The 288,358-nt window shown below is 40.2% G+C and overlaps 3 protein-coding genes and 1 long non-coding RNA gene across 6 annotated transcripts; 2 read left to right on the plus strand and 2 right to left on the minus strand.

Moving 5' to 3' along the window:
- The first annotated feature begins 3,973 nt into the window (after window positions 1–3,973).
- LOC126162674 (uncharacterized) lies at window positions 3,974–9,151 on the plus strand. Its single transcript, XR_007535097.1, has 4 exons — window positions 3,974–4,133; window positions 4,692–4,775; window positions 8,795–9,012; window positions 9,137–9,151. It is a non-coding gene; the product is annotated as an uncharacterized LOC126162674 (long non-coding RNA).
- Window positions 9,152–15,691: 6,540 nt separating this feature from the next.
- Window positions 15,692–131,764, minus strand: LOC126162673 (coatomer subunit delta). Its single transcript, XM_049919322.1, has 11 exons — window positions 131,613–131,764; window positions 130,163–130,202; window positions 114,317–114,540; window positions 95,575–95,754; window positions 92,422–92,630; window positions 82,408–82,575; window positions 47,829–47,994; window positions 42,315–42,462; window positions 30,775–30,886; window positions 30,480–30,681; window positions 15,692–16,202 (listed from the first exon to the last, which is right to left on the minus strand). The coding sequence occupies exons 1-11, from the start codon at window positions 131,613–131,615 to the stop codon at window positions 16,113–16,115; spliced, it is 1,542 nt and encodes a 513-aa protein (XP_049775279.1). The 5' UTR covers window positions 131,616–131,764; the 3' UTR covers window positions 15,692–16,112.
- A 43,367-nt stretch (window positions 131,765–175,131) lies between these two features.
- LOC126162675 (actin-related protein 2/3 complex subunit 4) lies at window positions 175,132–176,933 on the plus strand. Of its 3 annotated transcripts, none has more exons than XM_049919324.1 (2): window positions 175,132–175,289; window positions 175,627–176,933. In XM_049919324.1, the coding sequence occupies exon 2, from the start codon at window positions 175,781–175,783 to the stop codon at window positions 176,285–176,287; it is 507 nt and encodes a 168-aa protein (XP_049775281.1). In that variant the 5' UTR covers window positions 175,132–175,289; window positions 175,627–175,780; the 3' UTR covers window positions 176,288–176,933. The 3 variants fall into 3 exon arrangements, with proteins under 3 accessions (XP_049775281.1, XP_049775282.1, XP_049775283.1); XM_049919325.1 differs by lacking the exon at window positions 175,132–175,289 and adding an exon at window positions 175,298–175,442; XM_049919326.1 differs by lacking the exon at window positions 175,132–175,289 and adding an exon at window positions 175,397–175,536.
- A 13,987-nt stretch (window positions 176,934–190,920) lies between these two features.
- On the minus strand, window positions 190,921–216,438 carry LOC126162676 (rRNA 2'-O-methyltransferase fibrillarin). The gene is made up of 6 exons (XM_049919327.1): window positions 216,282–216,438; window positions 214,853–215,038; window positions 214,262–214,407; window positions 207,794–207,964; window positions 202,420–202,665; window positions 190,921–191,597 (listed from the first exon to the last, which is right to left on the minus strand). Exons 1-6 carry the CDS (start codon window positions 216,292–216,294, stop codon window positions 191,424–191,426), a joined length of 936 nt encoding a protein of 311 aa, XP_049775284.1. The 5' UTR covers window positions 216,295–216,438; the 3' UTR covers window positions 190,921–191,423.
- Window positions 216,439–288,358: the final 71,920 nt, after the last annotated feature.

Below are 288,358 nucleotides of genomic sequence, written 5' to 3' on the forward strand. Positions count from 1 at the left end.
TTTGCGATACACTATTCACTGTCTTTCGTGGCATTTTTACAATAGACACAATTATTCACAAAAGAAATAAACACAATGCAAAAAGCAACAAACAAAATACAACAGAGCAACGAACTGCCGATGATCTGAGGAAAGAAAGTCACAAAATTAATAAAAGCGTTGCGCCAAATGCTAATTATATTACAGCAAATAAGAGCAGATTTCTGACTACTTTTCAGAAGATTCTCAATGCAATACGATCCTGGACCGGATGTCGCCAAGTGTAACCTTCCCAGAGAATTTTGACAGTCAATATTTAAATGTTAGAACTAGCAATCTGAGCCATGTGTAAGCTCCCCACAAAAAATGAAAGTCAACTTAATAAGAAATGAAATCTCATTGACAATGAAAACGTAAATAGACCGAAATGTCGATCTTTAGGCCCTGATTAAACTCAAATTCTTACCTCAGTAATACTGGATCTGCTCTTATTTTTTCGCCAAAGCTTGGAGGAAATGCATCGCAAATATATATTTTTTTTGAATTTAAGGGAAACTTTTCTTTAAGGAAATGCAAGGGAAATATTATTTCAAAAAAGGATTCTTTGTTAAGAATGGTTGCTTTGAAAACGAAGTTATTATTGGCGCGATTCTTGAACAAATTAATTACACTTAAGATCCATTACCTTATTTAACAATATACCTCGTCCTGAATCCCGACCAGAGCCATGTCGACGCCCGCCGACTCCTCACACACAACAGCTAACTCGCAACTGCGTCCCACTCGCGACTGAGTACGTACCACCACTGCCTCGCAACTGCAACTGAACTCTCGCGCAGTCAAGCGCAGACTAGCACGATAAATAACTCTCTGGTCAGAGATTCTCTCATGGCTCACCATCGCTGTACTGAATACATACGCGTTTCAATAGGAATATAAAAGGGAAAAGGTCAGAAAATCATGTGTCACACAAGAAATGATTTCCAAGATGGATGAGAGAAGAAAATTGAAAAACAAGAGCACTGAAGATGCAAGAAAGATATACCGAAGTTAAATAATGAACTGCAAAGAGAAACAGAGCAGGCTAGGAAAAAATGGCTGAAAGAGGAATGTGATGAAATTGAAGAACTGGTCAGGAAGGGAAGATACGACTTACTATACAAGAGAGTGAAGACTATGACATGGGAACAAAACAGAGCAGGAAGTGCTACTAAGGACGTGTACAAAGATCGTGACGATGTCCTCCAGAGATGGGAAGAATATCTAAAAGAGCTATATGACACAAATATCAAACCAAAAACTCTAGAACTTGAATCACACAACAGTGTAACTGGTGACGAGAAAGGACCAACTATCATAATGGAAGAAGTAAAGTCTGCCATAGCTGCAATGAAAAATGGCAACGTGGTAGCTACAGATATGATACCAGGAGAAATACTAAAATGCTTGAACCAAGATGGAATAAGAGAAATATTGAGATTATGTAATAAAATGTATGACAGTGGTGAATGGTCTGAGGACTTTTCTGACAACAGTAATGATTCCATTACCGAAAAAACAAGGAACCAAGAAATGCAGCGAGCGCAGGACAATCAGCCTCATTTCACATGCAGCCAAAGTGATGTTGAGAGTAATTAATAAAGACTTGAAAAAGTAATGGAGGAGAATCTTGGCGAGGAGGAGTTTGGCTTTAGATGGAATACGGGCACCAGAGATGCAATAGGGCTCCTGCGAATCCTGGGAGAAAGGTTTATAGAAAAAGTAAGAGATCTGTATATGTGCTTCATCGATCTAGAAAAGGCATTTGAAAATGTGGTTTGGGACAAGCTGGCGGCTATAATGAGGGAAAAGAGAGTGGACTGGAAAACCAGAAGATGTGTAAACTCATTATATCTTAATCAAAAATTTTCAATTAAAGTGAGAGGAGAAAGTACAAACTGGATCGGACTAGGAAAAGGAGTAAGACAAGGATGCTGCCTAATCACTTACTCTTTCAATCTCTACTTGGAAAATATGATTGACCAATGCTCATTAGATGACAAAGGCATAGAAATTGGAGGAAAAAGAATAGGGTGTTTGAGGTTTGCTGATGACTTGGTCCTTCTAGCCACAGGCGAAAAAGAATTGCAGGATTTGATGGGCACCATTGAAACTAACGGAAAAAATATGGAATGAAAATTAACACAAATAAAACAAAAGTATTGGCACTAGGAGGAAATAAGGAAATAAAAATTATGCTGAATGGAGAAATACTAGAACATGTGCAAAATTTTAAGTATCTTGGAAGCAGGATAGACACCGACTGGAAGTGCACGACAAAAATTAAAACAAGGATAGCAATGGCAAAAGAGGGGTTTTATAAGAAAAGGAGAATTTTCTTTAGCGGTCTGGACAGAGAACTAAGGAAGAGACTCATAAAATTTGTTGTATGGAGTGTTCCTTTATATGGCGCTGAAACATGGACTATGAGGAAGAAAGACAGAGAAAGGCTGGAGGCTTTTGAGATTTGGACATGGCAGAGGATGGAAAGAGTAAGTAGGATCGACAGAGCAAAAAATGAAGAGGTACTGAGAAGAGTGGGAGAGAAAAGACAGTTACTAATGTAATAAAGAGAAGAACAAGAAATTGAATTGGGCTTATATTAACAAAAAATGGCAGACTGATAAAAACAGTTTTAGAAGGTTATGAAGAAGGGAAAAGGAAACGAGGAAGGAAGAGATTCCAGATACTGGATGACATGATGGACTGTACTACATACATCAGCCTTAAGAAGGAAGCAATGGATCCCAGAAAATGGAGAGGCAAAGGACCTGCTAACTGATAACTGATGATGATGACCTTATCCATAAGTAATATCGTCATAAACAGATTTATTTTGCTCCTTTGTTACAGCTGGCTTTTTCACTTAAAATGTTATTTAATGAAAAGTGTTTTATCAGCTTATGTTCTTATTTGTATACATTCTGTGTGTCAGCCCTGTTCTGTTATTGTACAACCTAAATAATTTTTCGTATTCAGATATCTGACCTCGCTTGTGGAAGTACACTCAATGGAAATTCGTCATGGAATATTTTCAATTTGTCACGAAAGCAAAGGAATATTGGTGGTGCTGTCGTCTGCTAACATCTCAAGTTCATATATATAAAGTACAGTATAATTTCTGCACAATTTCAGTGCAGTAATGTGTTCAATGTAAATAAATGTGTGTGTGTGTGTGTGTGTGTGTGTGTGTGTGTGTAAGTATAATCTAACTTCTGCACCATTTCTTTGCAGTAATGTGTTCATTGTATATAAGTATTGTATTAGTTGTATTACACGTTTATTACCGTATATATAAATAAAAACCTTTTTTATTTTAAATTCAGTGCATTAGTATTTGTGAAATGATCCTTTCATATAGTGTTCATTAAGAAATGACGATCATTCCACTTGTGATCTGAGGAATGGTACATTAGCTTATTTGTTTGAGTTGTAAATATTTGTTATGTATTGTTGTTTTTCTGACATGTTTTACATCCTGGAGGACCTCTTCACTACGGATCAACTGGAATGAAAGCAAATCAAATCAAAACCTATTTTTACCGCGCTCATTTATGTTATAGTAATAGATTTCGTGCTTTATATATATAGAACTTGAGATGTTAGCAGGCTACAGCACTCCCAAAACGTTTTTCCTGAGAAACCTTAATTATGCCATACCGTGGCGTGACGTGCCGTGACGTGATGGCCTATGTGAATGCCGTCATACGAAATGCATTGTGAAGCAGCTTCTTGCCTTCACTCTCTTAAGAATGTTTCTGCTCTCGCGCTATACCTATTTAGCTGTAAAACTATCATTATATATTATTGATGTGCCTTATAGAAACATTTCATTTGGCTCTATAGCTTACTACAGTATGGGATCGATTGACATTTTTAAAAATCCATCGATATCTTTCCAAGACGGTATTGCGATTATTTTTGTTGTGTTGGCTACCACGTTAAAGTGCATTTATTTGGACTCTTTGGTTTCCGCCACGAGCTTTCTTCTTTCATTTGCTGGCGGTGGTGATACATGTTCGTTTGTCGCTGGTGATATCCGTTGAAATCTCTTGGTTTTTCATAACTACTGGAGAATTAGGTAGTTTACTTCAACAGGAAGCATGAGAGCAAAGGTGAGCTTGAAACATTCGTGAATGTGATTGACGAATTAATGATATATTTAACTTTTTGTGAATGTGCGTCACCACGTGATTTTTGGGGAGCCATTAATGATATATAGTATTTTCTCTTAAGGTCTAATGTTTGCAGAAGAGTGAAGTACCTGACATAAAATATTGGGCAAATTAAACTACCGGCTTGTTTTCGTAGTAGTAAATGTTCAGTGTGGTTGGATTCGCAGTGATAAGTCTTTCAGCCTTACAAGTAATGTGCTGCAGTACGTCTGTTATAAATATTGGGCAAATTATAAACATGGCTTAAGGGAGTTAGAAGCCCTAGTTTTTCGTAGATTTTAGTGTCCGTTAGACACGCTTTGTTGAGACCGGAGTTGGCCTTGTATTGCTAACTCTGAAATGCGTTCCATAGAACTTACGAGTTTCCACTTTTCCTGTTCTTAGAAAAACGGTAAATAAAGGGGTCAACATGTGTTTGCTTTTCTCAATCATGCTGAGAGCTATTTTGTACCTATGTTCCGTTTTGATGTGCATAGTAAGTTATGTAAATGCTTTCAGTGGAGGAAGAAGCGTATGCGGAGGCTTAAGCGGAAGAGGAGGAAGATGAGGGCGAGGTCGAAGTAGGTTGCTGGCCCCCACGCTGTAAGTATTGTACTGCTATGTAATACCACACCTTATCTTGTATAGAGTTTGAGGCCATGTTTGTGTTGGCAGATGTCTTTAAAATTTAGTATTTGCATAATCTTTTATAAATGATTTTGGAGGAATCTGTGTTTGACCACTCTAAGATCCTGCTGAGACTACTGCATAGTGTTCATGGGAAACTGATTGCCCCAACTCATTTCTTAGTCTCCAGCTTTGTCGTTTATATACTAGTGTAAATTGATTACATGTTTCTCCAAAAATTAGTGTGTATTGTAATGCCCATATTCCTTTACTGCTGATGGGTTAGAAAATTCTTATGTAGTACAGTGTTTAGTAAAAAGATGAAAGCTTAGTTTTGAGAACCTGTCATTGTGCCATATTGCAGGCTTTTCGTTCACTGTTGTCATTTAACATTTTGTGTCTAAAATTTTAGTTAAATTCAGTTACAGAAGTGGCAGCATAGTGTGCTGTAAATGTGTTGAACACTTGTATTAGGTTCGTTAGAGCAGTTGCCAGTCAGTGCCTGTACTGTGCATGTGCAGCTACGATGACGCAGGCAGTTCGTGCTTGGTGTTTGCTCATACGCTTTTTGTCGCATTTGTGTGTGGAATTTAGTGTGGTGGGCATCGTGTGACCATGTGAAGCCTGTGGCACGTTGAGAGGACCTAAGAGTTACCAATTCTGCCCCTATAAGAAATCCAAATAGGAAGCAGTTCTTGGCATACAATTCATTTCAAAACTAGACTCCACAGCTCAAAGTACCATAACATTTTACTATATGGTGATTTTGACAGATTTTTTAATTCGTACTCTGCAATATTATGTAGCATTTCTAATCGGGTTTACATCTACACAGCTCTGCAAAAAGCTAGTAAGGTGGAAAAAAATTTCTTGCAAACAGTTTGTATAGCTTACACTAGAATACAGGACAAGAAATTTCAAGACACATTTTAAAATGTGTAAAAAATTAACAAGGTTGTCTGTGAGGCAAAGAAACTGTAAAACTCCTAGTTTATATTCTACTCTAAGAATAAATATAAAGCAGTGTTAGGAGTTCAAATGATAAAACACGTTATGCTGCCAGTCTACAATTTAGCATGGAATGGCATTCTATAAATTTAGATGTAAACACAAACTAAGAAATAACTTCAGGCCTAGAGGAAGTACTAAAAAAGTGCCTTGTGACTGAAAAACTTTCACAGAAGGCAGATTTGTAAAATTATGCTACAGTTCTCAATATATTTGCAACAAAATATTTAGTTCAAAACTGACCAAATTTCCCTACTTAGACAGCTTCGGGTAATGTTTAAGTGTGTTTGTACACACAGCATTAAGAGATCTTACAGGGTCATGAAACGAACGAGAAACCAGACTACTCCAGGAGCATTGGAATTTCATAAACCATACTAAAATGTTTCATTCCACTCTAATTGCACATTTCTATGTCTGGATGGACACTGAAGTACCTGATTCAGTTTATGTGGTTTTTGTGATGACAATTATCTTGGAGGTCCAGTACTGTATTCTCATGTTTGGTTCTTTATTATGGTATGCCATTCATCCCAGAAAAGGAGAATTTGCACTAGAAATTGAACAAAGTTGAGAGTAGCCAATAGTGTGGAATGAAACACTTTGTTTCAAATAAACTGCCTCAGTGGAAAAATTAATAGAAGCAAATTTGTCTATGAAACTGACAGAAATAGCTTCATTAAGGCATTAATGGTTGATTTCTAATAATGTGAAAGTAATATAAAATCAGAAAATTGAAACTAATTATTTGGTCTTTCATGATTAAGAGAACGTGTATTCACTTAATGGCTTCTGGCCACAGAAATGTTTTTTCATGTGACGTGGGAGCTGTAAACGAAGACAGAACAGCAATATGACAAAACATATACACGGTTCATGTGGAGGACCCCTCACTGTAACTCAGCTTGCTCTGTGCATGTCTGAATCTGACAACTTGGGTGTACTGGAAAATTTTTTCCGGGTAGCATCTGGCTACTTGCTGCTACTGCTCATACAGCAAACAGCTGTGCGTCAAGTAGCCAGAAGTGGGAGAAGGCACTGCTCATACGCGAATTCAGCTATGTGCATGTTCAGTGATCCTGCTGGCAACTGCTCAAATGAACCTATTAATGCAAATGTTTACTTTGGTGTAATTTTCTGGTCTGTCATACAGCAGGAACAGCATTGTCATGGTTGTTGCCAACATCAGCATGCTGTGCGGCTGTAACTAAAATTTTAAGTAAGGCTAAACAGCAAATCAGTTACCACTTTCATTGGCAACCTGAAACTTGTTAACTTACAGGTCAAGGTAGTAAAAGTTGTTCTGTAGGCTGGAATTTGACCAGAGGAAGACTCTTACTGGTCTTACATGGGCATGTGGATATTACTTTGCATTACACAGTAACCTATGGTAACAAAGCAGAGATACTTAGACATGGTTGGAAATAGTTCCTTAATATGTAACTTGACCATTGGACAATGCAAAAACTGCTTTGAATGGTCTGTACAGGGTTACTAAATTTACAAATTTAACTTGCTGACATTAAATTTCCACATATTCATTCTCCTAGAAAAGTCATTCAGTGTGGAAAAGAAAGCTGCTAGTCATTTGGTTTGGAAATTGCTCCATACTTTGAATGTTTAATAGGTTAGAATTCATGAGTTACCTAGGGATCCCCTTTACATTTTTAGTGGTAATATATGTTACCAGTTTGCACTAAAATGGTCAGATACTTGTACATTGTGTAGGTTTCCTGAATCTGTTTTGCAGTTTTTCTTAATGAAGAATTAAATATGGCATGTATGTAGATACCACGATCATGTAATCTCACTTGGTCTGCACTGTAGATGTCAAACTTCATTATGCACTGCTCTGCAAATGCATCTATTGGTCTTTTCCCTTCTTTGCTTGGGCCATTCCATGTGAAGTCAGTACACCCAATTTACTTCACTATTTTAGATTTGATAAAATATGGTACTCATAATGGGTGCTGAGACTAAAAATTTTTCTGTTCATGAAACATTGCTGTATAAAATTGTCAAACTGGCCAAGAAAGCATGAACACTTCCTTAAATAGCTCTGAGCTGCCTTAGTTGACTGCTGGGGAGGGTGTCATCTGGCAACATTTTTATGCTTTCCTGTATTAAAACTGGTTCTGATTAAGAAATTTTTCAAGGTGTATCATAATTTTGATTAAAATTTGCATAATTACTTAGTACTTTCGTAAATGGCAAAGTATAAACATGGTATGACAAGTTCATTCTTAAACATTTTTCACAAATAGCCTTGTTTTGACCAAAAATGAATTTAATTAAAATACACATAAAGGTAACCAACACATTGAACTATCTTAAAACAAAACCAATCAAGTCTGTAATCAAGGTGATTGCTTGCCTTAATTTTATACAGTTTAAACTGATGGCTGTGAAGACAAAACACACATTGAACATGAGACCTGTAACTTTGGTATTTACTTGTTGCAAACTGAAATGTTTAGGTAACAATCACAACTGGACCCAGTTTTCTAAACCTCTCATTTTTTTACAGTGAAAAATGTAGAGTTCAACTTTTACACACTTCTCTCAGGATATTAGTTTGAATGGCCATAGCCAGATTTGATATTGGCTGAAAAGTATGAACTAGCTTATATTTTCAATTTAATTAAAATTATCCCAGCAAATTGACTTATGGAGAAGGCTAGTGAAAGTAATTTTATTCAGCAGCATGTTGTACTGTAAAAACATCTTGTTGCCAATATTTTCTATTTGAGCATAACTATAGGAAAGCTATAACTTGTGTACTCTTCATGTTCTGTTTTTAGGGATGTGTTGTAATATTTTTGTTGTACAGCATTGTTAGCATTAACTTTTAATGTGATTCATATTCCATGCAGGTGTAAGCTATGTACATTGTGTTGTGGCCAGTGGTCAAGGTTATAATTTTTAATTGTCAGTTGTAAATTTAGTTTCTGATTGTATTACTTACTGTGGAATTCTATTTGTTTCAGCTGCTGGAACTCCATAACATCTGATCAGCACTGCTCATTGTGTTGTGTGGCTGCAGCAGAGACTTTTGTATAAATTTGTTGGGACAATAAATGTTTCAACAAAAGCTTTCTTGTTAATTCTGCTCCTTTAACCTGATCCTGTCTAGTCTTAAGAACCCTATTAAAACAGTGAAAAGTAGCTTCATGTTACAGATAATTCAACTATGTTCATTTCACAGGTAATTCAGTATTTAACTCCTACACTGAGATGGTATGAATTTTTACTAAAAAGCTGATTAGATTTTTGCTATTGTATTCTGTTCTCAACTGAGCTTTTAATGGTAGTATGTTTAATAATTTCAGAATGTTGTAATTGAGCTCTTCAGATGTATTTTCACTTTTGCAACAGTAACTGCTGTCCAGCTGAGGCAGTTGTAACATACTATGGATAGTGCAGTAATGGAGACTGAAGTGATACCCTAAAAGATCAACACAAATCACATAAATCTGAATATTGACTGTTTGCAGCAGTGGGATCACTAGTACTGAAGCTGTTAGGAAACAAAATTGGCTTTGTTTTTAGACAATGTTAACTTGGAAGTTACTCTTGTCCTGAGAAGAGTGCCCCCTATAAACCTGCTCAGTTACCAAATTTTTAATGGTCCTTTAAGGTGACAGTAAATCTTCATTGGTTCCATAATTTTGAGATTGCTGTTCGGACATTTGCAAAAAATTGGTGTTGATACAGTATTCTTCTTAGAAACCTGGAATATGATTTCAGAGAATGTAAATGAGGTGAAAATTTAAAAATTTACCCACAGTCCATTAGAGGACTTAGATTATTATGGTGTTATCTGATTTGGTATTAAGTATATATTTGAGTGATGCAGCGACATGAGGTTATGTTGGCAATTGGAATAAAATTACTAATTATAAATAAAACAGCTTCTGGCTGTGGGGTGGTTTTGAAACTTCCATACATGAGTATGGGAATTCTGTTCCTATCAAATGCACCTTCAGCACACATCTAGTGGACAAGTATTTTCGCATTTGCAGCTGGCTATTGGCCAAATGACAAGCGCCATGTCCAAACCACCACACCATGGGTTGTAGGAATAGAATTGTTCATTTCAGTAATTTTTTGCTGTATAAATTAAAATTGTCAGAATATGCTGTTAATTTTTATTCACAAGTAGAGAACTTTTAGAATGTAGTTTTATTAATGACCCCATAACAGGGTCTTTCAGCAAGGTCAGTGTGTAGTTTTTGATAAAGGTCAACACTTTATTTACAATAAGTCTCCAAGTGATACATCTTAACGTCCTTTACACAAAAAATGTACAGCCTCATTCTTCCTTCCTGTGACAGTATGTATAAACAACTGTCCGCCTAGATGTCCAATACCCAGTAGCAGAGCATGCCCTCCAGCATGATTCTAGGGACCTAGGAACCTGCTACACCGTATGTGCCATTTGGCTTCTCCCACCCAACACCAGTCCCTCTGAACTGCGGAGATGGGAACTTGTAGTCCAACACATTCTTTCATCCTGCCAGCCCACTGGACTGAACCTATGTTAAACAACCTCACTCCCATTTACTCTTCAGTCTTCTCCTCTTTCCCTTTCCTCTTTAGCCATTCACGCATCTTTTCATCCTACATAGTTGAGTTTATCTGTATACTATATACCTCTTTACTTCTGTATGCATCCTCTTTGGTTTTAAGCTGGCACAGTGCTTACAGTAGAATATCTTTGGCTTCCCTCTGACAACCATGCCTCCATCCTTTCTACCCTCAGTTTTCCTTTCCCTGTTGCTTCATAACCTGGGTTGTAACTGAATCCACTTTCCCTTCTTCCCTTTCTTTCCCCTCTCTCCTCCCTGATGAAGGAACATTTGTTCCGAAAGCCAGGAATGTGAATTTTCGGTTCTGTTTTTTGTGTATCTATTGGCTGTACTGAGCTGAGGTAAGTACTGGCCAGCCCCTCTATCTCTTTGTTAGTATTTGTTTCACATCTTTATATGAGATTTTCCATTAATCATTTAGAATTAAGTACTTTTGCATTACAGTACAAAATCAGCAAATGCTACTGACATGAATACATGAAAAATAATAGCTATCTTGATTTCGTCATTAGAAGTTTCGGTAGCATATTCTCGGTCGTTGAAGCTGCAGAGAAAAATTATCAGAGGCAAGTGTACTGCACAGAAAAAAAAACAATCCTGTCATCCTTTATTTCATAAATTGCAAATCATAACTGTTCCCTCCCTACATATATACAAATTTATTATCTTCTTGATCAGTGGACAAATTGAGTTGAACCACTTGAGCCACACTTACAAACATGGGAAACAAAATTTTATGATACATATACAGCAATTGAAATTATATTAGCAGTATATAGAGCTGAAAATAATATAATTTATTAATAGGCAAATGCCTACTCAATATGAAACCCAAGCATCTAAAAATATGGCTGTATAAGATTTTGTGGGAGAAATGCTACTATTGGGTAGAAGAATCCTGGAGGCTAACCTGATAATCTGAGTACATCTACACTCTACATGGATACTCTGAAAATCACATTTAAGTGCCTGGCACAGTATTCACCAAACCACCTTCACAGTTCTCTATTATTCCAGTCTCAAATAACATGCAGAAAGAACAGAACACCTATATCTTTCCATACAAGCTCTGATTTCCCTTATTTTATCATCGTGATCATTTCTCCCTATGTGGGTCGGTGTCAACAAAATATTTTCGCATTCGGAGGAGAAAGTTGCTGATTGGAATTTCGTGAGAAGATTCGGTCGCACTGAAAAATTCCTTTCTTTTAATGATGACCAGCTCAAATACTGTATCATTTCAGGGACACATTCTCCCATATTTTGCGATAATACAAAACATGCTGCCCTTCTTTGAACTTTTTCGAAGTGCTCTGTCAGTCCTACCTTGTGAGGGTCCCACAACACACAGCCGTATTCTAAAATTGGACAGACAAGTGTAGTGTAGGCAGTCTCCTTAGTATATCTATCACATTTTCTAAGTGTCCTGCCAATAAAACGCAGTCTTTTGTTAGTCTTCCCCACAACATTTTCTGTGTGTTCCTTCCAATTTAAGTTGTTCGTAATTGTAATTCTTAGGTATTTAGTTGAATTTTGGGCCTTTATATTTTACTGATTTATCTTGTCACCAAAGTTTAACAGATTCCTTTCAGCACTCATGTGAATGACCTCACATTTTTTGCTGTTTAGGGTCAACTGCCAATTTTTGCACCACTGAAATCTTTTCTAACTCATTTTGCAGTTTGTTTTGATCTTCTGATGACTTTATTAGTCGATAAGCAATAGCTTCATCTGCAAACAACCTAAGACGGCTGCTCAGATTGTCTCCCAAATCATTTATATAGATAAAGAACAGCAAAGGGCCTATAACACTACCTTGGGGAATGCCAGAAATCACTTCTGTTTTACTCAACGACTTTCCGTAAATTTCTACGAACTGTGACCTCTCTGACAGGATGTCATAAATCCAGTCACATAACTGAGATATTCCATAAGCACGCAATTTCACTAGAAGCTGCTTGTGTGGTACAGTGTCAAAAGCCTTCTGGAAATCCAGAGATACAGAACTGATCTGAAATCCCTTGTTAATAGCACTCAACACTTCATGCAAATAAAGAGCTAATTGTGTTTCACAAGAACAATGTTTTCTAAACCCATGTTGACTGTGTGTCAATAGACCATTTTCTTTGAGGTAATTCATAATTTCGAACAAAATATATGTTTCAGAATCCTGCTGCATATTGTCATTAATGATATGGGCCTGTAATTAAGTGGATTACTCATACTACCTTTCTTGAATATTGGTGTGACCTTTGCAACTTCCGTCTTTGGGTACAGATCTTTCGTCAAGGGAACGGCTGTATATGATTGCTGATGCATTAGCTCCATATTTGACATACTCAAAGGAACCTAATTGGTATACTGTCTGGACCAGAAGACTTGCTTTTATTAATTGATTTAAGTTGCTTCACTACTCCGAGGATATTTACTTCTATGTTACTCATGTTGGCAGCTGTTCTCGATTCAAATTCTGGAATATTTACTTTGTCTTTTGTGAAGGCATTTCGGAATACTGTGTTTAGTAACTCTGCTTTGGCAGTACTGTTTTCGATAGTATCTCCATTGCTATCACGCAGAGAAGGCATTGATTGTTTCTTGCTGCTAATATACTTCACATACGACCAGAATATCTTTGGATTTTCTGCCAGGTTTCGAGGCAAAGTTTTGTTGTGGGAACTGTTATAAGCATCTCCGCTGAAGTCCGCGCTAAATTTTGAGCTTCTTTAAAAGATCACCAATCGTGGGAATTTTGCATCTGTTTAAATTAGGCATGTTTGTTTCGTTGTTTCTGCAACAGTGTTCTGACTGGTTTTGTCTACCGAGGAGGATCAACTCCATCATTCATTAATTTATTTGGTATAAATCTCTCAATTGCTGCTGATACTATTTCTCTGAATTCAAGCCACATCTGGTCTACAAATACATCATTAATTTGGAAGGAGTAACTTATTTAATACTAAGTTTGTATTATTATTATAATACTGTTATTAGAATCAGTCCTCTGTTTGTGATAAAGATTTACTACAAATGCTTCCTTTGTCTCTAGCTTATTCAAATTACTTAAATTACGTAAGTTATGAGAATAATAAACCACAAAACACAACAATGATTCACTGTGCAATGCCTATGGCTTATGAATATCAGTATGGCATCATTTGCAACACTGTACCCTATTTGCTTATACAAATACAGCCCATGTCTGAGTGGAGATATGTTCTCTTATAACACTAAAATGTGAAATGGCTATTTGATTTTTGCATTTCTTCCATTGGTGGCAGGAGGGAGTACCTCAAGACAAAGACAACAGCCAAATTTCATAATTTGTTTTCAAAACTACATGTTTATTTTCAATATTTTACTACATAATGCAGACTATCGCAGCTGGTGCTTGCATCCTGGGCAATTGTCTAAGACACGTTTCTGTGCCTTAGACCATGGCTTAATGTCCATGAAACAAAAATCAAGGAGGGAACTAAAACAATAAGTTCCTAATTCTTACATTAAGTGTCAATCGTCTTCTAATCTTCAATTCATAACAACTTTCTAATGCAATGACTTCTCCATATACAAATGTCAGAGCTGTTAACAGTAAGAGTCCATCAGAATTTCTTAGGATACAATGGATGCTCCTTTGGTTCTGACAGACCTTATAGGGAATGCAGAACTTATCACTGAAATGACAGTGTCATATGACTTCCCTTAAAATGTAAAAACTAACAGCAGAAAAAAATGAAGTTGGCAGTCAAATAGTTGGACACAAAAAAAAAAAAATAGTTATCTTCATTTAAATGTATAAATTGAAACTCCTGACACAAAATGAAAATTCTAATATCTACACAATGATTGAATTCAAAAGTGAGGTGGTGGTGACAGGCACATAGAACCCCACAAAACAAATAGGGGAACAGCTGGCCACAACAACTCTCCTACAGTAATCATTTAGACATCCCTATCAATATCATTAAGGTCAGTTGAGCAGTGCTGTTCTCTTGTAATATGTAGGTTGTTACATGTGAAAGAGAGGAGGTATGAATATAGTACAATGGAAATATGATGTAATGAAACTGTATTACACATTCAACTGCATACTGCTGTTTAAAAGAGGAGTTTGAACTGCTAGCAGTGCTTGGAAGTTCAAAAAGGCTTTAGTGAAGTTGCACGGTATTGTATACATATTTGACCCTAATAATATACACAAAATATTCAATCTGCTCCTTTTTTTGTAAAATATTTTAGAAATATAATAAATGCAATCAAACAGAAAGCTGCTAGAAAAGGTTTAAATTAATATAGTTTATCTTTAGTGCAACGTGAGTAAGCACTCACCATTGCTTATTGTCTTTCCCCTTCTACAGTCTTGAATAGTTTTCTCTATCTTTTTCTTTTATTAGTTAAAAAAATCACAGCTTAGCTCCAAGTTTGTACACACACGTGCTGGAGAGGAGTGAGTGAGAGGAGTGCAAGTGTGTGTGTGTGTGTGTGTGTGTGTGTGTGTGTGTGTGTCAGAGAGGAGCAGGTAGGGGTATTTATCTGTTGTCCACTTTGTAAATAAAATAACTGTAATTACTGTGTGTTGTGTTGCACAGAAAACAAATTTGATGGAACTATCCAGCAAAGAATTAGAGAAATGAAAAAAGCACATACAGCTGAGGCTTATAAATATTCAATGCCTTATTTACTGTACCATACATACTCTATAAAATGCATGTCAATTATAATGTGAAGGGGTTAAAGTAAAAATAATTATTAATATAAAGTTAGAATTTGAAAACATTAGTTACCCAGTCACCCATTGTTAAAACATACTTTGTTCACAAGGTAGGAAGCACCAAGACTAAAACATTTTTATAAAACAGTGTAAGGAAAGGCAAACAAGTCAAACATTAAAGCTGCAATGATTTATGCAGAGCATTTCAGCAATACTAATAAACTTAAAATCTACAAATGGATAACAAGCTTTGAGATCTCAGAAGGCAAAAAATGGACAATCACAATGTTACTTCCAACTTCTACATTATGTTTTGCATCTCTTGATCCACTTTTTAAACATACTTTTTGTTTAACTTCTAGCTCCCTTACATTCCAAACTTCTTTTCTTCGTTTCTCATGGTTGTCTTGACCTGGCAAACAAACTGTTATAGAAATTCCACCTTCCAGAGATCTGTTTAGGTCATTAAATTTTGTGTGTGTGTCAGCTGCACTACTGTTCTCTTTCAAAAAATAGTATATGTACATTCATGATGGTTACCTCATACTTAACAATGGTTCTCTTTCCAAGGCAACAAAAACAGACACTGACAATGAAAATATGGGCATCTTTATTTTCTCAACTTAAAAGGAGACTCTGCAGAATACTTACAGTATGATATTCACTTAACTATGTTTCTTTCATAAAGTTTTGTGGTGCTAACTGAAAATCATATGATCTAATAGTTTTAAATTATCTTTTGCCTGCAATAATACACACAATTCAGAAAACACTTCACAACATGCTTCTCAAACATTCAGTTAAAAATTAAATAACATATTGCATAAATTTCTGTCAGTCATATGTTTTGTACAGAAATTTGTGTGGTAGTCTGAAGACATACTGAATCTTCAATAATACCTGTTGCAAGAACAAAACCTTTAGATCACAATGTGTACACATCTCAGCATTTTACAATTACTTCCATTACACTCAGCATCTCTGACAAATGAATCATTTCTTAAGATGCTAGACTATCTCATACTTTTCTGTGAAAAACACTGTTTCTGTTGAGTATTTCACTGGTGAGTTATCATCAACCAAGTGGACTTCAGTTATCTGGAAGAGAAACAAGATATTATAAATATGTGAGAACACAACACCATAATAATAAAACTATGACTTATTGGTATTCACAACAGATCGTTGCCACAAGGCATGCAAAATAATTACAGAGATAAACATGGCCTTCTCAAAGTACGGAAAAGAAAATTACTAAATGGGAAAAAAAAAGAATGAATACAGCCAGCTCACACGAAGTCAACAGGTGATTCAAACATGGGAACAAAATAAAATAAATTTGTGAGAAGTGAACAGTAATTTGCACAGTAGACAGTAGTGTGTATCTTATGAAGCAAGTAAAATTTGAGCAGGCAATAAATCACAAAACTAATACATAAATCATGGGGATTTGCAACATGTATGTGTAACAGTAGTCATTATTTTCACACCATTTTATTCCAATCATTTTTTATAGAAATGTGAAATACATTCTTAAACTAAAAACTTAATAACATATCAAGATTCACTACCAGACAAAACAATCCCAATGTTTAGAGTTTTTTATTACTGTTTTATAAAGACAACTGTTCATGTTGACTTCCTCTACACTACTGTTTTATGTTTGCTTTCTTCGTAGGTCCCCTTTTTGAATACTTACTATCTACCATATTTTCTCAGCTGTTGGAAATGCACTAAAACTGACATGAAGCAGAATCATTTGCAGGGCCATTTAGGATCTGTAAACGTTGTAATTAAAAACAAAAGTTCATGCTAGATAAAAACTGAAACTGCAGTTTAGCCACTTAAAACTCAACCCTCTGTTCACTTCTTCAATTGAGAGTAATACTAATAATAATGATTATAAGAAATAACGTGGAAAAAAAGTTGCACACAATTTTCAAGTATTCTACTACAACAAGTCACAGTGCCGCAGACTAGTACACAGTTCAGACCAAACAGGTGAGGAGTGGTAGTGAATGCCTCGAGTGGGCAACACAGTTCAAATAATTGATCTATTTTTATCAAAGACAGTATCCACTTGAATGTGACCAACAATTTCTTATGCCCTTATACAGGGTGTCTTTTCTAAGACTCATCGGTCACATTTTCTCCTATCACCGTGTGTTTTGGCAGGTATTTGTGATTTATTTTTCGAGATATGTAGTTGGAGTCTGCCCAAACAAATACTGCTCATCAAGTCTTTCATAAAATGCCTCATGCTGACGGAAAGTGTAGGTTTGTGCTCCATTACGAACAAAATTATTTTTAAAGCGGGGTTTTATGTGCCAGTTTGATTGAGTGGTCCCAAAGTAGTCTAGTGCAACATCCGTTTTATGGATCCCTATTAAAAGCAACAGTAAAACATGAAGAATAACCAGTACTCCAGCTGCGACAGCTCCACCCAGGCTCATACTTGCTAGTACCGCCACACAGCAATGGTGCTCAGACATTGCTGCTGGAGTACCAATCATTCTTTGTGTTTTATTGTTCCTGTTAATACATATTCATAAAACAGATATCACGCTAGACTAATCTGGGACAACTAAATTGAATGGGCACATAAAATTTCACTTTAAAAATCATTGTGCTCATAACAGAATGAAAACCGACACTTTCCATAGGCACGGGATGTAGTAAGAAAGACTTGATGTGCAGTAGTTGTTTGGGTTGATTCTAGCTACACATTGCAAAAAAGAAATTGCAAATATCTGCTGAAACACCAGAGAAAGTGCACCTGACAACTCTTAGGAAAGACATTCTGCGTACTACTTCATTAAGTAGCATGGAAAGGCAAGCATGCGTATGCATGTGGGGGAGAGGCGGCAGGGGGCATGTTAGTGCTAAGAATGTACAAATACTAACAATTTCATATATTATAAGGTGCAATAGGCAGGCATTTTTTCTCCTTCTGCGACTATAAGGCTTCTATGGCATACTTATCTAGAAACAGTATTAAGGCCTCTACAAGTCAAAAGGAAGAATGGCAACACACTTTTATATTTTTGACTTCTCTTTAAAAACCAGTCATAATTATTCACCAGTGTGTTATGGTAGATGCATTACCTGAAATAAGCTGTAGCTTTTTATTTATTGTCCATTGAAACTTACAGGTTTTTTAATGATTTTCACGGGAGGGGGGGGGGGGGGGGGAGGCGTAGAATCATAAAACAAGGACATTAGGGGAGGATGCTCAAAAATTTTAATGTCATCTGCAGCTTACCTGTCAGTATAAATTTTACACCACTGATTGTGTGGCATTGATGGCCGAAAGGTCCCATCTGGGGAAGTTCGGCTACTGAGTTGCACGTCTTATTTTATTGCAGGTGATGCTATATTGGGCGACTTCTGTGTCAGTGATGATGAAATGATGGTGAGAACAAAACACCACACCCAGTTCACAAGCAGAGAAAATCTCCAACCTCGCGGGGAATCGAACCTGCGTCTACTGCATAGGAGGCAAACGCCACTCAGCTAAGCAGGCAGAGACTGACTCTTGATGAAAGAGTCAAGTTCTAATCTCTGACTTTTATAATTTTTAGTAAGCATTCTAAAACATGTCACTTTTCCTTCACTAAAGGCAAGGAAAACAGCCACCTCTCTCTTCTTGATTGACAAGGATTTTTGTTTGGGGAAGGAAGACTATGGTTTAATGTACTCTTAAGATCATTAAAGATGGAGCTGAAAGGAATCATTCTGGCATTCACATTAAGAGATTTTGGGAAATCATTAAAAGACCTTTATCTGCATGGCTGGACAGGAATGTGAACCCTGCCTCTCTCTAAAGCACGTCCACAGTGCCTTAAGCACTATGCCACCATCTCACATCAGGAATCACTTAAGATAGGTCTTTGACATTCAAACAACAGGGCATCAAGTTAAGAAGAAACTTGGCTCAAGACTGAATCTACATTGCAAGAATGCAGAAGCAGTTGGAATGCAGATGCCAATATTCTGCACTCTGCTCCGCTTAGTTTTCTGGGTTCTGCTGGTGAATACTGTGCTCCTGCATGGGAAAACTGCAACCACACAACAAGGATTTACGTGCAGCTAAATGAAGCCATGAGAGTTACTACTGGGACTGTTAAATTCTACCCCCTGGGGTCACCTGTCCTAGCTAATATTGTTCCACAAGATCTAAGGACAAAAGTGGCTAAACTTGCTCAAGAAGGTCACATCTCATAAAAACTCACATGATTCACCAACATCTTGTCTGAAATCATGTAAACCACCTTGAGTTGATTCAGAAATGGCCACTTCTTTTGACGTGACCTCGAAGTGTCATCAACGCTGGAATGAATATCAACCCATGCATTAGGATTGGGCAAGAGAGGTATGATTACACGTTGAAACTGGGTTCCCGCTCATCTACTGACTGACTGGGGAAGTGGAGTCAAAAACTATAGAATACATTTTTAAGAAATGCTCACTGCAAGGATTTGACAGTGATTTGGGGACTCTAAACCATGTGACTCCTAGTCCTCTGGAGAGGTTGTCCCATATGAACATTCTCATTTGGTGCACTTGTAAAACAATACGATAAATAAATAAACATCAGGATTTTCAAGCTGCCAAACTGACACTCACCTTTGCACCTTTAGTCATGTACTTCCTGTTTATGGATTGTTGGGACATTTTAGTAATAAAGCCAGGGCTCATTATTTGTAAACTGCTAATTACATAGAAAAATGCAACTTATTCATTCATTTTGAACACTGCTTTGCGTTATGAGGTCAGAAGTACCATCTAACTTTCTTTGTTTTCAAAACAGAATTTCACAGCTACACCACATTTTCATTTCATTTATCTATCGTTCGTTCAGTGTGACAAGTTATGGGGGCAAAGAACATTTCTAATGCAATCATCTCTACTGTCAGCTTCGTTGTTAAGCTGCAATCCAGATCCTCATTTTAGAATAGTGTCAGTTGCTGTTCTCTACACAATGTTAATCAGTATTAAGGGATAAGTCATCTCATGCCTTATAACTCTCACTGGAGGCAATCATTATCTTCAGCTGAGCCAGTAATATTACTTCTTAATAACAACTGATGAAATTTTTATTCTGTTGAGTTGATTTGTTATTCAATTTCTTGGTTTTATAAACTATCACATTTACGCACTGTATAGATGGGTAAACAGTCTTCACGTCATAATCCATCCAATTTCAAAATATTTTTATTACTTTTTTTTTTGTTTCTTCTTCTTCTCATTATTACAAAGTTACCAACAGTATGACTGTTTAAGTAACACCCCCCCCCCCCCCCCCCACACACACACACACACAAAAGCATGCCCATGCCAGCTGCATGCATGCGATAAGATAAAAGAAATTATTTAGATAGTTAAGGGAGATGAAAATTTAATAGTCATGGGGGACTGGAATTTGATAGTAGAGAAGGGAAGGGAAGGAAAGGAAAAGTAGTAGGTGAATACGAACTGGGGGAAAGGAATGAAAGAGGAAGCCACCAGATTTTGCACAGCACATAATCATAGCTAATACGTGGTTTAAGGATCATGAAAGAAGGCTGTATATGTGGAAGAGACCTGGAGACACTGGAACATTTCACATTGATTACATAATGGTAAGACAGATTTTGGGACTGGGTTTTAAACTGTAAGAAATTGCAAAAAGGCAAGATTTTAAGAAGATGGAACCTGGATAAACTGAAAGAACCAGAGGTTGTGGAGAGTTTCAGAGTGAGCATTAGGGACAGACTGACAAGAACAGGGGAAAGGCATACAGTAGAAAAAGAATGGGTAGCATTGAGAGATGAAATAGTGAAGGCAGCAGAGGATCAAGTAGGTAAAAACATGAGGGCTAGTAGAAATCCTTAAGTAACATAAGAGGTATTCAATTTAATCAACGAAAGGAGAAAACATAATAATGCCATAAATGAGGCAGGCAAAAGGGACTACAAATGTCCAAAAAATGAGAGTGACATGAAGTTAAAAATGGCTAAGCAGGAATGGCTAGAAGACAAATGTAAGGATGTAGAAGCATAAATCACTAAAGATGCTGCCTGCAGGAAAATTAGACCTTTGGAGCACAGAGAACCACTTGTATGAATATCAAGAGCTGAGATGGAATACCAGTCCTAAGCAAAGAAGGGAAAGGAGAAAAGTAGAAGGTGTATATAGAGGGTCTATACAAGGGCAATATTATGGAAATGGACGAGGACGTAGATGAAGATGAGAAGGGAGATACAATACTGCATGAAGAATTTGGCAAAGCAATGAAAGACTTAAGTCGAAACAAGGCCCCGGGAGTAGAAAACCTTTCGTTAGAGCTACTGACAGCCTTCGGAGAACCAGCCATAACAAAACTCTTCCATCTGGTGAGCAAGATGTATGAGACAGGCAAAATACCCTCAGACTTCCAGAAGAATACAATAATTTCAATTCCAAAGAAAGCAGGTGCTGACAGGTGTGAAAATCACTCAACTACCAGCATAATAAGACGGTTGCAAAATACTAACATAAATCCTTTACAGAAAAAGGGAAAAACTGGTAGAAGCTGATCTTGGGGACGATCAGTTTGGATTCAGGAGAAATGTAGGAACACGTGGGGCAATCAGAGACCTTATGACTTCTCATAGAAGATAGGTTAAGGAAGGGCCAATCTACATTTCAACATTTGTAGACTTAGAAAAAGCTTTTGATAATGTTGCCTCGAATACTCTCTTTCAAATTCTTAAGGTTGCAGGGGTAAAATACAGAGACCAAAACGCTATTTACAATTTGTACAGAAACCAGATGGCAGTTATGAGTCCAGGGGTATGAAAGGGAAGCAGTAGTTGAGAAGGGAGTGCGACACAGTTGTATCCTATTCCCGATGTTATTCACTGTATATATTGAGCAACCAGTAAAGGAAACAAAAGAGAAATTTCAAGTAGGAATTAAAATCCAGAGAGAAGAAATAAAAACTCTGAGATTTGCCGATGACACTGTAATTCTGTCGGAGACAGCAAAGGACTTGGAACAGCAGCAGTGTCTTGAGCTATGGAATGAACATCAACAAAAGCAAAACATGGGTAATGGAATGTAGTCAAATCAGGTTGTAATGCTATGTGTACCTCACTGCTTTTTTTCTTTAACTAATTGGCGCCTGATTTTATTCTGAGAAGCTCAGTAATGTATGTAAACACCGAAAATGTAATTCAAAAAGTACTTGAAGTGAAGTGAAACGCAGCTGGACAGCAAGAAACTCTTTAGTGTGCAATCCCCGCAACGATAGTATTAGAGAATCTTAGAGTATGGACTTTTTTTTTTTTTTTTTTTTTTTTTATATAAATAAGATGGACTGTTAATCTGTATCTTGTGGAAAGAGGACGTGTTGCTAGACCATCGCTCAGAACGTATTGTTACATTTAATGAAAATAGATATTTTAGTGATAAAACCGAGTGAAGTATGTGTAAGAGTTGTCCAACATTTATGTATACAAATTTTCTGGAAGTGAAGCATAGAAATATCTTGTTTTTGGAAAAGGAGGTGAATTTCAGTGTCGTTGCCATCTATCAATTGACAGAATTGTAAGTGTACAAAGTTCACTAAAATACAGGAAAAGAAATAAGAAATGCATTCTCTATAGTTTTCATTCAATAAGCAACAACCTCTCATAATTTCTTAATTACAGTAATTGGATTATGTTCTTGTACAATAGTATGGCGCTGAACTCCACTGACCAATTTTGACGTAGCAGGACATGTAGTTTGAAAGAAGTTTGTGTGCCAAGCAATCTCCTTTTCCATGAAAAGCAGATTGCTGTTTAATCTTTCTTACTTACAACAGTGGTCCCTTAGGTACGAAAAGCTATGAAAACTTGGGCTCAAAGCAATCCACAATACGGCCAAGTAACTAACAGAGTCGTATTTTAAACCTTAAAGAACAATAACTTCCTCCAAATTGCAATGCGTTAATAACTGGTGCAGAAGGTGATCATTCAAGGAAGCAGCAACCAAAATTCAGGTATCAGTTACGACTTAAAGTAAAAATCTCAATCAAAAACCAATCTCTCTCTCTCCAAACTCATATACAAATATAGATATTATTATTTTAAAAAAAGAGTCATTTTACATTGGCACCCAAACAGGACTTTTTTCATGGTTATAAAGTTTAAATGTAACAATAGGTTCTGAGGGATGGCCTAGCAACACGTCCTCTTTCCACAAGATACAGATTAACAGTCTTTTCTTTCTTTCTTTTCTTTTTTTTTTTAAATAGTCCATACTCAAAGATTCTCTAATACTATCGTTGCAGGGATTGTGCGCTAAAGAGTTTCTTGCTGTCCAGCTGCACTTCACTTCAAGTACTTTTTGAATCACATTTACATTTTCGGTATTTACATACATTACTGAGCTTCTCAGAATAAAATCAGGCACAAATTAAAGAAAGAAAGCAGTGAGGCACACATAACATTACAAGGTGACACGGAGGGAATTAGATTAGAAAATTCGACACTTAAAGTAGCAGATGAGTTTTGCTATTTGGGAAGCAAAATAACTGATGATTGTCAATGTCGGGAGGACATAAAATGTAGACTGGCAATGGCAAGGAAACCTTTTCTGAAGAAGAGAAATTTGTTAACATCAAGTACAGATTAAGTGGCCGTAAGTCCTTCCTGAAAGTATTTGTATGGAGAGTAACAACGTATGGAAGTGAAACATGGACGATAAACAGTTTCAACAATAAGAGAACAGAAGTTTTCGAAATATGGTGCTACAGAAGAATGCTCAAGATTAGATGGGTAGATTACGTAACTAATGAGGACGTGTTGAACATAATTGGGGAGAAGAAAAATTTTTGGCAGAACCTGACTAGAAGAAAAGATTGGTTGGTAGGACACATTTTGCAGCATCAAGGGATCACCAATTTAGTATTGGAGGGAAGTGTGGGGGGTAAAAATCGTAGAGGGAGACCAAGAGATGACTACAGTAAGCAGATTCAGAATGATGTAGGCTTTAGTAGTTAGTCGGAGATGAAGAGGCTTCACGATAGCTGCATCAAACCAGTCTCTCGACTGAAGACCACAACAACAAAAATAGTCATCACACACCGGCTTTGTACGGGTCAACGTTTTTACAATAAAAATAATATTACTAATCTATAAATATCACCAACATGAAATGACTGATTTTGCATTGAACAAGCTAGAAACAGCACAATTTCAAACTGTCTTTTCCATGTACAAATATTGATCTTTTCAAATTACTGTTACAACATTTAGGCTGGGTGGGGCTTTACAAAATATAGAGTGATACCTCCCAAAAATGCACCAAAGATGACAAAAAAGCTTTCTGGATTCTATAACCCACACCAAATAACTGTTGATTATCTGCATGTAAAAAGACATAAATAATATTTCTTTGGAATTTCTAAAATCACTGGGGGAAGTGGCTACCAAATGACTATCATCCACTCAGTCCCAAAAGAGAGCAAAGGGGAGGTAAGTACAGAACTATTGCATAATCAGCATAACAAATGATGTTTATAATTTGCTAATAATAATAATAATAACATGCAGAACACTGGAAAACAAAACTGAGGATCTGTTACTTGACTATTAGTTTTGCTACAGGAAGGTAAAGGCACAAGAGAGCAGTTCTGACATTGCACTTGATAATGGAAACAAGAATTAAGAAAAAAAAAAAATAATTTGAAAATGTAAAATGGTGCAAGATGTTCGATATTCTCAGGAAAGTAGGTGTAGATTTTAGAAAAGATGGGTTATACATGGCCCAGTCACATTAATGTGACCATTGCCTACGTGTGAAGTCAGTACGCAATAACCACCCACAGACAGCGATGGTAGCAAGAGCAATGGAGGGTATATAAAGTGTGTTTGGGGGGGGGGGGGGGGGGGGGGGAATGTGGAAAATAGAGCAGTCATTGTTGTAATACGGAAATAGAGTGATTTATCTGACATCCAAAGTGGCATGGTCATTGACATTTGGACCAAAAGTGGTAGCATTTTTGAAATGGCCAAGTTTTTAAACTGTTCGCATGACACCGTGGTTAAAGTACACTGTGCATGTCAAAATGGTGCTATCCAAAATCAACACTGATCCAACTGTGGTGCACCGTAGGCCATGGATGACACTGGTGAAAAATTGGCTGCGGAAATGTGTACAGGCGAACAGATGTGCAACTGTTGAGCAGCTGACCAACCGGTGAACCAAGGGGCTATGAACAATGTCTCCTCAATGACTGTTCAGCGAACATTTATGCATTAGGCCTGCACAGCAAGGACCTGGTTCATGTGTCCATGGAGACTGCTGTTCATCAGTGATGATGGTTGGAATTTGCATGCCAATACTGCAACTGGACATCCACTGAATGAAAATAGGTGGCCTTTTCAGATTAATCATGCTTTATGCTGTGTACAGCAAGAAATGTCTGAAAGCAAGCACTGTGCAACATTTATCAGAAAGGTCCAGGCCATAGGAGGGAACATTATGGCCTTGGGAATGTTTTCATGGCATTCCCTGGGTGATCTCATCATTCTGGAAGGCACAACTCAAGTATGCATCTATCCTTGGGGACCACATCCACTCCTACATAGCAGTTCGTTAGCCTCGGCACAATGGCATCTACCAGCAGAATGACACATTGTGCCACACAGCTTGCAATGTACATGCATGGCTCAAAGAGCATCATGATGAGTTTAACATACTCCCGTGGCCACCAAACTCCAGCTGTTCATCCCATGGATCCTCAATGAAGAAACCTAGAGCTGCTGGCCACAGCACTGGTGTTGGCATGGATTCACATCTCTGCCAGTACTTTCCAGAATCTCACTGTTTCTCTTTCTGCATGGTCTGCAGTGGTCTGTGCTGCAAAATGGTCTTTATTCAGGCTTCTGACAGGTGATCACATTAATGTGTGTGGACAGTGTAAATGACATGTACAAGAACTAAGAGGGGAAAGATAAGAATAGAAGACCAAGAACAAAATGCGTGAATTGTAAAGTGTATCAGGCAGGGATGCAGTCTTTTGCCCCTACTGTTTAATCTATACACAGAAAAAGCAAAGACGCAAATAAAAGAAAGGATTGGACAGAAGAGGGACAAAAGTAATGAGGAGTAGTAGATATGAGTTTAGCAATAAACTTAACATCAAAATGGGGGACCATAAAGTAGACGAATTAAAGGGATTCTGTTATTTTGGAAGTAAAAAACCACATGATGGATGAATCAAGGAGGGCAAAGAGCAGAGTAGTACAGGCAGAGAGGGCACTGGCCAAAAGAAGTTTACTACTATCAAACATGGCCTTAATTTGAGGAATATATTTCTGAGAATGTAAGTTTGGAACACAGCTTTGTATGGAAGCGAATCACAGGCCATGAGGAAACTGAAAAAGGAGAATCAAACTATTTGAAATGTGCAGGTATATATGGATGTTGAAAATCAGATGACTTGATAAGATAAGAAATAAGGAGGTGGTATACTGAACAACACAAGGAAAAAATTGACAGAAAGAAGGCATACGACAGGATATGTTTTAAGATATCAAGGAATAACTACGACGGTACTAGAGAGAGCTGCAGAGGGTAAAAACTGCAGGAGAAGATATAAAATATACATGTATCATATAAATTCCTTTTTTATGTTTCTAATTATAAAACCAGCTCTGCAAACTGACCCTGACAGGTCGTTCATTATTGGCTGACAGCTGTGTTATCCTCTGCCAATGGCACCATTTTGATGCGGCATGGTGTCAACATGCCACTCTCCTGGCTATGAAAGGCAGTCAAATGCAAACAAGGAAGATGGAAAAAAGTAAATAAACTGCTTATTCAAAAGTAATCACCACAACTGTTAATACAATGGAAAATTTATCCCCCTGCGGGACAAGATGGTCACTGCCTCCATGAGAAAATGTTTGCTGTTGCCTATGGAACCATGATCCTCTTCATCCAAAGTGAATCAACAGCCACAAATGTATTCATCCAGGGCTCAAAAAACATTGAAATCACATGGGGAGAGATCAGTATGGACAGTATGGCATTTGATGTTCCTGTGTAAAAATGTTTCACCATAATGGGGCTACAGCTTCTCATGTAGTTTTTGGGATACAATTGTCATTTATACCTTTTGCAGTGGATGCACTACTGGCTCACTGACCCCCATATCATCTATATCATTGTCGAATCAAATCTGTGGCATGAATCATGGTTTGTAAAAATTCTTGCCATGATCTGCTTATGTAGCTTTTGATAATTCACTATGTTTTGCTTGTACCACTCTCCATACTAAGAGATTCTCAGGAGCTCTATCACAGCAGAGTCTTTACCATACTGTCCAATTTTCCTTAACAGAATGGCACTTAGTACTGCCACAAGCTATGTTGTATGCATTGTGTTGTTTGGTTAGCATCACTGGCTGGAATGTTGTGTGTCACCAGTTCAGATGTGATCACCAGCAATTATTTGTTATTTGCTGTGTATCATTTCTGAAAGTTTCTCAAAATTTCTTCTGTGTTATGGACTATCTAATATTTGTATAAACAGCAGCACACACTGTCTGATTCAGTTCTGTTCTTATTGTGTGATAGTGCTTGTAATAAATGTGCTTTCACTGTGAAGTGCTGTATCTCATTGACAACCCTGCAGCTTTAAGATTTACTGATTCTGTTTACGCCATGACAATACTACATCATGGCATTGACTGACTGTCAGACTGAAAAAGGAAAGAGAGACAGGTAGAGTATGTCATAAATAAGTAATGACTGTAACACTTAGCCTCTTATCGTCTAAACCACATTTACTAAGGACAGTACAGTCTCTTAACACATGGTTGTTAAAGTTTAAAATGCACCTCCTATATAGGTAGCAACTTTGGATATCCTTGTGTCAGAAGCTTCATTTCCTCCACATTGGTTCTGTATCACTTTGGAATAAACAGCACTTCGAGAAAAATTTTCTGTTAATTACATTGTTCTCTCTTCTTTCTATCACAACAATAATATCAAAATAACTGGGGGAAGACCAAGTTCTGGCCGCTTTCTTTGGTAAACATGGTGCTTTTGTATGTGAAATGCTTATCTCTGTAGTATTTGACACTAACGACTTCCACTCTGCTCCTGTTTTTGGACTTAAATCTTTTCCTTACTACTGATTTTCACTGAATTTTTTTGGTGAAGTTAGAATCTGAGACACTAACTCTAAGCTGTTTCTGAATCCAGCACATTGACTTTTGAAGAGTTAGTTTGGTATTTAAAGTACAGGAAGAGAATGTGTGATGCCACTAACATTTGTAAAGACTTTCTAGTGGAAACATTCTTACACTACAGAACTGATTGTATTGTCGTCATTCATTTCTACTTGTGTAAAGTTATTGATCTTAAGCATTTGCTGTTTAATGAATGAAGGAAATCAGATGGCAAAAGGCAGTGGGTGAAGTGCGTTAAAAGCCTTTTTGTCTTAGTGTAATGGCTCACTTTATTGACTTATTTCTTGAATAATTCATTAATATCTTCCACGTGCCAAATGGCACAGCTGCCAGAACAATTAACATGTGAGAGACTGTTGTTTTTATTGTTCAAAGGGTGGCTCTGTCTATTTACTACAGAGTGGTTTACCTTTGCATGCTGAGATTACGTGGTCATAATTATGGCAGTCAAAACATCACATCCAATTTTGTATATATGACTGCAATTTCAATGAGGATGAGTATTGTTTTCATATGCTTCCAGCAGCTCTTTATGAGTCTCAGACTCCTTTACGAAAAACACGCTAATGAATTATTTGAACAAATATAACCTCTTCAGTGTAGCATAATTCAGTTTCCAAAGTAGAAGTAGTACAGTATCAGTCACAGCAGAGTTTACGAATGTGATACTTGATGAACTACATAACGATGAGTACGTCACAGGTATATTTTTAGATCTATCAAAGACCTTTGAAGGCTTTGACCATAAAACTGAGTAAAAATCAAGAATCATTCAGACTAAGAGGAACTGCCAAGGACTGGTTCTGATCATGTCTGAAAAACAGCATACGAAGTGTAGAAACTTTAAATTAAGCAAAATTTACCAGGTCCCAAGTATACTAACAAAGGACGGGGCAGCATCTTAGGACCAATTGTTTTTATATACACCAGTGTCTTTCCATAGAACATTAAAAAGGTGGGAAGGGGTCATTAATTAGGAATTGATATTGACTATCAACTGATGTGCAATTAAAACACGGTCTTCAAGATGCAGAAAAGAGACATTAGAGTAATAACTACAAGTAGTAACAGAGCTCCCTGTGGCAGTCTGTTTAAATGGCTGAAGAATTTAGCTGCACTATGTGAGTACATCTAGCAATCTGTTATGTACATAGAGAAGAACGTCAGCAATTGTTTTGGGAACAGTAACATTCACAATCATAGAACAAGAGCATTTTCTACAAGGAAATATAACTGTACAATAAACTTTCCACCGAGACTAAAAAGAAGACAACTAACATCCAAATATTTAAGAAGTCAGTTAAAGCATACCTCTTACATGATTCCTACTACAAAATCAAGGCCTATTTAACGAGACAGAGTAGGGAACTGCAAAAAATTATTATTATTTTTAATAATAAATGTCATTCTGCAGTAAAGCGTCATAATCAAATAATTCTTGCTGTAAAATCCTATGGCCATTATCTTTGATGGATAATTCTAACCTTTTCCCATTTGTGTGTGTGTGTGTGTGTGTGTGTGTGTGTGTGTGGTACCCTTTCAAATTATGATGATAAATCTGATATCATTTTGCAAGTGATCAATGGATGAATAAACTAACTAACTAGCTCTCACAGAGTCACTCCCACTGTGTGTCCTTGCTTGAAGTGAGAGTACCATGGAGCATGACTTTTGATGGACATACCTTCAATGAAGAACAGTAATGTTCATACAGTTTATGTACAGGAGCCATAAATGCCTAGGCAAGCCTACTCTAACTGAGGTGTGGCTGGTGCCACGGAAGTTAGTCTTTGTTAACTGCCACTTCCTGAAACCTGTCCAGTGCTATAATAATACAAGATTAGTAGCACTTTTCACCAACTGAATTACGAGAAGTGTTCACCACTTGGCATAAATCCACAAGCACACAGATATTACCTAAGGCTACAGATGTTGCAAGCATTTCTCACTCCATATGTGAAAAATTGTGAGTATGGCTGCCATTATTTAACCAAGATGTTTTCGTGCTGAAATATCCTGATCATAATGTAAATGTGATGAGGTTTCCAGATTGCAATATAAATGCTATGAATTATACTTATCAATATACACTGTGTGCAAATGTCGACTTACATCTCATAAAACTTGTAAAAATTTGGAAAAAAAATGTTATTACAGGGGAACAGTACCTTGATATCAGCATATGGACGTTTTGACACAAAATTTATGGACAAGGGAAAGAAATCTCCAGGTGTAGCAGTAGCACTAAACTCAAGGAAACCGGATTTATTTGACGAGTCTATTATGGGAAGAGTCCACAACAGCACATTCTTTCGAGGATCGTGAGTGTATTCACCATCACACTCATTAACCACCGGGGTACACCCAATCCTGGAAGAAGAAAAAAAAAGTATTATTCTAAAAGCAAAGCATTTTGCAGTAATTCAAAAAGTAAGCACATAATAAAATGAAAAATTTACGTACGGTAATGGAATGGTTATGCAGACATCATTCAACTCCTTGTCTTCTGATTCTAGTTCATACTCAATATTCACATCACATCCCCCTTGTCCATTTTCAGATGGCCAACAGTTAACTATAACACACAACAACTATTACAATAAACCTGACAAAGTTAGACACACATTTGTTGAATTACAATCTCTGCTACATAACTTTGTATAAACTCACTGTTGAAATTTTGATTACTATCATTGGTAGATAGAAATGAAAGGAACCATTAACTATAAAAACAAATAAATATAAAATGTGATCATAGATCACTGAAATTCAAATTATTATGTGGAGCCACATATCAATATATTTATATTAAAGCACTTCACATCAAAATGACAAAAGAAACTGCAATTTAGAGCTGGAAATGCATTCTGCTGATATTCTGAGAAAAAATGCATACAAAATGTCTTCCTGATGAAGCTGTTACTAGCTACTGCCATCCGATGCACATTAACACTATTCTGGCAACATGACAAATTATACTTTCCGAGACAATATCAACATATGAAAAGCCTGTGTTCATTTCAGGTACATGCACAACATAAAAATTCTTTATTAAGATACCCCTCACAATTAATTCAGCTAAACATCAGCTGTTTTCCCTCTGTTTATTTGAAGCTCTGTTCCAAGTACTGTGCACTGCAAGTAAAATGCCCAGAACAAGAAACCTGACTAGTAAAAAAAGGCTGCAGTGATTGACAATAAGTGGTCGCACTGAAGTGTTGTTCTGTGCAGTTCATGGTAGTTTGTTGAAATTCACAATTTATTTATGTCATGATGTTATCTGCTCATTACTGACACTCAAGAAAGTATTCATGATTAACAGATTTCCCAGTTAAGTAACATCTTAAACAATTAAAGAAAAAGTGGTGTGTGTGTTGGTTTTTTTTTTTATTTTTTATTTTTTTTTGAGGGAAAGGGGGGGGGGTATTTCAGAGCTGTTGAAAGAAAGAAAATAATATGTCTACATCTATATTCAGCAAACCACTGTGAAATGCATGGTAGATGGTACTTCTCATGTATCATTTGAAGGGTTTCTTGCTGTTCTATTTGCATATGAACTGAAGGAATAATAGCTATGTAAAAGCTTCTGTATATGCTATAATTATTTTAATCTTGCCTTTGCAGACCTTATGGGAGCACTACATAAGTGGTTGCAGCACATTTCTAGAGTCCTCACTTCATGATGGTTCTTGAAACTTTGCAAGGGGGCTATTACAGTATAGTTGTTACACATCTTCAAGCATCTGCATTTTGATTTTTCATTTCTACAACAGTCTCCCATGAGTCAAAATAAACCTATTACCATTCAAGCTGTTCTCCTCTATGTATGTTCAAAATTCTTATTAGTCATATTTTGTGAGGACTCACATTTTAGTTACTTTTTAAGATGGCTCATGCAAAAGCTTCTTTAAGAATCTTCTTAGTAGACCAATTGCATTTTCCAGTATTTTACTAAGGAAGTCTGCCACCTGCTTTACTAACAGCTGAGCCTATAGGATTCTTTCATTTTACCTTGTTGTTGTTGTTGTTGTTGTTGTTGTTGTCTTCAGTCCTGAGACTGGTTTGATGCAGCTCTCCATGCTACTCTATCCTGTGCAAGCTGCTCCATCTCCCAGTACCTACTGCAACCTACATCCTTCTGAATCTGTTTAGTGTATTCATCTCTTGGTCTCCCTCTACGATTTTTACCCTCCACGCTGCCCTCCAATACTAAACTGGTGATCCCTCGATGTCTCAGAACATGTCCTACCAACCGGTCCCTTCTTCTTGTCCAGTTGTGCCACAAACTCCTCTTCTCCCCAATTCTATTCAATACCGCCTCATTAGTTATGTGATCTACCAATCTAATCTTCAGCATTCTTCTGTAGCACCACATTTTGAAAGCTTCTATTCTCTTCTTGTCCAAACCAGTTATCGTCCATGTTTCACTTCCATACATGGCTACGCTCCATACAAATACTTTCAGAAATGACTTCCTGACACTTAAATCTATACTCGATGTTAACAAATTTCTCTTCTTCGGAAACGCTTCCTCTGCTTCTCACATATCCTCATGGAATCCTTTGATCCTTCAGGGTTTATGATATATCCAATCAAGATGAAGCACCCTCCAGTTTTTAGCCTCTTGTGTTACTGACAGGATGTAAATGCCTTTATGGGCTCAGCCAAACCTGAGATTGTTTTGTAATGTCAGCATGCTTTTCAATGTTTCATAAATACATGTAATTTCGCTGTACTTATCTGTTCTGCAGTATAAGGCTCATGAAGCATTAAGTCTCTTTTAATTATTGCTTAGTTTCCTCTTCACATTTTAATAAATATTTTCAAGTTCATGAATTTTATACTAATCTTGTTGGTGCAATGGCATGTAAGTCAATAAAGATGTTTCACTCCAAGTCTTATGTCCTTCTCCCCCAACCCAGTTCCCTCCCCCATATCACATTTTCTGGTGCATTTTCATCTGTACATCCTCCTATCATGACACTGCAATAGTCTCATTTTTATCCTGCATACATGTGGTGCATTATCTAACAAAACTACAGTGGCTGTCCCAACTGTAGTTTTCGTTATAGGCTCAACGATGTCAGCATGTATTAATAATTTTTTAACTGCATCTAAGAATTTTATATATTTCACGTAATTCTTTCTTCTATAGTGTTAGATCTGACAATGCTCTACATTACTGGTTCTCATCTGTATGAATTTCAATTGGTTTGTGACTTTCCCAATATGCTCCCCAAGTCATCCCTTTCATACCCTTCCCATCAGCCCTCAAAATATTAATCACACAATTTATTAAATATTTTTCTAATACTATTTCTGTTATTAATATGTCCATCTACTTTTAATGCAGGCTTTTAATGAAACTACAGTTATACAACTACACTGCCTGGTGATACTGTCGCAGAAGGAAGGAGCAATGTTGCAGAAGAAGCCAAGTAGCACTGTGGTGTAATGGGTATGATACTAAACTGTTGCATGAAGGGTCAAAAGTTCAAAACTCACCTGAACTGTAAAATTTTAATTTCTATCTTCGGTTCAATTACATTCTAGAAGTATCCACAAATGGCAAGAATCATTTTACTGGAATGTTCTGTAGCTGTATATATACACTGTATGTGTTCTGGCCAGAGGCAGTTCGCTCCACACTATTGTATGTGCAAGTGCTGAATAAACCTCCGTCAAGTGAAGTTAGTGTTTGTCATTCATCTAATTAAGCCTTCTTCTACATGATATTATTCTGGTGAAGACGCTGGGTATTGGAACTTGTGATGGCGCACATTATCGATGACACAGTGGCTTCCATCAGGCTACGACAGAGCCGCCGTTTACGTGGCAAGAAACCCGAGTTTGAGTCATATTCAACAGATCGCAATCTATCGGAGACAGAAGAAGAAGAGTATATTACAAAGACAGCAATTGTGTGCGACCACATGAGACATCCTTCCGGGTTCTCTGGTGATGATGGCCAAGATCCAAACAAGTAACTGAAGGTATATGAGCGTATAGCCACATTTAACAAATGGGATGACACCGTGTGTTTGGCTAATGTGTTTTTCTACTTGGAGGGCACTGCCAAGCAATGGTATGAGAAAAGCGAGGAGAAGTTCACAAGCTAGGAAGTATTCCAGGTGGAACTGCGCAAGAATTTCAATGACACACAACGACAGAAGTGCAAGGCTGAAGATAAACTAAAGTGCAGGGCACAGCGTCCAGGAGAAACTACCGCATCCTACATTCAAGACGTCTTGGAGCTGTGTAAAATAGTGAATCCTAGAACAAAGGAGGAAGATAAGGATGCACAGCTCATGAAGGGTGTTGCTGAGGACATGTATCAAGCCCTTCCCGAAGGTGGTTTTGACAGCAGATGACTTCATAAAATGGTGCCAGTATATCGAGACAATGCATCATAAGGGAGGAAGTGGAACAGATATAGAACCCAATTTCTCATCCTTCATTTCCCTTTAAAATGGTGGAAAAGTTGAGACCCAGGCAGAGTTACGTTCCTACAATGCCTTTCCACTGCGGACGACAGGGACATGTGGTGCGCTACTGTCGAGAAAGGCGGCGGGTATTTAATGACGGTCGTGCCAGAAGACAGCAGACCAATCTTAGCTGACGCCAACTCCGGGACGACAAAGATGAACAAGAAGATGTGAGTGCAGGAAGACATAGGTCACTCGCCACAAGCTAGCCACTGGAGAGTACGCTCTCCAACACATCAATCAAGGTCTCCATCGCTGTTTAGAAGCTCCAGCCGATCACCTAGCCGCTACAAATCGGAAAACTTAAGGATGTGACCTTCCTTGGAGGTGAGGCCGCCGAAGAGAAAAATTCTCGGCCGTCGATCACTACAAAAATGAAAGGAAACTACATCGATATCCTCATGGATGGCCAACCAGCCCAAGCTCTTGAGGACTCTGGAGCATCATATTCAGTCATTTAGGAGAAGTACCATCGCCAGTTGCAGAAAACCGAATTTGTCGACAACAAAACATCTCTGCTGAAGGCGGCTAATGGGAAATATGTAAAACCTACAGGAAGATGTGTCATTCATGTGGGTATAAGTGCCATACACAGCCCTTAGAATTCATCGTCTTACAAGAACGTAGTCATGACGTCATTCTCAGATGGGACTTTTTGAAAGCTTCTCAGGCAATTACAGATTGTGGTCGCTCAAAGATTATGCTAGACAAAATGAGATACTGTGGACAGGAAGATGCGCATCCGAGTGTGTGGAGACTGTGTGTGCTGGATAAAATGATCATTCCTGCAGTCAGTGCTAGAAAGATAACTGTCACATGTCATGCCACGCATCAACCCATGGATCTTGTAGTGGAATGTAAGAGAAGCATAGCACTGAAGAATAACTTGGTCATCCCAGCCTCTGTTGTCTCATTTAAGAATGGATTCGGTGAACTGTTGAAAGTTAACTGTCGCCAAGAACCGCAGATCCTTCCAAGACGTGTGTGCATAGCAAACACTGAGCTGTTAATTGAAGAACAAATGAGCGTCATAAAAACCTCCCATGCCGAGTCTGTTGGTGAAATTAGTGCTACCACTAAGAGACCCGATCTTTTAGCTCGATTATCACCAGATCTCACTAAGGAACAACAGAAGAACCTACTTGCCATTCTTCAAGATTTCTCTGAATGCTTCAATACATAGGTGAAGAGCAAATTAGACAAATAAATTGTGAATCACCAGATTAGTACTGGAGACCATCAACTAATAAGCCGGAAAGCATACTGTGTGTCAGCAATGGAACATCAAATAATTTGCGACCAGGTGGAGAAAATGATGAAGAATAACATCATTCAGTCTTCGCAGAGCCCATGGTTGTCACTAGTGGTCCTTGTAAAGAAGAAGGATGGCAGTTGGCACTTTTGTGTTGATTACAGAAAGCTTAATAAGATAACTAAAAAGGACGTTTACCCTCTTCCACGAATTGACGATACACTAGATTGTCTGAAGGGGGCTAAGTGTTTCTCAACCTTGGACACGTACTCGGGATACTGGCAAATAAAAGTAGATGAGGCTGATCATGAGAAAACTGCATTCATCACCCCTGAGGGCCTGTATGAGTTTAAGGTAATGCCGTTTGGTTTGTCTAATGGCACCAGCAACTTTTGAATGGATGATGGATAATCTTCTGAGGCAACTGAAGTGGACAATGTGTGTTTGTTATTTAGATGAAATTATAGTGTTCTCAGACACATTTGATGAACATATAAAAAGACTGGGGGCCGTTCTTAAGTGTCTCCAACAAGGCAGACAAACTTAATCCAAGAAAGTGTCTCTTTGGAGCAAAAGAAATCAAAATACTTGGACACCCTGTGTCAAACGAAGGTGTGTGGCCGGACCCAGAAAAGGTGAAATCTACAACGGAGTCTCCTGTTCCTAAGAGTATTAGAGATGTGAGAAGCTTCTACAGATTATGTTCTTATTACCGTCGTTTTATCAAAGACTTTTGTGTCAAAGCCAGGCCACTCAAAGAGTTGTTAAAAGCTGATGTTAAATTTATCTGGGGTGGTGCTCAACAAGATTCTTTCGATGTGGTGCGAAAAGCTCTGACGAATGACACTGTATTTGGTCTGTATGATGAGAGAGCACTTACAGAACTACACACAGATGCCAGCAGGTATGGGATCAGTGCTGTTCTGCTGCAAATTTCGGATGGAAAAGAGAAGGTTATAGCCTATGCTTCTAGGTCACTTACAAAAGCCAAGAGAAACTACTCAACTACAGAAAGAGAATGTCTTGCTGTGATCTGGGCCATGTGCAAGTTTTGACAGTATCTCTATGGAAGGCCATTCACAGTTGTTACACACCATCATTCACCTTGTTGGTTGACAGGTGTTAAGGATCCAACAGGACGACTCGCCAGGTAGGCACTATGTCTTACTATACAAAAGTGGAAGAAAACACCAAGATTCCGACTGTCTCTCAAGAAACCCTGTGCAAGACCATCAAGACTTTGATGAAAATAGTGTCTGTCTTGCTGCACTCCAGGGTCTCTCTGCTGAGTAGGAGGACACCAAGATATCTCAAATTATACTTGCATTAAATTGGTCAGAGGATGTGAAAGGACAATTTAAGGCACTTAATGGATTACTTTGCAAGAAAGACTTTGATCCATTTGGAAAGTGGTGGCTACCAGTGATCCCTAAACACATGTGCTTAGATATTCTACAGAAATTCCATAACACGCCTGAGGCCGGATATTTAGGATTTATTAAGACATACGATAGGATCCGCAAGAGATTTTTCTAGCCAGGTTTATTTAGGAGTGTCCATCACTATGTGTCGCACTGTCAAGAGTGCCAGACAAGAAAGGCAGTTCCTCAGAAACCACCTGGCCAATCATACCAATTTTACCAGCCGAAATGCCTTTCCAGCGTGCTGGGATTGACCTCCTCACATGATTTCCAACGTCTGCTAGTGGCAATAGATGGATTATTGTTAGCACTGATTATCTGATGCGCTATGCCATTACAAAAGCCTTGCAAACAGCCAAAGCATTCGAGGTAGCCAAATTCATCGTGGAAGACATTGTATTAAAACATGGTGCCCCAAGGTCGTTAATTACGGATTGAGGAAAAGTTTTTCAATAGAATCTTGTGACAGAGATAAACCATCGGTGCAACATTACTCATCACATGACTACTGTCTACCATCCGCGAACTAACGGGCTTATTGAACACCTTAATAAGACCTTGGCCGACATGCTATCAATGTTCGTCAATGTTGAGCAGAGCAACTGAGATGAGGTGCTTCCTTTCGTGACATTTGCCTACAACACCGACAAACAAGACACCACAGGATTTATGCCATTTTTCCTGGTGCATGGGTGGGAGGCAACTACGATGATGGACAATGTGTTTCTGTTACATCCTGATGACGTGGACGACGACTACATTGGCCAGGTGTTAATCAGAGCTGAGGAATCTCGGCAGTTAGCTCGACTCTACACGCTGCAGGCTCAAGAAAACGATTGCCGAAGGTATGATGCATGCCACAGTCCTGTTGTCTGCCAACCTAATGACCTCATCTGGATCTTCACTCCTGTTTGGAAGGTTGGTCTCTCTGAGAAGCTCCTCAGGCGATTGTAAGACAGCTGTCTCATGTTACTTATGAAGTTGAAGCTTTCAACCCAGACACAAGGCGACGGACGATCAGAGATACTGTCCATGTCCTTTGAATGAAGCCCTATAAGGATCCTGCAACCCAGCGTAAATTTGAAGCTCCAGTGACTGGCAACAAGTGGAAATGTGACTAAGAGTGTAGTGGCAAAAGAAGTTGTAAGAAGATCACCATTAGGGCGAGAATCAATCATTGGGAGTCAGAGTATGCAGGACCGATGACTCGTTCTCACACTAGGAGAACGTAACACTGAGACACTGTTCTCGTAAGGAGGGAGCAATGTTGCAGAAGAAGCCGAGTAGCACCATGGTGTAGTGGGTATGATACTAAACTGTTGCATCAAGGGTTGCGAGTTCAAAACTAACCTAGACTGTACAATTTTAATTTCTATATTTGGTTCAAGTACATTCTAGAAATATCCATAAATGGCAAGAATAACTGTACTGAAATGTGCTATAGCTCTTGTATTGCAAGTGCTGAATAAACCTTTGTTAAGTGAAGTTAGTAGTCATCATTCATCTAATTACGCCTTCTTCTGCAAGACCATATGTACTGGCAGTTATACTTTTTGAAACAGCCAAAGTTTAGCAATAGTGTCCAGAATGTAATTATGTGACAGAATACTATGTATTTAGGCATTTTGTACGGTATGTAAATTTAATTTCAAATGTTGTTACTCTTAATGCCATGTATATGTTGTGCTTGCACTTTCATGGCAATTATGTTTCGTTTGGAATATGTTCTGACGATGGGCTACACCTGAAACCTGTCAGCAAATACAATTTTTAACAACAAGTGATCTGTTGATTTTGGCGACCTAAAAAAAATAGTGATATGAAACACCCTTAGACACTCCATTTTATATCCCTGCAAATTGTTACACTCAGGTATTTGTATGAGTTGACTAATTCCACTTGTGACTCATTACTATTGTAGTTAAAGGATACTACTACTCTGTATTTTGTGAATTGCACAATTTTTCAATTCTGAATATTTACAGCATGGTTGCCAAGACTTCGGTCCTTTAGCCATGCCTTGACCCGTGCGCCGTAGCATTTAGTTGAACAGCACGTTTCCCACTACTGGCACGCCGCACTGTCTGAGTGGGAAGATAGTAAAGAAGGGTGAATGGCAAACACGCTGTATTTAAATGGCAATGCTGTTGTACTATGTATAGCTTTGTTTCATATTTCTCAACAACATGAAATGAAACAAATTTTCAGTACTACTCGCTTCGTTTGGCACACTGAAGATACTTCATAAGTTTTATCTCATACAAACAATAGGCATACAGATGGAGACAATTTCACAGGCTTTTGCACTCGGGTTCCCATGCAGTGGTGACTTATTTAGTTTCATAATCGAAAAAAGCCTTTCACACACATATTTTGATAGAAATATTTTATCCCATTTGCAAAATCATCATGGAGATGAGGAAACTGTACCTGAGGAAAACAATATAGACACCCACGATAGTTTTAACATAATAGGACTTGTCTTTAAAACAGGAATTACACTGCAGATCAGTCAGTTATATGTGCTTGTGGATAGGGGCACTTGTAATTAAATCAGCAAACAGTTCGAAAACAGATGTAAGGTTGTAAGTGCCCTTAAAAATGGTTGGCAGTGTCCTTAAAAACATTTAGAAAACTATCCTCATAATTCTTTCAAACCTCGCATTTTCTTTCATGCGTATAAGCTTAGGGAACTGGATTGTGTTTTTTGTCAGAATTTCTCTCTTATACAAAACGATTTTCTTTTTAAATGCAAATGCATCAAATGACAAATAAGTTTATTTCACATCCCAATGTCTTACTATGGGCAGCATGCAGTCTTGTTTACTTAAAATGTGAGGTCTGCAATCAATTCCAGATGTTCTAACTCTTGTTTCTGCACTCCTCCTTCCTTCATACATTCAACAGTAGCAGGCTTTAAATCGAAGAATCATTCCAGACACACCCCTCATCTTAACCAACATACTTCGCAGTAATATATAAAGTCTCCATACTTTTAATCCAGTTACATCAAAAACTGTTGCAACAGACAGTAGAATAGAGCGACTTTAGAAGTTCAATTTAATTTCTTCACCTGGCCCACACCTGCAAATTTGGCACAAAGAACTACAATGAATTCAGCCTGTTGATTGCTGTAATTTCTTGCTTTTTCATTGTCAAATAAGTGTTTTAATTCTTTCTGCATGGTATTCTAATGTTCTTTGCAACTGCATAATAGATACTGGGAGTTGTTACCCCTCTTTTCTGTCATTCACATTAATTTTTAATGATCTGTGTTGATATGTAGCTTGACTGCCTCTTTTCGTGCAGACACTGGACCTGTGAATGTCCATCATACCACCATGATACCATGGACAAACAGCAAAGGGTAAACAGTGCTGACACCATGATTCTGTTGAACTGAAGAAAATCGTGCCGGCCGAAAAATGTTGCACCGCAATACTAAATGAAATGTTGCGTTGTACTGGGTTCTTCCCAGAAGGAATGAACAAATCTGAGACAGGCCGGGCCTTGGCCTGCCCGTGCTCCCCACACACTATGTCCTTGTGAAGTTTAGCCCACCGAGACCGGCCCTGATTTAAAGGAAGTTGCCAATCTTGGATATTGGATTGCAGCTTTGCAGATTACTGTTGCTACCAGCCTTCTTTTACACACTTGTGACCAGTGGTTTCTTCAAACCACCAGGCACAATTTTTTGTTCGAGGCAATGCGGTATGTTGTGGCTAAAATGGGGCTCAATCTGCTGCAACGTTTCTATAGAATCTCTCTACTGGTCTGTTGGCCTTGTTCAATTTTAGCAATTTCAGTTTTTTCTTAACACCACTAATACTAATCTATATATTCCTCATATCTGCTGCGGTGTGTTAATTAAAGTGGGGCAGTACTCTTGTATCTTGAAAATGAAGTTCTGTATTCCTTTTTAAATGAACATTTGAAAATGCAGTTCTGCATTTGTTCTTTCACTTTGTTAATCTCAGTTCTGGTTCCCGTGTTATTCGCTAGTATATAGCGAGAACACAGTATCACTGATAGCCTTCAAACACGACCAGAACTTCTGTGGGTCTTGTAAAAGAGATTCTGATACTTAAATCACTGAAGCGTTCATGCATCACCCTTTGGAACCAAACACATTTCATTCAGTATCTCTTTATTTACAACTCTATGATTTGTTTTACATCTACTGTGCTAATTAATGTTTACAATGCCATGTTTAATGTGAATGTCAAGGTTTGTGACACAGTGCAGAGTTCTCTCCAATATCTGCTGCCTAAATACATTTTTCTGACAGTACCTGCATCCTTTTTGATCATTTTCCAACCCCTTTTTAAGAAAAATTTCTCTGCGAATCTTAACATGAATCTCATTACTGCAATCCGTTTTTCAATAGCTCTTGAGTGCTATAAAAAGAGGAACATTTTCATTACAAGATAACTAGAAAAAAGATAGTTGCCACAACAGTTCATTGGTAAAAAGTTATGAGCATCAGATCATACAGCAAGTTCCTTGTTTCTTTGCATATTGTCTCTGGTCACAAACCTTCTTTTCATATCCCAAGTTATTTATGATCTGTCTAGGATGTCCATGTTTTATCAGGCATCTTGCATACAACTGAAGCATGTTTACAAGTTCAACAATCTTTTTTCCTTATATATTAGATATTATTCTCATTTCCAGAATGAAAAGAAATTTTTTTTACAAATACTATGCTAATGAGATATGCTAATAATTATGGGAGATCCATATCACATTTAATTTCAGAATCTCAACTCAACATTAAACTATAAGTGATACACGAAACATTACAAAATGTAAATACAGCAAATGCAACAACAAATTGATCCTTACTGGAGAGTGGTATGTTGCTTTCTTCCTGAGACTGGAATCTCCATTTGAGAACACCAACATCCGTATGCAAAGGAAAAGGCTTAGAGGGATTCTTTAGGCCAATCTGACACTTGTTCTTGAACAACTCTTTGTCCAAATTGGGATGAGTCTACAAGGGAAAAAAAATGTTTCATCATCTTGTCATGAGAGATTTTTTTCATACATCTTAAATGTCACTTTCTGCCTTGAAAGTAACTCTTCTGCCATGCATTAATGCAAGCATCACCTCACACATTCAAAATGCACAATTTCACTACATCATGTCATTACTCAAGCAATGGAAACAGTTCATGCTGCTACTTATGTCAAATATAGGTAGTTGAATTAAGACCCCAATATCAATAAGCAACATGTAAATGCGTATGGAACAACATAAGAGTTTATCAGGTTGCAACCATGTGACATTTCACATAAAATAAATGGGTTTGTATTTAAAATATATCATCAGCCAACAAAGAGAAGAAACACAAAGTAGTAAAAAGAAAAGGGAAGATCAGTTGTTAATGCCCTAACAATGGCAAAGTCATTAGAGATGGAGTGCACACTGACACTGCGGAATGTTAGGAAGAAAAATTACTGCCTTTTTTCCTAAGGAAGCATTTCGGCATTTACCTAAATACTGAAACTTGAACTTTTTGTATATCTATAACTGTAGTGGAGGTCAAATTAACTGTAGTGGCAGAGCTACCCTTTCTTCTATTTTAACATATTGTTACACTCCAAAAAAAACTTTATTTATAAAAAGAACATTCAAACTGAAGTCATACATTATTTTCATTTGTGACAGGATTTATTTTAGGATGACAATACTATAGAAAATAAAATTATGTTTTCACATAACCACGATTTCCGAACACAAGCAATGTGTTCATGTATATCATATCATATGCTCCCTTCTTGCATTCCAACACAATGCACTGCTGTCTGCATTTCTCACTCACTGGTTTGTTTTCAGTATTTGACGCACTGCTGATCACAGCACAGGAAACACATTTTCGCATGTATTATTCACTTGTTCATGTCTTAGACCTTGATTCAAATCTTGTGGAAACTACTTACAGCTGATAACTTTTCTTGTAATTGCTATGAAGTGAATCTATGAATTTATTTCAGCCAAGTCCAACATGTTGCAAAATACTTATACTGAAGCTGCTATCGTAGAGTATTGTCCAGCTATTTGGTCCAGTACATCCACTCCACATCTCATTTTATTAAAAAAAAAGATATTCTATGGTTTCTGGTAGACATTTTGAATCATTCCCAAGTGTACTGAGAGCAAGAACATATTTATTTTTCTTGCCTTGATAAAACGACAATGCTGCATCTCCAAGATTGATCACAGCAGTTACAAACAGAGAAGCTTCTGACATGTTACTGATGTACCTCTCTTCTCAAACGTTTTACTGTATCCACTAGGCTTATACCCTTATTTTTCAATATTTCAGTCATGTGCAAAGACATGAAAAAAATTATCTGATCTTACATTCCTTCCACTTCTAAAGAATGGTGTCATAGGCTTCAGGACGATGTATTCAGAAAGAGTTTGATTCAGTCATCAATATTCATCCTTTTCCAGACATGGAAATCAAATCAACAAATATATGGTGTTTGCATCTGCTGCCAACAAAAAGCAATGCTAAATTTATCTGGATAACTAGCCACGTACTGTGTAAATTCTGAGGCTTTAGTGGGGAAACTTGTCAGTTACCAAAGTGCAATAAATTCATAATGTCTCCATATCTCTCTGTCTCTGTCTCTCTCTCTCTCTCTCTCTCTCTCTCTCTCACTCTCTCTCCACCGCATTGTGAAAGAACTGAATAACTGTTGTCCCCAGTCTTTTTACCATGTGACCTATCAATTTCTAGTTCCTCCACATAAATAAACATAATACAACACCTGTTGTTTCCAAGTTGCCACTGGGCTCCTCTCTCTGTGAACAGTTTTATAGGTTTTAGCATAGTGTCACATTTGAACAGCTGCTAAGAACTAGCAGAGCTGTGAATTTTGATGTTTCTCTTCTAAAAGTGGTGTTGGTCTGCTGTCTGTCACAAAACGTTTTGCTTTTGCAGCCTGTAAGGTGCATTCAAGATTCAATTCAAAGCCACAAATTCTGACTCGCCTCTTCCACAAAGTCCACAGAAAATGGTATAGGTAACTGCCAACTACCTTTTCCACTGTTTTCCTCTGTTGTATTGATTAACACACCTTCTGAATGACATGCTGGTTTTGGCGAAGGTATTTGTCTTGCTTCTATAAAAGTAATTTGATTCAGCACCATCTTGAATATCATTATCACTGCTAGTTTCTGCTTGTCTTTCAATTTCACCACTTTTCAACTACCTCTGATGCCAGCTGCAGCTGTTCTATGTATTTCATTCCTTCCTTATCTGACAACTTAAAAGCCATTTTCAATACGTGCTTCATGACTTGCACACAAGCAAGCATTCATTCAGGATGTAGCAAGACAGAATAATCAACTCAGAAGCTTCAGACTAACAAAATTCTAAAACTTTCAACTGAACAATTTCTGCATTTCGAGTTTGAAGAGATTTAGGAAAACCTAAGCCAGTATGTTCTGAACAACCATCCTCCCAGTGTAAGTCCAATATTTTCGTCACTGCACTTCCACTCATTATACAGTAATAAACATATCACTTTACATGGATCAGAATGCTGGCAACAAAGTGACTGATAGGCATGGAAAGGCCAATGTTTCCTCGTCTGCCTTATATGTGCACGCAATATGGCTGCGGCAGCAACCACTGCACTATTTCGTACTGTATCTGCTCAAATTTCCCGTTACGTGCAGTACTGAGTTCACCTTGTAGGAATGTCAAAGTTTTGTTATTTTTCTGTGTACTTTTGTTACTAGTTTCAGAATTCCATTTTGTCAAATAAAAAAATTTGCACAGATACTCCAAGCCACAGTACAATAACATACCACACCAGTTACATTAGTGGCAGCCACTGTTGTTTGCACTTGACTCTGGTAACCGAGACTTGAAGCAGAGCAATATGACAACGGTGAGCAGAACAAAATGTGCGACCTAGCTCAATCTCTGGTAGCTTACCATGGCAACTGATATGTAAACAAAGAGCTCTCAATCACTTTGTTATTATAATCAGGAAATAAGTGGTACATAATACATGGATAGCACTCAGAATGTTCATAGCTTGAGAAAACAACTATACATTTAGGACCAAAGCAACACTCACTTGAAAATCCAATACACTGAAATCAGAAAATTGAGTATTAGGTCTGCATTACATTGCCAAAGTTCCTTGACAAATCCTTTATACAAGCTAGGTACACATGCTAATTTTTATAAAGGATGAGATTAAAGTACACCAGGGCACCATCAAATATTTTATAGAAACATCTTTTAGAAATGATATTTGACAAAGAACTCTTACAGTGTAATATGGTCCTTATACACTTAGTGTTATGTTTTGATCCCATGACAACAACTAAAGAGAAAAAGGGCTGTATAATCCAACTTCAAAAGACGAATACACAGAATGTTTTGTGGCACAAGAGTGTACAAAATGCACAAAGGAGAGAAGTTAGTTTTACAATAGACTGAAGTATAACAAAGTGATGACACAGTGTAAAGTATGTGCACAGTTGCAGGCAAGTGTTTATATTGTTAAGAAGCTTCACCAGCAGGAAAGCAAAAATAAATTTAATGGGATACCAGTACACATTGCCTCCTAATATGCTTCAATAAGTTGTGGCAAAATGTGGGTGGAAAAAAAAGATAGTATTTATTCAAGTCCACACGAAATAATCAACACATCTGAGACAGCGTATTTCAGATTCATTCAGTTCCTTCTATCTTCTGAATAGGACTCTCTAAACGCAGGAGGAACTTCATGATGAAAATAATAACTACCTGAATGCAATCAAGTTTTGTACATGAACTACTGTTGTCACCTAAACAGACAAGAGTAGTTAAAATATGCTACAGTAGATGGCCTCTGCACACATTGTATAGGAAACACAACTTATCTTCGGATTCATCCCTAACATATGGTGCACGAGACACCAGTAAATTCGTGATACATCCACAATGTGTTAATATAATATTACTAGCTACTGAGGTTTCATAGGATAACAACATTAAAATTGCTGCTTCTGTTATTATTCCACTAAACACAGTTAACCGCCTTTAAGATCTCTAGAGTAATCACAATTAATGTTGGCAGGTGATTTACAGGATACAGTCCCTCAAGTGAGAGGGGAAGGGGAGAGGGAAGGGGGAGAAGGGGACAGGTGGGAGGGGGAGGAGTGGGGGGAGGGGGAGGAGAGGGGGGAAGGAGAGACTGGGAGAGAGGGGGAGGGGGAGGGGGGAGGGGGGAGGGCCGGAGGTGGGAGGGGGGAGAGGGGGGGGAGAGAGAGAGAGAGAGAGAGAGAGAGAGAGAGAGAGAGAGAGAATTTTTTCTCTCTTGTTCCTGCTTTTGTACCACTACTGTGAATATGGAAAGGCACAGATTGGTTACAATTTGGACACTGATGTGACTTTCAAATACTAAAAGTTATTTATTCTTTACTATACACAATGTCAGTATTATGAGCTTTTGAAAACACTTGTTTCATTTTAACAATCTATAACACCACTATATTCACATTGCTAACAGAAGCAAAGGTGCAAAATGCGAGTAATGGACCCACAAAAAATAGTAATACAGTTTATTTAAACAGTAGCACATTGACGGAAGATACTCTAATTCTTTACACATTAATTTTGGTCCAAGTTTTTACATCTCAAGTCAGCAATTGGAGTTCACCATTTTCAAAGCCCTTGCATCAGGATATTAATAGAAAACAGATTCTTTGAATTTTGCTGCAAAACAAGTTTTCTTTTTTTTGAAATTTCAACATTTTAATACAAAGAAGATTCGCTCTTTCCTTACATATTATAGCTGATTAAGAGAACAAAAAACTATTCTGGGGGACAAAAAGCTACCAGAATTACTGTAAAGGGTAATGCGCATCCATACAGTTATATGGAAAGAGGTATTACATGCAAGAGCTGGTAAAAATTAAGATTACCCAATTTGAAATGGATATTTTCTTCCCCCCAGTTTCAACACTTTGTTGACAGTGAACCTGCCACTTTATTAAATTACTTAAACTGTTTGTTAATGATTCTGTCAACAGTTGCAGTTTCAAACCTTGGATTTTTCTTTTCAAGCCTCGCCTACTGAGGCTGCACTGACAGAGCTGCTGTTAATAATAATAATCATCAAATTGGCAACACATGCTTTATAAATGTTTGAGAATGAGAACCACAATCAATACATGCCTCTTAGCAAGTCAACATCAAACTAGAAATATTGTTTAAAATGCAACAATAAAAACAAGAAATTAGAACAAAATGTTCAATTTACTGAATTAAATGGATGTTAAGACACAAATGCTTATTTCCAAGTGTAAGTCCACTACAATTAAAACAACAAAGGAAAATTTCTTACCTGTAACTGAATGCCATGTGTATCATTGTTTTCTAATTGAACTCTTATGCGTCCATATTTTTCATCTACAATGCGCAGGGTTATCAGGCCATGAAGCTCAAAACTTTGCAGACCACCATCACGTCCTACCCTCAACAATAGTCGTTCCTCCTGTCGCATATGTACGCTGAAAATAATGCAGCAGATGGGATTTGAAAACTTCATTTTATTATTATTACTAAAACAACTTTCTTATTTACAGCTATTGTATTTTTTGGGGAGGGGGGGGGGGGTTGCGGTAAGCGGGAGGTTGAGGGTTCAGAATGTAATTCAATTGTAATCTATTTCTTTGTAGTTGCACTTATTAAATGCGTAGTATATCTGTAATTAAGAATGAGAGCTCTGCACTGGCATGAGGCAAATACTCTCAAATCAAACGATCAATCTACGTAAAACTGCTAGCCTCTTGCAACATTTCAAGAAACTGTTTACTTGTCAGTTTCAAGTGCTGCTCAATGATTTTTTTTAAATATGCAAAATCCTTTTTCTGACACTATTATTTTAACTCACTTTCTTTCTGACGGATAATTCTGTGTCTGTCTGAGAATTATTTTCGTAGTTACAGGTTTGCCATGAACAAATGTAAGATGAATGTAATCATTTTAGGCTAGAATAACAGTACAGATGAATAACATGAAATATTTTGAAGAGTTACCCATTTTTCATTCTATTTGAAAAACCTCTAGCATAAGAATGTGATGATTTTAGTTGGCCAATAACCCAATAAGTATTTACCTGACTTTTAGGTTTCTAGTTGGAAGGCTATTATTTCGAAGTTGAATTTAATTTGTTGTTACTTGCAGGTTACTTTAAGTACATCTACATCTACAACTACACAGATACTACACAAACCACTGTACGGTGTGTAGCAGAGAGTACTCTGTACCACTACTACTAATTTGCTTTCCTGATCCACTCGCAAATAGAGTGAGGGAATAACGACTGCCTATATGCCTCTGTATCAGCCCTAATTTCTTGAATCTTATCTTTGTAGTCCATATGTGCAATGTATGTTGGCAGCTGGAGAATCATTCGGAAGTCAACTTCAAATGCTGGTTCTCTAAATTTTCTCAAAAGCGTTCCTCGAAAAGAGCATCACCTTCCCTCTAAGGACCCACTTGGATTCCCGAAGCACCTCTATAACGTGTTGTTTGAACCTACCAGTAACAAATCTAGCAGCCTGCTTCTGAACTGCTTCAATGTCTTCCTTTAATCCAATTTGGTACGGATCCCAAACACTTGAGCAGTATTCAGGAATAGGTTGCACCAGCATCCTACGTGTGGCCTCCTTTACAGATGAACCACCTTTTCCTATAATTCAACCACTAAACTGAAGTTGACCATTTGCCTTCCCTATCACAGTCCTCATGTGCTTGTTCCATTTCATATAACTTTGAAATGTTACAGCCAGATATTTTAACGACATGACTGTGTCCAGCAGTACACTACTAATGCTGTATCCGAACATTACAGATTTGTTTTTCCTACTCACCTGCATTAACTTACATTTTCCCACATTTAGAGCTAGCTGTCACTCATCACACCAACTAGAAATTTTGTCTATGTCATCTCGTATCTTCCTATCTACAGTCACTCAATCTTACCATACACCACAGCATCATCAGCAAACAATCAAACAACCACAGAATGCTGTCCCCCCTCCCCCCCCCCCCCCCCACACACACACACCAAATCATTTATGTATATATGTGTATAGAGGACAACAGCAGTCCTTTCACACTTCCCTGGGACACACCCGATGACACCCCTCTTTCTGATGAACATTGACTGTCAAGGACAATATACTGGGTTCTATTACTTACAAAGTCTTTGAGGCACTCATTCACATACCTGAGAATTTATTCTATATGCTCATACCTTCATTAACACCCTGCACTGGGGCACTGTATCAAATGATTTCCCGAAATCTAGAAATATGGAATCTGCATGTTGCCCTTCATCCATAGTTCGCAGTATAACACGAGAGAAGGGCTAGCTAAGTTTTGCACGAGTGATGCTTTCTAAAACAATGCTGACTCATGAAAATAAGCTTCTCAGTCTCAAGAAAATTTATTATACTTAAACTGAGAATATGTTCAAGGATTCTGTAACAAATCCAAGCTAGGGAAATTGGTCTATAATTTTGGGGTTCTTGTATACAGGAGCCACCTGCACTTTTTTTCCAGTCACTTGAGAGTTTGCATTGGGTGAGGGATTCGCAATAAATGCAAGCTAGATAAGGGGCCAATGCCTTAGCGTACTCTTTGTAAAACTGAATTAGGGTTCCATCCAAACCTCTTGACTTATTTGCTTTCAAATCTTGAAGTTGTTTCTCTATGCCAGGGAAACTTATTACTATGTCATCCATACATAAGCCTGTCTGATGGTCTAAATGACAATACGTTTGTACAACTCTCCTGTGTGTACAAATACTTGAACGTGAAATTTAAAACTCCGGCTTTCCTTTTGCTATCTTCAACTGCCACACCAGACTGTTCAGCAAGGGTCTAAATGGAAGCCTTAGACCCGCTTAGTGATTTTACATAGGACTATAATTTTCTCGAATTCTCTGCCAGAACTTGCTAAGCTATGACAGTGGTGGTAGTTGTATGCTTCGCCCATAGATCTGTTCACCAATGCACAAATATCTACTACCCTTTGCTTGTTGAATTTTGTGTATTCCCTTTCAAATCAACGCTGCAACAGCCTCTGCTTCCTCAGCATCTTCCAGATTTCGTTATTAAACCACGGGTGGTGGTCATTTCCATCCTTTATCCATTTACTGGCAGATAACTTTCCAGGCCACAATTTACAATCTGCTTGAACTTTGCCCATAATCCCTTTACGTCTATCTTACTGGATCTAAGAGAAGTCAATTCACTCTATAAGTGAGATACTAACAACAACTTATCTGTTCTATCTAGAAGAAACACTCTCCAAACCTTCTTACTGATTTATTAACTTTTGTAACCACAGTTGCTATAATGATATCATGATCGCTAATCCCCATTTCAACACTGACACTGTTGATAAGATCTGGCCTATTTGTAGTTAGAATGTCTACGATATTTTCACTGCATGTGGGCTGCCGAGCTAGCTGCTTAAGATAGTTTTCAGAAAAAGTGTTCAAAAGTATTTCACATGACGGTGTCTGCACCCCCACAATGAATCCAAAGACATCCCACTCAAAAGTCAGCTCCAACTAGTACTGCATGATTTGGTTATTTAATTGCTACTGACTGTAGACTCTCTTTGAATGACTCAGCGAAACTGGGCGGCCGCTAAAAATATCCAACAATTAACTTGGTTTCACCTACACCTGTTATACGCTGAAGCACCAAAGAAACTGGTATAGGCATGTGTATTCGAATACAGAAATATGCACACAAGCAGAATACAGCACTGCAGTCTGCAATGCCTATACAAGACGACAAGCGTCTGGCGCAGTTGTTAGATTTGTTACTGCTGCTACAATGGCAGGATATCAAGATTTAAGTGAGTTTGAACATACTGTTATGGTCAGCGCACGAGCGATGGGACACAGTATCTCTGAGGTAGCAATGAAGTGGGGATTTTCCTGTACGACCATTTTACGAGTGCACCGTGAATACCAGGAATCTGGTACAACATTAAATCTATGCGATCGCTGCGACTGGAAAAATATCCTGCAAGAATGGGACCAACAATGACAGAGAATTGTTTAACGTGACAGAAGTGCAACCCTTCTGAAAATTGCTGCGGATTTCAATGCTGGGCCATCAAAAAGTGTCAACGTGCAAACCACTCAACAAAACATCATCAATAGGGGTTTATGGGGCCAAATTCCCCAAGCATCAACATTATTGAACATATCTGGGATGCCTTGCAATGTGCTGTTCAGAAGAGATCTCTACCCCCACGTACTCTTAAGGATTTATGGACAGCCCTGCAGGATTCATGGTGTCAGTTCCCTCCAGCACTACTTCAGACATTAGTCGAGTCCATGCCATGTTGTTTCGCAGCACTTCTGTTGCTCACAGGTGCCCTACAGGATATTAGGCGGGTGTACCAGTTTCTTGGGCTCTTCAGTATATGTGACCAGATAACTTCACTGTCGCTCCCTACTTCGACCTCAATAGAGACAATATTTTTGTCAGCTGCAATGAACACTCCCCCCTCCTATGGCCTCTAATCTTTCTTTCCGACGTATGTTCCACAACTTGATAAATATTCAGGGCTTTCCACTTCAGGTTTCAGCCAAGAATAATTTGAGTGCGAGAGTTTTCCTGGAAGGCAGTAAATTCAGGAACTTTGTTAAGAATACTTCGACAGAAAGAAAGGATCTACTCAGAACTACACTTTGTTGTTTAAGCCTGTATGCATATGCATGTGGACGTGAACTAAAGTTTAACATTCCATCACTTTAATGACTTCATTTGACATTCTTAAATGTAGATTCCTTACAAAGTGTGGAGCTGGTGATCATGTGTGCATGACGTGTGCTTGCTTGCATGTACGAATGGTGTGTTTTTCTCTTTTGCTGATGAAGGCTGTGGCCAAAAGCTTTATGGAAGTCTCCTTTAATTGTGCCTGTCTGCGACTTAATTTTAATGGTAAGTAGCAGTCTATCTTTTCCTATATTTCTGTTACCATTAATTTTTTTATGATGATGATGTGGACCTAACAATGAGCAATAATATCAGCCTGAAAAAGCATACAAGGCAGATTTTTCCCCATACAATTCACTGGACAGCAATGACTGCCATGAAATTATGGTGAATAAATAAAGCAGAAATAGAGAAAGAGAGAATTTAAGCTGTGTTCGGTGTGTGCCATGCTCATGTTCACTCAGCAGTGTGTCGAATCTATGGTGGTGAAAATGGAGTAATAATGGAGAAAAGGTGAATAATTTGAAGATGTGTTAAGCAAATGTCTTACTAATATAGTGCTAATAACAGTTTGAAGATCTGAAATCTCCTATAGATCTGGTTTCCTAAGGTGACAGAGGCATTATCATTCAAAAGAACCACCACAACACTTAAAATGAAAACTGTTTATGTTGAAAAGTGTTACAATAATACATCCACCTTTGGCTTCAAATGTTTGAAATATACTGGAAGATTAAAACTGTAAGCTGGACTGGGAGTCAAACTTGGGACTTCTGCCTTTCAGGGGCATGTGCTTTACCAACTGAGATATCCAAGCATGATTTACAACCAGCCCTCACAGCATTACTTCCATCAGTACCTCTGTCTTACCCCCCCCCCCCCCCCCCAATCCTCCCCCAAAACTTCGCTCAAGTTCTCTTGCATTCCCTGTCAAACTAAACTCCAAGATTAAAAGACACAACGAAACAATGGCTTATCCACAGCCCGGGACATTGTTTACAGAAGATTCGAAACTTAGGGGCAAGTTAAAATTGTATGCCAGACTAGGATTCAAAACTGAGACCTTCGCCTTTCACGGGAAATTGCCCTACAGGTAGAAATATCCAAGCACGACTCATGACCAACTGTACAGTTTTAATCTGTCACAAAGTTTAAAATCACCAAACACTATGCTGCAGAGTGAAAATTCATTCTGTAAACAATAACATAGCCTGTGGCTAAGCCTTTTCTCCACTATACCCTTCCTTCCAGCAGTGTTAGTCCTACAAGTCACACATATGAACTTATGTGAAGTTTGGAAGGTAGGAGGTGACGAACTGACAGAAGTAAAGCTGTGAGGATGGGTTGTGAGTCATGCTTGTATAGCTCAGTTACTAGAGCACTCGACTGCGAGAGGGAAATGTTGCAAGACCTGAGTTCCCAACTGGCATATAGTTTTAATCTGCTGATAAGTTTCAATATGTGCACACTCCATAGCAGAGAATCACAGTGAAAATTCACTCTGTAATTACATCTTTGGTTTGTAAATAATCTTATTATATACCACATCAGAATAGTTATTAATACTATTCTGTTACCACTCCCACCAATATAATTCCAAAATATTTGGTTGCAAAATTTGGGGTTTGATTTTACACTTATTGACTCTTGTATGGCTTCTTTCACATCGTAACTTCAAACACAATGTATTGAGGTTGCGCACTCATTAGCCCACAAAAAATTACACATCATGAAAGGTCAGCATAGCAAAAACATTTACTATGTTTGAGGGTACTGTACAGTTTCGATTACATAGGGGCACAAAGAAAGAAAATATATTTAAAATAACTACAAATTTTGATGCAACCAATATATTCCACATTTTCTTTGGACTGGTGGAGAGGGAGAGGGGGAGGGGTTATTACTTAAACCAGAAATACTTAAACCACTTTGACAGAGAGGATATTGAATGTGTAGATAAAGCTAAACCAAGAAGAGGAGAGAAATCAGCCATCTACAAATAAAACAGAATCCTGGAATGAGACTTTCACTCTGCAGCGGAGTGAGATGATGATGATGTTTGGTTTGTGGGGCGCTCAACTGCGTGGTTATCAGCGCCCGTACAATTTCCCAACCTTTGCTCAGTCCGATTTCGCCACTTTCCTGGATGATGATGAAATGATGAGGACAACACAAACACCCAGTCATCTCGAGGCAGGTGAAAATACCTGACCCCGCCGGGAATCGAACCCGGGACCCCGTGCTCGGGAAGCGAGAACGCTACCGCGAGACCACGAGCGGCGGACTGCAGCGGAGTGTGCGCTGATATGAAACTTCCTGGCAGATTAAAACTGTGTGCTGGACCGAGACTTGACCTTGGAACCTTTGCCTTTCGCGGGCAAGAGCAGGAGAGCTTCTGTGAAGTTTGAAAGGTAGGAGACGAGGTACTGTCGGAATTATAGCTATGAGGACGGGCCGTGAGTTGTGCTTGGGTAGCTCAGTTGGTAGAGCACTTACCAGCGAAAGGCAAAGGTTCCAAGTTCAAGCCTCAGTCCGGCATACAGTTTTAATCTGCCAGGAAGTTTCAAAACAGAACCCTGTTTATCCAGTCTTCAGTCTTCCGTATGCCCAATTAATACAATTTTTTTTATAGTACAACAATTGCAGTGTATCTAACATTTCAGAAGTTATAGTGGCAACAATAGATTATGGCAATCATTAAATTTAAATTTAGCTAACCACCACACAATTAGAATAAACATTGAGTTGTACAGTAATATATTGTACCATTTGTTGAAAGTGAAAAATAATAATAGATGTCCACAGGGCAATAGGGTAGCTTGGAGAGATGAAACAGTGAAGGCAGCAGAAGATCAAGTAGGTAAAAAGATGAGGGTTAGTAGAAATCCTTGGGTAACAGAAGAAATATTGAATTTAATTGATGAAAGGAGAAAATAAAAAAATGCAGTATATGAAGCAGGCAAAAATGATTACAAACGTCTCAAAAATGAGATTGACAGGAAGTGCAAAATGGCTAAGCAGGGATGGCTAGAGGACAAATTTAAGGATGTAGAGGCTTATCTCACTAGGGGTAAGATAGATACTGCCTACAGGAAAATTAAAAGAGACCTTTGGAGAAAAGAGAACCACTTGTATGAATATCAAGAGCTCAGATGGAAACCCAGTTCTAAGCAAAGAAGGGAAAGCAGAAAGATGGAAGGAGTATATAGAGGGTCTATACAAGGGTGATATTTTTGAGGACAATATTATGGAAATGTAATAGGATGTAGATGGAGATTAAATGGGAGATATGATACTGCATGAAGTGTTTGACAGAGCACTGAAAGACCTAAGTCGAAACAAGGTCCCGGGAGTAGACAACATTCCATTAGAACTACTGGCTGCCTTGGGAGAGCCAGCCCTGACAAAACTCTACCATCCGGTGAGCAAGATGTACAAGACAGGTGAAATGCCGTCAGACTTCAAGAAGAATATAATAATTCCAGTCCCAGAGAAAGCAGGTGTTGACAGGTGTGAAAATTACCGAAGTATTAGTTTAATAAGTCATGGCTGCAATATGCTACATGGATTCTTTACAGACGAATGGAAAAACTGGTAGAAGTCGACCTCAGGGAAGATCAGTTTGGATTCCGTAGAAATGTTGGAACACATAAGGCAACACTGACCCTACGAGTTATCTTAGAAGATAGATTAAGGAAAGGCAAACCTATGTTTCTAGCATTTGTAGACTTTTGACTGAAATACTCTTGTTCAAATTCAGAAGGTGGCAGGGGTAAAATACAGAGAGTGAAAGGATATTCACAATTTTTACAGAAACCAGATGGCAGTTATAAGAGTTGAGGGGCATGAAAGGGAAGCAGTGGTTGGGAAGGGAGTGAGACAGGGTTGCAGCCTATCCCCGATGTTATTCAATCTGTATACTGAGCAAGCAGTTAAGGAAACAAAAGAAAAATTACGAGTATGAATTAGTTGAATGGAATGGACAGTGTCTTAAAAGGAGGATATAAGATGAACATCAACAAAAGCAAAACGAGGATAACGGCATGTAGTCAAATTAAATTGGGTGATGCTGAGGGAACTAGATTAGGAAATGAGACACTTAAAGCAGTTAGTGAGTTCTGCTATTTGGGGAGCAAAGTACCTGATGATGGTTGATGTAGAGAGGATATAAAATGTAGACTGGCAATGACAAGGAAAGCGTTTCTGAAGAAGAGAAATTTGTTAACATTGAGTATAGATTTCAGTGTCAGGAAGTCGTTTCTGAAAGTATTTGTGTGGATTGTAGCCATGTATAGAAGTGAAACATGGACGATAAATAGTTTAGACAAGAAGAGAATAGAAGCTTTCAAAATGTGGTGCTGCAGAAAAATGCTGAAGATTAGATGGGTAGATCACATAACTAATGAGGTGGTACTGAATAGAATTGGGGAGAAGAGAAATTTGTGGCACAACTTGACTAGAAGAAGGGATTGGTTGATAGGACATGTTCTGAGGCATCAAGGGATCACCAATTTTGTATTGGAAGGCAGCATGGAGGGTAAAAATTGTAGAGGGAGACCAAGAGATGAATACACTAAGCAGATTCAGAAGGATGTAGGTTGCAGTAGGTACAGGGAGATGATGAAGCTTGCACAGGATAGAGTAGCATGGAGAGCTGCATCAAACCGGTCTCTGGACTAAAGACAATAACAACAACAACAACCAACAACAACAACAACAACAATAGGGCAATAAGTTTGATGCACTGCTTACAATAGATAAAGCAGAATTGTTGAAAAAATTGCTGCTGAGTTTGGTGTTAGAACTTCAACTGTGTCAGACTGGAACAATAGCTGTAAATAAAATAAAGACTCTTGTTTCAAAATGACGACATGGAACAGTATAGATATTTGCAGGACAACCAAAAAAGCAATTTGTGGAACAACAAAAATAAATGAATAAATAAAGAAAAATAAGTAAAAGAAATGAGTTGCTGGATGACAAACTTTCCATGTGGTGAAGTAAAGAGAGGAAGAGCGACATTCTGATTTCAGGCCAAATATTACATGAAAAGGTGATAAGTTTTAAAAAGCAGCTTTCCAGTCGTTATCCTAACTTCACAACCAGGCAGGGTTGGTTAGTAGGGTGGAAAGGCTGACACAGAGTTTGTCAGCTGTCAATGACTGACAAAGTAGGTGTATAATCTAAAGACATTGTGACACAGCCAGAGGGAACAACAAAACTGGAAAAACAATGGTTCATTTAACTGGCAGGACGGAACAACTTTGGCCTAATTAATGCTGGTGAAACACCTGTAAGATTGTGCTGTATATAAACACCACCCAAATCTGGTTGAAAAGAAACTTACTGATTATTTCAGTGTGTAAAACTCCACTTTTTCTCAATATCTGCTCAAAATTTACATTAAAATTATGTATAATTTGTGTGTTTATGTTTAAAAAATATAGCATTAAGTCTATGTCATTCCATTTTTTCTTGATTTCCAGATCATCCAGATTTTTGATAATCCAGATTACTTAAGGTTCCACCTAGTCTGGATAAACAAGGTTCCACTAAACTTCCTCGACATTGATGGGTCAAGTGTGCATGTGCCTGAGTCTACATACAGCATGTTTTGTTGCAAACAGGCTTACATCCATGGGAGTAACTGTCACCTCCAGCAGAAAATGTTTCATATGTAATATGAATGTACAAAATGCAGGCAGCAGTCAGTTCAGTAGTAAGCAATGAGAACTGTAGTACAGCAGTTAGAAAATACACAGATAACTGTAAATGAATACCAAAATACATTAAACCTTGGACAAAAATATTTTTTGTATTTTTTTTATTTTTCTTAAACAGATTAAATATCAAATCTGTGTGTTGTGGCTCAGGGTTGCTGAGAAATTTTTCTTCTCTCATTATATTCACACTAAAATGTATTATTTACACAAAGCTATTAATAACTACTTCCATCAGTTCTCACGGTTACCTTATATACTAACTATAAACATCTCTTTTCTCCTAATTACAATGTCAACTACCATATTTTGCAATATCTCTCTAGTAACACGTGTGACAAAAGAAAAGCATCCATCAATCAGCTGCCGAAACAGGAAGAAAGCAACAGTTCCAAGAGGCTTGCTATTGGGATTTCATCAAGGCCTACACTAAGTGTGATCACAGTATGAGTATGACATACTTCTTATGACATTGTGTCAAAGATGTACAGCGTGTGCCTAGATTTAGGAAAATCTGCTGTCACAAAAGTCAACTGCCATGAAAAATAACATGTTGATTACAGAGGTCACCACCAGCTACTGTAGAGTATCACAGTGAAAAGATAGACTGTGCAGTGTTTACTGACCCATACAATTCCAAATCCAAGATCCAGGCGTGTAATCAGAAGAAATGCCACAGAATTCGGCAGACATAGCCAGAAATTTGGCAATTATCTGAGGTCATCACTTGGGGATGCATGTGCAGCCTCTCGTCTGTGCATCTGCCAGCCGGTTGAGAGCTTGGAGAGATGGGCCCAGCCACCTCCAACTCAGTTACATGTTTACCTCGGCACATGTATTCCCAGACTGCTATTGTGAACCACCCCATAGCTAGTTTACTCATTATGATAAGTTGTTTTCTAGAGTTAATCAAGTTTGTTGTGTCAGTCATCATGTGGTTTTCTTTTGTAGGATTAGAACACTTGGTGAGGAGTAGAATTGTATCTTCATGCAGTTTTTGTTGTGCAGTTGGATTTTGGATTTAGTCATGGGATGGAGTCCTTGATTCACACATTTGCACAGTACCAGAAGAACCTCATTATGGTCATGCAACAGGCTTTGCCAGCATTGCTCTCCAAAAATTCAACTCCGGCTCCATTTCCTGCTCAGTTCTCACTGTTCAATGAGGCAGTGGAAGATTGGGAGGTGTATGAACACTGCCTATGGAGGTATGTCATACACTGTTTTTGTCATGGATTTCTCCCATCTTGTATCAGATGCTGTTGCAGTTTTCCCTTTTGCAGGAACATTCCTCATTGTTGTTTGATACCTTTTGTTGTCGTTGTCTTTCTATTATCATTGCTGCACATGTTGTGGCTGCTAGGGTTTTACCAGTGCAAGAAACAGCTCCATCAGTCTTACTGTGCTTGGGCCACGACCCTCCATGGCCTTAGTCATAAGTGCCATTTTGTCACGGACAAATCAAAAGAGTTATATGCAGACGTCATGGTTTGTGACGTTATCATCTGCTCTGGGTAAGGAAGTCTGGCAATGGGCCCTCCTGTTAGATAACATCCCCCTCAAAGAGGTTATGTCAATTTTCCACTTGTATGAGCTCTCACAAGCCGCTGGTCAGCAACTTGAAGCCTGGTGCTATGTCATGGCTGTACAGCGTGGCCTGGCTGCATCCACTGCATCTGGAGATGACGACGTCGTGGCATAGCAAGCCGGCTGATCCAGCAGCTACTGCACAGTGCATATGAAGCATTACAGCTACTGCTCCCTGTTGCCATTGTGTTACTCCATACTTGACAGATCAAGGAGTCTCCAGCGTTATGCCATCTGTCATAAGCGTCAGAAGAACGGGCAGCACATGCAATAATCTGCCGCTCAACTGCACAAAATGCAGCATCAGAGACCTTGTTCAGGAAGTGTCTTCATCAGAGCTGGTTCCCGATCATGATTTCAACAAGCTTTTTATCACGGTTTTAGTTCTTTTTTGACAGTTGCATCTGGAGGTAGATATCAGTTCGGTAGTTTCCCTTCTTAATGCCCAAACATATTAAGACCTCGGCTCTCTGCAGTTGTCGCAGGTAATGAGGTGCCTCAGGGGATATGGAAATCCCCTTGCTTGAGCAGTTCACGGAGGGAGTCATCTATAAAAACCAGGGACTCAATCTATTACCTTCACTGTCGTCCACAACATAGTGCAGCACCTTTTTGGGTTGGATGTCTTTCAGGTCTTTGGCGTTTTGGTCACTGACTCTATACAGTCGGTATCTACCAAGGTCCCCTATCAGTCTCTAGAATCTCTGTGCTCAGAATTTCAGGATATCTTTATGGAAGGCCTAGGGTGCGCCACAGACTTTTGAGCCAACATAATATTGAAGCAGTGGGTTCATCCTAGATTTTTCATGCTAGGAAAATTCCCTTGGCCCTCCGTTCCAAAGTCAAGGCAGGGATGGACAGGTTCACCTCTCTTGTGGTTGTGGTTCCCATTTCCTCTAGTTTATGGGCCACATCCCCTGTCATCATTAAGGCCGCCATGAATTCAGTCCGTGGTCCGCACGTACCTAATGGCACTTCCTTACAAACTCTTCACATGCTTCATATGGGAACAATTTTCTCCAAACCTGATCTTTCCAAAGCATATCACCAGTTATCCCTGGATAAATTGAGCCCAAGTGTATCATAGCCATTCACACATAATTCGGCCTTTATCAATGCCAACAGTTGATTTTGCTCCCACAATTTTTCAGCACTATTTGGAAAAAGTCATGTGTAATATTGTGCATCGCTTCAATTACCAGTATGACATCGTCGCATGAGCGACCACTTGCACAACCTTCAGGCCCTCTCTCAAAAACTCCAGTTCTGTCTGTGTTGTTATCTGCAGAAGTCAAAATTTTTCCAATCTATCGAGTTATCTGGGCCACGTCTTCTCAAGGCAAGACTTCTGACCCACAGAGAGCTTTGTCAGGGCCATCACAGACATGCCACATCCCTTGTTGTTTTTAGGCAAAATCACCAATTAGCACTTTTTCATTCCCAGGGCATCCACCATCACACACCAACTGCATCTCCTTCTATGCAAAGGTGCACCCTTTGTCTCGTTTCCAGCATGCAACCAGTCCTTGAGCACACTAAAGTAACGTCTCCTGTCGCATTGTGTCTAGCTACCTTTGATCCCAACAAACCATTGGTTTTGGCTACTGACACTTCGCAAGATGGCGTGAGATCAGTCCTTGCCCATCAGAGTCCAGATGGCACCAAGCAGCCACTGGCACTTACATCCAAACTCTCAGTCCAGCACAGGCCCAGTACTCTCAGGTCATGAAGGAAGCTCTGGCCATTTTGTATGTGGTCACCAGATTTCACGTTTTCTTGTATGGCATCAAATTCCAACTACTTACATACTGTGAGCCATTAATCTGGTTATTTAGTACGTCCGCTTGCATCCCCAATAAGGTGGCCCATAGGCTGCAGTGGTGGACCTTGTTCCTCTCCAAATACAACTATGAGATTCATTTTCCCCTCGTGGGACACCACGCCAACGTGGACACCTTCTCAGCTGCTTGTTGGCACGGACCCCAAGTTCAATCGGGAGGAGCTAACTTGGGTGTTTTCACCTAGATGTTTCCTCCCAACAAGTGGATATTTTCTAATTGCTAGATGACTAGTATTCATGTCACAAAGGTAAGAGCGGCTGACCCCATCCTCAGGCAGGTAGGCAGCCTTGTCCTCTGGGCCACTCGTCCAATTCACTTGCCTCATCGTCTCTCAGTCTTAGATGAGATTCTCCTCATCTCCATGGATGAAGTAGCTCCCAGACTGGTCATTACTGGGAGTTTGGGGCAGGATGTTTTACAGCTGTTACATGAAGAGCACTAGGGTGCTTTGTGCACTGAAGTCTATGCCCATAAATTGGCCCAGCATCGATCAAGAGCTGGAACACTTGCATGCTGTGTGTCCCCAGTGTGCTAGCCAACACTTGGCTCCCACATCCTCATTTTCTCCACGGCCTTCAGCAACACAGCCCTGGGAACGCACCTATATCGATTTTGTGGTTCCGTTTCTGAATGTGTTCTGGCTGATAGTCACCGACACATTTTTGCGTTTTTCAGTGGTCCAGTGCTCTTTAGCACTATTCAAGCATTCTCAAATTTTTTTTCTGAGGAAGTCCTTCCTATTACCCTCATTTCTGACAATGGACTCCAATTCCTGTCTCAGGCATTTTTTGATTTCTGTCTATGGTTAGGCATTTGGCATGTTCGCTCCCCTCTCTTTCAGCCACAATCTAATGTGGAAGCAGAGCATATGGTTCACACCTTCAAGACACAAATGAAAAAATATCTGCAGGACTTTGATGCCAAACAGGCATTTAATTTTTTTTTTTTTTTTTGTGATGGCCTACCAGATGACTCCTTGTCCATGGGTGCCAGCCATCCCCGTCCTGCATCTAATCCGCAATCGCGTTCCAGCCTACCGGGTTTCACACTGGCGACAGCAGTCTCGGAACATGGTTTTGGTTGGAGCCCCAGCTGGACACTGGCAGTTGTCCAGCACCAGCACAGTACAGTACAGTACCAGCACAGTCGCTGATCTACACTCAATGAACAGGGAACTAGGAGGTCTGATGCCACTGTAAACAATTCCGCATCTGGATGAGTAGCGTCTCACCCCAGTCATAGCCATAACACCGCATTCACCAGTCCCCCAGTAGCTGGGTGCCGCCTAACTGCTCTTCCACCGACAGCAGCACCTCCATCCAAAGAACTTACACCTCTGCAGCTTCCAGTACAGTGGTGCTCCAGCCGGAGTGCATACCCCTTGTTGGTTCAATATCACAGGAGCAGTCTCAGACTATGCCGGTGTCACCTACACACTCCACACTGCTGGCAGATGTCACCATGGATACTAACTTGGATTGCCAATCGCCAGTTCTGTTTTCTTTTGCTGCAACAGGGACACTGGGTCTCTCCTTGTGCCGGCCACTTTCGCTCATAACCCCAGGTCTCTGGCAACTGTAGGTTGCATTCTCCTCTCAACTTTGGGGCCTCCATGTACATGGATGCCATATTCACATCATGGCCATTCACAACTCGCCCTGGGGATCAACAATGCCCCCCCCCCCCCGCACCTAAGGGAGGGGGGTGTAGTGCCCCCCATAGAGATACAGGCACGCATTTGTAAGGCACACCACATATGTCGGCAGACACAGCTAAAAGTTCAACAACTGCCAAGGCTGCCACTCATGGATGTGCACACAGCCTCTTGTCCACAAACTCTACCGGCCGGCCGACAGCTTTTGGAGGTGAGCCCAGCCAGCTCTAACCCCACAACACATTTACCTGTGCATATATGTTATCAGGCTGTTATTCTGAGCTAGCATAACAATTATCAAACATTGTTTCTAGACTTAATCCAGTTCGTTGTGTGAGGCACCAAAAAGTGTTTCTGGGATTAGAACAAAGGGAATCGCTCAACTGACTATGGTGATGCCAGGATGGTTTGGGCATAAGACATCAAGGTCTTTAGCTTCCATATTAAAATATGATGAGACAAATGTGACTAAAATGGGTTGAAGTTAAAAAGAAACTTCTATGGAAATAAAAAGTAAACAATGGACCTGTCTCTATTGTCAGATAACCTTTTAAGAACTGCCACATTTAAAGAGAGAGAGTAAAAAATTATGGCAGACATACGCGGCTGCCAATCTGCAGCACACTAAAACCTCCAACCTCAGGCTGGAGTCAGGACAATGCATAAAATTATAAAAGATTTTAACAATCATCTCACAATTAGTTAAAACAGAGGGCTGGTCCCCATTTACATTAGCTTCTGCCCTTTGGTTCGAATATAAAATGCCCTCTTAACAGAATCTGGCTTACACCGACTCATTCGTCACAGGCATCACAGACTAAGGGGAAGAGGGGTGTCTTCTCGTCAGAGTAGGAAGCAATGCATTAAAGGATAGTGTCCTATGTGAAGGTAGGGCAGAGGATAACTGGTAACCAGCCGTATCACCCAGGGCCACCACCTTACTATATGGTGCAGAAGCCATCACATCACACGTCCACCTCTGCTCACGACACATGATGGGGCACAAATATTTGTACAAGTACAGAAATATTATCATTGGATGTTCTATAAAAACTGAATCAGGATGCCTGAGCTGAGGAGCTGTAGTACATGTTGGTACATGCCAACAGCAATATATAAGTACAGCATATGTGTACTACACCTGAGGCACCATACTACGCTTGACAACACAGAACTGATCAGGTAGATGGTGGAGGCAATCTCATTTGGGTAACATTTAAACAAGACTAAACTGTGCCTCTTATACGACAGCCTGCCTCTTATATGACAGCCATCATCTCTAACCAGCCAAGAATACAAGAATCTACTCTCCAAGCTTGAACATCTAGTTATTTGTCTAAACCACCAAAGTAATTACAGCAACACAATGCATAGAACCACGACATTTCATCAGTCACATATCAGGATGGCTTACCGAAACCTTCATTGTCTTATGATACATTGCTGTCATTGTCAAGATTAAGACAGGTGCTACCCCTATAATTTTCTTTATTCTACATCATTCTGTGATCCCATTAAAATCCTGGCAATGTATGTTATATACTTGACATTTTCATTCATTTGCTACAAAAGTGGGAAGGAACACCACCTACAATTTTTGTCCAGTGGAAACCCAAGTCAACCATTACAAATTTGTAACAATAGGCTTGAGAAAAGAAACTCAGAGCCTTAAGAATGAAAGGGTCAGGCAGTGGCAGGCATCTACATGATTTGTGCAGACTGAGACTTACTATCATTTTACAAAACTATGTACCATTCCTGAATGGCTACTGCTCTTTAACATCTCAGTTCTTAAAATGCAATACTTTTTAAAAAATAGTCTACACTTTAAATGCAAAAATGTCAGCTAAAACCAAAGTGCTAAATTGTAGCTCTACTAAAAACAAACATAAGAAGTTATACAACCTGAAATGACAACAAATTCTACCAATATCAGAGGGAAATGGAATACAAAGAAAGAAGTACTTATATCAGATGAAACTGAAAACAAAGTACAAACCTTGAAAAAATGACATCCTTCAATGAGTTACAGCTGAAAAATACAAAACCAGATGCCTAATACTGTCACATATCCAAAATAAATATCACACAGATACCAAGTAATTGATAACAAACAAATTGCAATTAACTATATCACACATGCATTCCAAATGCACCATATACATATGTCGACAATATAAAGTCAATACAAAACAGAGAAATTAAGTGAAAGCAAGCTATTCAATACAGAGAAGTTTGTAGTTTTCGGATGCAGAAATAGGATTAAGTTGACTTTTAAAATCATAAAGAGGGAGACGGACTGCACCGTGGTTACTTTCAGAAGGAACAACTCACATTAAAGCTGACACAAACATTAAAATTGGTAGTATTCCTAGCTTTTGCAATGACAGGTTCCTTCTTGAGAACGTAAAAAAAAATGAGCAAAATCTCAATTACACACAGCACCTCTGCCCTCGAACACTACTACTACGAACCTCCATAAGAAGGGTCCCAAAAATATTTTTCACAGTCACCATAACATATTTCATCCTTAGCCGTAGCTACTTAGGGCCAGATACAAAAACAAAACAGGAAGACATCTATAGGAAGCATGATAGCTTGTCCAGCACCAACTTTTTCACTGGCTGCATGCATGAACCTTCTTTCAGTCCCCAGAGGCCCTAGTTAAGCAAATATGCATTGATGATATTTGCCTGGACTTGAATCATGATGAAGAAGAACTAAAACACTTTCTTCAACTGTTCTACTTCTCAAAAATTCATCTGTTCTTTATCAAACCCCAAGTCACTTTCCTGGACACTAATTGTCTCACTGAAGATCACATCCAAACTTCAGTTAACGTCCAACTAACAAACAAACATTCTGATAGCTGCCACCCCTTCTATGTCAAACATGTCCTTCCCTACAAAATAAGCTTGCCTTGTAAATGCATGTGGCTGAACACCAAATCTCTCAACATCTATACCAATAACCTCTGAATGACTTTCCCATTCTTCAATTGGCACCCCTTACCTCATCCACAAATAAACTGAGATCAGAAACGAGATAATTTTGCCCTGATACAGTCCCCTTGATCCCAACTACATCCAACCAGTCACCTTCATTCACCCTCTCACTGTTCTCGCCAAACTCCATGACATTCACAAACTACTGTCCCTATCCCAAGATCCCACTTCAGTGATTGTCTCTTTACACTCAAGTAAATACAAGCAAAATGCCTTGTCCTTCATGCACTGTAATTCCTCAGGAAGAGTTTGTAGGGCTTTTAGGGGAATCTAAGCAGGCAATACACGCTCCATGCAACCTCCCTCCCCCTTTCAACCCACTGACACCCAATACAGCTCCAGCACAGTGAAAATGTGTAACAGTAGAGCCAGTCCTCAAGCAGAGCTGCTCAAGTCATTTACTTGAAGAGGAAAGCTGTAGGCGAATGTCTAAAATCAATCATTTGTGCTTCCCCCTCCCCTCATCCTACCACCTTGGAATTTCTTTTACTTACAAGTTGCTCAGCTTTATTCAGAGTGGTAACAATGAAGACTTCCTGTAATTGCTGGGTGGCCATTAACTTATTTGTAAAGCAAAGTTTTGCACATAGTGATGACTTATCCCTTTCCTCTACCACAGTGAGTGGCTCTCAACACAGCAAGTTTTGTTTTCCAGTCCGATGTTGAGCCTCAATCAACATGATTTTATGTAGCTCACACATTCCCCATTCTTGAATCTGACTGGACTAGGCATGCTGCATAATAATGCCATCTAGGAAAGCATGTGTAAACTCTTTGTCAAACTGTAGCAGTCGTGTTGGGAGAAAGGTCCTAATTATAATATTCAAGTTAGAGCGGAGAGCAGCTATGAAGGGGGTCAGAGTCAGATATGCAGAAGCATGCGGAAGGGTACCATGTAACTCACAGCCAATTGCACGCCAGTGACATTCTTGTCTTCATTCTGTGTGGGTTGTGCTATGTTCAGAAGTTCTAACTGTGTATTTCAGTCATAGTGTTCCGTGCTGAGTGCTGACTGCCTTCATAGTGTTCATTATGAGTGATGGTAAGCAATCACGCCAAGTGTTACACAAACAAGCACGAGAAATAGTGTTCCATGTGTGCAAATACTTTAGAGGGACAATCTTCCGCTGAATCCACATTGGCACAAGGCACGGATCATGCTGTTGCCAAATGTCATGAGCAGACAGCTGAAGCCTGTGCTGTTGGTTTGAGGACTGTTCAGGGAATATCGAGCAAAGCTAAGATGTCTATCCAAGCCTGCGGCTCAGCTGTTTTCAAATCACCAGTGAAGCAACACAACCGCAAAAAAGAAGTGGGTGAGTTAGACAATTTCATGAAAAATGTTTTGCCACGCATAGTGTTCAGCATGTATGCTGAAGACGAGTATCCAACAACAGAAAAACTAGTTTCGCATATGAAAGAAGCTGAAAATTTTAACAGAAGCGAATGGACCATGTTGAGGATACTGAAAGACATGGGGTTCAGGTATCAGAAAATGAACGATAGTAGGAAATTATTAATGGAACAAAGTGATATTGTAGCAGCAAGGACTGTGTTTTTGAGAACAATGCAGGAGATCAGAGAAGCTGGCACATTTTGAATTTATTGCTTAGATGAAACTTTTGTTAATCAGAACCACGTAAGGACTATGAGCTGGAAAATGAGTGATGGGTACGGTGGATTAAAAGTTGCTGTTGGTAAGAGTAACAGAATTATAGTGCTTCATGTCGGATCAGCATGTTGTTGTTGTTGTTGTTGTTGTTGTTGTTGTTGTCTTCAGTCCTGAGACTGGTTTGATGCAGCTCTCCATGCTACTCTATCCTGTGCAAGCTTCTTCATCTCCCAGTACCTACTGCAACCTACATCCTTCTGAATCTGCTTAGTGTATTCATCTCTTGGTCTCCCCCTACGATTTTTACCCTCCACACTGCCTTCCAATACTAAATTGGTGATCCCTTGATGCCTCAGAACATGTCCTACCAACCGATCCCTTCTTCTGGTCAAGTTGTGCCACAAACTTCTCTTCTCCCCAATCCTATTCAATACTTCCTCATTAGTTATGTGATCTACCCATCTAATCTTCAGCACTCTTCTGTAGCACCACATTTCAAAAGCTTCTATTCTCTTCTTGTCCAAACTATTTACCGTCCATGTTTCACTTCCATACATGGCTACACTCCATACAAATACTTTCAGAAATGACTTCCTGACACTTAAATCTATACTCGATGTTAACAAATTTCTCTTCTTCAGAAATGCTTTCCTTGCCATTGCCAGTCTACATTTTATGTCCTATCTACTTCGACCATCATCAGTTATTTTGCTCCCCAAATAGCAAAACTGCTTTACTACTTTAAGTGTCTCATTTCCTAATCTAATACCCTCAGCATCACCCGACTTAATTCGACTACATTCCATTATCCTCGTTTTGCTTTTGTTGATGTTCATCTTATATCCTCCCTTCAAGACACCATCCATTCCGTTCAACTGCTCTTCCAAGTCCTTTGCTGTCTCTGACAGAATTACAATGTCATCGGCGAACCTCAAAGTTTTTATTTCTTCTCCATGGATTTTAATACCTACTCCAAATTTTTCTTTTGTTTCCTTTACTGCTTGCTCAATATACAGATTGAATAACATCGGGGAGAGGTTGCAACCCTGTCTCACTCCCTTCCCAACCGCTGCTTCCCTCTCATGCCCCTCGACTCTTATAACTGCCATCTGGTTTCTGTACAAATTGTACATAGCCTTTCGCTCCCTGTATTTTACCCCTGCCACCTTTAGAATTTGAAAGAGAGTATTCCAGTCAACATTGTCAAAAGCTTTCTCTAAGTCTACAAATGCTAGAAACGTAGGTTTGCCTTTCCTTAATCTTTCTTCTAAGATAAGTCGTAAGGTCAGTATTGCCTCACGTGTTCCAGTATTTCTACGGAATCCAAACTGATCTTCCCCGAGGTCGGCTTCTACCAGTTTTTCCATTCGTCTGTAAAGAATTCGTGTTAGTATTTTGCAGCTGTGGCTTATTAAACTGATTGTTCGGTAATTTTCACATCTGTCAACACCTGCTTTCTTTGGGATTGGAATGATTATATTCTTCTTGCATATACTGGCTTTATTCGCCAGGGTAAGCTGATTTTTAAGGCTTTAAAGGTTAAGAATTCTGAAGATTACCACTCTGAAATGATGTCTTCAAAAGGTGGTTTAAACAACAATTATTGCCGCATATTCCTGTGTCTTCAGTTATAGTCAAGGAAAATGCGAGCATCCACTCAGTGCAAGTGAACAAAGCTCCAAATACAAACTCCAAAAAGGCAGACATTATTGCATGGCTTTCATCTAACGGACTACCTCCTAACTCATCACATACCAGAGCAGAATTGCTGGTTCTTGTCAATCAACACAAGCCTGCATACAGAGTTTATGAAATAGATGAAACTGCAAAGCAGTATGGACACCGTATCATTAGATTACCCCCATACCATTGCCATTACAACCCAGTCGAGCTGGTATGGGCTCAGGTGAAAGCATATATTGCGGATAAGAACACTACATTCAAAATTGCAGATGTTGAGAGACTTACACGAGGCAACTGACAGCATCTCAACATCTGCAAGGGCGGCTTGCGTAAGACACACAGAAAAACTGCAAGATGAAGATTACAACAGGGAAATTGGCAAGGACACGGTTATTAAACCATTCATCATAAATCTTGCCGAGTCTGATTCATCTATGTCAGACAGCAAAGACGATGGTGTGGATTTCTTGCCGTGAAATATATAAGTACCAATCACTGCTTCTTAGACTTTATTTGTGTGACTGTGCCTGCAGCAGCATAAAAAATTACTAGTAGCTCAAGTTTCATCTTTGACCTCGTAACAATGCTGTTTTCATCATAAAGCATATTTCGTTCAATAAAGTACACATACTATAACGCCGTAGCAGGTTCCACAATGAAAGAAAATTAGCTTTTAGTAACACATTAAATGATCTGTTGCTGATATCCTTATGGTCACAAATCATTAAAATTTGAAAATGATTTAAATGTATTCGATCACTGAGAATGCCTAATGTAAGCAATGGAAAAATTCGTTTGATTAATGAAACAAACCGTTGTTGTTCAAAAGACAGAACATTAAACATTGACAGTATTTAAAGAAAGACTGAAGCTACATCATGATTACTGACAAAATAGTGTGATAGTGTGTGTATCGGCTTGAGATTGAAGCTCTTCTGTCTGTGTTTGCTTTACAAATAAACTGGTCTTTTGGAAGGGATCCGCCCTGAGCAAAACACAACTGACAATTCTTTCTTTTTCTGCTATCATCCGGAGATGTTTTGTTGAGGATTCAGCATCATCGCTGGGCTTTCATTTGTTTTATGTTATACAATAGGAAAAGTATTCGTTATTGCTTACATTTATATAAATTAGAGTTTTTAAAAAAGTTTTTACGAATCTGAAAACAGCATAAAGTTTTGCATATATACCTTGTTACCAAATGCAGTGGTTTTCCTGGTTTTTTATGTTTTTCTTTATACCTGTTTTGCTTTCAGAGTCTGTTGTCTTCAACCATATAGCACTTCATGTAGAAAAATTATTTATCCCAATATTTTATACGACCAGGAATATTGTGATTGAGTTCAACATTAATTAATTCTATGTGGAAGGTTGTGTGTGTGTGTGTGTGGGGGGGGGGGGGGGGTCTCATTACTAAGACTGCAGTTCTTTAAAGTTCACTGTGGAACAATGTTTATGCTAGCACGCTGTCAGTTGTCTCAGAGTGTGAACTGACAGAAGGAAATTGGCAGCGTCGCAACGTATCTTCCCTCTCTCTGTGTGCAGAACATGCAATGAACCCACCTTTGTAGCTGCTCTCCATTCTAGTAGGCATGAAATGCCTAATTCTTCATGCATAATCCGTTCTGAGGAAGGGATTGCAGGGCTTTTAGGAGAATGTTTAAGTACAAACACAAGTGACAATGAATTTTATCACAATGATTTTGTTGATTACACAGATTAACTTCTAAGCAGTTTGAGTTAAATACGATGGAAACAGTCCACCCTGAAGAGTTTCGACAAATATCACAAAATGGAAAGTCAACCAATAGAAAGCCCAGGTTGTATCAATATTACTATGAAAAGGACAGATTGCTACTTACCATAAACATGACATGTTGAGTTGCAGACAGGCATGATGAAAAGACTGTTACATATTAGCTTTTGCCCAAAGCCTTCTGCAGGAAAGAGAAGTGCACGCACACACGCACACACGCACACGCACACGCGCACACGCACGCACACACACACACACACACACACACACACACACACACACACACATACACGACCGCTAGCTCTGACCACTCCATTCAGAATGCAACAGAAATGCATTGAATGGAAGCAACAATCTGGAGCAGGTCTGTGGGGGGGGGGAGGGGGGACACACACAGAAGGGTGCAAGTGGGGGGAAGAGACATTGGCAGTACCTGGCAAAGCTTGCAGGGGCTAGAGGTGGCAGGACACGGCTGACACGTACAGTGTCAGGAGTTGTGGGGAAGGGAGAGGGGCAGGGAAACAGGGAGCAGAAAGGTGAGGAGCAGAGATGGGCTGGATGCACCAGCAAAGAGCAGTGCAAAATAAGAGTGTGCAGGTGAATTAAATGTGATGAGATGAAAGGACAGAGGGGGCAGAAAGTGTTGAGTACAGGGTACGAGTATGGCAGGTTAGCATAGATTGATTCCGGGAGCGGAGAATGTGTTGTAAGGACAATTCCCACCTGTACAGTTCAGAAGGGAGGGGAGGATCCAGACGGCCTGTGTTGTGAAGCAGCCACTGAAATTAAGTATGCTATGTATAGCTGTTTCTTGTTGCACAGGGTGGTTTACTTTCCTCTTGGCCACAGTTTGGTATTGGTCCTTCATCCTTGTGGACAGCTGGTTGGTAATCATACCAATATAAAAAGATGAACAATGATTGCAGCAGAGTTGGTATATAACATGGCTGTTTCCACATGTGGCCCAGCCTCTGATGGTGCAGGATAAGCCCATGATAGGACTGGAATAAAAAGTGCTGGGTGGTTGAGTTGGGCAGGTCTTGCGGCCTGGTCTTCCACAGGGATATGATCCCTGTGGCATGTGATTGGGGCTGGGAGTGGCATAGGGACCATCTAGGATGTTGTGGACATTAGGTGAATGATGGAACAACACTTTTGGAGGGGTGGGATGGATCTTGGATTGGATGTCCCTTATTTCAGGGCAAAATGATAAAATGATCAAAGCCTTGATGTAGGATGTGATTCAGCTGTTCCAGTCAAGGTGGTAGAGGGTGACAAAGAGGGTGCTCCTATGTAGCTAGTTCTGGGGGAGGGGTAGGGAGGGGGTGGGGTGTATGCCATGACAGACTAGCTCTGAGGTTAGAGTCTGGCTCTGAAAGCCTTGTGAGACCTTTAACATACTATACAAGGGAGCAGCTCCTGTCACTGCAGATCTGTCATCCCCAGGTGGCCAGGCTGCCGATGCAGTGTGTCAGCCCTCTCCTGCCACCTCTACTCCCTGCATGCACCGCCAGGCATCACTTATTCCTCTTCCCCCACCTGTACACTGCTGTCCCTGCCCCTTCCTCACCCTGCTCTGGATTGTTGCTCCCATTCAACATGTTTCTGTTACAGTCTGGTCAGAGTGGCCAGAGGTAGCAGTCGTGTGTGTGAGGTCTGCTTGCTTGAGTGAATGTGTGTGAGGTTCTGTTTTCTGAAGAAGTCTTTGGCTGAAGGCTAATATGTAACGGTGTTTTCACCATGCCTGTCTGCAACCCAATGTGTAATTTTTACAGTGAATAGCAATCTATTGTTTTCATAACACAATGAAAAGTTTTAAATTGTAATGCCTATGTAAATATAGCTGAATGAAAGCGCAGTTTGATTTAATGTATGCCCTAATTGTTGGTCAGTTTGTTTCCGCAAAGAGACTCGAGCATTTCTCCGTGGCGCACTCGCCGCCCAAGTGGCAGCAATTTAAATAAGATTGCATTGAGAAACTCTGCATCTGCCTTAAGGAGTACGACAGACACACACACACACACACACACACACACACACACACACACACACATCTCTCTCTCTCTCTCTCTCTCTCTCTCTCTCTCTACTAGCGTTCAAGCAACCACTCTTTTCTAATGTATGTAGATACTCTTCCACACATAATTACACAGTAACCCAAACATTTTAATGCATCTGGGTGTGTACTTGAACACTATTACATTTATTTGTCCCTGTCCCACCATCAGTCAGCTACACGTGAGAGGCTGCCTTTCCTAATTTTTTATTTTTGTCTTCTCTACCAGAATTTCCATAACTGCAGCCACACAGAGCTAAAACACTCATGGTCTTTACTGACAAATATGCAATGCAGACTTCAGTCATTGGAATTCATGCATCAAAGACAATTTGTAACATCAAATTTTAAATCTAATCCAACTGACATTAGAGTACAAAACATTATTCCACAGGATTCTGGGATGAAACAGGCAGGGCAGGAAGACGTATATAAAATTAAACATAATAGAAAAGCAAGAGGTAAGACATAATAAATTTGGGGTACAATCAAACAAGCAATAATGTTGAAATAAAATATCAAGAGACAACTCATTCAATAAACAAAGTTAGAGTTATCATGAAAAGACACTAGATGTATGTGAATCTTTTCCCATATCTGTTATCCCATAGATCTCTCTTTTTCAGTCTTTTGTACACTACCAAAGAAACACTTGACTCATAAATTACAAGAAGAAATCTGTCAATATTGTTGGCAGTCTGAATGAAAGTGAAGCTGAAGCCATTGACATAGTTACTGAAGTCAAAATAGGTGGTTGATATCAGATGCATTGACATGTCAAGGTTAAAACTAGTATTTACAAAATATTTCACTTGTTCGAAGTTAAAAATGTTTCACCAAGTGTATCAACCCTATATTACAGTTCACAGAGTACATCACTGATGCAAGAGCTCTGCTGAACTGGCACACAGCAAAAGTTCCTACACAACGTCTTGACATTTAGTGCTGCTAGAGGTCACTTTTGTAATCATTCCGTCACCAATTGCAGCTATGAATACGTTATTTTTTTAATAAAAATGTGATTACTGGTACACAATTATAAAATTATTTTGGTAGCAGGTAGATTCTAAAATATTTTCTAAAAACAGGAGGAAGTATGTAACTATGTGGAAGTAAAACAGTAAGCCGAAGAAGACAACTTGTTGTTGAGATTAAAACCTAATAAACACACAGTTGATGAACCCTCTGCCAGGCACTTGAATGTGATTTGCAGAGTATGCATGTAGATGTAGATTCACTAACAACATGCTTGCACAGTGGAAAACTAGTTGATGATTGGATTGCCCAGTATAGAGCCCCCTATATACTGGTAGCTTATTATATAGGTCATAAAGAGGCAATCCTGCACTAAGCAGTTTTAAAATCAATGTCCACAGCACACACCAGCAGAGGCAAACACATCATAGGTCACTGACGCAACAACACCTGCTCAATTTACCACAATATGTAGCCCAAGGGCTACATATGATTTTGGACTCTCAACAACCATTACAAAGGGAAAACATTAAAATCTCAAAACCACAAAGATAATATGACAGCAGTGACAAAAAAAAAAAAAAATTCACTAAGACCTAAAAGATTTTGATAAAATAGGGATATAATCATAAGTCTGATGTGAAATTAAGCAATATGCTGTCTTTGGGTATAAGCAAGGACAAAGCTATGATGAAGGAAAGAAGTCATGCAAAATAAATAGCCCATGCATATTCCAGCATAAGACGGGTGAGACAAGATGATGATCAGTTCTGACGTGACGTTAAATGTCAAATATTTAACCCAATCCATTGCTTATGGTCTGCTTCTGATGACACTTGAAGCCAGAGAAATGATATGTATAGAAAAGCATTTAATTAATATTTTTAGCAATATTATCTGTAAAGTATAATAAAAGGAGCTAAAGCCAAAAAATTGCAACTACAGTACATTGTGAGACATTTTAAAGAAGTTGTTATCTGTAAAATCTATCTGGTTGTTAAGGACATTATTGCTGTTTTGGTTCTGATGACTATTTATTTGTAAACTTTCAAGAATATCAAACTTCTTGCCTTTAGGTGTGTTGTGAAGAATCTTCACACTGTGGTTGATGCTGGTAATGTTGTGCTCCTTAGAGTCTTGCAGACGATAACCGAATACTGTGTCTGTATGTTTTCCAATATGTTCTCTGTTTCTGGCAAAAGACGATCATCATGTTTGACCTATATAGAATCCTTTACATAGTCCACATTCCAGCTTATACATACCAGAGTTTTTACATTTGTCATTATTTTCTCCAATCTTATGTCATGATTTATGATTATTAAGTGTTGTTGGCTTGAAAAGCTACTGAAATATAAAATTTATAGAACTGCCATTCAAATTTGACAGAAATATTTTCGTTTATAGGCCAGTTTTATTAACCCTTTGACTGCTGGGGACATGTAAACTCGTCATGCTCCGCCCTTCCCCTGGCACGACTGACGTGTATACGCACGGCCTTGGGTCTTCCCTACAGCGCTATGGACGAGTTTATGCGCGCCATGCCACTGGCCTTCCCACTGCTAGGGACAAGTTTAGGTGCGCTGAGTCACAGCTACATGAGCACTGCAGACGTGTAAACACACAGAGCTGTCTTTCCGTCCTGCTCTTCCAGTAGCTGTTCAGTGGTCTGACTGTATAATTAAAGAGTGCATATATGTTTGTTGCTGTGTTCCCTCTTCGCCAAATTCGACTTCGATTCCTGTATTTTTGTCAGTTTTCTTGTTTTCTATGTGATAAATGTTACTTCGCCATGGTTGCACAGATAAAGAAATCCTGGATATGCTCACTAAGAGCGACAGTGAGTGTGAATTATCTGACATTTCTAACAGTGATGAGTCTTCAACAGAATCTTGAAGCTGTAGTCCTCAGCCCTTTACATCAGAGGGAAGAGCAAGAATTACCGTCAGCAGTTCCTCTGAATCCGAAGTGAAACGGTTCGGAAAAGAGGGTGCTTAAGTGAGAAATTTTACTGGAAAGAAACTGATTTCCAGCAGTTAAACCATTACTTCGATGACAAGTTCAGGACACAAATGTCAGTTAGATACTGACCCAAGCATTCTTTCATTTTTTGTTATATTTATGTCTCAAGAACTGTTGCAATTTATTGCAGATGAAACAAATCATTTTTACATTTACACCAGAGAAAATACTACAGAATCTGTGAATTCTCGACTGTCAAAGTGGAAAGACACTGTATTTGAGGAAATGTATTGTTTTATTGCTGTTTGCCTTCTAATGGCACAAGTTAAGAAGTTAAAATTAAGTGAGTATTGGTCCAGAGATACACTTTTGAACACAACAGTTTTCAGCAAAATTATGTCCTGCGATCGTTTTTGTCTACTTCTGAGAATGTTACGCTTCAGTGATAACTCTGCAAGTACTGGAGGCGACAGTCTATTTAAAATTAGGACAATTGTTGACAAAGTTCAAAAGAGGTTTCGTAATTCATTTCACCCACATCAGTAGCATTGTATAGATGAAAGTCTCTTGCTGTTCAAAGGACGATTATCTTTTAAGTAATTTACTCCAACCAAGCGAAGTAGATTCGGAATAAAGACATTTGTATTGTGTGACTGTCAGAGTGGGTATATTTTAGATTTTATTGTATATACCGGCACAACAACAAAAATTGGGTTCCACCATTTGGGAAAAAGTGGTGACGTAGTGGCAACTCTTATAGGACCATATTTGGAACAGAGTCATATTCTATATGTCAATAATTGGTACTCCAGCCTGAACCTGTTCCTCTGGCTTCACAACCGTGGAACAGCCGCATGTGGCACTGTTCGTAAGAACAGGTGCAACATGCCAAAACTGCAAAAGAAATTAAAACAAGGGGAAACTGAGTTTAGGTCCACTGACAAGGTCCTCGCTATCATGTTAACCCCAAGTCACACAACACAAATGGTTGAAACAGAGAAGACTGACAGAAATACTGGCGAAAAAATAAAGAAACCGCAATGTATTGTCGATTGCAATCAGAGTATGGGTGCAGTTGACCACTGGGCATGTTACTGAGCTCAGTGGGATAAGTGCGTAAGACTGTGAAATGGTATAAGAAATATTTTTTTCACATTCTGGATTTGTGCATTCTAAATGGTCATGCTCTCCACCAGTCGGTAACAGCACGAAAAATGGCACTCGCAGAGTTTCACCTTTCTCTCGTAAGGGAGATTGTAGAAAAATATGTTACAGAACGGAGAAAAGCTGGTAGGGGAAGGCGCTATGATGACGACAATCCTCTGTGATTCACAGGGAGACATTTTCCAGCTGTTATTGTGAGTGAACATTCGCAGAAAAGTACACTAATGCGCAGATGTGCGGTATGCACGAAACAGAAAGTGCGCTGGGAAACTAGATACCAATGCAAAACTTGCAACGTTCCATTATATGCTGCACACTGCTTTGAGACTTAACATAAAAAGAAGCATTATTAATCATTGGGAACTATATCTGAGAAAATTTATTGACACTTCTGAATAAATAACAAAAAAAAAAAGGAAAAATGTAAAAAAAAAAAAAATTATTTTTAACTTTGCCACTGCTGGCCCAAAGCCCGGATTGAAAAGAAGGATGGGAAATAGATGCAACAGGTGTAAAACTATTCAAATGAAGCCCGACTTCTTCATATGTAGCAGTTTACTGGCAAATGAACGGACTTTGTGATTGAGATGGCGCAATATCTGTACTGTGGCAAACGTGATTACGCCGAGTACATTGCGACAGTATAACAAAACCCATATATTAATCTGCGTACAATACATTTAAATTATTAACACGTAAGAGTTACATTCTTTTATTCTTAGTAGTACAAGTGTAGATCACATTAGGTCTACTTGTACAAAGCATGTTAGCCATACCTGATTTAAACGCCTTTGATCAACAAGAAACAACATGCCAAAGTTAAAACTCTTTTCTCAGTACGATTTTTCTTGCTACTTTGCTTCTGTTGTTAGCCAATATTGAAAATTAAACTCGTTGTTCTGGGGAGGGTGAGGGGCTTAAAATTTGTTGTTTGAATGAGACTGGCTTTGAAACATTAATAGAAAACAGTATTTGAAAAAGAAGTATCAAATACACCCTGCTTTCATCTTTTCATAAAAATCAACAGCTTTTCGACTAATTTGTAGATTATTGGAAAATAGAAGAGGAAGAAAATGTTTTATTCCTTATCGTTGTGCGGTCAATCTATTGCACTCTACATTTTCATCATGTGTTCACACTACTAGATATGCTAACCCGAAGTTTACATTGTTTTCGGTCCTGATTTTCATGCCCAACTTTCATTCCAGTTGTACAGCTTGGTATGTTTTACAGAGCATAGTTTTTTTAGCAAAATCGGAACGAAAATACTGCATTTTTGACATTTTTACAAAATCTTCAATTTTGCGCTTGATTCTTTCAGTACTGAAAAGTGCTAGGGAAATGAAACTTTATATTTAAGAACCTTGTGTTATTAGGTTACTACATGCCAAGTTTCAAGTTTGTCATAACATTAGTTCAGGAGATGCAAGAATCCAAACTCTGAAATTTTTTCAGGTGCCTATTTTTTTTGGCCAATTTACCTACAATTTTCTGGCTCAATATGGCTCGTAAAATTCTTTTCATTATTATTCTTAAGAGAATGCATAAAGTTGCACAAGATGGCCAAATTTTATTTCTTTACAAACACTACTGCCCAAGATATTACAGCTCAAAATCACAAAAAATTCATGCTGACTCTGCGCGAGTCGTATTCAGCCAAGAAATATTCAGCACAAGGCGGGTTGGGCAGCGCGGGCCGATCTGGTCCCAGCGGCAGCTCTGAGGGACAGGCACGCAGCTCAGGTAGCCAGATTACGCCGCAGGCCACGGCACCTCAGCGTGCCAAGCAGGTTGAGTTCCTCCAGCAGTCAAAGGGTTAACTTTTATCTTATTTTGGAGAATCTTACTGCTATTGCTGTTCAGTTTATTTTTCAATTTTTTTTATACAAGTCTCGACTAGTTGGCTATTATATCTGTTGTTTACAGCAATCTGCTTCAAGGTACATAATTTGGTGACTATAAAATCTTGTTCTAGTGATATGACCTATGATTTATGGAGTTGAAAAATGCATGTTTATATTGCAGTGGTTAACAGGAATTTGCCTTTATAATGGAATCTGTACATGTTGGTTCACGGAAAATGCTGACCTTATGCTTGCTATTTACTCTTTTAATAGTAAGATCTAGATAATTAATAATTCCTTCTTTTTCTATTTACACAGTAAATTGAATATTCTTACGAATCCTGTTTAAAACCATTAGGTAATCTAGCACTGCCTCTTTGTTGCCTTTAATGAGGGCAATCACATCATCTGTGTGTCTCATACATATACAGTTTTATCTTCACAACTTGTATTGTTATTAAAAATTTACTTTCTAAATTGTTAACAAAAATGTCAACCATGGTGCCTGATAGGCAATTGTCCACGATCAGACCTTCACTCTGATGATAAATTTTGTCATCGAATGAAAAATAATTATAGGACAGTGAAAGTTCCAATAATTCAATCAGTTCCTTAACTTCAGCCAGGCTCAATTTTTGGTGTGTTAAATTTTTGTTAATAATTTCTAGGCATTCCTTAAGAGGAATGCTGTTTACCTATGTGGAGTCATTAGGAATGTCAATGTTTTGTAAAAATGATGCAAGTTCCACATTGGTTTTTATACTGAGTGAATTTTCAAAAACATAAATTTCTTTTAATTTCTGACATAAAAATTTCTTCAGTTTGTAGTTAGGCACAAATCTCTCATCAACGGTCGGTCTAATGATCTTTCACGTTTACATGCCTCGACGTGGGAGCATAAGGCAGGAAGAGCTAAGTTCATCACCTTCAAACCAAGTTTTCCTTTACCATCCAGGATTAAGTTGCAGTCATCTATTTTCTTTTTTTAAATTTAATTGAATTTATTGGTTGATTTTTTAGCAATGCTAGCAATATTATTTGCAATAAAGAATTTTTCAGTTTTTAAAATGTAATCTTGATCGTGTACTACCATGACAGTAGTGCTTTTGTCCGCTCTGATCGCAATAACTTGCTAATAGAATTCGAGATGATTCTTTTATTAAAAGTTTGTGATAATACATTAAGCTCATTACTTATATCATCAGCTGAATTAACTGCCACTGTTACGATCTTTCTTTAGTTCATAACAGAGGAATGTACACAATTGTGGTATTAGTTATTATTTCTTCCACATCTTGCAGTTTACATTTATTTTATATACTATAGTGCAAGCTCTTTTCTAGTAATTTTTCTTCTGAACCAGTGAAACTGAATATTACAAAGATTTTTAATTTGATTGGCAAAAATGAGTACATCATCTGGAGTAAATGCATTAGTTCTAAAGGCATATGACACCAACTGTTTCAAGATTTTACTGTGTCTACTTTTAACTTGATCTGACAATATTTTTAATTTACTTTGGAAAAAATTTAACGCATCCTCAAATTGTGTTTTGGTAAGCTTATTTTTAAAAATATCTTCTACCTTAACTACCTTAGTTTGACTCAAGTGAATCGTTTTATAGAAATCTCTTGCCTACATTTTGACCTGCATAATCTGAGACTTACTTATAATGTTACTAACAATTTTAAAAAGAGCTCTTTATATAAATTATCTGTTGAAGAGGATAGAAAGGCTAAATTTTGTAATTTTCTTCTTGTATACATGACATTTCACACTACCTCGGAGCTAAATGTCATCTTGTTTCACCTATCTTTAGCAGGATCATGTATGGGCTATTTATTTTTCTATGACCTCTATGTAGCTGCATTGTGGATTTGACTTTGTTTATACCCATGGGCAACACACTGCTTAATTACACCTCAAACTTACAATTACATCCCTATCTTATCAAAATATTTTAGTGTCTTAGAGAATTTTCTTTGTCATCGTTGTCATATTACTGTTGTAGTTTTGAGATTTTAATGTTTTCCCTTCATAATGGTTGTTGGGAGTCCAAAATCATATGTAGACCTCGGGCTACGTATCGTGGTATACTGAGCAGGTGATGTTGTGTCAATGATCTCCTGTGATGTGTTTGCCTGTGATGTGTTTGCCTCTGCATGTGTGTGCTGTGGACATTGACCTTAAAACTGCTTGGTGCAAGAATGTCTCTTTTTCACCTGTATAATAAGCGCTACCAGTACATATGGGGTTCTATGCTGTGCAAACTTAATCATCAATTAGGTTTCCACTGTGCAAGCATATTGTCAATAAATGCTACTATGTGATTATTTTTCTTGTATCAGACATGTTGCAAAGACAGATTTTGGATTAAAACTTAGGTTGTAATCTTAACAAGTTGCCTTCTTCAGCTTACTGTTTTACTTCCACATGGTTACATACTTCATTCTATTTTTAGAAAATATTTTAGCTCCTATCTGCTAACGAAATAATTTTATGATTGTATATCAGTTATCAAACAATGGAAAATCGAGGACGGAATGTAACAACATTATAAAAAGGATAGTTGCTTCTCACCATGTAGCAGAGATGCTGAGTCTCAGAAAACCACAACAAAGACTGAAGTTCTGACAGTTTTTGTTGTGCCAGTCTGCAATTCAACATATACCAGCTATCACATTTTTATTAAAATTACATATTTAGATTTTCAACTGATGATGAACTGAATACACAAGTGACCTGTAGCGGCACTAAATGTAAAAATGTTCTCTAGTAACTTTCGTAGTGTGTCAGTTCAGTGGTGCTTTTTGCATCAGTAATGTACTCTGTGATGTGTAATACGGGATGGATGCACTTGGTGAAACATTTTGTAAATACTGGTTTTAACTTTGAGCATACTGTATACATTGGTTTTAACTTTCATATGCCAATATATCTTATGTCAACTGTCCAGCTAATTATGATATAGAGTAAATTTATACCTCAAATTGGCCACATGTATTAACCTTTCCTGACATATGTGCAATAATAATAATTCAATCTATGTATTATATTAATACCATGTATGCCAGTTTTCATAATGTAATACATTTTTACATCTGATGCATACTATTCACAGATCAGTTGGTGGTATCGCTGCTTACCGAAACCAGACATCATAAATAAAACTTTTAAAAATGCGATCTTGGCTGAGAAATCATCTTTCTTCATATTTCATTTTGGCAATCACAGTTGCATTAAGTTTAAAACATTAGGTATCCACTGTCAGTTAACTCTTGGATATGTTTATAATATAGCTGTTATATACTCACTCTTCTGTTGGCTCGGTGGAGGCATGTGGTAGTTTTGTGTTGGCAACAGATTTGTTGATAGTTGGTGAGACAACCTTCTCTCCCTCTGATTTTAGCTGATCCACAAATGATTCCACATCCCTTGATTTACTGCCCAATTTCATTGCCTTTGCTGGAACTGTTGGCTTTCTGTTGAAAGTAGAGTTAAAAATGATAAATAAAACCTGAGACACGTCACTATTAGATACCATATAAATAGCCTCATATGTGAAACACACACTAACAATAGGTTACAAAAACTTTAGAAATGTAGGCTGACAAACAGAATTGCACTCAATGAACACTAAATTGCAAACAAAACATCTGCTAAACATCCTAGACTTTTATACCACAATAACACATGGCCGATGGAGGGTTTATTTTCGTATGCTATTGCTGTAGAAGCAGTGAAATCTAAAGCTGGCCTGAAGGCAGTGGGTATAAGGTAAATATGAAGAAATGGGATCTGGTTCCACATTTTATGGAAACCTGGGATCACCGCTGAAGCAAAAATATAAGGGGAGAGATGTTCAACACATTAAAATTTAGAAGAGTGTTTGGTATTTGATAACTTCTCATTGCATCTCTTCTTTTATAAACTTATTGAGTACTTTTCAGTTACTCTCTGCAAATTAAACCTTTGCCAAAATTTACAATGTGATGCACATCACTTACAATATGACACTCTCCCAGATTTTTGATCAAACTTATAATGTGGGCATATCAATTATGTTATTATAGCCTTCACAGATTTTTAGAAATAAAAAAATAAAAAGATCTAAGTGATCTGTTCATTGATTTTACAGGCCTTGAGCTTCCAAGGATTATATGGCACAAATTTTTTGCCCAGATCTGACTGTCCACATTATTGTATGCTTCATACAGTGCTGTTCTTAGAGATGTATGAGTCGATATTAAGTTGTAACCTCTGGGTTTCCTTGGTTTGACTGACTAATGGTATGCTTCTGGGTGTTCTGTTACGCTGTTGTTTCCATTTTATGCACGACAAGTTTTCACTATCCGTTTCTCTGCAGTTTCTTTTGTGGCAAGAGTACAGTAGCTTCTACCACTGCAACATTCCCAGTATGGTAACATTAAATTACTTTATTACTTTACTTATTGTGTATTTAGTTAGATTATACTTTACAACGTAACCCAGCTTCCATCACAATTGTTGTGCATCTGTTGGAATTGACACTGACAACATTTCATCTGAGAAGCCAGCCCATCTACCACTTACCTCAAACACAAGGTGAGTACAAGTAACTTAGGAGTAAAGAAGAGTACTCATCAAATAGCAGCAGCATTGAGTCATTGAAAGGCACACACAAAAGAATAAACACTCTGTCAGCCTTTGGATGAAATCTTTGATGAGGTATCGTACAAATATATCCAAAAATTCTGTCTGAAATTTTTGTGTTATATTCTCGAAGAAAATACAGCACTAATATCTGGCACAATAGAGGATTCATTTCAATGGAATGGACCAATGTGCTTCTGAGCTTACCATACAAAGCTATGAAGTTTTAGTAAAATGATCTTAGAGAAAATGTAGGCATTTTAAGCACTAGAAATGTTAAAAGTAATTTTCAAAAGTTTCACTAGCTGGGTTACTCACTGATCTCTGCACACTGCATTTACAATAGCAGTCAGCTCGACAGAGCTGTGTGAGAAGCAACTAACGTGCAATGACCCAGGAACAGCCAGTTGGTCCATACAGAGCAAGCAAAGACTCAATTATCTGATATCATAAAGCATATTCATTTTCCACTGTGAGCTATGGCTGATTGTAAACTACGTATATCTGCAAGAATCAGTAGGAAATTGAAAAGAAGCCATTTCTGTGCATCACTGGAAACAAACGAGGATACCAATCCATATAGGAAAAAACCCAAATAGCATCATTTTAAAGGTCATGAAAAAACAACCCCATTGCTGCATTAGTTATTAGAAAAATTACAGAAAATATAAACTCTGCTGATTAAAAAATACAATAATTTGAATGTTAGTTCTATCCGTTAATGCAACATGAGAAAATCACAATGTAGGTGTTATATTACAGCCACTAACGAATGCTATTGTTTGGTACAGCTACAAGCACAGTAATGGTCAAATGCTGCACTAAAAGTGTGGAAATCAGCAGAATGATGTAATTAATTGATTTATATTTAAAATAATTGAATTGCATGAACACAACACCATATGACAGAACTAAGTAATACATATAAATACATTACATAAGCAGACACATTTTCTAGATTTTGTTTGTATACTAATTACTATTAAGGAACTTAGTAATTAGTTTTCACATAATTTGTGCACAGTACAGTGTACATTCATAAACACCAAATGGAAAACAACGTAAAATCAGTTCCGAATTCTGAATCAAACCTAGGATAAACATTTGTTTTTAGAACATTAAAAAGTTGCATGAAACCAACATTTTATACATGTCGTAATTTTATGAATTAACGTTCATAACTGTACCTTGTGGTGAAATTGACAGTACAAAATACGTTAAATTGGAAGAGAGCAGCCTGGAACTACATAGGAACATAGCTTTTCAGTAGTTTTTCTGTGGCTCTGTAGATGGAGATTCTGCCACACAGGTTGTTAAGACACTTATGATTTTCAATTTCAGTTTTATAACAATCGTGGAAATTCCTGGATGAAGCAATTTCAATTTTAACACGCTTGAAACATTCAGAAGGTGGAGTGTATGGTTTCAACACAAGCAATGTTGTATAAGAGAATCAAATTAGGACTTTTAATATTTTCAAGATCATCTTGGGGAACATGATTATTTAAAGAGCTGCCGGATTTCAAAATTTCACCACAGTCAGCTGTAGGAATAAGCTGATTCATGGTCATAGTTTTCACTTATGGTGCCTTAAACAAGATTTGGCGAAATACTGATTAACAATTCCAAGTTTTAGTTAGTTTTACCTAATACTAGTTCCTACTGGTTTTCTTGTCACTACCTAAAAACTATGATAAATATGTTGTTGTTGTTGTTGTTGTTGTTCTTGTTGTCGTCGTCATCTTCAGTCCTGACACTGGTTTGATGCAGCTCTCCATGCTACTCTATCCTGTGCAAGCTGCTTCATCTCCCAGTACCTACTGCAACCTACATCCTTCTGAATCTGTTTAGTGTATTCATCTCTTGGTCTCCCTCTAAGATTTTTACCCTCCACACTGCCCTCCAATACTAAATTGGTGATCCCTTGATGCCTCAGAATACGCCCTACCAACCGATCCCTTCTTCTACTCAAGTTGTGCCACAAATTTCTCTTCTCTCCAATTCTATTCAATACCTCCTCATTAGTTATGTGATCCACCCATCTAATCTTCAGCATTCTTCTGTAGCACCACATTTCTAAAGCTTCTATTCTCTTCTTGTCTAAACTATTTATCGTCCATGTTTCACTTCCATACATAGCTACACTCGATACAAATACTTTCAGAAACGACTTCCTGCCACTTAAATCTATACTCAATGGTAATAAATTTCTCTTCTTCAGGAACGCTTTCCTTGCCATTGTAAGTCTCTAATCTAACCTAACCTAACCTTACATTTTTCATCCCCTCTACTTCAACCATCATCAGTTATTTTGCTCCCCAAATAGCAAAACTCATTTACTACTTTAAGCATCTCATTTCCTAATCTAATTCCTGCAGCATCTCCCAATTTAATTCAACTACATTCTATTATTCTTGTTTTGCTTTTGTTGATGTCCCTCTTATATCATCCTTTCCAGACACTGTCCATTCCGTACAGCTGCTCTTCCAGGTCCTTTGCTGTCTCCGACAGAATTACAATGTCATCGGCGAACCTCAGTTTTTATTTCTTCTCCATGGATTTTAATTTCAACACTGAATTTTTCTTTTGTTTCCTTTACTGCTTGCTCAATATACAGATTGAATAACATTGGGCATAGGCTACAACCCTGTCGCACTCCCTTCCCAACCACTGATTCCCTTTCATGCCCCTCAACTCTTATAACCACCATCTGGTTTCTGTTTCTGTTCTGGCTTCCATCTGAGCTCTTGATATTCATACAATTGTAAATAGCCTTTCGCTCCTTGTATTTTACCCCTGCCACCTTCAGAATTTGAAAGAGAGTATGCCAGTCAGCATTATCAAAAGCTTTCTCTAAGTCTACAAATGCTAGAAACATAGGTTTGCTTTTCCTTAATCTATTTTCTAAGATAAGTCATAGGGTCATTATTGCCTCACGTGTTCCAACATTTCTGCGGAACCCAAACTGATTTCCCCGAGGTTGGCTTCTACCAGTTTTTCCATTCGTCTGTAAAGAATTCGTGTTGTATTTTGCAGTCATGGCTTATTAAACTGATAGTTCGGCAATTTTCACATCTGTCAACACCTGCTTTCTTTGGGATTGGAATTATTATGTTCTTCTTGAAATCTGAGAGTATTTCGCCTGTCTCGTACATCTTGCTCACCAGATGATAGAGTTTTGTTAGGCCTGGCTCTCCAACGCTGCCAGTAGTTCTAATGGAATGTTGTCTACTCCTCTGTCAAACTCTTCATGCAGTATCATATCACCTATTTCATCTTCATCTACATTCTCTTCCATTTCTATAATATTGTCCTCAAGAACATTGCCCTTGTATTGACCCTCTATATACTCGTTCCACCTTTCTGCTTTCCCTTTCTTGCTTAGAACTGGGTTTCCATCTGAGCTCTTGATATTCATACAAGTGGTTCTCTTTTCTCCAAAGGTCTATTTAATTTTCCCTTACGCAGTATCTATCTTACCCCTAGTGATATGTGCCTCTACATCCTTACATTTGTCCTCTAGACATCCCTGTTTAGCCATTTTGCACTTCCTGTCGATCTCATTTTTGAGACGTTTGTATTCCTTTTTGCCTGCTTCATTTACTGCATTTTTATATTTTCTCCTATCATCAATTAATTCAATATCTCTTCTGTTACCCAAGGATTCCTATTAGTCCTCATCTTTTTACCTACTTGATCCTCCGCTACCTTCACTATTTCGTCTCTCATAGCTACCCATTCTTCTTCTACTGTATTTCTTTCCCCCATTCTTGTCAGTCGTTTCCTAATGCTCTCCCTGAAGCTCTCTACAACCTCTGGTTCTTTCAGTTTATCCAGGTCCCATCTCCTCACATTCCCACGTTTTTCCAGTTTCTTCAGTTTTAATCTACATTTCAAAACCAGTAGATTGTGGTCAGAGTCCACATCTGCCCCTGGAAATGTCTTACAATTTAAACCTGGTTCCTGAATCTCTATCTAACCAACATATAATCTATCTGATACCTTCTAGTACCTCCAGGCTTCTTCCATGTATACAACCGTCTTTCATGATTCTTTAGGCTCTGAGCAAAATTCTACCAGGCGGCTTCCTCTTTCATTTCTTCCCCCCAATCCATATTCACCTACTATGTTTCCTTCTCTCCCTTTTCCTACTATCGAATTCCAGTCACCAATGACTATTAAATTTTCGCCTCCCTTCACTATCTGAATAATTTCTTCTATCTCATCACACATTTCATCAATCTCTTCGTCATCTGCGGAGCTAGTTGGCATATAAACTTGTACTACTGTGGTAGGTGTGGGCCTCATCTCTATCTTGGCCACAATAATGCGTTCACTATGCTGTTTGTAGTAGCTTACCTGAATTCCTATTTTCCTATTCATTATTAAACCTACTCCTGCATTACCCCTATTTGATTTTGTATTTATAACCCTGTATTCACCTGACCAAAAGTCTTGTTCCTCCTGCCACCGAATTTCACTAATTCCCACTATATCTAACTTTAACCTATCCATTTCCCCTTTTAAATTTTCTAACCTACCTCCACGATTAAAGGATCTGATATTCCACGCTCCGATGTAGAACGCCAGTTTTCTTTCTCTGATAACAACATCCTCCTGAGTAGTCCCCGCCCAGAGATCCCAATGGAGGACTATTTTACCTCCGGAATATTTTACCCAAGAGGTCGCCATCTTCATTTAACCATACAGTAAATCTTCATGCCCTCAGGAAAAATTATGGCTGTAGTTTCCCCTTGCTTTCAGCTGTTCACAGTACCAGCACAGCAAGGCCGTTTTGGTTAGTGTTCCAAGGCCAGATCAGTCAATTATCCAGACTGTTGCCCTGCAACTACTGAAAAGGCTGCTGCCCCTCTTCAGGAACCACACGTTTGTCTGGCCTCTTAACAGATACCCCTCCATTGTGGTTGTACCTACGGTATGGCTATCTGCATCGCTGAGGCATGCAAGCCTCCCCACCAATGGCAAGGTCCATGGTTCATGGGGGCTGGGGGGAGATGATAAACATGGGTGAACTATATTGCAATATGGATTATAATCAAACTGTATGCTGCCATGTTCTTTAGCTGGTTCATCCATTTTCTGGCCTACTAGTCCAAACACGATTTAGTTATTTCAATTTTTAATTACTTTTTGGAACATAATGTAAGAGTGTATAGTCTCCGTTAGACAACCATGAGCTGATGTAGGTCACATACTGTATCTTCTGCAGGGCCATTGTTATATGTTCTCCTGCAACAGACAAGAACTGAAAAATGATGCCCCCTCTTTTTTACTACCATTGGTCTCCACGATATCCCCACCCCCCTCCACATCTGCCACCATCCAACGGCACAACAATGCAAATCTATTATACTTTTAATCGTTAAACTTAGATGACCAGAAGTCTTCATTTTCTGGGACAGTCCTCAATTTTCATGTTTTGTTCTCCATTCCTTTAAAACTGCCAAAACTGACGGAGACAACAAATGTCATCAATTGCTTGTTTTTTGTCCTCAATTTGTAAAAGTTCCAAAAATAATTGAAACAGGAGGAATGTGCTGAACATTTTCAACTAGAAATCAGCTGAATATATTTACTTTATTTAATCACAAAAATGCATGTTCCCCCTTGTAATCAGTAGCGGCTGCTTTAGTTTTGAGGTAGGTAGAGGCAATTGTTTACTTTGGTCAAAGTAAGTAAATACTTATTTCTAAAAACAAAGATGATGTGACTTCCAAACGAAAGCACTGGCAGATTGATAGACACACAAACATACACACAAAATTCAAGCTTTCGCAACCAACGGTTGCTTCATCAGGAAAGAGGGAAGGAGAGGGAAAGACGAAAGGATGTGGGTTTTAAGGGAGAGGGTAAGGAATCATTCCAATCCCGGGAGCGGAAAGACTTACCTTAGGGGGAAAAAAGGACAGGTATACACTCGCGCGCGCGCTCTCTCTCTCTCTCTCTCTCTCTCTCTCTCTCTCTCTCTCTCTCTCTCTCACACACACACACACACACACACACACACACAAGCAGGCATTTGTAAAGGCAAAGAGTTTGGGTCAAATGCCTTTACAAAATATTTTCATTCCCCTTTCTCTTCACATTACCTAAATTACTGTAGAGTTCTCAGCAGTACAACAAACCAACTTTTCTTCACGTTTTCATTTTTCCACACACTGCAAAAGATAGTGTGTCAAAATTTGAGCAGTTTCACTTGCACTTCATCGAAACTTAGAAAGTGTAACTTGAATTCCCTCCTCCAGATTGAAATATCAAGTTTTACTTAACTTCTATCTGAGCTATCCATCGTTATTGTTGCACAATGCCAAAGAATGCAACATATTATCAAATATAAAGAGAAAAAAGGTGTTAACAATAATTACCTCCATTTTAGTTCAAACAGCTGAAAATTTTTAATCATATAACTTTCTACCAGTTTAGATGTGCATATCTAGTAGTATGGAATGAAGCTGTAGCATCTTTAGCAGCACATTCCAGATCACCGTCACACCTTTGGCTTAAAATTCTCTTGTACATATTGGGCAATACACATGTTCACAGCAAACTCTTTCTTGTAATTTTAGCCTTACATGTTGTACACCACTTTTTAAACATTCTGTCACAACCACTCCTCTGTTAATTGACCTCGGAGCAAGGGGAGATGTGCCTAATGGTTCTGCCACAACTTATCACTTATTGCTAGTTGTTTGGGGATACAACAGGGACAATGTGTTTGTTGTTTTCATGTGTGAAGTTAGACAATAGTTCATTAGGACTTATTAGTTGGTAAATTATTTACGCTATGCTAATTCAAATGGACCATTCAGTTTAAATGAAACACTTTCTTTTAAGAGAAATTGGTAATTGACTACCGACATATCAATGGTAGGCAATGAAAACCTCATAGCTCCCTCTGTCTGTGAAAACTCTTAATTCCAGTAGCCAGTAACTCCACAATCAAAGAAAGTTTTGGAAGTATGTGGATTTTTCTAATCTGTCAATAACTACGCTTCTACTATACAGTTACACATGTAGCAATTTCCTGTATCACTTTACATTATTTTTTAAGAAACCACTTTTGCTTCACCTACAAAATTTAACTGAATGGACTTACAAGATTTTCAGTGCCTACAATTGACGTGCCATGTTCAAATCACCCAATGTGGCATCAACTGAAAAGACTTGCAACTCGGCAGCCAAATTTCCCCAGGTGGTGACTCCCAGCCGTCATTGCCATATGATCATTTCATTTCATTATTTGGTTCATTAGAATGCCTTTAGTGCTACATTTGACAATTTGTATCATTATAAATTAATACATAGTTAATGATTTCACCAGTTATCCTTAAGCTTGTTTATCATGGAAAATAGGCCTGGGCGTTTGTGCCTGCCAACCACTCTGTCAACATCTCTGTGTATACACCTGTCATAAAACCTGTGTGTAAGAGTCAGCACCTAGTAATTGTTCTGGTAACATATCAGTTTGTTACTGACTCACTAAGTAAGCCATCATCAAGAACTGGCAAATCATGAATTGTGGAAATGCGAGGGTTGGAACTTAAAAGAGTGGCAACTATTTATTCACAAATGATACAAAAGAGTTACATGTTTGCACCAGTAACTGTCCTTCAAAGTAGTCACCAGTGTTGTGTAGAACCCATTGCCAGCGATGTGGAAGGCGTAGTATACTGTTAGCAGAGCCAGTTCTGTTGATGGTGCGAATGGAGTGGTCTACTGCCTGTCGAATCTCTGGAACAGTTCTGAAATGAGTGCCATGAAGTGGTTCCTTCATCTCTGGAATCAAGACAAAGTCACAAGGACTTAAGTTGTATTACTGTTTGTTTCTGGAGCATCACCTGTGACCAGCTTTGTGAAAGAAGCGGTGACACTTTCTGCACAACCCACCCATCATTTTGCAAGACAATGTGCGGGCACATATAGGGCAAGCTGTGGCTGCTTTGTTTGGTCGATGGGACTGGAAAGTACTGTACCATCCACCATACTCCCCGGACTTAAGTCCTTGTGACTTTGATTTGATTCCGAAGATGAAGAAACCACGTCGTGGCATTTGCTTCAGAACTGTTCCAGAGATTCAACAGGCAGTAAGACCGCTCCTTTCATACCACAACAGAACAGGCTCTACTAACGGTGTATTACACCTTCCACATGACTGGCACAGGTCCTACACAATGCTGGTGACTATTTTAATGGACAGGAACAGGTGCAAACATGTAACTCTTTTGTATTGGTTGTGAATAAATAGTTGCCACTATTTAAGTTCCAAACCTCATATAATGTGCAGAGATACAAGCAATGAGTTTGTAAGGGAACTGTTTACAAAATATGTTGTCACCTTTTATAGAGTTAATCCAGCGTGATTACTAGTCCGGTCTTTGTGAAATACTAACAGAAATGATAGGGGGAACTGATGATGATGATGATGACGATGATGATGATGATGTGTTTTGAAGCTAGTAAATGTCAAATAACCTCAAGCTTAAATCAATGGCATTGCATCTGTTATTGAGCTTTGAGAACTATCAATTGAAACAATTTTTAAAAAATAAGACTTCAAATCATCCAGCATCACTGAGGAGTTGTGGCAGTACAACCACGATAGTAACTTTATACACTGTGGGGCAATTAGCTACTTGTGACCACCTCATACAATGCAGAAATTTCTGATTACTTACTGAATGGCAGTGAAGCTGGGTTTGCTAATTTCAGGTGACAAATTTGCTGAATCCCCAACAATTGGTGAAGGTGTGAATCCTGCACCACTCCCAAAGCCACCTCCCCCATACCCTGGGCTCTTTATGCCTTTTTTGGAGGCCTCCATCCTCTGTCGTTGCAATTCCTTTGCCTTTTCTCTCATCTTATTCTTCGCTTCTCTTTCTTGAGTCTGAAATGGAGGAATGTTAACATAACACATTGGTATATTCATTACTTCTAGAATTGCTGCAACACTTCGTGAAACAGAAAGTGAACATGGTATGTCAGCAGAGTCAACATCACTAAAATGACAATAACGAATTTCTCAAATACAAATGAATCCTTATTCCTATTTCAAGGCTTATTAGAGCTACAATTTGAGAAATGCAACAGTGAAAAGCAAATACCTGAAGTTGATTGCAGCTTAACAATATGTGTCGCACAACATGAGCATTATTAGTGAGTGAGGTTTCTCACATAATAATTTCAATAAGAACAGTGGTAACAGCAAAAATAATGGAAAAATTAAGAGATGATGTCATAAAACACAAGAACACAAAATCTGTTTAAAAGATACCCAAACTTGGCTTAGCAAAAGATGGCACACATTATGGGCATGCTCCGTCAAACTCCACAATTTTAGCTCATCAGTCCTTCCACTGACATTGCTTTCCACCTTCTGTGCTCCCCACTCTCTAAATGCTTTCTATGGTGTGTTTAGTTTAGGAAACAACAGAAACCACAAAGAACAAATTCTGAAGAGTGGAGAGAGTGATAAATAACGAAAGTTTTCTTTTTATTTTGGTGAAGAAAATATGAGTTATGTATAATGAATCACCTGTAGTTAACACTGTCAGTTAATTTATTCAATAATAAACTGACTACAATGTAAAAGTTGCTTATCTGTCATCTGTCCTCCTCCAGTTGTTTCTGCTTGTGTTTGATAAGTAAATGCTTCTCTTTTATCACAATCACTATGACCAAAGGACATTAATTTCAGTACAACAAATGGGGATTATACTCCCTTTGCCAGAAAAGTTACATAATTGCACTTACCAAGTATGGTCCTAGTTCCTATCAAAGTAGTCTCCTTGGCTATCTATCCACAGTTACCAATGTTTCTGGGGATCTTGAAAGAAAGCAGGGAGATTTTCAAGTACGATGCTCGTAAGCTAATTTTTCATAGCCCATTGGATGCCTACGATATCCTGATTAAGCTTTCCTTTCTGTCACCTTTCCACTCATGGAAAAAGAAAAAATCTTAAGTTGAGAGGTCAGACAAAAGTGGCAGATGTGGGATGGCAATAACAGAATGTCTGGCTAGATACTTGGTAACAGATAAAGCAGATTGAGCCTTGCGTAGTCATGCAGTAAGAACCAGTCCTGAGAATGTCACAAATCAGGGCGGCAATATCGAATTCCTTGTCACAAATGTTTCACGACTTTGATTAAAGAGTTTGGTTCACTGTTTGACTTGGAGGAGCATAGTCATGGTTAACTAATCCTTAACTATCAAAGAATGCAATCAACAGAGCCTCTATTCTTGCAGGTTGCCATTTGATTTTTTTTTTAGGTTCGTGATCCAGGACTCGCCATTCGGAACTTTGATGCTGTGTGTGAGGGTTACACTGGTAGCACCAACTTTCATCCCCAGCTGTAAACCTTCGACAGAAATGTAGGATCACATCTGGCTCTGTTCAATAATTCAGCAGGAATTCTTTATCTTTCCTCTTTCTGTTCATCTGTTAGTGCTTAGAAATGAGTTTTGCACAAAGTTTGTGTTTCCCTATATCTTTGCATAAAATCTTATGACAAACATCACAATCCAGATTAAGAGTTATGATATCACACACACAGTTACATCATTGTCTTCTTGTAATAACTGCCTTACATGCTCCATGTTTCCACTGGTATGTGCTGTAGATAGGCGATCAGCTCTTGCATCGTCTTGCAATGAATCTCTGCCTTCGCAAAACCTTTTGTGCCACTCAAAAACATGACTTCTTGAAAGTGACTAACGTGCATATGCTTGCTTAATCATTATGCATGTTTTACTAGGAGTTTTCCCAAGCTGAACACAAACCTCAATGTTCAGTCTTTGCTCACAATCAGCATCCATGTGCCACTATAACCATTGCACCAAGAACTCAAACAGTGTGTTGCTAAGCACAAGCTGCCACATGGTGAGTTTGCGCAGAAACATGGGAAAGGTCATTTCAAGGATGTGCACATACCAGGTCACAAAAACAACGTTTGTTCTTTCTTATTATTGAAAACTCAGAAATAAAAAAACACTGCCTAGAACTTTTCTGACAAAGGAAGTGTGGTAATCTAGAGCTCTCTGTTGACAGTGCACCCACAGAGGATGGGCACAAAAGTTGCTAATATGGCTACGAAGTCCTTTGCAATGGAATCCTAGAATAAATAGTTCTCAGTAAACTTCCGTGTCAAAATCGGATAAAATCTCAATCTGAATTTGACACAGTAGGTACTTCTCATCCCGAAAAAGTCGTCATTCTCTATAGTTGAATGGCAACTTCAAAACACACCAATCACAACATAGCTAATAGATTATCTTCTTTGATAACTACGGCATTCAAGCTATTACCTAAATCAAATGCACATTTGCAAATTCCACACATGAAATTGAAATACTAATGGCTAGCAATCTGAAACAATCAAAACATGGGCAATGTGAATCTGATGAGGTGCCTGTAGGTAGCACTTCCCTCTTACAAAACAAGTATAGAAATGAACAGAATGAGTTCTAAAATGGAGCCGCACAACACCTGTTACATGTATATACATTCCAACTCATTCACCCCCAAGGGACTGCTGTGGCTGGTATCAGAGGTCAGAAGTAGTTGTCTAACAGGCAGGAATAGGAAAGTCTGAATAATCTAAATAATATTTGATGAAACAACTGACAAGTAACTTTGTATGCAACCCTGAGTGTTATCTGCTGTTATGGTGAATCACCACCTTGTTGTGATGGTTAGCTTTCTTCCCCTCTCATTCCTGTACAGAAACCAAATAACTTTTTACATTCACTGGAATCTTATGAAAAATTAAGTACAGTGAATAAAAGGATTGTGGACACTGAAAATTGCTAATATATATAATGTCTGTTATACCTGTCTCACAGCTTGGTAAACCTTTTCTTCATGGGAGTCCATTTCCACAAAGGTGCGAATTTGTGCTAGGTTCACACTTTCCCGATAGCCCAAAGCTACAATTTCATCAAATGCAAAAATGAGGTTAAATGCATTATCAGCAATTTCCGCTTCATCCATGCTTCGGCAGTACTCTGGGATCTGCAAGTACAACGAGAATAATTTTAGAAATAAGTGAGAATTTAATTACACTTCAAAATAAGTTCTCTTGTCTGTTTTACAAATTAATCATACAATTGTACTGTATCTTTGTCAATCCACTCAATCATTCAATGTACAGAACTGTACAACATAATATGGGACAAGTCAAGCAGATTACGAAAAATACACACACGTACAACATTCTTACACATAGTATACATCACACGGAAGATATATTACACATGTATTCTTACTCAGTCATTCAATATACAGAAGTGTACAACATGATAAAGAACATGTACACACACAACAATTGTTCACTTAGTATACATCACATTGGTTTATAGATCACACTGAAGAGACTCTTGTACACTGTAGAAGCAATGATTTGTTAACATTGGTCTTTAAGTTAGTTATTGTACAGTTTAGTTGAATGGGGAATTGACCTTTCTATCTCTTTGGCCTTGTGTCACGGTGGTGTGTATCCAGGTTCTAGTCCGATCTATTGATATTTTGTTTAAAAAAGCAGAGCAGTTGAAAAATGTATTGACTAGGGAGAGGCAGTATGTTTTTAAAGAGTGGTTTACAGGTTTGCCTTGATGCTTGTACAAGACTGTTCTCACTGCTTTTTTAATATAAAGATGGGAAACAAATACTAACAAAGAGATAGAGGGGCTGGCCAGTACCTACCTCAACTCACAAGGGAACATCCCCATCGCACCCCCCTCAGATTTAGTTATAAGTTGGCACAGTGGATAGGCCTTGAAAAACTGAACACAGATCGATCAAGAAAACAGGAAGAAGTTGTGTGGAACTATGAAAAAATAAGCAAAATATACAAACTGGGTCGTCCATGCGTAAGATAGGCAATATTAAGAGCACTGTAAGGCGAGGAGCTCCGTGGTCCCGTGGTTAGCGTGAGCAGCTGTGGAACGGAGGTCCTTGGTTCAAATCTTCCCTCGGTCGAAAATTTTAACTTTTTATTTTCAGTTTATGTGAAAAACTCTTATGTTTTCATCACTTTTTTGGAGTGATTATTACATCCACAAGAAAACCTAAATCGGGCAAGGTAGAAGAAACTTTTCACCCATTCGCCAAGTGTACTAGTTAGGTGGGTCGACAACACATTCCTGTCATGTGACGCACATGCTGTCACCAGTGTCGTATACAAAATATCAGACGTGTTTTCCTGTGGAGGAATCGGTTGACCTATGACCTTGCGATCAAATGTTTTCGGTTCCCATTGGAGGGGCACGTCCTTTCGTCAACTAATCACACGGTTTTGCGGTGCGGTCGCAAAACACAGACACTAAACTTATTACAGTGAACAGAGACGTCAATGAACGAATGGACAGATCATAACTTTGCGAAAATAAAGAAAGCAAAATTTTCAGTGGAGGGCAGATTTGAACCAAGGACCTCTCGTTCCGCAGCTGTTCACGCTAACCACGGGACCACGGCGCTCCTCGCCTCACATTGCCCTTAATATTGCCTATGTTACGCATGGATGACACAGTTTGTATATTTTGCTTATTTTTCCATAGTTCCACACAACTTCTTCCTGTTTTCTCGATTGATCTGTGTTCAGTTTTTCAAGGCCTATCCATTGTGCCAACTAATAACTAAATCTGAGGGGGGTGCGATGGGGATGTTCCCTTGTCAGTACAGCCGATAGATACACAAAAAACAGAACCGAAAATTTATGTTCCTAGCTTTCGGAACAAATGTTCCTTCATCAGGGAGGAGAGAGGGGTAAGAAATGGAAGAAGGGAAAGTAGATTCAGTTACTCACAACCCAGGTTATGAAGCAACAGGGAAAGGAAAACAGGGAGGTTTTCCTTCCCAAGTAAGTAAATTCCTCTCTCACTTCCAGCTCCTCTCTTCCAATTCATATTCTGCTCCTGTACTGCATACTATCACTTTAGTCTTTTTCTTGTTTATTCTCATTCCATACTGACTGCATAGAATTTTTTCCATTGTTCTGAGTACTTCCTCTAGATCTTCTTTTGTCTCCGTGGCTATAGCAATATCATCTGCATAATGTAGCATGTCTATCTTCTGCCCATTAATTTTGATCCCACCTCGGTACTTTCTTGAACTTGGTCTATAGCTTCCTGGATGTAAGCATTGAATATAAGAGGAGAGAGAGCACATCCTTGCCTTACCCCATTTCTAATATTTGCTTCTTGTTCCTGGTGACAGTTCCTAATGACTGCCACCTCATTCTTATAGAAACTGAGTATCACACGGATGTCTTTGTGCTTTATTCCACTTTTCCTCAGAACTCTGAACATCTCTTGCCAGATAAAGTTATCAAATGCCTTTTCCATGTCTATAAAGGCAATATAAGTTGATTTATTTTTTTGTAACTGCTTTTGGATAATGAGTCTCAGTGCCAGAATCACCTCTCTTGTTCCCAATCCCCTTCTGAAACCAAACTGATCTTCACTCAGAATATCCTCCACCTTCTCTTCAATTCTCTTCAGAACTATTTTTATGAGAATTTTTGATGCAGGCTTAGAGTTTGGTACTATTCGCATTTTGTAGCTGCTGCCTTTTTTGGTATAGGAACAATGATACATTTCTGGAAGTCTGTCGGTATCTCTCCTGTGTTATACATGGACCCAATAAGTAAGCAGCATCATTTTCATGCTGTCACCAGCATTCTTTACTAGTTCTGCAAGGATGTCATCAATACCCATTGCTTTGTTGTCCCATAGTTCTTTTAGGGCTCTGTCAAATTCTTCTTGCAGAATGTCATCTCCCTTGTCATCTTTGTCTACTTGCTCTTCTCTTCCTATTACTTGCTCCAAAAGAGGTGTTCCGGCATACAACTCCTCTACGTATTCTTCCTATTTCTTCACCATGTCTTCACCAAAGAGCATTTTCCCCCCTTTATTTTCTATTGTGCCTGAGGGTGTTGTTTTACGTTCGTTAAAAAATTGATTTGCTGTTCTGCAGGCTAAATCAGTTCTTCCGGTTGCTTATTTTCTTCCACTTCTCTGCACATTTCTTACAGAAAATTTTCTTTTGCTTTCCTTGCTTCTCTGTTAACTAAATTCCTTATTCTTCTGTATTCAACTTTTCCTTGTTCATCAGTTGCGTTTTTGTATAATCTCCTGTTTTCTATAAGCTCAATAATATCTGCTGTAATCCATTTCCTCTTGTTTTTGGGTTCAGTTCTTTGAATTATCTTTTCTGCTGCTTTGTATATACCAGATTTAATTTGATCCCAGTCTTCATTTACTCCACCATGTTGAAAATTCTTAGCTTTGTTGTCTGTTTCATGAGCATAGCGCTTTGCCAGTCCCTCAGGCTTCAGTTTTTCTAGTTCCCATTTAAGTTTTACTGGCTGCTTCTTTAACCGTTTGAATCTCAGTGAACTTTTCATCAGGACCAGGTAATGATCACTGCCTATGTCTGCAGATGGATGGCTCCTGCAATCTTTTATCTACACTCCTGGAAATTGAAATAAGAACACCATGAATTCATTGTCCCAGGAAGGGGAAACTTTATTGACACATTCCTGGGGTCAGATACGTCACATGATCACACTGGCACAACCACAGGCACATAGACACAGGCAACAGAGCATGCACAATGTCGGCACTAGTACAGTGTATATCCACCTTTCGCAGCAATGCAGGCTGCTATTCTCCCATGGAGACGATCGTAGAGTTGCTGGATGTAGTCCTGTGGAACGGCTTGCCATGCCATTTCCACCTTGTGCCTCAGTTGGACCAGCGTTCGTGCTGGACGTGCAGACCGCGTGAGACGACGCTTCATCCAGTCCCAAACATGCTCAATGGGGGACAGATCTGGAGATCTTGCTGGCCAGGGTAGTTGACTTACACCTTCTAGTGGCACGGGATACATGCGGACGTGCATTGTCCTGTTGGAACAGCAAGTTCCCTTGCCGGTCTAGGAATGGTAGAACGGTTTGGATGTACCATGCACTATTCAGTGTCCCCTCGACGATCACCAGTGGTGTACGGCCAGTGTAGGAGATCGCTCCGCACACCATGATGCCGGGTGTTGGCCCTGTGTGCCTCGGTCGTATGCAGTCCTGATTGTGGCGCTCACCTGCACGGCGCCAAACACGCATACGACCATCATTGGCACCAAGGCAGAAGCGACTCTCATCGCTGAAGACGACACGTCTCCATTCGTCCCTCCATTCACGCCTGTCGCGACACCACTGGAGGCGGGCTGCACGATGTTGGGGCGTGAGCGGAAGACGGCCTAACGGTGTGCGGGACCGTAGCCCAGCTTCATGGAGACGGTTGCGAATGGTCCTCGCCGATACCCCAGGAGCAACAGTGTCCCTAATTTGCTGGGAAGTGGCGGTGCGGTCCCCTACGGCACTGCGTAGGATCCTACGGTCTTGGCGTGCATCCGTGCGTCGCTACGGTCCGGTCCCAGGTCGACGGGCACATGCACCTTCCGCCGACCACTGGCGACAACATCGATGTACTGTGGAGACCTCACGCCCCACGTGTTGAGCAATTCGGCGGTACGTCCACCCGGCTTCCCGCATGCCCACTATACGCCCTCGCTCAAAGTCCGTCAACTGCACATACAGTTCACGTCCACGCTGTCGCGGCATGCTACCAGTGTTAAAGACTGCGATGGAGCTCCGTATGCCACGGCAAACTGGCTGACACTGACGGCGGCGGTGCACAAATGCTGTGCAGCTAGCGCCATTCGACGGCCAACACCGCGGTTCCTGGTGTGTCTGCTGTGCCGTGCGTGTGATCATTGCTTGTACAGCCCTCTCGCAGTGTCCGGAGCAAGTATGGTGGGTCTGACACACTGGTGTCAATGTGTTCTTTTTTCCATTTCCAGGAGTGTAGTTCCTAAAACGTGCTTTCACTAGAATGTAATCAATCTGTTGTCTCCCCAGGTCTCCAGGGGCCTTCCATGTGTATCTTCTTTGTTTGTGATGTTGGAAAAGTGTGTTTGCACCAACTAATTGGTTCCTCGAGCAGAACTCGATTAGTCAATCTCCTCTTTCATTTCTTCTTCCAAGTCCATATTTGCCAACAATTCCTTCCTCCAGTTCTTCACCCACATAGTTTTTCTTTGAAATTATTCCGGCTCCTCCCATTCCTGGTCTATTTTGGTCAGTTCTGGTGTGAATGACTCTCTATTCTCCAGACCAGAAATCACCTCTGATATGCCTAGGATATCTATTTCCAGTCGTTCCATTTCAAGTTTCACATTTTCTACCTTGCTACACTGAAGCAGTGTTCTCACATTGCAACTGGCTATGTTAAAATTGGGATTCTTTTCCTTCACATTGTCTGTATCTTTTGCAGTCCCCACCCGGAAATCTGATTGGGGGACTACTTTATCTCCGGAAAATTTTACAGAAGATACTGACATGGTTTACTGCCGATGCTTGGGATAACCGTAGTTCTTTAATGTGGTGGTTTCCCGTTGCCTTCCACATCCTATGCCATTGACCATCACCTGGTTCTTCCGCCTTTGGAAATCATTTCTCATTTCCAGGGCAAGAAGGTGCCCTGTCCCGCAAATGCTGGGGTGATGACTTATCCCAGTCGTCCCTCGGACCCTGTCTATGTTAGCCATCACATGAAGTGATGTTGTCCATACTCTACTGCGTGGAGGTGTACATCAGGAGTTTCCCTTCATCGGGTCTAGGACCATAACAGCATTTCTTAGTCCCCTCCAGTACTTTAGATTTATTTTCTTAGAAATGATACTGGGCAGAAGAAATGAGTTTCTTCCTAAGAAACGAATTTTGTCTGGCAGCCATTCCATGCTCAAATATTTTACTGGATACTGAGAACATTGCAGCTGGACAGTAGTGCCAGGATCTTCTTTAGATCCCTTTTAATGTATTGGTATGACTTTTGTCATTTTAAATTTTCTTGGAAATTTTGCATAAAAAAATAAAGCATTTATTATATCCGACAGTGGCTTACTAATAACTTTACTACACCTATGGAGAAGGAAGCAAGGGATCATGTCTTCTCCTGCTGATGATTTTTTCTTTATTTTACTACTTATTATCCTTTCTATTTCTGCTCCAGCTGTAGGTGATAAAAAAATTGTGCTTCTTGATGTTACAGGTAAACTAGGGAACTACACTCCTGGAAATGGAAAAAAGAACACATTGACACCGGTGTGTCAGACCCACCATACTTGCTCCGGACACTGCGAGAGGGCTGTACAAGCAATGATCACACGCACGGCACAGCGGACACACCAGGAACCGCGGTGTTGGCCGTCGAATGGCGCTAGCTGCGCAGCATTTGTGCACCGCCGCCGTCAGTGTCAGCCAGTTTGCCGTGGCATACGGAGCTCCATCGCAGTCTTTAACACTGGTAGCATGCCGCGACAGCGTGGACGTGAACCGTATGTGCAGTTGACGGACTTTGAGCGAGGGCGTATAGTGGGCATGCGGGAGGCCGGTTGGACGTACCGCCGAATTGCTCAACACGTGGAGCGTGAGGTCTCCACAGTACATCGATGTTGTCGCCAGTGGTCGGCGGAAGGTGCACGTGCCCGTCGACCTGGGACCGGACCGCAGCGACGCACGGATGCACGCCAAGACCGTAGGATCCTACGCAGTGCCGTAGGGGACCGCACCGCCACTTCCCAGCAAATTAGGGACACTGTTGCTCCTGGGGTATCGGCGAGGACCATTCGCAACCGTCTCCATGAAGCTGGGCTACGGTCCCGCACACCGTTAGGTCGTCTTCCGCTCACGCCCCAACATCGTGCAGCCCGCCTCCAGTGGTGTCGCGACAGGCGTGAATGGAGGGGCGAATGGAGACGTGTCGTCTTCAGCGATGAGAGTCGCTTCTGCCTTGGTGCCAATGATGGTCGTATGCGTGTTTGGCGCCGTGCAGGTGAGCGCCACAATCAGGACTGCATACGACCGAGGCACACAGGGCCAACACCCGGCATCACGGTGTGGGGAGCGATCTCCTACACTGGCTGTACACCACTGGTGATCGTCGAGGGGACACTGAATAGTGCACGGTACATCCAAACCGTCATCGAACCCATCGTTCTACCATTCCTAGACCGGCAAGGGAACTTGCTGTTCCAACAGGACAATGCACGTCCGCATGTATCCCGTGCCACCCAACGTGCTCTAGAAGGTGTAAGTCAACTACCCTAGCCAGCAAGATCTCCGGATCTGTCCCCCATTGAGCATGTTTGGGACTGGATGAAGCGTCGTCTCATGCGGTCTGCACGTCCAGCACGAACGCTGGTCCAACTGAGGCGCCAGGTGGAAATGGCATGGCAAGCCGTTCCACAGGACTACATCCAGCATCTCTACGATCGTCTCCATGGGAGAATAGCAGCCTGCATTGCTGCAAAAGGTGGATATACACTATACTAGTGTCGACATTGTGCATGCTCTGTTGCCTGTGTCTATGTGCCTGTGGTTCTGTCAGTGTGATCATGTGATGTATCTGACCACAGGAATGTGTCAATAAAGTTTCCCCTTCCTGGGACAATGAATTCACGGTGTTCTTATTTCAATTTCCAGGAGTGTATCAACTGGATATGGTTTCCTTTTATACATTCAATGATAAAATAAATAAATAAAATAATAAATAAAAACCTTATGAGGGAGGAAAAACTTTTCCATACACCACACTACAAAAACATGATTTCTTTTTGAAATTCATTTAGGAATGTAAACAATGGAATGAGTAAAGACAATTACTGTATTGGGAAGTGTGCAGTCAGGTGGGCAGATGGAATGAAATTGGAAGTAGTGTGGGATTGGGAGCGGTAGGAGTTAGGAAAAGGGACGGACAGATGTGGAAGATAGGAATACGTTACCACAAGAAGCTCGTCCTAGAGAAGTCAGGGGCAGTTGCTTTGTATTTAGTTCAAGGAGGGAGAGAGGAAGGGAGCAGGAGAAATGGAGTTAACATGGATGGGGAAAAGTGCAGGACAATGTCTAGTGGAAACTGAGTTCAGAAGGACTGCACAAGCAAAGTATGTACTGAAGGGTATTAGCAAACAAACAGCAGTCTATACAGGGTGATACAGCTGCCCCCTACCAGTGTCATTTTATGCAACCTGCAATGTTATGTCTGGCCTTCAAAAATCACATGCAAGATTTTAATATTCTCTCACTTATTACATACATGCAAACTATTAGTGCTGGTGATAAAATGAATGGGACCTTTTTCATAGGAAATTTAATGTTGTTACATTTTGTACTGGTATATGTTTTGACTGCAGGCCACAGTTTTTGAATTATTCAAGAAAAATGTACAAAGGTGACCTTCAAACGTGCCTCCATTCCCACACTCATCTCTCACCAGTCAGAATTCCTAGTATGTTGTTCATGGCACTCCCTTCTAACGCTGCACAAAAATTTCCAATTACACAAGCTATTCTCGATATTCAATCCTTTCTGGTCTCTTCTAATTGGGCTATTACACCACCAACATAGTTGGCTATTTTGTTAATATCATTAAACATGCCCATGAGGATCACAAAAGAAAAACCACTTTTATATATGTTATGCGAAAACTAATTACATTGATCATTCGATTCAAACTTATTCCTCAGAAGCACATTCGTTTCGTAGTCAGAAGGCCTTACGACTATAACAAAGTAACTGTTTATTTTATGCTGTTAAAATTCACAAAACTGCTATGTAAAGTTTACACAAACATCAATTTTAAAATTTGTAAGCACTCGGCGAAGATGGTGGTGTAACAAGGCCTTTCAATGAAGACTAAAAAAACGTTGAATGTGGAAAATAATTTGTGGAACCCCTAACTTTTGTACAATTGCTGGCAGGAGTGTCATGAATAATATGCTAGAAATCCTTAGCAGTGGTGGTTGAGTAGGTATGCATTTGAAGATCATTTTTGTACATTTTTCTTAATAAACTTGTCAACTATGGCCTCTTTTCTAAAGTATCCCCTTTAACCACATTAAATTTCCACTAAAATGTCCCGCTTTTTTTAAGGCTAGATATAACATTGCGGGTTGCATAAAATGACATCAGTAGGGGCAGCTGGATCACCCAGTACAACATAAACACAGGTCGATACAGGGCGTATACGTGGACATGGAAAAAATATTCCCAGATTTCCCGGTTAAAAACACACTTTCTCCCAGATGAAAACACACTTTTTCTGTGTTATTAAGTGGCAGTATATTTTCCCTCAGAACAGTAAAACTTATCAATCCTTTGAATGGTTATGTTTTTATACGTGGGCGTAGAATTTCCCAGCACTTTAGAAAATGAAACTCAGGCAGAAAACCCCTGTTGGAAAGATTTTTGATACGCAGCAACATGTACGTTGCATATTTTCGTATTGCGAATGCATAAATTCGAATTCCACCAAACACCACATTACTTTCCGAACCACTGAAATCGAGATTGCGATGCGCTTTTGTAAGCCAGTCATAGCTCATATCACATGATCCTGCCAGCCGATGACAGCAGATATTCAGAGCATAGGACATGTGATGTAGTCAGCTAATAGCAACATCGCTGCTAAGTAGCATAGACACACAAACAGGAAAAGTTTATATTTTAAATTAATATACATAGTGTTGCTACAAGAAAAGCAAAGCTTTCACGTATAATACTGGTCTCTAAAGTTTATAAGCTGCAAGAGAAGCTAAGCCTTCACATATAATGTTGATCTTTTTTTACGCATGTTACACTTTAATAAATATCACACAAATGTGCCAGTAAAAATTTTAGCCGAGTCCAGTGACTTGTCCTCAGAGTTTTCCACAAATAAATTAGCTACTGCACAGGAGAGAAAGCTTCCCGTAGCAGTACATCAATTTGCTCATAATAACGACATGAATGTCTAATCTTCTGGGTTCGAAATACTTCTAAATGGCTCGTCATCAAATGCTCTGAGATTTAAGAAATTCATCGTACATTCTCGCACATAGTTCAACTTGCATAAAAGGAAATTTACTTTGGAAGTAACACTTTTCAAATCACCATTCTAAATATTTTCCCGTGACCTGTTAGAAATAGGTTCGTTACAGTAGTTGTCAGAGAGTACCAGATAACAAGTGTCACCGCACTTTGGCAGCTACTATGATGCAGGAAGCCCATATGTTCGTACGTGTAAAACATTAAAAGATTTTACATTATGTCATAAAAGAAAAAAGACACCAGAGGATACTCCAAGAGCATTGGAATTTCATGAACCATACTAAAATGGCACATTTAAAGTGCATACTTAAAGAGCACATTCGTATGTCCAGATTCCCAATGAAATGGGCCTCGACCTGGTATTAATCTTTTCAGTGTGAGTTTCGGGATGTAAATTTTCTTGGAGTACCAGTAGAAGATAAAAACGTGCACTTGAAATGCAGCAAGCAGTTTAAATTAGCCAATAGTATGGAACTAAACACTTCATTTCAAATACATTGACTGCCTCAGCGTAAAAAATAAATAAATAAATAAATAAATAAATTCTTTAGCAAACCGATGAAAATAACTTCATTGTTCTACAATGCGATTAATGCATGACTGACAGAAAAGTGGAAATAAAATAAAATCTGAAACTAATAACATATATTAGCCTTCCGTAATTATGAGAATGTATTTTAATTCACTTGATAGCTCCCAGCTACAGATATCCATCTTGTTTTCATTTCACGTGAAAGCAGTAAATGAAGAGGAAACAGCAAAATCATTAAATGTAAACAGGGGTCATGTGGAGACTACACACTTCCCCACTATAACTCAGATTGCTCTGCGCATCAGCCCTGGATCTACGATATTTCCAAACTGTGGCAATCCTAGGTAGTGGCAGTCTTCCTAAAGTCTTTGACACATTTTGCAGTTGCAGACGCTTGTACGAGCACTGTGTTTTGTTGTATATGGCACATTTCCTTTGCAATTTATGTTTCTCTTTTTTTTTCCTTCCTCGTTCATGTTTTATTGTTCCAACATTATTCTGCAGTAGCGGGATACAGTAATATTGTTTGTTAGAGTATCGTTTTTTACCAGTCAAAATTATAAAAATTTAACTGAAAACCAAGACAATGAAAAATTCCCTGAATTCTAAAAAATTCCCATGTTTTTCCCGGTTTTCTCCCGGATGAAAAAATTCCCGGGTTTTTCCCGGATCTCCTGGGTCATATACACCCTGTGATAACATATCAACTAGTTCATACATGTGAGGTTAACCAGGTATAGATTACTTAAATAAGACACCCTTTTCATCATTATCATCAATGAATTAGTGACAAAACTTGTGTTAACATGTTAAAATTTGCTGGCTGAATTAAAGAAAATTTAATATTTTTTTGGGTAAAAACTGTAGCAAAAAAATGTTCAGAAATTAATCAAGTCAGTTCGGTGGCTGTGACGTCATTGCCACGATAAACATACTCTGGTTACTGTAAGTGGACAGCGCACAGCTGGAACTGTTATTAGTGTCACAGAAACTGGCTCTTATTAACAACTTTTTGGATGACAATAAAGATACTGAAACTGGTTGCATTAGAGGAAATCACTTTTTCCCCTTGAATTAATTGCAAACTGACAGAAACAGCACAGGAGACATCAAGAGTGACAGTAATTTTTAGGGGGTATGCTGAACTACTGAGACACAAGAGAGAAACACTTCTAAAGGTTTTGCACTTGGCATAGAATATTTATCTATTTTTTATGGAGGTATCCAATAAAAGTGAATTTATGTCTTTTTAAGTGAACAAACATTTCCCTTCATGGAGAGAAAAAAGTACTTCTTTATTGGCCCCAGTATAATCTATTACAATGTGGAAGCTGCAATGGATACAAATAAGGAAAGTACACTTTAGTTGAAGACAGGAATCTGAAAACAATTAAATTACTCGTCAATATCAGCAACTTAGCTAAGAGCAGTTCACATCTTTGCAATTTAGAATCCTAATCCGTGAAGGGAGGATTCAGATGGTACAGGTCATTAATCAGTCACTGAAGCGAACTCTCTTGTATGCAGCAGCATTCTCTGCTAATGGGTGGTGAAACATCTACACTTCACAAGCAATGGCACAGTGCTCGGCAGAGGTCACTGGCCTCAATGTTGTGGTCATGTCTACACAACTACCATGCATTATTCACAACACTGTTAATATGTGATGTATCTGCTTCGACACATAGCCCTTGCTCTAATGAAGTAAGATATATTGATGACACAACTGGAACAGAATGTAACCAGCATGTGGTCTAGGTCTCTCTCATGGCTATAACCAGTTTGACAGGGATCTGAAGGAGGGCTGGCAAAAGTAAAAAAGAAATATTGTAAGTTGTGAGGTAAATATTACGTTTTTGAGATACAAGATTTTGGTGAGGATGTTCTTTGTTTCTGGGCACAAGTAGGATTGTCCTTGAGGAGGTTGTGCTTCAGCTGTTCCTGTTTGGGTGGTACTGGGAAACAAACCCAGAAAGTGGAGCTTCACAGATGGTCACTGACTGGGTGGAGGAGATGGTAGCTGTAGAAGTGCAAGTACTGTTGATAGAATGTGGTTTTAATGTGGGTGTAGCTAGTTATGTAACTGTCACAAAGAGGGAAGTCAGTGTCCAGAAAAGTGGCTCATTACACTGAAGATGATTAACTGAAAGATTTGAGAGGCACTGAATATGTGGATGGAGTGAGGTCTCGCCTTGGCCTTGGGTCCAGATCCTGAAGATACTATCACAGAATATAACAGGTGGAGTGTTTTTGGATTTTAAGTGGCTGAGAAGTACTCCTCCAGGTTGCCCATAAACAGATTTGTACTTGAGGTGGTTGTGTATGTCTTTATGTATATGCCATAGTTTTTTTTTTTTTTTTTTTTTGTGCATCTTTCACTCAAAGGAATATCAGTGTTGGCTGAAGATAAAGCTTTCTGCAAGCGGCAGTGATAAAGATCGGCTGGAGAAAAATTACATACACATGCTACTTCAAAAGGTGCTCCTGCTTTCCAAATTCTACTACATTTGTGCTGCTCATATGATCTAAATTCAGAGACCTACACAAATAAAATGACTAAATGACTGTTGCTTAAAGGCAGAAGTTACTTTAAATTACGCAAATGGAGGCTTTGGAGTCTTATTTGCAATGAACATTGAATTTTGCAAACATAGAAGCCAAATAGTCAGGTAATGTATACAAGGAGCAGCCAATGAGATAAACATAATTTACCTGTGAACTGTTTAAGGACAAAAATATCACAAACTACATTTATTCATTACTATTTATTGCAAACTTGTTAATACAAGGTAAATGTTAACTATCACTGCAATTTAGCAGTGGTCTAATAAGGCAAAAACTTGTTCACGACAGATAAATATTGGTGAAACACATTTTCGAGTTTTGCCCTTGAGTATGAAACTTATACCATGAACCAACAGAGTAATTCATTAACATAGTGTTAATTTTCTTCAGTTCTGTAATACCATGCTTCATAAAAACCATTTTATTCTCATTGTGGTGTAGTCTTCGGTCCGAAGACAGGTTTGATGCAACACTCTGCAGTAGTCTGTTCTTTTCTGCATAATTAATGGAACCTCAATCCATTTGGACATTCATACAGCAGTAAAACCTTGTCTCACTTTACAGTTCTACACTCATACTCACACTCATTCACTCTCTTGAACAAACCTATCCCTTCTCTTTGTCAAGTTGTGCCACAAGTTTCTCTTATCTCTAGTTTAATAACTTATAGTTCAATGTCTTATCTACCAACTTAATACTCAGCATTCACATTTAAAATGCTTCTATTTTATTTTTGTTGGTAATTTTTATCATTCATATTTTATGTTCATTAAGGGCTACACTCCAGACCAACACTTTTAGAAGAGACTTCCTAATACTAAAATTTAACATATTTATCTTAATGAGGAATTTTATTCTGCCTATTTGCAGGCTGAATTTTGTATCCTCTTTACTTCTAACATCATCAGTTATTTTGATGCTCAGAAGAGAAAACTTGTCTTCTACTACTTCTACTACTACTACTACTACTACTACTACTGTTGTTGTTGTTGTTGTTGTCTTCAGTCCTGAGACTGGTTTGATGCAGCTCTCCATGCTACTCTATCCTGTGCAAGCTTCTTCATCTCCCAGTACCTACTGCAGCCTACATCCTTCTGAAACTGCTTAGTGTATTCATCTCTTGGTCGCCCTCTACGATTTTTACCCTCCACGCTGCCCTCCAATACTAAACTGGTGATCCCTCAATGTCTCAGAACATGTCCTACCAACCGGTCCCTTCTTCTTGTCAAGTTGTGCCACAAACTCCTCTTCTCCCCAATTCTATTCAATACCGCCTCATTAGTTATGTGATCTACCCATCTAATCTTCAGCATTCTTTTGTAGCACCACATTTCGAAAGCTTCTATTCTCTTCTTGGCTAAACTACTTATCATCCACATTTAATTTCCATACATGGCTACAGTCCATACAAATACTTTCAGAAACCACTTCCTGACACTTAAATCTAAACTCGATGTTAACAAATTTCTCTTCTTCAGAAACATTTTCCTTGCCATTGTCAGTCTACATTTTATATCCTCTCTACTTCGACCATCATCAGTTATTTTGCTCCCCAAAAGCAAAACTCATTTACTACTTTAAGCGTCTCATTTCCTAATCCAATTCTCGCAGCATCACCTGATTTAATTAGACTACATTCCATTAACCTCGTTTTGCTTTTGTTGATGTTCATCTTATATCCTCCTTTCAAGACACTGTCCATTCTGTTAAGCTGCTCTTCCATGTCCTTTGCTGTCTCTCCGACAGAATTACAATGTCATTGGTGAATCTCAAAGTTTTTATTTCTTCTCCATGGATTTTAATTCCTACTCCAAATTTTTCTTTTGTTTCCTTTACTGCTTGCTCAACATATGGATTGAATAACATCGGGGATAGGCTACAACCCTGTCTCACTCCCTTCCCAACCAATGCTCCCCTTTCGTTCCCCTCGACTCTTATAACTGCCATCTGGTTTCTGTACGAATTGTAAATAGCCTTTTGCTCCCTGTATTTTAGCCCTGCCACCTTCAGACTTGAAAGAGAGTATTCCAGTCAACATTGTCAAAAGCTTCCTCTAAGCCTACAAATGCTAGAAACATAGGTTTGCCTTTCCTTAATCTATCTTCTAAGGTAAGTCGTAGGGTCAGTATTGCCTCACATGTTCCAACATTTCTATGAAATCCAAATTGATCTTCCCCAAGGTCAGCTTCTACCAGTTTTTCCACTCATCTGTAAAGAATTCGTGTCAGTATTTTGCAGCCGTGGCTAATTAAACTGATAGTTCAGTAATTTTCACATCTGTCAACAACTGCTTTCTTTGGGATTGGAATTATTACATTCTTCTTGAAGTCTGGGGGTATTTCGCCTGTCTATTACATTTTGCTCACTAGGTGGTAGAGTTTAGTTAGGCCTGGCTTTCCCAAGGCTGTCAGTAGTTCTAATGGAAAGTTGTCTACTCCAGGGGCCTTGTTTCGACTTAGGTCTTTCAGTGCTCTGCCAAACTCTTCACGCCATATCATACCTCCTATTTCATCTCCATGTACATTCCCTTCCATTTCTATAATATCGTCCTCAAGAACATCGCCCTTGCATAGACCCTCTATATACTCCTTCCACCTTTCTGCTTTCCCCTCTTTGCTTAGATCTGAGTTTCCATCTGAGCTCTTGATATTCATGCAAGTGGTTCTCTTTTCTCCAAAGGTCTCTTTAATTTTCCTGTAGGCAGTATCTATCTTACCCCTAGTGAGATAAGCCTCTACATCCTTACATTTGTCCTCTAGCCATCCCTGCTTAGCCATTTTGCACTTCCTGTCAATCTCATTTTTGAGACGTTTGTATTCCTCTTTGCCTGCTTCACTTACTGCATTTTTGTATTTTCTCCTTTCATCAATTAAATTCAGTATCTCTTCTGTTACCCAAGGATTTATACTAGCCCTCATCTCTTTACCTACTTTATCATCTGCTGCCTTCACTATTTCATTCCTCAAAGCTACCCATTCCTCTTCTACTGTATTTCTTTCCCCCATTCCTGTCAATTGTTCCCTTATGCTCTCCCTGAAACTCTGTGTAACCTCTGGTTTTTTCAGTTTATCCAGGTCCCATCTCCTTAAATTCCCACCTTTTTGCAGTTTCTTCAGTTTTAATGTACAGTTCATAACCAATAGATTGTGGTCATCTGCCCCTGGAAATGTCTTACAGTTTAAAACCTGGTTCCTAAATCTCTGTCTTACCATTATATAATCTGATACCCTTTAGTATCTCCAGGGTTCTTCCATGTATACAACCTTCTTTCATGATTCTTAAACCAAGTGTTAGCTATGATTAAGTTATGCTCTGCACAAAATTCTACCAGGCGGCTTCCTCTTTCATTTCTTAGCCCCAATCCATATTCACCTACTATGTTTCCTTCGCTCCCTTTTCCTACTCTTGAATTCCAGTCACCAATGACTACTAAATTTTTGTCTCCCTTCACTACCTGAATAATTTCTTTTATCTCATCATACATTTCATCAATTTCTTCATCATCTGCAGAGCTAGTTGGCATATAAATTTGTACTTCTGTAGTAGACGTGGGTTTCGTATCTATCTTGGCCACAATAATGTGTTCACTATGCTGTTTGTAGTAGCTTACCCGCATTCCTATTTTCCTATTCATTATTAAACCTACTCCTGCATTACCCCTATTTGATTTTGTGTTTATAACCCTGTAGTCACCTGACCAGAAGTCTTGTTCCTCCTTCCACCGAATTTCACTAATTCCCACTATATCTAACTTTAATCTATCCATTTCCCTTTTTAAATTTTCTAACCTACCTGCCCGATTAAGGGATCTGACATTCCATGCTCCGATCCCTAGAATGCCAGTTTTCTTTCTCTTGAAAACGACATCCTCTTGATTAGTCCCCGCCCAGAGATCTGAATGGGGGATTATTTTACCTCCGGAATATTTTACCCAAGAGGACGCCATCATCATTTAATCATACAGTGAAGCTGCATGCCCCCGGGAAAAATTACGGCTGTAGTTTCCCCTTGCTTTCAGCTTTTCGCAGTACCACAACAGCAAGGCCGTTTTGGTTAGTGTTACAAGGCCAGATCAGTCAATCATCCAGACTGTTGCCCCTGTAACTACTGAAAAGGCTGCTGTCCCTCTTCAGGAACCACACGTTTGTCTGGCCTCTGAACAGATACCCCTCCGTTGTGGTTGCACCTACGGTACGGCTATCTGTATCGTTGAGGCACGCAAGCCTCCCCATCAACGACAAGGTCCATGGTTCATGGGGGGCTACTACTAGTAGTAGTAGTAGTAGTAGTAGCAGTAGTAGTAGCAGTAGCATTGGTAGTAAGAATACTTGCAAATTAAAAGGTCACAATGACAGCTAAAAGGGATGCTCTGGTACATAGTGGTAATCTGCCCCAACATACAGGGTAAACCAGAAGTCCAGTGATAAACTTTCAGAGGTCGTTTAGGGATTTCCTCTGGGTATTTCAGTATAAAGGTCCCATGGTCTCCGGCAGATTGTTACAGGTTCTTTGCATCTAGTTTGTTTTCTTGCCCCAATTGCCTTTTATCTGAACTGTATGGAAAACAGTGCAAATATCAACAGTATAAGCGTGTGTCTTTTGTTTGGAAAGACTCTTTCCTTCTCATCCTGTCTGGTAAGTCTCCCATGACCATGAGTTCTGGGCAACATTTCCGAACTCTCCGTTTCCTAAACATTGCCAGTCCTTTTCCTTTGCCCCCTCTTCCTCCCCTTTCAAGACATCCTCCCAGAAGAAGCCACTGGCTCTGAAAGCTTGCAAATTTCAATACCTTTATGTGTATGCTCTGCTGCTATTTCTTGGTGAGTAGATATTTTACTCATTCAATTACATTATACATATTTTAGCAGTAATTTATCTTTGATATAATTACATTGTTTTGCAGAAAACTAGCTCATCAAATGCCCTTTGTTTTGAGGGTGATGGTGATCTCAGCCAGTCCACCCAGACCTTTAAAACTGTGTTGCTTTGATGTCGGGACCCATAACTGTACCAATGAGGAGCTATGGTAATACACCTCTACCTAAACAGAGTCTTACTTGTATGGGAAAGCCTGATACTTAAAGTGGTGCTGCAGGTGCACCAGAGGTTGCCCATTATCGTCATCCCATCAGTGTCCAACGTGTGCAGTTAGTCCAGCCCTTATGATCCACATGGTTAAGCCAAGTGCCTGTTTCCGTACACACACTGTTCTACTATCACACCCAGTGGTGATTGCTGAAACATTTCCAGATCTTACAGAACTACAGGACTGGCATTGCTGACTTAACCTCAGCTTGGGGTCTCAGGTGTTGACATGTCTGTACCCAGCCATTACTGGCTGAGTACCCTGGGCACTGATGGGTTGTGATTTACAGATATTTTACTCCAAGTTTATTTCTTTCATGGCAGTAATATATGACATTTTGCTCGGTAGCTCCTATATAGTTTTCCATTAATATACTGCCACCTCTCTTCAGGCTTTCTTATAAAAGAATAAAAAGTAGCTATTGCATATTCAAACTCTCCTAACGCCACAGATAAAAACAAATACTGACCACCCTGGAGAATAGACGAAGTGTCTCGAGGTCTTCCAGGATGTTACTGGCTTTTGTGGTAATGAGTAGCATGTAGAGCTTTTCCAAGGGTTGGTACACATATCGTACCGACTCAGTTTCAACAAAGGTGTGTTGCTTGCCTGTTGACATCAACTTCGGAAATGCTGATAATAGGCCTTCAATACGTGCTTTAGTCATTTCCACAAACTGCCGGGATACCAGAGCTGAAAAATGGAAATATCAAAATATGTGTTAGTACGCAAAAAGTACGTACAGAAATTCTAGTTTTATTAGAGCATCAGTCATATACAAGAATTAGCTGCACATCACAACAACATCTTACAGTGTCATACATCACAGGCCAATAATTACAAGAATGTAAGTGCACCTATTCTGTTGTACCTTTATAGGCATTTTGTAAAAAGAAAAAAAAAACATTTTAAATATTATAAGAAGTGTGTTTATGTTGTTTAGTGTTTTATTTAAAGAAACTATCAAAACATATAAATACATCAAAAAATTTAAAAGGTAGGATTAAATTCTGAAGACAAATGGTGTGTGTGTGTGTGTGTGTGTGTGTGTGTGTGTGTGAGAGAGAGAGAGAGAGAGAGAGAGAGAGAGAGAGAGAGAGAGAGAGAGAGGGGGGGGGGGGGAGGGGGTCATTGTTTAGTCAGATCTCTACCAATCCACATAAGCAAAACAATGGGCAAAAGACATATACAACAGTACACCCTCTTTTCTGGCAATAGCTTGTGTGCAACACAAATTAAATACAATGATACACCAGTTGCCACTGACATTAGACAAGGCTTAAAACTGCAGATGAGACAAGAATGTTGAAGATATGCAGAAAGGATGAGTAGATTGAATAAGAGCAAAAGGAAAGGAAAGGAAAGGAAAGGAAAAAGAAAATAGTGACAGTAGGTTACATACATCACACATTTCAGAAGAGCTGGATATCATATGATAAGAACAAGGGCTAAGGAAAGGTTCATGATATAATAAGGATTGTTCTGTGCTGCCAAGAGAACATCTGGGCCAGCATGGGATGCCTTGTCTGTTGGGGCTGTGACCGATCATCTCGAAAGATCGAGACAAGTGCTGAGTCCTTGGGCACTTCAATGTCACGCAGTAGATGGTGCCCCACTGAAATGGCAGGCAGGTTGTAAAGAAGGCCAGTCTACACTTGGAAAGTTTGCTGGTTGGGTTTCATTGGAGATGTGGGACTGATCGTGATCCTCTGATTTGAGCTGAGTGGAGAGCTTAAAACAGAAAATCTGATGAATCTTTAAAGATCTAGGATGCAGATAAGTCATCTCCACTTTTAGTTGGATAACTGTAGGACACCCTCCCATACATCAGGCATTCACTACACACAGAAAGCAACTACAAGATAGCAGAATAGATGTGGTGTGTACATGGTTTTTTATGTAGAGTATCTAATGAGGAGGTATTGAATAGATTTGGGGAGAAGAGGAGTATGTGGCACAACTTGACAAAAAGAAGGGACCGGTTAGTAGGACATGTTCTGAGGCATCAAGGGATCACAAATTTAGCATTGGAGGGCAGCGTGGAGGGTAAAAATTGTAGAGGGAGACCAAGAGATGAATACACTAAGCAGATTCAGAAGGATGTGGGTTGCAGTAAATACTGGGAGATGAAGAAGCTTGCACAGGATAGGGTAGCATGGAGAGCTGCATCAAACCAGTCTCAGGACTGAAGACCACAACAACAACAAAAACCTTTGACCTTTGCACAGAGACAATTAATTATTTACTGATTTGTAAAATAAGTTAACGACAGGAGTGTCCATAAATAGAACCCAGAAATAGGCCTGTTTATAAAAAGCAACAATGCCAGCATAGTATTAGAAAACGAAAGCTGTCTATAACCTGATATTAACAGCGATGAAAATTTAAATCCAGGCTGAAATGTATATTGTGGAGACTGGCCGGACAGCAGTGAAAGAGGCGTGTTTATAGCTAAAAACAATACAGTAATATCTAATGAAGTTAGAACAGATCCTGAACATGATATAATTAGATGAATGTAAATGTTAAAGGTGATCGTACACGATAACCAGACGTTCTTAAGAAACTGCCTGCCTGAAGAGTAGTGGCAGAATATTTCTGAGCAAGCTTGGAGAAGTTGGCAGTTTATAGTATTGGGGTAAGATTTCAACTTACTAGCTATTGACTGGGAGGTTCAATTCATAAGATAGGTTCTAGATACACGGATTCGTATGGTATTGGTCTAATTGCTCTATCCGAAAATTTCCTGCAGCATTTAGATCTTACAGCTCCTGGTAACAAAACGGCTCAAATTTTTAGATTCAGTTAACACAGAGCAGGAAATCAGTAACCTTAAGGCAGATATAAAATGTGCAACACAATTAAAGGATCACTTTTCAAAACCTCATAATTATCACCCACTGCAACACATAAGTTTGAAATTAGGCTCAAAGATGCATGCAACATACTTTTGTAATGCTGCAAAAGGGTAATGCACTGCGACATCACCCTCGGACTCGGTCATGGTTCAAACAGTAAGGTGTTGACGCATGCAAAGAAAAGGCCACAGCTCAGGATGTCACATTGGAACCAAATTTCACCACAATTCTGTACAATACCACCACCATGGATGTGTCACATGATGGGAAGGTCGTCGGACCCCCTCTTAACCACATTTTACCCCTTCTTTTGAAGCCTCCCTGATGGAGGTCAAAACCAAGATGTGCTGTGCTGAAATAACACGGTTTTCTTATGGGCGTCCAAGAAAAACATATCAGACACTCCACTGCTCAGAACTGATATGAAAAGGCCTGAGGGGGAGACATAAATGGTATCAATGATACCATCCCTTTCCTTGGGGCGTTGATTCCCACACATTTTGTAGTCGAAAATGAGAGTTTGCAGTGTGATGAACAACAGGACTATGTTCTTGGCAACATTTGACCCTGGGACACCCACCAGATGATTCAACCCTTTTCTAAGGATATCATGTGCTAGTAATCTCACTGCATGTGATTGCACCCCTCTGGAGTGCAATACAATCACAATTCTTGCTCTTGTGTGTACAGGGTGAAACAATACAATCACAATTCTTGCTCTTGTACAGGGTGAAACCATTACAGCTGTTCAAAACCATTTGACAAAATTTGAACACAGTCTGAAGCAACAAGAGGTGCTAATGCTTTTTCAGCCTTCCTGTGGCATGATCACAAAAGGGTGCAACACTGATACAATTACATAAAATGGCAAGGACTCCCTGTAAGAATCAGAGATGAGTGTCCTAGGCACCTGCAAAAGTGATACACAGCTTCTCTTCCATCTGCTAGGAGGCCATCTGGAATCAGAGAAGTGTCAAATGGCTTGCTCATCTGCAAGTGCCTATGACTTCGTCACAGGTCATCTCTGTACAAGTACATTTTTAAAGAGTTCAACAAATTTGAGCAGGTGGCACCAAGTGTCCCTCTTCCATTTTATTCACGCGTGTGTAAATGTTACAGCCCTCCGTAATCAGGCAAAAGGAGGGCACAAAACAAGTAGGCTGAAAAAGAGTAAGCACAGTTTGCTGCTTTAGATCGCATTCAAATTTTGTCGAATGGTTTTGAATAGTCCCTAGGCGTTCCACCCTGGGAATCAGAGCAAAACTTGTGGCCGCACTGCACTCCAAATGGGCATGACCACATTCAAGGGAGTTGCTGCCTGACGACATACTTGGAGAAGGGTTGAGTCATCGGGCGGGTGTCAGCAGCATCAAACGTTGTCAAGAATGTCAACCAGTTGTTCACCGCAGTGCGTACTGTCATTTTTGATTGAACATGTTTGGAATTGGTGCCCCAAGGAAAAGGTTGGTATCAATGATGCCCTTTATGCCACCTCCTATGTTCTTTAGTGTTTATTCTGAACAGTAGTATGTCTGACACCTTTTACTTGGCCACCCATAAGAAAACTGTGTGAATCCAACACTGGGAATCTCAGTTCTGCCCTCCATCACAAAGGCATCAAAAGAAGGAGTGATATGTGGGGAACAAGGGGTGCGACAACCTTCCCATTGTTTGACACATCTATGATGGTACTGTACAGAATTATGGTGAAATTTGGTGCCAATGTGACATCATTAACCCACCATACACATCACATGTACCTCTGAGCTGTGGTCATTTTCACATGTGTCAGTACTGTACTGTTTGAAGCATCGCCAAGCCCAAGTGTGGCATCACAGGGCACCACACTTTTGTACCATTACCTAGGAATGTTGAACCAAATTTCTCTGATGTGTCACACTGGTAAACAATTATGGGATTTCAAAAAAGTGATCCTTCAACTGTGCTGCACAGTGTAGGATCACTGTGTGTGTCAGTAGTAGTCTTAAGAAAGATGGGAAGATACTTCATCTTAGAAAATGGAACGAACAGTTTTCAGTCAACAACAAACATTGATCTCTGACAGTAAAAATGTTGATTACATCTGTGCAAAATTCAAAACAGAGGAGGTATGTGCCGAGCAACATTGTGAGGGATGGGAAAGATGCACAATGGTTAAACAGCCGTATTTAGAAAGTTGCTCCAAGAGCAAAAATAACTTCACCACCAATTTAAACATCTCCAAAGCCTTTTTGACAAAGAAAATGAAGTGAAAATGATAATGTACAGTAAGGTATGAAGTGTTCAACGAATTCTAAAATAAAATTCCTTTCAATCTCACAAAAAAACTTCTATGAAGTTGTGTTGTTCTGTTAAGTTAGGAAACTGAGCAAATCTATTTATCCCCATCACTAAGTTATCACACTGGCATAGGAAAATAGGATGACACAGACAAGGCAGAAGTACTTAATTCTATTTTCCAAAATTATTTACCTGAGAAAAACTACATTACAATTTCTTCTTTTAATTGTCAATGAATAGGAAAATGACAGCTATTGTGATAAGTGACAGCGAGACAGAAAATCAATTAAAATTGCTCAACAGAGAGAAGACGACTGGGCTTTATGGTTAACTATGATACACATTACGGCACTAACAGAGAGAGAGAGAGAGAGAGAGAGAGAGAGAGAGAGAGAGAGAGGAGGGAAAAAAAAAGATGCAATACCAAGAAAAAGTTGTGCAACATCAAAGACAGGTGGTAGGTGTGTTTCTAACTCTGAAAGGTGATGTCTATTAAGATTTTGCACCATTTGCATATGATTGTGCTAGTAGTGCCACTCGAGGATGCATATCAGGGTTTGCTAGAAATACACACTGTAATGGTTGTAAGCATTAGTTACCTTTTATGTTGGACATGGTAAGTTGATGTTAGTCAAGAATGCCTTTAAGGTGACAAAGACACTATTACTAACATCTCATTTGAGTTTGAATGAGGTCATGTAATAGAGCTATGAGGAGCTGGATGTTCCTTCTACAATATAGCAGAAAAACTTGTCAGGAATGTAGCCACTGCACACGATTGCTGGCAGCCTGGCAGCAGTGGTCAGGAGAATGTATGCTCATAAGACTACCAGGCTCCAGATGGCCATGTGGGACTACTGAGAGGGAAGACCACCTTGTTCAGTGAGTGGCTGTAGTGCACCGTACTGCATCTGCAGTAGGAATTTGAACAGCAGTTGACACCACAGTGACACAACGAACTGTTCCAGATCTGTTACTTTAAGGACAGCTCTGAGCCAGATGCCCCTTTGCGGGCATTCCACTGACCCCAAAGCATCGCCATTTGCGACTACAGGGATGTCAAGTGAGAGCTCACTGGAGGAGAGAGTGGAGGTATTTTGTGTCGTCTGATGAAAGCTGATTCTGCCTCAGTGCCAGTGATGGCCCTGTGTTGGTTACGAGCAAGCCAGCTGTGAACCTGCAACCAACCTATCTGTGTGCTAGACACACTGGACCTACACCTGGAGATATGGTCTGGAATGTGATTTTGCATGACAGCAGGAAAACTCCTGAGGTTATCCCACACACCCTGATTGTAAATCTGTACATAAATCTGGCGATTCAACCTTTGTGCTGCCATTCATAAACAGCAGTCCATGAGTTATTTTCTGACAGGATAATGCTCAAACCAAGGACCGCTGTTATGACCCAACATGCTCCACAGGGTGTCAACATGTTGCCTTGGCCTGCTTGATCACAAAATACACTCCTGGAAATTGAAATAAGAACACCGTGAATTCATTGTCCCAGGAAGGGGAAACTTTATTGACACATTCCTGGGGTCAGATACATCACATGATCACACTGACAGAACCACAGGCACATAGACACAGGCAACAGAGCATGCACAATGTCGGCACTAGTACAGTGTATATCCACCTTTCGCAGCAATGCAGGCTGCTATTCTCCCATGGAGACGATCGTAGAGATGCTGGATGTAGTCCTGTGGAACGGCTTGCCATGCCATTTCCACCTGGCGCCTCAGTTGGACCAGCGTTCATGCTGGACGTGCAGACCGCGTGAGACGACGCTTCATCCAGTCCCAAACATGCTCAATGGGGGACAGATCCGGAGATCTTGCTGGCCAGGGTAGTTGACTTACACCTTCTAGAGCACGTTGGGTGGCACGGGATACATGCGGACGTGCATTGTCCTGTTGGAACAGCAAGTTCCCTTGCCGGTCTAGGAATGGTAGAACGATGGGTTCGATGACGGTTTGGATGTACCGTGCACTATTCAGTGTCCCCTCGACGATCACCAGTGGTGTACGGCCAGTGTAGGAGATCGCTCCTCACACCATGATGCCGAGTGTTGGCCCTGTGTGCCTCGGTCGTATGCAGTCCTGATTGTGGCGCTCACCTGCACGGCGCCAAACACGCATACGACCATCATTGGCACCAAGGCAGAAGCGACTCTCATCGCTGAAGACAACACGTCTCCATTCGTCCCTCCATTCACGCCTGTCGCGACACCACTGGAGGCGGGCTGCACGATGTTGGGGCGTGAGCGGAAGACGGCCTAACGGTGTGCGGGACCGTAGCCCAGCTTCATGGAGACGGTTGCGAATGGTCCTCGCCGATACCCCAGGAGCAACAGTGTCCCTAATTTGCTGGGAAGTGGCAGTGCGGTCCCCTACGGCACAGCGTAGGATCCTACGGTCTTGGCGTGCATCCGTGCGTCGCTGCGGTCCGGTCCCAGGTCGACGGGCACGTGCACCTTCCGCCGACCACTGGCGACAACATCGATGTACTGTGGAGACCTCACGCCCCACGTGTTGAGCAATTCGGCGGTACGTCCACCCGGCCTCCCGCATGCCCACTATATTCCCTCGCTCAAAGTCCGTCAACTGCACATACGGTTCACGTCCACGCTGTCGCGGCATGCTACCAGTGTTAAAGACTGCGATGGAGCTCCGTATGCCACGGCAAACTGGCTGACACTGACGGCGGCAGTGCACAAATGCTGCGCAGCTAGCGCCATTCGACGGCCAACACTGCGGTTCCTGGTGTGTCCGCTGTGCCGTGCGTGTGATCATTGCTTGTACAGCCCCCTCGCAGTGTCCGGAGCAAGTATGGTGGGTCTGACACTCCGGTGTCAATGTGTTCTTTTTTCCATTTCCAGGAGTGTATGTCTCCAATTGACCACAAATGAAACATTATCAGATGACAACTTTAGTGTCATCCACAACCAGCATTAACCATCCCTGTGTTGATCGATCAGGTGCAACAGGCATGAAACTCCATCCCACAAATTAACATCTGGCACCTGTACAACACAGTGTGTGCATGTTTGTATGCTTGCATTCAACATTCTGGCAGTTACACCAATTATTAATGAACCAACATTTAACATTTGCAATGGCTTACCTTGCACATACATTAACCTGTGATCTTGCAATGTTAATCACTCAAATATGTTACTTAACAAATGTATTCTCGAAATTTATTTTTTGGTGTTGCGATTTTTTCTTCGGTCATTGTATTTGCCTGTACTGCTTATGTTACTCTGTCGCCACATTTTGTAATACGTTTTATGATTTTAGTGGTAACTGAATCTCTGCTCTCCAAGAATCAACATGAATTCCACAAACAACAGTCTCGGAAGCCCTAGTTTGTTCTATTCTGCCATGAGACCCAATAGGCAATAGATGTTCTTGCAAAGGTTGATGCAATATTCTTTAACTTCCAGAAGGCATTGGATGCAGTTTTGCACTATCTCTTGACAAGGAAAACCTGAAGGGCATAACATCAGACTAGCTTTGTTATGATTGGATTAAAGTGTCTAAAAAATACAATGCAACATGCCTTTCTTAACAGAGAGGAATCTTGTGATGTAAAAATATCTGTGGGTGTATGAAGGGAGTTCACAGCATAATACAAATGACTTACAGGGCAACATCAGAAGTGCCTTGAGGCTGTTGAGAGGTGATGCAGTTGCATACAAAGAAGTTTCAACACTGGAAAAGTTTAGAAATATGCAGGTAGACTTACAGAGGATTGACAATTGGTGCAGTGGCTGACAGATGACTCTCAATATACACAAATATAACATACAGTGCATAAATAGGTAGAGACACCAATTTAATTAATTGTTTAGTTACTAAATTGTTTAATTACTAAATTGCCAAACATCAATGGAAAGAGTCACGCCCATTCAATATCTGAAAGTACATATATAGAGCACTTTAAAGTGGAAGATCTATGTCTAACTAGTCATTGGAGTTTCACTCAAGGAACCCTTAGGAAGTGAAATCCATCCATGAAAGAGGTACCTTACAAAACAGTTGTCTGACAATACTTGAGGATTGCTCTTCAGTCTAGAATGCTTACAAGGTGGGATCCTAAGAAGAGCAGTGCTGATCATAGGTTCATTTAGTACACAGGACAGCATCACATAGATGCTCGTCCAATTTCAGTAGTCGATGCTACAAGATAGATGTTTTCACTGTGCATTATAGACCCTACTACTAAAATTCTTAAAGTGTGTGTTCCTAAAAAAATCAACTAACATTTTGCTCCCTCCCATATACACTGCCTGACGAAAAAAGTTAAGCTCCCAGAAAACATGGTCAGATAACAATGTAACATCATACAAATACCCATCATTGGGCAGTATGTAAACGATTTAGAGCTGCACTTCTCTGTGACAGGTAGAAAGACCACTTAGAATACATGAATGCATTCAATCACTAGAATACATTAATGCATTAGTGATGTTCATGTTTGGTGTTGTTAACAGGCCTGGCCGTTTATTTTACAAGGGATGTGAACTGCATCAGCTTTTTTCACTGTGAAGGACATAGTGATGCTGCATGCTTCTGTGAGAAAGCATTATCAGCAGTTGCTAGGTCTCCATTTGGCCAGCTGATCGGCTGATGCAATGTCCAGATTTGTGGAGCATCCAAGAACAAGTATTCGACTCCCTGCTACATGGTCCATCATCCCTCACCATTGGTCAGACACTAGCAGCAACCAGTAAAGGAGTTACCACCTCATGTGTAGGCTGCTGCTGTTAACACCATAACACAAATGGCTGCATTCAGAATAGTGCCGTGGCTGGAAAACACAGACTGCTGATGAATGGCATCACTGTGTTCAGTGATGAACAGTAGTCGCACACTACACCTGATCACCATTGTTGGCGAATATGGTGGTGTCCTAGGAAGAGGTTCTACTCTTCCGATGTGTACAAAAAGCACAGCGGAATTACTCCTGGCATCATGGTGTGGAGAGACATTGGGTATGCCTTTAGGTCACAACTGATAGTGATTGTGGGAACTCTGATGGTGTAACAGTATGTCATGGCCTGCATCCTCATATGTTAACTCTCATGAGGCAGTAACGTAGTGCCGTTTTCAACAGGACGATGATTGTCCACACATTTTATGTACCTCTATGAACTGTCGGCATGATGTTTATATACTCCTGTGGCCAGCATGATCTGCAGATCTGTTCCTGATAGAACATGTGTGGAACCAGCTTGTATGTCATCTCTATCCCACTGCCAGTATGCAGGATATGAAGGACCAGCTGTCAGGCAGCTTGCCTCAAGAGAGAATAAAACAACTATCACACTCTTGCCAGATGAATCCACACTTGCATAATGGTATGTGAACTCATACTGCCAAGCTCTACGTAAATCTGACTTAATTTTGTAATTACTGAAGTAACATCACATACTCTTTCATCCAGTGAAGTTGAATTTTATTTCCTCCTGCCCGTCTGGGTGCTTCACTTTTTTTGTTGGGCAGTGTGTATCGCACAGAAAAACCATGAAGGTAAAATTACAAAGATTTACACTTCCTGAAAGTTTACCAAAAATCTTTTTACTCACCAACCATGTCGAACAGGAAAGAGGAGGTGACAGCAGTACATGCATACCCTCCACCATACACAACAAGGTAGTCTGCAGAGTACAGATACAGATGTAAATGTGTTGATGTACACATCTCATTTGTTTCCTGAATGCTCTATTATGCTGTCCTATTTTGTCTTTATTACTGATTTGGAGTCCTCAATGACTTCTTAACTAATACTTAGCAGTCTCATTTCCTCGAACGCTTTCCCCACTAATTCCATCAGTTATTATATGTGCCTATCAATGTCTCCCTCTCCCCAACTCCACTCCCAGATATACATATCACTGCATCCAGACAAACATAAAAGAGGAAATACTACTTAACATTTATCAATTCTGAGAGGAAAAGTAAAAACATGTTGTTGAGTGATAAAAAAATCTAAAATCTACATCTACATCTAGACTTTGCAAGCACTGAAATGCATGACAGAGAGTGCTTCAAAGTTTACCACATATTAGGGTTTCTTCACTGTTTCATTCACCTATAAGTCCACAATGTTGGAAGAATGACTGCTTAAATGTCTCCATGTGTGCTGTGATTAGTCTAATATTGTCTTTACTGTCCCTATTGTGGTAATATAAATGGGGTTGTAGTATACTTCTACATTCCTCATTTAACACTAGTTATTGAACCTTTCTAAATACGTGCTTTTAAAGAGTAGTTGTTGGCATCCTTCTTCAGGATTGTCAGCACCTCTATGATGTTCTCCAAAGGATAAAAAAAACTGTAGCCATTCATGTTACCCTTCTCCAAATACATTCAATATCCACTGTTTGTCCTATTTGGTATAGGATTCACACACTTTACCAATATTGTGGAGTGGGTTGCACAAATTTTTTGCAAGCAATCTCCTGTGTCACAATGTTACACATGAGATCATCATCTTCCTTATACTGTTTGACACCAGAATGATTAGGGCTGATTGTGTTACCAAAGGTTATTGTCATGTTATACATTGGTGGAAAAAAATCACAACACCAAAAAAAAAAAAAAATTAATGTAGATAAAGAAATTTGAAGAAAATATTTGTCTAGGTAACATATGTAAGCAATTAACAATGAGAAATGGTGGTACATTAATAACCAGTGTACCGCCAGAATGGTGAATGCAAGCATGCATACATTGTGTTGTACAGGTGCCGGATGTCAGTCTGTGGGATGGAGTTCCATGCCTGTTACACCTGGTCGGTCAATACAGAGAATGTTAATATGGTTGAGGACAACACTAGAGTTGTCATACAATGATGTCCCATACGGGCTCACTTGGAGACAGATCTGGTGATTGAGCAGGCGAAGGCAACATGTCAACACTCTGTAGAGCATGTTGTGTCACAGGTTATAACAGCAGTATGTGAGTGTTATCCTGTTGGAAAACTCCCCCTGGAATACTGTTCATGAATGGCAGCACAGAAGGTTGAATCACCAGATTTATGTACACATGAGGGTGGTTTGAAAAGTTCTTGGAATTGAATAGAAAAAAGTACTTACATCACTGAAATTTTTTTATTTTTTTAGTATAGATTAACGTACTCAGTGTAGTTTAACGTACTTGGTCCAATGATGTTCCAGTGCCTTGATCCCATCTCGAAAATGAGTTTCCTCCACGCCTGCCAAATTATTGTCAACTCTGGCTATCAATTCTTTGTTTGAAGTGAATCTTCATCCGCCAAGAAAAATTTTCAGTTTTGGAAAGACATGGAAGTCTGACAGAGCCATATCAGGTGAATAAGATGGATGTGGCAACAATTCATACCTTAGTTCGTTAGTTCCGATATGTCCATTCTTATGCATTTTTGATCCAGCATTAAGTCACGGCAACCATCTTGCAGATAATTTTTTCACTTCTAATTCTTCAGTTAAAATGTGATATACCCTTTCAGATGACATGTGGCAAGCGTGAGCAATTTCACACACTTTCAATCAGCAATCCACCATGACCATTTTGTGCATTTTCGCAACGGTTTCTGGAGTAGTGGCACATCGTGGCTGACCACTGCACAGATCATCATCTAAGCACTGCAGACCAAATTTAAATTCAGTTGTCCATTTGACAACAGTTGAACATGAAGCAGAGTCCCCCAGTGTATTCTGGAAATCGGCATGAATGTCCTTTGCTTTCATACCTTTCTTTACAAAGTACTTAGTAACTGCTCGAATATCGATTTTTCCATTTTCGCTAATCAATACGCGGGAACACAACAGAACCATGTCACCGCCACAGCTCTCTTCCAAGAGCACTGACGTGGCACGTGTTTACAGGCAACAGTCCAACGAATATCACGTGAACAACTCGTTGCGCTAGCACTGACCTCTCATGGTCATTCCGAGAACTTTTCAAACCACCCTCATATTTGCAGTCAGGGTGTGTGGGATAACCACGAGAGTGCACCTCCATTCATACGAAATTGCAACTCAGACCATAACTTTAGGTATACGTCCAGTGCGTCTAGCAAGCAGGCAGGTTGGTTGCAGGCCCTCAACTGGCCTCTTACTAAGCAGCACACAGCCATCATTGGCACTGTGGCAGAACAGCTTTCATCAGACAACATACCTCCACCCTGTCCTCCAATCATCTGTCACTTGACACCAGTGAAGTCGCAAATGGCAGTGGTTTGGGATCAGTGGAATGCACACTGCTGGCACTCTGGCTCATAGCTGCCCCTGGAGTAACCATTTTGCAGCAGTTTGTTGTGTCACTGTGGTGCCAACCACTGCTCAAATTGCTGCTACAGATGCAGTACGATACACCAGAGCCATACACCTCTCAGTAAAGCCATGTGCCTTCTTGCGACCACACAGTCTCGTGACCACCCTGCCAGCAGACACGTACAATGGTTACATTCCTGTCAATTCTTTCTGCAATATTGCAGAAGAAACATCCCTCTTCTAGCAGCCCTATTACACAACCTCATTCAAACTCTGTGAGGTGTTGATAAATGTGTCTTTGTCTCCTTAAAGGCATTCTTCACTAACCTCAACTCACCATGTCCAATCTCAAAGGAAACTAACACTCATGACCATTATAGTGTGTATTTAAAGTAAACCCATTTGTATCCTCATAGTGACACTACAAACACCACTCTTATGCGAATGGCATACCATCTTTCTGATGTACAAACACGTCTACCAACTTTAGTTTATGTTGCACAGCTCCTTCTTGGTGCTGTGATTCTTTTTTCCATCAGTGTATAAGTATGTGGCCTTCTTTTACCTTGAATTGTGCCCTTTCATTGAAATGTCAACAGTGGCAGTGGATGAACAGCATATTACACTTGTGTCCTTGCATTCCAAAGGAAGGCAAGAATGTCAGGAAAAAGCATGAAAAAGTGTTTCCAAGCAGCAGAAGGAAAGAATAAAGATGTCTGTGTATTCAAATGGATCCATCTGGAATAAGTATGATACTTAGCAAGCATAAAAAATTTGCAGCAACAGGCCTTTTTATTTGGTGTAAAACAACAATGAAAACAAATCACAACACTTATTACTGGTCACAAGCATCATCTGAAACTGACTGTGATAACCAGCACCTGAGATATCTGAATGATATGAAAATTGTGAACCAAACTGGGTGTAGAACAAGGTGCATTCAGTGATTGGATTTTACTATGCCAAATGCCCTACAAACAACTTGCTGTCAATCACTTTGTTGTTCTGAGCCATGTATAAATCAATATGAATAACGTTTGCTGCATCAAAATTATTTATTCTGTGTACAAGCCACCAAACACATTTCTTCACTAGTTATATTTACAAATATCACCATACTGAATTTGCAAGACCAAGCTGAAAATGAACAATCGTAACTACAGATTACAGAAAACAATTATTTAGCAACATTTTCATTTAGCTGTATGAGACACAAATACTTTATATCAACATATGATGATGTAAAATAAAAGTCTATTGGTGTATTAATGGTATGTTCTTGCCTTCTTCCAACTTGTGATAAAGCTTAACCTTTGAACTGTAAGGGAAATGCACTTTTAACACTGAACCCAAACTGCTACACAATTTGGCATTTTTGCTTACACAAGTTATTGCCAATGGTAAAAATGACAAACCATATAAAATCCTACATGATTCAAACTGCAATCTTTTGAACTTTGAGCCTAAAACTCTTGGCAACAAGTAAACCATTAGAACCAAAACATGAAATAAGCATATAACCAAGAAATTAAACACTACGACTCAGCTTCCAAACTTACATTCTACACTGTAATTCGTAAAAGCTGATCTAGGGATCTACGGCAGGAGCAATCAAATACAAATGTAGAAGACACTGAAGTTGACCATACTGTGCTGGTAACAAGCTCTGAAACTGGGCAGTCTAGCATTTCATGAACAAAGATCCTGCAAAATTGGCACATGACATGACTGCTTCCACAGGTGGTTTTGTCTCTAATGGAACAGGACATATTTTAACAGAGCTAGAATGTAGGAGGTGCATTAGTGGGACATATTTTGCACCAATGTCTTTTACACAGATATTAACAGTACAGCAAGTCCCTTTTGCAGTAATTAACAATTGTTAGCAACATTTATTACACTCACATGAAGTTGTGAAAACATGATACAATTCAACATAAATTTTGCCACACTATTTACTCATTATAAAGTGTTCTAAGTATTGTGACAGGGTTAAGTAGTGAAGAATAAGAAACAACCTGTTAGCTTTAACTAGTGGCGGAAACAACAACTCATCACCATAGCAGGACCTACATAAACATTATGGCAACTATGACGTCATACAACCAAGAGTATCTGCACTATCACAGTAAGGGAATATGGAGGTCATGTGGGAGGACATTCTTATTATTGTCTTCAAGAATATTAAAAACTTGAAAATATCATGCCAAGCGAGAAAATATGGATTTCCAGCATAGATATAATTACAGAATGCACACCGTATAAAAGAGAAAGAGATTATTTACAAGACACATTCACTGGCTTCACCAATTGACATCCACAATGTCTCTTTCCAAACAAACCTAGACCTCAGATTGTGCTCCAGTTAAGGTTGTCAGTGATGACAGTGACATCACTAGTCACATCAGAATGGTAATACTGTGAATTTCACCCCACACTCACGGCAGTGCAGCTTAGAAAGCTTGCAGTAGAACTGTGGTAGAGACTAGATGTCACATTTTAAAATCCCCATAACACTGGGTGTCGCTAGATACTCGTCATAAGGGTAATCAGAAGAATTCAAATCCAGTTTGCAAACAGATGACTAGCACATGGAAAGTAATTCTTGTAAGACACAAAATTTTTGCTTTGTCCTCCTGATGATATATCCCTCTTCCTCCTATATAAGTCACATGGCCCTCTTCTGGTCAAACAGTTCTGTAATATATTCTTGTTACGTATCAGACATTAGTTACCACCTATATTTTCCTTATATACATTACAGCAGTCTAATACAATTAATAAAGTGTGAGACTTCATTACTACTGTACAAGTAAGGAGCATTAAATAAATCTCAAACTGAGAAGAGAGAGAGAGAGAGAGAGAGAGAGAGAGAGAGAGAGAGAGAGAGAGAGAGAAATTGCACAAATACTTACTCTTCCCTGCTTTTGTGCAAACTGCTGCTGCTATGAGTACCTACAACAAAGAGTTCAACAAACATTCAAATATTCCATTGATAAATAAAAATACAGTTTAAATTTAATACACACATACAGTTTTGGTGAGGAAGGAAATAAAATTACAGTTAAGCCTACTTGTGAAAAGAAACCAAATGTAAATTTCATAAAATTTTAATTTTCCAACATTACTCACATTAAAAAGTGATTACAGCTCAAAAATGCTATTACCATTAGTGACAGTTACATGTTTTTACAAATATACCAGTGCTCACAATATTGCATATTTTACCTTCACTAAAACACAACTTAAATCCAAAATTTTGATTGCTAACGGAAAAAAACCTTATGTACACACTAATCAGAGTGCAGAACCTGCAGCGAATGGGGCAAGATGAGTTAACATTGTCACTGATGCAACCAATTACATGCACCTGTATGCATGCAGCGCAGTCACTCTCTGTAGGAGTGTCAAGCTGCACCTTGAGTTTGCTACCTTACAATGGAAAAGCTAAACATGAATAATCAGAAGGCAAAATATGTTTTACTACTTTTAAACTCCTCATAAAGTCAAACATTCTGTCACTAGCATTTGCAGTAAATATATGATATGTGTGTTGTGTGTGCTACCTATTGCTGAAATGGTTGCTATAAAGTTTAACTAACCATATCACTCTACACTGTTTCCCATAATTCAATTTTATTCGTAATCCTATTGCATGTAGTGTGTGAGGAGCAACTTTATGGGGAGAGTTCTATCCTTCGCTATATTCAATGTAACTCTCACCTCAAGGGCATAAAAAAATAAACATATTAGGTAATCTATTGTTACTGACAATCCTTTGCAATCCTCATCACTTCTATCACACTATTTAACACTACGAAATATGAAACAAATAGACAACACTGCGTTGGCGAATTTAAGAAATTAACTTACATAATGAACGATCTCTTACGTTGTGTACAGGCACTATGATGAAGTATTACTGTTGTTATATATTTTTACAGGCTGCTGGGCTTCAGGTCACACTGAGTAAATAAACAACACAATACCACCGACAATTTTTTATTTCTTTCTGATGTACAGCTCTGCCATCAATTCCCCATGCACACAGAGTTACTTTCGTAGTAATTCATGCTGAATATAAAACTGTCTGACAAACTACGGTATAGCTATACAATACCAGTAAACACATACACACATAACCTTACTTCACAATGTACAGTTCCCCGTTTCATGAACTACGTTATTTTAATTTGTTCGCAAACAGCACAAAAGTAACTCTAATTTTTTCTAAAGTATTCTTTTAAACCGAATTACACGGAATATTTTTTTAACAACTATACTTGTAACTTAGGTTAACCCTGCTTTTGCATCACACATCATTCCACAGAAGAAATTGTTGTGAATTCAAAAAACCATATTTACCATTGTAAAAATTAGTATTGACGGCGTAAACAAATTTAATCACGCCTGTTTCCGACTTTCAGCAAAACACCGCCACCAACATGCCAGCTGGTGACGTGGGACTGAAGTTGTCAGCAGAGACTCGAGCGTTCAAAACAATGTGTTCTCGCTAATCTTAATTTTCAGGTAGGGCACTTGCAAAACAAAACATAATATATTTACAGCAACTACATATTTATTCTCGTTCTAAAAGTCCCAGGACAGCATGAATTGCTTCCAGTGAATAATGAGAAATCGTTACACGTTAGTTAATTGCTATCCTCGTCCTTCCGTACTGTCGCTCATATTGAATACCTACAAATATCGTCTGTCTTTTCCATATTTTCTTTATTTGCACGTGTTAAATTGGATGAATTGCGGTTTATATTGGAAGCAAACAAATATCGGCATGTGTCAGCCAGCAACCGGCCAACTGAACCAGTTCGTCGAATAAATTTGTCTTCTCCCGTTAAGTTCATCATCTCGTTTCGAAATTGAGTTATTAGGAAAAACAACCAGTTGTTGCACAGACGGCGATGGAGGATGTCGCTTTAAGCGTTCATAATCGGTCTCTCGGATTTCCCCGACCACATCCGTGCAAAAATAAACGTAGATTTGACAAAATATTTGTTTATTGTTGTTTTTTTTACTAACGTATTTAAGTTTAGGACTGAATTTTGGTAGCAGCGTTTCCCGCTAGCTGGCAAACTGATTCTGAAATTTGTCTTGTGAGCCGCTTTGTGGAAACCTCTAAGTAAGCGTTTCAGTCCTCTGATGTAACGCGCTACATCTCCTTGCCTCCTTGTGCCCACCAACATTCTTCATCAAACTGATTAGACAAGTTTTTGATTTTCTAGAATTTTCTGGGAATATATTGGAACTTGACTGCTGTATGCCTCCTCCTGTACCGATACTCTCCAAATTCTCAATTTTTCTATGCGCTTTTTGTTCACTTAAGGAAATTTATTGTATTCATTTTTGCTTATTTTGTAAATGATTCATGCATATTGATCGATGCGATCAATTCTTTTTGTTTGTCCGGGGAATGCATTAAGTATGTTGAGACTAGAAAACCCAGGTGCAGATACTGCAGTGTCTGTAGTGCCTGCAATCTCAACGAATTCAAAAATGGGTGTGAGACAAAAGAAATGCTGTAAGCCATCGAAGCTATTGAAACAACTACCGCACAAAGACGTGTGATATTAATTTTTGTCACTATTGTTCTAAATGCACCGTGTCCAAGCTTTCAGATGTACAATAATTTAACTAACTTTACATGGGCATTACAGAACAAAAGTAACTTTTCTTACGAGTAAAATCGTACCCCAGCTAGCACTCAAGCTTATTTCAAGGTGGATATTGAGTTTAGGTTCAGTTGAAAATTCAAGATTGAAAAATCAACCTGTTACACAGCTTATTTCAGGGTGGATATTGAGTTTAGGTTCAGTTGAAAATTCAAGATTGAAAAATCAACCTGTTCTTCAGTTTACATCAAGCTGTAAAAATTTTGCTTGAATTAAAATAATTTTCCCAAGCTTGAAATAAACTGTAATTTCCCTGGAAGGCTGTACAGCAGATGCGCGTGCAGCATAGCTTCCATAGATGTCCACGGGAAGGGCCACAAGCGTTTATAAGCCTTGCACTGACTCTGCTCGGTTTACGGCCATTTTACCTTTGTGACACGCGTTAATGATTATTGACTGTTGTGAAGTTTGTTTTATACTGGAAAATAGTTCGGTCAGTGTATGGCGTCTCGTGCCTTACTGCTACACCGAGTCTGAAGAGGATATATAGTGTATTACAGGTATGTTGGTGCATTTTTCTCTAGTGGTACGTTAATATTACAGATGTTAAATACTATTACGTAACATAAAGAAATATCATATTCTTTCACATAGAAAAATTGAGCCTGGATGAAAGTGAAATGGATTACCAGCTAAGAATACATATTACAAGTTGTTCAGCAAAAAGAGATCATTTTAAACTAGCTCTCTAGTACGTGGCACCAATAAATTAAAACTTAATGTTATTTTTAAAATCTCGCCTTTTTATATATATCGCCCTATTACATTTGTTTACTTGTAAGTACTCGCGTGTGTCACACCATGAATGAATAATCGTGAAGTGCGAAAAGTTTCTTTGTGAATACAAATAGTAATGACATGGTGAACGGGAAAAAGTACATCAAGAACCAGTCACTGCATAGGTGTCAGTCTTTTATATTTACGTAGCTTTGACTGCTCTTCAATTGCGGTAATATGAAATTTCTTCCTGTTAGTATGACACTCTTTCGCAAAGTAAACATACTTAAAAAATTCAAGTCAAAGAAGTGTTAAAGTTGGGGCAACAGTAAAAGCAGAGTTGCAGTCTGTTATTACGCCATCAGTCTTGAGAGATTTTGTTTAAGCTGTTAATTCTTTCTGTGGTGATGGACACAAAATTTCTTGTGACTCATGCTTGGCAAAAGTTAAGCATATTCATAATAAGTGTAACATTACTTTTCATATTTAGGTTGATCAGTTTCATCTTTTTACATTTGATATGTTTAGATGTGGCTAACATTTTCTTTTACCTGTTACAGGATCATTATACCAGCAGAAGTCAGCGAAATTTGATCCTGCTCTGGTCTGTGTGCTGGGGCCGGAGGGGCGTCAGAATAATTAAATTTTCAAATAAAACAATTTTAAACACTTTGAAAATAAAAAAAATTTAAACATAAATGTCTTGATAATTTTTTCACACTATTTCCATCCTGATATTTATTTAATTAATTAGGTTCAATAAATTCAGATTAATACTTATATAGCTTAAAACAAGCTGTAAATACCAGTCTGTATTCCACGTGTGTAGATACAGCTGGAGCCAAACTTGATAAGTCAAGCTTGAAATATAACTTGAACTCTGCCAACTTTGATGTTTGTTTCAAGCTTGAATCCAACTAACAGGCCTGAATATTCCAGCTTTGATCAAGCTTATATACTTAAACTTTACATCTGGAAACAAGTCTGAAACCAGCTTACTGTGCTATCTGGGATGGTTCACTCATTAAAATGTCATGGGAGTAGCAGCCCACATTGTAGCTCTTAATCTGCTAGTTTTTGTTTGCTAGGAAAAAGGAGGAGTAAGGGAGGTTATTGAACTCAATAGCTTCTGTTAGTCTTCGGCTAGGATTGTCCATTCGGATATTCAAATTGTTTGTGCTTGTCAGCCTAGAGTTTCAGTATTTCTGCTACGAAGTTACGAAAGGAAGGTTGTGTTTTGTTGTCCTACTGACAGCAACATCGTTGGAGATAAACTATTTGGTCAGTTCAGCAAGAACAAAAAAAAAAAGGTTCAAATGGCTCTGAGCACTATGGGACTCAACTGCTGTGGTCATAAGTCCCCTAGAACTTAGAACTACTTAAACCTAACTAACCTAAGGACATCACACACATCCATGCCCGAGGCAGGATTCGAACCTGCGACCGTAGCGGTCGTGCGGTTCCAGACTGTAGCGCCTTTAACCGCTTGGCCACTTCGGCCGGCTCAGCAAGAACAGGACCTTATCAGAATGCCCTAAGGTGAATTAGGGAAACTAAAAAAACATGATAGTCAGATGGTAATTTGAATTTTACTTCTCTCAAATGTATGTCCAGTGTCGTGCAAAGACTTTTTATTGTTTGTTTATTGGCCTGCAGATAACGTTCAAGCAGCATAAGATATCGTCCACAGTTAAATACATACAGTATGATACGTTGTATCTGTTTAATTACTCTTACATAATGGCATGATCACACATGTATGCAGGGCTAGACACTCCTCAACTAAATATATAGTACATAAATTTGGGTATATGTTAAATTTAGTTACACTGTTCTTAATTACTGTAGACGCATTTTCAAGAACAACTGGGACAGAAACTTTGTGATTAATTTAGTAGATGACTTACATTACTGTTTACAAATTCATCCACAGGATAGATCTTATTAATATCCCACTCATTAACATCCAACTGACTCATGCCGTTTGGTACTTTATTAATAAAAGATTTTCCTAAATTCAGCTTTTTCTTTTTCTTTTCAGTTTTGTTGGCCCAGTCCAGGGAATATTTCAAGAATTCCTCTCCCTGGGTCAATAAAAGTTTGTATGTGATCTTATATTGTGTTCATTCCAATCATCTTGGCATGGATTTTGGTGTGAAATATGTATAGACTCAGGCTAGTCAAAATTTTGCTTTCAATGGTATACATTTCGTAGGGAATGTTGGCTCTCAGACAATTTATGAAACTGACAACTAATTTTCTGTTAAAGAAATATTATTCTGGATCCAGTAGAATTATCTCAAACCACTATACCATAGTTTAGGTGTGTTTGGTAAAGGACATAGTAGAGATTAGATTAGATTTGATTAGTACTTGTTCCATAGATCATGAATACGGCTCTTCATAATGATGTGGAACATGTCAGGTTAATAAAAGGTGTCTATACAAGATATTGCATTACACAAAATGTTACATGACACTTAATATTTTTTAATTTTTGTGGGGATTCGGGAAATTACTCACTTACTACATCCAAAAATTCATCTAATGAGTAGAAGGAGTTGCCATTAAGAAATTTTTTAATTTCCTTTTAAACGCTGTATGGCTATCTGTTAGACTTTTGATGCTACTAGGCAAGTTACCAAAGGCTTTTGCGGCAGCATAATTTACCCCCTTCTGAGTCAAAGTTAGATTTAACCTTGAGTAGTGAAGATCATCCTTTCTCCTAGTGTTGTAGGCATGTACACTGCTATTACTTTTGAATTCGTTCGGATTGTTAATAACAAATTTCATAACTGAATATATATATTGTGAGGCTACAGTGAAGATCTCTAGCCCTTTAAATAAGTGTCTCCAGGATGATCTTGGATGAGCTCCAGCAATTATTCTGATTACATGCTTTTATGCAATGAACATACTTTTACTCAATTATGAGTTACCCCAGAATATGATGCCATACAAAAGCACAAAATGAAAATAGGCGTGGTAAATTAATTTACTCAAATGCATATCGCCAAAATTTTCAATGACCCTAATAGCATAAGTTGCTGAACTCAAACGTTTCAGCAGATCCTCAGTGTGTTTTTTCCAGTTCAACCCCTCGTCAATGCATAAACCTAGAAATTTTGAATATTCTACCTTAGCTACCGATTTCTGATCGAAGTCTATATTTATTAATTATGTAATTCCATTTACTGTATGGAACTGTATATACTGTGTTTTGTAAAAGTTTAATGAGGGGCCCATTTGCAGAGAACCACTTAATGATTTTCTGAAAAACATCATTTACAATTTCACCAGTTAATTCTTGTCTGTTGGGTATGATAGCTATACTTGTATCATCGACGAAAAGTACCAGCTTTGCATCTTCGTGAATATAGAATGGCAAGTCATTAATATATATTAAGAACAGCAGAGGACCCAAGACCGAATCTTGCGGCACCCCATTCTTGTTCCTCAGTTTGAGAAATCACCAGTTTTTTGCATATTATGTGAACTACTTATTTCAACTTTCTGCTCTCTTCCAGTTAGGTATGATTTAAACCATTTGAGCACTGTCCCATTCATACCACAGTACTTGAGCTTATCTAGAAGTATTCCATGATTTACACAACAAAAAGGAGTAGTTGTTTTGTGCTATGCAGGTTTCAACTTTCTAATGAGATATAACATACCGAATAGTTTGTCTTGTAAGTTACCTTTGTGAGTATTCCAGCTCGTTTTGGTGTCATTGTGTACACCAGTACCTTGACAGTCTTTGCCACGACAGTCATTACCTGCATCTTTTAGAGAGAACAGTTTTGCTGTTGTTTAATGTTAATCCATTTGCTTGAAAATACGAAGATACTTTCATCATCATTCATGTGGTCCTTAACATTTAAGTTATTACGGGAAGTGGTAAAAGTTATATATTCAGCATCCATGATGCTTTGAAAAGTAGCAAGCTAAGCAGCTCATTAACATAAACAATGATCAAAATTGGACCGAGCTCCAATCCCTGAGGTACTCCTCTAATGACATTTAGAAAGCCAAATTTTTTGTTTGAATCAGTTAAGACGATTTGTCTCTTATATGAAGTCTTCATGGGTGTCAGCCGAGTAGTATCGTCGTCTCGTAGCAACGTTTGGATGGAATGAGTCTCCATCATCTTCAATCGAAGTGTCGGGATATCGTTGCTGCTCTCATCTTTTACTTTCCGCTCTTTGCGGAAGTGTGAGGGGGAGTTTGTAGCCTTTCGGCTTTTACTCCCCTGTGTACGTGGGTGTATGATTTTTTCTGTACTTTTTTGGTGTCTGTGATATGTGATGACTGTTCTGTATGTGTCTGGTATTTTCCTGGGGTTGGCGATATGTTATATGGGCAAAGAGCAGGATTTGAGATTTGGTATTGGGATTTTCTCTTCGACGTAATCGTCGAAGATCGTCATGGGGCGACTGTGCTTGTCGCAGGACATGTCATACCGACCTAGGGAGAGGATGAGGGAGTTTCCCGATCTGGAAGAACCCTTATAGAAGGCCCTTGCCAGATCTTGGAAACGCTCTCTCAGGAGTGGGATTTCGGCTGCGGCGTGCGGATCGTCTGTGGGGAATCCAAGAGGTAAATGCAGTGACCTCCTGAGGGCACGGTTCTGCAGCCTCTGGAGTTTGTCCAGGTGCTGCTTTGCCGCGTATCCCCAGACAAGGCACACACATTCCATTACTGGCCGGATCAGGGCCTGGTATACATTTACTGCTACTGGGCAGGGAAGGGAGCTGGTTGAATTCAGGATAGGGTATAGGATGGACATTCTGGCTCAGACCTTCCTGTGGACCTCGTCTATGTGGGTTTTCCACATAAGACGAGAATCCAAGGTTACGCCAAGGCACTTGGCGGTTCTATGCCAGGGGAGTTGGGTTCCATTTAGGTAAAGGTAGAGGGGGGAGGACGTTGAGGAGGTTCGCGCCTTCCGAGCCTGCGAGTAATCAGCATTGCCTGCGTCTTTTCAGAGTTGATGTCGATGCGCCAGGGACGGACCCAGGTTTCTGTGTCGTCTAAAACCCTTTGTAGCATACGGATGACCAGGTCCTTGTTTGCATTTCTCGTGTAGAAGGCTGTGTCGTCCGCGTACTACGCGGTGTGCACCAGAGGGGCCGTTGGAGTGTCCGCAGTGTACAAACTGTACAAAAAGGGCCCAGGACCGATCCCTGTGGCACCCCAGCACGAATACGCCTTTTGGTGAAGGTGGCAGTTTCTACTTTGATGGAGGAAGTACTATTCGTGAGATAGCTTTTGATCAGCTGAACTATTCTCCCAGGAAACCCTTGTGTGCACAACTTGTAGAGTAGCCCTCTATGCCATACTGAATCAAAGCCTTTGGCTACGTCTAGTAGCACTATCCCGCAGTAGCCTCTGTGGCTGAAGCCCTCTGTGGCTGCTTCAACCATTCTCATGTCCGGCTGTGGGACAGAGTGGTTCTGCCGAAACCCGAATTGGAAATGCAGCAGAATTTGCTCTCTGATAATATGTTCTTGTATGGGTCTTAGCAGGAGGCGCTCATAGATCTTGCTGAGAGTTGGCAAGAGGCTAATCGGCCTGTAGTGCTGCGGGAATAGAGAGTCTTTCCCTGGTTTGTGTATCGCGACCGCTTCCGCATGTTTCTAGCAAGCTGGGAACTCGCGGGAACGAGTAATCCCGTTGAGAACGTTCGCGAGGTGTGCGATCGCTGTGGGTGGGAGTTTTTTGACTAACTGGTTTGTGACACTATCGTGCCCTGGCGCCTTTTTGTAGGGAGGGACCTGATTACTCTTGCCACCTCCTCGGGGGCAAAAAGTATGGGTTCGTCCCCTGGGTTATCCTCAGCATTGAGGAAGACAGCCAGTTGACGACTACTTCTTCATGCTCTTCATCCTGGGGTTCTGCCGCTTGAAACTGCTTCTCGAAGGAGTCGGCGAGGGCGTTGGCCTTCCCAGCATGGCTGTAGACCAGTCCCCGCTCACCGTGCAGTGGCGGCATCCTAGCGCGTCTTTTTGTGAACTGTTTGGTTGCTTGCCATAGTGTATGATCGTCTACTTTGAGAGCTGTGAGGCGGTTTTGCCATTGCTGGTTTCTGTGCTCATTGAGCGCTACCTTCAGTTCTCTCTGTAGACGATTGAGCAGCCTCCTGGAGGCCTGATTTCTGGTGATCTTCCACTCTTTTGCCACTCTGTCCTTATGTCGGATTTGAGCTAGCAAGTGTTCCGGGAGCTGTATTTGCGGTGGAGGGCCATCCCTTTGTGGAGGGGTGGCCTCTTCCGCAGCCTGCAAGATGGTGCCTGTCTAGTAGCGCTTGTTCTACCATTTCGGCAGTAGGTGGCGGAGTGCGAGCGATATCAGAGGCGACAGTTTCTTGGTATTGCTCCCAGTCTGTGCGTTTGCAAGACGTCTGGTACCGTGGGAGTGCTACCCATTCTCCCACATCGACTTCTAGAATCACTGGGTTGTGGTCGGAGGACATTCTGTTGATTGTCCTTGCAGCTACAAATCCTGCGACCCTCCTAGTGAGAGCTATGTCTAACACATCGGGCCTGATTCCGTTTTTCGGAAAATGTGTGGGCTCGACTGGACCCCATGTTTCGAAGTGGAAGGTGCGCGCTAGTTGTTGCAGTTTGGCGCCTGCTCTGGAGGTTAGTCTAGATTTCTAATCAGGGTGTTTGGCATTGAAGTCTCCCCCTATTACGAGATTGCTTTCAATTTGGCCTAGAGCAGCTATGTCTCCCTCATCTATCTGGTAATGTGGGGGTCGGTAGACTGCAACAGTTGTTAGGGGTCCGGTGGCAGTGGTTACTTCCACCGCCACTGCTTCGATTTTATTGGTAGCTGGTAAGAATACCTGGTGGTGGTGGATCCCTCTTTTTATGTATATGGCCACTCCTCCGCCTTGGATTGGCCTGTCTTTGCAATAGCTAACATAGTTGGGGACTGTCGCTTTTATTCCCGGTTTTAGGTGGGTTTCCCCCATCATACATATGTCGATGGAGAACTCCTTCATGAGTTCTCTGAACTCGACCTCTTGATTATCAATGCCGTCTGCATTAAAGACGCACATTGTCAGGCCTTGGATGTTTGGTCGTCTATTCATGATGGGGTTTTGATACTACTGAGGAAGTCGCAGAGGGGAACGACTGCTGGACTGCTACCTGAAGGGCAACGAGGATCTGTGTGTTCTGCTTCTGGGCTTCCCTGAATTCCTTCATAATTTCCATGATGAGGTTCAAGGTCTGCACCATTACGCCTAACAACTGATCCATGGGGGGGGGGGGGGAGTGTGTGTGCGGTTCCCTAGGGCTTTCTCTGTCATGGTGGACCTGGTCGTTGTTGCTGTGTATTTTCTGGTGTTGATCTTGTGATAGTGTCTGGTGTTGTGGTGGTTGGGCAATGCTTTCATGGTTCCTCGGGGGACAAACCACTTCCGCATATGTTGCCCTTGGTGTGTCCGGCCTTGGTTTTACCCAGGCCTTGTCTGTGTGTGTTGTCATGTTTTGGTTTCTTGTGTGTCTGGATGGGTTCGTGGGGTTTTCTTTTCGTGTGTGGGGGGCGGCCTTTGCGCCCTTTGCCTGCTGTGTGTGTCTTTTATGTACCTCACAACCTTGGTAACCCGCTGTGTGGTTTTTGCCACACAGTGCACACCTTACTTGCGGGTCCGTGTGTTTTATGTTGCAAGTTCTTGTGTCATGGGCCTCGGCGTATTTTCTGCACCTCACTGCCATGGAGCAGTGTGCTGCAATGTGGTTGAGGCCCTGACATCTGAAGCACTGCACCGTCTTGTTTTTGCGCCGCGGTGGTTCAGTGGTCACAGGGACAGCCAGGATCATCTTAATTTCCCTTTTGTTTTGTGGGACATCTGGCAGTGTAACCTGATACAGGGGCCATTTGCTCCCTATGTTTCCCATCTGTTGGACCGCCTTGACGACGTACCCCTGGGCAGTCAGGTCTGTTTTGATCGCCTGGGGGGCCACTCGTCTCGGTAGGTCTCTGATGACAATGTTCTTGTTTCATGTCTTTGTTGTGGGGAATGTGTAGTGGGGGTATGTTTTTGTTGGTAACAAGTGTTTTGATTGTGGTGTAGTGCTCAAGTGTGCGTACTGTTATTTTGATTTTATCACCACCAGCAGGTTTTGCCTGGAAATTTCCTCCCCCGATTGCTGTTTTTAACATCTCGAAGAGTTCCTCATAATTATGAGTAAACTCTGCGACAATCGGAGGGAGGTGGTGGGTGACCTGATTTTGTGTTTGTGTTGTTGTGTCATGTGGTATCTCTGGCTCATTGGCCACCGCCTGAAACCTGTTCGGGGTGGGTTCCACTCCCTGAGCAGCCGGAAGCCTCAGCTGGCGAAAGGTTTTCTTCGCCAGGCCGAAACCGTCTGGGTCTTGCCCAGTTCCGTGGTTCCCTTCCAGTACGGTTGTTTCCTGGTCCCCTCCCAGGGCGACGACAGGTGGTGCCGGGGGCGCAGGTTCCTCACAGGGTGATGGAGTGGTTGGGGTGGGGGCGTTGGAGTGCTTTTTCCCCTTGGAGTGCTTCTCCTTCCTGTCCTTCCTTGCATGTCATTGTTTGGATGAGGTGGACTTAAGTGGGGGAGATTTGAGGAACTGAGATCGGGCAGGGGGTTGGGTAGCAGCTGCGGGTTTGGGAAGGATTTTGGTCGGTTGACTGGACTTCTGCTTGTCATTTAGTTTGAGGATGTGATCGGCGAGGCGGTTACAGCCGTTGGCAAGCAGGAACGGCCTGAAGAGAGGGGAGGGAATGGGGAGGATCGCAAATACTGACAATGTATTTGTTTGTTTGTGTATTGAGTTTATTTGCCATGTCGGAAGCGGAAAGGGGGCTTGCTGCCAGGTTATTGTCAGTTGCAATTTTCGTTGCGTTTTCCGGTTGCATTGCTGACCCTAATATAACGATGGCAGACGCGGAATTCTGGACGGGGGCGGTGGAAAACCTTTCTGTGGTTCTGCGGCCTGCTTCCAGGTCCTGGCCTACTTTTTCCCTGTTCTTGAGGGGGGAGAGACTAACTCTGCGGTAGCTGAAGTGCTCGAAACGGCCGGCCGCGCGGACCGCGGCAACAAGGATACGCGCCTCGTGTCGTCGGCGGAAAGAGACCGCCGCGACCCCAAGGCACCACCCAAGCTCGGCATACCACAACGACGAGAAGACACGACAATTCTGCCAGGCGACGCCACGCAAAAATTTCCCAAGTGCCGTTCCTGCTGAGACCTCGGCGCAAGTGCCCGTCAGTGTTTTAATAAAAACAGAGCCAGAGAACACTTCTGTTTGTACTCCCACGCAAGCGGGGGCCTATGGCTGACAGTGCACTAGCTAGAGGAGCGATGCTCTACCCTTGACTGCCACTCAGCGAGTGTGGGATACTCACTCACTCACTCACACACTACACAGACGGGCCTGCCTTGGCCCGAGGTAGCGCAGTTTAAGCTGTTTGAGCTGTTCCTCCTGAAGTCCTCTCTGTTTGGAATGTTTTTCTTCGCTTGTTGGTCTGGCCTCTGGTTTCTGTGGATGCAGGAGCTTATCTGCCGGCTGATTCCGGCGGCTTCTTGTTCTTCTTCTTCTTACTGCTTCCTGGCTGCCTGAATTCTATTTTCTTCAGGCGGGAGTAGTCCACTGGCGGCGTCTGTGTCCGGATGTACTTGACTGCTTCCTCAGTCATGTATTTCCAGTCCTCGTCCGTGAAGATCGGGTGCTTGTTTATGAGCTCCAGATCTCCACGCCTGACGAGTTCCCTCCCGAGCAGCTTCTGGTTCAAGGGTTCGCACCCCCAGTGGAAAGGATAAGGTTTGTGAGGAAGGGGAGGGATGTTATCTACCGTGAAAGGGTAAGGATGATCATGATGGGGGTAGCTACCGTCTCGCAGGGAATCGGCGATCTTGGTGGGCATCTCCCTCACACAGTTCTTGTTGGGGAGGGGGAGGCACTCGAACGGCTCGTCTTCTTCTTCTCCCTCGGTCTCCATCGGCACTTCCAGTGTAGTCTGCGTTTCCGCAGAGGCAGGAGTGACGACTGCTTCCGAGACCGTCTCCTTGTTGTCGGTGGCTTTCCCCGACTGTATGACCACCTCCCTAGCAACCTGCGTTGCCGCGTCGGCCAGGGAGGCGGTCGTTTGTGTTGCCGCGTCTACCCCCGTACGGGTGGGGTCGGTGCCACGTCCGTCTTCGTGCAGAACGCGAGGTACAAGATGACCCTTAATTGAGTCACCTCCTGGCGCGTCTCTTCGAGTTCCGCTCTCAGGGCCGCTCTCTCCTCCGCCATGGCGGATTTGTGCGCGGTGATTGCATCCTCGTTGGCTTCCCGCAGTGCTTGGCGGAAGGCGTCCACGTCGTCTTGGTGGCGCAGCCCGCTTCCCCTACTGAGGCAGGGGGGCGGGGTGACCACCATTTCTTCTTCTTGGGCCACCTCTTCGTGTGTGGTGGCCGACTTCCGCTGCTTCCACGTCTTCAGGTAACTGCAGCTGCGCGCGTTTGCGGCGTGCGAGCCACCCCAGTTTACGCACAGCGCTGCAGTACCCCTTGATTTGGTGCAGTTGCGTGTGTCGTGCGGTTTCCCGCACTTAACACACGCAACGACACCGTCGCATTCTTTGGCTGTGTGTCCAAGCTTTTGACACTTATAGCACTGTAATTGTGCCACAGGCTTCCGCTTCTTCTTCTTGTTGCCGCAACCGTTGCTCCCTACTGCGTCTATCAGGAGCTCCACAGCAGCAGCAATCTTGCCTCTTCCTCCATTCCTACTTCTCAGCATGGCGTTGGGCTAGTGGCGTAGGCGTGCGCTAGCGACGGTAACGATGTGAGCCGCAGCGAGTCGAGCAGCGGAGTGCGCGCCGCGTCCGTACGTGGCCAGTGTGGGATATCGCTGCTGCTTTCATCTGTTACTTTCCCCTCTTTGGGGAAGTGTGAGGGGGAGTTTGTAGCCTTTCGGCTTTTACTCCCCTGTGTACATGTGTGTGTGATTTTTCTATAGTTTTTTGGTGTCTGTGATATGTGATGATTGTTGTGAATGTGTCTGGTACTTGCCTGAGGTAGGCGAGACGATTGGTGTTGTATGGGAAGGAACTGGATTAGGGATTGGGTATTGGGATTTTCTCTTCGACTTAATCGTCGAAGATCGTCATAGGGCGCTTGTGCTTATCGCGGGACATGTCATACCGACCTAGGGAGTGAATGAGTGCATTTCCGGATCTGGAAGACCCTTCATAGAAGGCCCTTGCCAGATGCTGGAAACGCTCTCTCAGGAGTGAGATTTCGGCTGCGGCATGCAGGTCGTCTGTGGGGAATCCAAGAGGTAGATGCAGTGCGCTTCTGAGGGCGCGGTTCTGCAGTCTCTGGAGTTTGTCCAGGTGCTGCTTTGCCGCGTATCCCCAGACAGGGCACGCATACTCCATTACCGGCTGGATCAGGGCCTGGTATACATTTACTGCTACTGGGCAGGGAAGGGAGCTGGTTGTTTTCAGGATAGGGTATAGGATGGACATTCTGGCTCAGACCTTCCTGTGGACCTCGTCTATGTGGGGTTTCCACGTAAGACGAGAGTCCATGCTTACGCCAAGGTACTTGGCGGTTCTGCGCCAGGGGAGTTGGGTTCCATTTAGGTAAAGGTGGAGGGGGGACGTTGAGGACGTTCGCGCCTTCCAAGCCTGCGGGTAATCAACATTGCCTGCGTCTTCTCAGAGTTGATGGTGATGCGCCAGCGACGAGCCCAGGTTTCTGTGTCGTCTAAAACGCTTTGTAGCCTATGGATGACCAGGTCCTCGTTCGCATTTCTCGTATAGAAGGCTGTGTCGTCCGTGTACTGCGCGGTGTGCACCAGGGGGGCCGTTGGAGTGTCCGCAGTGTACAACCTGTACAATACGGGCCCCAGAACCGATCCCTGTGGCACCCTGGCACGAATACGCCTTCTGGTGGAGGTGGCAGTTTCTACTTTGACAGAGAAAGTCCTATTCGTGAGGTAGCTCTTGATCAGCTGAACTATGCTCCCAGGAAACCCTTGTGTGTACAACTTGTAGAATAGCCCTCTATGCCATACTGAATCAAAGGCTTTGGCTACGTCTAGTAGCACTATCCCGCAGTAGCCTCTGTGGTTGAAGCCCTCTGTGGCTGCTTCAACCATTCCAATGATCTGTTGTGGGGCAGAGTGGTTCTGCTGGAATCCAAATTGGAAATCCGGCAGAATTTGCTCTCTGGTAATATGTTCTTGTATGGGTCTTAGCAGGAGGCGCTCATAGATCTTGCTGAGAGTTGGCAAGAGGCTAATCGGCCTGTAGTGCTGCGGGAATAGAGGGTCTTTCCCTGGTTTGTGTATCGTGACCACTTCCGCATGTTTCTAGCAAGCTGGGAACTCGCGGGAACGAGTAATTTCGTTGAGGACGTTCGCGAGGTGTGTGATCGCTGTGGGTGGGACTAACTGGTTTGTGACACTATCGTGCCCTGGCGCCTTTTTTCTAGGGAGGGACCTGATTACTCTTGCCACCTCCTCAGGGGCAAGAAGTATGGGTTCGTCCTCTGGGCCCTCCTCAGCATTGAGGAAGACAGCCAGTTGACGACTGACTACCTCTTCATGCTCTTCATCCTGGGGTTCTGCCGTTTGAAACTGCTTCTCGAAGGAGTCGGCGAGGGCGTTGGTTCTCCCAGCATGGCTGTTGACCAGACCCCGCTCGCCGTGCAGTGGCGGCATCCTAGCGCGTCCTTTTGTGAATTGTTTGGTTGCTTGCCATAGTGTATGATCGTCTACTTTGAGAGCTGTGAGGCGGTTTTGCCATTGCTGGTTTCTGTGCTCATTGAGCGCTACCTTCAGTTCTCTCTGTAGACGATTGAGCAGCCTCCTGGAGGCCTGATTTCTGGTGATCTTCCACTCTTTTGCCACTCTGTTCTTGTGTCGGATTTGAGCTAGTAAGTGTTCCGGGAGCTGTATTTGCGGTGGAGGACCATCCCTTTGTGGAAGGGTGGCCTCTTCCGCTGCCTGCAAGATGGTGCCTGTCAAGTCTAGTAGCGCTTGTTCTACCGTTTCGGCAGTAGGTGGCGGAGTGCGAGCGATATCTGAGGCGACAGTTTCTTGGTATTGCTCCCAGTCTGTACGTTTGTAAGACGTCTGGTACCGTGGGAGTGCTACCCATTGTCCCACATCGACTTCTAGAATCAATGGGTTGAGGTCGGAGGACATTCTGTTGATTGTCCTTGCGGCCACAAATCCTGCGATCCTCCTAGTGAGAGCTATGTCTAATACATTGGGCCTGCTTCCGTTTTTCGGAAAATGTGTGTGCTCGACTGGACCCCATGTTTCGAAGTGGTGGGTGCGCGCTAGTTGTTGCAGTTTGGCGCCTCCTCTGGAGGTTACTTTAGAATTCCAGTCAGGGTGTTTGGCATTGAAGTCTCCCCCTATTACGAGATTGCTTTCAATTTGGCCTAGAGCAGCTATGTCTCCCTCATCTATCTGGTCATGTGGGGGTCGGTAGACTGCAACAATTGTTAGGGGTCCGGTGGCAGTGGTTACTTCCACCGCCACTGCTTCGATTTTATTGGTAGCTGGTAAGAATACCTGGTGGTGGTGGATCCCTCTTTTTATGTATATGGCCACTCCTCCGCCTTGGATTGGCCTGTCTTTGCGATAGCTAACATAGTTGGGGACTGTCGCTTTTATTCCCGGTTTTAGGTGGGTTTCCCCCATCATGCATATGTCGATGGAGAACTCCTTCATGAGTTCTCTGAACTCGAACTCTTGATTAACAATGCCATCTGCATTAAAGACGCACATTGTCAGGCCTTGGATGTTTGGTCGTCTATTCATGATGGGGTTTTGATACTACTGAGGAAGTCGCAGAGGGGAGCGACTGCTGGACTGTTGCCTGAAGGGCAACGAGGATCTGTGTGTTCTACTTCTGGACTTCCCTGAATTCCTTCATAATTTCCATGACGAGGTTCATGGGCTGCACCATTACGCCTAACAACTGATCCATGGGTGGGGGGGGGGGGAGTGTGTGTGGGGTTCCCTAGGGCTTTCTCTGTCATGGTGGACCTGGTCGTTGTTGCTGTGTATTTTCTGGAGTTGATCTTGTGATAGTGTCTGGTGTTGTGGTGGTTGGGCAATGCTTTCATGGCTCCTCGGGGGACAAACCACTTCCGCATATGTTGCCCTTGGTGTGTCCGGCCTTGGTTTTACCCAGGCGTTGTCTGTGTGTGTTGTCATGTTTTGGTTTCTTGTGTGTCTGGATGAGTTCGTGGGGTTTTCTTTTCGTGTGTGGGGGGCGGCCTTTGCGCCCTTTGCCTGCTGTGTGTGTCTTTTATGTACCTCACAACCTTGGTAACCCGCTGTGTGGTTTTTGCCACACAGCACACACCTTACTTGCGGGTCCATGTGTTTTATGTTGCAAGTTCTTGTGTCATGGGCATCGGCGTATTTTCTGCACCTCACTGCCATGGAGCAGTGTGCTGCAATGTGGTTGAGGCCCTGACATCTGAAGCACTGCACCGTCTTTTTTTTGCGGCGCAGTGGTTCAGTAGTCACAGGGACAGCCAGGATCATCTTAATGTCCCTTTTGTTTTGTGGGACGTCTGGCAGTGTGACCTGATACAGGGGCCATTTGCTCCCTATGTTTCCCATCTGTTGGACCGCCTTGACGACGTACCCCTGGGCAGTCAGGTCTGTTTTGATCGCCTGGGGGGCCACTCGTCTCGTTAGGTCTCTAATGACAATGTTTTTGTTACGTGTTTTTGTTGTGGGGAAAGTGTAGTGGGGTATGTTTTTGCTGTTGAGAAGTGTTTTGGTTGTGGTGTAGTGGTCGAGTGTGAGTAATGTTATTTTTATTTTGTCACCACCAGCAGATTTTGCCTGGAAATTGCTTCCCCCGTTTGCTGTTTTTAACATTTCGAAGAGTTCCTCGTAATTCTGAGTGAACTCCGCGACGATCGGAGGGAGATGGTGGGTGACCTGATTTTGTGTTTGTGTTGTCGTGTCTTGTGGTATCTCTGGCTCATCGGCCACCGCCTGGAACCTGTTCGGGGTGGGTTCCACTCCCCGGGCCGGCCAGAGCCTCGGCTGGCGAAAGGTTTTCCTCGCCAGCACGAAACCATCCGAATCCTGCCCGGTTACGCGGTTCCCTTCCAGTGTCAGTGTTTCCTGGTTCCCTCCTAGGACGACGACAAGTGCTGTCGGGGGCGCAGGCTCCTCAGAGGGTGTGGAAGTGGTTGGGGTTGGGGTGGTGGAGTGCTTTTCCCCCTTGGAGTGCTTCTTCTTCCTGTCCTTCCTTACACGCCGTTGCTTGGAGGAGGTGGACTAGAGTGGGGGGGATTTGAGGAACTGGGATCGTGTAGGGGGTTGGGTGGCAGTTGCGGGTTTGGGAAGGGTTTTAGTCGGTTGACTGGACTTCTGCTTGCCATTTAGGTTGAGGATATGTTCAGCAAGGCGGTTACAGCCGTTGGCAAGCAGGAGAGGGCTGAGGAGAGGGGAGGGAGGCGTGGGATCGCAAATACTGACGATGTATTTGTTTGTTTGTGTATTTTTGCCATGTCGGTAGCGGAAAGGGGGCTTGCTGCCAGGTTATTGTCAGTTGCAACTTTTGTTGACACTGTTGGGTTTTCCGGTTGCATTGCTGACCCTACTATCACGATGGCAGACGCGGACTTTTGGACGGGGGCGGCGGAAAACCTTTCTGTGGTTCCGCGGCCCTCTTCCAGGTCCTGGCCTACTTTTTCCCTGTTCTTGGGGGGGGGGGGGGCAGAGACTGACTCTGCGGCAGCTGAAGTACGTGAGACGGCCTGCCGCGCGGCCCGCGGCTACAAGGATTCGCGCCTTGTGTCGTCGGCGGAGAGAGACTGCCGCGACCCCAAGGCGCCACCCAAGCTCGACATACCGCAACGACGAGAAGACATGACAATTCTGCCAGGCGACGCCATGCAAAAATTTCCCAAGTGCCGTTCCTGCTGAGACCTCAGCGCAAGTGTCCGTCAGTGTTTTAATAAAAACATAGACGGAGAACACTTCTGTTTTTACTCCCGTGCAAGCGGGGACCTATGGTTGACAGTAAGCGAGTAAGAGGAGCGATGCTCAACCCTTGACTGCCACGCAGCGAGTAGTGGGATATCGTCGGACGCGGGCTTATATCTATGCTGGACCGCTCTGCGCTTCCCGCGGCCGGCCAATCACGGGCCCGCGGAATCGCCCGATGTGCCTGGATCAGCCGGTGGTGGGGTGGACACGCGCACGGGTTTTGAGTCCCAGCGTCCGTCTCTGTCTGCTCCGTCCGTGGCCCTTGGTGGAACGGAACGTTCTTCTCTTATTTTCCTGATTGCATGCTGCCAGACTGTGCTGAAATGGTTGATTGGGTTGTCGTGTAACCATATTTCTATGGACTCTTTGATTAGTGAGTCCCACAATCCGTTTGTACTCACTTTGTATTGCACCTGATTTAAGACGTGATCGTTCTCAACACATTCATTTAATTGCTTTTTGTTCATCACCTTAGTGATTTTAAATAGCATTGGTACTATAGTCTGATTCAGACTAGATTTCAATGGAATGAGACATTACGCCACATCACATCGATGTCAGGAAGTATTCATACTAGATGTAACACCGTAACATGTCAATTCACTTCACCAGTATCAAACGGAGAAAGTGAGGTTATGAGACACTAACTGTGACACAAAAAGTAGGAGTATATTACAGAACTGAGAAACTAACAATGACAAAGTTTATTAATGACCAACTCATACTTCATAATGGATATTACAGCCAGTTCGTTGACATGACCCATTAGCATGGTCTGAGTGAGTGTGCCAGTGGTGTATGACAGATAGTGCACACATACACACACACACACTTTATAAACATCGGCCAAAGTTGTCAAAGATGGCAGATGCTGACTCACCTAGCGAGTGAGCAGCACAGCACAGTTTTAGCTACATTATTTCATTAGCTATTCATTCACAAAAATTTACAGTTTCACAGTTAAATCAATAACCTTTAATTTCATTCATTATTCGGTCATTTATTTAATTTTCGTGATACATTATCATACTCAGTCACTGCGGTAATATCTGATTAATCTCAGATGCACAGTACACATTTTGTTCAAAGAAAACATGGAAAATCGACAGCTACAAAGAAATTCCAACACTTACCAGGACTTTTAGTGCTGCTACATTGAGACATCTTTATTGAGTCCATGTTCCCTTAGCCACATGGGAAGGCCAATCAGTGAGTGTGTGCCACTTAGCAAATGTGGCTCCATATGATAGTGTATGGGGCAACTGCTAGCCATGTGCTTCCACAACGAGTGCGAAGAGTATGATGTAACATGCTATCACCATACAGTTGCAGTAGTTTAATTCTTGATTAATTTTGAATAGTAAATATGTTGGGGATATGTGAACAAACATTTTCCAGCGTGCATAGTGGCGCACAAGATATGATGTCAGAGTGCATTAGACTCTATGGAATATACCTGTTCCGTGTTTGTTGATGGGGCAACGTAATATGATTTGTTAGTCAGATGTATTAATATGTGTTGTGTGAATAAAGCATAATTTTATTTTGTCCCTTAAATCGTGTTACCTGTCATTTAGCTGCGTTAACCTGCATAAACAGGGTTGGCAGCTCTGCAGCCAGGCGACTAGCGCGAGTTTTGGTGTTCTCGTTAAGATATCAGTGTGCCTTTTAAGTGTACCATTAAATATTTCATTTTTCTTTACGTAATATAGCAGAAAACGCGAAAAGACCGTACAGTCGTATTTTCTGTATACGTTCTGCTGCAGCAAATCTATAGAATTTCGTTTAGTTGTTCCTTGCTCTCTCCAGCAATTTAACTTAGCGTACCTCTTCATTATTTAACTAGCATTTCCGGAAAGTAGCATAAAGTTTAAGTTGTTGTTTCAGAAAGTTTGCACTTTTGTTTTTGTTTACATACAGTTGCGTATAGGCCAAATTTGTGTAACCATATTTTCGTGTTTATCTGTAATTTAACTGACTTATTCTTAATAAACTATTACGTTTATCATGAGTGAAAAGTGCTTGACTTGCCGTGGAATTGTTAGGTTGGGGCTTTGGTGTGATGGGTGCTGTAGTTTTTTCCATGTGGGTGACTGTAGTGGCGTGGGAATAGGGGAAGTAAATGAGACTCATCAGTGGTTTTGTAGGATTTGTAGTAGAGATAGGAAGATACTAGAACAGGAGGGGAAAATTGCCGCCCTTCAGGCTGAGTTAGACAAGGCCAGGGGAGATCTTGACAGGTTAAGGAGGGAGACGGGAAAAAGAGAGGTGGGAAGTGGCAACAGGCAACAGGAGGAACAGGCCTAGAACTTTGTCTGACAGCTTCATGGTGAATGTGGAAAACAGATTTGACCTGTTGCTTCAGTTAGAAGCTGGTGAGCCTCAAGCAGTTGCAGGTGTAGACAGGGCACAACAATCTTTCAGCAGCAAATGGAAAAGTAAGAATGTAGGGAAATCAATAAAGAGAAAGAAAGTGTTGTTGTTAGGTAGTTCCCATTGAGGATGTGTTGGCCAACTTTTGCAGGATGAACTAGGATCAGAATACCAGGTCACTAATTTTTTTAAGCCTAGTGCTGGTCTGGAGCAGGTGACAGAGGATTTAGGATCTATTTTCAAAGATTTCACTAAGGGAGACCATGGTTATAGTGGGTGGGGCAGGTAACAGTATTGACAGAAATCCTGGGTACAGTATAGAGTGTGACCTGGCGAAGATTGCATCGAAGCATACTAGTGTTGAGTTTGTATCTGTTCTTGGGCGCCATGACCGACCTCATTTGAACTCTTCTGTCAAGAGAGCTGGAACAGCTGCTCATGTCGGGTGCAGGGTCACACATTGGTGTGGTTCCTGTTGATTCTCTCAGTAGGTGGGATTATACTAGGCATGGCCCTCACCTCAACAGGAAGGGGAAGGGTAAATTGGCTGGGGAAATAGCAGGAAAGTTAAAGGGGGGAGGCACTGTCATGAGTGGTAAAATAGCAGTGGTTATAGGGTTCAGAAAATACACTTTTTTAGGGTAGGGAGGACAGAAAGAAAGCAAATTTTAAGAGAGGTTAGATCTGAGACAAACCTTCAGTTAAAAAAAAAACATAATTCCAGCTTATTACATCAGCATAAACTGCCATTGGTTAAGAATTTTCAACAGTCAGCAGATATTTTAACTCTACACAATTTTATCTCAGGCAATGTGAAACGTCAGCTATCTTTATTGCATCAAAATATTCGACGACTGAGAAATAAAATTAATGAATTAACTATCTGCATAGATGAATTAGAGTCTTCAAACCCAGCTGACATAATCTGCCTCTCTGAACATCATGTGACCTCTGGTATAGAACTTTTAAGTGTTACAGGGTTTAGGTTAGCATCTCACTTTTGTAGATCAGAAATGGAGAAAGGAGGAGTTGCCACATTCATCAGGAACTGTCATAAATTTAAGAACATAGACATTCATAAATTTTGCCTAGAACAGCATATGGAAGCATGTGCAACAGAATTAAAATTTCACAAAAAATCTTTCATAACATTAAGTGTATATCGAGCACCTGCAGGTGACTTTAATCTGTTTGTAAGCCACCTTGAAGCTGTACTGGCCCATTTAACAACCAAAAACAAAGAAATAGTGGTTGCTGGTGATTTCAATGTAGATTTCCTTAAAGACTCTCCCAATAAGAACTTATTTGAGTTAGTAACACTATCATTCAACTTAATTCCCACCGTAAAGTTCCCCACTAGGACAGCCACTTGCTCACAAACAGCCATTGATAATATCTTTATAGAAAAGTCCAATGAACAAAATTATATTACAAAACCAATAGTCTATGGCCTCTCAGACCATGACATGCAGTTCCTTCTGTTAAATGTTAATACTGAACAGGGTATAAGATCTGTTAAATCTGAGCTCAAGGGGGTAATCAGTAAGCCAAAAATTGATTATTTTAGGACACTCCTCAGAGACATTCACTGGACTGATGTTTACAGTGCTCATGGCATGAATGAAAAATATAACACTTTTGCTAACAAAGTGCTTCCCTTACTCGAACACTGCTTTCCTCCAAAACTTACCAAGGTTACAGCAAAGTCTACAAAGAAGCCATGGATTACTTGAGGAATAGGGTATCTTGTAAAACAAAAAGAAAACTGTATCTGTCTATCCGAAACATTTCCAATGTTGATGCTATAGCACATTAAAAGAAATACTGCAAAATATTAAAGACTGTAATATGGATGTCAAAGAAAATATATTACAAGGAAAAAATAGTCATATCAGATAACAAAATAAAGACAATATGGGATATAGTGAAGGAGGAGACCGGTAGAACCAGACATGAAGAGGAACAAATAGCATTAAGAGTAAATGATACATTGGTGACAGATGTGTATAGTGTTGCAGAACTTTTTAACAAATATTTTATAACTGTTACTGAAAAGATGGGGTTGTCAGGTACTGTAGATGCTGCTATGGAATACCTCAGACCAGACATTTCAAGTAACTTCGATAATATGAATTCGACCCTTACTACCCCAACAGAAATAATGTCCATCATAAACTCTTTAAAATCAAAAACATCTAGTGGGTACGATGAAATATCAACAAAGTTAATTAAAGAATGTGATTCTGAGCTAAGTAACATATTAAGCTATCTGTGAAGCCAGTCGTTTATCAGTGGAATATTTCCTGAATGGCTGAAATATGCTGAAGTTAAGCCACTGTTTAAGAAGGGAGATAAAGAAATAGCATCAAATTTCCATCCAATTCCACTGTTGCCAGCATTCTCAAAAATTTTCGAAAAAGTAATGTACGGTCGGCTTTATAACCATCTTATCTCAAATAACATACTGTCAAAGTCACAGTTTGGCTTTCTAAAAGGTTCTGATAAAAGGCTATCTGCACTTACAGTGAAAATATGCTTAATTCATTATACAAAAAATTGCAGGCAACTGGTATATTTTGTGATCTGTCAAAGGCATTTGACTGTGTAAATCACAATATCCTTTTAAGTAAATTAGAATATTATAGTGTAACAGGAAATGCTGCAAAATGGTTCAAATCTTATATGTCTGGCAGGAAACAAAGGGTGTTATTAGGAAAGAGACATGTATCAAGCTATCAGGCATCATCCATCTGTGAACTAATTACATGTGGGGTCCCACAAGATTCCATTTTAGGGCCCTTACTTTTTCTTGTGTATATCAATGACCTTTCATCAGTAACATTACCAGATGCCAAGTTCGTTTTGTTTGCCGATGATACAAACATTGCAATAAATAGCAAATCAAGTGTAGTCTTAGAAAGATCAGCCAATAAAATATTTGTGGACATTAATCACTGGTTCCTAGCCAATTCTTTGTCACTAAACTTTGAAAAAACATACTACATGCAGTTCAGAACTTGTAAGGGGTGTCCCACGAGTATATGTCTAACATGCGTTGACAAGAAGACAGAAGAAGTGGACAGTGTTAAATTCTTGGGATTACAGCTTGATAATAAATTCAACTGGGAGGAGCACACCACAGAACTGCTGAAGTGCCTTAACAAATCTCTGTTTGCAATGCGAATTTTGTCAGACATAGGAGATATAAAAATGAAAAAGCTGGCGTACTATGCTTACTTTCATTCCATAATGTCATATGGGATAATTTTTTGGGGTAATTCATCAAGCCAAGCTAAAGGTTTCCAGGCACAAAAACGTGCAGTAAGAGTTATATGTGGTGTGAACTCAAGAACATCCTGCAGAAGCCTGTTTAGGGAACTAGGGATACTAACTACTGCTTCCCAATATATTTATTCCTTAATGATGAAAAATATTATTTAAAGGCAAGAAAACATTTTATTAGCTTTGTAATTACACCCTGGATACGGAAAAAACAAAACTTTTACTGTGAGAAAAACACAGAAGTTACACACAAGCCAAGAATAAAGATATTGACTGCAGAGTCATGGAGCAGCACATTCTTTTAACACTTCCTCCAAAAGGAAGAATCATGAAATTATTGCTTTGTCTCTTGCATGCCAATTTCTGAACATAGAAAATTAAATCGAACTCGTTCATGAGGTTTCGTCAAAATATCTGCCAATTGGTTGTGTCCTTCAATGTGTTCCAAGAAAATCTCACCGTTCAGATATCTTTCACGAACATAGAAATGTTGGACCTCTATATGTTTAGAACATCGATGATATTCTGGATTTTTTGCCAACTTCAATGCACTAGCATTGTCAATGTAAAGAACTGGAGGCTGCCCCGACATTTCCACTAATTTACGTCAGACGACGTAACCAAACTAACTCTTTTGCTCCTTCACTAGCTGCAATTATTTCCGCCTCGGTTTGACTGCAATATTTCTGAAAAACAGTTTGGATCTTTGTATCCAAGTGCATCAACTTTTGTTGCCATACAAAATTCACCACTTTCCATCCAGGTTTGTTTTCTTCGTTGTCTTTTATTCTTCTGTTTCTCTTCATTAGAAGATTCAGCAGCTTCTGCTTTTAGAAACTCTGTTAATTCTTTATTTTCTTCAGATTCACTCGACTCCTGACTTTCTCTAGAATCGAGAGTGCCAATTTTTTCTTGAGTTTGGCTTCCTCCAGAAGTGTACAGCTTAGGAGATTTACATTGGTCATCTTTAGATGAATTTGGATCATTAAATTCTTCCCGAGGGACTTCAAGTTCAACATGATCACTATGTAAATCACAAACAATTTCTGGCTTAAATTTTACATCGTGACTCAACACCACTTTTCTTTTAGATGGAATCCAAACTCTGAACCCATCTTTGTCATTAACATATCCAACAAGTCGTCCAAAAACTGCCTTATCATCAAACTTGGAACGGAATTGTTTGTTAATGTGATCATAGCAGCCTGTGCCAAAAATTCTGAGATGATCAAGTCGTCCTACTGGTCGATTAAACCGTAGTTCATAAGGGGTTTTATTTTCAACTGAAGATTTTCCAGTACGATTTATTAGGTAGACTGCTGTGTTACATGCCTCTGCCCACAACCCTTTAGGTAATTTACTCGGATTTAGCATTGACCGGGCAGCTTCAACAATGGTCCTATTTTCCCGTTCAGCCACACCATTTTGTTCAGGAGTGTAAGGAGGAGGAATCAGTAGCTCTATTCCCCTGTCTGCAAGCAGTTCACTGACATTCTTATTGCTAAAATCTTTGCCACCATCACATCTAAATTGTTTGACAACATGTCCATTAGTTCGTGCTTCATTTAAAAACTGCTTAAGCACAGTACACACTTCACTTTTGTGTCTTAAGAAGAAAATTCGACGAAATTTACTAAAATCGTCTTTGAAACATACATAATAATACTTGCCTCCAAAAGATTTCGTGCTCATTGGTCCATTTACATCCACGTGGATTAATTCACCAGTACTGGTAGCGCGTATTGTTCGTGTTTTGAATGGCAGCCTATGCATCTTTCCAACCGCACATCCGTCACAAAATTCACTCTTGGCATCTTCCACATTAATGTTCATTCATTTTAAAATATTCTTCACATGTTGTTTATTCTGATGACCAAACCTTTCATGGTACACTTGCAATGTTTCGGATGAAGTCATCAAGCTCATACGATTCATTTTTGCATTTCTAACAACACGCATGTTCAACACATGAAGTCCATTTTTCACATAACCTGTCATAACAATATTGCCACTGACTTGTTTTCGAACACAGACATTATTATAACTAAATTAGTACTGTAGCCTCTGCAGGCAATGGCTCTCACAGAGAACAGATTAGCACTTGCATCAGGGACGTACAAAACATTGTCCATTCTAGCATTGTACCATTTATTGTTTCGTCGGATTTGGATGTAAACTGTTCCTTGACCGTATGCACACATTTTGACATCTTGTTTTCCCAATGAAATTACTTGAGGAACATCAAATTCACTATACGAAACAAAATATTGTTTTAATTAAACTGTGTTGTTTGCCTTTACATGTGTACTGGGCCCATAACCTGATGAAAAATATTATTTAAAGGCAAGAAAACATTTTATTAGCTTTGTAATTACACCCTGGATACGGAAAAAAACAAAACATTTACTGTGAGGAAAACACAGAAGTTACACACAAGCCAAGAATAAAGATATTGACAGCAGAGTCATGGAGCAGCACATAAATATAGACATCAAGGAATTTTTTCTTTTCTTTTAACACTTAATGAAATTTGTCATTAAAAATATATCACTTTTTCAAACCAACAGCTCAATTCATGGAATCAATACCAGAAATAAGAATAATCTTCACAAGGATTTAAAGTCACTTAGTCTTGTACAAAAACGTGTGCTTTATTCAGGAACACACATTTTCAATAACTTACCAGCAGCCATAAAAAGCTTAACAACCAATGAAATTCAGTTTAAGAGAAGCCTAAAGGATTTATTGGTGGCCAACTCCTTCTACTCGATTGATTAATTTCTCAGTAACACCAACTGATTTGTGTGTGGTGTGTGTGTGTGTGTGTGTGTGTGTGTGTGTGTGTGTGTGTGTGTGTGAAAGTACAATCTAACTTCTGCACCATTTCAGTGCAGTAATGTGTTCATTGTAAATAAGTATTATAGTAGTTGTATTACATGTTTATTACCTTATAAATAAATAAAAAACTTTTTTATTTTAAATTCAGTGCATTAGTATTTGTAAAATGACTCTTTCATATAGTGTTCATTAAAAAATGACGAACATTTCACTTGGGACCTGTGGAATGATACATTAGCTTATTTGTTTCAGTTGTAAATATTTGTCATGTATTGTTGTTCTTCTGACATGTTCCACACCCTGGAGTTCTTCTGACATGTTCCACATCCTGGTGGACCTCCTCACTACGGATCAATTGGAATGAAAGTAAATCTAAATAAAGTGCAACAGGTTATGGGCCCAGGTACTGGATTAAAGTGAACTAATAAGCTTTAAGGTGTCGTGTATTTGCGCAAAAGGTGCTCGGAAGTTCGTATAAACTTGGATTGTGTACACTATACGAAGAAGAAAATAACTGTAAAATGAGTACATCACAGATACCGCAAATGGAGCGGCCTGTAGGGCGCGAATCACGCGACCTGGAAATTTGCCGTTGAGACGTATTTGCACTTTGATGACTTATGGGATATCGTAAACGGTAAATTGGCACCTATGGAATCAAGTTTTGCTACTAAGGATCGGAAGGTGAAATCAAAACTAATCCTTTTGATTGATCTAGTGAATTATGTTCACATAGAAAGACTTCGTCAGCAAAGGAGGTATGGGACAAACTGAAAAACGCATTTGAAGATGGTGGTTTAACCAGAAAAGTAGGATTACTTAGTGAGCTGATAACCACAAGATTGAATAAGTGTAACAGCGTCGATTAATATGTGAATAAAATAATTTCAATCTCCAATCGTCTGAGGAATATTGGCTTTGAAATTGAGGAATCAATGGATTGGAACTTATTAGCTGGACTACCAGAGATATTCGCCAATGATTATGGATTTGGAAAGTTCGGGAATACCCATTACAGTTAGTGTTAAAGTAAAGATTCTACAGAACGTGAAGAATGAACCACGGATTCTAATGCTTCAGAAAAAGAAACAGCGTCGGCTTTATACTCTATGTTCAAGAAGATGAAGCCAATAACATGTTTCAGATGCCAGAAAGTTGGACATATTGGTTCAAAGTGTAACGAAAAGTTAAGTATAAAAGAAAAGAAGCATGTTAATATTAGTAGTCCTGACAGAAAGACTACCGATAAAGGTAAGGCATTTTCTGTTTTTTACTCCTTTAATGAAGCGAGTGACGATCATGCAGAATGGTTCCTAGATTCAGGAGCATCTGTGCACATTACCAAAGCTTTGTCAGGTTTGAATGATGTTCATTCAAGGACTGACATTGGAATTTCTACAGTTGACAGATCTAAGTTAAGGTGTGAATTCACAGGAAAAGTTGATCTTAATTTGCTTGTGAATGGGGAAAAGGAAATTGTTACTCCTCATGATGTACATTATGTAAAGAATATTGCAACTAATTTGTTGTCAGTAAGTGAAATAGTAAAGAAGGGTAATAAAGTTATCTTTGATATAGAGGGAGCCAAAGTGATAGACTCTTGTGGTGATATTGTAGCTACTGCACGTAATGAAAGGGGTATTTACAAAGTGAATACAGTTCAAAATACTGCTGAAACAGGAAATCACTCTGTTTATGCTGTAAAGGGTTTCTTGTGGCATAGGAGACTTGGACATTTGAATAGGAAAAGTATGACTTTACTGAAGAATATGGCAACTGGGATGGAAAATTATGGAAAGAATAATGTTCATTGTGAGGTGTATTTCTAAGGGAAGCAGGCTAGATTGCCATTTAAATTGAGTCAGAACAGTTCTACCGAAGTCTTGCAACTCATACATTCAGATCTCTGTGGACCTATGGAGAATGAATCCTTAGGAGGTAACTTCTATATCCTGACATTCATAGATGATTTTTCTAGATACATGTATGTTTATTTTGTAAGTAGCAAGATCAAGTGAATGATGTACTTGTTGCTTATTGCAAAATAGTTGAAAGACAGACTGGGAGGAAAATTAAAATCATTAGATCAGACAATGGATCAGAATATGTAAACAGACGGTTTAAGGAACAGTTGAATGGAATGGGTGTTAGGCATCAGACTACCATTTGCTACAGTCCTTCTCAGAATGGAGTTGCAGACCGAGCCAACAGAACCATTGTAGAAAAGGCAAGAACTATGTTAAACGATGCTTAACTACCTAAGTGTTTTGGACAGAGACTGTGTCAACAGCAGTGTATTTAATTAACAGATCACCTACCAAAGCTGTTAGAAACAAGACACATTATGAAGTATGGACTGGGAAGAAACAGGATCTAAAGCACTTAAAAGTCTTTGGACATGAAGCCATGGTTCAGATTCCAAAACCATTAAGAGGAAAGTGGGATGCTAAATCTCAAAAATATATTTTTGTTGGCTACTGCGAGGAAGTCGAGAATAAAGAGGAAGCTGATGTGCTACCCGAGAATCAAATTGAGGAAGAAGATTCAACAGAGGAAGTCAGTTTAAGTCGGTCTTCACGAATAGCAAAACCAAAAGAATATCCAGATTATGAAATGTATGCTGCCCAAACAATCAACAATGAACCAATCACAGTTGATGAAGCTTTAGCAAGTTCAAATGCTCAAGATTGGAAAAAGTCTATTGAAAAGGAGCTGCAATCTTTTGTGGATAATGATACATATGAATTGGATGACATGCCTGAAAATAAAAAGCCACTAAGAACAAGATGGGTGCAATACCAAAATTCAAAGCCAGATTGGTATTTAAAGGATATTCCCAGAAAGAAGGAATAGATTACAATGAAACTTTCTCACCATTGGTGAAGTATTCATCATTAAGATACCTTTTAGCTCTGCCCATAAAGGAAGACTTTTTAATTCATCAGATGGTTGTGAAAACAGTCTATCTGAATGGAAGACTGGAAGAGGACATATATGTGATGCCACCTAATGAAGTTAAGCGACCTTATAAGGGGAAAAGGAGAATTTGGCGTTTGAAGAAAGGCATATATGGATTAAAGCAAAGTGGCCATTGCTGGAATAAATGTTTGCATAAATGTTTGATAAAACTAGGCGTGTTACAATCAAAGGCAGATCCCAGTATATATCATAAAAGGAGCAATGAAGAAATTGCAATCATGGCCATATGGGTAGATGGTTTTTTTTTATTTTAACCAATAGTGAAAGCCAGATGGACTTTTTTAAAGAACAGTTATGGTCAGAATTTAATATGCATGATTTAGGGGAAATTAATCAATACTTAGGCATGAAGATTCTAAGAAGTGCCAACAGAGAAGAATTATGGATTGATTAATATCTTTACACAAGAAAGATCTTAGAAAAGTTCAGTATGGAAAATTGTAAACCTATTTCTACTCCTATGGAAAACAATGCAAAACTACTAATAACTGATGATGACAAAAAATGTAAGGAAAGTGTACCCTATTTGGAAGCTGTAGGAAGTCTACTATACTTAGCACAGACTTCCAGACCAGATATTGCATTTGCCACAAATGCAGTAAGCAATTTTTGCAGTGATCCAAGAGAAAACCACTGGATGGCATTCAAGAGAAAATCCAGATATTTAAATGGAACTGCTGAGTATAAGTTAAAATATTCTAAAACTGGAAATGTAAGTTTGGAAGGATACAGTGATGCAGACTGGGGAAATCAGTTGGAAAGCAGACACTCCATCACTGGAAGTTGTTTTAGACTAATGAGATGATTGATATCATGGTCTGGTAAGAGACAAAGAACTGTAGCTTTGAGTACTGTAGAAGCTGAATATATGGCCTTGTCCTTCACTTTCCAAGAAGCTCTTTGGATCCATACACTGATGAGTGAAATAGACTCTCCTCCAACACTAAAGCCAACTGTGATATTTTATGACAATATGAGAGCTATTAAACTTGGAAAAAATAATGTGTAAGTTACAAACATATTGACATAAGGCATCACTTTATAAGACATGATGTGGAACAGGGGAATATAATCCTCAGTTATCTATGCACAGAAAAAATGTTATCTGATCTCCTAACCAAGCCTCTCAGTAAAGACAAATTTCAGAAGCTGGTGAAACATTATGGTTTAACCTGAAATGTATAGTGTTGAGTATCTGAAAAATATTTGTTCAAGGGGGAGTGTTGGGGATATGTGAACAAACATTTTCCAGCGTGCATAGTGGCGCACAAGACATGATGTAGGAGTGCATTAGACTCTATGGAATATACATGTTCCGTGCTTGTTGATAGGGAAACGTAATATAATTTGTTAGTCAGATGTATTAATATGTGTTGTGCGAATAAAGCATAAGTTTATTTTGTCCCTTAATCGTGTTACCTGTCATTTAGGAAGGTTAACCTTCATAAACTACAACTAAATAGCTAAGAAGCAAAAAAATTCAAAATACGACATTTCCTAGTGAAAATGATATTTATTGGGGAATACCCCATAGAGCCTGTTTACCTTATCCACTACATTTTTTCCCTATGTAGCATATATTATAAGCAACTGTACTTTTGTCTTTCAATGGAAGTAACATTTTTACTGAAGAAAAGGTTATTTAATGAAAATTGTTTCATCAATTTATGTTCTTATTTAAATGCACTATAGGCTTCAGCTTTGTTCAGTTAGTGTAAAACCTAAATAATTTTTCGCTTTCAGATAGCTGGCTTCTCTAATGGCAGAACACTCAGTGGGAAAAATATATCCAAGTCGTCATAGAGCATTTGCTAGTTGTCACGAAAACAAAACTAAATACTAAAAAGAGGCAAAAGCATGAAATCCATTGCTACTGCTAAGAGAGTGAATGACGCGAAAATATGTTAACTTACGATGTTAGCAGATGAAACCACAGTTCTCACCCCAACCAATGCCAACGTCAAAACTTTCTTCCTAAGGTACCTTGACAGTGATGTCCCGTTTTGTGTTGTCCTGTTCCATGCCTTTGACAGCCTGTGTGACTGCAACCATTTGAAATGGATTGTGGAATGTTTTGAAATGATGTTCCATGCCATGAAGTGTTATCGGTATTTATTATGTATGTGACTTATTTTATAATAAATATGGAAATGCCACAATACTCTTTAGTTCCTGAGTCGTGGAGATTTTCTACTGCGCTACTATATCCTTAGGGGATTTTCCATGGCTGTTACTCAGCTAGCCTTCTGTGTTCTACTATGGAAGCTGAGTTTCCCAATATTGATATGTTGATACTGTGATATAATTTTACTCATTGGATCTGAATATTTTCTTTAGTCAAATGATTTAAAATATCTGTGCTGCTACAATATCTGGTTCATCTATTTTAGAGCCTATGTTTAAATACCTCTGTTTCTTTACTTAGGACTCGTTAGTTGTCTGCTGGGAGCAATTAACAACTGAAAACAAATATACTCCTTAGTATTTCTTGCTTATAATGCGGCTTGAGTAAGTCCATGAGCCATAGTTGACTGGCAACACAAATAATGATAATTTAGGGATTTCTCAGATGATGTGAACGCTACAGTTCATGCATTTATCTATCTACCTTTAAGGCCTATTTGATACTAGTCGGTAATGAGTTGCACCTATATTGAGCCTATTGCTACTGGTTCTCACTAATGTACATAAGGTTTGAAGCAGTTCTGTTAAAGTACAAAGCACATTAGAAGGATACATCAGAACTGTGATGCAATCATTTGTATATAGTATACTATCTTAAATGCGGATACTATTACTAACTATAGCGAACCACAATATCAAAATTAATAAAATGTTCTGGGCTACTATTTCATAGTCAAATAGTTTCCACATTTAAAAGCAAAGTTTTGTCCTTATCTATGGAGGATATTTTCAAGGGGCATTGTAGCTTCTCTGAGTGTCCAATTCACACCCTGTTTCGCTATTGATGTAGCAACATTCTGTTCACGCATGCTTCCATATAGTGGTATAACGTCATATGCTTTGAATACCTAAGCACAAATGACTGTTGTCGCTTGTTGTCATCAGCTGTTGTTGTCACCCCTTGATGGAAGACTCGTGGACACTTTCTCCAGCACTGGGATCCCAATGTCATTCAGTTTCACGCCCTTCTCCTTCCTACTGTAATTCTTGGGGTGTTTTACAACCTCTATGGCCTCTCTGTATAGCTTTTCATGGTGTCCACTTATGGCTCCAGTGCTTGAGTCCTATCAAAACGAATGTGGCGGTCTCCTGGCTGCAAAGCATGTTCCACAACAGTTGATATGTCTATCACCCCCTTCTACAATAGTCTTTATGCTCTTCTAGCCTTTTTTGTCCATTCTTTTTGTAGTACCCACGTACACCTCCCCACAGCTACACGGAATCATATAAATTCCTACTTTTTCAAGAATCCTTCTTCAATGTTGGGTGATCGTATATCTTACAGGTGGGTTTGTGTTTTACCTCTATGTTCCGTTTTTCAAGATTTTTTCCTATACGGTCAGTAGTGTCCTTAATGAAATGCAGGAAAACTTTCAATTTCGCAGTTGCTTGTGTAACACTATGGTTTTTGCCCAATGGTCTTGATGTTCTTTTAACATTCGGTGACGAATAACCATTCTTGAGCATTGGTGAGATGTTTTAATTCCACATCACCCAGTCCTGGCTTACAGATGTTCCTTGCTCTATACGCCAACGTTTTATGAGGGGGTTGGGTTGTTTGGGGGAGGAGACCAGACACCAAGTCATCGGTCTCATTGGATTAAGGAAGGATGGGGAAGGAAGTCGGCCATGCCCTTTCAAAGGAACCATCCCACTATTTGCCTAGAGCGATTTAGAGAAATCATGGAAAACCTAAATCAGGATGGCCAGACGCAGGATAGAACCGTCATCCTCCTGAATCCGAGTAAAGTGTGTTAGCCACTGCACCACCTCGCTTGGTGCGTTTTTATGATACCTTGCTTTTGTTGTGGGTGGTGGTTAGAATCCCCACGTAGGTCTGTGTGTGTGGGTTTTTAGTAAACTGTGTGGCCTTGGCTACCATCTTCTTTCTTGAGTTGTAGTATATCAAGAAAATTTAATCTTCTGTCTGCCTCCTCCTCCATGGTAAACTGAATCTTCGAGTTAATCCCAACGACATGCTTGTGAAAACTGCCTAGTTCTCCTCTGCCAGACCTGCACAAAATAAATCAATCTTCCATGGATAGCGGAACCAAATATTCGGGTTTTGTTGGCAGTTTCCAGTGCCTGCTTCTCGAATTTCTCCATAAAGAAATTCGCTATAACTGGGTTTATGGAGCTCCCCATGTCCAAGCCATCTGCCTGCTTGTGTAACTCATCGTCCCATTTGGCATACATAGTTGTGAGGCAATATTTTAACAGTTCTGCAATATCAGGAGGAAAAATCCGATTCAGCTGTAGCAACACATCATTTAGCAGAATCATAGTAAATATACCATATCAAAAGTAACTAAAATATCATCCAGCTGGACCACTACATCAATTAATTTACTGATAAAACATACGGAATTCTTGATACAGGAATCAGATTGGCCTGCATATGGTGCTATTAATGTCATTGGGAACTTGTCAATTGAGTAGGTGGGTGAACTAATGGCACTCACTATAGGTCTTAGAGGAACATGTTCATTATCATCTTTGGCAACCTATAGAGTCTTGGTGGTAGCACAAATGAACTGAACAGACTTTTCTCAAAGCTCTGTCTGAAAGAGGATTTTTGTATAAACCACATAAGAGTTATAAGAACTTTGTCAGTGGTGATTTTGCTCAGTTCCCTATAAGTCTGCAGATTTAATGAGTAGTTAATCTTAGTATGATAGTCGATCGCATTCAAAACAACCGTGGCATTTCGCTTGTCAGTGGGGAGAATGTTAATATTATTGTCCTCAGTCGGGCATTTTCTGGCATTCCTTTCACCAAACAGTTAAATTAGTTTTTGGAGGCTTTGAGTGACGCAATACTCCTACAGCTCCAACATGGATTTCTTCAGCTGTTACTGTGTCCACACTACGAATGCCTGCATCTAAACTGGCTATTATTTCCTTTGTGGGCACAACCCACAGATTAATGGCAAAATGTCCACCCCTGACAGGCACAGATATCTCATCGTCAAATAATGAATGTCCAGATAAGTTAATAATCATGTACGAAGCATCCCAATACTGGATCTTCTGATCGGGGTTGAAAATTATCAAATTCCTTCTTCTGCATACTAGAAGTTGTCAACATACGCTTCCTAATAATATCATGCAATAGTCTGTCAAATCTGTCCCAGCCACAGTATATTACTGATAGTAATATCAAGAGACATTAACTTACAGTCTGTGCTTGTCAGGTCCCAGAGGGTCTGTTGGACCTGCTCTCGTAATAAGGCCTCTTCCATTTGTTTGAAAATGCACTGCGCCTTAATTCTCAAAAATTTCTAAATAACACTGACTGCACTGCAACGAGACAGAAACGAGAGGGAATACAAAAGCTGCACTCTCTTCTTCTGGAGATATTCCATGCATTGCACATTTCTTGACATCACCTCCCCATAGAGGCGTTTAACTGTAAAATATAAACTTTCATGGACAGAAATGTCACAATAAATAAAATACACTGGGCTATTATTGTGTGGTCGACTGAATTTCACATTTAAACGCAACATTTCATCCCCACCCACGGAAGATCTTCCCGAAGGTCATGCAGCTTCTTTGAGTGTCCGATTCACACACTGGCTCGCTACTGACTGCAGCAAAATTCAGTTTACGCGTTCTCCTGTGCAGTGGCGTGATGTCACATGGTTTGCATACTCGAGCACATTTGGCCATTGTCAACTGCTACCATCAGCTGTTGCTGTCGCCCCATGGACGAAGAATGATGCTCATCTTCTTCAGCACTAAGATACAAAAGAACAGTCGAAAAACAACTGGAACAGCACAAGGCCAATTGTAGAAGGGGAAGATAGACATATTAGCTGTTGTGGAACATGCTTTGTGGCCAGGAACCACCGCATTCACTTTCATAGGACTCAAGTGATAGCAGCCACAAGCGGATACCACGAAAGGTTGTACAGAGAGGCCTTAGAAATTGTTAAACACAACAGGAATTTCATTAGAAAGAAGGAGGACATGAAACTAAATGAGATTTGGATCCCAGGGCTGAAGAAGATGTGTAGAAGCCTTCCAACATGAGGTGATAGCAACAGTGGACAATGCCCACTGACACTAGCTAATAGCACTTGGGTATTCAAAGCATGTGACGTTACACCACTGCATGGGACCATGCATAAGCGGAATTTTGCTGCAGTCAGTAGCAAGACTGGTTGTTAATCTGACACTCAAAGAAACTAAGATCCCCCTTGGAAATGTCCTCTGCAGATGAGGATGAAACATTGGGTTTCAAGCGGGAAAGTAATTTGACTACATCATAATAGCCTGGAACATTTTATTAATTGTGACATTTCTCATCATAATAGTTTACATTATATGCTTATTTCATTGGACAGCACAGCATGGAAGGATGTCAGTCAGTAGCACCAGAGTGTTTTGTACAATTAGATGAACCTCATACCCCTACATACTAAGTGTGCCTGGAAGATACTAAAAAGAACACTAGCACAAAATGAATGCCTAGCACTGTATGAGAGTGCAACTTTTTCCAACGAAATAGTTAACCAAGAATACCACATTCATGTCTTTTGCATTCATTCACTGAAATCTCATGGCGTAAGAGTACAAAATATCATATGTATAAACAATCATTATTCTTATTGCAAATAAGTGTGTAGTGAAAAGATATATGATCTCATATAAACACTCTCTCAAACATTTGCTAAATATAAAACTCTAAAAACATCAGAACATTTACTTGCACAGAAGATATGATATTGAAGTATCTCCTTTTGCCACAATAATACACTTTGTAAAGGTACACTACATTCTCCAATCTCCTATAGAAAGCCATTTTTTACTCAAGCAAGCAATTGTATCTTCTCAAAACTTTTTGCTCAGTTACAAAATATTATGACATATTTAATGGATAACACAATGTTAATGAAGGTAAACTATGATTGTTAAATATTACTTACGAATTTTTAAAGTCAGTTATAATGAACAGAAAATGCTATATGCCAACTACAATAAACAAAGACAAATTAGAAATCACTTGAAAGAAATAATTTATTTTAGCAAATAAAAGAGTACTGTGACTAAAAGAAAATGGTTCCATTATAGTTAAGCTACAAAACAATCTTCTTGCTGTTCAGCAACAAACAAAAGGAGAAAAAGTATGACATAATTTAACAGTGAAATGAATATGGAAGAAGCAACAACTGTAAACATTTTTGTCTTACATTCGACATTAACTATAATCAAGAGTAAAAATAAATAATAACTACTGCAAATAAAGCAATGATAAATTTATTATAAAAAGTCCTAGAATGTATCTACTTGCAACTTCTATCATAAGGGCCTATGGTTCTTTGAACCACACTTACCAAGTTTCATTACAGCATGGCAAAACGCTGACAGCGGTAAAACAAAAAGATGTTTTACCAGAGAAGATTAAACCAGTAAACACACGGCAAAATAAGTAAAGACAAGCTCAGTAGTCTAGCACATAGCTTGAGAATTCCTAAAAAAAGCCTTCAGTACTTAGATGCATAATTAATACTTAATCTGCTGAAGGGACCACATGACTGTTGAAACCTCCAGTGAGACTACTTAATGCAATGTGAATTCTGCAGTGTAGATTATAATGTATCTTAATAAAGTGTTATGTTATGTGCTTACCTACTTGAATGGATGTTTGTTAATAAAAGACTCAAACTACAGTAGTTTATGACACTAAAAATCTTAACTTGTAACTAGAGATATGCATGTACAATATCAGTGTTATGAATTAGCACATGTGTTTTAAATTGTAATATGTAAATTACACTTAAAATTTTAAGGTAATTTAGTAAATACACAGTGGTGTACTACAATGACATATCTACTGATGTGTATGAAATCGAAACTGCAGTAATGTTCATTTATTCTCGTAATTTTATGATAACTGTTAAATGAAAATAATGGTCACTGAGGTTTTTCTTCATGATTTACCATTGTCAGCCCTTATAAATAAACTACCAAGAATTGGTAAGTCTCTCGGTAATAACAGTGCCAAAAGTGTCAAAAGATAGATTGCCTGGTATTCTATAGGGCGATTTATGGCACTGGTACAACAAACTGAGCAAAACAAATCCTTAACTGGAGGGAGAGAAATCTGACTCATTTTGGGTAACCAAAGTCCTTTCTTTTGGGCGAAATTTGGTCAGTTGGTACTCTTCTAAAATTTTTCATCAACTTTTCATAAGAAGAGTGCACTACTAATTCCAAATTAACACTGACTATTGTTCCTAACGCCATTGTAACTTATTTGTAAAAATAAATATGTAGAAAATTGCTGCTGATTTATTATCAATTAGATGACCAAGAAGGGTGGGGCAGTTGTTAAGACAGTGAACGTTTATTCGTGAGGATTAGGTTTCAGAGTTTTTTGCATTTGACTTCCTAATACCTGCAATTTGTGTTCCATTAGCATAGTACCTGTGCTAAATATATGTCTCTTTTTTCATCCCCTACACAGTATTCCAACATATTGTAAGTGTTGCTTAATTTAATTTTGCCTGCCTAGCTATTCTGATATAAATTTTCATTATTTGTGTTAATGATATTTTTCCAATAAGTCTATTTCTTTCTCACTTTGAATGAATTTTTAATCTATGTCCCAATAATTTTGAAATGGGTAGAATCATTACAACAAGTACAATTTCTTCCTTGAGGAAACTACGAGGGTAATCCCAAAAGTAAGGTCTCCTATATTTTTATAAGTACATAGACCTGGTTATTTCTTCAATAGTCTACATCAGTTTACAGCTTGATCATTAAGCTATTTTTCGACATAATCACAATTTCTGTTGATGCATTTTTGTAGATGCTGTGGCAGTTTTTGTATGCCCTGATCATACCAGCTCGTCGCCATGCTGTTCAGAAAGATATGAACGTCTTATTTCACCTCGTCGTCGGAGCTGAATCGCTGGGACCACAATTAACGCTGACAGGTACAGTGAGACTGAAAAAACTCAGATTGGCAATTCAGAACTGGGAAAGAGGAATGTTGAGCAAGGGCGCACACATTTTCCACGACAACGCTCGCCCACATATCGCTCGCAAACCGTTGCTCTCCTGCAACATTTTCAGTGGAACATAATCACCCACCCACCCTATAGTCCTGACTTGGCCCCCAGTGACTATCACCTGTTCCCTAGGTTAAAAGCACATTTTGCCAGAAAGCGATTCAGTTCCGACGACGAGGTGAAAGAAGAGGTTACTAATTTTCTGAACAGCATGGAGGCGAGCTGGTATGACATGGGAATACAAAAACTGCCACAGCATCTGCAAAACTGCATAGACAGAAATGGTGATTATGTCGAAAAATAGCTAAATGTTCAAGCTGTAAACTGATGTAAACCATTGTAGAAATAAATAGGTATGTGTTCTTATTAAAAAAAATAGGAGACCTTACTTTTGGGATTACCCTCGTATTCAGCAAACAAAACTCAAGTTTTCGTTTCTTACAGTCTGACTTCACAGCTTGATAATGAACTTGGTTTCTTTTCATTATTGGTCATAGTCATTGTGGTGCTTTGAAGTGAAGTGAAACACAGCACATATTTTGACAAGTTTCGAGTAAAAAAAAATTAAGTTGCTGGGACAGTTTACGTTTGGTATGTTTTATGGCATGTATTACTGTATATGAAATAGCTAACATATCGAAATCGTTTTTAATGGCGGAAGGATAGCCAGACTCCTTTTCATTCTGGAAAGAATGCTTGAGATTTATTGGAGGTGGTCTGTGATATGGCTGGTAGCTACATATCACATGTGACACTATTGCTGGTTGCTGTGGTCTTCTTTACAGAGCTGCTTGGCGGTTCTCTTTTTTGTATGCCGCAGATAGAATCTGAAGCTGGAAACCACAGAAACTTAATGAAATGAAAAGACACTGGTACTCATCAGCTGACGATGCTGACTGGATGTTTTTTTCTGTCTATGCTCCCTAATTTTAGAAAACTTTATGACAGGCATAAAAGAGATCTGCAAGCCAAATTTTTGTTACTTCTGAATGGACAGATGGGCGAAGCCGAGGAGGACAGATTGGGATTTTTCTTATCATCATCAGCTTATTCCATTTCTTCAAACACTTTGTCCAAACCTACACAGATTTCAGCATCCACTGCTGTACAATTAATGGTGGTTGATCTCTCTTTAAATTCAGCTATGTTTAAAGTTGAATCATATACTACTTTGCGAAACTGAGCAGTTGTAGAAATCCTTTTAGCTTTATTAATTTGTAAACATTATTTACATGTATGTACCATATCGAATTAAGCACCATACTTGTGGTCTTACTAAACAGAAGACTTTTCATAATGACATTTTTAACATCACTTGAACTCCTCCACCAACTCAACTTACTTTAATGAGCAGCTTTCCAACAGGAGAAGTAGCAAGTCGGAAACATGTGTCCTGCTCTGTCAGTGTAGCTGACACTGGTTGCTCCAAAAAGTGCAAACTGTCTGAACTCATCCTGTAGAGTTTGCAGAATTTGTGTTTGTGTTGGGAGAGCTCATGAGAAACCACAGCCAAACTACGTTTGATGTTAATAGGATTCGGGGGGTGCACCCAGTATTTCCTTTTCTTTTTAACTTTTTTTTAACTTGGGGTGATGGTAAGCCACACGAACATCCTCTTCAGAACAGCTCATGATTGCAACTGAAACTGAAACGGGACATGGTGCTGCTATCTGGTTGCTCATCGCATCATGTATCATATCGCATATCACATCACCCCACATAAGTGTCACACCGATGAGCATCTCATCACTGATCTTTATTGTAACATGTCATATGGCATATCATATTGTCTCAGCATGAGAGGCGTCTTAGCCACCATTGTCCATCATCAGAACGATGAAAACCATCCTAAAATGGTCACAAAGTAAGGCTTCATCATTCTGGCAACATCATCATTGGTCATCATCAGGAGGATTAAAAGAACTATTACTGCCTACATGTAGCTCATATTTAGAAGTAGGAGATGAAAAAGATCCAGGTGCTTTAAGGCCAGTTTCTCTTACACCAAAAATGTTAGAAAAGGTTCCCAAGTATTGCTTTGTTAGTCGGAAAAAGCAGTAATTGGTGACCCTTTATTGGGGTTTTTAATCGTTTTGATGATGATCGACTCTTGTTGATGATTTAAAACACTTTATGTGATAGCACAAAAGAAAATATTACGTGTACAACTCACAAGTTTCTGTAACTTTTTATATACATCTTACTTGTTCTCATCAGGATGTAGAACTTTAAATGCATAGACTATAATGTTTTTGCTTTAAATGTCTTTTGATGATTTGAAAAATAAGCTGTGCTATTTTTTCTGGGATTGCTTTAACAATTCGAATGTTGATATAAAATTTCTTGTTCAGACAAATTTCATACTTGCAGCTGGTTGTCGTTTAATTCATTGTATGATATTGCGAGTGGGCACCTCTCATTTGTCTTCAAGTGAGCCATCGAAGACTGACGGAGAATTGCTCCATTCCGCCACATATAGCACGCTGTGAGTATTCTGCTCATGCATCAAAATTCAAGTTGACAGACAGACCACACTTAACGGTGGCAACGCCCTCGCTGGTAAAACCAACGAGGACAGCTGTCCTCTGTGTTACTGCTTACTGCAGCCATTGGTGCACTCTGTGGTCTTCGATTAGAACAAATCGCCATTGGCACTATTTATGGTGCTTGTAATGACAAATGTGCTACATCGTTTGTGAAGGTATTAAACTATAGTGTTAACTTTGATACATATGTAGACAGACTTGTTATTTGAGCACCAATTTCGCTATGGAACTCGTTATGTTTTTCAAAAATTTCGCTCAACAACTTACCAGACAAATCGTCAAATTTAGTTGACATATCACTCTTGGTATACATTTCATTATTCAAAGTAGTTCTTTTATTATTCAGAGTGGATATTTCATTTTTAATACAAATTTCATCACATAAGTTGGATATTTCACTGCATATTTCAGATAACTATTGTTTCAGGATTTCGCTAAAACTGGAAAGCTGTGTGGTATTCGAATCTTGTACTTGACTATTGGTTGGCTTAGCCACATTACTAATTACAGGATTAAATGTAGGATTAACTACTTGGTTTCAGCTCACAAATCAATTTCTAGTGATGTAGCGTTTGTACCATCTACAACTACGGCACGCCATCAGTCTCATTAACATCAGTACTAGATTCATTATTATGTTGTGTTGCTGGCTCCACTGTCCCTTATCTTCCTATCTTTACCACAACAATACAATACAACTGTTTTCACTCATAAATCACAGAATTGCAGTATCCAAGTAATTAATTCTGTTGAGCAAGAATGTTCTCACTGTACAACTGGGATAAGTTGAAACATCATCACACATTCCTGTGACGTGAATTAAGCCATATTGTATGGAAAATTACCTACTATTGTTAGAACATGTTATTATGGAAATGATCAATTCTGCTGTAGTAAGCAAATTTACTGACTGAATAGTGACTGCAGTTGAAACTAATCTAACATAAGCTGTTGAAATAGACAGTATCATCCCTACCTACTTTTGTATGTTGAGTACAGACAGCAATTTTTTTATATCATAATTTTTCTCATTGATCCAATAAAACGTATTTGTCGCTGTTGACCATTTATTCCCCTTAATAATCTGCATCTGTTCGTCACATATATTATCAGTATGTGCATATTGTACACTAGCCTCTCGTACAATAAATAAAGACAGACATGTTACAACAGTGTAATGATATATAATATGCATCTAATACTCATACAGTTTACACAGTGTCCTCTCTGAAGGAAGCCAGTGTGATATTTATCTTGATCGCATCGCGCCTCGAATATTAATACTTCTGAAGTGGGAAAATCACAGAAGGTGCAATGGGAATGAACTAGATTTTGTTTAGGTTTCAGTTAAGATATGATTTGAACAAACTTCCACTGCAGCTGATTTATGCACGTGTTGTTATTATTTTTCCCACTGTGATGAAACCAAGCATGGAGATCATTGCAGGAGAGTGATACGTTGGGTGATGGGTGACCATATTAAAATGTAGTACAGTGCAAATATACCACACTGCACAGCAAGAGTAATTGAATTTCGTATAACAAACAGTTTAGACTGCAGTTTCTAAGAGAAAGGATGCAAATATGCACTTGGTAGCGCGCTGATGGCGCGTAATCGTTAGATTACCAAATTTAAACTTCCTGGTGGAATTAGGTTGCTGAAACATACAACAGACTTGTACAGACAGTTAATTATATTTAAGGTACTTATTCAATAAATAGTAAGTCGTTCTAACTCAATATCGAGATGAATATTCATTATTAACTTAAAGATATAAAATGGTGTTAATACATGCCTATAGGCAGAAGATGGAGTGGGACGTAAGTAGGGCTCCTTAGACGCATTCTATTCTCTTGTAAGCTTTAGGCGGAAAGAATTGTTCGTATGAGCTCGAAAGCATGTTTTGGGACCTTGTTGATTACGTCTATCTTATCTCCATTTCTTTCTGCGGATCTTGGGCTGCACAGACGTGATATTCAGGGTTATTCATTTATTTATTCGACCATAGATAATTTAGTACAATAGTATCGGACCTATCAGAAGCATTACAGAAATAATATATAGGTTACATTGAAAACATTGGCAAAATAAAACAGGATACTGTGAGGATAGAGCAGAAAGTAGGCCATGGCCTAATCCGTGTCACAGAAATGTATAAAAATAAAACAGTATAGGTATTATATGAGGTGTTACAGTTGGCGAAGTATAATTTAGTCATAAAATTGTAATGCGATTCGTTGAAGATGAAACATTTGCGTACTTTTAACTCACTGTCCTCATGGGGCTATTCGACTGTAATGACGTGTAATGGGACTTCTGATATCGATATAAATACAGCACATGGGAGTGTCAGGATCTACGCTATCGATGTTGATACTTGATAGAGGAAATTTGTTTCAGCTGCTGCAATCCAGGTTATTCTTTTTAGTCATAAATAGTTTTACGTAAAAATATTTATATTTTAAGCCAATATTCAGTGAGAAAAATACTGTGGAGAGATAGGAGAATGGAAAGAATTGTCACTAAACGAAGTGGGTGACGCCCGTACTTGCCGCTCTTCCTAACCTGTGAGTTATGAAGTAATCTGACACATTTGCGTCTGGTAAAACGGTGATTAGAATCTTTAGACTATTACTGCTGGTTCCAGGGTTTAGTTATACGGTAGGGATGACCTGTGTAATAACTGTATTTGTGGTTATGAGATGTAAGAGAACTGTCATAATCTGATTGTTCTTGTTTATGTTATTACAGTTCGCAGTCACATCGGATGACTGAAACGAAGAAGGCTCTTTCGCACTTAAAAAATAGTGCCTGCATACCTGCAAATCAGGTACGGGCATTGTGACAAACGAAGTGAAACCTGTGAAACACCAAAGAACTGCAAGGGCTGCAATCACCAGTCTGAATGGCAGCCACCCTCAGGCCGTATCTCACTGCCGTGAGACATACTCTCACAGCTGCAATGTGCCTAGACAATTTTTCGTCGCAGGTTGTGGAGAGACATAACAAACCAGAGGTGGAGGTGAGAACTAGTAAGGAGCTTCTTCTGACTCCAGTAATTATAAGCCGGAATGAAAAAGAAAAGGTGCTTATTGAGACCTCAATCAATTCAGTTCGTATAAGTATTGCTGTTAAGCAAGCTGATGAGATAGAGCGCATATTGTGTCACAAATTCATGAGATTCATGATGATGAGAGCAGAAAATTTTATTGTGCTAAGACGAAAACCAGTTGAAGGATATGATATAAGTTTTCTTATCACTAATTTTCACACAGAACAGATGTATAAGCATAAGTTAGTTGATTTTGTCATACATTTCATGGAAGAAATTGATAAAGAAATTAGTGAAATGAAACTTGCAGTTAATGCACGTGCACGAATTTGTTCAGAAGAGTTCTTGAAGAGGTTTTAATGGCGTTTACATCTTACAGTATTTGGCAGTTGAATAGCATTTCTTGTTGTTAGATGACTTATCTGATGTATGAGCTACAGCAACTAAGATTGATACGAATTCTGCCAAGTCATATTCTCTTTTGCTGCTTTCCTGCACTCTGTGTGTGAATGAAAAGCAGTCAGTGATTACGATTATGAACTTTACTGGCTAAGAATGTGTTATTAGGCTTTCTTTATGTTTGCAGTTCTGTCATAATATGTAAGAAGGTGCTGTTTGCTGTGATTCATGTAAGGAAATTTGCCTTGCATGCAAATATATTACCCAGAATCATAGTGAAATTTCATGCAAAGACTGTTGTTTCATAGCTCATTTGTTTTAGAATTTTAAAAATTGCAAGAAAAATGTTTTGTTAGTTCTGATTTTGTTGCGAGAAAGCAACAGTGTATGAGACATTTGCATTTGTAGAATATTTTGTTTTATGTAATATAAAGTATGATCCACAAAATTGCATGACCTATTTTTTGTTATAAACATTGTTTACTTATTAACACTGTTTAGTTTATACTTCTATATTAAGGAGAGTACAGTTTGTTCCTAGAAGTCTCATGTCATCCACTTACCACATTTTTGTATGAAATAATTAAAAGTGGTTTTATTGTAGAAATGTGATACGAATTTCATTTTTCTGTGAAACCATTTCTAAATGTTATCTCACATGAGAAATATGTAACTAAAATAGCCCAAGACACCAACACTAAATTTTTGTTATACTGTAGATTCTCAATTGAACTTTTCAGTGGTTTTTTTTTTATGCTAGTCCTCTTTTTAAGCGTACTCCCCGGAATTGATTGGAAATTGAAGTGTCGGTACAAAAGTAACTTACATTACACCAGCAGCTGCTATGTGCAATTTAATTTGAAGTCTGTTAGAAGGAATGTTTCATACTGCTCCATTAGTGCTTAGATCAGTTACTGTTATCGTTAAAGTATTAAAAATGAAGGAAATTTTTGTGCTGTAAACTGAGCTTCTAAAAGCTAGTTAGCGTGTGTTACAGAACAATTTTGAGACAGAAGGCAATCACATAACTTTGTCGGTCACTTCAGTATATCAATTTTGTGTGATACAACATTTAAAAAAAAAATCATCTGGATAAAGCACCAATTGTGAATGTCAAACTTAAATGCTTGATGAAATACAAGCTTCTAAAATGTTATGCTTTCCAAGGTATCCCAGCTAAAGATTTGGCATATGTCTGCAAACAAATGCAGACAATGGCTGTGACGATAAACACATTTCACTGACACCAGAGTTGAAGTGCATATCCTTGCACCATATAAAGATTATCTCCTACTTTCGTCATGTGATCTCCTCCCCGCCTGCCTCCACTTCTCATTAGACACTTTCACGTCCACAATTTGAAGTTATATTGCTGTCAGCAGAGGAGCAATAGTTATAATAACCTTTACGTATTTTCTGAGTATGTAGGCCTATTTGATATGTTGATAGGTCCAGCTCTTAGGAGGCTGATACATTCAAATACCACAACTGTAGATGATGCAGTTGAACTGTGAAAGATGGCATTTAATATGAAAATGAATCATTTACTTTTCTCGGTGGAAAATGGTGGAGCATATATTCTCATAATAAATCATGATGCACTGATGAGAAAGAACATTGAGTAGCAGACAGACATGTAGACTATGTGCAACGAAAGGTAACAATTTCATTGTCACTGGTCTGTTGTCCAAAATAAGTAGTACTGTGAATAGGGAAGCTTTTTCGAACTGCTGTTTTTTAGCCCTCTTAACCCTTATATGTAATCTTGAGGAAGTGTATTCTACATTTCATTTGTAGTAGTTCGTTTGTTATATAACACAAAAAAAAAAAAAAACAGTCCAGAATCCGTATCAATACAAACAATACTTCCTGTGATCACTAAATGAGGTTTGTTTGTTTTCCACCCCCTTATGCATAGTTGTACTGCGCCACCAGCAGACCATAGTAGATAGTGATGCACTTATTAAAAAGTTTGAGAATAGAACACAGCATTAACTAACACAATGCTTTGATGAATCATTCGCATATTGTGGAATATGTTCTAGGATTTAAAATCCATTGACAGTGAGACAGAAATAAGATGCCAGCTGAATAGAACTAGCATGGTGGGTGATTTGTAGTTCTTAAAGGAACTGTACACCCTATTCATTTTAAGAAATTTAGAGAAGCCATAGCCTGCACATTCAGGATGGCGAGTCTGGGAATAAAATCTTTTGGTGCAAAATTAGACTATTCTATTCACCATTGGATAAATGTGCACTACAATTACAATTGGATCAGTGCTTTGTGTAGTTATTGGAGTTCTCTTCTTCAGTTTGTACTTTTAATAGAAGCTATTAAAAGCCAAATGTTGGGTCTATGTGATGAGTGTAAATAACATATTATGGCAGCCCGCCTGGTTAGCCATGCAGTCAAATGCTCTGCTTTCCAGGCGAGAAGGTGTGCCGGTCCCCGGCATGAATCCGCCCAGCGGAGTAGTGTTGAGGTCCGGTGTGCCGGCCAGTCTGTGGTTGGTTTTTAAGGCGGTTTTCCATCTGCCTCGGTGAATTGAGGCTGGTTGCACGTATTCCACCTCAGTTACACTATGTTGGCAGTTTTTGCACAAACGCTGTCTCCATGTACGCGTACACCATCATTACTCTACCACACACCACACAAACATTGGGGTTACACTCATTTGGAATGAGACATTCCCAGGGGGGTCCACTGATGGCCAAATCGCACAATAACTTGGGTTCGGTGTGGGGCGGCAATGGGGTGAGTGGATTGCTGTAGCCTGTTGTGGGGTGAACCACTGAGGGCTACGGCGGGGATTAAGCCTCTCCGTCGTTTCTAGGTCCCTGGTTCAATACAATACAATACAACATATTATGGCAGGCAAAATTAATCCAGTATTTCAACCTTTAGAGGCTGTAATTGAATCAACTTAAGAAGATACCTAACAGTTGTAGTGGACTTGGAGCAGCAGCTTCATGTGCCTACCTCAGCCAATCACATTATGAGATTTTGTAAACATCTGTATGGCAGTGCCCAAGTGTTGCTGCAGTACCATAGAAGACTCTTGTTTTTGCCTGCAGCCATTTGTGCTTTGTAATTGAAGTTAAGCAACAGCACTGCTAGTTGTCAAGGATCGTGGTATGCCGACTTGACTATAGGTGAAAAGTTCTTAGACTGGCTGTGAAAGAAGGTGTTCTCTTAGCTGGCCAGAATTTTTCCTGTTTGTTGTTTTCATCATGACTCGATGTGGCTGCAAAATATCCACCGAAAGCTTATCATAATTTTTCCAATGTCTTGTGTTTCACTCACACATTTATTTGGTTGTGGGAGTAAGTGGAAATCAGTGTGTGCTGATGGTGACTGGATCGAATCTTACATAAAATCTGTTTTTCATTGCCGAGTGTGGTGCATTGCTTGATAAAATATATCTTGCCGTTTTGCGATCCAGACCTTTTCCCACGTATTGCAGATAGTAATTCTACTGTCCAGTTTCTGTAGTAAGTGAAAGAGCAGCCAATGGCCTTGCCTTGTTGAATACACCAGTTCCCATCAGATCACCAAAGTTAAGCAACATTTGGGTTGGGGGGGGGGGGGCAGTACTTTGATAGGTAGTAGCCAGGGCGCATCACGAACTGTTGACTACTTTCCCTTTTTTAGGAGAGGAGAGCTGATAGCGTAAAGTACCTGATCCCCAGACTCTGCGGTGTGTCCTGGATTAAATTCCAAAAAACCTCTCTGCAGGGTCTCATGGATTGAGGGCATGTGACACTGCTGATGCAGATGTTAAGCTTGGTGGCCTCCTTGGTACTATTCAGGAGTAGGCTATGTGCTGGTACTGGGTTTCACCTTCTCTCTTCTCTCACCGTACAGTGCAAAAATGACACCGTACTACAGATACCCACTTAGTAATAATCGACATGTAGTAGATACACTTAAATGGTGTGTGTGAAGGATGGAAAAAACTTTTCTAATTAACGTGGCAGAATCTACCCCTCAGAGTCTTTCAGTCAACCATGTCTCACAACTTTTTGTGTGTGTGAGAATGTCATGGAGATGCTTATCATAAACCAATGGGAGACATTAAAAAAGCATTATCATGTATTGTGGACTGTTAAAACTTTTAGTGTGTATGTTCCGAAAATAATTGGGCAACATGTTTCTTCCTCCATATTTTGTGAAGTGACCGTGCTAAGAAAAATTGGAGAAATTCAAGCTTGTATAAAGTCTTTACTGACAGTTGTTGCACACCATTGTAAAATGTAACAGGGAATAGAGAGTATTACCAGAAATATCTTCAGCCACACACTGTAACGGGGCTTGCGGACTACACATGTAAATAACACTGTTCATGACATTTTCAGTAGAATTACCAACTTTGACTTAACAGCTTGGATTTCTCTTTCGTCTGTGGCATATGCCATTTGCAGAAACAAATCAGATCACAAACTAAGTTGCATTCTTTCTAAAGTGGAAACATTTATAAGAATTTCATTTTATATATTTGTTAGCATCCATAGTGCACAAAGCTCTCGCTTAGTTTATTTATCATGTAAAATGTTCTGAACTCTTACTTATTAAATGCTGATAGCATTAATCTGTTACATGGACAAGTTGTTCAATTCCGTAATGTGCACAGTATGAATATGCTCATTTGTGGTTTTAGTTTTGTTACATCCATGTAAGTTGTCTTGAGAAGCATGTTTGTAATAAACAGTACAGAATGCAAAATATACTGACACACGATCCTCTAGTTTGAGCCATCTGAACAAATCACAAATGTTAATTGTCTTATACAGCCAAACACACTTAACAACAAAGTTACTAAGTAGTGGATGTGATGACCTCTCAAAATGTTCAAATGTGTGTAAAATCCTATGGGACTTAACTGCAAAGTCATCACACACACACACACACACACACACACACACACACACACGGAGGAGGACTCGAACCTCTGCCGGGACCAGCCGCACAGTCCACGACTGCAGTGCCTTAGACCGCTCGGCCAATCCTGCAGCAATGACCTCTCAATTTCAAAGCATATCAGTGGCAGTGACTAATTTGTTCTATAACATCAGATAGAATCGTTTAATTTTCATGCAATAAGAGCAACTATTTTGACAGTAAGGAGCTGTTGAATATGTATATTGGCCTACAATACCAGAAAATGAAAAAGGTAAGATATATTATTGGTTGTTAGTCATGAAATCCTCAGTAACTAATTTCTTATTTAGAATTACTCTAGTACTAGTGTGGTATCATACATTCTGTGCACAAAGAATATTTTCCGCAGTCACTAGTTTCGATTCAGTCTCTGTACATGATCGTGTGCTTCTGTTCTTCTTTCTCCTGGCAGCTGAAAATCCTGGGGTCTGCTCCACAGGAGCATAGTTTCTGCCTCTGACATTCTTGTGCATAATGTTAGCTCATTACTTGCATAATATTTGTTACTTGTTCTTATTACCCATAATGTACCTGGCACTGGTAAAATCGCAGTAGTTATATTAATGAGAGGCATGTACATCAGCAGAATGATAGTATTTGTTGATGTGTCATTTGGTGCACTGCCTCTTTCAGTTTCATATCCCCCAACCCGCTGCCTCTGTCCCATGCTTACCACTCTTAGAAGTGGACACTACTTATAGTAGAGCTACATGTGTCTGTAATTTGTGGAACATAGGAAAGGCAGCTAGCAAATGAATAATATTATAAATACGAATAGAAAATTAATTTGCACATTTAGATCTGTCAGAAATATTGAACAACCAGAAAAGTGAATAGACTGGCTGAGTCACTATAAAGATGGTTACAAAATTATTCATATTATCATATCATTATAACAGATTTTATTTTACAAAGAAGGTGCTCTGTTACCAGTTCCTTGATTTTTAAAAATAAGCATTTCTTTTTAAAAAAGAACATTTAATTGTGAGTGAGTGACATACTGGTTACAACAGTAGTTGCTTGCAAGGATGTTCTTGTAGCATTTCATCTGCAGCCATAGTAGGTTTTGAAGTGCTGTTTTTCACATTTATTTCTTGGGGTGCAAGAGTACTTGATTAACTACATTGGTTCACATCATGATTGTGCGGTGATACTTGGTCTTCTGGTCTTGGAGTAATTTAGTTTGTGGTAGTTTCTCAACTCAAGGGCCGCAAACATTAGAAAAAGTAAATATATACATGTGCAAAACTCGTGGATAAAAGGTACTTTAGCATGGTGTGTCACTGCCAAGTAACACTGCATGATGAAACTTGGGAACATATACAGAAAGAACTGCTACAGTATAGTACAGAAGATAACTGAAAGAAATACCCAGTGAAGTGAAAAGAAATGACACCTTTATTAAAAGGCAATAATTACATTGAAGTAAATGATGAAGGGTAACTGGAATGTTCTGCCAGTGAAAATATTCGTGCAGCATAATGAAGCAAACACACAACTTTCTGCAAAATCCACTATAACAAAGCTTGAAGTGTCAAGGTTTGATATTCTGGGTGAGTTGCCCAACAAATTGAAGAAGACCATCCACGGAAAAGCAGAAGCATTGATTCATTGACAGCAACACGGAAAATGAGAGATAACTAGCTAGCTTTTGGAGGAATCCTATTTCGTGGTAGGAGAAAAAAACCACACACACACAGAGCCATGTACACGTATGCCCCTACACAGTGTTGACTGGATGAACAGTGGTAGTACTGCATTTCGGCAAGTGGATTGGGTTGTACTGGAGGTTGAGTCGGGTGGGGTAGATAGAGAGGTGGGAGGCAGGGAGAGGAGTTGGAGGCTAGCATCTTAGAGGGAGGCAGTCAGTTTGCCAGACAGGAATGCTTGAGGGAGGGATGGCAGGTATTGGGGCTAGGCATGTCACACACAGTTGGTGCTGGTGGGGAGTGGCACACGCTGAAGGTGATATGAGGACACGAATTGGGGAGGGGTGGCAGGACGGAGGAAAGGGAAACTGTTGGATGGAGGATGTGGAGATAGTGGGTTCCTGGAGATTGCGGCCAGGGCAATTACAGGGCAGGAGGATGTGTTGCCATGATAACACCTATTTGTGTAGTTCAGAGGAGTTGGTGGTGGAGGGGAGGATCCAGGCGACCGGGTTGTGAAGCAGGTGTGTTGCGCTCAGCTGCATGTTGTGACACCTGCCACTGGATGGTGACAACTCTTTGGTGGCAGCCATTCATCCTGGTGGACAGATGGCTGGTAGTCATACTGACATAAAAAAAAACTGTACAGTGTTTGCAAGCAGATACGACATGGCTTATGCAGGTGCCCTGCCCTCTGATGGGTTAGGATATACCTGTGGCAGGACTGGACTAGGAATTGCTGGGTCGGTGGATTGGGCAAGTCTTGTGCCAAAGCCTACCAGAGATATGATCCCTGTGGCAAGGGGCTATGAATGGGACTGGCAGAGGGTTGGACTAGGATGTTGTGTCATTTGGGTGGGTGACAGAACACCACTTTAGGAGGCATGGCAAGGCTCTTTGGTAGGATGTCCCTAATTTCATGGCATTAGGAGGAATAGGGGTATGTGAGGATAAACAGCATACTGGGCAAGGTAGTTCATGACATTGCAGGTAAGTCGTCCACCAGTGGCTAAGCTGTACGGGAGTGCTTTTCTTATGTGAGAGGGATGGCAGCTGTTGAAATACGAGTGCTGTTGGTGGGTTTAATGTGGACAGAGGTGTGGATTGGGCCATCAGAGGTGGAGGTCAACACCCAGAAATGTGGCACATTAGGTTGAGAAGAACCAGGTGAAGTGGATAGGAGAGAAGGTGCTGAAGTTGTGAAGGAATGAGGACAGGGTCTTGGCCAAGTCTACATCATGAAGATATCAACAATAAACTTGAGCCAGACTAGTGCTTGGGAGGCAAGTTAGGTTTTCTCTAGATGGCCCTTAAAACGGATTGGCATAGGAGTGTGCCATGTGGGTGCACCACAGATTTCTTTGTAAGCATTCCCTCTACCCACGCCACCACATACCAGTCCATCTGTCAAAACGGAGCACTGGCATTGTTTTTCCAGCCAGTACCATGTAGGGGCATAGGTGTATGTATGAAAGCCTGTGCGTTTTCTGTGTGTATTTAATCTAGAAAAAAGTTCCTCGAAATGCTACCAAGTCTTCTCTCTTTTTTGTGTGTGCTTATTGAAGACTCAGCACTTCCATTTTCCGGTGAATAGTTTCCTTTAATCCTTCATTAGAGCAAAGCTCACACAACTTTAAACAACCAACAGCATATTTTTCTTTGAAAGGTAAGTACACATCTTCCTGATGTCTTTTTGTCTTCTAAACTGTTTTGACATTTTCTGAATAGACAGACAGTAGCAGAAATTCAACTTACATCACCATCATAGTAGAAAATCAGGACATGTTTTATCACATCCTACCTATTCTGTATTCCACTTATGGCTTTATTTCGACAAAATATCGTGACCTTCACGTGTTCAGTAGTGTTAAAAATGTTTGGATTTTTTCATTACTTTCTCTTAAACTCAACTTCTCTGAATTTTTTGCATTAAACTATTAACACTCTGTCCACTCAGCACTGCCATGTACTTACGACATTTTCCACTGTAACATGTACCACTTCTGATACAGGTAGCTGAAATTTTAATGATAAGCAATGAGACCTGGATCAAATGTATTCTGGAGGATGGTGGGGTCGGACACAAACTGAGAGGTATGAAGCATTTTTAATATTTTGGAAGACGGCCGGTGACTTGTAAGTTCCAGTTCCGGCACTGTTAAGAACCTGCATAATACAGACTTGTAAATCATTTTCTCGAAAGAAAGACACCTGACTACACTATGTTGTTTCATTTCCCCATGAGTGGGGGGGTGTTGGCAGTTTGCCCCAACTTCGTGATTTCCTGTCACAGGGGTCACAGTTTGCAGTAATTGATGGAAAGTCAAATAAAACAGAAGTGATTTCTGGTGTTCTCTTAGCCGTACGGGGTAGCCTTGCGGTCTGAGGCGCCTTGTCATGTTTCCCGTGGCTCCCTCCCTGTCGGAGGTTCGAATCCTCCCTTGGGCATGGGTGTGTGTGTGTGTCATCCTTAGCGTAAGTTAGTTTAAGTTAGATAAATTAGTGTGTAAGTCTAGGGACCGATGACCTCAGCAGTTTGGTCCCGTAGAAGCTTACTACAAATTTCCAAGTTTCTGATGTTCTCCAAGGCAGTGTTATAGGGCCTCTGCTGTTCCTTATCTATATAAACGATTTAAGAGGCAATCTGAGCAGTGATCTTAGGTCATTTGCAGGTGATGTCATTTATCATATAGTAAAGTCATCAGAAGTTCAAAACAAATTGCAAAATGACTTAGAAAAGATATCTGTATGTTGTGAAAATTGGCAGTTGTCCCTAAATGATGAAAAGTGTGAGGTCATCCACATGAGTGCTAAAAGGGATCCATTAAACTTTGGTTACACGATAAATCAATTAAATCTAAAAGTCGTAAATTCAAACACATGTCTAGGAATTGCAATTATGAACAAATTAATTGGAAAGAACACAGAAAATGTTGTGGGGAAAGCAGACCTAAAACTGCATTTTATTGGCAGAACACTTGGAAGATGCAACTGATCTACTAAAGAGACTGCCTACACAAAACTTGTCTGACCCATTTTGGAGTACTGCTGCAGGGTATGGGATCCTTACCGGGAAGGGTTAACAGAGTACTTCGAGAAAGATCAGAGAAGAGCAGCATGTTTTGTATTATCAAGAAATAGGGGAGAGTGTGTCACTGACATGATACAGGAATTGGGGTGGGCATCATCAAAACAAAAGCATTTTTCTTTGCGACTGAATCTTCTCACAAAATTTCAATTGCCAACTTTCTTCTCTGAATACAAAAATTATCATTACAATAAAATAAGGGAAATTAGAGCTCACACAGAAAAATACAGGTGTTTGTTTTTTCCACGCTCTTCAAGATTGGAATAATAGAAAATTGTTGTGAAGGTGCTTCAATGAACCTTCTGCCAGGCATTTAAATGTGTTTTGCAGAGTTGATGTAGATGCAGAACTTCACATTCATCCACTGCTGAAAGCTATATAATGTAGGAGGTAAAACTGCCTTACGGCATATTACACAAAACTTAATACCTGGGATAAGTGCAATACATTTATGCTTCCCTGCTGTGATTAGGTTAAAGAAACAACTTTCAAACATTTACCAGACTTTTTCCCCATACTTTTTAAAAGGGTCGCAGCAATTTCTGTGTCTACAAATGTTACACTGTCAATATTTTTTAAGCTACTTATCTTCATTACTTGAGTATTAGCTCGATTCAGACTTGTCATGTTTATGAAATCGATCTCTTTCCTACTATTAATAGTTTTTGGTACACCTCACTAACACAAAACCTATAAAACATTTGTTTTTTTCATGATGATTTCTGAATCAAGTGTGTGTGTGTGTGTGTGTGTGTGTGTGTGTGTTTTGCAGAAAAGAACTGGATGATTGAAGTTTGTACTGACACTAATAGTCTAATTAGCCAAGGATATAGTCTAATTAGCCAAGGATGTATTATAAAAAGTCTGCAAGAGGAGACAAGAAAGAGTTAGTGACTGATTTTTTCATTGTTGTTTAGCCATTTGAAGCAAGAATCATTACAGCTTTATTGAAATAGTACAAGATCTAGCAAGAAAGAAAAAAAACACCCTCCAGTTTCTTTTTAATATTGAAAGTATGTTAATGGGTATTATGTGAAGCAAAAATGATGATGGTGAAATTTCATTAAGACTTGTAAAAATTTCTATGCATGATTACCCATTTTTAATAATTTTATACTGTAGTTGATTCTTTTATCTTTACCATGAAACAAAATTAAATAACACTGATTAATAAATTAAAAAGCAGTTACAAATTAAAAGCCATCTTGTTACTCGATGTCACTTTGTGAAAATGACCCACATTTCAAATTGGCTTAACTATCCCCCATCAAAACAAGTTGAAAAATTATTTTAGCCATATTTCATTTTGTACTTTCTTACACCAAATTTTCACAAACACCTGGGTGATTTCACATGAAACAGGCCCAACTACAAAAGGCAGGACATGGATCTTAATAGGATGTGTGATCACCATAGGTGGACATGTTCTGCAACGTCCTCCATCCTGTCGTCAGTGGATGTGGACGTGCTGTAACAGATATCTTTGACACATCCCACATGTGCTCAATAAAGTTGGGGAAACGTGCAGTGCAGTCACTGTAAATCCTCTCATTCCAAGGGCTCCTCCACCTGCGCTATTCGATGTGGTTGCACAGTGTCAACCATAAAAATGAAGTCAGGGCTGAATGCACCCCAGAAAAGAGGTGCATAGGAAAGGAGTATGGTGTCACAATAACAATGTCTGGTAAGTGTACCATGTTCAAATATTTGGAGGTCAATGAGCCCTTGCAACATTTTCCCACACCTGGACCACCAAAATGATCATGTTAGAAAATGCTGAGTGCACCCCCCTTCCTCCCCCCCCCCCCCCCCCCCACATGGTGAGAGGTGGGAACATGATATGAATCTAGGAACATTATTGAACCTGATTGTTTTGGTGCTCATGGTGTTATGTTGTGGAGAGGCATAATGTTGCATGGACAGACTGACCTCCAAATCTTTGAACTCTGTACTCTCACTTAACATTGTGACAATGTACTAGAGTTCCCCATGTGCATCTTTCCAAGGGTGCATTTGGCCAGACTTTGTTTGTGGATAATGTTGCCGACCATGAACATCGCACGTGAAGCAACTCTTGGAACAAGAGGATACTCGGCAAATGGACTGGCTCACCCATTCCCCCCAACATAAGTCCCATTCAACATGAGTGGGATTTGTTGGGGATATACATTGCGGCACATCCATACGCACCAACGACCACCCCGTAGTTGCCAGCAGGCTGGGGAAGAAATGGACTGCCACTACACAAAAAATCCTTACCAAGCTTGTAGTCAGCATGGGGGCACACTGCACAGCAGGCATTGCCATCCCCGGTGATCACACTCCCTGTTGAGAATCATATCCCTCCTTTCGTAATGTCCACAGGACCATCATAAATTGGGGTGACTAGAGTGTAATTATTGTCTTTGAACAAAATTGTCACTTCTGTGTGTCTGTGTTATTTCTTTCACTTACCTTCTGTACCACACTTTAGTTATTCTTCCTATGTATGGTCGAAGTATCATTGAGGTATGTTATTTTTGCAGTGACATATCATACCTAAGTTACTTTCATCCTTAAGTTTTGCACACCAGTGTATAAACGCCAAGAAGTCTCTTTTTAATCCATATCCACATTTTGTTAACAATAGCCTGTCCTGTTATTGTGATGTAGATTCTTATAAATTCCATGTAGATGTCATGGTACTGTTTCTTGGTGTAAATTTAATACGGTTTCACCTTTCTTTAATGATAACAAACTTACTTGCAGCATTTTTAGTATAAACAAATAAAAGTGGATCATTTGGTAGATATAGGGTATGTTTAGAAAAATCCATCACCACAGGCTAGGCTTAGAAAATGAGTGATTTTACTCTCCGTCATTTTGACAGAGAGACTTTGTGAAAATTGCCATGATTATGTGATGCTGTGGGAATTTGATTTTTTGCTCATCCTTTTCTTTAGAGCACTGTGTATAATTTGTGGAATAGCTAAAAATCACAATGCAAGATATGGATGATTTATTATGATGGGTATTATTGCCCTTGACATTTCTAAGACAAATGGGGGGAGAGAGAACATTGATAATTTTGCATTGTTCACAGAATACAGCTGTCACCCCCCCCCCCCCCCCCTCAAACACACACACAATATCTTTAAACAGTGCCAAAAACCCACGTTTCATTTTCTGTCAAGCTGTATGCTAGGAAGTCTGATTTCAGTTGCAATGAAGTCCATACATATTTCAATCTCTATATCTCCTTTCAAATTCCAGCAACAATTTCCCAAGCAATGTTGCCAGCTGCATCAACTTCACAGCACTGTAATGAGTATTGTACAACCATATGTTCTTGAGAATTTTTTGATTTTATTTCACTTTTCAAATAATGGACCTCTGTAACCTTCTTACAAAAACACCATCCATGCCTTTAATGTCCTAAACACAATGGAGCTCACGGGTGCCACAGACACATGGCATTCTGAGTGAGGCACTGCTGTAATTGCTGGCAGTCATGTGACAATCAAGACGGTAAGTCTCAAGATGGGCAGCCTGTAATAATCCACAAAAATAAATCATGCGTAACTAGCCTGTATCTCAAGATTTACATTTCGATAGAAACTCTGCAAATGATCTGTGGAGTATGGAATGAACTCGGGGAATAATTACACAGTTTCTTTTAAATAGCAGTAACTGTCTTTAAACAAAGAAAAACTAGTATGTTCAGTTCTGTATGATCATGGCTGTAATCGAAGTCAAATGCTATAAAGCATTGGATAATGCTGGGTGAGAAATAAACAATTCAAAGAATAAAGACATATGTAACTGTACAGTGGGTTTGTTGAACGGATGGGCCCATGTGCCAGAACATTTAAGAATGTCCTTCAGAGCACACGCAGCCCTTACAGGCAGTGCCATTATGTGTTGCTTATCAAGAAACAAAATACACCTGATGTTCATTACACCACTGGCCAGTTGTGGAGAGCTTAATTTTTAAGCCTTTTTGCATTTACCACATCTTTTGTAGTATCATCCATAAGAAAGGCGGGAAGCAGATAGCGTAAGCAATGCGAAGTGGCTATAGTCACATTCTTAATTGAACAGGTATAGTAACATGATCTTTATGATATATAGGTTATCACACTATTTCAAGCATATAAGAACCATAGACTCTTCAGTAGTAGTTACCAAGCATCACTCTTTGGTTAACTAGTTCTGTCATACTTGTCACTTAACTCCAATGACATTAACCAGCCTCCTTCACTATTTGTCGAGATTTCAAAGGCATTCTCAACCCTATAAAAATTATAGGTAGTTTATATAATAATCCAGTTTCTTCTGATCATCTCAGAACCATTAGTCATTTCTTTGAAATGACTGTAGTACAGCAAGGTGCACTTGCAGAAGCAGGTGACCTTCATCTCGGTGCTAATGCAGTTTTCTGAGTACAGTTGCTGTAGAAAGCCAGCTGATACCTTCCAACTGCAAGGCATCTGCAATGATCAGGCTCTTAGTCACTCTTCAACACACTGTTGCAACTGAAAAGTTTAGGAGCTGAATGTCATGTGTAAAATTATGGTGACAAATTATGCTGATTGCAAAGCTCATGACAACTTTTTGTCTCTCATATTCTTAGAACCAAATTCACCAACAATACAGGCACACTTCACACAAACAAACAAACTTGTACCATGCACATGCTTAAAGTAAAAAACTCTACCATTCAGAAAACTACTATTCCAAATGCTGATGTCAATTCCTCCTAGGTAACAGATTAAGAAGGCAGCAGCTTCTCTGCTGTGCAATATTATCCAGAAAGTGTCTCCATTCAATTAGCTTTCTTATTCACAGCTAGGATTACAAATGCAGAGGGCATTAACCTTTCAGAATCACAAACGCTTGTCAATTTTGCCAGAATAACAATAAATTCCAACATGATATTCGAAGAGCTTCTTAAAAGATAATCTTTATTTCCAATGTGGAAGATGTCACGCAACTTACGCTGCAAACACAATGAGACATTAAAATTTTAACAATTCTATTGTACATAAAAAGAAACAACTCCTTCTTGTCATCTTCACTAGCAGATACAAACTGAACACTTTCTAGATTCAGTAAATGTAACAGTAGGTATGAAAGAGGAATGCTTGTTCTATACATTGTACACATGACATGTAAAATAACTTGTTAAGCTCATTATTGCCTTGATTACTGAGGGCAAGTATTTTATAAAAATTAATCTTTATTACAAGTCCTTGAGCTAATCATTTACAGCTGAAATGCCACTGTGACAAACAAACGATACAAATAAAAAGTAATAGTCATAATTTCACTGACTGCAGTCACAATGGCCATATAACCACAAATTCAGCACTGTGCCAGAATAAAACTCAATTTCTCTCAAATAGAAAAATCTGAAGCAATAAAGGATAGCACCAATACACTAACTGCCTTTGGCCTTGGGTGGTGGCCTGTAGACACCCACAACTACCGCATGGTCCCGTTCATAAGGTTCCAATGTTATCTGTTCTTGAGGTTTTAACTTATCCGCTTGCAGTTTCTTCACTTCTGCAGCAAATACTGCTTCTGGTTGCGCTGTTGAATCAATGCAACTTGCCTGGAAACAATATTGACCGACAAATAGTATTCTTAAAGTACACTTTCTGTATTATACTTTTAAAATATCTCTGGAAATATATGACAATTTGGAACAAACATCTGCACTGTAACTGTTTCTAACACTTTTTTTTATCACTTTAATGGTCAATATATTAAAGGCAGTTAAAAAACTAGCTAAACGTACTTGAAAGAGCACAATATGGATTAATTACAGTAATTACTTTAAGATTCCTTTTTGATGTTAGCATAAATGGATATATTTTGTCCAGTGTTTATTGTTAAAAGACAATTGTTGATATGGGTCAGGCAATGTTGAAAGAATGTGGGAACAAAATAGCCTACTTTAATTTCTGTTTACTTGTGAGAGTAATGGTTGTAATACAGTAAGCATGCATAATTAAACCTCCTGCCTCCATGTCCACGGTGCAAGTGCTGCACCGTGTGCAAACAACTGTACACAAGCGAGCACATTCGGCCCTCAGCCACTCTAATGTTCCACGATTTCTGAATACTTCAGTTAGTGTGTGCCTCAATGTAACTCTCGATTTCGTGTGTTGTACTTACTACTACATCATTCAGAACGTCTGTATTTTCCTTTATGGGGAAATGAATTAAAAGTTGGTTGGTGGGAATTCTAATATTGTGTTTGTGTAATACTACAATATTTCTGGCGACTAGTGTGGTTTTCTACTCAGCATGTTTCGTTTAGGGTTCACTATGGCCAAAATGCTTCTTCAGTCTCTTGTTGAACAGCAGCGGGCTCTTACCAACCAGCAACAGGATCTCTACGTGGTACTACATAATTGTCAGCTTTGCTGGTGTGCCAGGATTCATCAGCTTTGACTCAATCCCCACTGTTTCTTCCATATGATGATACTGCAGACGACTGGGACACATACAAACAACACCTTTGTCAATATTTCCAAGCTTTTGATGTGGCCGACTCCAATGTGTGTAAGGCTTTCTTTCTGTCATGGATTTTTCCTTGTGTTTACCAACTTTTGTGTTGGCCATCTCGTCTGTAGGAACCTACCAATCTCTCATTTTCTGTGTCGGTTGCTCTCTAACCATAATTGTAAATGTACTTACGTTATTGCTACTCACATCAGGTTTTACCATTGTCAAAAGCAGCTGCAACAGTTGCACAGAGTTTGGCAACACATCTTCTTTGGCTTAGCTGTCATTGGCAGTTTGTTACTGAAGCACATTGGAACTCATATCCTCACTCGATGGTTAGTGATGTTATAATACGCTTGGCCCCTGATAGATAAGTTTGTGAATGTGCTTTACAATGTGAAAATCCCTCTCTCACACATGTTTTGAATATTACCCTGTCTTTTGTGGTATTTAGGTAAGCAGGAGATCAGATATAAGCTTGATATGAAGTAGCCGGCATTGTTTCTCCCCTCAGCCACCACTGGTTAGCTCATGAGGGGGAAGATGACATCACAGTCGTGCAGCCGCGGTCTCCACATCGCATGGGAGAGTGCCATGCAGAACAGCAACAGCAGTCAGTGTCACAACAGCGACCATGTGTTCCTCTCCCATTGTGCCCCTATTGCCTTGTTCAACATGAGTGGGCGATGTGCAACAATTGTAAGAAAAATAAATTAAAAGGATCATATTGTGTTTGTGTCCAACTCTCAACCTCCATCAGACATGAATACTGTTTCCTAAGTGATGACAGACCCACACATATTGAAGTAGGTTTTATGGAAAGATGTTAAAAATCAAAGTACACAAGGATGCGGCAATGACTTTGTTAAGTTCTCAAACCTATGTGGGTCTTGTATCACTACCACTGTCCCGTCTATTGTCGGTTGATAAGTTACGACAAACAACATATACCCATACTGGGATAGTTTTCTACTCCTATAGTGTATAAATCAGTCATTTGGCCTTCGACCTTTCTAGGGATAGATGCCAACACTGAAAACTTACTTTGGGTTGGATGCCTTCAAAAAGTTTGGAATTTTTTATTTCTGATGAAGTGCATCTGGTATTGGATCGAGTTCCATACCAGCACTTGGACGTACTCTGTTTAGAATTTTCCTATCTGTTTTCTGAATATTAAGGGTGTGCTACCCATTTCACGGCTCGTATAACAATGAAACGAAAGGTGCGCACGTGTGGACTTTTTTTTTGCCCACCCAATCCTCATTGCTTTATGGAGCAAGCCAAAGTGGAACTCTTATCGATTTACGTCCTTGGGTGTTGTCATGCTTGTTTCATCTAGTGAATGTCTACTCCATTGGTAAATGTTGCAAAACTTAATGGCAACCTATGGCTCTGTGGCGATTTTAAAAAGTCTGTAAATTCACTGTGTATTACTGATTCCTATCCCTTATCTCATTATGATGAACACCTAGCTTGGCTTCCAGAGGCCGAAGTTTTTTTTAGACTTGTCCGAAGCCTACTTGCAACTGCATCTGGATGATGAGTCCAAAGATATCCTCGTACTGAATATCCCCTTGGGGCTATACCAATAGCAGCACCTGCAATTCTTTGTAGCTAGTACCCCTGCTATATTCAATGATTTTTGGAGCAACTCCAGCCCCTGTGCCAGAGGGCATTAACTACTGGGATGCACTAACTATCTGGATGTGCTCTCCAGTTCCTAAATGGCTGAGCAGTTGCAGAACCTTCGGGCCTTATTCATGGTGCTTCAGGCAGCTGGGTTGAAATGCAATTTGGACAAATTACAATTTTTTCAGCCGTTTATCTCAGTTTCGTAGTCTTGTATGCTGGCATCGGGCAGTTATGCCAGCATGTCGAAGCCGTTACAACTTTGCCGCATATTACCAATGTCAAAAAGTTGCAGGCCTTTCTCAGAAACCACGGTAGCTCCGCCCCTTCATGCTATCTTATTTAAAGGTGTTCCTTTCCAAAGGTCATCCACCTGCAAGTGTGCTTTTACACTTTTGAAACTAAAATTACACTTCGTTCCTTGCTTGGTTACTTTTCAACCAGGCCAGCATCTTGTTTTGGCCACAGATGCCTCCTGTTATGGCCTTGGAGGTGTTCTTGCACACAAATATGTGAACAGTCCTGAACACCCTATTATTGAGTATGCTTCCAAAACCCTGAATCAGGCGTAACACCAGATAGAAAAAACACCAGATAGAAAAAGAAGCCCTTGCTATTGTGTACACACTCTCAAAAAATTGTGTGTTTTGCCTATGGTTCTGAATTTCATTTGATTACTCATCTTAAACCTTTGGTTTCTCTTTTCCATTCTTTAATGGTCCTTCCAGATGAAGCCGCCCACTCCTGAAAGGCTGGGCTCTGTTTTTGTTGCGCTGTAACTACAAGATTCACTTTCGCCCCACAGCACAACACACTAATGTGGATGCTCTTTCTCAGTTGCCAAATGGCCCCAATTCAGCATTTGAGCAGGATGGACTGTTGCATTTCCATTTAGATGTAGAAGCCCAAAACACTGGATGATTTTCCCATTAACAGTACCCAGATTTCGGTGCCTGTTGGGGCTGATCCTGTCTTATGCCTGATTGTTCAATTTGTCCACCACAGTTGGCTGGATACACTACCGGGCCAAGGGTCAGATCCACTGCTTAGTTATTATTCTCCCCACCACTGCCTCTCAGTTCTGGATGGCGTGTTACTGTTGGCTACTGAAGAGTCGGCGGCCATGTTGTGATCCTAGATGCCTTGTGGCACGACATCATGCACCTCCTCCACCAGGACCATTGGGGTGTTTCTCGTACAAAATTGGTGGCCTGCTGCCATGTGTTATTGTAGAGTATTGACAATGAGATCATGCATGTTGTGTCAGCATGCCCACAGTACTCCACCCATCAGATAACACTGCGGGCCTTTCTTTCCCTGTGGCCCATCTCCCAGTGTCCTTGGGAGCATATTCAAGCCGATATTGTGGGTCCCTTACTTAACTCCTTTTAGCATGTTGCTGCTGATACTTTCTCAGAATTTCCTTATGTGGTATGTTGTCCATCCATGTCCACAACAATGCCCTCGTAAAGATTTTTTTTCCTTGGAAGGATTACTACATATGCTTGTGATGGAAAATGGCCCACAATTTGTATCTTGGGACAAAGAGTGGTATTTGGCATGTTACAGCCCCTCCATTTCACACTCAAGCAAATGGTGACCAGAGTGGCTGAACTGTACTTTCAAAACTCAGATGAAAAAATACACCCATGTTCAGAAAAAAAACAGAACATCTATAATGACTAGAGATAGAACATTCATATTCACAGGACATTTACATATATATGTTCTGCAAAAATGATTAGTATTTGAACCACATTGGCCTGCAGGTTCAAGATCAACATTGATATCGCGGTTGTCACTATAAACCAAAGGTAACGGATCATTGTGACTTTAGCGGAAGTGCAGGATACCCCGCAGATGTACGTGCAAACTGTACTGCCAAATCAATGAGTTTGAAATAAGATGCATTATTGGCATGAGGTAATGTGGTGCACCCATCCAGGAAATTGCTGCTTGTGTGGGACGAAGTGTTTCAGCAGTGCAACAGGTGTGTGCAGAATGCCTTGGAACATGACAAGGTGGGTCAGGTCGCACCACCCTGACCACCCCCCAAGAAGATTGATACCTCACGCTAATGGCAATGCAGGACAGATCTGTGTCCTCGTTGGCTCTGGCACAACAGTGGAACAGCTTAACACACTGCACACTATCAGGGGCAATAGAACATACTACTGTACATGTTCTGTGAATATGAATGTTCTATCTCCAGTTGTTCAAGATGTTTTTCGTACATCATGCAATCTTTTCACGAGAAAGCCCTCGATACATTCTTGAGCTGCTAGACATTCATTCCAGTTGGTGAGCGTAGCCCAGCAGGGCTGCTTCACGGCTGCTCCAACTGATGACTGGCCACTTGCTGGCATAAGCCTCACAGTGGTTCTGTCCGGGCTACACTACCTGGGCCTGCTGGTTTGGCCGGCACTGTAAATGGATACTGGCAGTCGCCCATCACTGCTGTGTGTGCATCTCCGATAGTTTGGTGCCCTGACATTACGACCAGCTCCAGCCACGTGTGACAAACTATGCGCTGGAGACCCTGCCGGACCTGTGGCTGCCTCCACTATCCATGCTGCAGCCCATGCCCCTTTGGCCCCTGCATCATCTTCGTTCTGGGTGCCACTGCCACCAGGTAGAGCGGTCAGCACTGGGCCACGTCCATCTATGCGGCCCCTGTCGCCATCGTTGCCTATGTCTTTTCTGCTGTGTCAATTGCCGAGTGCCTGCCTGGATATGTTACCTCCTTTACCAGTGTTCCCTTAAGGTCTCTCCCTGGGGAGTCAGCACGGCACGTACATCATTTCAGAGTGTATTCTCCTGTGACACCTGCTTCAGCAGTCGCCCACTCCCAATGAAGACACAGATGTCTTCACAGTGATTATCTTCCACCAAGGGGGAAGGAGAAGCTAAGGCGAATAATTAAATAGCGTGCTCCTCCACGGCTGGCCTAAAGAAGCCACCTCACAATTGCATAGATGGTGCAGCAAGCACTGCACACTGTGCAAACAGGTGTATATATAAAGGTGGCGTGCCAGGCCATTGGCCACTCTAAGGTTTTGTGACTTTGGAATACTTCAAAGTTAGACTGTGCCTTAATGTAACCCTTGATTTTGTGTATTGTACTTATTACTACATCATTCAGTGTTTTTGTATTTTCCTTTACGTGGAAGCGAATTAAAAGTTGGTTGGTGGACATTCTAATATCGTGTTTGTGCAATGTTACAATATTAATAATAAATATTCCTCCATACATAACAGCACTTCTACTGTCTAGTGGAGATAGAGTTGACTTTTCTTCAATGCTGGAATCATTAATCTACATCCAAGTCTTTTGATTTATACTACAGAGGGCAGAGTAGGAGTTGATGTTACCTTTCAAAATGGAAAGCATCTACATGTATAGGCTAATGCCATACCGTTCTAAGATAATTAAAAGAAAAAGTGGACGTCAATGAATATTATATTGAACACATCTAGTTGACAAATGCAGTGCTGCGACAGAGGATCTGGAATAGGGTCCATTTCATTCTTATTAAAAAATGTGACTTTACAGTAAATTGCAAATCAAACCTCCAGTAGCATAAAATACTTTGAACCACACAGAACCACAAAAAAGAGGGACATTTACATGTCACTTAAAAAAAGGCTTTTGTGACAACAGAACATTTTAGGAGAAATGGGGCTGTCCCAAGAAAAATGCGGTGAATAATCTGGAAACACACATATGGCTTACAAGCCACCAGTGGGAAAGTTTTGTCAAACAGTTGATGTTATTTTCAGGAGAGGCATCATTCGTTATACCTTTAATGTCCATATATTCTCTTACTACTAACTGATGAGACCCAGAAGTACTGATTAATCTTTGGATTGTTTGTCACAGTAAAACTTCTACCAATACATGAAAGTCATTGTGAAAAAGCCACTGGAAACCTGATCTTAGGTCCATATACACTCCTGGAAATGGAAAAAAGAACACATTGACACCGGTGTGTCAGACCCACCATACTTGCTCCGGACACTGCGAGAGGGCTGTACAAGCAATGATCACACGCACGGCACAGCGGACACACCAGGAACCGCGGTGTTGGCCGTCGAATGGCGCTAGCTGCGCAGCATTTGTGCACCGCCGCCGTCAGTGTCAGCCAGTTTGCCGTGGCATACGGAGCTCCATCGCAGTCTTTAACACTGTTTGCATGCCACGACAGCGTGGACGTGAACCGTATGTGCAGTTGACGGACTTTGAGCGAGGGCGTATAGCGGGCATGCGGGAGGCTGGGTGGACGTACCGCCGAATTGCTCAACACGTGGGGCGTGAGGTCTCCACAGTACATCGATGTTGTCGCCAGTGGTCGGCAGAAGGTGCACGTGCCCGTCGACCTGGGACCGGACCGCAGCGATGCACGGATGCACGCCAAGACCGTAGGATACTACGCAGTTCCGTAGGGGACCGCACCGCCCCTTCCCAGCAAATTAGGGACACTGTTGCTCCTGGGGTATCGGCGAGGACCATTCGCAACCGTCTCCATGAAGCTGGGCTACGGTCCCGCACACCGTTAGGCCGTCTTCCGCTCACGCCCCAACATCGTGCAGCCCGCCTCCAGTGGTGTCGCGACAGGCGTGAATGGAGGGACGAATGGAGACGTGTCGTCTTCAGCGATGAGAGTCGCTTCTGCCTTGGTGCCAATGATGGTCGTATGCATGTTTGGCGCCGTGCAGGTGAGCGCCACAATCAGGACTGCATACGATCGAGGCACACAGGGCCAACACCCGGCAACATGGTGTGGGGAGCGATCTCCTACACTGGCCGTACACCACTGGTGATCGTCGAGGGGACACTGAATAGTGCACGGTACATCCAAACCGTCATCGAACCCATCGTTCTACCATTCCTAGACCGGCAAGGGAACTTGCTGTTCCAACAGGACAATGCACGTCCGCATGTATCCCGTGCCACCCAACGTGCTCTAGAAGGTGTAAGTCAACTACCCTGGCCAGCAAGATCTCCGGATCTGTCCCCCATTGAGCATGTTTGGGACTGGATGAAGCGTCGTCTCACGCGGTCTGCATGTCCAGCACGAACGCTGGTCCAACTGAGGCGCCAGGTGGAAATGGCATGGCAAGCCGTTCCACAGGACTACATCCAGCATCTCTACGATCGTCTCCATGGGAGAATAGCAGCCTGCATTGCTGCGAAAGGTGGATATACACTGTACTAGTGCCGACATTGTGCATGCTCTGTTGCCTGTGTCTATGTGCCTGTGGTTCTGTCAGTGTGATCATGTGATGTATCTGACCCCAGGAATGTGTCAATAAAGTTTCCCCTTCCTGGGACAATGAATTCACGGTGTTCTTATTTTAATTTCCAGGAGTGTACTTTTCATGAACTAAGTATAGAAAAGAAAGTAATTGTTTTATCGGCCCATTGTTATGGAATGTTGACAGTAAAACATGCCAAGCAATTAGATGCAAAACACAAGATAACAAGTGTACAACATAAACCTAACCAAAAATCAATGTGTGGGAGTGTAAGGTAAAATTAAAGAGAAGCAAGGACAAGGGTGGGTAATGTGAGGGATCAGAAATCTTATTTTATAACATGAAACCATTACCTATCTCCAAGGACAGTCTACATTCAAAAATTTGAACTTCATTACCACTAGAACTGAAAAATCCTCCAGTCTCATCAAAAGAGCAAAACATATTTCAATACTATGCACAGCAGTAAAACACTCCTTGAAAAAAAGCAAAAACAGTCTGGAGCATCACTGAGCAACAAATACAATCAATGAGACAAATGAAATTGTGTTTGCAGGTAATAGTTGTTGCAGACGACTTAACAGTTTGAACTCACTGGCCTTCATTTTTCTGACAGAGTTGAAGTCACAGCCTTGATGGAGTAACGTACAGAGGATAAATGCTCCCTTCCCTACATACATTCTAGTCATCCATGGCAAACATATCTGCGCCAATACCAAATCTCTCAACAGCCATATCAATAACCTCCAGGGTTTTCACTCCTGCAACTAATCCACAAATCTTTTACACAAACAAACCATCCACTCAGTCTTCTCTCTTTATCCATTGATGAATACAGTCCCTATTCTCTAGTATCTCAAAGTACTCCTTTTGTCACCCAGTACATCACAAGCCTGAAAACATTATTGTGCCTAGGCTACAACTTTCTCACACACGCCTGGAATGATCTCTCTCCCTAACATCCTCCCCACACCACCCATTGTTGTATTATGTCACCCTCTTAACTATCTTCTCAAACCATGTGACACTGCCAGCCATCCCTACCCAAACACTACCTAACTTGCAAAGCAATACCTGATGCACCCAACCACTACTGCTTATTCCAACTCAAAGCAACTTGCAAAACCACATACTCTTTTTAACAACCAACTTTTTTTTTTTTTTTTTACGTAGAAGTGACCACCACTAAATTGCCTGAAGACATGACTGTTCCTCTTGGAGACATTTAGTATCCCATTGTTGAGCGTGCTATACAGCAAGACAAGGGACCGAACGTTTGCAACAACACCTGAGCTATTTGGATACCTCCACCCAGTACTAGCTTTCTTTAAGTATGAAGATGGGAACTTACTGAACAACATATTCTTGATTCACACCATTTTCCTGGACTTAATAAGCCCCCCCCCTTTTCCTCATTATTCAAGCAATTACTTTTTAACAACTCCCCCTCTTTCCTCATTGTTCACACAATTACATTTTATCTTTTCCTCTCTCTCTCCTTCCCTTTTTATACTGCTAATCCCACTTATCATTTCTTCTTCTCTTTATACAGTTTCAATTCTCACTCCTGTCTTCCTACCCTGAACTGAAAATGGAACAGCAGTGTTTATACATGTACTTCCTTTGATGATTTTCCCTCTCTGATGCCTCCGTCTTTCATCTTAGTCTCACCTCTTCCTTACAACAGTGGGCCCTTCTCACTTGTGGGTCTGAATAGTTCACACTCCTTTCCAAACCTATCCCGCACTTACCCCTGAGAAAGGAACATACTGAAAGCTAGATGTGGTTTTCCTTCTTTTATTCTTAAGTGTTTCTGTTGGGAATATCACCTCCTGATTGTAGACACTGGCAGCCATTCTTATTTTATATTTCTCTCAGTTGAATTTTCCGTTTTGATGAAATGCAATTTTGCAAATACGAAGAGTGTCTCCAGCACGACCTAAGACTGGCTATAGAGGTAAGCTAAATTAAATAGCTGTGGTCTTTTGAGATTACCTTTTTTTTATCCTTTTCCTCTTTTTTATATAGCTCCCTTTCAGAGGAAAATGTCCATTCCTGCCAGGGTGTAAAAAAGCACACAATTGCAAGTTTGTTCAAGAAATTTCGACACCAACTGTACAGTATGGAGGGGAATCTTACTTAATCATACACAGGATACCATTACAAGGGTATGAGTCCAGATTTTTGCAATTTTAATTATATTATTTTACAGCTGCACTCACTCTGTTATCAAAAACATGCATCTTTCAACCCCACCCACGATCTTATCTACATACTTTCTTCATTTAGTCTTGGTAACATTCCCCATTACCTTTTACTTTAGAAAGCTTTTACTTCACACATTTTTTTATCAGAGATCTTACACTACTTTTGATTACCTCACCCCACGAGTTTTCTAAGTTTTATTCATACAAAGCTCCTCAACGCCGGTTCTTCATTGCAGACTTGCTATTTTTCCTCAACATAACACATTATTGCCTGAAAACGTGGTTTCCTTTCCAAATACACCGCTGCTGCACATTAAACAACATTTGACATCCAATAACATATCTCAATGCCACGTCCACTGCTCAACAGAGCTCTAGGGCACCCACAGATCGCAAAACTTTATTTATATTTGTATAATTAGAGCACACAAAAATAAGGCCTATTTGCAGAAGATTCTTTCTTCCTTGGACATTCAGAAAGTCCATGTCTTTTGCGTCTTATTTCTCTATTCCATCCTACACAGTACGGCACTGGAGTTTTAAAACACAGTCAAAATTCAAGATGTGTGCTTTAGAAGCAGGCACCTCAAATTATGAGTAATTACATTAAATTTAAGTACGAAGAGGTAAGTTGACAAGTTCAACCCCCCCCCCTCGACACCAACTTTCAGTGGTTGGTCACCATGTGGAATCTCCACCACAATCACTGTTTCTTGCTCGGCCATCAGTTCAAGCAATGTCCAAGTTATACTGCACACACATTTGTTGCTTCCTCCCAAAAGAACTACTTATTCACTGTGTACAACAGAGTACAGTGAGTATGATAAATACCTTGATTGAAATGACGAAATGGCCACCATTCCGCAGATAGTACTGTGCATTGAGAGCCACAATGCGAGCTTGATCTGGTTGAGCCACATCTGCAAAGATTGTGTCAACCATACCAACCAACATTCGGTACTTATGAGGGTGTCGGGCATCCTCAATTATGGGAATGACATTCGTACGTTTTTTTGCCATGTTGATGAGATCTCGCCCAGACCTGTGGGAGAACTCAACTGCATACACCAAACCTTCCTGTGAAAAAAATTGTCACATTTAGTTGAACTAATTCACTATGAATCTCCCTCTCTCTATAACACACACACACACACAAATTTCCTCACAGAGCAAGCACTATATAGCAAATAAAACTATTGGTTATTATAATTTATTTTTATCAGCTAAACTTTTATTGCTCTCTACTAGCAGCTCACAAAAACAGAAAAATAAGCAGCAAAAAAGACTCATTTCCAATAATATTAAAAAAGCTAATCATTGCATCTTATGATTTTTAAAGTGGATTATGTGCTACTCACATCCCATCTGCACATGAGAAGTTGATCATACTCACCTGCTGTTTCTTGTTTCAATTCCAAGATTTCCTTCATAACAATGTTGTTGTCATGCAGCTCTCCATGCCGGTCTACATTGTGCAAGCCTCATAACCTCTCCACAACTAGCACAAACTATATCCATTGAAATCTGCTTACTGTCTTCAAGCCTTGGTCTCCAATAATCTTACCCCCCCCCCCCCGAACTTTCATTACCAAACTGCCAATTCCTTCACACACCAGGATGTATCCTATCAACCGATCTCGTATTTTGCTCAAGTTGCACCAGAAATTTCTTTCTTTCCCAATTCGATTCAGTACTTCTTATTAGTTATTCAATCCACCCATCTAATCTTCAGGATTCACCTGTAGCACCACATTTCAAAAATCATCTTTCCTCTTCTTGTCTGAACTGCTTATCGCCCACATTTCAATTCCATACAAGGCTACTCTCCCGAAGACTATTTCCTGAAGTGACTTCCTAACACTTAAATTTAAGTAAGATAGTAGCAAATTCATCTTTTTCAGAAATGCTTCTCTTGCTTTTGCCAGTCTGAAATCACAATCAGTTATTTTTCCGCCCAAATAGCAAAAGTCATCTACCTTTTTCATTTCTCATTTCCTAATATAATTCCCCCCAAGCAATGACTGATATAATTCAAATTCACTCCATTACCATTGTTTTGCTTATGTTAATGTTCATCTTATAGCCTCCATTCGAGACACTGTCCACTCTGTTCAAATGCACTTTCAAGTCCTTCGCTATGTCTAACAGTGTTACAATGTCACCAGTAAACCTCAATATTTTTTATTTCTTCTTCCTGAAATTTTATTATCTTTCCAAATGTCCCCTTGGTTTCCTTTACAGCTTGATGCACAGATTGAATAACGTCAGTGTTAGGCTACAGCTCTGTTTCACACCCTTCTCAACTACTGCTTCCCTTCTACATTCTTCAGTTCTTATAAATGCAGGCTGGTTTCTGAATAAGTTGTAGGCTAATCAACATTTTGTTTCCTGTATTTTATCTCTGCTACGTTCAAAACTTTGAAGAGTATATTCTAGTCAACACTGTGAAAAGCTTTTTCTAATCAACAAATGCTATAAAACACAAGGTTGCCTCTCTTCAACCTATCTTTTATGATAAGCCATTGACTAAGCTTTTTCTCACATGATCCTTCAGTTCTCTGAAACCCAAACTGAATTTCCCCGAGTGCAGCTTCTACCAGTTTTTCCATTCTTCTGTAAATAGTTCATGTCAATTTTTGCAATATGTCATGACGTTTTTAAACTGAGATTTCGCTAGTATTCATGCCTGTCAGCAGTACTTGTCTCATTTGGAACTGAAATTACTACATTCTTCTTCAAGTCTGGGGTTTCTTGCCTGCTTTGTATGTTGCCCACGAGGTGGTTCTCCCAAAGAATAATTCTGGGAGAATGTCATCTACTCCAGGGGCCTTGTTTCCACTTGGGTCTTTCATTACTCTGTCAAATTATTTTTGCAGTGTCATATTTCCTATCTTATCTTCACTTACTTCCTCTTCTTTTGTCTCCAAGATGGTTTCCCTTCTATAGACATATTATACATTCTTTCCAACTCTCCCTTCTTTATTTAGTAGTGGCTGGCCATCTGAGCTTTTGGTGTTCATGCAGTTGCTTCCCTTTTCTCCATGGTTATTTTTAATTTTTTCCGATTTATGGACACTTCTACAGCCTTTCATCTGCTCTCAAACCATTCCTGTTCAGCCATTTTGCACTTTCTGTCCATCTCACATTTTAAACATCGGTGTTCCTTTTCCCTGCTACATTTGCTGTGCTTTTACTATCACAATACTTTTAATAACTGAGCTATGTTCTTTGTATGCAGGGAATGCAACAGATAACGATGACTTATTACAAACGAAAACCAGTTGGCACTTGATGACAAAAATAAGAACGAAATAATATGGGAAAATACTATTAATCATGAACAAAAATTAAGGAAAAAGTAGCAAGTGAAATCGATGTAAAGAGTGTTAACTTTACTAATTTAGCAAATTTCTTAAGAAGATAAACAATCATGAAGCAATTTTACCATACATAATTTGTGTGCTGGAGTGATAACACACTTGTTGCTACAATAAATGATATAGTTTAGTATCATTTGACTAGCATATTGTCAGATATTGAATTGACTGCCAGCCTGTCACTCAAGCACAGCATAGGCAACATATATAAAACCCACCTCTACGACTGTAGTTGAGAATCCCTAATTCATGGGAGCACTTCATAAATGAACAAATTCATGCAGGCACTGAATTTTGCACATTGCCACATGATGTGCAGATCAACAACAATGTAAACGTGGGATTTGTTTAATGTAAGTTGAACTGCAGTTCTGCCTCCTTTATTCACGATATTTTAATTTCCAATCAAGATTGTAATAAATTAATGAGTCATGTAACACTGGAGAGGTTAATCATGTCTCAATGCTGTACGGACTTGTAGCCAGCCAAGCAATCTACTTCCACTGGCTACTGCTTTTCAAAAGCTGACATCTAATGGCTGTTTATTGCCCTTGAAATCAACAAAACTGCGATATAAATTAAAATGGACAAAGCAATATCAACTAGGCATAATTGGTTCCAAGTGTCCAAAGAAGCCTGGAGAGGTATGCTGCGCCTTTTTATGTTTAATTTTGTTAGTAAAACTCTAGAAAAGATAGGCCAGATAAACATGTTAAGTTAACGTGTGGACAGTGGACACGAGTAATGATTTGATGTGATTCGTATTAAAGATACTAAGAATGTTAAAAACCCAACATAGAGCTCTGACAAATATATCAGAAGATTTTTAGATTTTGCTATGTACTAAAGCACAGTTATACCAGTTGATAATGGCCACACTACAGAATTAACGGTGCAAATAAATAACTATTATTGTTAAAGGTGACTATGATGTCATTTACAAAATTGTACATGGCTGTAAACACCAACCACCAGAAGTTAATTAATTTAGTGTGTGTTCCTTCCATCTGTTATCTGCCAATGAGAAGTGTTTCTTTCCACCATGGCTCTAAATGAGCACTATTTACAAAAAGTCATAACTAGTGTTGTTACTGTCAAAGTAGCATAATGAAAATGTGTGCCAAGAAAGAGAACAAATCCTCTAAGTGGGGCAGAATACATGCACAATTAGGGCAGGAATGTGGACTTTCGCCACTCTTTCCTATTATTTATATGAATAAAATCGTCCAAGAGCGGAGAAAAATGCCACATGGCTTCATTCAATTCCAAGCAACACAAAGCTTAATGCTTTATTTTTTTGCAGATGATTTAGCTCTCATAGCATTATCAGAGGCTGACCTACAGCATATCTTACAGGTTATATCTAAGAAATATAGCATGGACATAAACACCGAAAAGAACAAAATTATGGCTTCCTATGGAAAATACCCAGAGTACAATGGAACATCTGTTTCACAAATAAAATTCTAGAAAGAATGAACACATTCACACATTTTGCCTATAAATATATCATAAGGAAGAAACACTTAGTTGAAAAATACTATGTATTCAACAACTATGGGAGTCATTTATATTTTAATGAAATCTTCCGTAGTCCACAAGCACACCAGAATACTCCTTTATAAAATCTTAACAAGACCTGTGCTATGGCAACGAAGCCAGGGCAACAAAGGCAAAAGATGCAAAAAGAGTCACCTGTAAAATGAAACTCTTGAAACGTATAGCTTTTACACCAAATGGGATCACAAAAGGAATGAAGATGTGTTGAAACCTCATATGGAACCCATCACACATTATATTCAAAACTACCAAAACAACTGATGAGAATATCCACAACAAATGAGTTCAAAGAGGGCTTCAAAATCAATGATACACTACCACCCCAACAGTGTAAAACTGCTAGGCCAACAAACGAAAAATTGGCAGGAGAACTTCTCGACGAGACTATAACAGGTCAAGAGGGCAAACACTTGGAAGGAAGATAATGAAGATAAGTATCGCTGACATAACTTATTTGACAACACTATGCTTGATGCACATGGTTGCCAACAGTTCAGCTCACTTTTGTTCAAAAGAAGAGATATGGCTGCAATTTCACAACAGTATTATTTGACCATAAAAATTGCGATGCGAGTGCCAAAGTAAATATAATGATAGCCAAATAATTCTAATCACTGTTAACTAAGGACTTTGACTACAGTGGAACTTTGGGGAAAAAATAGGATTTGCACCACCGACAAAATAAAATAAACAACACACATTTTCTTGTATGTTCATCACCTCAGCCATTGTATATTTGGTAGCCAATGCGAACGTTTCGCAAATAATAATAGTGCACAGTTTTAACAAAAAATTTGATAATTCCACTGCAAATCAACAAAAATATGTTAATGGTAAATAAAACAGCATAATTTGCGTCTCTGATAGTATGATTTCAGGTTTCCAAGCAAGTAAAAATTTGACTTTTGCAAACAGTATTTCAATAACTGACAGTGGTCATTAAGAGTGTGTGTGTGTGTGTGTGTGTGTGTGTGTTGTTTTGGCAGAAATTTAACTGTAAGACTGACTCGAAACTTAGACTCATATAACCAGCCACAAAAAAGTGCACTTATTTATAATGTATTACATAACTGCATGTAACAATTTATCGGAGATTTAACATACAGGAGAGTAGAGCATAAAAACAACTGGCTTTGTCCAACAGCGAAGGAAAAAAATTACACAGATAAAACATTATTAACAAAAATTATCCGCATAAGCTCAAGTAATTTAAATCTAATGTGAGATAAAATGCAATTCTACATATTTCAGAATACATTAATACATACCGGTCCAACAACATCAGATACATGGGATACAGTTGTTCCTGAAGCAGCACCTAAGTAGAGTACTTTGCTTCCTGGTGGCATATGGATTTGATCAACACCTCCCAATATAGCAGCCGCAAGCTTCGAGCGAAATGGATTCCATACTCTGTATTCAATCTTTGTTTCTCCTTCCTGAAAACAATGCAAGCTGCATGAAAGAAGAATAAGAAATAAATAATGAAGGCACATGAAATTCCATCTTCAACAGAAGTTTACCTTATCCAAAGGCAGGAAATAAGGTCAGAACACCTTGCATGAAAATTTGTGCAACTTATCTGCTTGGACTTCCCCAGTTCAGCTGCTTTTACCAGCATAATTCTGAACTTTTTGTACATGATGTTATCTTAAGGCATAGCCAGTTGGACCAAGACCAAAATACTGTGTCTTCATAACAAATATTGCACCTGCTTCCACTGCAGCTTAATATCTCCAATCCAACTAATAAGTCCTCATGCAATGTTCCATTTTGATGTATGACCATAGCAGTATCATCAAAATGCACCTCAAATTACAAACAGAAATTAGCCAGTAATTCACTATTATGCAAACACCGTTAGCATGTAAGGAACTAGCTGGGAAGGCTTTTGTGAAACTATTGCCAGATGCTGACATTTATGTTACTGTACTCATTCTAGTGAGACATCTACAAATTTAGCAAGACTTCACTACCATGGCTAGAAATCTCAGTACAAGCAAAATGTTCAACACTATAAAATCATTAATATTAATGTCAATTAATGAATCATCAAGCTACTAAAGAGAGATTTAGGTACAGGACTTCATGGCAAAAGTTCAGAGATTATATTCATTCCCTTTTGTCGTAAGTAGTGGATGTTCGCCTGACCCTCTCAGGTGCAGGTAGTCGGGCACTCTAGAAGCTCGTAACAGCTGTACTCCATAGAACCATAGAAACCACATCCCAAACCTATAGGATGGACAGCAAAAAGACGTATGTGTAAAAGCAGGCTACGGTTCTGATACAAAAATGAGATTTTGAAAAATAAGTTTTGGAAGTTTTGAAAATGTAAGCCTACAATTAGTCTGTATTACCAGTTTAGAATAACAATAGTGAGAACTGGGATTTATGGTTGCTCAGCAAACAATGGCTCAAATGGCTCTGAGCACTATGGGACTCAACTTCTGAGGTCATTAGTCCCCTAGAACTTAGAACTACCTAAACCTAACTAACCTAAGGACATCACACACATCCATGCCCGAGGCAGGATTCGAACCTGCGACCGTAGCGGTCTCGCGGTTCCAGACTGCAGCGCCTAGAACCGCACGGCCACTTCGGCCGGCCAGCAAACAATGGATAGATGAATGATAACTACTAGGAGAGAGAGAACAACAAAAAAATTTAACAGACTGGATGGAAGACATAATTGCAGACATAACCAGAAGGGAAGCATATTGCAGGACGAATGGGTGGACCACGAAAGATCTTTTCTGAATTGCTAGAAGAAACAAAAGAATTCATGTAAAGTGAGTATTGCTTCAAAGTTTCAACTACAGTAAAACATGCTTACACTTTCTCTGTTAACAAAATGTTTTTTAGCATTCACTGTAGTAAAATTATGTTTGTTTGGTATAATGGGTACCTATCATGAGTATGTGAGCAATATCTTTAACTGGTTTCCTATGGAAAAGGTGATCACATGATTGAAAGGGTGGGGAATGCAGTGTCCTTGGATAGGGCAGACGCAGCCAATGATGATGATAGTATCATACGGTGGTGATTAGAAATCTTGTGACAGTAGTGGAATGGGTGGTAAAGAAAATAACTACAGTGGTGACAGTGATGACACTGATATTTAGTATGACACTGCATTTCAATTTATGACAGTCTGTCATTTGATAGGCTAGTCAGCCAAGTACTTTTTGTGCTTCTATGCACACGCCACGGTCTATCAAGGTTTTGTTTTTGTGTGTTGTGTTGTTTGGGGAAGGAGACCAGACAGCGAGGTCATCGGTCTCATCGGATTGGGGAAGGAAGGTGAAGGAAGTTGGCCGTGTCCTTTTGAAAGGAACCATCCCGGAATTTGCCTGGAGCGATTTAGGGAAACCTAAATCAGGGTGGCCGGACGCGGGATTTAACTGTCGTCCTCCCGAGAGGGGAGAGAGGAGAGGGTTTTCAGGGCGCACGACGGCAAGGTCTTCAGCGCCTGCTCAGTAACAGATTGAGATGGGTGTCAAGGAAAGACTCAGAACAATAAGATAAAACAGAACATAAGACACAGGAAACTAGCTTGGAAAATATGTGCCTACTCACACCGAAGCGTGGGACAAAGCATGCCGCCAGCAGTAAAACATGGGTAACGCAGGAAGAAAGTGGTAGAGGGAGCTAGAACAATATAGCAGATGGTAGTGGCTGGCTGACCGCAAGGAAAAAGGGAGGAGCCAGTCACTTTGCAATGCACTAAAACCTACAGCCTAAAAATTTAGGCCACAGTCCAGACACATCACAAAACTTTAAAACCCTAGACACACATGTCTCATCATTAGCTAAAACACAGGGCAGATCCCCATCAACTTGTGCTTCTGCCCTTGCATCACGATATAAAATGCAGTCTGTTAAAATGTGCCGGAGAGAACAGTGCCCAATCCGAAGACGCGTGAGGGTCACTTTTTCCCGCCTGAGCACCCGGCAGGAGGTATGCCACGGCCGAGTTGTTGACTTCACCAACCGCCCGCAGTTTATTGGCCGTCACCGCCAGCCATTCTTCCTTCTACAACTCCATGCACTTCTTGTGGAGTGCAGAAATGACAGACTGCAAGGGAATAGGAGACTGGACCACATCCTGCTCTCTGCAGGCCTCTTTGGAAGTCCGATCGGCCTGTTCATTGCCCCATATTCCAACATGACCAGGAACCCAGCAGAAGGACACCTCCGTACCCTGCCGTTGGAGCAAGTATAGCTGGTCATATATCAGCTGGACCATCTCCTCAGTTGGGTACAGATTCTGCAATAATAAGGCACTAAGAGAATCGGAGCAGAGGAGAAATCGATTGCCCCAAACACGATTCATCTGCTCCAGTGTCTTCAGGATCGTGTGGAGCTCCGCTGGGAAAACGATATATTCATCAGGGAGGCGAATCTGGGTAACATGATCAGGGAACACTACAAAACAGCCAATGAAATTCTCCTGTTTGGAGGCATCAGTGTAAACGATGGTAAAACTGCGATGCTCATCTAAAATGTTAAAAAACTGATACTGGAATGTATAATCTGGTGTACTATCTTTCTTAAAATTAGTCAAATCTTAACTAAGTCTGGGTCTCCGGAGGAGCCAAGGTGGAAATCTTAACTAAGTCTGGGTCTCCGGAGGAGCCAAGGTGGAAATCTGCTCCAACTGTGACGGAAAACATGAAGACCAGCCATATCCATCGCAGAGAGGCAATCCTGTGCGCGAATCCCATAGGGCCGTGTCGCTTGTTGCCTGTTATGAAATAGCCGTGCCAGAGGAAGCTGAGCGATGGTATGGTATGCAGGTGTGTATCGTGTGGACAAAGTTTTATACGCTGGGCATAGCGTAAGTAGCCGCCACCGCATATGAAGTGGCAGTTCACCAGCCGCTGCACAGAGGCTTGGTATGGGGCTAGTTCTGAATTTCCCAGTGGCCAACCGAAGCCCTTCATGGTGCACTACGTCCAACATCTTTAAGTAAGAAGGCCTCGCAGACCCATACACCGTGCACCCATAATCGAGCCGAGATTGTACAAACACCTTGTAAAACTGGGGCAGACTAGTCCTGTCGGCTCCCCATGTACTGTGGCTAAGACACTTTTAAGCCTTAAGTGACCGTCGTTTCAGGTCTTTAAGATGAGAACCACATAAGCTTCAAATAAAAAATGAGCCCCAGAAATCTCACTTTGTCTTTAAAAGTGAGGACAGTGTCCCTTATCCTCAACTCAGGAAAGGTTAAAATCGAACGAGAACGGTGAAAAAGAATACACACGGACTTCTCGGTGGAAAACTTAAGACCCCTCTTCTGCGTCCAGTCATCCAAACGTCTAAGAGTAAGTTGCAACTGACGCATTGTCGTTGCAAGGCTTGAAGAAGAGGAAAACGAAGAGAAATCATCCACAAACAAGAAACACTGGACAGGACTTTTCACTACGGAGGTAATGCTATTAATGTGAGTCCAGCGTCTAACCACTGCGCCACCTCGGTCGGTTTTTTTTTTTTTGGACGAACTGTTAAAGAAACCTCAGAGAGGCCCATAACATTATAAAGATTTTATACATAAGAAATATCTTCCCCTTTAAAAAACTCAGGACGGTCTGACACCTCAAACAATATGATTAAAGTCACAAATTTTTCTTTAACCACATTCTTCAGAAAGTAGAATGTATCATGTAAACAAACATTAACACACTAACAGAAAATATACTGAATGGATATTTTATCCTTGTCTTCCATTACAAATGCAGATATACTGGTTTTTCATAGGCTGAAATAACTTTGTACCCATTAACTTTGTTAAATAGGTAAAGCTCAGGAAAAATAACTTGGCCCATGTACAGAATCAATTCTTGCCACAGCTGCTAAGGAAGTCCACCCCTTTGTGGCCATCTTAGCTGTTCATGTGACGACCCTTTCCCTTGATACTTTTAGTCTGAAACTTCTGAACTTAAATGACTATATTATGCAAGATAAGTGCTTCAGTTAGTTGAACTGCACCTTTCATACTGTAGAGCTGCCATTTACAATGAACCCCCACCACTCACTACCACTACCACTGTACCTTTTGCTAGCATTCTATCTGCACAGATACACTAAGTTATTTGTGCACACACTACACAATTGGCACTGGAATATGGGAGTCATAATTAATACAATGTGGTACTTATCTGTAATCTTCTGGCTAGCAAACTTTGGCCTTTGTAAAGCAAACAGAAGAAAAATAACTACCTATAAAACTAAACTCATCACAAAAATGCCACTAAAATCACATATAGGTAGAAACTGATTTATCTGCCACGTAGCACTGAACTTGTGTACAAATAAAAACTAGCAAGTATTTTAACTGACAGAATCAGAAATTCTGTACTTTCGTTAAAGCGAAGAAAGTATAAAAGGAAATGTGATTTTTCCAGAATTAATGAGGATATGGGTTTATTTAACAACACAATACTGCAGCAATAGATTAACAATGTCATTAACATGATGGAGATAAGTGCCTTAAAAATGACGTGTGGTTCATACCACTAATCATAAAAAAAAGGAGAGGAAGTAATGGGACTGCTATGGGAATATTCGTGTTAATAAAACCTTCAAACGTATGAGGTACTTGAAAATATTACTCTAAAGTTGGAAAACAGGCATTTTTGATCAAGGAAATAACTGCAACAATGGAAACTGTTATATATATATACCACAATGTCACAAAAAGTGTGTGTGTGTGTGTGTGTGTGTGTGTGTGTGTGTGTGTGTGTGTGTGTGTGTGTGTGTGAGAGAGAGAGAGAGAGAGAGAGAGAGAGAGAGAGAGAGAGAGAGAGAAATATACAACCCCCCCCCCCCCCCCCCCCATGTATTGGTTTTTCAAAAGATCTACATAACTTTAATAAACAACATGACCCAAGCCACTACATACAAGAAATAAGACATAATAAACTAAACATACAGTCAGCACCTACAACTGTAGAATACTAGATGTGGTTTTTCCCCCAAATATGTCATGATTTAAATACTGCAATACTTGAGTGTATGGTTAGACTTGGATGTAACAGCACAAGTGCAATTACTGCAACTGAAGCTGTACATTAATATTCTTCACTGTCAAATATTTGCTGGGTTTTCTTTTTTGCAAATGGGTTTCTAGTTTCTAGGATTCCCATGAGCAGTTGGATCGTTTTTGGTTGCCTCTCAAAAATGCTTTTTTTTTGTGCAACAGTGGCAGGAGGTCCAATAAAGGTATATAAAAACGCTACTGTCACCCAAATGCTACCTCCAAAAGCTGCAATCAGAAGAACAGAAAAGGGTGACTGTTCAGCTGTGTAGTGACCACTTGCAAATTTTTTATCTGCCCAGATACTGAAATAATTTTTTTTAATCGAATTACTAATGTATCACAATTAAATGAGTACATATCTATATCATCTATCATTTAATGAGGGAAACACAAAAATTATGACCAAAAAGAACATAAGCTTATTTTCAACGCCACAAACAGATTCATTATCTGGGAATGTCCTACAGATTCACATTAATTATGCATGAACATTTAACATAGCTTACAAATCAAGTTTATAAGAAATGTTGAATATTATTTTCTTGTTTTGGCAACGGCACTGCAAGACTGTTTTAAAAACTACATGGTATGTGAATTCTGATTTTATTACATGCGGTACAGACTTTAATTAAAATTTGGATACTACAACCCTCCTACGATTAAAATCAAACAAATAAAAAATTAAATAAATACCAACCTCAACTGCAATTCTTTTCTCTCCATACACTGATTCACCAGGCACCATATTCTTTGTGACCAGAGCATCTTCTTTCCCTCTTGCTATAAACACACCCTCATGTCGATGTGGTTCAATTATAACTGTCTTGCCTCCCTTAAAACCACCTAGGAAATTGGAAACAACATGAGCAAACACTCCAAATGGAGTGGTAGGATATATACCAGTTTGCCAGGCTAATGGAAACTTAGTGACGCTTTGCAGAAAACACAAAAAAATTCATTGCTTTACAATAAGTCCAAATGATGAATTACTCTGATGCAGGTATGTAATTGCATTTAAACAGATATCCAGAACACTTAAGAAGTAACAGCATATAAGAATATGAAAATATAGTAATTCCTCAGCTGAATTTAACAACTTAAGTAAAAAGTTAGCACCCACACTTTAAAGAAATGAGATCATTATCTGAAAGACACAAAATGACACAGTATTACAACATGTCATAAATTTCCAAATGAGAAAACTCACAAAAATTGAAATGATTTAAATGCCCAAGTTTAACCTTCAAGTGATTAAAAAAAATAAATAAATAAAATACTCTATACTCACCACCACCCCTACCACCTCTTCCTCCGCGGCCTCCTGGACTGCGACCAAAACCACCTCGCCCTCCACCTCCACGGCCACCCCCTCTACCACCAAAACCACCACCGCCGCCGCCACCTCTTCCACCAAAGCCACCTCCACCACCTCTTCCACCAAAGCCGCCTCGTCCACCACCTCTTGGAGAGAAACCTGCAACAGTTGTGCATTACAGAAATAAATATCTTCTTTCCTGACAAATATTTATGAGCTGTGAAGGTTTCAGCAGCCAGCATGTAACACAGATAGGAGTTCTTTTAATACACACATCACAGAAAAGTAGCACACATATGTGGCAGAATCAGTCATTTACTAACAACCAGGATTCAAACAGTTGTCAGGAAGTCAAAGGATCAAAGCCCCAGCAGTCTTTCTCCTCCAAGACTGTGAGTAGTTACATAGAAAGAACCTTATCCATCATTATTTAGTGCAACTCATAGATCTTTCTCCACAAAATATCACAACATTTAAAAGCAATATTTAGAATCTAATAATCCACATTTCTGTAAAATATTTAGGGCTGTACATTTCACTGGAAATTTTGAGAGCAATAAAATTATTATGTTTCAATCAAATAAAGATTACCACATGGCATTCAATCGATAGTTCGTGGTTAATAGAAATAAACTAAGCACTAAACGTCATTTTCGCATTAAAATTCCGTATAAAAATGCCATGGCTAACTTATTACGCGAAATTACGTACACTGAGATGTAAAAATGCATGATTAAAAAAAAAAAAAAAAAGCCTCGTGCTTGTATCATGGGACAAGCTGTAGGCACCTTATAGCCTGTACACTATCTTTTGAAGTTTGTTATAAATAATCAAAGTTCCAACAGAAACGTACACAAATACTGAACGGAGAAATGCAATGTGGGAAGGAAAAAATTAGTTTATCCACAAGAAGTTTTGATGACTTGCGCCGAAATGTAAACATTCCTGTACATAAACAGTCCACTTTACAAAATAAACAAAATGGATCAAGAGGAATGCAAACTACCCTCATGTAAACATTACACAGTTAATCGTACTCCACACTAGATGTTTAACACATCAAATGATTGAATCGGCGTCAGTCTGTTGAAAATAGCAATATTCAAAATTAATGAAAACTTTATAACAACCTCAGGCGGATGTAATTTAATATTTTGATTTGTTTCCAGCTTCACAATTTTGAAATATGTGTACAAGGAACTCAAACTCTGACCAGCATAAATTTTCCCAATTTTCTTCAACAATTTATCCATATACTCAAGCCTATACATGTGGAAATAAAATAAACTTTTAGTGTCGGGGGAATCTATGTGATCAATGACACAAATGTTTGCCGGCGAACACGTGGTGTTATTTAGACACTTATGAAACGTATTTACTGGGTGAAATGAAGTGTAATTACCTGGTCTACCCATTGCGAAACTAGGAACTAATGTTGCAGGGCATATAGCGCAGTAATGCAATACACTTAACACTTATAAACAACGATTCCACGTTTCACGCTCCACAAGCTACCTCCTGCCCGCCAAAGTACATATTAATCAAAGTTAGGCCGTGGAGCCATGTTGCACACAGCTGTAAACAAAAAACAAAATCTATGGCAATCGATCGTCGTCCAAACATATGCAGTACACAATTTATCATAGACCACTTTTTATTATCCTTAACATTAATCAGATTTTGCGTTTATGATATGTCTTACTTGAAATATGTATTAAAATGGCTTATAGAAATAGTAAAACAAATACTTGGGACTAGCATAGTGGGCAGTAAGTGGTCCGAATTAAGAATTCGTGCGACCCGCGGTTCGCAGCCCTATTATAATAATACTCATCTAGCAATTAAGAGCCGTATCTAAAAACGTCAACTAAAACTAAAAGCTGCTGAACAGTGTAGCTGCCCTGCTTAGTAACGAAGAAAAACACTTACAGAGACAATAATATTTTAAAATGTGCTTTATTTTAGTTGACGTCAGTGATTTTTGGTTGTGCGATAAGTAAAGTTTGTTGTTTTCCTTAGGACCATAGCGCTAAGCAGTATGGCCACTGCGGGGTTAGAGGATGTAAGTGGGGTAATGTTGAATTCCATGAATTATTACGAATCTGCCACACTTGCAGTATATATATTTTGGCGACTAGTTTCGAACCAACAGGTTCTTTCTCAAGCCTAGCCTCCTGAGGCTGCAATCAAAGTCCCTAATCTTAATAATAACCATCCAAAAATATTATTTGAAACAATTATACACGTGAAAGCAAATAGTACTATCCTGTTGGAGAGACATACACACAGATACAGAAGGGAAATACGATGACCATCTACACAGGAAGCAGGTCAACTTATCCTAAAAAGATCCTATAAATCCTGGACACATTTTAAACAATAAACTGCTACCTAGAATAAAAAACAGAAACAAATTAAAACGTTATTTAGTCTCCTTAGCTCTATATACACCGAAGTGCCAAATAAGCTGGCACAGGCATGCACATTCAAATACAGAGATATAAAAAACTGGCAGAATACGCTGCTGTGGTCGGTAACGCCTATATAAGACAACAAGTATCTTGCGCAGTTGTTAGATCGGTTATTGCTGCTACAATGGCAGGTTCTCAAGATTTAAGTGTGTTTGAACGTGGTGTTATAATCGACGCACGCGCAATGAGGCACAATATCTCCGAGGTAGCGATGAAGTGGGGATTTTCCCGTACGACAATTTTACGAGTGTGCCGAGAATATCAGGAATCTGGTTAAAACATCAAATCTCCGACATCACTGCAGCTGGGAAAAGATCCTGCAAGAACATGACCAATGATGACTGAAGGGAATCGTTCAATGTTACAGAAGTGCAACCCTTCCGCAAAATGCTGCAGATATCAGTGCTGGTCCATCAACAAATGTCAGCGTGCAAACCATTCAACGAAATATCATCGATATGGGCTTTCGGAGTCAAAGGCCCACTCGTGTACCTTGATGACTCGACAACATAAAGCTTTACGCCTCACCTGGGCCTGTCAACACCAACATTGGACTGTTGATGACTGAGAACATGTTGCCTGATTGGAAGAGTCTCATTTCAAATTGCATCGAGCGGATGGAGACAACCTCATGAATCCATGGACCCTGCATGTCAGCAGGGGCTGTTCAAGCTGATGGAGGCTCTGAAATGGTGTGGGGCATGTGCAGCTGCAGTGGTATGATTCTGTCAGGGAACACATACATAAGCTTACTGTCTGATCACCACCAACCATTCATGGCCATTGTACATTCTGACGGTCTTCGGCAATTCCAGTAGGACAATGCGACACCCCACACGTCCAGAATGGCTACAGAGTGATTCCGATTCCAGGAACACTCCTGTGAGTTTAAACACTTCCACTGGCCACTAAACTCGCCAAACATGAACATTATTGAGCATATCTGGGATGCCTTGCAGTGTGCTGTTCAGAAGAGATCTCCACCCCCCTCGCCCATACTCGTACGGATTTATGGACAGTCACGCAGGATGCAAGGTGTCAGTTCCCTCCAGCACTACTTCAGACATTTGTCAAGTCCATGTCATGTCATGTTGTGGCACTTACGTGTGCTCGCAGGGGTGTTACACGATATTAGACAGGCGTACCAGTTTCTTTGGCTCTTCAGTGTAGTTTAAATGAATGCCTAGAAGCTAAAGATCAGAGAGGATCTTGTTGAAGCAGGGAGGCCATCACAAAATGTGTATCCAGAAACCAGTAACCACAAATATAAAATAAATGTAATGTCTTATTATATAAGAATGTCTTGTGACAGCGAGAGCGAGAGCACCAGCAGCAGCACAGTACTGTTTGTATAAAGCGTTTATTTTGCATTTTGTTTACGACCTTCCACTAAGGAAGGGATTCTATTTGTGTTTATCTGCTCTGCATAGTAACTAACAGTTCTTGATAAAACTTTACGTAGTTTTCGTGTTAGATTTCTTAGTGTTTTCTTGATCGTTTAGAACAGAAAGCGCCCTAAAACCGTCTTTGTTTGTTTCGCGGCCGTTAGCCACTAGTCACTTGAATCAGCAGTTGTCTTGTGACAGCCAGAGCGAGAGCACCAGCAGCAGCGAGTACTGTTTGTATAAAGCGTTTTTGTACTTATTTGCTGCGCTTAGCTTTTAAATAGTTTTTCTGGGAAAACCTAGCGTAGTTTTCGCGTCTCGTATTTCAGTGAGTGTTTCTTGATTATCAGAGTAGCTCATCAGAAGATTATCTTGGGAATTTGTCACCGTATAGGGTAGGGTAAACATAGTCATGTGTAGGGACTGTGGTTGTTGTGAGCGGACGCAAGGAGAATTGGCCACTCTTCGGGGGCAGGTGGAGGCTTTGTCTGTTAGGCTCATCGAGCTCGAGGCGCAGGCGTCGGCTCGTAGTGGCGTTGGGGCAACTGTGGTGAGACCTATGCCTACTTCGGTGGCCTTGGAATCACATGGAACCCCTGATGTCGCTGCGTCTTCCGGCAGTGAGCATCTTACCGGTCAGCCATCACTCCAGGGTGAATGGCGGACAGTGGTGGGCTCTCGCGTGCCTGGCCGAAAGGCGAAGGTCAGGCGTGCACTACACACCGGAAGCAGCTACTAGGGTAGCAGAGTACGTGTGGCGTGCACACGGGGGTTTTTTAGGTTAGAGGGACCCCCCCTTGGGCGAAACGATAAAATACCTGACAGCTTACCAGAGAGGACATTATCATCGTTGATAAAGAACGTCCGTCCTCAGAGACCAAAAACAGGAAAAGTTAACGTAATATTGGTAAACTGCAGGAGTATCCAGGGCAAGGTTCCTGAATTAGTATCTCTTATTGAAGGAAATAGTGCGCATATAGTATTAGGAACGGAAAGTTGGTTAAAACTGGAAGTGAACAGTAACGAAATCCTAGACACAGAATGGAATATATACCGCAAGGATAGGATAAACGCCAATGGTGGAGGAGTATTTATAGCAGTAAAGAATTCAATAATATCCAGTGAAGTTATTAGCGAATGCGAATGTGAAATAATCTGGGTTAAGCTAAGTATCAAAGGTGGGTCAGATATGATAGTCGGATGCTTCTATAGACCACCTGCATCAGCAACCGTAGTAGTTGAGCGCCTCAGAGAGAACCTGCAGAACGTCGTGAAGAAGTTTCGTGATCATACTATTGTAATAGGGGGAGATTTCAATCTACCAGGTATAGAATGGGATAGTCACACAATCAGAACTGGAGCCAGGGACAGAGACTCTTGTGACATTATCCTGACTGCCTTGTCCGAGAATTACTTCGAGCAGATAGTTGGAGAACCAACTCGTGAAGCTAACGTTTTAGACCTCATAGCAACAAATAGACCGGAACTTTTCGACTCCGTGAATGTAGAAGAGGGTATCAGTGATCATAAGTCAGTGGTTGCATCAATGACTACAAGTGTAATAAGAAATGCCAAGAAAGGAAGGAAAATATATTTGCTTAACAAGAGTGATAGGGCACAAATCGCAGAATATCTGAGTGACCACCATCAAACGTTCATTTCTGAGGAAGAGGATGTGGAACAAAAATGGAAAAAATTCAGAAACATCGTCCAGTACGCCTTAGATAAGTTCGTACCGACTAAGGTCCAAAGCGAGGGGAAAGATCCACCGTGGTATAACAATCATGTACGAAAGGTACTACGGAAACAAAGAAAGCTTCATCATAGGTTTAAGAGTAGTCGAATCATAGCTGATAAGGAAAAGCTGAACGAAGCGAAAAAGAGCGTAAAGAGAGCAATGAGAGAAGCATTCAACGAATTCGAACATAAAACATTGGCAAACAATCTAAACAAGAACCCTAAAAAGTTTTGGTCATATGTAAAATCGGTAAGCGGATCTAAATCCCCTATTCAGTCACTCGTTGACCACGATGGCACCGAAACAGAGGACGACCGAAGAAAGGCAGAAATACTGAATTCAGTGTTCCGAAACTGTTTCACTGCGGAAAATCGTAACACGGTCCCTGACTTCAGCCGTCGCACGGACGCCAAAATGGAAAATATTGAAATAAACGATATCGGAATTGAAAAACAACTGCTATCACTTAGTAGCGGAAAAGCATCCGGACCAGACGAGATACCCTTAAGATTCTACAGTGATTATGCTAAAGAACTTGCCCCCTTTCTATCAGCAATTTATCGTAGATCGCTGGAAGAACGTAAAGTACCTAGCGACTGGAAGAAAGCGCAGGTCGTTCCCATTTTCAAGAAGGGTCATAAATCAGATGCGAATAATTATAGGCCTATTTCGCTTACGTCAATCTGTTGTAGAATAATGGAACATGTTTTGTGTTCTCGTATTATGACGTTCTTAGATAATACAAATCTCCTTCATCATAACCAACATGGATTCCGCAAACAGAGATCATGTGAAACTCAGCTCGCCCTATTTGCCCAAGAAATTCACAGTGCCGTAGACACTGGCGAGCAGATTGATGCCGTATTCCTGGACTTCAGGAAGGCATTTGATACGGTTCCGCACTTACGTTTAATGAAAAAAATACGAGCTTACGGAATATCGGACCAGGTTTGTGATTGGATTCAGGATTTCCTAGAAGAAAGAACACAACATGTCATTCTTAACGGTTCAAAATCTGCAGATGTAGAGGTAATTTCGGGAGTACCGCAAGGAAGCGTGATAGGACCTTTATTGTTTACAATATACATAAATGACTTAGTTGACAACATCGGTAGCTCCATGAGGCTATTTGCAGATGACACGGTTGTCTACAAGAAAGTAGCAACATCAGAAGACTCGTACGTACTCCAGGAAGACCTGCAGAGGATTAATGCATGGTGCGACAGCTGGCAGCTTTCCCTAAACGTAGATAAATGTAATATAATGCGCATACATAGGGGCAGAAACCCATTCCAGTACGATTATGCCATACGTGGTAAATCATTGGAAGCGGTAACGACCGTAAAATACTTAGGAGTTACTATCCGGAGCGATCTGAAGTGGAATGATCACATAAAACAAATAGTGGGAAAAGCAGGCGCCAGGTTGAGATTCATAGGAAGAATTCTAAGAAAATGTGACTCATCGACGAAAGAAGTAGCTTACAAAACGCTTGTTCGTCCGATTCTTGAGTATTGCTCATCAGTATGGGACCCTTACCAGGTTGGATTAATAGAAGAGATAGACATGATCCAGCGAAAAGCAGCGCGATTCGTCATGGGGACATTTAGTCAGCGCGAGAGCGTTACGGAGATGCTGAACAAGCTCCAGTGGCGGACACTTCAAGAAAGGCGTTACGCAATACGGAGAGGTTTATTATCGAAATTACGAGAGAGCACATTCCGGGAAGAGATGGGCAACATATTACTACCGCCCACATATATCTCGCGTAATGATCACAACGAAAAGATCCGAGAAATTAGAGCAAATACGGAGACTTACAAGCAGTCGTTCTTCCCACGCACAATTCGTGAATGGAACAGGGAAGGGGGGATCAGATAGTGGTACAATAAGTACCCTCCGCCACACACCGTAAGGTGGCTCGCGGAGTATAGATGTAGATGTAGATGTAGATCCTGCTACTACTTACCTTTTTTTGTTTGTTTCAAGGGCCTTGAAACACATGCTGTTACGAAGTAAGGCTGCCAGAATGTAATATGGCAGAGATTACTTAGTGCATGATGTACATTACTGAAGTGTGATGGTGGAAGTATAATACAGTGAAAATGCACAGATGAGCATGTGATTATTATGTTGTCATGAAAGTGGTAATTTCCATGTTTCTGTCTCTCTCAGGTTATGTTAAGGACATCTTTTTTTTAGTACACACACACACACACACACACACACACACACACACACACACACACACACACACACACACACACTTGCTTTTATGAACTCATTGAACTACTTTATCCAATCATTTCCTGGTCCTCTTCTTCAGTAAGCTCATGTTTTGTTCTTTCTTAACTGCCCTGTATCTTTTCATTCATTCTGATCTTTCCTGTCTTTCCTCATCTGTAAATACCCTTTTCATTGTGTGTCATTTGTCTACTTTTGGTTTAAATCTTATTGTCTTGTCTTGAAGTTTCTTGAGGTTTTCTGTCTTGTTTTGCAAATCATCCAAGTTTATATCTAGTTCTCCCATATCCTATTTAATTTCCTTGATCCATCCTACTTCTTGCTTCAGTTTCCACAGTTTCTGCATAATTTTTCTTGCTAATCTGGTTCCTGGTGTCCTCATTATGTGGCCAAAGAAAGAAATCATCTTCCTACATATAGTATCTGTGATGGGCTCCAGTTCCCTATACATTATTTCATATGGCACTATTGGCATTGTCCTTCCTTCTGATATTTTTTAATTTATGCATGTTCTAGCTATTCTTCTCTCTACTTTTAGTATTTTGTCGACTCTGTTTCTCTGAACGACTTTAAAAAGAGTCTCGCTTGCATATGTTACCTCTGGCTGAAACACTGTCTTGTAGTATTTTAATTGTTTTGAACTGATAGACATTTCTTATTGTATGTAGACCATATTAGTTTTTGAACTTTTGTCATTTTATTTGTTCTTTCTTGCCAAGCAAGCTTTTCATCCAAGTTTGTGTGTTATAATCCCTCCAAGATATTTAAATTGCTTCACTATTTTAATTTTTCTGTTGTCTACTATTTTGTCATCTATTACTATGGGTCTCTTACCATCATCTCGGTCTTTTTGAAAGATATCTGGAGTCCTACTTTTTGTGCTATATATTGCAGGCTTATTATTTGAATTCTAGCTTCTTGTACATTATTAGTTAGTAATGCCAAGTCATCTGTAAATCCCAAACAATTTAGGTTATATCATCTTTCTTGGTTCCAATTGTTATGCTTTTAGGTACTGGGCCCCTCTACGGCTCACAGCTGTAGTTATAACTCAGAGCTTGCTCCACACAAGGGTAGGGTCAAACGCACACACACACACACACACACACACACACACACACACGCATATGTGTATATATATATATATATATATATATATATATATATATATATATATAGAGTCTATAAAATGACCATATATATATACAATGAAAATTGTCTATGAATGGATTAAGAAATAAATAAATAAAACTGGCAAGACATGCATCACACTGTGATGGTAGATAAATGCCACAACAAACATCTGCTCACTATACAAGTCAGAATAAATAAAATGACTTGATTCTGACTTGTAAAGCAAACCTATGTATACTGTGAGATCTACTGCCACTGTGTGATACATGTGTTGCTAATTTTAGATGGTTGTGACTAAGATCACGCACTTTGAGTGCAGCCTCAATAGGTCAGGCCTGAGAATGAACTAGTTGGTTCGAAAGTAGTCGCCAAATATAACTTAACGAAATAAAAATGAGAGTTGGTCCTACATCTACGAAATGTTGAAATTTCAAAAAAGAATGATGTATTCTTTCTCTTACAGAACTGGAAATCCATGTACATGTATGAATCATACTGATCAGATGCTATGATATAAATTTTGACTTGGAAGTAATATTGATTCTTGAATACGTGTTACAGAGATATCATTTTCAAATGCAGTACATATTTCTAGCGAGGTACATTAAAGTAAATAAGGCTGTTGTAATACTACACAATAAACAGAAGGAAACTAGCAACCATGAAACTTTTGTGGTGTCTCAAATTCAATAGTGCATTTAAATAAAGTACAAATACTGTTATTAACTAGTAGAATAAACAACATTTCACCATTCAGCAATAATGTAACAACTCTTAGACTGCTGAAGCCGGCAGCAATCTGAAACAGAGAGCAGTCGACACTTATGTATCCCAAATGATGCCAACTTTAAATGATCAGAACTTAGGGGCTAAAAGTCAGCTTATCGTGCCTTTACTATAGCTACTCTATTATGGACTTATAACTTAGTAATTTATGTAGGTTACCTACTAATAATAAGATCAGTACATATGCAGCCTGAGGTGCTACCCCATACTGTCAATAGTGGCTTTTAAGCAAAAAGGTTTGATGACCACTGGACTAGCATGTATTGTCCATTTCGAAGTATCAACTGAGAACATTTGCAACACCTCTGCAAACTCCATGAGCTACTACAATGAGTATGATACAACTGGCATTCGTCTAAAATCGACTGATGAAATATAACTCAAATGTAAATGAGACAATGCTATACTTTGTTACCACATCCTTTATTTGGGTTTCACATTTGCAGCTTCATCAACTCAAAACCAAATTCTTTTTCAACCTAAAGAAGATCTCAGGCTATGATACAGATCCAACTGACACCACAATAGAAGCTGATTTCGAGATTGTTCAGGCAAGGCTGAGTGTCAGGGATGGGCATTAAGTTATGATTGGATCATTCTATAGACCACCAGAATCACATCCTGATGCAGGTACCATAACCGAAAGCATTAGAGAAACCCTCAGCTTGTTTGTACATAAGTTCCCTAGTCATGCTGTAGTCATTGGACATGACTTTAATCACCCAACAATCAACTGGGATACTTAGAGTGTTGCTAGCGATGGCGTGACAAGGAACCCTTTGAAATACTACGAAATGACTTCTCTGAAAACTGCCTGGAACAGATATTTCAGAACACCACTCATGATGGAAATATATTAGATCTCATAGCAACAAGTAGACCAGACCTCTTTGAGGATGTCCTCATCAAAACTGGTATCAGTGACTATGAGGCTGTTATAGCAACAATGAATACCAAAGTGCAAAGGGCAACTAAAACAAGTAGAAAGATTTACCTATATATGTACGGTAAACTAGATAAAGAAGCAGTAATATCATACCTCAATGAGGAACTTGAAACTTTTAGCTAATGACAGAGGCATGTAGGTGATCTATGGACTTTATTTGACTGTCAAGAGATCAATGCATGAGACCCTCAAAGATTGTGAGGTGCTGGGGTGGAGAAGAGTTTGTACCTCTTTAATTCTGACGAATTTTTCATGAGAACGAGACGTGCACTCGAACCCTCCTTAACTACCATCTAATTAATTATGCACATGAAAGGAATTGATGGTGGACCCTACTAGTTGGTAAAATAAGGAGTGCACACACTCACAGCAATTTAATAAAAATCGTAATCTACTCAGAGAAAAAAAGGGAACTTTATCGTAATAAACAACAGGGAATGGGATTCTGCATATATCTACAAAATGATATGCGGATTAAATATTACAATGAGATTTATTATACATCAGAACATGATTATCGACACAAACAGTAGGTTAAAGGATAGGCTATACTGAACTATTATGAGAATAAGAGTTGGCTCGAAAACAAGGGGCTCCTTCTCTCTCTGATCTAATAGACTGATTATAATGACTGGAGGTCCATATTAATCAAATATTACTCTCCCGACTATATTGCAGTATCGTGATTAGCAGTGAGAGCTCAAATGGGATCACATGGAGAAACAGGCAAGGTGGACTTGCAACAAAGCGAGCGTGAGTGCTGTTGAGGACTTAAGTATAAAATTGGTATTTCCTACAACGCCGGAGCCGCAAAATACTTTACCACTCCAGAAATCCGTCGCAGTTCGTCGGTAAGCAGCGTTCTGATGATGTAGGCACGGACTTCTGCTGTGCAGCTACTCTGTTTCAACCCCTGGCCTCGAAGGTTATCTGAGCATTCTAAGTACTGCAGAAAATGTGCGACTAAGTCGCAAGACGGTCCGACTCCGACGAAGATCAGATCCTGAACCCCAGCGCCCGCGCAACGCAAGAGTGAAGCCAACTTTGCTCAACTCCCTACCATCATCGAAAACCGCGAATCAGCATTCAGTGATGATTCCACAATTCCCCCACACTGTATCAGAACATCATTCGCGCCAATAGCGACCATTCCCTCCAATTTCGAGCAGGGCTTTATGACGTCAAGTAGCCTCAGTTTAAGTTTACCAATCATGCCTCTGCTATTCAGCTGAGGGCACTGAACTTGCTGTCTGACCGGCTACAAAAACAACATGCCTAGACCACCGGCCATCTGGCGCCAGACAGAAGTACAGTTGATAATTATGTGACTATATCCAAGTACATGTTGAAGATTGCCCTCAAGTTCATTGTGATTAATATTTAATCGTTATTAGACTTTTTATATGACTATCAGTGGAACTGTATAAATGACAATGAGCAGCTCTTCCATTAGATTAGCTTTGCCACACAGAAGGATCATGTCAGTGTATTTTGCAAAAATTGTACTCAACTATGTTCCTCTAACACCCACAGATACATGAGTGAGGGTCCAACCAGATCAGTGTGACAGAATGGACGTCAAATGACATCAGCCAATCCGACATAAGCACCCTCCCCTCTTGACTTCCCTGTTACAAGACTACCGAGCAAACATGTTTTCAAGTGGCTGTAGCACAGAAATGGTATGTTTCCAAACATGGGGCCTCCTTGTTCGAAATATGATGCACTCACTTCCCTCTCCAATACCTAGAAGGAATTGCTGAACACCCTGTATAATGAAGTACTGCTTACAAGTAGCTGTGCAAATATTCGGTCATATCTTGGTAAGATTTAAAAGTGGAGTGGAGATTAGCAACTTACTCCAAATGTCCAGAAATATAAAATTCTACACCTCACAAAATGAAAAAAAGCAGTATCCTATGACCATAATATGAATGAGCTGGAATCAGTCTAATACCAATACTTGAGTGTAACACTTTGTAGGGATATGAAATGGAATTAATACACAGGCTGAGTCATGGGTAAAGCAGGTGACAGACTTCAGTTTACAGGTAAAGTACTAGGGAAATGCAGTCAGTCTCAAAGAAGTTTATTTACAAATTATTCTTGTAACGTGCCTAGAATACTGCTCGAGTTTATGGCACTCATATCAAATAGAACTAACGGTGGACGATGAATGTATGCACTGATGGGCAACATGGTTGGTCAAATATATGTTTGACCCACAGAAGAGCATCACGGAGATGCTGAAAGAACCAAATTGGTACGTTCTGTCCTGAGAATGCCTAATTCTCTTTAAATGACGGCTGTAGAAATATACTACAAGTCTTTAGTTATTGCCCTACAGTGATCGTGAGGATAAGAGTAAATTGATTAAAGTGCACACAGATGCATTCAGTCAATCTTCCCATGCTCCATACGTGAATGGAACAGGAAAAAACCCTATTAACTGGTACAATGGGATGTACCCTCTCCCACGCACTTCACAATGGTATGCGGGGTATGGATGTAGATCTTAAGTGATTTCAACCGAACACCTGTTGCACAATAGTGACTTTAGCGATTCATGCAAAATTCCATTACAATTTGGGATGCCAAAGACTAATTGATTCTTTGTAGAGCTTTAGTTTATCTTGATGAAGCACAGTTGATAATTATGTGGCTATATTCAAGTGTATGTTGAAGACCACCCATAAGTTCTTGGGACTAATGTTTAATCGCTATTAGACTTTTTTAGATGACCATCAGTGGGATTGCGTAACAGATGTAGATGCTGTCATAAATACGAAATGTTCATGAAGCATGTAAGTTATTTGTCTGTGGTGAAAATTTAAATCTGAAGTACTGGTAAATAATGAAGTGTTTGCTGATACAGCAAAATTAAAGTGCAACTGGGTACAAGATAATTCAGTATGCAAAATGCTCTGGAATCGAGACACATATACATCAAACATTCGACTAGACAGAAAATATATTGACAGTCATAACAATGTACTTTTACCACCAAAACTCTACTTCCCTTCCACAAATCTCACTGATTAAGCAGCCCCTTTTTGTAGTCTCGTGGTCAAAACGCACTCATTCTCCACCAAGTAAATTTAGAGACAATGAGATTGACGCCACACTATCTGTACCCATAAACATGTCTTAAGTACTGGAAAGCAGTTCATCATGTCACAAGCAACAATTATATCCCTACTGTCCAATGCTGCACAATAATAACCCTTTCTCTGACAACCTAAGAAAAGGTAATTACTTTGCACCCTATCTTCCTGATACTTTGAATTCCCTGATCATCCCCAGTTTTGATCACTCCTATGTCCACATAGTCCGCAAATGTATTTGTATTGACATCTCTTACTCCTAGCTTTATAGACTATAAACCACATGCCCCAAACATAAGGTAACACATCAGGCACAGTAGAACACATCAAACAGGTACTTCATAAATACACAGCTGCTGGTCATGACAGAATTACCTGTCATTATCTCAAAGAATGCTCTCCATGCAATGGTATACACTGTGATCCTTCAAACAGGCTACTGTCCTGAATGATGAAGAACCTTACAAATGTTACACTTCCTTAAATCCAACAAACCTGCCAGTGACGCCATTCACTAACCAATCATTCTCATTTGTGTTCAGCAAGGGCTTCAAATCTCTCCTATCCCAATGCAGTCACAAAACATCTAAACAAGCACGTAGCCTTCTCTTAAATAAAGACATTTCTGTGCATACTCCTCTGTCAAGAATCAACTCTTATACTTTACCTCCCTTCTACCCCACAATCTCATTAACTGTGAATCTGGAGTCTTTGTGTCCCTTGACCCTGAAACTGCGTACAACCTTGTACAACATTTCAATCTAATTTTCAAACTCCAGACTTCAGCATTTAACTATAAATGGCACAGATTCTCACACCTTCCCTTGGAATACTAGAGTGCTCCCAAGGCTTCATCATCTCTCCAGTTTTGTATGTACTGTTGACATGCCTCAACCCCCTCCTCCTATCCACCTCTTCTAATACCCTGACAGCACCATCTCTTAGCTCTATAAGTCATACATTACAATGAACTTTTTATTTCCTTGTCAACCAATTTACCTTTTGGTGCAACCAGTGGCTCACCAAGGTCAACCTTTTCAAGACTCAGGCAAGAATTACAGGATCAACAATTCATAGCTTCCACCTGACTAATCCTTCACTGTAAATTAATGCAGTAATGATTCTTATGAACCACACACAACAGAAAGCATACATCAAGCTAAGCCTTCTAACTGTTTCAATATAGAGAGTGCAACCATCAACCATCCTCCACACTGACAAAGCCTTGATATGATCTGTCATCTCCAATGTCAAAGCCATCTAATTTTGTACTCCCCCAAAGTGGTAACATTCCCTCCAGTCATCATGCACGTAATTTCACTAACTGTATCTGCCTACCCTTCTCCACATGAATCCTGTATCAATTTATAAACGCTGCCATTTCTTCTCCTGTGGTGAAAAGCATCTGATCTCCAACATTTCCTGCAATCTTGAAATCAATGAGCCATTCATCTCATCTTTTATTTTCAGTTCCCATATTCTGCCACAGTAATATTAAAACATCCTTCTAAACTTACACCTTAATGCACTATGCAAATCAAAGCTTAATCACTTTAATCTGCCTAACATGAAATTCACCTAGAGATCTACTCATCCTTTCAGCAATCTTTTTTTCTTCTTTTTAAATCAAAACTCCTCCCAGCTCCTCCCTTTTTCAAACACATGGTATGAGGTCCTCTCCCAATTCCTTTCCCACTCTTGTACAAAACCCAATCACCTATTCCCTGTCACTAAATCCACTACAGCCACACCATATACTCACAACATCTCAAAGTCAAAAAATCTGACTTCTTACCTATCCACATTCCTGATAGTCACAAACTGATGCAACCTGGCGTCACCAATATAGCAATAAAATTAGTGGAAGATACCCAGCTTTGTCTGTATAGCCAACTTTTTGTACAACTCCACCACGAATGCCTTTAGGTAATTAAGCTGTCTCAGTATGTAGATACCCAAATACCCAATGAAGACTATAAACCATCATGTCTTGCCCAAGGATTTTTTATTTACGCTAAATTATGGCCCTACAGACTTCATAAGGGAGGTGGAATAGTGAAATTGGAATTCAAAAAATGGTTCAAATGGCTCTGAGCACTATGGGACTTCACTTCTGAGGTCATCAGTCCCCTAGAATTTAGAACTACTTAAACCTAACTAACCTGAGGACGTCACACACCTCCATGCCCGAGGCAGGATTCGAACTTGCGACTGTAGCGGTCGCGCGTTTCCAGACAAACAGGAATTCAATTTTGTAATGTAATGAAAGTCAAGGTTACTCCAAGTCCTATTATTTATGTAAATCTTTACATAAAACGAGTACAGTAGTTGCACTGAAGTATGACATGAATATGTTTAATAACATCCTATTCACTAATATATTATCACAAGAACATGAAACACTTGAAAGTAATTAAAGTTAATGGAGGTCCAAGAGAAAGAACCGACAGTAGGCTACTACATTATTAGCACACTGATCCATTTTCGCGATCTGACGGCAGTGATTGCCAAAATTCGAGTTCTCAGAATTATGCATGACAGAAGGGCATCTTCCTTCTACTCAATAATACACTAACGTTTACTGGACATATTGTGACAGGGCGAAGCCGACTGTAGATCTTACCATTTTTTAAACAGTGTGTTTATGTTGTCTGCCAGTTCTGCTGCCGGCGGCCACTGTGATGGACGACGCCTGTGAATCCCGAAAATCTGCACAACGCAATCTTGACATCATGCTCTAGCTGGAGATGTAAAGTGAAATGACAACTTCTGACACCTAATTTAGAGATCCGAATTTGAAGTGATTCTCTCCCTAGCAGTGGACAAAGTATCACCTCAGTTCCTCCAGTCCTGTCTCATAAATTCGCCCCTTCTTCGATAGCGAATTGTAGCCTGTCACGAGCAGCCATCCAATGACCAGTGTCAGACCTCCTGGAGCGTCCTCAAACTCCTCAATAATTTTCCAAAACTACTACCTCAGACCAGGCTAACCAATGAAATTCACACATTGTCGCACCCAGAGGCCTACAGCTAAAGAAATGAATTTCTTTTGGCTTTGTCAGTGCATCAAAGGAGTGTATTACTGTTTTATAATATGTTGCTTCCTACAACCCTCCTAAAATTCTTATCTGCTTTATATATATATATATATATATATATATATATATATATATATATATATATATATATATATATATATAGGGTGAGTCACCTAACATTACCGCTGGATATATTTCGTAAACCACATCAAATACAGACGAATCGATTCCACAGGCCGAACGTGAGGAGAGGGGCTAGTGTAATTGGTCAATACAAACCATAAAAAATTGCACGGAAGTATGTTTTTTAACACAAACCTACGTTTTTTTAAATGGAACCACGTTAGTTTTGTTAGCACGTCTGAACATATAAACAAATACGTAATCAGTGCCGTTTGTTGCATTGTAAAATGTTAATTACATCCGGAGATATTGTAACCTAAAGTTGACGCTTGAGTACCACTCCTCCGCTGTTCGATCGTGTGTATCGGAGAGCACCGAATTACGTAGGGATCCAAAGGGAACGGTGATGGACCTTAGGTACAGAAGAGACTGGAACAGCACATTACGTCCACATGCTAACACCTTTTTATTGGTCTTTTTCACTGACGCACATGTACATTACCATGAGGGGTGAGGTACACATACACACGTGGTTTCTGTTTTCAATTATGGAGTGGAACAGAGTGTGTCCCAACATGTCAGGCCAATAGATGTTCAATGTGGTGGCCATCATTTGCTGCACACAATTGCAATCTCTGGCGTAATGAATGTTGTACACGCCGCAGTACATCTGGTGTAATGTCGCCGCCGGCTGCCACAGTACGTTGTTTCATATCCTCTGAGGTCGTAGGCACATCACGGTACACATTCTCCTTTAACGTACCCCACAGAAAGAAGTCCAGAGGTGTAAGATCGGGAGAACGGGCTGGCCAATTTATGCGTCCTCCACGTCCTATGAAACGCCCGTCGAACATCCTGTCAAGGGTCAGCCTAGTGTTAATTGCGGAATGTGCAGGTGCACCATCATGCTGATACCACATACGTCGACGCGTTTCCAGTGGGACATTTTCGAGCAACGTTGGCAGATCATTCTGTAGAAACGCGATGTATGTTGCAGCTGTTTGGGCCCCTGCAATGAAGTGAGGACCAATGAGGTGGTCGCCAATGATTCCTCACCATACATTTACCGTCCACGGTCGCTGTCGCTCTACCTGTCTGAGCCAGCGAGGGTTGTCCACGGACCAGTAATGCATGTTCCGTAGATTCACTGCCCCGTGGTTTGTGAAACCCGCTTCGTCGGTAAACAGGTAGAACTGCAATGCATTCTCTGTTAATGCCCATTGACAGAATTGCACTCGATGATTAAAGTCATCACCATGTAATTGCTGATGTAGCGACACATGAAACAGGTGAAAGTGGTGACGATGCAGTATGTGCATGACACTACTTTGACTCAGTCCACCGGCTCTCGCAATGTCCCGTGTACTCATGTGTGGGTTCATGGCAACAGCAGCTAACACACCAGCTGCACCCGCTTCTCCTGTGACGGGCCTGTTACGGACCCGTTTGCGTGCTACGACCATACCTGTTGCATACAGTTGGCGGTAGATGTTTTGCAATGTGCGGCACGTTGGATGCTCTCTGTCCGGGTACCGTTCTGCATACACCCTGCAGGCTTCAGCTGCATTTAGTCGACACTCGCCATAGATGAGTATCATCTCCGCCTTTTCAGAGTTCGAATACACTATGGTCACAGTTCCTACAACACTACACTATCACAGACGTCTGGTAACATGGTGTACTACAGTTGGTCTGCGTGCGGAGACGAATGCAGAATAACAATAGCAGCAAGCGCTACATGCGGACACTGCGACAGCTAGACCAAATCAGAACAGTGCACTACAGCCACACTCGTAAACACGGTCGTCATCGTAAACATGTCCCTGCAGATGCTGCGCGCCGACCGTGGCCCGAGTTTGTTACAACACGCCACTGAACGTCGGAGGTTTCAAGCGTCAACTTTAGGTTACAATATCTCCGGATGTAATTAACATTTTACAATGCAACAAACGGCACTGATTACGTATTTGTTTATATGTTCAGATGTGCTAACAAAACTAACGTGGTTCCATTTAAAAAAACGTAGGTTTGTGTTAAAAAACATACTTCCGTGCATTTTGTATGGTTTGTATTAAACAATTACAGTAGCCCCTCTCCTTACGTTCGGTCTGTGGAATCGGTTCGTCAGTATTTGATGTGGTTTACGAAATATATCCAGCGGTAACGTTCGGTGACTCACCATATATATATATATATATATATATATATATATATATATATATATATATATATATATATATATATATAAAGGTCCGGCAGAAAAACCTCCCCTTTAAGGAAAGCTAATAAAAACAAAACCAAATAAGGTAGAACAATTTTATTTATACTAAATAAAAGTACATATTATGCCATTTTAGAAAATACTCTTATGGTCTTACTTTTTAAATAAAACATCCCTTAAATGGCTTCCTGCACTTTCGACACACTGATTGAGTCTTTCCCTGAAGTTATTCATTACTCTTTGAGTCATTTCAGGTGGAATAGCTTCGACCTCTTGTGTAATTGCTTCTTTCAGGGCTCGTAAAGATTGTGGATGTTGTTCATAAACTTTTGCTTTTAAATAGCCCCAAAGAAAGAAATCACAGGGCGTTAAGTCCGGCGATTGTGGGGGCCAGCCAATGTCTCCACGCAACGAGATCACATGTCCAGGAAACATTTCCTTCACCAATGCCAGTGACTGCCGCGCTGTGTGGGCTGTAGCACCATCTTGCTGGAACCACACGTTCTCTATTTCACCAAAAAGCTCCCTTAGTTGCGGTTGGAGAAAGTCGCGGAGAATGGCACAATAGCGTTCACTGTTGACGGTTAAATTCCTGTCATTTTCTTCGAAAAAGTAAGGACCGATCACTCCGGAATTGTAAACAGCACACCATACTGTTACTTTAGGGCTATGAAGTGGTCGTTGATGAAGTTCTTGGGGATTGTGTTCACACCAGTACCTGCAATTTTGGCTGTTCACTGTTCCGGCAAGGTGAAAGTGTGCTTCATCAGAAAAAATCACAATATCGTTGGGACGAATGTTCCGAAGAAGGTCTTGGCACAAACTTACACGGAGACCACAGTCTCGTTCACTCAGTTCCTGCGTAGTTACAAGTTTGTAAGGATGCATTTTAAGATCTCGATGCAAGATTCTTCTCACACTTCGATCAGATATCCGTAATGCTGCCGCATGCTTTTTAGCGGATCGTCGAGGAGATTGTTGAACTGAAGCTCTAACTGCATCAACATTTCCGGGGACTGTTGCAGTCCGTGGTCGTCCAGGTGGTTTCCTTTTTAATGCGGAACCTGTCTCACGAAAGTTAGCAACCCAAGAATAAATTGTTTTCTTATCGGGAACAGGGTCCCGTCGTCCGAGCGCAAAGCGAACGCGAAAAGCACGTTGAGTATTAATAGGCGATTCGCCATTTTGAATAAAATCTTCCACTACGATGGCACGATGTTCACCAGACCACGCCATGGCGTACACTGAAAACGGCACGTAGGCAGCTACGTAACGACGCGCCCCCCACTACTCTGCTCCTTCTACTGTACGCTGCACGTTACTTTGTAATCGGGGAGTTTTTTATGCCGGACCCTGTATATATATATATATATATATGAGGGGCCAGCTGCAGGCGTTTTTGCGGCAAGAAAATTGCAGTCTCACACTTATAGCATCCTCAAACCTCGCCTGCCGTGTTCTGGCAAGAGCATTGAGTCATAAATACCTGTAGCTTTCACAGAGCGTATATAGTGTCAACAGTATATTGCTCTCCTATCGGCAGGCTCATCTCTGCATTCTCCACCCAAGCCCCATTGTTGCTTGCCTTCTGGAACCTTTACTATATTTTGCAACGCCCTCACTGCAGAAAAACGGTTTAGGAATGTGGAAGCGGCAGTCATCTCCATGCAGAATTCCAACGACTCCACTGCAGACGTCCACACGGCCGCGGCGTCACCTGCCGTCCGCAGTGTGTCAGCTTGTGATGTGCATTCCCTCGTACTGTCCAGTGCCTTCGGCGAATGCCGTCCTACGTGGCATCAGGGTCACCTTTTACAACTTGTGTTAAGTTAATGGCGCCTTTCGGCCTACTTTGAACTGCTGTCTGTCTGTGAAATTGCTAACCCAGCCAAACTTAATTCTCAAGAAATAAAATGCCTAGATGTACTTCAGGATTGGCCATCATTATCGGATGGTCTTTAATAAAAATAAAGGAATATGCTGTTTTCAGATCAAATTAATTCGACCAACATATCGCTCTATATAATTTGCACTCAAATATAGATAAAGTGAAGGTGACGAAACAGTCAGCCCGTCTTTCACATATACATTTGAAATTTTGTGAGGTCTGTGACAGACTTCTGCGTGTTATACACTGAAGGAAAATTTGACTATTCCTACTGACTGGGTATCTGGAAACAAAATTGATTACGACTATTGGGAAGGGATGCATTGCCAATATACAAGGGGCGTTCAAAAAGAAACGAGCCGAGTCTGGATTGCGCAAACCGGAGACAGGAGGGTAATATCGTGGTGTGTGTAACGAGATATGGTTCCGACCAGATCGTGGAAGCTCACAGCCCATCGCTAGAGGGCACACATGCGCATCACATGACTGTACAGAGCAAGCAGCAGCATGCGTCAATTGTCCAACACTGCCAGTCGCATTGTAAACAGTGACATGAATGCGTCAAATGAAGAACAAAGAGGTGGTGTTCGTTTTCTGACAGCGAAAGGAGTAGGAGGAACAGACATTCATCGACGAATGTCAGAAGTGTACGGTGAACACTGCATCTCCTTTGCAAGGGTCAAAACGTGGCACAACCGCTTCAAGAAAGGACGGGTATTGTTAGCCGATGATGCATGGTCTGGAGCACCACACCGCATGATCGAAAACTTCGTCCAGTTTATGGATGCACTCATTACGCAGAACCGCCGAGTGACAGCCGCCGTGGTCTGATTGAGAGTAGGAAGTGTTCACACCATCATGAAGGAGCGACTGCACATGCGCAAAGTGTGTGCCCAATGGGTGCCCCACAGTCTTCAGCCACACCAGGAAGCATGTCGAATGGCCCACTGTCTTGCTCTTGCTCATCTGCAGCGTTATGCTCGGGAAGGGAATGCGTTCCTGGCAGGAGTGGTGGCTGGAGATGAGTCATGGTGGCATCTTCGAACCAGAATCAAAACGACAAAGTCTCCAGTCGAAGCATCCAGGGTCACCACCACCAAAAAAAAGCCAAGGCCATCCTCACGAGTGCAGGAAAGGTTATGCTGATGTTCTTCTTTGACCTAGATGGCCCCCTTCTGATCCACTTCCTGCAGCATGGGACAACAGTTCCAGCGTTACTTGCAAACCTTGATCATCCTTCACCAAGTGATCAAATCAAAATGAGCAGGCAATCTCACCCATGGAGTCATTCTGCTCCACGACAATGGAAAGTCTCATACGGCCAACACAGTCGAGGCACTCCTGCACAAATTCAAGTGGAAGGTTCTCTGCCACCCTCCACAGTCCAGACCTCTCTCCCTGCGATTATGCCATTTTTAGTCCCCTTAAAAAGACTCTGAGGGGCAAACGATTCAGATCGGACGACGATGTCCAGCTGTACGTGCAGAACTGATTAACATTGCAGCCCCAGGAATTTATGAGACGGGCATTAACTGCCTTGTGTCACAGTGGGACAGGTGTCTCAACAACCACAGTCAATACTTCTAACATACAGGTACTGGTTTCTGTAATTATGCCTCTGGCTCCATCTTTTTGAACGCCCCTTATAGAAGTGAAAGCACAGTGTTTACACACTCGTACTCACGGGAGATACCCTCATTCAAATTTACTTGCTGTTCAATGTGCAGCAGGCATCTGTGTTGCAAGCCATATTTGATTCAGTTTTAGGATGGCAAGAACTACAAAAATACACTCCTGGAAATTGAAATAAGAACACCGTGAATTCATTGTCCCAGGAAGGGGAAACTTTATTGACACATTCCTGGGGTCAGATACATCACATGATCACACTGACAGAACCACAGGCACATAGACACAGGCAACAGAGCATGCACAATGTCGGCACTAGTACAGTGTATATCCACGTTTCGCAGCAATGCAGGCTGCTATTCTCCCATGGAGACGATCGTAGAGATGCTGGATGTAGTCCTGTGGAACGGCTTGCTATGCCATTTCCACCTGGCGCCTCAGTTGGACCAGCGTTCGTGCTGGACGTGCAGACCGCGTGAGACGACGCTTCATCCAGTCCCAAACATGCTCAATGGGGGACAGATCCGGAGATCTTGCTGGCCAGGGTAGTTGACTTACACCTTCTAGAGCACGTTGGGTGGCACGGGATACATGCGGACGTGCATTGTCCTGTTGGAACAGCAAGTTCCCTTGCCGGTCTAGGAATGGTAGAACGATGGGTTCGATGACGGTTTGGATGTACTGTGCACTATTCAGTGTCCCCTCGACGATCACCAGTGGTGTACGGCCAGTGTACGAGATCGCTCCCCACACCATGATACCGGGTGTTGGCCCTGTGTGCCTCGGTCGTATGCAGTCCTGATTGTGGCGCTCACCTGCACGGCGCCAAACACGCATACGACCATCATTGGCACCGAGGCAGAAGCGACTCTCATCGCTGAAGACGACACGTCTCCATTCGTCCTTCCATTCACGCCTGTCGCGACACCACTGGAGGCGGGCTGCACGATATTGGGGCGTGAGCGGAAGACGGCCTAACGGTGTTCGGGGCCGTAGCCCAGCTTCATGGAGACGGTTGCGAATGGTCCTCGCCGATACCCCAGGAGCAATAGTGTCCCTAATTTGCTGGGAAGTGGCGGTGCGGTCCCCTACGGCACTGCGTAGGATCCTACGGTCTTGGCGTGCATCCGTGCGTCGCTGTGGTCCGGTCCCAGGTCGACGGGCACGTGCACCTTCCGCCGACCACTGGCGACAACATCGATGTACTGTGGAGACCTCACGCCCCACGTGTTGAGCAATTCGGCGGTACGTCCACCCGGCCTCCCGCATGCCCACTATACGCCCTCGCTCAAAGTCCGTCAACTGCACATACGGTTCACGTCCACGCTGTCGCGGCATGCTACCAGTGTTAAAGACTGCGATGGAGCTCCGTATGCCACGGCAAACTGGCTAACACTGACGGCGGCGGTGCACAAATGCGGCGCAGCTAGCGCCATTCGACGGCCAACACCGCGGTTCCTGGTGTGTCCGCTGTGCCGTGCGTGTGATCATTGCTTGTACAGCCCTCTCGCAGTGTCCGAAGCAAGTATGGTGGGTCTGACACACCGGTGTCCATGTGTTCTTTTTTCCATTTCCAGGAGTGTATAAACAATCAGAAAAGAAAATTAGTCCAGCTCTCTTTAGCGAAAAACAAACAGTTATACCCAATTGAAGAAAGAGTGTATTTAGTTAAAATATAATTTGTTCACTCTTCCTTATCAATATGGTGATACGCTTTTAAGGTTAGGTTGCAAAATAACCAAGGTTTGACACACACACCTATAATTCTCATTCAAACACATTTACTTGAAAGTAAATATGAACAAATGAGAGAAGTAATCAATTAGACAATAGCTATACATTATAAATCAGAGCATAAAAACATTTTTTAGAAAAGTAAACATCACTAGTGATTCATAAATAGGCCAGTAGTTCACAAAGCAATCTGAGAAGTAATAAGTTGAAATTCGGCTTTTACAACATTTCAAACATCTGCACCAATTACAAAGTCACATAATGATAAATTTGCAAGTAAATAATACAGCACAATATTGAAAAACAATTGAATTACATATTGCTAAAATGAATAAATTACATAGACACAAAAGACAAACTTTACAAGGAATTCCAGAACAGTCTTGCTGAAAAAGAAAGAAATCCCCCCCCCTAAAAAACTTAATTCACAAAACTCTTTCTACTGCATTGAATTAGAGATCGCACATGACTACACCTTTTTCTGTACTTTTGGAGACACAGTGTTAACACATTTTTCATAAGGAGCACAATTCATTCCAGCTCATCTGGCCGGGGGATGGGGGAAGTAAAGTTAAGTTGCTCGGATTCATGCTGGTATAACTGTATAAGCTTTTATACCCCTATGTAATTTTAATCTAATACAATTTCTCTCATCTTTAGACAAGAAGCTGGACTCCCTCCCAATCATGCTTTTTTTTCTAACTACACCCATTTATTGGCTCTATCTAACTACCTGTTGATAAACTTATTGCGTGGAACCTCCCCCTTATTATTCCTCATGTGGTCCTTCTCCTGGACTGGGTGTCGATTTTGCCTTCAAATTCACAACAAACAAAACAGAAACACAAACAAACAAATATTCATTCTGAACTATTCAAATTTGCTGTGGAAAAAACGTTAGAATAATTGTAAATATAAATTCAAAATATAGAGACAATTTCTCTATACAACTGTAGTTTCCTTTGTAAACGTTTATCTTCCGTGACAGGTTCCTCTTCTACTGTCTGATATACCATCAACGAATATTTCCTTCCCATCTCATTCCTGCTTTTCACTCTTATGTCAATGGCCTCGTATTCAACTGTCTAAGAAAATAAGTTCATTAAAACGTAAGTCACCCTTTGTTTACATTGTTATATGTACATTTACAGCATAATTCTTGGCTGATGGTCATCCAACTTCCATTGATCCATGTCGTATAGCCTCTGTTTCCAGCTCATCTTGACATTCCACATCTTCCAGCATACGGCTCCTAAACAAATATAAAAAAGTTCCCAACCTCTTTCCTCCCGATTCCTGTAATATTCAGCCAAACGTACCTTGGGGCAGCCTGCATAACTCTTCTTTTCTTCCCCACCTCTAGTCATGTGCAAACGCTCTTCAGCGTCCCCCTCCTGGTTTTTCCACATTATTAATCTGTGTCCAGAGGCAACCTCGAAGTGGACCTTAATGACACAAACATCAACACCAGCCCTATGAAACGTCAACTGCATAGTCACTCTCGATATTTTGAGTAATAGAAACCTTCCCCCATGTCATACGCAGTTATCACAAAAGGTAAACCAGTCTTTCTGCTTTTTATTGGCATCTACTTACTTCTCCAGTTTTCACATTCATCGTGAAAACGCCATTTTTCTTCCTTAAATAAAAATATTTTACTGACCTCATGCAGTAACCCTTCACTAATTTTACAACACCTCTACACCTATTACAATTATACCATTTTTTAGCTGCAGTGACTGTTTTAACTGCTGCATAAACAGCAAACATTACAGAAGAAAACATTACAAAAATCTAACTTTACTATTACTACTCCTCTGAGTTTCTAATTTGCCCTTTGACAATGAAATAATGTACCCAACTAAATGTTTTCCGAACAAGCTAAATGATATTTCAAAAAGAAAATGTAACATCGACTCTTGCTCCATTATGCAATATGTATTTAAATCTCTAAGAACCTTTCTTTCACCTTTCGTTAAATTACTTGCTTGTACAACAATGGGTATAGCTAATTTCAATTTGCAGAAATTCGATCAGCCAGCTTTAGAAAAAACAAATAAGAAACCCTCTCGCTGGTATCGGTTTGTGGATGAGAGATTTGTAGTCTGGCCACATGGTAAGAAACCTTTGGACGAATTCTTTGCCTTTTTAAATAATATAAATCCAAAAATCCAATTCATCATGGAAACAGAAAATGACAACAAAATACCCTTTTTGTGCAGTTTAGTTATGAGACAGACCGGTGGATGTTTGGAACATAAGGTTTTTCGAAAAGTAACGCACCCTGACAGATATTTACATAAGAACTCCAATCACCATCTACAACAAAAGAGAGGTATCATCAGAAATCCTGCCGACAGCTAAACGCCGAATTAAAACATGTAAAGCATATTTCGAGAAAAATGGCTGCTAGGGGAAAGAGGTGAACGGAATTCTATGACAAAATTCCTCTGTTAGCATGCGGCGTTTATAAAATTCCGTGTATGTGAGGTAATGTTTATATTGGAACAACCTAGAGAAGCGTGAATACATTGCTAAAGGCAACAAAAGTCTTTGCCGACTAGGTAAAATAGACAAGACGATTTAGCTGTAGCAGAGGATTCTCTTCAGCTAGGAAGTTACGAAGTGAAGTTTTCTGAAACAATAATTTAATCTTCGACGACGAATTACTATCCCCGGCTATGTAGAGATGAAATATATAAACATAGGGGTACTTTTAATAGAAAAGAAGAGACCATGAAACACGGCGACATATGGACAGTAGCTCTGCAAAGTCGCTAAATAGTTTTTTTATCTTTGACAAGACGACAACCAACAGTTAAATTTTATCTTTGATAAGGATCATCTCTGCTTACGACATGTAACTCAGGCCAAACCCCTTTTTCTACAGTATATATGTCACCTTCAGACATCATACCTGTCGGTAGGCAAGACTCAACCGAGTAGCAAGGCCTCTGAAGATGAGCAGTACAGTTTTGGACGAAACGTTAGGAACAGAAGAGATTCGTGGAGCAGATCTTATACCCTGAAAGGTTTACCAGCAGCAACATCGCTTTTTGTTTGGTCGAGAGAACGTGGGAACTTACCAACACCTTCTGTCCTAAGTGAAATTGTCTCACCCTCACTTTCTTGTCTGCTTATTACTTCCTGTTCATAGTTGCCACACTGAGACGGATTAGCACTTGTTTGACAGTGTTTGAGGTCGCAGATCGCGAGCTGGTTTAATTTCTTCATAATAATCGGGAACATAGGCGGCTGCATACCTTGTGTCGAGGGTTTAACCTTTTAGCAGTCCTTGCAATTAGCCAACATCTTTCTAATCCTCTGTTCCATATTCTTAAAATCACATTACGTCTTTAATTTCAAAAAGCATGTTCTTGGTCCAAAGTGAGCATAGCACAAATGAATGTATTGTATCGTATGGTCGATAAAATCTTCTAGAACGCAGAGCTGCCACAGTGACTTGTCTGTGTTCCTTCCATAGTACGAGTATATTATTCCTGCCTGATATTCTCTTGGCTCTTGTCCTTCCACCTATCCTTGGTGGCCAGTAGCACTGCGTCTTTATCTTGCCTTCTTGCAATGCCTTTTAGGTATGTGACTACGAGGTTTTCACCGGCTACCTTTTTAAAATAAAACAAACTGAACAGTTATTTTCTTCAGGATTCTCATTCATATCTTCCGTCAACCCTATAGGAGACCATTATAACGCGTATACCACAACATTCGTCGAACCAGATACGTATGTTACTGAAACATCAAACTCCTGAAGACGTAAGATCCATCTTGTAAGACGATCATGTCTATTTTGTCGTAAGCAGAAACGGTAATGTTTATGGTTGGTATAGACTCTTATTTTTCTCCAGAACAGAAAATAATGAAATTTCTGATAGGCTCACACTACTGCCAATGCCTCCAGTTCTGTCACGGGATAGTTCCACTCACTCTTAGGTAGCACCCTACTGCCGAATGTCTTCATATTTTGGGAAAGCTTCCACACCAAGCCCCGTCCTAGCTGACTCTGTGATTATACAGAAATCTTGCGGTAGATCTGTATGGTCCAGAACCGGTGCATTAATCAGTGCTGACTTAAGACTTGGAATTCCTCCTCTGCTATTTCATCCCATATTCAAAACGTTTTCTTTCCTGTCAACGCACACAGGTGTGTGGTCGCTAGTATTCCAATCTTCACATTTTTTTATAAAAGTTAATGACAGCGAGAGAGCTTCTTAATCTTTTCCTGGTGTTTAGGGAAGGGAGTTTGGCAACTGCTTCAATCTTCTCCGGATCAGGTTCTATTCCTTGCGCTGAGATGATGTGTCCCAAAAATTTCACATTCAACGATCCAAAAGATGACTTGTCTAGACTGACAGTAACGCCATGCCTTTTCAGGGTGGTAAGGAGTGTCCTCAATACCTCATGGTGCTCTCCTCATGAGCTTTCAGCTGTCAATATATCATGCACGTAGCTGGTGATGCATTTCTTTAAGGTATCATCCAGTATACTATCCAAACACTGGATAGAAGCAGCTGAAATATATTTAATCCAAATGGTAGACGTTTGAATTAGTAACATCCGCTGAAAGCAAGACTGCCATATATTTGTGACAACATGGGTAGAGTTCTGTCTACCAGAAACTTGCTCGTAAATCGATCGTCGTAAATAATGACACTCCTTAAAACTTCTGTAATAATTTCTCCAGCTTGTCCAGTCTGCCTGCCTCTAGCGCTATTATGGTGTTGATCTGTCAAGAGTCCAGTACAAGGCAGATTGATTGATCCTTCTTTATCACCATATGCAAGGGACTGTTGTTAGATGTTGAGTGATCGACTATTCCTTCATTCAGCATCTTGTTCAATTCTTTACAAACATTCTTTCTGTGTACAAATGGTATTGCATTGAAAGTACTCTTTAAATAAATAAAAATACTGATAGTTCTCCAAATAAATAAAAAATATAGCCGGAGTAATCTGTTTCTGATTGTAAGCTCTGAACTGCAATAATAAATCAACAGTTGTAATGAAACTTGCACTATTGTAATGAGAAAGCAAAGCTACACTGTAATAGTAATTAACTGTCGTAATGAAAAGGTGAGTCTTTCATAGTGTAAAAGTTATATCTGATTGCAAGAATTTTGAACAGTATAAATTGCCTGAATAATGAACTTTGCCATGAAACCTAGAGTAATTGGCTTTGCAAAATTTGATCACAAAAACTGTCTCTGAATAACATAAGTTGGCTCTGAATGAATAAATAAAAAGAATTCATAATATTTTCCTTACCTCTATTCTGTGAAAATCTGGATAACACGTTGCACTACTGCTCTGTCTTGCGTGCTGCTATGCTAAAGCTGCAAATTTCTGTATCTACACAGAAACACCAGAGAGGTGCAATGAGTTCTCTGTTAATTGAAAATCAAGCTGTTTATCGAACATACTTGGTTGGATGATCCATCAAAAAGAATTGTAAGAGAAAGGTTGATAAAAAATGAAATATGCGCATGAATGACAACACTAAGTTTTTCATATACTGTGAGAAAGTGCTCAATGCAGATTTTAAATTTAATTAAATTCTTAACATCCAAACAATACACTTCCTATTTCTCAAGTCTAGCGACTCTTAGTACAATAACCAAGTCAGTCTGATGGCGCAGCAATAGTGAAAAAAAGTAACATTATTATTCTCTTTACCTTATATTCCATTAGACTTCCTCCTTCACAAAAAAATCATTGATAAATTGAGACTTTAAATTTAAAATGTAATATTCACAATGCTTCCTCACTCAAACACAGGTTAACATTGTCAGCTTCCTCACTCGAACACTGCTTAACCTATCTCCTTCACTCTAACACAGCTTAACCTTGACTGCTCCACTGCACCCTTGCGCACATAAGCGATACCAGCTTAATTTCTGCGATACACCTTTACAACATCGCTGCTCGCTCACAATCGATTCAGGTACCAAAAATTAAGATACCAAAATTGTACATGACACCTATCAGCATATGGCGTTGTGCAAAACGTCTGATTGTCACTGCCATCGAATTTGTATTGGAGATTTCTTACTGCACCTGTCTTGGGTAAGAATATCTCCACATTACCATGTAAAATAACATATAACTCTTGTTAGTATTGATCTTAGACGTCACGCTTTGCCTCCACTATTTCATTGATCTTTTGATCTATATCACGCATCATTTATGTCTCCTACTTTCGTAATCGCCTCAGCTGGGTCCAATTAAATTCGCCACTCGATTCTACCTTCGTTTCTGGTTCCACGAGCAGTCTTAGTCAACTCACTAGGACCTATGCCCTAATAGCTTGTTCTTCAAAACGTTTTAGCACTTCTTTCTGTCTCTGAAGCGTAATTACGTCACGTCCCATGTCTAATCTGGCCTCACGAAATCAATGCTGAATATCGGTTCTATGGTAAACTTATGCAAAATCATGAAGATACACTTCAGTTCATGTCCCTGAAATGTAAATTCTGTTCTAGCCTGTTTAAATCCGTGTATTTGCCTACAATCGCCCCTTCATGCGTGTTTTTTTTTTTTTTAGTCAGAACCGGCTACCGAGACTCCTTCTCTTACCTTGAAAGGTGACATCAGAAACCGCAGAGATGTCACTGTCACTATCGAAAATTCCCTTCAATTCTATCTTCATCACTCTTGTCTTTAGCATTGGGTGTAGTTCTTGACCACACAATGTTTCTTTCCTTCCAACAGGACACGTGACATCTCTTCGTACTTGAGTAAGTTTACACTGGTTGTCACTTCCTTTTTCATTCTATGCTCACTTGATATTTCTGTGGGTTCTCCTCTTTGATCGCAGTTTACTTCTTTCCCATCTCTTCTGCTCTGGCATAATTCTCCCACTCCCTTTGGCCCAGCATGTGTTCCCAGATTCCCTTCATTTCTTTCCAAAGTCTTAAATATGATTCTGCGTCTACGTCTTGTTCATCATGCGGAATCAACTCCAAGTTGTCGTAGTCCTCTTCGCCCTCATTTTCTTCCTTCTCTAAAGCATGGTACAAATATTTATTCTCTGATCCCCATTATTATTTACACCTCGTCCCTCTTCATTACTGCCATTGTCCTTATATTGTGCATCTCTCCAATCATTTTCATCTATCCTTTGCTGCTCCCCCTCTGACATATTTACAGAATTTATAACATCGTCCTGGTCTGCTACGAGTTGTTCCGCGGGAGTTCTAATAACCGATCTCGCTTCAGACATTTGTCATTGTTGATTCTAATTGCTGTGTGACCGCTGTCGCATCTGATGCCTTATTCTCCGTGATTTCCGCTTGCTGCACCCTTTCGTTAGGTTGTGGCCACGTTGCTATAAATCTTGGGCGACTGTTCCGTTCGAAAAAGTTCGCTGCGCCTCTATTTGGTAGGAATGGCAGGAACTGCCATCAATGTCTTGTGGTCTGCTCCTATTGTTTCTTCGTCATTTTCCCATCGGGGCAGTCCATGAAAATTATTAGAAATGTTCCTACTCTCTTCTTCCCTCTTTCTTCCCTTCGCCAGATTCTCGTTGAAAGCAAACTCTAATTGCTGTAATACGTTTTTGAATGATTCTGTGTCTTTGTCACACCTGCCGGCCAATACTTGCTGATACCTGACAGGTAGTTTCATACAGCAAAATTGTATGATTTCGCTCGTGCTGTACGGCGTGTCCAAATACTGGTTATTGAATAAAAGATTGTCCAAAACTTCACCGGACTCCTCTGTTCTGATGTTTCTAAGTCTTTGTGCGTCACAGTTTCTTGCTTGATGCGTTCTTGATTCCTTTCGACTAGTATATCAGAAGGTAATCGTCTTTAAACTCCTGATATGAGCTACACGTTTGTGCGATCTCACTCATTCGGACTGCCAGATCTCTTTCTAAATGTGCACACAAGAAGTCTAGCTAATGTTGCAATGGCCATGATGGTAGCAATGACAAACTGAATTGACGAGAAGGAAGTGCTTAAAATCAAATGCTTCTTCCTCCAGAGCGTATGTCCTGTCAGATGTTTATGTTTCTCTGAATCCTGCTACAGGTCCCCCATACATTGTGGCTCACTACTTCTGCTTTCTCTTGCGACAGACTCGTTCATGTCCGCTGCATGTGTCCTCATGAGAGGAGTACAATTATTTCATTGCTCGTCATCCGTCTCCAAAAGTGAACCTCAAGCGATCGGCTCACGAAAATCATTCTCATTACTAATTCTTCTTTCCTGTGCTGCACTCGACTGGACCAGTGATTGATTTTCTTTTTTAAAAAAATTATGTATTCCACAAATAATTGATACGTGATAACCCATCACCTTACACATTAGTGGGTCTTAATTATCTACAATTGTTTTCTTAGCGGCATTTGTTACTATGTTCCAGATTTCCTACTTTCCTACTTACTGCAGGATATGAGGATTTAATTTACGCTATGGGCAAGTATTACTGTCTACTGAAATACCGTTCTTACTGTCCTAGCAATCTAACTCCGGCAGCGTTACAAGCGTGCCAGTAAATCTATAAACCTACAATTTTTTGGTCATGCCCAGCGAGCTAACCCCAGTGGGCGCACCCCTGGCACTGGGATGGCCTTAACTGGAAGTCGCTGCAGGTACTATTAGTGATTGTTAAAAAACTACATTCTACTTGTAACTACCTAACTACTATTAGTCATCATTAGTGTGCTATGAGTCAAGTCCGGGATCGTTTCGCACCTTCCCCCTGTTCCAAGACGTGGCGGATTCTCACCATCACGGCGATCGGCCAGTCCACGCCCTGGCGGAATGGGATAGGTGCGGGGAATGACATTTTATGTTCAACGAATCAATGATTCTCCCTATGGTATCCTTGTAAGACTTTTGCTGATACCCCGCTGGCAAGACTGTCAATGATTCTGAATGTGGATGGATTTCTGATTAGGTGATAGGTGTCTCTATTTGGCAACTGACGTCTTAATTCGGTGGCTATGTTATCGAAAAGAGGACACTCGTAGATCACGTGTTACTGAGTGACTATTTCAGCACCACAGTCACACGAGGGTGTAGCCCTCTTCCAGAACCGGCAAACACATGCTGGTTACGCTCCATGCCCGTAAGAAAGTACAGCAGTGCATTACTTGGTTTGAAGTGTGTGAGTTGGAGCCATTCCTTGGTGTTAGGCAGCAACTGGTAAGTCCTTCTTCCCATCTCTTCTTTATCCTAAAGTTCTTGCCACAGTTCTTTCCCCCTTCTTCTGAGTGCAAATTTATCCCCTACCTGAACCCCCAGAATATGTTCAGTCTTTTCATTTTCCCCTCTTTTGACCCAATACCAAACTGCCTGTTCCCTGATTTTTATGTCTAAGGGACAAAGCCGCATGAGAATCAGTAGTGCCCTCCGCCCCCCCCCCCCCCCCAGAGAAGTTCGGTAAGCTCCAATCAAATGTATAAGAATGTTGCACTGCTGCACTCTCCTTATGGCCATGGCAGGTATGGCCCTTGTTAGCCTGTGTGCCCAGACTCCGGACCCATAACCCACGATGGAGGTTGAAATGGTGTTATGATATGATTTTATAAGTTCTGGGGGTAGGTGGAATCTGCTGTGCCAGATCATAATGAGGTTATTTAGTGCTTCTATAGACCTTTGGGTCACCGCTTCAATGTGTTGGGCGAAGCTCCATCTTTCATCTCTAATGACACCCAAGTATCGTGCCTAGCAATGCCGAATAACTGGTAAGCCCCTAATCCACACCGTTGGATTTCAGGCCAATTGGCCTTTTAATAATAAGTATGTTGGTTTGTTGGGTGCTATTTTCATTTTTATTATTTGGCACCACTGTGTCAGTATAGTCATTGCCATTTGAATCTTAGGTTCTAGATCTTTGCAGCTACGGCTGCCCACCAGCAGGAGGAGGTCGTCTGCATAGGCTATCGCCTCTGCATTGCTTTCCGAGCTGTCCAGGAGAGGCTCCATATTTATGTCCCAAAAATGCGGCCCCAGGACAGAGCCCTGTGGACACCCCTTCGTAACGTTTTTGCCAACTCTCCCTCTAGAGAACGATAGCCAGACCTCCCTTTCCATACAATAGCTCCTGAGACAGTCATATAGCGGCCCTGGAAACTCTTTCTCCTGCAAGCAGGAGAAGAGTGAAGGCCACCACAGGCTGTCAAAGGCGCCACTGATGTCAACCATGATGCCAACTATGTACTTGTGTGGGGACGACTCACAGACCTCGGCTGGCAAGGCTATTGCATCAGACACAGATCGCCCCGCCCAAAAGCTGAATTGCCTGTCCCTCATCCCACACAGCACTCTGTGTGCCATCAGTCTGTCAGCTAGCAATGCTCTAGCAATTTGCCCAGCAGGTCCAACAGACAGATTGGTTTGTAGGACTTTACTTCTTGGGTCTTTGTCCTGGCCTTTCTCGATGATCACTTCATTGGCCTGTTTCCAGATGGAGGGAAACAGCCTGAGGCGCAATGCCTCATTGTATATTCTTGTCAGAGGTGTTACCAGTTGAGGTATTGCAATACTTTCACTACAATGCCGTCTGGTCCTGGGGCCTTGCCTCTCTTCAATGATTTTATATGTCCCCCCACTTCTTCCTTCGAGAATGAATACACCACAGTGTTGTTCACATATTCTCCCTGAACTGCCTGCCTAATTAGGTGTTACTCGTCTGTTTCCTTCTTTATTGTCAGGGAGCTTGGATCAGATGGGACCTCAGCAACTTCCCACCAAGATCCCGTCATCCAGTTCCCATCCCTGACTGTGGAGAGCACCATTGGCGACCGGATTTTCTCTCTTACTCTCTTGTAGGGAATGCCCAGGGATAAACAGCCAATTGGCTCTGCACATATTTTTCCCAGCTCTGGACCCTAACTGTTCTCAGCTCCTTCTGGAACTGCTCCTTGGTGTGTCTATAGATTCGCAACCAACGTTGTTTTTCTTCCCAGTCAACACTTCATTGGTAGTACCTTCTCATCCTCCTGACAGACTGGCGTATCTGCCCTAGTTCCGCAGACCATGGCGACGGAGAGACCGCTATGGCTCTCCTCCTGGTTGGTACAGCTGGCTTCACCGCTCTGGTGAGTGCATTCCCCAGTTATTCGGCGTGTCTGTTGACGTCTTCGTCACCTTCTGGCCATACCAGGGCGCCAAACTCTCTTGCAAGGGGCTCCCAGTCAGAGCTGCACATCCCACCCTATGTCCCATTGGCACTCTCTGTCAGAGAGCCTGAAAGTAATTAGGTTATGGTCACTTGTGGTGACCCTGTCTCTGACCATCCAATTTTGAATATTGCCAGCAATATTTGCTGACATAAAAACGTGATGCCGATGTTCGTCCCCTCACCCCCCTCCAACAGTATAGGTGGGGCGTTTCCTGTTCTGTTAGCGATAAGGAACTATAAGGACATGACGGTCTCCCCCATTTTTTCGCCTATTTCATCCCGAGTGCCACTTTGCCTTAGGGGGATTTAGCATTCACGTCTGTCACCATTACTATCTTGCACCCTCTCAGCGCCATAGATACCTGCACGAGTTATCAAGGTGCACTTCTATATTGGTTCCGTACTGAAAGTACATATTCACCAGATATATTATGCCTACTGGGGACTGGAGCTCTACGACATTACAGTGATCATCAGAAAGCTGTGTAATCACTGTGTATCGTAACTCTTTGTTTACTACTATAATGGTGGCCTTTGGGTCATTCCCAAGGCTTACTACTTGCCAATTTACAGCAGCAAATGCTATATACCCTCCAAGAGAGTATGGCTCCTGTTGACAGAGCACGTCAGCTCCTGCATGACCAGCCTACTATTATGTGCATTTAACTGTCCTATCTGAATCGCTGTTGTCATGGGAAGTACGTGTGAACATACGATTCCGGAAAGGTCTTACTCCAATTGAAAGCTATTCTGCCGTTAGATAGGACAGACTGATTGTAAATTTCATCTAAATCGAATGTTTCATTTCGTCTTTCACAAACCTTCTTCACAAGGTCACGCAGTGCGCCGAAGTCAATGCGGAGATTCATAGTCTTCAACTGTATCCTACCAACAGCCCCCATGGCCGAGAAAGTGACGTTACGCCCATACTTGTGCCCTACACGCAACACGTGTCGTAGTGCCGTGGTCAGGACCGCCGACTCCTCCAGACAGGACAACTGCATCGAGTCGTCAAGGTTTGGGTTGATTCTCACAGGATGAACGTCCAATTGTCTGGCTAGGGGTTCACCTGGAATTGCGCTAGCATTTGTGCTGCTGACTGCACTAACTTGTACTGGTTATTCTGGTGCAGAGTTTTCTTGTACAAATATCGGTCGGCCCGCTACAACAGGACGCCTGTCTTGTGTTGCCCGATTTTCTGGAAATCTATGTCCCCATCTGTAGGGAGAGGCCACTTGTTCCCAAGGGTCCGTCTAGACGCACGCGTCCACCATTTACATCCTTCCTGATTTACCTTCTGCGACTAAGGTTAGAAATTGTTTAAACTTTGCCGCACCCCTTCGCCTCTTGCACGGGGATTTTCTTTTTGGCATCCTATGTGCCGTTGTGGCCTCAGTCATAATCGGTCCTTGATATCAACCTCTGCTCCGGCATCCTATATGTGGGGCAATTTCTTCCTCTTAGTACAAGGAATACAAATTCCTGGTCTTGTGAAGTTTCTCTTTATATGATCTGCTCCACACCTGGAGCATACTGGCTTCCGACCACTGTACTTATGTATGTGGTCTAAATCTCCACAGTTGTGACAACGAGGTACCACCAAGTAGTCCTGCACATTTATTGCGTGGACACCAATGTTGATCTTGCCCATAGTCGTGGGCTTTTTCCACATCCTACCAGATAATTCGGCTACATGGTGAATTACGTCTCTTTCTCTGGGTCCGGTTTTAAATCGTAATTTGAATTCATTTTTTAACTCTCCGGTATTCATATCGTCAAAATTTTGGGTATTTATGGTTTCACATAGCTCATTATTCTCTATAGTAACTGGTATATCACACATGATTACATGCAGATTTTTATCTTTTTAGGAGGTTCACATTTTACAGCTTTACATAGTTTCTGATTGCTTAATATTTTACTTTTATTCTCCTCCGTTGCTACGTCTACTATCACGACGTTTTTGGTTGCTTTAACCTTTTTAACTTTATTTTTTCTTTAATAGGATTGACCATTGTCATAAATATTTCCTGAAATTTCTTTGTGTCTTGACCGGCAAGGGTCTTATAAAGACTGTTGTGCCCAGTCTTTGCCACACTTTAACAATTGTCTCTCTGGTTGTTTGGCTTTTTGGTGCAGCTTGAGCCATCACATCAACCCATGATTTGGTTGGCTGTTAGAGCAACCTTCCATTTTCTTTTTCAAGTTCCTCGACCTACCCCTCGAGCTTCTCGTGAACAATAGCCCAGAAGGCGAGTTCGTTCTTTAGTGTCAGGATTGCAGCCTAACTTATTTTCCATTTTTAATATTGGTTTCCAGGAACTGCATTATACTGGCACACCTGTCGCTGCTACTTTCCTTGGTCTGCCCTGAGACCCCTTGTGGGGAGGGAACAGGAAGCATAGATGACCTTGCAGGTGCACACGGTTGCCTTGTCTCTTCTTTGGCCATGATTGTTGACAAGCGAAAATGGATTGGGAGCCCGTCCTTTGCCCCAGAGGTCGCAGGTTCTAATCCTGCCTCGGGCATGGATGTTTGTGATGTTCTTAGGTTAGTTAGGTTTAACTAGTTCTAAGTTCTAGGGCACTGATGACCTCAGAAGTTAAGTCCCATAGTGCTCAGACCCATTTGAACCATTTTGCCCCAGACCAGCTGGCATTGGAGGAGTGGGGGGAACTGCTGCAGCTCGCCCACCGATCTCGCCCCTAGGCCAAGGGCACTCCTGAGCTGCCTGGTTCAGCACGCCATTGCCAACGTATTGATCCCCCTCGGTGGTCCGTCAAAGATGATTTCACTCAGTGCTCCTTGGCAAGTACACCCACACTCCGGAGAAGTGGATGCACTTCTCGCCCTTTGCCGCCTATTAGCCCGAGCGTCCACCTTTCGGCCTAGGACCCACTCCTACTCAGGTGGCAGGCCGGTCACCCAGTCATTCAGAACACACTGTGGTTACCCACAGGCGTGGCGAAGCGCTCTTGCCGAATCGACCCAAGATCCCACGCCGACAAATGAGGTCGCTGGTATGCAGAGCACCTGGTGTTCTGTGCTCTGTGCAGAGAGGGAGAGGAGCAGCAGCCGTCCAGCGCAGAGGAGTCGTACACAGAGTGAGCAATACCCCCGGCCTACCAGCCCCGCTCAGCCCTCCCCCCCCCCCTCCGCCAAGGGACAGATCTTCGGTCCTTGGACACAGGTCCCCCTGTGCCATGCACCCTACGCTTTCGCATCAGGTTGGGTCGCAGCTCTTCCTTTTGACACAAGGCAACATCCGAACGGGCCCGAGAAATGCCGAGCTTGACGTCTGGCACCACAGGGAGACGGAAAGAGCCATTTGGGCCACTTAGGCTCCCCATGTGAGACCTGTCGCCGGCACGCCCGACCAGAAGCGATTCGCCCTAGTGCGACATTCCGTGCCTTACGGCGCACCAGCAGCAAGCGGTCCCTCACCAAGCGCACCGTGTAAGCGACCGAGGAACTGCGAGCTTGTGCCTGCGTTCAGCTCATCTGACCTCACGCCAGACTCATTTTCCTTGGTGGAAGCTCTATTCGAATCTCTAGGATCGTAGCGTCTCTTCTGCATTTCGCGTGAGATTAATTTCTCCTCGCGATTCTAACAGTACTATTGCTTCATCTAACTTCGTGGCAATATCAGCATCAACATTTTCCGGTAGTTTTCCGATTTCTACCACGCGTGTTCTTTCTGCCTCTTGCTTACTTTCTCGAATTCTTTGTCCAGGATTGGAAGTTGTAATTACTTATTTATTCCTTCCTGTGCTCTCTCTGCGTCTTCTGACAACTTTCTAACTGGTTGCACTACCTTCTTGGCTTCTATAGCCTCACCTTTCGTTTCCGTTGATAATCTTTTTACATCTTTCAAATTTTCGCTCAGAATGTCCCATTTTTCCTTTATCTCTTTCCTAGTTACCTTCGTTGCACGTATCATTTCCTTTCTCACTGCCTCACTCTTCTCTTCCACCTTTTGCAAAAATTGCAATATAGCAAGTTCTGAGTTACTTTGTTCATATCTTCTACAGGGGAGTTGATGCTCCTGACTCAACTGAGAATGCGTCTGCAGTGGTGAAACAACCCTGCTGGTCCCTTCTACGCGGTAATCTCTCGCTCTTTTACTTGCGCTCTCGTGTTGCGAAGTGACTGTGGCGTCCTCTTTCTCGTTCTCTCTGTCATATCCCTTCGCACCCTCTGACTCGAAATTCTCCGTCTGTTCAGTTTGAAGCGCGGATGGACTATGAATTGTCCGTTCTGTGGGAAACATCATCTGTTCCTCCCCCATGCCTGACAGTTCGCTATCTTGATCTCGCTCCATATTCGAAATTTCAGTGCATAGCTGTTCCCGTCTGACTCCTAGTCCTCATTCAAACACATATTCTAAACACCTCACATATAGGAACATAAAATATTATTAAACCTATCCAAAATCATTTAGACGCTGTATAAACGCTGATAGATTGGTAGGATGTGGAAGAAAATCCACACAAACCAGAGAAAGCTGAAATATCACGTACATGGATTATTTCCTTCGCGCCAGCAGAAGTTCTACCACTATCACGGATTTATGTCTCTACAAATGTGATTGTAAACCAATTTAATTTTAATAGTCAAAAATTTTTACTTCTTTCTTTGTTTTACACTAGGCAAAATTATTTTAAAATATCCCTGAAAATTTTTAAGTGCAAGTTTTATTCCTGACTACATCAGTCTCCAATCACTGTCGTGATATTGGCATGGGTACGCCAAAAATATACGGCCCGACCACGTACACCCTTAGATATTTAACCTGTATCAGTATGTAGATTCCCAACGAAGACTGTAGACTATCATTTGTTGCCCAAAGATTTTTTATTTACACTAAATTATGGCCCTACAGGCTTCAAAATGGCGGTGGAATTTTGAAACTGACGTTTAACTTTGTGACCAGGTGAGATACATACATAATGAAAGTCAAAGATTCCATAAATACGGTTGTTTATTATAAACCTTTACACAAAACGAGTGCAGTAGTTGCACTGAAGTATAACACTAATCTCTTTGAGAACATCCTATTTACTGACAAATTATCATAAGAACATTAAATACTTGGCGGAGATTCAAGACAAGAAACTGACAGGTAAGTTACTACATTGTTAGCACAATGATCCATTTCCGCAATCTGACGACAGTGATTATCAAAATTTGAGTTCATAAAATTATGCATGTCAAAAGGGCGCGTTCGCCGGCCGGCTTCAGTTTGGAACCGCGCGACCGCTTGTAACAATAATAACCTATAATAATTTTTTTCTTTATGAATTTAGATAAATTTTTCTTTCTGAATTTATGTAAAATAATGTAAGTAATGTTGTGAATTTCTTTTTCTTTTCGTGTCATGTTAAAGAAACTGTAAACAACTTTTGAAATGAATGTTATTATTTATGTTAGATGTCAAGCAATTTGATAACCAAAGGGAAATGTATGTAATGTTAAAACTATTGTAAGATGTGAAAATTGTAATTTAAACACTTGGTCCATACGTAGGTAATGCATTAGGATATGTGTAGTAGGAAACCTGTGGTGAATACCCTACCTGTAGGGGAGCGGGAAAAGGTGGATGCAGGCGAGCGCGGGAAAACGCACACTGCCGCGGTTCGGCACAACGGGCTCAGTATTACAGTCGGAGTTGGGCATCGGTCAGAGGAACATGTACTGTACCGAGGAGGCTATCTAGGAAAAGTGGATTCCGTTGAGCCTCGGATGAGCCGATTCCGACGACTACTTGGCATGGCTATATCCTTAGGCACAAAATTGGAAAGATTACGACGCTAAGAAGAATGAAAGTGCCGTTACTGTGAGAGCCTTAGCCGTGCTTGTATGTGTGCTGTGCTGCCCGCTATCTCGCTGCCCGCCATCCGCCGCGCCGACTTGCACAGGTCAAACATTTATTTCATCTTTAGAAGTGTATCTGTGTGGACCAGTGTCGAAACTGTTTCTAACTGTTCAATAATAACGTGACTTTTACCAGAATTGCCTTAGCCGTTACTCATCCTTATCACTGACCTAGACAGGGTCCTTACCACATATTGTGCAACCCGAGTATCCCGAATTGAAAGTTTACAGTTAGTATTAAATTATCTGCAGACCAATCTATGCTATAAAGACGTTTAAATTTAGGTATGTTAATGTAAATGTTAGTAAAGAACTACAGTTTGATTAAATTGAAAGATATAGTTTGAATTGAGCTCGCAATGTTATTTAATTAATTTGAGACAGAAAGAATGATAACTAATTAATGCAGAAATAAAAGAAAATAGTAGTTATCCACAGATTGATAATTTTGAGTGTTAATTTACCTTCAGGACTTACTAGTTTCAGTATAACGACCATAGCAGTTTCAGGCCCCCCCCACTTCTCTTGCCCATTCTTGCATATATTGAAGTGTACTGATCAGATTTGAACAGCAAAGTTAAGTTCTATATTTAACCTAAGTGTATTAGTGTTTTTTCCAATTTTAATAGTGACATTGTATGTGTGTTTTCAAAATTGCTAATCCTAGGGTAATCTATGCCCGATTTCAGTCTGATCAATATACAAAATGCAGTTCGTAGTAATCATTGCTGTGTGGTGTTGTGAAATGTTAGGTCATACAAATTAGTACAAAAGAAGAAAACCTTAGTTCAGTAGATTCTTTCTGGTTCTAAATTTTGCCATAAAACGCAACATTACTACGTGTCATTATGCTTGTACATGCACACACTTGTACAAGGAAAAACTCACTCAATGCCTAATTAGGCTGGCGACCGTATTATTAATCATTGGTAGTATCTACTGTGTGTACTTCTTGTCCATGCGAACGCGTAACTGTACTTTACATTTGCTTGACGCATCACTGTAGTTACTGACTGAATATAAGCCCGAATTGCTTCCACTAGGTACACGCGGTCGATTTATGTACTAAAATCCTTGTTTACAAGGTGAAGCCCGTGAACTTATTACAGTACAGGCTTTATAGAGCTAACGCACGTCCGACAGGGCGGAAGTGTTACACGCTACGATCGCAGGTTCGAATCCTGCCTCGGGCATGGATGTGTGTGATGTCCTTAGGTTAGTTAGGTTTAAATAGTTCTAAGTTCTAGGGGACTGATGACCTCAGAATGGCGCTCAGAGCCATTTGAACCAAAAGGGCGCGATCCTCCTACTCATTAAAAACCTATCCCGAAAAGCTGTATAATGCAAAATTTACTTCATGCCCCAGCTGGAACTGCAAATTGAAATGACTACTGCTCACACCGAATTCTGCGAGCAGAATTCGAAGTGATTCTCTCACTAGCAGTGGACAAAGTGTCACCTTAGTTCCTCCTGCCTTGTCTCATAAATTCACCCCTTCTTCGATAGCAAATTATAGCCTCTCACGAGCAGTCATCCAATGACCAGTGTCAATTCTCCTGGAGTGTCCTCCCACTTTTCAATGATTTTCGAAGACTACTACGTCAGACCAGGCTGACCAATGAAATTCCCACATTTTCGCACCTAGAGGCCTGCAGCTAAGGTTACGAATTTGTTTTGGCTCTGTCCTATCGATGCCTCAAAAGAGCGCGTCATTGTGTTACAACAAATTGTTTCCTATGGCCCTCCTAAGATTTCTATCTGCTTTACATATATATGAGGGGCCAGATAAATGTATTTCTGGGACGAAAAAGTTACAGTCTCACAAGTAAAGAATCCTCACATCTCGCCTGTCGTGTTGTGCTGAGAGCATTGAGCCATAAATAGCTGTAACTTGCACAGAGCCTGCGTAGTGTCCATTGGTATATTGCTCACTTATCGGCAGACTGACGCCGTCTTCTCTGCGTTCTCTGCCCAAGGCTCATTGTTGCCCGCCTTCTGGGACTGTTACTGTACGACGCCCCCACTGCAGAAAAATGCTTTAGGATTGTGGAAGTGGCGGTCATCTCACGCAGAATTCCACGGACTCATGCAGCTATCTGGATGGCCGCGCCGTTACCTGCTATCCGCACTGTGTCAGCTCACTACAGTATAGTACTTTGATTAAATAAAGGAGGAGATAATGCTGTGTTCAGATTCCTATTGCGCTCAGTTTTTATACTGTCATGGGTGAGAAATGAAAATATTTTACACTATGTTTTAGATATTACATATTATGGCTTATAGTATTAGCACACAGGAGAGATATTGATACTGAAGTTGTGAATCACCCTCCTACAATTTGAGGTACATAGTGTTATGTGGAAGCGAAATTAGAATTTTGTAAGAATCTCTTAGCAAGTTCTGTGCCAAATTTCCTAATAGACTATGATCCAACGCTGCTGATGTTAACATTTGGCCCAGTCTAAACTATACCAGATCATGCAGTGTTCCACATTTCATTCATTTAGATGTATAGCGTAGGTTTTGTGCTACAGTCTGCCTCTAAGATCATTCCTAATTTTTACACAATTAGAGTGATGAACTTGCTTCGTTTTGTGAGCTGCAATACGTGCCTTAAACATAAGTTACACATTGTAGTTATGTTATATTCATTGTTCGTTTCAGCATCTGAAAATGTGAGAATGAAACTGATTAGCCATTTTCACAGTGTTCTTATTATTACATATTCTGCACTTACTAGTAACTTTGGTGAATTGCTACAGCTATTGCCAGAAAGAATAAATGTATTTGCTTTTATGAACTATATTCTTGCCTATGTATAATATTGAGGAGAGGAGGTATTGATTGTACTGTAGTGAGAAATTTTTACATCTACATCTCTGAAGAACTTACCTAGCTCCAACTAGTCAGCTTAAGTGAATAGTCGAATCCAACCCTACAACTCCTTCTATCACAATCTAACACTGGAAAACGTAATTTGATTCATTATCTTATTTCTGCAGATTATTCACCCAACTGAATATCCTTCTCTTTAGTTTCCACCTACTCCAATATGTTTGGTTTCTCGCACACTTATTTTGCCACTAGCCACTGGTTGTTTCTCTTCATGAGTGATGCTGAGGGTCCTAGTTTACAGAACTTCTCTTTAGTTTCCACCTACTCCAATATGTTTGGTTTCTCACACACTTATTTTGCCACTAGCCACTGGTTGTTTCTCTTCATGAGTGATGCTGAGGGTCCTAGTTTGACAGTGCAGATTACTGAATAGTAACTTATGTTATTAAGAAACAATCTGAAGATGAACATAACAGATATCTGTTCGATACATATGCATCAGGTGCATCTGATGATGAGACTAGAAGTATCAGAATCGATGATGGCATAATGAAATGAAGACAGTTTAATTGCAGTATGAGATAATTTCTTTCTTCCTATTTAAGCACATGACTGCATTCTGTATACGCCAACTGACAACGAAAAGCATTAATATGCCACCAACATTGCTTTCTTCCTAGAACAAACATTAATTAAAGCTGCACCCATACACATACCCAGTTGCCCCATCTGTCTCAGTAGACCTTCTTTCCTCCTAAAATCTCCTGAAATATTCAGTGAATCCTGTAGTTTCCCCTCTCCTTTCCTCTTTACCCATTATAAGGACACAGAAACACACTACCAGCCAGAAACTGCAGAGCTACATCTACCTTATGCTAAATGCAAAAAGAGGTTGAAACTGTTGCAAAAGGTAACAAACATTAAACATTAACTCAAGATATTGGAACACTTCCCACCACCCTGCAGGCCACAGCCATGATCATAAAGCCCAGCTCCCATATCAGTGAATCCCCCCTTCCCCGACAATCTAAGTAAGTGAATATCTTTTCCTCCCACCTCAAAGCACATGCATCACTGAGTCAATCTCATCTTTGATCATGCTGTGGTCACATAGATGCATAAGCGCAAAGATGTACCTATTTCTCCTTTGCTTCCAACTTATAATACTTATAAATAATATCACAAACAGAATTAAACATACCAAGGATGATACGTTTCATAAAATCCACAATTACAAAGAAAAAGGCAACACAGCCCTCTGGGTCATGATTACATTATCTCCTGATATGTTAAACAATGCCTTTTTCCTTAAGAAAGTCTATGATAATTTTATGTATCACTATTAGGTACCTCAGTCTCTACCCAGAATACGGTGAGACCTCAAAAATCCTCTTCTTTCTAACAGTGAAACTTCTTCCTACAGACCCAATTGTTTTACCTCAACCTTCAAGTAAGATCATTGAATCCATTCTCAAGATACACATTCAGGAGCACATTAAACAGAAACGCTCCCCTCCCCCAAGTGTGATTTGGTTTCCATCTCAACTTCTTTGCATATTATCAACTGCTAGTCCAACTTCTATTCGAATAAAGTCTGATCCTCCCTCTCTCTATCCAAAGACATCGAAAATCCTGGCCTTCTTTACAGCTTACACTGGTAAGCACTTCCAATCAACTAAACCCGCCGAACAGGATGCTTTCTGAATAACTATACACCCTGTTGAACAATAAGCCAAACCTACTGACTTATTTTCTATCCAAATAAAAGTATTTGCTAAGGATACTTCCCATTACTACTCTATCTCTTGTATACAGATGCCCCATAACCACCCTCTCTTATATGTCTACTCCCATATGCTGATGACACTACCTCCATCATCTTTCATCAGAACCTTTCATCATAACTCTACTTCACCACTTTGTGCAATCAGTGACACCTCTTCAACAGCCCTGCAGATACCTGGGCAATTATTGTAGGCAATATCAAACAAGTACTCGCCCCCTGTATCCTGTACCTAACAACCTACAACTTTCCCAGCCATGTCACTAAAACACTAAAGTATGAAAGTTTAACACTCAATGAAAAAAGATACATTGAATCCCTACCTGCTAATCACCCACAAGAAAGCCCACAATACTGACTAAAATCGCTAACCAGCTGAACATAGGGTCTTAATCGCTAGGTCACTATCCACAAGACCCTCTTTCATCCCATCATCAATTATGTACCTGTTGTTTTGATCTACACTATAACAAAAGTTTTATCACTCCTTTCAAATCCATGAATGATAAGCACTTCATCTTGCTGTCTGTCTTCAAATACCTTCTTACACTTGCATCCTGTACCACCTCACAACGTTATAAGACTTCTCAAACATGTGGAATACTGTCTCCTGTCAATCATCCCCTCAAATCATGAACCGTTACATGGCATTGTATCTGCCATCCTAAAAAGGCCCATCCTATTAATGTACTTCCATTAGAACATCCCAACCTCCCTCCTCTCCAATCATTCTAAATACTTCCCAAGGGTACCTTTAATCATTTTTCTCTCCCAGGGCATGAAATCATCTCAAAAATCTACCCATCATATTAACAATAAGCTATCCTATGCCACCCTTCCCAACTAAATACTGTATTTCAAACCATCTCCCTGCTGCCTACATAGAACTCTATTCATCTGTGTACTATCTATTAGATCCTTCCTTAATACACATCTTATGCCCTTTTTACATATGTTTTTCAGTCTTATCCTAATCTAAATCTCTGTACTACAGCTAACAGGAGCCTTCACGAGAACCATTCTCACAGATTGTGAAGTCACACAAGTCACCAGTGTAATGACAGGCATTTCATAATCACTGTTTTATCACATAAATGTTCATATATGTCTATAAATTTTTACTTTCAATGGCTTGTCAACTTAAGCCAAGTCAATGCCAACCATCCTCCAATAGCAGGAATTTAAATGACAAGTATAACGGTAAAACATCTATTTATATCCAGCATAAAGAATCATCCAGAGAAACAGAAATAATTTTCTGGTGTGTCTCAGGACATACTGTTGATTTTATATATCAGTTAGTTAGTGGTTAGTATTAGGGCCAACTGCAGTCTTTTCACAGATGATGCAGTTGTCTATAAGGAAGTGTTAACTGATAACAGAAACACAGTAATCTGTTATGTCTTCTCAAAATGTCACATTCGTGAAAAAAAGACTGATACTAGATTTTAATAAAATTACACATAAAGTTGACAACTTCTGAAAAGTGCAAATACAGTAGGCCTGCACTTGTCTGACTCTTTTTTCTATAATCTTTCCACTTTTGGTTCATGACTGTATCTGTTTCTTTAAAGTAAATAACAGTTCATTTGCTTCAATGGTAGCTCAGAACTCAATTAGTGATGAGGAACACCTCAAACATTTGTTTTATTTAACCACATTTCAAAGCACATCAGTGCGTAGCATCAACAGGTTAGTGTTCATCACGAACGTGGTTTTGCAGTCAGTGCAATGTTTACAAATGCGGGGTTGGCAGATGCCCATTTGATGTATGGATTAGCACGGGGCAATAGCCGCGGCGCGGTACGTTTGTATCGAGACAGATTTCCAGAACGAAGGTGTCCCGACAGGAAGACGTTTGAAGCAACTGATCGGCGTCTTAGGGAGCACGGAACATTCCAGTCTATGACTCGCGACTCGCGACTAGAACGACGGGGACACCTGCAATGGACGAGGCAATTGTTCGTGCAGTTGACGATAACCCTAATGTCAGCGTCAGAGAAGTTGCTGCTGTACAAGGTAACGTTGACCACGACACTGTATGGAGAGTGCTACGGGAGAACCAGTTGTTTCCGTACCATGTACAGCGTGTGAAGGCACTATCAGCAGCTCATTGGCCTCCACAGGTACACTTCTGCGAATGGTTCATCCAACAATGTGTCAATTCTCATTTCAGTGCAAATATTCTCTTTATGGATGAGGCTTCATTCCAACGTGATCAAATTGTAAATTTTCACAATCATTATGTGTGAGCTGACGAGAATACGCACGCAATTGTGCAATCACGTCATCAACACAGATTTTCTGTGAACGTTTGGGCAAGCATTGTTGGTGATGTCTTGATTGGGCCCCATGTTCTTCCACCTACGCTCAATGGAGCACGTTCTCATGATTTCATACGGGATACTCTACCTGTGCTGCTAGAACATGTGCCTTTACAAGTACGACACAACATGTGGTTCATGCACGATGTAGCTCCTGCACATTTCAGTCGAAGTGTTCGTACGCTTCTCAACAACAGATTCGGTGACCGATGGATTGGTAGATGCGGACGAATTCCATGGCCTCCACGCTCTCTTGACCTCAACCCTCTTGACTTTCATTTATAGGGGCATTTGAAAGCTCTTGTCTACGCAACCCCGGTACCAAATGTAGAGACTCTTCGTGCTCGTATTGTGGACGGCTGTGATACAATATGCCATTCTCCAGGGCTGCATCAGCGAATCAGGGATTCTATGCGACAGAGGGTGGATGCATGTATCCTCGCTAACGGAGGACATTTTGAACATTTCCTGTAACAAAGTGTTTGAAGTCATGCTGGTACGTTCTGTTGCTGTGTGTTTCCATTCCATGATTAACGTGATTTGAATAGAAGTAATAAAATGAGCTCTAACATGGAAACCCCACATATCCACATTACATGTTTTCTTTCTTTGTGTGTGAGGAATGTTTCCTGAAAGTTTGGCCATACCTTTTTTTAACACCATATATATATATATATATATATAAAATTTCCTTGCTTGTCTCATTATCTCATTATCAACATCATCACTGCACAGTTGCTGTTTGCCAGCTACTGTTAGAGAGCCTCTTCCACACCGTTCATGGAGAACATCGTCCATTATTCTTTCTCTGGCACTAAGGCCTTCATTCGTCATGTCCAAGCACCACGTTCTGGATCTTCATTAGGTACATAACGCATATGCCACAACAAAATTTATATTTGACCTTTTGGTTGTCTACATTTGGGGCAGGAGTGAATGACATTTAAACTTCACTTTGACTTAAGCATGCCTCTCCCTTTTCCCCACCCTCTTCCTCTCCCGTTTCCAATCAGTTGCCGTGAACTTTTTAAAATGAAAGAACCAATCAAAAAATCCGGTACGGTGGCACTAACACAATTGTGTTAGTGAGAAATTAACAATCCTCTCATACTTCCCCTACCCACTCCCCTTTCTCCCAGCCAATCACAGCGTAGTATTAAAAGTGAAACAGCCAATCAAACAATACCAAACATTCCAAAATCAGTTGGAGATATGTGAAACCCACAAATTCTGTAGAAGAGACTTAAGAGAAGAACTTTCTGGAAAAATTTGCTTTTAAATAACTTGGATGTAGCATGCGGTTAAATTTCTGTTTGAAATAAGTGAAATGAACTGCATGTTACATGGATAAAATATGTAAGCTCCAACTCATGGATCAGGTACATCATGAACTAACCCACCGATCCAGTCGAAAATACAATAAAGTTGTATGATGATCATAAGGTAATGAAACCGATACATAAGACACTGCCTAGCTAAACCAACTTTCTCCTGAATTATCTAGTCATTATATGGATCCAAACTTTGGAAAATGACTGCACATGTATAAAAGTATTCCAGAATAGTTTCAAAAAGCAATTTATACTTTTTAATTTGCGTAAAAAAGCTCTTCTTGAAATCTGAAATTATAATTTGAGACTAGTATCTATATAAAACTTCCCGGCAGATTAAAACTGTGTGCCAGACCGAGACTCGAATTCGGGACCTTTGCTTTCTGCGGGCAAGTGCTCTACCAACTGAGCTACCCAAGCACGACTCACACCCCGTCCTCACAGCTTTACTTCCGCTGGTACCTCGTCTTCTAGCTTCCAAAATTTACAGAAGCTCTCCTGTGAACCTTGCGGAACTAGCACTCCTGAAAGAAAGGACATTGCGGAGACATGGCTTAGCCACAGCCTGGAGGACGTTTCCAGAATGAGATTTTCAGTCTGCAGCTGAGTGTGCATTAATATGAAACTTCCTGGCAGATTAAAACTGTGTGCCAGACCGAGACTTGAACTCGGGACCTTTGCTTTTCGCAGGCAAGTGCAAAGGTCCTGAGTTCGAGTCTCGGTCGGGCACGCAGTTTTAATCTGCCGGGAAGTTTCATATCAGCACACACTCTGCTGCAGAGTGAAAATATCATTCTGGAAGTAACTATATACTCACAGGATATTATGGGCCTTTTGTCTATAATCCATATTTTCTAATGTGACAACATACTTCATTTAAAATTTTCAGAAGACAATAAAAACAGTTATTGGAGGAATGCCTGTTGCCCCTTACATTGCCATATTACAGCAAAATTACAATAAATTACCATACACATCATCACTGTTACACAAAACTGTACCAAGCTGCCCCTTTTACAGCAAAAAGTGTCATACTGCCTCATACACCAACACATTAGAGCAATTTGCTCCATACATGGATATGTTACAACAAAATTGGAACAACCCCATACACCTCTGTTACAGCATCATTGTAACTAATTACCCATGTATAACAATTGTTACAAAATTGTAGCAAATTGCCCTATAAATTGCCATGTTACACCAAACTGCAATAAACTGCCCCATACATTGCCACATTATAGATATGTATCAAACGAAATTCCAACAAAACGCTCCATACTCCAAATACTTGGTGCCAATGTATGTCTCATAACGTGACAATGTGTGTCAGCTACTAGATCTTAAAACATTACTGTAAAACCAGAAGCTGACAGTGTATGCGCCATTCTAACTCGATTCACAGAAAGGGGAGTTGGAACAGCCTATCCCGACAATGCTAAATTTAGTAACTTGCCTTCCCTGTATTTTGGGAACCACTGTAGCCATTGACACGAAACTTTTACAGGACATTAAACGGTATGTTACTACAATAATTGCAATTCAGCCACTGCTTTCGGAAATTCAATTTTTAATTACATGGTTAAAATTTTGTGTACATTTTTTGTACATTATCCTAAATAATTATAATTATACACAACTTGAAGTTCTTCTTTTAGTTCAGTAGACTCAGGATATGTATGTTATTACTACCTGAAAATTTGAATTCTCTACTCGAAGTGGTTTCTGAGATTTAGGGAAAAATGCAACAGAAAATGTAAATTTTCAGGAACAGTTGCAAAGTTGCAAAGGCTGTAACTCACTTAATATATGCTTAATTTATTAGTTTTGGTCACTCAGAAGCAATGTGTACCACACTATATATCATCCTCTTGATCTTTTTCCAAGTTTTTTCTTCTTTCTGGTCTCTTTAGTGGCCAACTGTGCTGCATACTCTGCTTCATCAATCTGAACCTTGTCCATCCATGGAAGTTCTCTGATGCAGTTTGCTCCAGGATTAATTTCCATATGCTGTAGCACTTTCACCCTACCAATATTTCCATCATTAAAAGCAATAACAGCATCACTGACCCCCCACTTTAGAGTCTTCATTCCAACAAATACATTTTTAGGTCAGCGAGCCCATATAAGATTACTGAACGATTCATTAGGATTTTGAGTCTGACCATGCAGATACTTCTTCAGTAATTCAGGATTTGCCAGGTCTCTGTTAATAGGTTTTATGATGTCCATGACTGCCGCTGGTATGGAATGTTTATGGCTGTATGAACTGTTTGAGTACTGGACATTGTGGTAATTGCACCATGAATCAGGTCCTGGAGGGCAAAGGTAGTGTACTGGTTTGGTACTGGTTTGTCAACAGTTGGCAGTCTGTGGAACAAGGTAGCCCATACTACCTGCTTCATTTTTGACAAATCCTCAGTATTATTTCTAATGGCCATCCCATAATACTGCTGTAGTTCACCAATCATTTTGTGTGTCAGCCTGCTTCTTATGGTTTTACTATCAGGAAGTTTTTTGTCTGTTAAACTTTGTTGCAACTTCCTCAGCCTGGTGCCTATCCCCTTCAGGACATGACCAACACATTCCAGTTTTGTGATAATCTTCTCACCATAAGGCTGAACGGCTACTACAGTGTTATATGCTCCTGAGTTTCCATCACTTAAGAACTTAGTGTCGTTCACAGATCGACTAAAAATTTCAATAGCTGCAGAGGTCTCCATACAACCACTTGTTCCTTCATAATTTCTGTCACAGATATTCCCTTCTTAATTCCCTGATTTACACTTATAACAATGTTTGGTTAAAATTTGGAAATCTATTACCTTTCCAGTATCCACACTGGTGACTGTAGCAACAGAACTCTTAGGACTGTAGCTGTGCTTTTACCAAGTGCCATCAAAAGCTGCTGGTATGCCAGTCATACCATCATTTACTTCACCAGCTTCGTTTACAGTTCCCTTCATTGACTCACATGCAACGAACTCCACAGCAGCTCCAATAAATCCTGCATACTTGTCGATTTTACAAGGTGGGCGTGGCATAATCAGCGTGGCACACATTGTTTCTGCTGCAGTGTGTCCTTTGCCAACAGCTCTCAATCCATAAAACCACCTAACATTTACTTCAAAATAATTATCTTTACACTTATAAGAATTTCAAAATGAATGAGTATATTTACAACTGGCACAATTAATGATAAGTTTCCTGGCTAGTCCATTTGATACCTCACTGTCTTCGTCTAAACTAAATGGAACTTCCACGTATTTCACAACACACACATTCACCTAACACCCTTGTTAGGATGTGTAAATCTATCACACTATAAACTAACTTACCATTTAGATAACTTTTGTTTTGAGAAAACTGTGTATCACAAAGTTTTATTTTACTCTTTGAAGCACTAATGGGTGTTTCTCTACATACTGACGAGTTTGCCTGTATTTCATGTCTGTAACTTCACATGCCACATGTTGAACACAGTTTTTCCCTTTATTCTAAAATCTATTACCATGAAACCCACGTGTCTTGAAAACACTTCATTTTGGCGTCATACTTTACTTTTTGAGAGATTTACCAATCTATTCGTCACTTTTCCTCGGAAAAACGTTAGCACTTCGACATACAACGCGTGTTTATACTATGAAACCATACGATACTGTTCTTGAGAGTGCTATCAACACAAACATGTAATTTAATCTTTATAACACTGCTATCCACAGTCTTCTATATAAAAAATTACCGATTTTATTAGATGTTGAAGTAATGCACATAAAAATTTTAACATGTTCAACCAGTGTAGGTTATATTTAAAAAATAAAATAAAATACTTCGCATGTGAGTTTATAGGGGACATATATACATCATTTTATTCGGAAAATTACAAATTTTATGAGATAAAAATCCGAAAATGTGAAAAAAAAATTTTTTCCATTCTAACTCCACTTATGTTGACTCTGAGAAATATTACATTCTTGGAATTGCATAAACGTGCATGCACTGTTATAGGTGAGTTTAAGCATGATGTTGCTTCCAGTTATGCCTCCTAATTTTAGAAAAAGTTTCAACTCATCTGAAATCTTGCCAATTAAGCATACATACACATCTTAGCAGACCGTCAACACCACTTGCATGTAGCAAGGAGTGTGTGGGAAAGATGGAAAGGGGGATGATGTGTGTGATATAAGGGAGGCTGTGCTAAGATGTGAAGGTATGCGAAGTTAGCAAGTACACAGACAAGTGAAGATGTATTCTACATTTAAGAGGCATAGGCAGAAGTGATACCATGACTAGACTTGTTGATGTCTATGCAAGAGTATGGACACAATTTCCAAGCATGTTTAGTTTGCTGAGTCAATATAAATACACATTCACTTTGTCAAACAAGTCAATATTTGTTATAGCCTACACATACATATTCAAGGTTTTGCAGTTTTGTTGGGGCTAGATTTTGCCAAGTAATACTGACACTCTTTTTACAGCACAGACGCTGTCACCTTCTTGTGCTACAGTTCAGTGTCAAGGTCCTGCAGCTGACATTCAGTGATAGGTCCTTGCACATATATTGTCAGCTTCTGTTGTTAGAATACTACCTGAGATGTAGTAACTAACACCCACTGTCAGTTTATGAGACATACACTGTCACCATATGTTTGGAGTTATGTGACAGTTTGTTACTATTTTGTTTGATACTTAATTGTAATATGGTGAGATATAGGTCAATTTGTTACTGTTTCATGTAAAATGGCAAATTATAGAGCAATTAGTTAGAATTTCATGTACCACTGGAGATGTTTGGAGTAATCTGTATGGGGCAATTTATTACAATTTTGCTGTAATAAAGTGCTGTATACAACAGTTTGCTCCAATTTTGGCATAACATGCTGATGTATGGGGGCAATCTGTTACAGTTTCTGAAAAATGTCATATTTACCACTTTCAGCTGCTGGTAAAATACTTTATTTTCACCACTATTTGTAGGTTCATTAAGTGCATAAAAGTATTCACATCATATTAGATGAAATATAAAACTGTTATTGGCAAATGATAAAACCATAAACCTGATGATTGTCAGATGATTGAAAATGGTTGGTTGTGTCAATAAATATATTCTACCAGGAGTACAAGGCAGCAATATGACATTTTTCGAATTATAAGAGATGTGTGGTCCAATTTGTTACAAGTTTTGGTATCACATGGCGATGTGTAGGGCATATTCTTACAGTTTTGCTGTAACAGGTGTCAATTTATTACACTTTTGTTGTAACATAGCGATGTATTGAGTAATTAGTTATAATTTTCAATATAACATGATGATTCATGGGGCAGTCTCTTACAGTGTTGCTCACACATGGGGATGTATGGGGTAATTAGTTTTTCTGTAAGATGATGTTTGGAAACAGTTAGTTACAATTTACTATAAAGCGGCAATTTGTTACAATTCTGAGTAACAATGGTGATGTACTGGGTAATTTTTTACAATTTTCCTGAAACATAGTGATGTACGGGGCAGTTGGGTACAGTTTTGCTGTAACATGGTGATAGAAGCAGCATTCTGCAATGGTGTTGTATTCGGCAATACATCATTTAAGCACTACTCTGTGACATCATAAATTAGCATTATCAGTAGAAGATGAGAAAAGTTTTGCACTGTAAGATAATGATAACACCCTTATGGGTCAGTATAATGTTTGACTGACTTTGAAACGTAGTTAAAGATGGCTCCCTGAAAATGTATGAATGTGTATTACTACTGTTCAGTATGTTGTTTCATCGAAATATCTTGTAGTTTCCACTATGTGACAGCATAAGTCAGTCCTTGACAAGCGTACTTTAATCTGTAAGTTAGATCGGTAGTGCCCTCTCTTTTTAATAAGTAATACAGACAATTTTTAGTTTCTTTAAAGTGTAGTACAAAGGTCAAAGCATTCTCGTTGACAAGTGCACTTTAAACTATAAGTTAGATCAGCATTAGTGCCATATATGTCTTGTAATATTATAGAACAAACCTTTACAAACTTTGATAAATAACACAGACTGTTAGTGGTCTCTTTAAAATATGGTACAAAGATTGAACTGTGCTTGCCAACAAGTACAGGTTGATCTATTAGTTATATCAGTAGCGCCAGTATATGAACTATGTGTATTTAATTTTAAATTGTATAGAACAATTAAGTTATGACAGTAGCGACACATGTTTTGTAACGAACTCTTCGCATATTTCGATAAATGATAGACAATTTTATTATGCTGCAAAGATAGAATTTTCATTATTGGTCTATTTGCATATTATAAAAAGTAAACTGTATGTGCTTTCTACTTAGAGCCAATATGCATAATTTTAAATATTTTATTTTACTGGATATCAAACTTTCCTCTCTGTGTGAAACCTTGTTCCAACATTATCTTTGACTGTTTTGTGTTTACATTTCATACCTGATACATTTAGAATTTATACTTGCATATTACAAAAATATGTAGTTTAAGTGATGAAATGAATTAAAGATATCGTTAGAACACTTTTTTCAATATGGTTTGTTATGCTGGAGAGTCAGAAAACGTAGTGTCAGTCGGTAAACATGCTACTAGAGGCATGACAACGGTCAAAATTTATAAATTTTCAGAAATATTAGCCTGTCAATAACGACAATTATTATTTTCTTCATCTATTATGATCTTGTCCCCTCTAAAATGATACTTAATTTTTATACTGCTGGTAACATAGTCTCATTTAGGCCTGTGAGAAACTGTCAAATATTACTGTGCTGCCTGGAACATGAGTTTTGTATTGATATGGATTAATTTAGATGTGAAAATAGCATTGTGGAGCTTAATTTGAGAGTCTACAGTTACATTTTAGGCGCATAGTTTAAGTTACACAATAACTTCTCTCTTCCAGTATCTGATAGTACACTTATAGACCAAATTAGATGAGGAAATAGCATTGGGACATTTAATTTGAGACTCCACACTCATGTTTTACCCACCATTTTGGAATAATCGAACTATGCTCGTTGACAAGAGCAATTAATTCAGAAGGAGTGTCACATATATTTTGATAAATTATACAAAATTTTATATGTATAAATACCTAATTTTAGCTTTTCACTGTGTCTTGCAGCGAGTTGGATAAAATAATTGATCTATGCTCATTGACAAGAAGAAAAATTGGGATTAGTTGTTTCATTTAATGGCTGGTAAAATACTGGGATCTGATTGGAGGAGAGGGTCAAGATGAGAGGCAATTAAGAAATTTTTTCCTACAAAGAATTAGTGAGGACTTCAATGCGAGATGCTTTTCATGGTTTCTGTAACAAAACTTTGTCTCAAATCCTGGCAAAAAATCCAAAGAGATTCTGGCAGCAAGATACAGTCAATGCCTTCTCTGTCTAATAGCAATGGAAATACTGTCGATGACAGTGCTGCTAAAACAGATTTACTATACAGAGCCTTCCGAAATTCCTTCATCAAAGAAGAGAAAGTAAAAATTGCAGAATTAGAATCAAGAACAACTGCCAACATCAGTCAATTAGAAGTAGATATCCTCAGAATAGTGAAGCAACTTAAATCACTTAAGAAAAGCATGATCGAGACTGTATTCCAATTAGGTTCATTTCAGGGTTATGCTGGTGCATAGCTTCATGGTTGACAAACATGTAAAACCACTTGCTCGACGATAGATCCTTAGCCAAAGACTGGAAAGGTGCAAGGTCACACCGATATTCAAGAAAGAAAATAGGAGTAATCCACTAAATTACAGGCCCATATCATTAATGTACATATGCACGGGATTTTGTAACATATTGTGTTTGAACATTCTGATTTACCTAAAAGAGGATGGTCTATTGTCAACAGTCAACACGAATTTCGAATATATCATTCTTGTGAAACACAACCAGCTCTTTTCTCACAAGACGTGTTGAGTGCCATTGTCAAGGAATTTCAGATAGATTTCGTGTTCCTAGATTTCTAGAAAGCTTTTGACACTGTACCTCACAAGCGGCTTGTAATCAAATTGCATGCTTATGCAATGTTGTTATGTGGCTGGACTCATGATTTCCGGTCCGAGATGTCGTAGTTCATAGTAATTGACAGAAATTCATTAAGTAAAGCAGAAGTGAATTTTAGTGTTCCTGAAGGTAAAGTTAAGTCTTCTGCTGTTCCTTACTTATACAAATGACTTAATAGACAATCTTAGCAGCTGCCTTAGGTTTTTTGCAGATGATTCTGTCGTTTATTGCCTAGTAAAGTAATCAAAGATCAAAACAAATTGCAAAACGATTTAGAAAATATATCTGTATGGTGCGAAAATTGGAAATTGACCATACATAATGAAAAGTGTGAGGTCATCTGCATGAGTGCTAAAAGAAATCCGTTAAACGTCGGTTACACGATAAAGAAATCAAATTTAGAGATCATAAATTCAACGAAATACCTAGGAATTACAATCACATACAACTTAAATAGGAAAGAACAAATAGAATATGTTGTGGGAAAGGCTAGCCAAAGACTGAATCTTATTGGCAGAACACTTAAAAGATGCAATAGATCTAGCAGAGAGTCTGCCTACACTGCACTTGTCCGTCCTCTTTTGGAGTACTGCTGTTGCAGTGTTGGATCCTTATCAGAAAGAATTTATGGAGTAAATCGAGAAAGTTCAAAGAAGAGCAGCACTTTTTTATTACTGAGAAATAGGGGACAGAGAGTCAAGACATGAGACAAGATTTGGGGTGGACATCATTAAAACAATGGCGTTTCTCGTTGCAGTGGAATCTCAGTCATGAACTTTCTCCACTGAATGCGAAAATATTTTGTTGACGCTGACCTACATAGGAAGAAACGATCATCATAATGAAATAAGGGAAATCAGAGCTTGCACGGGAAGAGATAGGTGTTCATTTTTTCTGCACACTGTTTGAGAGGGGAATAATGGAGAAGCGTTCTGAAGGTGATTTGATGAACCCTCTGCCAGGCACTTTTTGCAGAGTATCGATGTAGATGTAGTTGCAGATGTACAAAGTTGGCAGAAAATACTGTGACAGTGGCACCCACTGCCACACAACAATGGTAAAAAGTACCCCCTGCCATTGATGACGTTACCCCAACGCCACAACCTTGCCCCTGCATGTAGGCAACCTAGATCATCAGAGGATTTTTCGCCATAAGGTTGTCAAAGCGCACAGTTTGTCGCTGTATCAATGTTGCATTGGAACCATCCTGGCATTTGCTTTAAGTGATTTATGGACATCTAAATGAGGATGGCTTGATGAGGATTTGTATCACTGTCCTCCTAAATGGGACTTTGGTGTCACAGTCACTGGCCCACATTGTTCAGAATACATAGGGGAAGTTGAGTGGTAACAGCTCAGTTGCTTCATAATAATATGTAAGTGAATGCACGATAGGACATTTCAGATTTGGAAGTGTAAATTTAGAGGTTAAACTGGAAATTATCTGTATGTAGTGCAAGTTCATATCAGAAAATATGCATCAGTGTTGAATGATGTCACTGTTTGTTTGAAGAATGATCTTAAGAAAGAGGGAACTAATGATATCGTGTGATAAAGACAGTATATAAACAACAAAAAATGAGAAAAGTGAAACAGAGACTTATGCTTACTTTCAGAAGTACAAGTCCAGGACCAGCTGAAAGAATATTATGAAAATCTCTCGTTCTCTAAACATATAGGTTGTAGTGTAAATGCTATTGCTTTAAACTCTTTTGAAACCAATGCTTTGGTTTTCATTATTAGTAATAACCTAACAAACAACAATCATCTGTGACGCCATGAAACAACTGACATGGATAATAAATTCTCTATATGAAATCACAGTACAGAGTGTGGCCATTATTACCTTGAAATACTGTAATGAATCTCCAACCATGAAACTTGGCAATGGCATTATTCCTTCTTTACATATCGATCCTTCATTGGGACATGTTTTTCATAATGATGGATAACTTAGTGGATACCTTGGTTCTATACGTTTGTGTCACGGCTGTTTTGGAAATGTTCCACCTTCAAAAAACACCTCCTGCTAATTCTAGGAATTCCTGCCATGCAACGATTTGTACACCTGAGGAAAAAGGAAAAAGTCACTGGGTGCCATATCATGGAATATAGAGGAATGAGGCAAAATTTGACAGCCCAGAGAAGCAGTATGTATGACTCTGTCACGTACACAATGAGCTTCAGTGCTGTCATGGAGTGGAATCACACTGTTGGGCGGCTCCCACAATGCTTCGACTAAGGGATGCTACCTTTGAGCATCAGTGCCTCCACTTTGCTTGTGATTCCCACTCCTTTCATTATTCAGACTTGTTTGATCACAATGGTAGCGTCTGAATCACCTAACCATTTTGTCATATAATGCTGCACTGTTGCTGTTCATTTCCATCAACTCAGCATGGCTTGTTGTAGCGTTGAATGCTTTCAAATGCAGAAAATGAATCACCGCACGATACTCTACTTCATGAAAGTGTTTTGTCATTTTGGTTTGTCTTCTTTAGCAGCATGCTGTGATCGAGTTTCGAGTTCGTACATATATCGCAGTGCCAGGTCCCACAGAAGTGCTGTGACATCTCCAACAATCCAGTGCCTTGGGTTCACTGTCATTGATCATCCTCCATACAGTTCCGACTTGACCCCATCCCATTTTCATCTGTTTCCAAAATTTAAAGAACATTCGGAGGCATTACTTTTCATCACGTCCTTGTATGTGCAACCAAACAAAAAATTAATTATGTCACTTTATTTTTTCAAGCTGATAGCACAGGAGAAAAAAAATCTTATGTGGCATAAGTTTACAAAGTTTATTTAGATACGTATGATGATTAAGTATTTAGCCTATAAATTATTTTGTTTGGATACACTCTGATTCTCATGATACACCTTTCTATAAGAAATACATGTTTTCTACTAATCTACCCTCATTAAGGTGTCTTTCCCAAAGTAAGTTAACAGTACTCAATATGATCTGTAACTCAATATGGCCTAGTGCCTTTGTCATGGTAACTATGACAGGAATCCGACAGGTGACACCTCATGCGCTTTTGGCAAACTACATTAACTATCTCTTCTTCTCACAGAGAGTGCCACGCCGTGACTATCGGCCATTTGACAGGTAAGCTTTTGTCATTTGTCATTCAGTCGTTATTATTTGTGCAGGTAAACCTCTTGCTTTACTCATTCGTTACAGTGATACGGTGTCCATTACATCATGCAGCTGTCCTGTTTGGGCATTTTCGTTACAGAATGTATGAGTTCTTCATGCAAGTCTTGTGTCAATAACTCCGACCGTTTCTGATACATCTGAGGTAAATATTATCAAGAGAAGCAAAGACGGAATACAAATGATTTTGTAAAACAGAGCCATAGGGCATATTTTGGAAAACAAGATAAATGTTGGGCCACACCCAACGTTTGTAAAACTTTCCTGGAGTCACTGCGATATTGGAGTCATGGAGGATGAAAAGGGCTTCCATTTGCAATACCAATAACATGGACAGAGCCAAGAAACCACCTCGATGATCGGTACTTTTGTGCTGAGAATCTAAAAGGTATGAATCGATACAAAAAGCGCTCTTGGGTTTACCCAAACGACAATCCGCTAAGCCACCAATCTTGCATAGTGAAGATTTGGCAATATTGGTATTTACTTCGTTATCAGACGATTACTTTGATGATGTCGAAATGTTAGACAGTCAGAGTACAAGCAATGGCGAAAGAGAATTCGAAGAATGCAGTCCTACACTGCAAGGCTTTTCTCAGGGAGAGCTAAACGACATGATTCGAGCGTTAAAGTTATCTCAAAAATCAGCTGAGCTTCTTCCATTAAGACTGGCCTTCAGCCAGGCGCATCAGTAACATCCTATCGATTTTGAGAGTGCGAGAGTCTTCCATTTTTTAACGAGATGAATGATATTGTATATTGGGCTTTTAAATTTAATAGGTCTTCCAACATACCAACCAAAAGGCTGGCGACTTTTCCTAGACAGCTAAACAAAAGCTTTAAATGGACAATGGAAATAAATTAGCTTCGATCTCGATAGCTCACGCAACTACTCTTAAGGAAGAACATCAAAATGTTAAACTTATTTTAGAAACTATTTCATTTCATCAGCATCAGTGGCCAATGTCTGTAGATTTAAAAGTGGTGAATTTTCTATTCAGTCAGCAAATCGGATACACTAAAGATCTCTGTTTTCTTTGTCTGTGGGACAGTCATAGGAAAAATGAACATCGAAGCAGGAAAGACTGGTAGCGAAGACTGAACCTGCCTATATGAAAATATAACTTCGTTGGTGAACTGTTGGTCTGTTGGGAAAAAAATCATTCTAGATATTAAACTTGGGCTTATAAAACAGTTTGTTAAAGCTTTAGATAGGAATGGCGCTTGCTTCAAATATATTTGTCATTTCCCAGTCTCTGTACAGAAAAATTAAAAGCTGGAATTTTTGATATGCCACGAATCCATACTCTTATAAACGAAGATAGTTTCACATATCAGATGTCTCAAGTTGAATTAGAAGCATGGACAACTTTTGTATCAGTTGTCAAAAAGTTATTATGGAATCACAAAGATGAAGAATATTCCGGAATAGCAGACAAACTTTTACAGAATTTCCAAAAACTAGGAGCTAATATGAATGTAAAATTACAATTTTTGCACAGTCATTTAGATAAATTTCCTGACAATTTGGGCGATTACAGCGAGGAGTGAGGGGAACGGCTCCACCTGGATATAAAGATTATGCAGGAAAGATATCAAGGCCATTAGGAACACCATATGAAGGCATACTACTGCTAGAACTTGCAGAGAGATTATCTGACCAAAAACACCGAAGAAAATGCGATTTTCTTAATTGTTATTCATATGTTTTGTTGTTATCGTTAATTTTATAATTCTTTGTATCATTTACAGCAATTTGTTTTTTAAATCATCAGATAATTAAAATAAACATTTCAAAAATATTCTCCTCTTTTTGATAATTTAATTTCCAGTATAAATGGATTGCCTTTATCTCAAAAAGTAGAGACAATTCAACAAAAATGTTATTTTCGTATTCAGCAGACAAAAATGACCTGAAATTGATTAATAAATCCCATGCTGCAGAATCAGTGTTACCCTTTGTAATAAAATCTTTATGACCATCCCTTGCAGAATACTGCTCCAGTGTCTGACATTCTTAGCAAGAAGATATTACAGCAGGCATCGAATTAATTCACAGATACATTGCTACGAACAGTACAGTTCAGAACTGCTCATGAGAAAGCTAATAGCGAGCATCAGGGAACTTAAACGGGATCCTTTTGGAAAAAGGCGACTTAGTTATTTGGCAATCTTGCTGTATAAATTTAGAGACATTGTATTTGAGGAAGGCTGCAAGAAATTTGCTGTTACCATCTCTTGTCTCATAAGCATTAGATGAAAGAGATTAAGGTGCATACAGATGCATTTAGTCATTTTCTCCTGCTCCACATACCCTGACTGACAAAAAAGTGAAGCACCTGGATGTCAATGTAACTTTCTGTACCTATGCACAATTGGCAGGTATGTAAATGGTTGGAGTTGCATCTCCCACTGACAGCTAGAAAGGCCACGAGAGAGCACCAATGATTTCTTGTTTTGCTGTTGTTACCAGGTGTGGTAGGGTATATCTGGGCAGAAGTGTGTGACATGTTGAAAGATCACTGTGAGGCCGAAGAGATGCTGCATACTTGTGTGGGAGAGCGTTATCAGCACCTGACATTGTTAGAAAGGGGTCTCATTGGGCTGACTGGTCGAATCATACAATATACAGATTTGTGAGGCATCCAGATGTGAGAGTGTCCCAATATTGGACTATATGGGAACCTCGGGGCAAGGATACCCAAGGTTCTGGTCAACCACATCTGGGCAACACAAGGGAGGATTGCCGTATTGTGCATCAGGCACATCGTAACCCTTTCACATCTGTGACTACCATCCAAGAACAAGTAATGGAAGTAGTGGGGCAAGGGGGCTATGAGCTCATTTTGTTACTATGGGCTTCATACATTCAGGGGCAAACTTATTTGACTTATAACCCCCTCCCAGTCACCTTAATCTATTGTGCTGCTAAGCGGTTTATGAACCCCTCTAGGGGTCGATTTATGACCCCTGAGAAACCCCCCACACCTCCCACTCCCCCTCCTCCTTCGATTACCACTCCTCCTTGTCCTCATCACCCCTTTGGGAACCACCAAACCTCCCCCCACCTGCTTGTCAATACGAGCACACTTTCAGGGCAGAGTTATTTGGATAACCCCTACCACTCTATCAATGTAATTGACTAATTAATTAAATTGATCAATTAATTAACTCCTCCCCCTCTGGTAAATCTCCCCACTCCCTCCTCCCCTCCTGTCCACACCAGGGAATTGGCAGGTCTGGTTGGAGAGGGAGGATCTCATGACAAGGAATTTAATTACTTAGCAAAGGATATACTGTTTATTTATAAAATCCAATTCAAAGGGGTTGGACCTCTCTTGCTCATCATTCCCTGCTGTCTCAGAAGATGTAGGTCTTATAAAATACATCGAAAAGAAGTAATTAAATCGACTTCTTTTCTCTCATCACACAAGGAATTCTGTCATGAAACACTTACTGCAAATAATTACAGTCAAAAATCTTTCAAACTGAGCACAGGACACTGCATGCCCACACTCTACTGCTTACAAGGCCAGCCGCCTCGTGTATTCCTGCACATGCAGGCTGAACTACGTTCACTCAGGCCCTGCGACTGCAGTCAGCTGTACCATGTGTCCACCACACAAGATTGATGATAAGACAGTATGAGCAGTTACAGTGGTGTATCTTATCTGGAAAATTAGGAAGCCTCCACATCATATGGGAACTGGAAGAAGGTCAAGGATTTGCTACTGCATTGCAGAGCATCTCCAAACTACATACAGATACTACAATCAGAAGGAGATCTGTGTTCCTCAGGGTGCACTCATGTCTGTCACTCGAACATTCTCTTTATCCTAGTTATTTCGCACCACCGGAAAGAGAAAAACCACAAATTATAAAAGCTCCATTAACATCACACAGTAGAGAACTCGATAAGATACTATCGCATCCCTGTCTTCAACTATATAAAAAAAATACCGTCTGCATGCTCACATCGAGCGTATGTGGCGATCCTATTAAACATACAGGTATTGATCCACTGGAGCAGGTAGCCAGTGATCGAAGTCACTGGCACAGACAAGTGTAAAGCTTCGTCTCCCGTACAGTAGGAAGTCCACAACCCACAGACTGTCAATTGCTAGAGAGGGTCCCTGTGTAATTTTATAAGCATTTTGATACATTACTTTCTCTGCTGTAACACTTCCAAGCAGTGTATGACTACTGCTTTGTACATTGCCATATATTTTGTTTTCCCTCCATGACTACAAGGACTGCAACAGGTGCCAAAAACAATCTATTTGCTCTCACAGAATGCTGGACATTGCATTGTGTAATCTATGCTGCTTGCATGACACACAGGATGGTTGGAATAAAAACAGAGGCAGTGTTTCTTATTGACAAAAATATGGAAGACATTGCAACATATGGAAAGTGAAAGAGTTTGTGACACTGTTGAGTGTTTCCAAAAAGCTCTACATTTTATCTCATCGTTCATGGTCTCAGGGTAGCAGATGTCTAGGTGTCCCATTTCGAAGGGACCAAGAGCACTGATTCCTTATATTGCAGCCATGTTTGTGATCACTATTTTGGTGGTGGCCATCCTCAGAAGGTGTTGCTCCCACCAAGACTGGGACAATGTATTGTAATAAACATCATAGTGTATGTTGTGATCAATTTTAGAAATTTTACTGTGTGTCACTAATTTCAATGCCAACCAATGACATGGCAGCATACTTCCCAATTTATGTATCATCGCTAAGCCACCATCCACTACTTCGCACGTAACAAACATTAGATTCCAAATATAGATAGACGATTGTGCAATATGTCCATTCATGGTTAATTCTCGAATATATACACCAAAGTATACCAGACAGCGTCCTATACCGATGCAGTTAGGTTATCTACATATTGCTAACACTTTGATCACAGTGAATATTTTATGATTACGCTTCCCCATTTTTCCCTTTTTGGATAGTCACAGAGTATTCTAGAATTTTTAGGATAAAGTTGGAGATTGAAAGATCTTCCCACATTGTCTTTGACCAACCCTCCCTACAATACTGTTGACAATTTCATGTGCAGCTGACCAGAAGTGAGAGGATACTATAGCCACTATATTCCACTTCTCGTGAAGGAACAGAGTCTATAACTGCTGCTCAGCTAAGACTGTTCCGCACCAATCTCATTCACAGCACCTATCCAGTTGCACAAGATCTCTCCAGATGCACGCTTGTTGAGGAGGTTAGCAGCCCTTATTGGTGTATAGTAGGTATTAGAGTGTTGTGTTGATATAACAGATGGTTAAGATGAAACACGTGGTTTATGTATGATGGATCTGTAGACGGACGGAGTTTGAAACATTTTAAATAAATCAGCTGTGCTATCAGTTCTAAAGTATTGTGCTAGTATCTTGGTCAGTATCAAGAAGGTACCACTAAGAGAGAAATGATTGTAGAACATAAACACATGCTCTCCTACCACTAAATGGTTCTGCTCTTAAAGCCAAATGGTTTCCGAAAAATTAGTCATGCAGAATGCGACGCTCTTAATAATCTAATGCAGGACATATATGCCTAACATCTGACATACAGCCACCCTGAAAGTTTTCTACAGTCCTCATTATGGTGACAAACTTTAAGATTGTAAAACTACTTCCTTCTACACAAAAAATAATATAGATTCTTTCTGATACAAGCACAGTATAGCTTTGTGGAGGTATATAGCACCCACTGTTCACATCCAATTATGGTTCAGAAATTATACTATGCTCACATCAGTCCTACAAAATGATCGTCAGCAACGGAAAATTCCTCTTACATGGAAACAAACAAACCCATAGCAGCGGTGTTTGATGTGTGAAATTACTCACCATGCTGCACTAAATCTGTAAACATGAACTATCAGTCAAATATATACATAGGGTTTGCAATGCTTCACAAACACCTTTCACTAACTTAGAATCGCTTGAGTTAAAACTGAAGACTCGATTTATGTCCAGGATGTGGCAGAGAAATGGAGTACTTCGCATACATCTTCATTCGCCTAGAGGAGGTTGCTGAAACAGATTTTCCATCGATGGACATGATTTATCACACATGCATCGGAAACCCTCTGCTGACTGTGGTATGGAGATATTTGCTGTTAACAATTGCAGGTAAATAGCACTCTAGGTCACACACAGAACACGCAATTGTATACAGGTTGATCGTAAGTTATACTACACAACTGGTGCGCCCTGAGAGAACAATGGAGAAAAAGGGGTAAATGTGCGTAAGTGGCCTTCAGCAACATCTCCAACTCTCTAGAATGCATCATCAGTCTACCATTAAGTCATATCTCTTTACAACCCCTCTCAACCAACCACCCTATATACATTCTATCATCCTCTACCCTAGATCCAGGTCAATTTAGAGGCAGATGGTTCCTTTCCAGGAAAGCATCAAAGACAGCAGTCAACTTGCATGTGTCACTATTACCTCAAGAGACATACAGTAGAATGATGGGAGCGATCAGCAGCACGTGCACACACACAGAAAATAGAGCATATGCACTGCAGCTGTAGAATATGTGGTTGGAGGTGACCGGATTCAATCAAGTACAGTGCTATATTATACCAGCTGACAAGAAAAACAGTGCATTTGTGACAGATGTGGACAACTGTACTACATTTACAAACAATTTTAGAATATGAGGCGGGAAGTGATGTCATGATCGATCAGCAGAACTGTCACAAAATTTATTAAGTTGTAAGTAGGCTGTTTATGTTTTCTTTATGTAAGTAGGCTGTTTAGGTTCTTATATTGGTAATGCCGCCGCCACGTAGCGCTCTCTGTATGAAAATCAATGGCTGTGCTGTGTGCAGTCTGTGGCTAGTTTGCATTGTTGTCTGCCATTGTAGAGGCGCAGCTGGATGTTAACAGCGCGTAGCATTGGGCAGTTAGAGGTGAGCCGCCAGCAGTGGTGGATGTGAGGAGAGAGATGGCGGAGTTTTGAAATTACATATATTATGACTTGTGATGATATTAAGGTAAATACATTGTTTGTTCTCTATTAAAATCTTTCATTTGCTAACTATCCCTATCAGTAGTTAGTGCCTTCCGTATTTTGAATCTTTTATTTAGCTGGCAGTAGTGGTGCTCGTTGTATTGCAGTAGTTCGAGTAATGAAGATTTTTGTGAGGTAAGTGATTTTTGAAAGGTGTAGTTTAATGTTACTCAGGGCCATTCTTTTGCAGGGATCTTTGATAGTCAGATTGCGTTGCGCTAAAATTATTGTGTGTCAGGTTAAGCACAGTCTTGTATAAATTGTTCTAAGGGGACGTTTCATATGTCGACCCTTAGCCTAGGATACCTCACTGGAATCTTCTGATTTTTTCTTGTAGTTTGTGTATTTAGTGTAGCTTTTGTTTATTGCTAGCGCGTAATTGTAGAGAGAATCTCCTTTGTAGTTGCAGTCTTTCATTGTTGTACTGTAAAACAGTTGTGGCATGCATGTAGATTTGCACCAAGTATTTCGCAGCTGCGCTTGTAATTAATTACATATTATTTTCAGTGCTATGTTAATGTGTTCTCTTATTTTTGCTATTAAAATTGTGCTTTTCTGTGTTATCGTGTGAAATATTGTGACAATAATGGCGTGTGAAAAACGTAACACTCGGCTCCAAAGTAAACTGAGAAATGACAGTGAAGACGAAAGCAGTGTGTTGGCCCCACCATGTAATGAATTAACTAATATTCAAAGTAGTAATTTGGTAACTGTGCATAGGGAAATGGAGCGGGCGTCAAACAATGGCGTAGGCAGTGAAACAGGTAGTGAACAGGGAAGCATTATCGATCGATCGGTCGGCAACAGCTCGCCTCAGGAATCCGAAATGATAGGACACAATTTTGCAAATACTGTAGATTCAGGTTTTGCGTCCTCACCGTTTTCTCAAATGAGTCAAGACACATTTTCCGCTTGTCAAAATGTGAATGTTGCCGGTGCAAATTCACTGCCGAAAAGCACTGAGGGACATATTTCAGACACCAGTGCATTGTTATTACAGTTAATGCAACAAATGGGACAAAGGCTACAAAATTTAGACACAATGCTTGAACAAAATCAGCAACAAATGGGACAAAATCTTCAAAAGTTAGACACAATGGAACAAAATCAGAGACAAACACAGCAAAAGCTTCAGAAGTTAGACACCACACTTGAACAAACACGCGAAGATTTAACTACTGAGTTACATAACATCGAATCGAAATGTCAAAAGGTCTGTAATGACGTAAAAACAGAAATTTGTGAGCATTTCCAACCTATTTTTTCGCGTCATGAGAATGCGTTACAGAATCACGAAGCAGCCATAAAAGAACTGCAGACTACTGTTCATGAAAATCATGAGACCTTGCAAGCTAAAATGGACTCAGTTGCATCTACCGATTCGGTTACGCAACTTGCAAAAATTCAGGAAAACTTAAAGGACACAGTAGAAAGACACATGGGGGAAATTAGTTCATTATCAGAGAAAGTAGTTGAACTTTCGGATCAGCTAAATAATTTATTTACGAAGGTAGATGATAATCTGAATGACACAAAACCAGTAGTCTTTAATGACACAGAAGAGTGCGAACAAATTAGGAAATTCAAACAAAATCAGAATCAAATTAATACGCAACACCAAAGAGAAATCCGGGAAGTACAAGATCAGCTGACACAGGTAATACAAGAATTACGTATTTTAGAGGACACTCGCGCTCCAACATGGGAAGAGGAACTTAGAAATACGCAAAAGCCACAAAATAATAACACAGGGCATTTCGGTAATTATGAAAGAAATTGGCAAGGTACACCGAATTTTGAGATGGAGCCGCCGACACGACGTAACAATGACCGATATACTACTCGCCGACACGATGATTTTGACTATAAGCTGTTCATTACTACACGTAAATTCAAAACATTTAAGAATTCTGCCAACGACATTCATCCACAAGCGTGGCTCCATCAATTCTCTCATTGTTTCCCTCCCAACTGGTCATTGGAGCACAGGTTAGAATTTATGTGTGGCTACTTAGAGAATGAACCAGGTGTAAGAATGAGATCGGTCATTCACGATTGTCACAGTGAAGGAGATTTTTATCATGCCTTCCTCTCAGCATATTGGTCTCAAGCTACACAAGACCGAGTAAAACATAGCATCATAATGATGAAACACTTCGAACAATCTGAATTTTCCAGTCTTGTGAAATATTTTGAAGACATGTTGCACAAGAATCAATACCTGTCAAACCCATACAGCCCCTCAGAACTCATCCGCATTTGTTTAATCAAATTGCCTGAACATTTACGACATATTATTTTAGCAGGACGTTGCAAAGACGACATTGAAGCTTTTCAGGGACTGTTACAAGAATTAGAAATTGACACAGACAGTCACGGGATGCGAAAACAGGAAAACAATCACTACAGGTCACATCTGTCACAATTCCGTGACGACAGAAACGATAACTGGACGCGACAAGGCTATTCTCGCCACACAAATCGTGACCAAAATAGACACCACCCGTATGACAACCGTTGGCAGAGTAGTAATAATTACAGGGAAAGATCACCTCTCCGTAGTAATGAATATGACAGAGACAACCAGAGAAACAGACAATATGGGAACCAAAATAATTATTATCAAGGGAGACAGAATAACTTTAGACGCAACGGTCCAGCGCGCAGTTACGATTCAGGGAGAAATTCTCCACCACGTGACCGACACGAAAGAAACTGTGTAAACTGCCGACAAAACGACAGACCTGAATTCCATCAGAACTGGCGAGCTTTAAACAGAGCTGGGCCCTCTCGGCAAGGCGAATTTGTGGAAGTTAGGACTCCTAATCCCAATAACGGCGCGCGCCAACAAAGAGGTAGCAGACAATGACTCGCACCGCAGGCACCTGCGTGCGCCGGCTGGCTCAGAGAAAAATAACATAGACGCTAACCTTGAGAAAAATTCCAGTATTCTTTACCAACGTATACAACATGATAATTGCTTTGAAGTTGAAACTCTGCGCGCTATAAAGGGTAAAAGATTGTAGCACATTTCACATGTAAAACCGTTTATTGAAAGATAATCTGCTTTTTAACTTTGTCTTTGCCATAAAACTTTTCACTTCACATTTCTAGTATGCTTTGTCAGACTTAAGAAACTGTTAACATGCAACATTTTGGTTTGCTTGAGAGTGGATTCTGGATTTGAGGTGCTTTCTGTGAAATGCCAGATGACACAGTGGTTAGTTTATGTGACAGCTACACGATTTTATCACGACGCTGCTAATGCGTGACAATTTACAATGTTGCTTTTGCGGTGTATCTGTTTTATATCTGCACAGTTTTTCTGTATTATTCTGGAAAGTAAAACATGTTTTAGTAGTAACTTTTGTGGTATAGCTACAAGGAGACAGCCTTTTCTGTAGCACAACAATACGTTACAGCACAGTACGTTCTTCACCACAACAATAAGCGTAATAACTAAGATATCAATACGCAATGCATTTCACTTTTGTTTATCATGAGGTAAGTACATTGACTTCTGCAGAACTTAGCTTTCGGAGGACGATAACTACGACACTTCCACAGAGATTATCTTACAGCAAGACGCATATTTAGCGCTACAGGACACGTATTTGAGTGATTAATTTTGTACTTAAAACATTTATTTTTAAAGATTTTTGAATTACAAAGAAAATTTTCCGTGATACATTACATTCCATTGCTGTAATCTGTAACACCTGAGGGTATAATTACATTAAACCTCAGGGGGGTACACGCCTACTTTATGTACCATGTGTTTGGCAAGCACAAGGAGCCCTAGCTAATATGGTATTTGCTTATACAATTTAACACATCGGTACCATATTTCTCTAACACATAAATTACACAGCTATCTGATCATTTAACTGAGAGATAAACATGTTTTTTACTACGTCAGTGACACATGTTTACGCAATTACAGAGTTGGATTACTTCACACTTACGAAATTGTATTTTGTCTGTACTTTGTGAACTGTTCATATTTTTTCGGAACCATTGTGATACTATGAGAGCTTTGAATGATGTATTTGGTATGGGATCATGATTTTTAAAGTACGTTTGAGGTAGATGACACTATTGACATGAGCAGAGAATTTTCTTTAGGTTTTGAAATTATTGCAGAAAGCTACGACGATTTTGTGATTTCACTGAGGTGTTATGATGTTATTTTTACGACGACGATGTGTATTATGCTGTTGAGGTATGTTTATGTCAATAAGATGATGCTACCATATATGAGGAATGTGATTACGTGTTTATATGTAATATAAATATGTTTGGGAATTTGTCATCGTATAGAGTAGGGTAAACATAGTCATGTGTAGGGACTGTGGTTGTTGTGAGCGGACGCAAGGAGAATTGGCCACTCTTCGGGGGCAGGTGGAGGCTTTGTCTGTTAGGCTCATCGAGCTCGAGGCGCAGGCGTCGGCTCGTAGTGGCGTTGGGGCAACTGTGGTGAGACCTATGCCTACTTCGGTGGCCTTGGAGTCACATGGAACCCCTGATGTCGCTGCGTCTTCCGGCAGTGAGCATCTTACCGGTCAGCCATCACTCCAGGGTGAATGGCGGACAGTGGTGGGCTCGCGCGTGCCTGGCCGAAAGGCGAAGGTGGGATCTGGCCGCGTGGCAGCTGCCTTACCCCTTTCCAACAGGTATGGGGTGCTTCCTAGTGGTGATGACATCGTTTCCGAGCCACCACAGGATGCCTCGCCTGTTGGGCCAGTGGCCGATTCTCCGGCAAGGTCCCGACAGTCACAGAGGGCGGGCCTATTAGTTATAGGGAGCTCCAACGTTAGGCGGGTTATGGAGCCCCTCAGGAAAATAGCGGGTAGGTCGGGGAAGAATGCCAGTGTGCACTCGGTGTGCTTGCCGGGGGGTCTCGTCCGTAATGTGGAGGAGGCCCTTCCGGCAGCTATTGAACGCACTGGGTGTGACCGGCTGCAGATAGTAGCACATGTCGGAACGAATGACGCCTGCCGCTTGGGTTCTGAGGCCATCCTTGGTTCCTTCCAGCGGCTGGCTGATTTGGTGAAGACAACCAGCATCGCACGCGGAGTGCAAGCTGAGCTTAATATCTGCAGCATAGTGCCCAGAGTCGATCGCGGTCCTCTGGTTTGGAGCCGTGTGGAGGGTCTAAACCAGAGGCTCAGACGACTCTGCGACTATAATGGTTGCAAATTCATCGACCTCCGTTATTGGGTGGAGAACTGTAGGGCCCCCCTAGACAGGTCAGGCGTGCACTACACACCGGAAGCAGCTACTAGGGTAGCAGAGTACGTGTGGCGTGCACACGGGGGTTTTTTAGGTTAGAGGGACCCCTCCTTGGGCGAAACGATAAAATACCTGACGGCTTACCAGAGAGGACATTATCATCGTTGATAAAGAACGTCCGTCCTCAGAGACCAAAAACAGGAAAAGTTAACGTAATATTGGTAAACTGCAGGAGTATCCAGGGCAAGGTTCCTGAATTAGTATCTCTTATTGAAGGAAATAGTGCGCATATAGTATTAGGAACGGAAAGT

The sequence above is a fragment of the Schistocerca cancellata genome, chromosome 2 (genome assembly GCF_023864275.1).
Source record: "Schistocerca cancellata isolate TAMUIC-IGC-003103 chromosome 2, iqSchCanc2.1, whole genome shotgun sequence".
Taxonomy (NCBI): Eukaryota; Metazoa; Arthropoda; class Insecta; order Orthoptera; family Acrididae; genus Schistocerca; species Schistocerca cancellata.

What these genes read in the sequence shown, in the direction of transcription:
- LOC126162673 (XM_049919322.1), bottom strand. An exon ending in TTTACCAAGCTGTGAGACAG is followed by an intron (nt 92,631 to 95,574) that starts GTATAACAGACA and finishes CCTCCATTTCAG; the next exon opens with ACTCAAGAAAGAGAAGCGAA. An exon ending in AAGCAACATACCACTCTCCA is followed by an intron (nt 30,887 to 42,314) that starts GTAAGGATCAAT and finishes TGTGTGTTATAG; the next exon opens with TTAACTGTTGGCCATCTGAA.
- LOC126162675 (XM_049919324.1), top strand. Translation starts at nt 175,781, where the DNA reads ATGGCAGCCACCCTCAGGCCGTATCTCACTGCCGTGAGACATACTCTC.
- LOC126162676 (XM_049919327.1), bottom strand. An exon ending in AAGAGGTGGTAGGGGTGGTG is followed by an intron (nt 214,408 to 214,852) that starts GTGAGTATAGAG and finishes CCAATTTCCTAG; the next exon opens with GTGGTTTTAAGGGAGGCAAG. An exon ending in TATCTGATGTTGTTGGACCG is followed by an intron (nt 202,666 to 207,793) that starts GTATGTATTAAT and finishes TTTTTTTCACAG; the next exon opens with GAAGGTTTGGTGTATGCAGT.